General features: G+C 46.1%; 2 protein-coding genes across 2 annotated transcripts; one reads left to right on the top strand and one right to left on the bottom strand.

The window, feature by feature from the left end:
* Positions 1-96649: 96649 nt before the first annotated feature.
* On the bottom strand, positions 96650-98539 carry CCDC185 (coiled-coil domain containing 185). The gene has a single exon (XM_052654272.1). It carries the CDS (start codon positions 98537-98539, stop codon positions 96650-96652), a length of 1890 nt encoding a protein of 629 aa, XP_052510232.1.
* Positions 98540-123631: 25092 nt separating this feature from the next.
* Positions 123632-254950, top strand: SUSD4 (sushi domain containing 4). Its single transcript, XM_052654046.1, has 10 exons — positions 123632-123696; positions 123958-124109; positions 198106-198318; positions 217368-217541; positions 221766-221954; positions 247912-247917; positions 248826-249017; positions 250101-250245; positions 253497-253879; positions 254922-254950. Exons 1-10 carry the CDS (start codon positions 123632-123634, stop codon positions 254948-254950), a joined length of 1548 nt encoding a protein of 515 aa, XP_052510006.1.
* The last annotated feature ends 33408 nt before the right edge of the window (positions 254951-288358 follow it).

The raw sequence follows: 288358 nt of genomic DNA, 5'->3' as shown, positions 1-288358 counted from the left end.
GCTATATTTAAAGTGGATCACCAACAAGGACCTACTGAGTAGCACAGGGAACTCTGCTCAGTGTTATGTGGCAGCCTGGATGGGAGGGGAGCTTGGGGGAGAATGGATACATGTATACATATGGCTGAGTCCCTTCGCTGTTGTTAATGGACTAGACCCCAATACAAAATAAAAGTTAAAAAAGATCAGGAAGATCATGAAGTAGGTGTGACTTTCTTAGTTTGCTCCCTCACTGACCTCATGCCCTCTGACCTTCCGGTTCCTGCTGTGTGCTTTGAGGGCTTCCCTGACCTTGGGGAATCTGCCCGCAGTGCAATGCAGGAGACCCCAGTTTGATTCCTGGATTGGGAAGATCCCCTGGAGAAGGGATAGGCTACCCATTCCGTCCAGTCTCCTTCCCACTCACCCACCCTTTCCACCATCCTGTTCAACAGCCCCCAGCACAGCCCTGTCTTCACATCTGGGCCCTCTTAGGTGTTCACCAGCATCCCAGGACCTGTTCCCTGGACCTCAGCTTCCCCGGGTGCCGTAGCACAAGGTGAGAGGCATGATCCCCCTAGAGCCTCCTGGAGCCCTCGGGCTGGCCCTGCATCCTCCCATCGCAGGCTGCGGGGAGGCCTAGTCTCCAGCCGTCTCTGGTAAGAGGTCTTCAGAGAGCCATTCGCTTCTGTTCCTGTCTGGTTTATCGACTCTGCACTCTGACCTCTCGTCTCCTGAGCTGTCCTCCAGGCCTAGTCATGGGGGTGTTCCCTCCCCTCTCCTGAGTTCTGCTTGGAGCTAGAGGAGGCTTGCTTGGGCTTCCCAAATTACGTTAGTGGTAAAGAACCCACCTGCCAACGCAGAAGTCATAAGAGACACAGGTTTGATTCCTGGATCAGGAAGATCCCCTGGAGAAGGGCAGGACAACCCACTCAGTATTCTTGCCTGGAGAATTCCATGGAGAGAGGAGCCTGGTAGGCTATAGTCCATAGGGTCACAAAGAGTTGGACACAACTGAAGCAACTTAACACCGAGGCGCCTTGCTTACCATCAGGCAGACTGGAGCGTGTGCTGTGAGTGTTCTCACTTCCTGTCTGCTATGGAGCTGACTGGCAAAATCATCAGGCCAGGCCCTAAATCATTGACACACGGCTCCTGAGCCCAGCCAGTGCTGGGAAGTCAATGTTGCACTTTTGCTGGAAGAATGATGGAGGAAGCTGTACTCCGTAGAGATATAGGTCACAGAACATCTTCACTTTTGACACCTCACCTCACTGGCACCAATCCCTGTAAGGTAGGGATAGGCAAGTGAGACTAGTTCCGTTTTACAGATAGGGAAGGAAAGTAGTATTTTTTGAGTAAGATTGTTTTGGGCAAGTTATATATGCTATCCTATTATTTAATATGTTAGGTAAGTTTTTTTCTTCATGTTATTTATTTATTTTTAAAGAAAACTGATGCTGATATTTAAAAGAAAATATTTTAAAACTGATATTTTAAAGAAAACATCAGAGATGTTATGAAATTCAACCAAGGTCACACAGCTAGTGAATGAAAAAGTCAAGATTTGAACCTAGACTCTTTTCCTTCACACCTGAGCTCTTCCTTTTGTACGGCTGATCGTATAACCTTAGAAAGCCCAAGTGAGTCTCTCAGAGTATACAGGCAATAGAACAGAAACAGAAGGCTGGGTGCCTTGCTGGACAGCCCAGCCTTCTGTATACCCTACGCTCCGCTGCAGTGAGGTCAGGACCCACAAGATCGCTGACAGTCACCTTGTAATCCAGTCAAGGCAGGGTGGGATGGGGGTGGGCCAGGTGCAACTTGGGGAGGCTTCTTTAATCCCACTCTGTTCTGGATGGTGACTCTGGTCCCTGGAGGAAGAAGAGGAGGTACCCTGTCCTTCCGTCTGTGCAGGTGCAGAAGGACTGAACTTCCTGGGGGCTGGCTTAGCCTTTATCACATGCCATCAACTCCCTGCGGTGGGAGTAATCACGCTCCTGCTCTGTTTGCTGTGAACTAATTAACTCTCCTCCTCCAAGCCATTCCCAGAGCCCTTATCATCTGAAGAGCTACAGCTCCAGGTTGGCTGCTGTGGCAACCTGGGAAGAGGTGGGAGGAGGTGACTCGGGGAGCAATCTCAATGATTCTGAGTCTGGGGGGGTGCTGGGGCCCAAACCCGTTCATGGCCACTCACCTCTGTTTTGGAGACGGACCCCATTCGAGAAGGGGATGGAAATGATTTTCTGTTTTTGATTGCACCCGCTTTCTCAGTGCCCATTTATTTCCATTCATTCACTTGCTGTGAGAACTTGTGGCATCACTTAGCTCTCTGTCAGTTTCCTTATCTTCAAAACAGCTACTTCATAGGGTTGTTGTGGGGTTAAGTGGAATAACGTGTTTATATCATTTAGACGGTGTCTGACACATAGATTGTGCTCAATGAGAGTCAGCTATCACTGACATTATTATTATCACCGGTATTATTTACAGCCTCCCTGAACATTTTCTCAGCTGTCAGATGTGCATGAATACACTCAGGGATGTGAGAGAAAATATGAACAAAGTACTTAGAACTACGTTTGTCCAGAGTCGAGTAAAGTCAGCCTTCCGTATCTGCAGATTCCCTATCTGCAGATTCAGCTAACAGCAGATGGAAAATAATTGGACAGAAAAAAATTCCAGAAATTTCCCCAAAGCAAAACTTGAATTTGCTGCTTGGAGCTTCTATTTACCTATCATCTACATTATATTAGGTACTGTAAAGGGCTTCTCTGGTGACTCGATGGTAAAGAATTCACCTGCAACGTGGAAGACATGTGTTTGATCCCTGGGTCTGGGAAGAGCCCCTGGGGGAAGAAATGGCAACCCACTCCAGTATTCTTGCCTGGGAAATCCCACGGACAGAGGATCCTGGCAGGCTCCAGTCCGTGGGGCACTAAAGAGTTGGACATGACTTAGCAACTGGACGACCAACAACCAAGTTCTTATAAGTAATCTAGAGATGATGTAAAGTATACAGGAGGATGAGTGTAGGTTATATGCAAATACTACACCATTTTATATAAGGGGCTTGAACATCCATGGATTTAGATATCCGTCCTGGAAACAAACCCCTAAGGATACCGAGGGATGACAGATAGACACAGCACCCTGGTGAGCTGCCTGTGATGAGGGATGGAGGAGAAAGAAAAGGGAATTCAGGTTCTCATTCATTCACCTAGTCATTCATTCAAAAACTAATTGTTGAAGACCAGTATGTTTCAATCTCTCTAGAGTGCCCTGGGCTAGCCAGTGTCTCAAGAGGTTCCAGGCATGAGAAACAGCTGAAGCCTGGATTTGCCAATGGAAGGGAGCAGGCAGGCAGGAAGTCTAGTTCAGGGACGTACAACATTTCCATCCTCCTCTTCAGGGACCTGGATCTCTCCCACACCCCTTGAATTACTTTCTTTCCACCCAGAATGGAGCCACAGCAGACTTTTCACGTAAGAGAGTGAGATGAAGATCCATTATATTCCACCTGAGTATCAATCTGTGGGTCGAGACAGGATCGTGGGGGCAGGGTGATGGGAAAGGGGGGCGGTCTGGGGACAAATGCAATGCTAAGAGGACAGGGGCCTAAGGGGCTCCCACCCCAGGCCTTCCCTCAGCTTCCCCACAGTTTCCTCCCCTTTTTGCCCACCGAAATGCTTTTCTTTCCATCCAGTTCTCCTCCCCCCTCTCTCGTGATGACTTCTTGGACTTGCCTTGCCCATACTTGATCTTTCCTTTCTTTAGAATGCTATGTCAGTAGGACTCAGAACTATATTCTCTAAAGCAATAGCTTTGAGTGGCTCAGTGCCTACCTGATCTTATTTTCTCAACTCGGTTATAAGCTCCTCATGGGCAGGATCATGTTCTAAATCCCTTGGTACACTCACAGCGTCGCCCCCTGGAAAAATCACCGAGTCTTCTGGAATCTCATCTTTATTCCGCTGCCCACCGCAGGCACCTGGTTATCCAGCCCCGTAAGCCCAAACGAGCTGGGATACCGGCCCTTCTCTGTCCCAGATCGTTCTTGTTTTTCCTGTAGTTGAAACAGAAATGTGCTGCCCATCCTTCAAGGCTGAACACCCGTGTCACATGGTCCTTTCAGAGGATGCCCCAGGCAGAGTTAATTCATGTTGCTTCCACATCACATCTTTTGTTCTTAAAACACTTCTAGGCTTGTTGGAAGAGTGCAGGCTGCTACAAAGCCTCACATGCCAGGCTCAGTGGGTCTTCCGGAAGCATCAGTCTCAGGGACCCCCAGCACCCACCCTGCTCTCGCACAGAACTTCATGAAAGTCCTTTTATAGCTCTCGCCTCTTGTTTTACTATTTCTGTCAAGCCTTCACCTTACAGAAAAGCTGCAAAGACAAATGAGATAATATGTAAGGGTGCCTTAAACTCCAGAAGATGGACTACATTATTACGGCTGTAAAACTCTCTACTGGGGAAATCAAACTTGTTGACAGTGACTAGGGAAGGGAGGGAGGGAGAGATAGAAATAGAGAGAAAGAGGGACAGAGACAGAGGCACAGGGAGGAGACAGAGGAAGCACACGGACTAGCGTGTCGCTGGGCTGAGAGGCTGGAAGGGCGGTCTGCCTGGCCTCCACACAGCAGCAAAGTGTTTGCTTACTCAAAAACAAAACACCCACATTTGAATTTGGTTTCTGCTACCTGCTCACAGAAGATTCATCCCATCTCAGGGGAACAGCATATTTTAGTGAGTTAAGAGCTTTGAATTCAGCCAGACCTGCCCCCGACTTCCTAACTGCGGTCAGGGGTCTCGCCACGTGCGGGTTTCCGCCAGCCTCCGTGGTGGTTTGAGGATGACAGGAGCGTGTGCAGCCCTCACAGGTCCATGACAACTGCCTCGCACCTCATCCCTCCCACAGGGCCCCCCTCTCCCCACCCCGCACTGTCTCGAGGAGTCAGGCTAAAGTCTGCAGTCTCAGAAGGAGAGACCACATTCTTCCTCCTGGTCCTGAAAGTCACACACCAGGACCCCTGGGAAAGGAAGATATACAACAGGAGCTGGGAGGAGGGTTCCTGGAGGTCAGGGTGTGACCATTCTCTCTTGTTGGCCCAAGGGCCCAAGAGAACCACCCGAGAGGCTGTCGCAAGCAAAGACAGACAGAGAGAAAAAGCAGGGCCCAGGATGTGAGCCAGGGCAGGAGGCTTCTTGTCTCCAGAGGGGTCCATTGCTATCCTTTGGGCATCCTGGCCAGAGCATCACTTGAAATTCCCCTTGGGACACAGTTAAGTACGGGTGTAAGCAGCCGAAGCCTCTGTGCAGGACGGCTTGGAGGATACATCCTGTGCTCCAGCTGTGCGGCGGGTGTTTATCTGGAGGAAGTGGCCCTGGTCTCTCTGGAAAGGGCATGCCACAGAAACAAAGCATACTGCCTGGCATCACTGGCTGCCACCCTCTGTCCCCTTCTCATGGGCTGGGGGCAATGAAGGGCCTATGTAATTCCCTTCATTATATAGGGAATTTTTCTACCCTCTCCCCAAGAGATATTTCATTTTCTTGCTGGGACAGTCTTAGTAATTACTTATTTGCTGAATCCTTAAGGGGGCAACTAAGTGGACCATCAAGGCCTTGGGGAGGAGAGTCTGTCTTTCATGTAGTTTGTAATCAATCAGCAGGACCCCAGACAAGTTGAGGTAGGGTGGGGGGTGTGTGTGTGTGAAGAGAATATAAGAGGCTCCCTCTGACCTGGGAGCCTACTCCTTGGCCCCCCCAAGTCCCTTCTAATACTCTCCCCAACTCCTTCAACACTCAGTGAAGGCTGCCTCCTCCAGGAAGCCTTCCTGGATAATCCTGCCACTTCCACCCTGAATAGGCCCCTCACCTGATTCCCCACCACACAGGACTGTACCTGCGCATTTCCTGGTGCACACCCGGAGATACTTGTTGGTTGACTGACTGTCAGAGCCCACCTGGCATGGACCTACCCGTGGACGCCATACTCAGTGGTCCTTGTGGAAAATCAGGAAGCTGAGCCCCACAGGTCCTTTCCTTTTTAACCTCTCAGTCCCCTACATCTGCCTTGTTTCATCTGAAACGTGGAAGGTGAGAAAGGTTTTCCGCACATTCTCCAGGAGCACTGGGCTGAGGGCTCCCTTCCCCGCTTGTTCCTCTTTCCGGGCCCATCTTTCCTTCCTACTCCCCCTCCCCACACTGCATGCCCCTGGGGAGGCTGGCCTGGCCAGCATCTGCTTCAGGTATTCCTTCTCGAGGTCTTTGGGAGCTTGGGACCAGGCCCCTTCAACCTTTTCAACACAGTGAGCATCAGAGCTACCTTTGTCTTTGGCTTATTGTAGTGGTTTTTTTTTTTTTTTTTTTTTCAATTGTACTAAAATGTACACAACCTAAAATATACCATCTTCACCATTTTTAAGGGTACAGTTCAGTGGCATTAAATATATTCACATTGTGTAACATCAACACCATCCAACCATAGAACTCTTTCCATTTCCTAAACTAAAACCCTGAACCTCCCAAAATAACACCTCACTCCCCCTCCTACAACCTCTCAAACACTGTTCTACTTTCTGTCCCTAGGAACTTAGCAGTTGACTGTTTTAATGGCACAAACCCCCTTAAGTGTGGTATGCACCTGGAGCAGGCCCCAACCAACTCGTACCTGGAGACTTCTGTGCCCAGTTGTGCTCTCCTTGAGATGTGAACTTAATTTGGACACGTCTCCCGGTGGCTCAGATGGTAAAGAATCCGCCTGCAATGTGGGAGACCTGGGTTTGATCCCTGGGTTGGGAAGATCCCCTGGAGGAGGGCATTCTCCAATATTCTTGCCTGGAGAATCCCCAAGGACAGAGGAGCCTGGCGGACTACAGTCCATGGGGTGGCAAAGAATCGGACATGACTGAGCACACACACTCCTCTTGTGGATGCTCGAGCCCAAAGCTGAACCCAGGTTGTTTAACTCTAAACTCGTACTCAAAACTCGTATGTTAAACAGATTGCCAGTCCAGGTTCAATGAATGAGACAGGGTGCTCAGGGCTGGTGCACTGGGATGACCCTGAGGAATGGGATGGGGAGGGAGGTGGGAACGGGGTTCAGGATGGGAAACACATGTACACCCATGGCTGATTCATGTCAATGTATGGCAAAAAACCACTACTATATTGTAAAGTAATTAGCCTCCAATTAAAATAAATAAATTAATTAAAAAAAATAAAACCTCCAAGGGAGGACTTCCCTTGTAGTCCAGTGGTTAAGACTCGGTACTTCCAATGCAGGAGAAAGGCATGGGTTCTATTCCTGGTTGCTGTGAGACACCACACACAAAGAATTCGCCTCCCCTTCCCCCCCTCACCCCCCCGCAAAAAAAACTCCAAGGAATGGATTTTGAATGAGGGAATTTCAGGGACCTTGGCTGGGGACAGCAGGGGCTTTGGGGCAAGCTGTGAGTTTAGAAAGCAGAGATTTTTGGCATCTCTTAAATCACACTTGATTGCCTATCCTCAGACACCCAGGTTTTCAGCCTCTCGCTTTCTTTTTGCTGAGGGCTTAGTTATTACCCAGGAATATTCCTGGTTACTTGGAACAATCAGAGCGCTGTATTCACGAGAGAGCTGCCGTGGGTGGTGTTTCACGAGCCTTCGTATGGGTGGCTGTGAACTGGGCACACGCTCAATTTCTCTGCTTGAATTACCTCCTCCTGGGCCTGGCGGGATGAGGTCAGCCCTGGGAGGTGCATTTTAGTGCTGGCTTAGCCTGAGACCATGCTTATTATGCAGCCTGGGCTGGCCCTACCAGGCACTGGTTCGGGCAGGAATAGTAATCAAGGTAGCTCCCTTCTAGTAAGCTCCCTCTGTATGCCAGGCACTGTTTGACTCACATAATTTCATTTAATCCTCACAACTGTTCGTGTTGGCCAGAAGTGGATTTGAGATGAGGATTCTTGTGTGTGTGTGTGTCTGTCTGTGTGCGCACGCTCAGTCATATCTGACTCTTTGCCATTCCATGGACTGTAGCCCTCCAGGCTCCTCTGTCCGTGGGATTCCCCAGGCAGGAATACTGGAGTGGATTGCCGTTTCCCTCTCCAGGGGATCTTCTCGACCCAGGGATTGAACCCGAGTCTCCTGTACTGGCGAGTGTGTTCTTCACCACTGAGCCACCTGGGAAGCCCCGTGAGGATTCTTAGGCAAGTGATTTAATGAGTGGGTACCATCGTAGGCATGAGGGAAGGGCGCCGAAGGTGCCAGGGCTTGGGCTTGACTCTAAAGGCCATGGGGGATCGCTAAAGGGTGCCTTGGAGGAGAAACGCTAGCAGATGTGTGTTCTGCATGCCAGGGGGAGAATAGGGAGGAGGGTGTTACATTTATTTCTTCCAGGGAAATGTGAAGATCAAATAAAAAATGTGTGAAAGTGTTCTGAAAATCACAAGGAGTTTTACAAATAAAATGTGTCAATTCCAGGAGAAGGGGCTGCAGGAGAGACCATGTCGTTGACCTGCCAAGAAGTTGCTGGAGATGCCTGGGTGGGGTTGCATTCTGGCTATTCCAGAGCTAGTCCTGGTCTCAGAGCTCCCAAGGGAACCTACCCTGCTGGGGCCTCAGTGAAGAGGCCCCACTGGGGTGTGGGTCATTTGGACTGTCCCACTGCTATGGGCACTTCCCACCAAATGCTTCTGGGTGGGAAGTGAGATGACCTTTTTTCTAACAGCCTCCATGGCCTTCAAGGGCCCCAGAGACTGGTCAGTGACTGGACTCTGAAGGCAGCTGTGTCATGGCCTTGGCAATGAGCTACAGCCCTTGGGCTGCTGGGAAAACCTCCCAGGGCTCAGCCAGGGGCCCCAGGAACCCAAACCCTCTCACCTTAGCATTTTCCTCCTTTGCCTTGGGGAAGCAGCTGTTTGCAAAGGCCCGTGGAGCTTTCTCCTTTGCTCTGCAAAAAATGTTAAGCAAACATTTAAGGAATAAGAGCTGTATAATGATGAGAGTAAACACTGAGGAATACCAGCTATTATGGAACATAAGTGTTTTAAAAAAAATAGAAGAAAGGAAAAATAAATGGTGAAGTGCTGTTTGTCTCAAGCAGGCCTCCCACTGACTTGCAGGTGCGTGAGGAAGCGGGTGGACAGCCTTTCCCATGCTTCACATTTTGGGCTGCAGCTCCCAGACCTAGGCCTGCACCCAGGCTCCTAAGAGCCTTGATGCCCAAGTGTTTTCAGATAAAATGGGATTTCCTCCTCTTGCAGAAAAGAGGAAAGCAGAGCAGGTGGGATGCCAAGGCTGAAGGACTAACTCCGCTGTGCTCTGAACTGTGCAGTAGGCCTGGCTGCCCCCCTAGAAAAAGATGGACAGGGAGCCAAGGAAAGGGAGGTGGGGCCTCTCTGGGGATGGCCACAGAGACTTCACCACCACGTGGAAAGTCCAGGCAGGGGCCAAGGCCTGCCCCAAGTCTGACTCTCTCATTCCTCCCCACATCCCCAAACCACACCTGCGTTACTTGCCCCATGGCTGCTAAGCCCTTTTCTGAATTCCCATCTGGGAGATCATTCAATTTTCTCTGAAGACCAATGCCTCAGCCCCTCTCTGGGGGCATAGCATAGTGGTTGGACACAGAGGGTCAAATACTACTCCTGACACTTGTTGGCTACTGGCCTTAGTTACATTCTCTGAGCCTTGCCTTCCTAATCTGTGAAATGGGCTAATAAAGAGCCTATCTCACTGGGTTGTTGTGAGCACTGGATGAGGCTGGGCCTGGGGTGAAGGATGTGCTGAGTGAGAGTCACCACTCTTATCCCTGTCCCCTCTCCCATCTCAGGCTGGGAGCCAGTAGTGTTCTTGGTAACAGCTGAGGTACACACTCTTAGAGACTGACTTACCAGGCTCACCCCAAAGTGATCCTCCATGGGTCCCCAGCTGGGTCTGATCTCCTTCCAAAATGCTTGTTTAGCACCCCTTAAGATGCAGGAAGGTTAATGGCTTCTGGAGGGGGAGGTTCTCTTTACCTCCCACTGGAAGCTTCTAATCTCTTTCTAGAATGACTTTAGAAATGATGCATTTCATTAACTTCAGACCTTTGGAAACCATTCGCTGCACCCCAGGCCTCTCCAGATGCACCAGGCAGAGCGAATGAGCTGGGGCTGGAGGAGCCACATCAGGAAAAGATGGGGAGGAGTCTGTGTCTGACGTCGTTTACTGTGCGGAAGTGTCTGGTGAACTTTTTGTGCTGAATGAGCTAAAGGTGTTGGGAATTTCAGGGCCTTTCCTTTTCAGTGGATTCCTTGGAGGAGTTGAGCTTGGGGAACTTAACTTGGGAGGTGGGGCTTCATGGTAGAAATTTCTGAGAAGATTTTTCAAAACCTACCTCCTCTCCCAGCCTCCACCAGGGCATCTGGGAATCTTTACTGTGGCGGGGCTGCTTGATAAAGCTCATACACATCCTGTCTCTGGCTGAGGGCCGCACGTATGGCTTCAGGATCAAAGAATAAGTCGTGTGTGGCAGTTACCGCCCAGCGTGGCTGCTGCTATTAGACCACGAGACTGGAAAGTGTACCCCACCTCTGTGTAATTTATTTATCTATTTCATTCAACAAATGTATTTGAGTTTCTACTATGTACAGGGTAGTTACCAACCTCAATGAATACAAAGATAAGTAAAGCATACAATGTCTTTACCATCATTGAACTTATTCTTTTTTCTTAATTGATGTATGGTTGATGTTGGAGAATACTCTTAGAGGCCTTTAGACAGCAAGGAGCTGAAGCTCCAATACTTTGGCCACCTGATGCAAAGAGCCTACTCATCAGAAAAGACCCTACTCATCAGAAAAGACCCTGATGCTGGGGAAGATTGAGGGCAGAAAAAGGGGGCGACAGAGAATGAGATGATTAGATAGCATCACTGATTCAATGGACATGAGTTTGAGCAAGCTCTGGGAGATAGTGAAGGACAGGGAAGCCTGGCACACTGAAGTCCATGGGGTCACAAAGAGTCAGAACTGACTTAGCAACTGAACAACAACAATGGTTGATATACAATATTATATAAGTTTCAGGTGTTCAGCATAGTGGTTCACAATTTTTAAAGGTTATATTCCATTTTAGTTGTTACAAAGTATTGGCTTTCTTCCCTGTGCTGTACAATATATTCTCGTAGCTTACTTATTTTACACATAGTAGTTTTTACCTTTTAATTGCCTACCCCTACCTTGCCCCTATCTTTCCTCACTCTACTGACAACCACTAGTTTCCTTTCTGTAGCCATGCATATACTTGTTTTTTGTTATATTCTCTAGTTTGTTTTATTTGTGTATTGTATTGTTTATTCCATTTTCACATTTTTATTGGGGGCCACAGGGAGGGGCCTCTCCCTGGGCATGGAGGTGTTTGTACTTTCTCCATCCACTCCAGGCTTGGGTCTTAGAGTCCTGGGGGTGGCTGGGCAGGTTCCCATGGTCTCAGAGGGGCACCGGAAGGTTGTAGGCTGTGTTGATCTAGCCTTGTATGTAGTGTAGGGGCTGAGTGTGGGCAGAATTATACTGAGGTCTGGGTGGTGAAGGATGGGACCAGCTCCTGCTCCTTGGACCAGACGTTGTTAAGGAAGGCAGTGAGTCTCACAGCAATCTTGGTCTCCAAGTTTGTGTAATTCATACCTGACAAACTCCTTCACAGACAGCACTTCACTTAACGTCCAAGGTTACACTCCAAGAGTCAAGGCTGGTGGTTCTCCAGTTTACAAATGAGAACGTTGAGGCTCAGGTAGAACAGGTGCACACAGCAAAGAAGGCATAAGGTGGAGCAAGAATCCAACTCTTCCGGCCCACACAGCCATAGTCCCAGTCCAGGCCATGCAGAGGGTGACCAGTGGAGCTGGACTGTCATCCAAGTGTAGGTGGGACACTTTTAAATGTGCATTTCAAGACCATTTCTTCTATCCCTTTGTCAGACAGACCTTGAAAGGGTCCAGCCAAGATGACGCAAAACTTGCATCGCATCCCTCCATGTTATACAATTCCCATTCATTTCATCTAGGAAACCTCAGCCTCATCACCCTAAGAAACCATATCCCATAATAAGCAGGCAGGGCACCACTGGGTCAGAGGGGAGCCATGTGCCTGCTCCGCTAGTGTCATTTTCAGACGAAGGCGAATGTTTACAGGGATTCGTTTGCATCTTTACCTTTGCCCATAAACTTTAGACATTTTGTCATCTCTAGCATCTCCATTTACCAGGGGCTGGTAAGCTGATTCAGTAAAAGGTAAATATTTTAGGCTATGCAGACCACATATGTCTCTGTTGCATATTCTTTTTTTGTTTGTTTTACAACTTCTCAAAAATATAAAAAATGACACTTAGCTTGCTGGCTGTATAAAAACAGGCCGCGGGCTGCCTTAGCCTGTGGGCTGTAATTTACCAGCCCTTGATTTAAATGTCTAATGTTCCAGGTGCGTCTGATTGCCTGACATTCCTGGACCACTTCCAAGCCATGAGTGCTCTCCTCCAAGCGCTTCCAAATCCAGGTGTTCACCAGAAACCAAAGTGACATCAAAGCGGCAAGGGCTGCAGGAAGGGAAGGGCTTCCTGCCCTTAGGTTCTGACTTCCAGACCTCCCCCTAAAGATGAGGCTGGCTTCTCCATCATGAAAGCTTTGTTCTGGGAGAACAAAGGGCCAGAGAAGACCAGGAAAGGACACTGACCACATCCTTTCTCCAGCCAACTGGTTGCCCAGCGCAGTCACCTCCAGTTCTGTTTGATGCTTAGGGTCCCCAAGAGGGAGCACTACCCCAGGTGGCCTGGAGGCTCCCCGCACCTGGGCCAGGAGGAGGGCAGCAGCGTGGGCTGCTGGGCGAGGCGCTCAGACAGCTGCCCATGGCTGGAGCACACTGCACCTGTGTGCAGCCTGGAGCCGCCCTGGGATGAACCACGTTCAGGCAGGAGGCCAGTCGGCCAGCCTCCCAGGGGGCTTTTCAGTGATCGGGGTCATGGGGCTATGAAACCCAGCTTTTGAGTGTGTGAAGGGGACTGGGGGTGGCAGGTGGTGGAGACAGTGGCTTTTTATGAACCACTTGTGGATCAAGTCAGCCACCCAGTTCTGTTGTGTAAAGACTTTGTGAAAAATGTGAGCTCTCAACACTGGCAAATGCTGTTTTAGCACGTGAGTTCCCGTCTCCTGTGAGAGATGAATGAGAACAGAGATTGTTCCGTGTGCTGCTCCTCCAGTTCTGTGTTTGATCTGACTGTAAAGAACTCTTTTCTCAGAAGTGGGACTTTTCTTTCCCCTCCCTCTCTCCCTCGCTTCCTCCCTCCCTCCCTTTCTCTCCGCACATCTAGCCTTGTCTGCCACTACACTGCTGTGAGAGATCCCGTGTTACGCTTCTCTGCAGGTAGCCCAGGGGAGGGCATGTCTAGAGCAAATATGGAAGTTCTCTGTACATCTGTAGCCCTCTCTTCTTCGTTTGAAGTATTTTTTCTGTGACACTAACATCACAGTGAAAGCAGATCCAGGGTTCCAGGTCTCTGAAAGGCAGGAGAATTAAAATGGACTGAGGACTGGATTGCCAGGCAAAACCCCTTCTGGCCTCAGTTCTCTTTATGGGCGGCATCTGCCCTCCAGCCCACCCTGCCTTGTCCTCAGAGGAGCCATCTTTGGACCCTCAGCAGCTGCAGGTCAGGCCCTTCAGCTCACCGGGCTGGGCAGAGTGAGTCACACACCATGGGCTCAACAGTCTAAGAGTTCTCAGCCCATTGCTGACCCCAGGACTGTTCCACACCTGAAGAAGCCCACCAGAATGAGCTGCCCCAGAACCGAGGGTCAGAAACAAGCACAGAGTGCCGACTGTGAGTGCCACGTGTCTCGGAAGTTAGTGCAGAGATACGCCTTCAGGGTCTTTGACTTGATAGCAAATTCCCATTGATATTCCCTTTATTTTACACTCTTGGGTTAATTTCCAGTCAGCATGATGATATATTCCAGAAAAAAATACATTGTATTTATTTGAATAGCCTTTCTTTCTTCATAAGTTTTCCTTTCAATTTAATTAAAAATGTATTGTCACAGCTGCTGCTGTTGGAATCACTGGAGCCCAGCCCGTGAATGACATTCTCCATGGAGACTGTTCTGAGTCTGCTCGGTGGTTCCAGAACTGTCCACTGAGACACCACCTGAGGTGTGTGCATGAGGCCCTTCCTCCTGCTCCTAAATGCGGGCATTACACTGATTATTTCAGAGTTTGTACTTTAGTCCTACTTAATGTAAGTGCTTCCCTTATGGCTCAGATGGTAAAGAATCTGTCTGCAATACAAGAGACCCAAGTTCGATACCTGGGTTGGGAAGATCCCCTGGAGAGAAGATGGCAACCCACTCCAGTATTCTTGCCTGGAGAGTTTCATCAGAGTCACCCTGTTTTATTGCTTTTTCTTTGTAAAGTACAACATTTAAATTCGATCCTCTTATGGTAAACCATTCAGATCCAACTAAAGTTCAAGAGACTATTAATAGGCGCTTGGAAAACCACAGAGTGTGTCTTCAGAATTTGCCGCACATGGGGCTATTATTTTAATTTTGGAGTTAATGCTGGTTCTAACTCATGATAACAATGACTTTATGAAGACAGGAGCTGGATAACAAAGCTATTATCATCCTTTACTGAATGGTTCAGAAATCATACTGCTTTAATCTCTTTTTAATATTTCTTTTTTGTTCTCTGACTTTTTGAAAAATGTTTTATAATTCAGGAATGTAAGCCATCTTTGCATGATAGTAAGGGAGAGAAAAATAGCATTGTCATTCATGCATGTACTCATCTGATCTATTTCTTCATTTTTTTAAAATCAGTAAACTCAGAATAATAATAATACTTTCCTTATAGGGCCCATGGGGAGGTGTAAGTGAAATAGTGTGTGCACAGTGCCCAGCAGAGAATCTGCCAGCAGAAGGTAATTGGTGAATGTCAGTTCCATTTTCCAACTTCCCCGTTCATTCTCCTCCTTCCTCCATAGAGATCTCATAAGCAAATGCCACATGCTTGGACTATAATACACACAGGATATACAACATTAAGGAAAACCCCAAGTAAACAGCAGCAACAATAATAATATAGTATGAAAAGTGTTATGGGGCTTCCCTGGTGGCTCAGTGGTAAAAAATCTACATGCCAGTGCAGGAGACATGGGTTTGATCCCTAGGTCAGGAAGATCTCCTGGAGAAGGGCATGGCAGCCCACTCTAACATTCTTGCTTGGGAAATCCCATGAACAGAGGAGCCTGGTGGGCTACAGTCCATGGGGTTGCAAAGAGTCAGACATCCCTGAGTGACTAAACAGCAACACCACCTCAACAGCAACAACAATGGAAAGCGTCACAGTATAAATGAAGTGGGAGACCTCACGCTCTCTCTGGTCTTCTTTTCTTCTTTCTTTGATTCTGGAGTTACATGGTATTTCTCAGTTGACACTGATGGTGCCTCCCCCACACTTGAAAGTGGTGGGGCTGTTGACTTCCCGCGATGTGAGTGGGGATGAGGTGCAGACATCTGTGCCGAGGAGGCTGAGCGGCTTTGTCTTTGCGGAAGAAGCAGTTTTCGACCTTCTGTGTTCGGAGGATGCTAGGCTCGTTGGTAATATTTAGGGAGGCCACATAGCTGGGGAAGGGGATGTCCTCTGTGTCCCAAGGCCTGGGAAAGGGAGAGTTGCCCTACCTTCCATGGGTGAGTATCCAGGGAGGGCAGAGGGGGAGCTGTGCAGGGTGGAGCTCTGAGCTCGATGTGCTCCCAGGACCCCTGGTGGGGACGGCTGGTGTGAGCCTGGAGGAGCTGATACCAGGGCCCAGGGAACCACAGGCAGCCCAAGGGGCGCCAGGCAGAGGATCATCGTCCCTCGGAGACCAAGGGAGCCTGTACCCGAGGCAGTCGAGAGCAAACCCAGGGAAGGGGCACAGGGGAGCACCCGGAGGGAGACGCTGAACTTCTCCTTAACCTTGTTTGTAAGTTTTCTTTGAGCTGGTTTTGTTTATTTGTAAGAAATAGAATGGGCTTCCCAGGTGGCTCGGTGGTAAAGAATCTGCCTGCCAATGCAAGAGACCCAGGGTTGGAAAGCTCCCCTGGAGGAGGAAATGACAACCCACTCCAGTATTCTTGCCCGGAGAATCCCATGGACAGAGGAGCCTGGCGGGCTATGGTCCACGGAGTCACAAAGAGTTGGACATGATTTAGCAACTGAGTGTGCATGAGATAGAATAGATATGAGCCTACTTGCAGGCTGACTTTGCAGAACACTTGTACCAGTTGCCCAAGCATACAGAAGGCCATGGGGACATGTTACAGCCGGGTTGCTCCTCCTGCCAATGTCTGTCACACAGGCATCCTACCTACGACTGTCACACCTTCCTCAGACACTCATTCATTCATTCGCTCAGCAAACTACAAAGTCCCAGGGGTCTCGTCTGTTTGTTTTGGAACCTTCCGTGGCTCCCTATCACCTATTGAAGTAACGGCAAGCCCTCCACAGACCTACCCTTATCTTTCTAGTCTTAAATCTCCATCTTCCCTTTGTTGGCTGCACGCCCCAGTCAGAACTGACAGACTCTTCTTGAAGTTCCAAACATGCCCTGGGTTGTCTTTTCTGAGTCTCTGCTAGTGTCCTTTCTTTCTCTTTAAGTGCCCTCCGCCCCATTCTGCCACTCACTGCCTGTGTGCCCTCCTCCAAACTCTTTCCAGGTCCAGGTCAACAGACACCGAAGTGACATCAAAGCTGCAAGGGCTGCAGGAAGAAGAGGGCTTCCTGCCCCTCAGGCTCTAATGCCCAGACCTCCCCCTAACGATGGGGACGGCTTCTCCATCATGAAAGCTTTGTGCTGGGAGAACAAAGGGCCAAAGAAGATCATGAAAGAACACCAACCACGCCCTCTCTCCAGCCAGCTGGTCATCCAGCACAGTCACCTCCAGTTCTGTTTGATGCTCAGTGTCCCCAAGAGGGAGCACTACCCCAGGTGGCCTGGGGGCTCCCCACACCTGGGCCAGGAGGAGGGCAGCTGCGTGGGCTCAGACAGCTGCCTATGGCTGGAGCACATTGAGCTTGTGTGCAGCCTGGAGCCGCCCTGGGATGAATCACGTTCAGGCAGTGAGGCTTGTCAGTCGGCCTCCAGGGGTCTTTTCAGTAATTGGGGTCATGGGGTTATGAAACCTGGAGAACCACCCTGACCCTCTAAGGCTTGGATATCTCACTGGAAAAGAAGAAGGATGTTACCAGACAGGGTGGTGGGGAGGTCAGCTTTCTAACTCAGTGTCCAGTCAGGGCCGGCTCAGACACCACTGACCTTCAGATCTTCCTGTTCTTCATTCCTGCTGACATCACTCCTGTCTTTGAACTCCACATTTGATTTGTCTCTCTCAAGGCACGTGTAGTTGTAAAGCCATACAGCTCTAAACTCCTGGAGGCAGGAACCAACCTGACCCATCTTTGTATTCCCCTGCCATAGCCCATGGGATACAGTAGGAATTATTCACTCTTGGTTTATTTGACGGCAGATAATATCAACCCACATTTATTGACACTATTTCTACACCACAGGCATTTTGCATGACTGTCTCATGTCCACTTCCAGCACAGCCTCACGGGAAGGCACTCTGGTTAGCCCTGCTGAGGTCTTAGAGAAGTGATGTAATGGCCTGCAGGCATCTGAGCAAGGGGAGCACTCAAGACTCAGTCCAGGAAGTCTGGTCTGTAGGTCAGCTAGTTGATGCTCATCAGGTCCTTCTAGGAACCACAGTGGGATCATCTTCAGGATCTTAAGAGGAATGTTCTCCTCAAAAAGGGATTAAGATGCTGTTTAGTTGCTTAATCAGGTCTGACTCTTTGCGACCCCATGGACTGTAGCCCACCAGGCTCCTCTGTCCATGGGATTTCTAAGGCAAGAATACTAGAATGGGTTGCCATTTCCTTTTCCAGGGATTCCTCCTGACCCAGGGATTGAACCTGCATCTCCTGCTTAGCAGGTGGATTCTTAACCATTGAGCCACCAGGGAAACCCCAAGGGATTAAGAAAATTACCCCCGAAGACCAGTGATTCCCAGCCTTACCTGCACATGGGAATCACCTGGAGAATTGTGTGTGTGTTTTTTTTTTAATCAATATTCTTTAAATTGAAGTGTAATTGATTTAAAATGTTGTATTGATTTCTTCTGTACAGCAAAGTGGTTCAGTTATACATGTATATATACACATTATTTAAAAAATATTTTTCCCATTGTAGTTTATCATGGGATATTGAATATAGTTCTCTGTGCTATACAGTAGGATCTTGTTGCTTATCCATTCTGTATACAAAAGCTTCCATCTGATTACCCCAACCTCACACTCCATCCCAGCCCCCCTTGGCAATCACCAGTCTGGAGAACTGGGATTTTTTGTTTGTTTGGTTTTGGTCTGGGGTTGCACTTCATGCATTTGAGATCTTAGGTCCCCAACCAGGGATTGAACCTGTGCCCCTTGCAATGGAAGCACAGAGTCTTGACCACTGGACCTCCAGAGGATTCTCTGAAAAGTTGGGTTTTTGATGATACCTTGTGAAACCTGTGGAGAAAAACCTACAAGTGGAACCCCTCTTTATTTATTTATTTATCATGGTAAACTGTAAAGTAACATCTACCATTTTAACCATTTTTAAGTGCACAGTTCAGGGACATTAAGTACATTCACATTGTTGTACAGCCATCACCACCATCCATCTCCAGAACTCTCTCATCATTCCAAACAGAAACTCTGAACCTACTAAACAATAACTCCTCCAGCTCCTGGTAACCATCATTCTACTTTCTGTCTCTCTGAATTTGATGACTCTAGGTTCCTCATCCAAATGGGTGGTATACTTGCTAAGTTGTGTCCGAGTCTTGTGACCCCATGGACCATACAGTCCATGGAATTCTCCAGGCCAGAATATTGGAGTGGGTAGCCTTTCCCTTCTCCAGGGGATCTCCCGACCCAGGAATCGAACCGGGGTCGCCTGCATTGCAGGCAGATTCTTTACCAACTATCAGGGAAGCCCCATCTGAATTCAAATCTTGTATGAAACCGAATGTAGAAAATACGTAGCCGCAGGGAAACGCTGATTGGTAGGGGGCGTGGTCTCTGCCCACCCAGAATGTCCACGGAGGATCCTCTCTCTCCCGCCCCCTGCCGGACCCCAGGGGTTCCGAAGGCACAGCCTGAAGACCTCTGGCTCTCCCGGGCACCTGACATAGCTATGTTCTATAATTCTGCTGTCATCTTACACTGATTGGGGTTCCTACTCCCGGGAACGCCTGATGCAGCTGCGGGAGGTGTTTATAACATGCTTGCCGGCATCCTCCCCAGGCAGAGGCATGAATCGAGAATGCACCTCCTGGAAGGCAGCTCTAATCGTCCAGTGGGCACAGCCAGGAGACAAAGGGTCCCTCCTGGACCTTCAGCCCCTGCAGCTGCTGGAACCCTCGGGTTCTTGCCATGCAGTGGCACCTCAGCCTCTGCTATCTGCTAGGGCCCCTCTTTCCGGCCTGCCTCTTCAGAGCACCCCACTCAGAGCCCTCTTCCTCACTCTTCTGATGGAGCATCCCTTTCTTATAGGGAATCACTACCAAATATCCCCAACACCTTTTTCTGTTCTTACTTTCTACTCACTCAAGTTCTCCACTCCCCACTTTTCTCCAAGCCTCTGTCTTCCTGCCCCCAGCCTTCTCAAGGGCTTCTTATGCCCAGCAGAGCTAGGGGAACCCAGGCTCTGGAGCTGCACACACCTAGGTGTGGTTCTTGGCATCCATCTTACCATGGGTGTGATCACAAGGAAGTTGCTTTACTCTCAGGGACTCAGTTTCCTCATCTGTAAAATGGACACCATGCCTGTCTCACGAGGTTGTCGTGAGGGTGATATGAGATGACAGAGGTGAGACTTCTGATGTGGAGCGTGGCATTTAGTCAATTGTTCCTCTCCCTTCTAACCCTGTTTTTTTCCCTCCTTAATCTCAGAAACCCCATCTTCTTGTGGAAGACTGTCACGTATATGCAGGAAGGAATAAACCAGGAGAGAAACTGCTGGAAACATGGATCTGAATCAGATTCGAGAGGACCTTGAATGCCATGTGGGGAATTTGGACTTTATTATGTGGACAGCTGGGAATGGGTTGAACTGTGTCCCAACCCCCCCAAGTATATGCTGAAGTTCTAACTCCCCGTACCTCCAGGCGTGACCTTATTTGGAAATAGCGTTTTTACAGGTGGAGTTAGTTAGGTTAGAATGAGGTCATACTGGAGTGGGATGGGTCCTACACCCACATGACTAGTGTCCTTATAAAAAGGGGACATTTGGAGGCAGATACACAGAGAGAACACCATGTGAAGATGAAAGTGTGTAATCGTAAGGGTTAATTTTGAATTTGTACTGGATCTGCTTCTGTGACTTTACCTCTTATTTTTCTGCTTTTCCTATTATGTGTGTGCATGCCAGTTGCTTCATTCATGTCCGACTCTTTGCGACGCAATGTACTGTAGCTAGTCAGGCTCCTCTGTCCATGGGATTCTCCAGGCAAAAACAGCCCTCCTCCAGGGGATCTTCCCGACCAGGGATCGAACCCATGTCTCTCATGTCTCCTGCACTGGCAGGCAGGCTCTTGACCACTGCTGCTGCTACTGCTAAGTCACTTCAGTCGTGTCCGACTCTGTGCGACCCCATAGACGGCAGCCCACCAGGCTCCCCCGTCCCTGGGATTCTCCAGGCAAGAACACTGGAGTGGGTTGCCATTTCCCTCTCCAATGCATACTTGACCACTAGTGCCACCTTATAGACATACATAATAGCTACCTTGGGGAGATAACCTGACCCCACCCACCCATGAAGGACTGTGACCTTCTTGAATTCTTTGTGTGGCAAATGGTGCCCCTCTGCTGCTTACCCAAGAGGCTCAGAAAATTCACATTTGGAGAGGCCAGAATTGTAGATAGCTGTGGCATCTCTGTTTGTTGATATGACAGGAGATATTCCATTGCATCCCACTCATGAAATGACTGTGAAAGGAAGTGAAACTAACACATCCCCTGCCTGAGGCTTGCCATTCTAGGAGATATTTGCAAGGATTGAATGATCTTTTTACTTTGCTTCTTCACATCCCCCCATCACTGACCCATAAATGAACCTGGCATCCGGGCCTCAGGGAAGATGTTGTTTTCGATACGCTAGTCCGCCCTCTTCTCAGTCAGCCAGTTTTCCTTCCAAATAAAGTCAGATTCCTTGCCTCAGCACCTCGTCTTTCGGACTTATTGTCTTACCCTGTGGCAAATGCAGCCAGCTTGGACTTGGTAACAGGTGGAGATCAGGGGAATGCTTCTGCAAGCTAAGAAATGCCAAGAGTTGCCAGCAAACCAGCAGAAACTGGGGAGAGAGCTGGAATATTCTTCCTCATGGTCCTGAGCGGGAACCAACCCTGTGGACACTTCGATCCTGGACCTCTAGCTGCCAGAACTGGGAGACAATAGACTTCTGTTGCTCAAGCCATGCAGTTTATGGTACCTTGTCACAGCCGCCCTGGGAAACATGTAGCTGGGACCTTCTGCAAGGTGGGAGCTGGAGTCAAGAAATGACAGGCGGTGCTGTACCGGGGGCAGGAGACGAGGTCGCGAGTGCGGGCGTTGACAGGAGGAGGGATGAGGAAAGGCAGAGGCGCCACATCTATGGGGGCCGGCAGATGTGGAGACGGGCTAAGAGGGAAGGGCAGAGTGACAGACCCTGAGGGCCAGGCCTGGGTGGCCAGCAGCTCTGTCTGTGCATGTTGCCTTGTGCACGTTGCCCGGACAGCCGTGGGTTCCACCTCCTCCGACGGTATGGGCCCTTCTGAAGCCTCTTGTGGACTTTGCCCTTGATGTGGATCAGGCCGAGCCTCTATGCTAGCGTGGGACAGAATGCTGCTTCTGTGCAGGTCCCATCAGGGCAGACCAAGAGCTGATCCGTGTGAAGCAGTGACACCCAGGAGGTGGTGATGGTGGAGAACTTGCATTCCTCGAACACCTGGGGGCTGGAAAGGGGGGGAAGGTAACAGCACCTGTGTAATGAATAATCCTCCTCCTCTTTGAAATGCAAACAAAGAGCCTCAGCCTTCCAGGCAGGGTAGGGTTGTGGTGGGCAGGTGTGTAGACACCTGGCGCAGAGGAGGGAGAGGGCCTCACATTCCAAGACCTTTGTAGGCCTCATTTCTTCCCTTCAGGACAGAGGACTCCTGCCTGTGGAATAGACCCTTTATTATTGTTATTTTTAATTTTATTGGAGTACGGTTAATGTTTACTTCCCTGGTGGCTCAGATGGTAAAGAATCTGCCTGCAGTGCAAGAGACGTAGGTTCGATCCCTGGGTCAGGAAGATCCCCTGGAGAAGGAAAAGGCAACCCACTCCAGTGCCTGGCGGGCTACACCCCACAAAGAGCCGGAAGACTGAAGCAACTGAGCACAGAAGCATAGTTGATTTAAAATGTTGTGTTAGTTTCAGGTGTACAGCAAAGTGATTCAATTATACAGATACATATATCTATTTTTTTTTAGATTTTCTCATATAGGTTATACCAGAATGTTGAGCAGAGTTCCCTGTTCTATACAGTAGGTCCTTGTTGGTTATCTCTCTTATATATAGTAGTGTGTGTCCCTTTATTGTTGAAGACATACGTTTTTTATAGCACTCACTGGTTCATTTATTCACAGCACATACAATTTGAGCCTTTATTATATGTCCAGCAGAAAGATCAATTTTAAACATAAGAAAGAGAGCGCCTGTCTTCATGCAGCTTACCCCTCAGAGACAGGTAGACAGCTAAATATGCAATGTGATTTCTGCAGGTGGCAGATGGCATGAAAGTTTGCAAGTCAGATAATGGGGGAGACATCGCAAGTTGATGGGGAGAGACCTGTTTTAGATACAGTGGTCAGGGGAGGCTCCCCAAAGAAAAACAAGGGTGAAGTGAGAGAGTGAGTCCCACGGGGACCTCGGGGAGACCGTTGGGGGATCAGGTGGTGACTTGCGGGCCCGCAGGGAGTTTGTGTTTTGTTCTAGCTGTGGTGAGTGGCAGGGGAGCATGGGGTTCAGGACAGGTTTTGCAAGAACAGATGCAGAGAGGGCTGCTCTGTTGAAGGGCACTTTTAAATGCTGGGCCCTTGCAGAGCCTACGGGGGCTGAGGTGCCTCAAAGAGAGGACTCTACTCTGGGCTCAGTGAACCCTCTTCCTGCTTCCTTGAGTTGCACCCCCATTCCACTGCTCTGTTCAAATCAAAGACTAAATAAACAACTAAGGCGGCTATGAACTGCCACCTGGATAGCTGGGAAGCTGAGGCTCTTCACAGGTACTATGCTGTGCTGTGCTAAGTCGCTCAGTCATGTCCAACTCTTTGTGACCCCATGGACTGTAGCCGGCCAGGCTCCTCTGTCCATGGGATTCTTCAGTCAAGAATACTAGAGTGGTTTGCCATGCCCTCTTCCACGGGATCTTCCCAACCCAGCGATTGAACCCAGGTCTCCCGCATTACAGGCAGATTCTTTACTGTCTGAGCCACCGCGGAAGCCGAAGAATACTGGGAGTGGGTAGCCTATCCCTTCTCTAGGGAATCTTCCCAACCCAGGCATTGAACCGGGGTCTCCTGCATTGCAGGCAGATTCTTAACCAACTGAGCTTCCAGGGAAGCCCTGTTCACAAGTGACCCTGTTACAAAGAGAGTTTTAAGCATGAAGCGCCAAGGGCGCTCTGAGTAGAGGGAGGTAGAAGGGAGCTGTCTTGTTGTTATTATTGCCATTCATCATCATTCAAAGTATTTATTAAGCACCTAATTGAGCCTGATCCTGTGCTGGGGTTTTATTTTACTTTTCAGAGCTCTTAAGGACTAAGCAACGTGCAAACAAGGAAAACAAATATCCATATAAGGCAAATAATTCATATCATTAATTTTCCTTTTCTCTCTCCTCTTCTTTCTCTTCAAAGTAGTTTCTGACTCACAAGCGTCATCACAGATAACTGGTATGCCAAAGTTTGTTGCTGGGCTGGTGCTGACCTCACTGAAATGACCACCTCATCCCTGTCCCTGCCCTCCCAACACAAAAACACACCATGCACATACACACACATGCACCACACACACACACTCACCACACATGTGCATTTTACAAGATGCCTGGAGGAGGCGGCTGCTGTCCTAGGAGCCATGGGCAGAAGACTGAGCCCTTGGCAGATCCTGTCATTTGTTGTTCAGTTGCCAAGTTGCGTCCAACTCTTTGCAGCCCCGTGGACTGCCCCACTCCAGGCCTCCCTGTCCCTCACCATCTCCCAGAATGTTCACTGAACTGGTGATGCCATCCCATCATCTCACCCTCTGTTGCCCTCTTCTCCTTCTCCTTAGGGACACTCCCTATGGGCTCAGAAATGGAGGGAAAGGAGCTGAAGGAGGAGGAGAGCTGAGGGCAGCTAACAGGGCAGGTAGAATCCCAGAAAGGCTGCCACACCCTGGCTGTGGGACCCTCTTCAGTCTCAGCTGAGCCCCCCATCTCCTCCCCTCATCCTGACAAAGGACAGGGCTGACCCCACTCAGACGTCACTTTCTTGGTAAAGTTTCCCTGGAGTCTTTGTGTGTGTTCTTTCCTTTCCTTCTCTGAAAAACTGGCAGAGCTCTTGGGCCTTGTTCTGGTACTGCCACGTTCAGTTTGGGGTTAGAGATATTTTGTCTGTGGTTTCAATCTGTATTGATAAAATGGAACATGAATGACTCATTTATTTAATAAACACTGAAGGATCACAGATTGTGTCCTGTTCATGATGGCTACATGTTGGGGGGTATGAAGTTGAGGAGAAATTGGTGTCTGTCCTCAAGGGTTTCCAGTCTGTGGAGGAGGCCAGACAGTCAGTGTCACCACCTTCAGGAGCCATATCGTGGGATGCTGGGCTAAGTCAGACCTGTACGGAGCACCCCCTGGGCTGCTACTGTTTAGAATCTGTGTGGTCCAAACCCAAAGATGTCAGGCAGGTGTGGATCTGTTTAAATCAACCAAAAGCCTATGGCTGGGGCCCTTGGGTGCCGAGCTTATCCTGAGGGGCTGTCCTGCCTCCCCAGTTTGTCCCACACGCAGATTGATTTTCCCCACTTTCCTTATATATTTACAATCTTATCTCCATAAATTCTCCAAGCCAGAATATCACACTGCATTAGGGCTCTGCCTTCAATGCATTACTACTCTAATTCATCATGCTGTTTTCAATGATGGAGGCTCGGAGCCCAATAAATCACCCTGCACTTCCTAGCTCTTGGTCTAATGAATATAGAGCTTGGGAAGAGACTGAGCTGGTTCTGGGACTCTCCTTCCTTTAGCACTGTCTTCATTAGAAAAGCTCCATTTAACCAAACTTGGGGGAAGCGTGGGGCCAGAGTGGGGTTCTGTGGGGACAGACTAGGGAGGGTGGAATTAAATATCAGTTTCCTTCCCTCCCTGCCTGCCTCTTTCTTTTACCTCCCTCCCTCTTTTCCTTCACCTCCCTCCCTCTTTCCCTTCCTTCCTTTCCTTTTATTTGAACAATTCTTTATTGAGTACGTACTCCATAGCACTCTAAGTATTAATACATCTTTAATTCCAGATATCAAATACCTGGGTTTGCTTATTCTATCCTTATATATACACACACACCATCCAAAAGTCATCCATCAGTGCCATCTCTGCTGGAGAGTTAGTTAGTCCTGACCAACTAACTTAGCTCGGCAAGAATTGGTTGATCTGATGAACTCTGGTGAACCCTGGCCCACTTGGAGCTACTAAAAGACTGAGCCACTTGGTGGAACCTGGTGACTGGGAGCATCCTGGGTGGCTGTGGGGAGGGTGGGCTCATGAGGGTCAGCACAGTGAGCATCTCTGATCAGTAAGAAATCAAGGGTTTTGGCTTCTGGTAGACTAAAAAGGGGGCGTCCCAGGTGGCACTAGTGGTGAAGAACCCGCCTGCAAATGCAGGAGACGTAAAACCCTGGATTCGATCCCTGGGTCAGGAAGATCCCCTGGAGGAAGGCGTGGCAACCCACTCCAGTATTGTCACCTGGAGAATTTCACGGAAAGAGGAGCCTGGCAGGCTATAGGCCTTGGGGTCACAAAGAGTCAGACATGCCTGAAAGAACTTAGCACGCACAGGTGCAGACCAAGAAAGGGCTCTGAAAGCACACACAGCACCCCTTTCTAGTGCTGCTCAGAATGACCAAATGATGCCCCAGAAGTCTGGGTGAGCACTTTGCTTGTTGGGATCCCCGTTTTCGTAGTTATAAGATGAGGAAGTTTGTAATTATTCTGCTTAAGAAATTCATTCTGAGAGAATAACTAAAGATTATACACCAAGATTTGGCTACAGGACACACCGCAGCCTTGCTTATAATATTAATATTAATGGCAAAATTTTGAAGATAATCTAAATGTCTAACAACACTAGAAAATGGGCCAATTACATGATGGCCTTTCACATAATGGTACACTCATAGAATAGACTACAAGGTAGTCTTTATTTCAAACAATTTTTAAATAAAAATTCCAGTGATTCTGGTATACAGCAAATAGTTCAGATTTGTATCTCTAGATATGTATATGTTCTTTTTCAGATTGTTTCCATTATAGATTATTATAAGATATGAATACAGTTCCCTGTACTATACAGTAGGTTCTTTTTGTTTACCTATTTTTTATACAGTAGTATTTTGTATCTTTTAATCCCACACTCCTAATTTATCCCCCTCCTCTCTCTTTCCCCTTTGGAAACCATAGGTTTGTTTTCTGTGTCTGTGAGTCTGTTTTGTAAGTAAGTTCACGTATATCAATTTTTTTAGATTCCACATATAAGTGGTATCATTTGCCATTATCTGACATACTTCACTTAGTATGATAATCTCTAGGTCCAGCCATACAATATAATCTTTAGAATCAGGTAGCAGTATCTGTATCCATATATATCCGTCTGTTATCTATCCATCACCTATCAAGAGAGGGGGAAGGAGATATGAAGACGTTACATGTGATAAAATAAGCTTAAAAAGCTTATAAACAAATATGTGTAGTATATTTCCATTTTGTCTACAAATATAAGTACGTCTGTATGAATATCTAGGGCTTCCTTGATAGCTCAGTTGGTAAAGAATCCGCCTGCAATGCAGGAGACCTGGGTTTGCTCCCTGGGTGAGGCCCCCCTGGAGAAGGGAAGGGCAGCCCACTCCAGGATTCTTGCCTGGAGAATCCCATGGATAGGGAAGCCTGGTTGGCTATAGTCCATGAAATCACACAGTTGTACGTGACAGAGCAACTAACACCCACACACGTATGAATATCTAGAAGGAGAAAGAACTCGAAGGAGAGAGAGGAGTACATTCGGAAGTATGAATAGTGAATGTTCATAGGGTTAGCTCTCAATGTTGAGATGAAGGAGCATTTTGATTTGCTTTTTCATTTATCTGTACTATGTAATAGGAGTTCAAAATTAAAAACGGATAAACTTGTAAACCAATGTTAATCGCAGTATTATTCAAAACTACTACTATGATTCAGTTGGAACAGCAAAAAGTGGAAACAAGTCAAATGTCTGTCCACAGATGAATGGAAAGCAAAACGTGATCTATCCATACACTGGAATATTATTCAGCCTGAAAAAGGAGTGAAATTCCGACCACTACCACATGGATGATCCTTAAAGACATTATGCTGAATGAAATAAGCCAGGCACAAAATGACAACTATTATATGGTTCCACTGATATGAGGTACCTAGAGCTGTCAAAAACATAGACACAGAAAGCAAAACGGTGGTTGCCAGAGGCTGAGGGAGAAGGGAATAGGGAATTACTACTAAATGAGTATGATGTTTCTATTGGGATGATGAAAAAGTTTGGGAGACGGATGGAGGTGATGGTTGTACAACAGTGTGAATGTATTTAATTCCACTGAATTGTATACTTAAAAATGGTTAACCTGGGAGAGTTCATATTTATGTATACTTCACTAGTAAATAAATAAATAGTAAAATGATAACATAAAACGCGGAGGCTCTACCAGGGGCTTCCCATGGCCCCTCCAGGTGTAAGTCCACGACTCCCTCCACCTCTGACCGTGTTAGCCCAGGCAGCTTTGCAGAGGATGGAGCAGACAGCCAGCTCGCATTCTCTGGCACCTGTGGTAGGTGGCAGGCAGGGTTCCCAGCGCCCACTCTCATTATCAGAGAGACAAGGCCTTGGCTTCCTCCAGGAAGCCATGGCTCTGGCTGCTCAGCGAAGAAACCTGGAAGCTGGAGCAGAAGTGAGGGACGTTGTTTGCACAAGGCTAATTAACCAAATGTGTTTTCCTTGCATGTGTCTGTGTTTTCACATTAGGTTTTGCGGCAGAGAGGATATTAAAGCTAATTAAACTCACAGCTTTGGACAGAGCTCTGAGTAACCGACAAGTTACTTCTCATGGAAGCACACAGCTATCCTTGACCTGAAATCACACATCTTTGCAGCCCACCAGATGCCCAGGCTCCCAGGTTAGAAGATATACAGAGTCCACTGGAGATGCAATTCTAGAAACGTTCCTTTCTGCTTTAGAAAGACTTTAAGAGCCTCAAGTTAAGCTAACACCACACTGTGCTCCATCACAAACACTTTGCCTCAATCAGACCAGATTCCTTACTACCCTCATCTGTGCCTGGCTCCCCCTTCTCAGCCTGATCTCATCGTAGGAGACCTTTGATGGGCATCTTCATGAAGACCACCTGCAAAGGTGTCTTCAACACAGAACAATACATTCAAGGGTGGGTCACTATATGTTTCCAAGCAGTGCTGCCCTCCCTGCTGCTGCTGCTGCTGCTGCTAAGTCACGTCAGTCGTGTCTGACTCTGTGCGACCCCAGAGACGGCAGCCCACCAGGCTCCCCCATCCCTCGGAGTCTGCAGGCAAGAACACTGGAGTGGGTTGCCATTTCCTTCTCCAATGCATGAAAATGAAGCGTGAAAGTGAAGTCGCTCAGTCATGTCTGACTCATAGCGACCCAATGGACTGCGGCCCACCAGGCTCCTCCGTCCATGGGATTTTCCAGGCAAGAGTACTGGAGTGGGGTGCCACTGCCTTCTCCGGCTGCCCTCCCTAGCCACAGTCAACTGATGCTGACCAGGAGAATCCATTCCAGAGGCAGAGCTGAGTCATATTCCCTCTGCAGGGAATCTGAGATAGAAACATGGGAAAAAATGGTTCCGTTAGCTTCAGAGCTCTTGTGGTATAGCCACCAGCATCTCCTGCCTCACTTAGGAGAGATTTAGCGATAATACTAATTCCGCTTGACCCAGCAATGAGAGGAACTGGGATCGAGGCAGACTCAGAGCAGCAGGACACTTGGGCAGTCACCAGTGTGATTCTGTTCCAACACTTCGGTCATTGTGTCTCTCTTTCCTTAAGTTCAAACTTTCGGGAGAACCTGGCCAGCTCAGCTTGGGTTGGGGTCTACTATAGGGACAGTCAGGGGGCAGAGACAAGATCATGGGGCAGAAGATATCTTCTAGATATGGGATGCTTACCTCTGAGTTTTAGGGGATCTTCCTAGAGAAGGGGGCACTGTATGGGCCAGATCATCCTTTGAGAGTTAAGTATAGAGATGGAGCACAGGAAGGCTGGCTGTAGGCAGAGAGGAATGATCCCAGTGTATGGAGAGAAGCAAATGTGGGAGAGGAGGTGGAGCTGAGGGCGGGGGAGGATGAGGAAGAAGGTCGCTCTCACATCTGAAGTCCAGGGATGTTGTTCCAACCCACCTCTTTGAATCCCAGTCTCTGTGGCCACCGCCTCAGTGACTAAGCTCTAATTTTATATTGGAGTGATAGTTGATTTACAGTGTTGTGTTCATTTCAGCTGTACGGCAAAGTGATTTAGTTGTACATACTCATATATCTGTTCTTTTTCAGATTCTTTTCCCATCTAGGTTATTATAGAACAGCTCTTGATAAAACCATTTTGCACCTGTTATTTGATCACTTCCCTCTTGAGAAGGCTTAGCTGCCTGTGAGTCTGGAGGCATTTGTGAGTCCTGGGCAGAAGGCAGGATTTGTTCTTATCTGATCACAACCATTTGCCTGGCTGTGCAGGCAAGGGCTGTTAGGCTGAAACTTAATGCTAAAGGCGACTGTGTCCATGCCTACCTCCCACCTCCCCTCAGCCTCACCAGGCTTCTGGAAACTGAACAGAAAAGACTCTCTGTGCCCCTACAGACATGAACAAGGCTTGGTACTTCTGCAGGGAGCTGCTGACTTTCCATTCTGAGTCTTAAGGGCCAGACGGATGTTCCTCGGGGAACAAGGTCCTGAGCGCTCCAAATACTAAGTGCTCAGCCTCTGGGATGAAAGGACGAAACTGTTTCACATACTTCTTGGTGTGCGCATGCATGCTCAGTTGCTAAGTCGTGCCCGACTCTTTGTGACCGCATGGACTGCAGCCTGCCAGGCTCCTCTGTCCTGGGATTCTCCCGGCAAGAATACTGGAGTGGGTTGCCATTTCCTCCTCCAAGGGATCTTCCTGATGACCCAGGGATTGAACCTGGGTCTCCTGCATAGTCTTCTCAGCATTTCTTCCTATCTTGCCAGTTTCTGGCTTACAGCACATGTCACTCAAATTCCCGGCAAACTGCCTGCCACTGTGCCACTTTTGCAAGAATGGTGCCTGGGAAGAATCAGAACAAATGGGGAGAAACAAATGGGTCCCCCCTGTGTGGGGCACAGAATGAAGACTGGGCGCAGGCCACACCTTGGGAGGGGCAGTCCCATGGAGGAGGGAAGGGGGTGTGATGAATCACAAACACACACCAGGGAAGGGGTTACTGGCTTGGAGGGTGGGTTCAGTGAGTCTGGGGAAACTCCTAGGTGTGCTTGCTTAAAAGCTGAAGATTGCATCTGGAGGGCGGGGACAGCTGTGGCTTGGGGGGTGGGGTAATAGACTTGAAGAACATCCAGGTGTGGCGGTTAGTGGGCCCTAGGAGTCCTGCACAGAGCACACGGGGGCAGGTGAGGGCTGGTCTCCAGGAAGCTGCCGAGAAGGCGGTTTTGAGGAGACAGCTTAGAGCAAGGATTCAGAACTGGGGATGGAGAGGCAAGGTGAAAAATCACACGATGTAACTGATCATTTGCAAAAAGAAAGATAGGCAGCTGGCCAAGGTCCGTCACCAGGGCCCCTGCTGTGTCGGGGCCAGTGGGCTCTCCAGGCTCCTCACTGAGTGTGAATTTGCTTCGGGACATCAGTGAGAGGCCCAGACCTGAGTGGAGGGAGGAAATGAAGCCAGGGTCTAGGTGAGGTTTAGGAATAATCTATGGGCTTCCCTTGTGGCTCAACTGGTAAAGAATCCACCTGCAATGTGGGAGACCCGGGTTCGATCCCTGGGTTGGGAAGATCCCCAGGAGAAAGGAACAGCTACCCACTGCAGTATTCTGGCCTGGAGAATTCCATGGACTGTGCATGGGGTAGCAAAGAGTCGGACACGACTGAGCAACTTTCACTTTCACTCACAGAAGATGAAGGTTAGGGGCAGGGAGGTGCAGAAGAGAGGAAGGAATGGGAGAGCTGGGATTCTAAGAGTGTCGAGAAGCTCATGCTCAGGCTCCCCTCCTCTGAGCACTATCTTCTCTGTCTGCCTGGTAGCAGTGATAGACTCCCACCAGCCACTTTTATACCTGTTGCCCCTGCCCACTGGCCCTATGATTGTCTCAGGAGTGGACACCTCCAGCTCGGGCTGGAAGAAGTCCTTCCATGAGTGTTTAGGATAGAGACTAAGGGACTCTAGGCGTCATCTGGGTTGTCTCCTTGCAGAGTTTATGTCAGTGCTAAGTAGCATGAGCAATGTTTCCTGCAGGTGACAGATCAGCAAAGAAAGTTACTTTGCAGAGAGAGGGAGAGACGAAGAAGCAAATACACAGACAAGGACAGACCGGGGGAGAGAAGCAGAGTCACTTTCCTTTCTTTTTCTGAACTATTTCTGAGGCTCCAGACACCTTCCTGGAGGTTCCTTTAGGATACCCTGAGTTCTTTTTTTGTGCACCAAATAACATTTTTCCTTTTCATTATTTTTATTTTATTTTTTAAAAAAGCTTTTAATTTTGTATTTGGGCATAGCCGATTAACAAACAATGTTGTAATAGTTTCAGGTGCACAGCGAAGAGACTCAATTGTCCATATATGTGTATCCAATTCTTCCCCAAACTCCGCTCCCATCCAGGCTGCCACACTAACATTGAGCAGAGTTCCCTGTGCTATACGGTATGTCCTTGTTGGTTACCCACTTTATTTTATTATTTTATTTTTTTTTGGTAATTTTATTTATTTATTATTTTCTTTTTTAAATGATATTATACATGTTTCAATGCCAATAGGAGTGATGCACCAAATAACATTTATAAAGCAAAAATTACAGAAGATATAAAGATCAGTAGAAGTATTTAAAACAATGGGGCTTGGAACTCCCCTGGTAGTCCAATGGCTAAGACTCTGTGCTCCCGACGCTGGAGACCCAGGTTTGATCCCTAGTTAGGAAACTGCCGCAACTAAGACCTGACACAGCCAAAACAATAAATATAAAAAATAGAATAATGGGGCTCAGCTCATGGTAGCTCAACTAGACAGAATATATTTTTTAATTTTAAAAATCTGTTTTGGACTTAAACTTTTTTTTTTTAATTGAGGTATATCTGCTGTGTTAGTTTCAGTTGTACAGCAAAAATGAATCAGTTATATATATACATCTACATAATTCTTCTTTAGATTATTTTACCTCATAGGTTATTACAAAATATTGAGTATAGTTTCCTGTGCTATACAGTAGGTCCTTGTTGTTCATCTCTTTTATATATAGTAGATTGTACATGTTAATCCCAAAGTCCTAATTTATCCCTCCCCCCACCCCCTTCCTCTTTTGTAACTGTAAGTTTGCTTTCTATGTCTGTGGGTCTATTTCTGTTTTGTACGTAAGTACATTTGTATAATTTTTTAGATGCTATATGTAACTGATCTCATATTACATTCGTCTTTCCCTCTCTGGTTTATGTCACCTAGTATGATAATCTCTAGGTCCGTTCATGTTGCTGCAAATGGTATTATTTCATTCTTTTCATGGCTGAGTAATATTCCATTGTATATATACACCATATCTTTTTTTTTTTTTTAACCACATCTTCTTTATACATTTATCTGTCAATGTGTATTTAGGTTGCTTCCATATCTTGGTTATAGTCAATAATGCTGAAAGAACACTGAGGCACATTTACCTTTTGAAATTATGTATCTAGAGAAAACTAGAATATCCTGCATTTCTAACAGGGGTTATATTGCCCCTGAGGAGGCAAAAAAGCCTTTGATATTACAATGGCTTGTGGCCCTCCAAGCCCTCCAAGAGCCATAGTACATAAACAGATACTTAAGATTGAATGAGGTCAGGGGAACCGACCACCACACAAAGGTCTCTGAAACAGTTCCTGAGAGAGGGTGATAAAGAAGGTTGACAAACTGGGCTCTAAATCATTGGAATGAACCCCCCAACACCACCCTGCCACCTCTTTGTTACCCAAGATGGCTGTTAAGACTTTGAGTCCCAATAGCCTTAATTGAAACGGCCATCCTTGGCGTGGTCCCTCTGGAGGGCTGGGAGGAAGAGGGGCTGTGGGGAACCAAGTGGCTGAGCAATCCTGAGAACATGGAGACCCCTCAGGGTGATCAGCATCAGACTAGGGCCAAGACCAGGGCAGGGCACTCGAGAGGCAGCTGGCACAGAGGAGTGGAGCCATGGGCTTGGCCAAGTTGTTCACGGGTGGCAGTGGCCAGAGAAGTTCCAGGAGAAGGGGGATGAGGTACCCTCCGCACAAGGTTCTCACAGTCACACCCGCCTCAGACTTGCTTGCCTGGGTCACGTGATCAGGCTTCAAGGTCACTTTGAGCCCTGGCTGGAGCTGGGCAGTGCTGGCTCGGAAGCCCCCAGGGCACAAAGTGGAGATGCAGCCCAGCCCAGGCCAGATGGGCCCACAAGGACCCCAGACCTGACTCAGGCAGGTGTTGGCACCAGGACCTGTTTTGTATTGTTTTAAACAGCTTTATTGAGATATCACTCACATATCACGTGTGTGTGTGTGTGTGTGTGTGTGTGTGTGTGTTCAGTCGCTCAGCTTGTCCGATGCTGTGACCCCATGGACTGTAGCCCACCAGGCTCCTCTGTCCATGGAATTTTTCAGGTAAGGATACTAGAGTGGGTTGCCATTTCCTTTTGCAGGGGATCTTCCTGACCTGGGGATCAAACCGACATCTCTTGTGTCTCCTGCATTGGCAGGTGGATTCTTTACCACTGCACTACCTGGGAAACCCCTCACAGACCATATATGTCCCCTGTTTAAAGTGTGAAGTTCAATGGTTTTTAGTATATTCACAGAATTGTGCGAATATCACCAAGATTTTAGAACATTTTTAGAAAATTTTAGAACATTTTCATCACCTCAGAAAGAAGCCTTGTACCATTTAACTATCACCTCTCATCCCCTCATCCCCTTTCCAGCACCAGGCAAATGCTGATCTGCTTTCTGTCTCTATAGATTTCTCTGTTATGGACTTTCAGGCAAATAGAATCATAATATATGTGGTCTTTTGGGTCTGGCTTCTTTCACTCAGAACCATGTTTTCAAGGCTCATCCAAGTTGTGAGAAGTATCAGTACTTCACTCCTGTTTATGGATGAATAATATTCCATTATATGAATATACCACATTTTGTTTATCCATTCATCAGTTCTCATTTGGGTTGATTCTACTTTTTACCCATTATGAATAGTACTGCTATAAACATTTGTATACAGGTTTTACTGTGGACATGGGTTTAATTTCACCTGAGAATATACGTAGGAGTATTGCTCAACCAAATGGTAACCTATGTTCGTTGGAGAAATTTACAGAGTGCTTCCCAAAGTGGCTGCGCCATCCTGCATTCCTAGCAGCAGTGTAAGAGGATTCAGATTTCTCCCTATCCTCACCCACACTTGCTATTATCTGACTTTTTGATTCCAGCCCTTCTCGTGGCTATGAAGTGTTATCTCATGGTTTTGAACCAGTGCCCAGTTTTGCAGGTGGGAGAAGGTGGCAGGAAGAATTGAGCAAACCAAAATACTTGAAGGTGGGTGGACAATGACTGTGGAATATTCCCAAGTGATCAGTCTACTGAGGGAAGGACCCAAGCTGAGGGAAAAGGAAATAGGAAAATGAGTCTTTTCCCCAATAGAGATGGGAGGGATCTGGGGCTCCAATGAGGTGGGCTTAGAGATCAGGTCAGATTTTAGAATCAGCAGAGAATCAGAGCAGCTTAGGGAAACTGAGGCAGAAGCTCTGTCAAGTGTGTAGCAGATACTATAGAGACCACCTCTCCCTACTCCTGCTCTTATGGTGGACATCATTAATCCATCACATTATTCTTTCCTGCTAAGCCGAGAAATAATCTCAACGCATCATTCAAGGCTGTCACTCCCAGTGGAAGGCTTCCCTGTAGCTCAAACAGTAAAGAATCTGCCTGCAATGCGGGAGACGTGGTTCTATCCCTGTGTCGGGAAGATTGAAAAAGAGAATGGCAACCCACTCCAGTATTCTTGCCTGGAGAATCCCACAGACAGAGGAGCCTGGTGGGCTACAGTCTGTGGGATCGCAAAGAGTCAGACACAACCGAGTGACTAACACTAGTATACTACTCCCAGTGGATAAGTGTTGGCATAAGCTACTTGTTGCTTACCTAGAGTACTCTTTATCCCTAGATGAGGCTCACGCAGGGAGCAGGGAGTGGCAGGCCCTGACTCAAGAAGCACTCAGGGTTTAGGGCTGGAGTCTGGGGGGACAGGGCTATTGCTGGAGCCACTGCAAATGAGGGTGAGTGGCCAGTGGTCTCTGTGCCCTGATCAGACAGGCTCCTGTTTGGGTAGTAGAGCTGAGCAGAAGTTAGGGAACAAGCAGAGGGTGAAGCTGACTGCCTTCTCCACTGTCTAATGATGACCAAGAGGCAGCTGGTCTGATAATCAGAGGGTGTGACAGTCCTACCAGGAAGCACTGCTGCTCTCATGGGGCCATCTGACTTAGGGAGAGAGCTCAGTATATAGGAGGCTAGTGGTGGGCATGAGGGTGTCACTGGGCAGTAAGGGACACCATTCAGGACAGCAGATCAGTAGGCCCAAGGGCTAGGCATCTCTAGCAATGTAGGGCCAGACAGATAGTCTAGGGCAAGCTGAGGTGGTCCCTGGGATCAGTTCACCCCTTTCTTAATTCACAGAGCAAATTTCTGGCCGAAAAGGTCAGATGTGAGGCATATTATATGCTCTGAGCTGGCATCCTAGGAACAGTGGATGAAGAGCTGGAGTCTCCAAGTCTTTGAGTTGAAATGGGGAAGGGAATTTGGGAGCAGCTACTGTATTTTCAGTATCATTTTCCCCCTTTGGGTGATCCTATGTTGCACATAAGAGTGCATTTGATTGATGCTCTATGAATCCTTTAATAGGACTCACTGGACCTGAACACAATAAGGACTCATTGGACCCTTTAATAGGACTCACTGGACTGCTACATTGCAGTCTTTCTTATCTGAAAAATAATGTTTCGAGGAGCAAACTAGAATCTGGAATTTATACCTTCATTTATTCATCTGTCCAACAAACATTAACTGAATTAGCAACCAGAAATCTTAGAGGGGGCCCTGCCCTCCAGTAAATAACGATTTTTTTTTTTTGCACTCAAGTTCTGAACTAGCTGAAAAAGAGGACAAACAGTAAGGCAGATGGAGTTCAAAACATCACAGTTAGTATTGATTGGTTGAAAAATGCAGCTTGGAGTAAGAGCAAATGGGCCTGTTAACTGAATCTTCAAATTAGATAAATTGGCCCAGTTATAGAAGTGCTGGGTAACCCAGGTCTCCTTCCTAAAAGGCTAGGACTGGTGCCAGTATCAGTGAGAAGCCCAGGTCCCAGCAGGAAAAAGGAAGATGCTGAATCAAGGCCAGTATGCCCAGTTTATTCTTTTTAAAACCTCTAAAGGCACATTTCCTGCCCATGGTGAAGTCAGTTAGTGAGAGAGGTTGCTAACAGGAGTTCACACCTCCACATGGGAGAAGTCTTTAGGAACAGGTAAAAATTGTTCTTTAGTTGCTAAGTCATGTCTGACTCTGCGACCCTATGGACTGTAGCATGCCAGGCTCCTCTATCCATGGGATTTCCCAGGCAAGAATACTAGAGTAGGTTACCATTTCCTCCTCCAGAGGCTCCTCCAAACCCAGGGATTGAACCTGTGTCTCCTGAGTTGGCAGATGGATCTTTTCACCACTGACCCACATAGGAAGCCCCCATATTGCTTATCCCCAGATATTCCAGGGGCTTCCATAGTGACTCAGTGATAAACAATCCGCCTGCAAGAGATGTGAGTTCGATCCTTGGGTCTGGATAGAAATAAAAGATGATCCCCTTTGGGGTTTCTTGTGATGGGGTTTTAGCTTCATACTGGAAATTATTCTTTTAATAAGGGACTTTGGTACTTGACTTGTAGACAGAGGAGCTATTTTTTAAACTAAGACTTAAATTGAATTCAGCCCCTGTACATCCCAATGTGCTTTGGGAAACTATTACGATAAAGCATGAACACTTGACCTCTCTGGTTATGTGGAAGATGAACACAGCTCAGGAGACTTGCTTCCGGTTCTAATTGAAACCATCTATATTCCAGATTCTACTTCTTACCGATCTTTCGGGAACAGCACCCAAGTAGAAGCTCCGCGTTTGGTTGAGTGGCTGCGTGCCTGTGTGTGCCCGTGGATGCCCATGACCTCGTGCCCACAGACACAGTGAAGGATCGAGTGCAGAGTATTGTACAGAGTTCTCGCTGCTATACAGCAGGTCCTCATTAGTTGTCTGTTTTATATATAGTAGTGTGTATCTCAATTCCAAATTCCCAATTTATTACCCCTCTTCCCTTCCCCCCCATCCCCCCGGTCATTGTAAGTTTGTCTTCTATATCTGCGACTCTCTTTCTGTTTTGTAAATAAGTTCATTCGTACCATTTATCTGAAAAAGAGTGGATGTGTGTATGTGTATTACTGAGCTACTTTACTGTACGGCAGAAACTAACACAACATTGTAAATCAACTACCCTCCAATGAAAATTAACCTAAAAAAACAATCAAGTGCAGCCGACATTCCTCAGGACATGCAGTAAGGTCTTGCTTGGGGAAAACAAGGGCTCCTAGAAGTCTCTGAGACAGACAGACATGGTCAGTGAACTGCACGGGAGGACTTACCAAGGGAGTCAGAGGTGATGTTTGAGATGTCTCACCCTCTAATTGTGATGATTAAAGATCTGCAGACTTTCTCTTTTGGTAACAAACCCAAAGGTACCCCCAGGAATAAAATAGGATTTGAAATATGCAACAGGCAATGCAGATACCCTCCATGGTGACTTTTCAGATAGGGAAGAGGGAATAAAAAACAATGAATGCTAATTAGTTTACATTAATCAAAATTATATCTTTTTTTTTCTTTTCAGAGCTCTTAAGTATGCGGAAGCAGGTTATTCAAATTTCACCCCTGTTTTTCAAAAATTAATAAGGGCCATACATTAGTGTAACATTCTGCCTGTTTCATAGAATATATTAGTAAAGGTTTTAATTACTGAAATTATACAGTCATAAAAAGATGATTTAATGAAAGCAATCATATCATTTGCATTCTCTGCCTGCCTGCCTGCAAGATAGTGCAAGGAGTGGTAAATTAGACTGAAGAGGAGTCGAATAATTACCACCTTTGTAATTCTGCCTGAGGCCAGTAGGCTCATAAGACTTCAAGCTCCAAGTAAATACCTGTTGGAGGCACAAGACAACCAGCATTGTCTGAGAAGGAGGATTAGAGCTGACAATGAAGTCTTAAAGTCTCTTTTCTTTTCCAATATCCAGAGCTTGTCCTTCCTGGAGGAATGCATTATGACCTCATCTCAGATAAGGGAAAATTAATTGGTATGCTCTTTTGTTGAAGAGGGTTTTGTGGTGGTTCAAATAATTAGAGTTGACTCTGGAAATGATGGCCTGTGTATAAAAAAGACAGATGATTTTATTATTCTTATTTTCCCCTCACTTGCCGCAGGACAACAAGGGGGTGTGTGTGTGAAATTGTGCATAGGACTGAGCTGTGTGCTTTGGGCTTGTAAAGCCAAATCCTAAGTGTGGGCAGATGGAGCCTGACCTGCCCCTGGGGTCCTCCTGGACTCTTCCCACAAAGAGGGGGGGAAACACGGTGACACATAAACAACACTGGTGGGTGCCCTTGAGACCCCACTAAAGGGCCACCTGGGATTATTGCAAGGGCGGTGGTGGTGGCCAGGGGCCTGAACTGGGTTTTTCTCCTTAGATTTATACCAACCCTCAGGTGTAAATTTTGGCTTCCCAAGTTACATTCTACAAATCTCCTGTGATACCCCCGATTCTGTGCAACCTAGGGGCACCCCTCCTTTGATGTGTCATTGCTGTCAGGACTTCAGAGATGAGGGGTACACTTGAGCCTTTGTTTCTTTTCTGTGATCAAATCAATGGATATCCTTTGTAGACCTACTGTGTATAAGACCCTGTGCTAAGCTAGCAGAGTGTGCAGGGGGCATTGTGCTTTGAATGCAAGGTATATATCATTTGTATACTCAGAAAGAGAGAAATTCAGTGTTACAGGGACTGAATTACAGGGGAAAACCCACAGTCAGACGAGCTGAGTAAAGGATTCTTGGAAAACGTTGCATTGAAGGACAGGGAGGAGATGGAGTCAGGACATTATTATCATTATTAGGCTAGAACCCTCATCTGCTCTTGGAAGATGGAAAAGCAGTGGCTTAAAGAGGCTGCTGAAGGCTGCGTGGTGGGAGTTCGTGAAGTCAGGACTACGCCAGTGTCTGACGCCTGCGCCTCTGTGCTTTGTTCTCCCCAGCGATGTCCTATTAGGGCTGGAGGAAGCTGATGAATCATCATGCTTAGCTCTGAGCTTTTGGGGATAAGTAAGCCGCTGGGTCCAGAGAAGGGAAGTGGCTGGGCCTAAGTCAGCCAGGGACAGAGTCAGGGCTGAACTCTGGCAAGAGGACAGGCAGTTAGGGACAGTCACAGAGGTCATGCCGTGTTGGGAACAGGGATTGCAGGGCTGGACAGGTTCTTGTTGATGTCAGTCATGGCCTCTAGGTGGAGGAGGCCCATGGGCAGTGAGAGACCTGGGGGAACACATACGTATACTGATTAGAAGGCGAGGAAGGGGGATTGAGAAAAGAGACAAGCTGTTTCCGTACTGCAGAAAGTACAGAAGATATATAGATATATATCACTCATTGGGGGCCTGAGCTGCTCCCCTGTCAGTCTGGGAGGTTCACTGAGCTCGGTTGGGAGGTGTGCACCCTCGGTACTAGGTTGGAGGTGCCAAGGGTGGTTATGGACCCAGCTACTTGCAGCTGAGGGCTATTCTGTGTCCATCACTGTGCAAAGAGGCCGGACAATCAGAAATCTGCCTAAGAGAAACAAAGAAACAAGCCAGAAAAGAAATCTGCCTAAGGAACTGAGGAGGAAACCTTGAAGAAGGAAATGGCAACCCACTGCCAGTATTCTTGCTTAAAACATCCCATGGACAGAGGAATCTGGCAGGCTACAGTCCATGGGGGTCACAAAGAGTCCGAAAGAACTGAGCGACTAAACAAGGAACTGAGGAGTTGTTGCTGGCGAGAAATCCTCAGGGAAGACAGTCAGTTAGCCAGGTTTGGGTTAGTGCTTCAAAGGGAGGGCAGTTGTGCCATGCACTGTTCTAAGCATGCTACATATATTAATTTTAAAATTCTTCCACTTCTGAAGTGTTAAGTCTCCTCTTACCAGATAAGGAAAGGGAGACACACAGAGTTTCGGTAACTTGAGTGGGAACACATCGTGAGCAGCAGAGGCAGGCTTCGAACCCAGAGTTGTCACTGTCAACTGCGAGGCTACACTGCTTGGCATAGTACAGCGGTTGTCACTCGGACGTGTCTCCCTGCCAAGTCCCCAAGGACTGAGTTTAGTGGTGGAGCCAGAAGAGTAGGGAGCTGCAGATAAAAACTGAAGGTTGTTTTCCTTAAACATTTCAGAGAGTCCAGGACAGAGGTCAGTGCTGCTGTAGTACCTACATGACAAACCACAAAGAGGGAGAGAGTCAGATGAATGACGAAAGAACATGCGGTTCATATATACAATGGAATACTTGCTGTTCAGTTGCTCAGTCGTGGCTTCTGAGTTTTTGCAACCCCATGGACTGCAGCACGTCAGGCTTCCCTGTCCTTCACCATCTCTGGGAGTTTGTTCAAACTCATGTCTATTGAGTCGATGATGCCATCCAACCCTCTCAACTTCTTTTGCCCCTTCTCTTCCTGCCCTCAATCTTTCCTAGTGTCAGGGTCTTTTTCAATGAGTCAGCTGTTTGAATGAGTAATGGAATATAACTCAGTCATAAGAAGGGGATGAAATTGGGTCATTTGTAGAGGTATGAATAGACCTAGAGTCTCAATGGCACCCCACTCCAGTTCTCCTGCCTGCAAAATCCCATGGACGGAGGAGCCTGGTAGGCTGCAATCCATGGGGTCGCGGAGGGTCAGACATGACTGAGCAACTTCCCTTTCACTTTTCACTTTCATGCATTGGAGAAGGAAATGGCAACCCACTCCAGTGTTCTTACCTGGAGAATCCCAGGGACGGGGGAGCCTGGTGGGCTGCCATCTATGGGGTCGCACAGAGTCGGACACGACTGAAGTAACTTAGCAGTAGTAGCAGAGTCTGTCATACAGAGTGAAATAAGTTAGAAAGAGAAAAGCAAATTTCATGTACTAATGCATATATTGCTTCCCTGGTGGCTCAGATGGTAAAAAATCTGCCTGCAATGTGGGATACGCAGGTTTGATCCTTGGGTTGGGAAGATCCCCTGGAGAAGGAAATGGCAAACCACTCCAGTATTCTTGCCTGGAGAATCCCATGGACAGAGGAGCCTAGTGGGCTACAGTCCATTAGGCTGCGAAAGAGTCAGACACGACTGAGTGACTAAGCAACAGAGCAAGGCATATATGTGGAATCTGGAAAAACGGTGCAGATGAACCTCTTTTCAGGGCAAGAAGAGAGACATGGACACGTGGACACTGGGGGAAGGGGAGGGTAGGACAAACTGGGGGAGCAGCATTGCTATGTATACATGACCATGTGTAAAACAGATGGTGGGAAGCTGCTGTGTAGCAGAGGGAACTCAGCTTGGTGCTCTGCAGTGACCTAGAGGGGTGAGATGGGGTGGATTGGAGGAAGGTTCAAAAGGGAGGGGATATATGTATAATTATGGCTGACTCATGTTGTTGTATGGCAGAAACCAACCCAAAACAACACTGAAAAGCAATCATACTCCAAAAAATATAGCATGGCTCTAAGCAGTGAGGGCATTACTCTCAGGAGACTATGACTGTGCCTGGTGATTATGGCCCTTCTCAGAAAAAAGGGCTGGGGCTGACTCCCAAGCATAGGTGAGACAGCCCTAAAAATACCGTATGGCAGGGAACAAGGGGAGTGACTCAGTAGTTGGTGCCCATTACCGTGGGTTGTACATGCAAAGCATCCTGTATTTCCGGGTCTCTGGAAGTTTGCACTGAGCTGTATCAGCTGGTTCCAGGTGGTGGCACTGGCCTTCACTTGGGGGGTTGGCAGGTCTGGAGAATGTTGCTCCAGCTACAGCATGGGGCCCACAGCTTTGCTGGCGAGTACTTACTTGACCAAGAGATGCGTTGCTGGCCTCAGATCAAGAGCAACTCCAGGGTGGCGGATGCTGAGCTGTACTTCTGGACTCCTCCTCTCAAATGAAGGATTTAGTCTCCCCATGGCTGCCAGTTGACAGCCGAGGACTGGGAACTGCCCTGAACAGAAGACAGCTGCCTCACCCAAGTTCATGCCCCTTCCCGGGGCCAGTGGGTATCCAATGACTGGATGAATGAGGGGTACAATGACCTGGGACCCTTGCCCATCTGGGGACAACCCTGCAGGGCTGCCCTAGCTCCAGAGCCCCAGATGGGAATGGTTGAGGCTTTCATTGTGTCTTTGTCACAGCCTGATCCCTCCCTCGGCTCAGTTCTGCTTCACCCCTCGTGGGGAGCCGCCCCAGTGAATGTCCATCTCCAGGGTAGCTTTAACACAACGTGGGAACAAGGGTCAATATATAGACTATATAGCTCTCTTTTAACTCTTGTAGGAAGTCTAAGAGAAAGAGTTAAAGGTGAGGATTAGAGATCTGAAGCTGAAAGACTCTGGCCCCTGTTCCCCACCCCACACCTCGAGTTTGTGCAATCTCAGGGTGCAAGAACCCTGCGATGGCTGCCCGTGTTTCCAACTGCTGGATGATTAAAACAGTAAAATCTTTGAAAAATACGGTTTCCGATTAGCCAAATTAGCCGAATGATTGAAAAAACAAGTGTGTATACAATACAAATCAGTCCTAGGAATGACATGACCATGGAAAACGAGGACAAGCATTAGAAAAGAGGAGAACGCAGGATCAATGCAACGCTAGTTCCTAGGGAGCTGCGGTTAAAATGATGACATTGTTAAAAGATAAATAAATGAAATAAAGAATCGTTTGTGTGGTATGGGGACTTGCCTGGCAGTTCCCGTGGTTAGGATTCTGTGCTCCCAATGCAGGGGCCCAAGTTGGGTTCCTGGTCAGGGAACTAGATCCCACGTGCTGCAACCAGCACTCAGCAACTAACCCGGCGCAGCCAAATAAACAGAAACACATCTTTTAGAAAATGTTTATGGGTTTATCCCAACTCTGCTTTGACTGCCTCTTTGGGGAACTCCTTTAAAAGAGCAAATGATTTAAAAGGAGAAATGCAAAATAGAAAAGACCCTTCACAAAGTAACTTCCACTTGAACCTTGAGAGATTCTCTCTGGAAAAACCTCTGAATTCTATTGCTTGCCCTGCTTTCAAGGTAATATCAGCAGATTCTGATAGATGTCTATAGATCATTCAAGAATGTATTCAACTCTGAACCCACGGGGCAATTCAGAGATATGAAAGCATTGATACGACCTTGGTGAATTCACCTCCCCTCTCTGAACACCAGTTTCTTCATCTGTGTGGTGAGTTGTTTAGATTACCTCACCTTCTCCAAGCTGTGTCCCGCAAAACACTAGCGATCCATAAGACATTAACCAGTTATACGCAAGAAATGTTCCAAGACTGAGTCAGTTTGGGGCAAGCTGCAGACCGTAGTACCCTTTGGAATATAAACAGTGCATATAATGTATTAAAGCACTGCTCCTCAGCAGTTTTTACATGATTGCGTACTGAAAAAATGATGATATTCTGTTTCTGTAGCTCACTGGAGTAAACAGGAGGAGATTCATATTTACACATATTACATTTTCCTGCATATTGTATACTTGTGATTAGAAGATGAAATACAAAGTCTTACTTTGAAAATAATATCTAATGAGAAACTTGAGCTTGCTTTCACAAACTTACTTTTTAATTTAGGTTTTATATTTGAAATGGCTGCACATAAATCTTAATCAAGATTTTAATAGTTAGCATTGGAACACATATGTTGTAGCAAATGGCAGAATAATGTCTTTTATTCCTCAGCTGGCGGAAACTTCCCCCTCACCACTAGCCAGAATTCATATAATTTGATCTCTTTAGGTTGCATTTTAAGGGTAAGATGCTTATTTAAATCCAGCAGCTTTTCTTTTCTTTCACTGACAAATTTAATACCTTATGATAATGTGAATGGATTTAGAATGCAATCATATTTGATATTAGTATTTCTAAACAATAATGAAGATTTTCCTCAAGCCTACACAAATGTTCTGCTATTGGTTTTTAATCATTTTTAAGGTTCATGTATTAGTCTTGATTACTGTCACCAGTAAATCACATTAACCTCATTTATCCAAAGGTAAATTTTGCTTTGAATTCGTAACTTTTGTCCATGCACATTTATGTTTTCATGCAAATTGCAGTTTTGGTAATTTTTCTAATTAATTTCTATCAGATGTTCAAAAATTATTAGTTCAGTTCAGCTCAGTTCAGTTCAGTCGCTCAGTCATATATAACTCTTTGCGACCCCATGGACTGCAGCACGTCAGGCCTCCCTGTCCATCACCAGCTCCTGGAGTTTACCCAAACTCATGTCCATTGAGTCGGTGATGCCATCCAACCATCTCATCCTCTGTTGTCCCCTTCTCCTCCTGTCTTCAATCTTTCCTAGCATCGGGTCTTTTCAAATGAGTCAGCTCTTCGCATCAGGTGGCCAAAGTACTGGAGTTTCAGCTTCAACATCAGTCCTTCCAGTAATAACCCAGGACTCATCTCCTTTAGGATGGACTGGTTGGATCTCCATGCAGTTCAAGGGACTCTCAAGAGTCTTCTCCAACACCACAGTTCAAAAGCACCAATTCTTCGGTGCTCAGCTTTCTTTACAGTCCAACTCTCACATCCATACATGACTACTGGGAAAACAAACTATATGGACCTTTGTTGGCAAAGTAATGTCTCTGCTTTTTAATATGCTGTCTAGATTGGTCATAACTTTCCTTCCAAGGAGTAAGCGTCTTTTAATTTCATGGCTGCAGTCACCATCTGCAGTGATTTTGGAGCCCCCTAGAAGTAAATCAGCCACTGTTTCCACTGTTTCCCCATGTATTTGACATGAAGTAATGGGACCAGATGCCATGATCTTCATTTTCTAAATGTTGAGCTTTAAGCCAACTTTTTCACTCTCCTCTTTCACTTTCACCAAGAGGCTCTTTAGTTCTTCTTCACTTTCTGCCATAAGGGTGGTGTCATCTGCATATCTGAGATTATTGATATTTCTCCCAGCAATCTTGATTCCAACCATTTAGAACTATTTTTTAGTATATCTGCATAGTGAGAATGATTAATAAATTAATTTTTAGTTCTTCATTTTGTCCATAAATTCCTGACACAATTCTTTCCCTGGCCAACCAAAGAACTTCAATATAAGACATCAGAAATGGATATTATGATACCATTTATGTAGAAAAACTTAAAAACAGATGGGATGGCATAGCTTGAATTTCATTAGATTTGCCACTTTTACAGTATCATTCAATATAAATTCAGATCTATAGGTAGACTTGCTTATCTGAGGGGCTTTTCTGTGAGTAAAATAAGGTGTTACTGTGTCTCTTGGTTTTCAGAATAAATGCTTGATGTATATTACTTACTCGTTCCTGTCACTGCAGCTATACCATCAAGGCCCGCATCTCTGCAGGGTTTTGAGAGTATTTGTTTCAGGGCTTTCATTTATCACTTTGACTGTTTCATCACCGGTGGTTTGCTTTGGTGCTTCTCAGCAAAACCTGTATGGTTCTTCCAAGTCTTTTTCTTCAGGGATTCCTACCAATGCAATTGTGCTAAGTCGCTTCAGTTGTGTCTGACTCGGTGTGACCCCACGGACTGTAGACCCCAGTCTCCTCTGTCCATGGAATTCTTCAGGCAAGAATACTGGAGTGGGTTGCCATTGCCTTCTCTAGGGGATCTTCCTAACCCAGGGATTGAACTCAGGTCTTCGGCATAGTAGGCAGATTCTTTACCTTCTGAGCTACCTTACTGAACACAGTCACTAACATCTGTAGATTCATCAACCTGCAGTGAAGACATTTCAATTCTGTAATTTGCCTGTGCGCCATCTGAAATGCTATAATGCACCTACTAATAGCATCATACCAAAATGCTCCCTTTCCTATCCCCTTTGCTTCACTGGTTCTAAACACAGGGCTGACAATTTCTAGGCAGTGGGAAAAGTGAGCCGTTATGCAATCATAGGACACATTTTGGCTTCTAGTTATTAACTGCCTGACTTTTATCTAGCTTCTTTGTTTGATCTGACATTGTTGTAACTGATCTTTTGAAGTTATTTGTTTCTTATTTTGCACTTGGAGTTACTTAGAACAGTTTTTTTTTTCCTTATCTAGAGATGAGTATTTTGTGATAACAAGTTGACATAATTTTCTTCACATCATTCCTTCATCTTCTTTTTAAAATTTTAGTTGTGACAAAATACACATAACATAAAATTTACCATCTTCACCATTTTTAAGGGCACAGTTCAGTAGCTCTATGTTCATGTGATTGTGCAACCAATGTCTAGAACCTTTTCATCTTGCAAAACTGAAATTTCACACCCATTACACAACAACGCCCCATTTCCTCTTCCTTTCAGTCCCTGCTTACCACCAAGGTTACTTTCTGTCCCCATGATTTCGACCACTCTAAGTACCTCATATAAGTGGAATTATACAGTAATATTTGTCTTCTTTTGTGACTATTTTACTATTTTACTTTTAGCATAATGCCCTCAAGGTTCATGCATCCACACATGCTGGAACATGTGTCAGAATTTCTTCCTATTTAAGGCTGAATGACATTCCATTCTATGTGTAGACCACACTTTGTTATCCATTCATCTACCAGGACACTTGGGTGCTTCCTCCTTTGGCAATTGTGATTTATGCTGCTATGAACATGAGAGCACAAATATCTCTTTGAGAGCCTGCTTTCAATACTTTTGGGTGTATAACCAGAAGTGGAATTGCTGGATCATATAGTAATCCTATTTTTAAAAAATATTTCAGGAAATTCCATACTACTTACCATCATAGCTGCACCATTTTATATTCTCAAAAGTGCATGAGTGTTCCAGTTTCTCCACATTCTTGTCAACATGTTGTTTTCTGTTTTTTTAATACTAGCATCCTAATGGATGTGAGGGGGTACCTCACTGTGGTTTTGGTTTGCAGTTTCCTAATGGCTAATGATGTAAATCTTCTCATGTGTTGTTGGCCATTTATATGTTTTTATTGGAGAAATATCTATTCATTTTTTGCTCATTAAAAAACTGCTGAAAAATATTTATGACCAAATTAATATTTACAGACACAGTAAAATATAGGTGCATTTCATATTATGTAGATAGAAAGCAGAGTCCAAGTCCTGAAGAAAAAAAATGGTAATGAGACTAATACTAAGCCTAATATCATTCTGTAACATCTGTGACATTATCTAGTAGTTTTATAGTTCCTTCAACTAAAAGCTCACATTCTCCAAATTCCTAAGTGAAGATCTTTTGGTTTGTGGTATATATATTTAACAATACCTAATCACCGACTTTATTTTTATTGAGGTATAGTTGACAAATACAATTGTACATATTTAAAGTGTACAGTGTGATGATTTAAGTACACACTGTGAATGGACTACCACAGCCAGGTTAATTAGCATCCATCACTCACATAGTTACTTTTAAAATTAATTTATTTTTTGATGAGGATACTTCAGATTTACTCTAATCAAATTTTAGGTACATGGTACAGTATTATTAACTATTCTTACTTTGTCATACATTTGATCCTCTGAAGTTACTCATAAATAAAGTTTGTATATTTCAACCAACATCTCCCTGTACTCCCCCTCTCAGCCCCTGGCAACCATCATTCTACTCTCTGTTTCTCTAAGTTTGCCTCTCCCCCCTGATTTCACATATAAGTGAATCAGAAGTGCTTATAGCGGCCCTTTTCTTCTTCTTCACTCCTATCTCCATCACTTACGTTTAGACAGCACTGCTGAGCCAGTCTCCCCAGTAGTCCTTTCTGTGTGGTTATTTTCCATTTTCCATGCTACAGTTTTACTGCAGCTTCTTAAGTGGACTCTTTGGCCCTTCCAGGGCTATTTTCATCTGTGGGTAGCCATTCAACTGTATTTTTTGTGGAGGAACAAAGGCTAGCATATCCTACGCCACCACCTTGCTGACATCACTCTCTCAGTTGCCCTTCTTTTAACCGGGTTATTTTGCTGTTGCTGAATTGTAGGAGTTCTTTATGTGTTCTGGATGTTGATCTCTTACTAGATACATATTTTACACATATTTCCTCCTGTTCTGTTGGTTGCCTTTTCACTCTGTTGATTGTGCCCTTTGATGCACAGAAGCTTTCACTTTTGATGTAGTTCAGTTTATCTATTTTCACTTTTCTGGCCTATGCTTTTGTTATCAGTGCTTCATTTTGATAATTGTCCCATGCCAGTAGGATAAGATTGAAGAAAAAAACAATTGTTGTGTACTTTAGTGTATATTTGAGGTACTTCGTATTTTAGCGCTTAATTTGTGACTTTCACATTTTTAAAGCTACAATTTTGCTCATAAATCTTAAGGTCTTTGTTGTGCCTACATTGCACAGGCATATTGATTAGCTAGCTCTGTATTAAGGTCTGAGAAATACTGAAGGAAAGAAACAGATTTAACTTTGTTTAACCAGGTTTAATCCGGAATTTTCTAAACCTGTTCATTATTTTACAGAACATTTACATTTTATAGAATATTGTGCAAGTTACTAAAGTAACAAGAGATACTTTGATAAAATATGAATTCATTGCTTTTTCAACATTCTTGGGTATGGGAATATCCCTTTGCTCCAACAACATTAAAATCAAATTCTGATTTCCACCTAGCCTCTAGATCAGGCTCAAGTGTCGTATGTTGGGCCACACACACCAGCAGTAACCAGTAAGGAGCTCAGTGGTTGTATCAGTCAGCTATTGCAGCAGTTTAATGCTCCATAACAAAGAAGATATTTATCTTTATTAATTTTGTCCCAAATGCATACTGGAGGTTTTCAGATCACAAACAAATTCCTTATTCTATTCACAACAAGAGATGCTTACTAGCCAGAGTAAAGTTTTAAGAATGCTTTATGGGAGTGATAATCTCAGTCTGTAGGCCAAGCACACAGAGAAATGAATTTCCAGGGTTATGTGCAGAAAGAAGAGGCAGCTTTCCCCCCTTTCGCTTCTGAAAGAGCCTCTTCCAAGTCTTAATGAAAGCATCTTTACCTTAATCCTTTGGCATGTAAATAAATCTCTCCAGGGAAAAGATAAGCCCAGCGTCTCCAGTTTTATATCTCAGAGGTATCTTCAAAGTCCCAGACCTCATCCTCCCTTGAAATGTGCACATACCTCCAGAATTAGGTAAATCTCTCTGGAGTTCTAAACTGTTGTAAATTGCCTTTCAGGGTTTGCTTTTAGCCCAGGAAGCAAATCTCAGTGAAAATTGTTTAGAAAGCACTAACTGTGCAAAAACATTAAACACAGTTTCTCTACAGTCTCACACTGCCCCAAACCTCAGTGGCTTAAGAGAACTATTATTTCTTGCAAAATTAAATGTTAAGTAGGGGCTTCTGCTGCTCTGGGCCATGCTTAGCTCATCAGTGTTGTTGATTCACGCATCTGTGGTCAGTTGGCAGATGGGCTTGCGGTGGCCTCAGCTGAGATGGCCTGGGCTCTGCTCCTATCCCGTCATCCTACAGCAGTGAAGCCCAGCCTTATCCTCACGGCACCAGCAGGGGTCTGAGAGAGAATAAAAATGCACTAAGCCTCTGGACGCCTGGGCTTGGACTTGGCACACTGTCACTTGTTTGCCACATTCTTGTTAGTCACCATAAGTCAGAGTGGCAGCCCAGAACCAAGCAGGGGCAGGGGCAGGGGGCGTATGGGGAGGGGTGGGGGGAGGAGGAAACAGACCCCGCCTTATGATGGGGGTACAGGGAGGAGCGGTGAGCCTGGGCCTTTTTGGCCATCCGTCTTTCACAGAGGTGCTCAGGATAAATTCCTAGTGAGAAAACATGCTGCCCTGCTTCAAAGCAGTGAGTCTACCCCGCTGTCCACAACCTAGACAAGAAACATCAACTCATAGTCTACAGGCCTGTGAGCTGGGGGCAGGTCACACGTGTGTGTGTGTGTGTGTGTGTGTGTGTGTGTGTGTGTGTGTGCGCGTGCGCGCGCGTGCTCTCCTTCCCCTATCCTAATCACACTTTTTCCTCTCATTATTTATGCTGTTGAAAAAAGATTAAAATAAACATCAAGGATAGCTCCGAAAGGCAAAAGAAAGGATGAAAAGCTAGCGAGTACCACGAGAGACCCGTGATGCAGGCGGAGTGGAGAGGGGTCCCCGACCCATCCCTAGTACTTGCAGAGCTCAAGGCAAGAGTACAGATGGAGAGCCAAGAGCCCAATGTCAGAATATGCTGGAGTTTGAATCTGGCCAATACATTGCGTGAAATTTGTTCGAGCTTCCTACATTGACACATACTCCTTTATTATCGCCTGGTGGCCAGGTTTGGGTTTGAAACTCTTGAACTCGTTGAAGGTCTGTGCTGGGAGCATAGGAAGAACTGGTCCCTGGCCTCCAGACCCTGACCCATTGCCTGCCCTCTTCTCTTTTCATTTCTGACTGCATCCCATTCTGCAAGGGCCTTGTGAGCTAGCATATTCACACAGGTGTACATACACACGAGGGTACACTTGTGATCACATGCAAGTTCTGGCCACACCCTTTGCACATAGCTGTCTACCTTTTGGCAGCTCAGATCTGGGGAACAACTCACAGATGTCCTACAAGTGGGCTGAGGTCATCCGGACAAGTGATTCTAGGGACCCAGGCACTGAGCTTGTGGTCAGTGTGTGGGTAACGGTAACACAGGCTGTGGGTGGGCTCCTTGTCCTAAGGAATGGGGTGTGGCTGAAGGAGAGCCGAAGGGGGAGATTTCTATTCCCAGGCGGCAGGGCAAAGATCCCTCTTGCTTGGATCTTAGAGTGGTTCTATGTGGGCCAGCTAGTTTGCTTGCTGATAGTGGAGGATTTAGAGTTGATTTAAAAAACAAAACTCAGATCTTTTAAAAAAATTAATTACTTTTTTTATTGAAGGATAATTGCTTTACAGAATTTTGTTGTTTTCTGTCAAGCCTCAACATGAACCAGCCATAGGTACACATATATCTCCTCCCTTTTGAACCTCCCTCCCATCTCCCTCCCCATCCCACTCCTCTAGGTTGATACAGAGCCCTTGTTTGAATTTCCTGTTTGAATGAGCCATACAGCAAATTCCCATTGGCTATCTATTTTATATGTGATAATGTTTCCATGTTACTGTTTCCATACATCTCACCCTCTCCTCCCTCTCCCCATGTCCATAAGTCTATTCACTATGTCTGTTTCTCCGTTGCTGCCCCATAAAGAATTTCTTCAGTACCATTTCTCTAGATTCCTTATATATGCATTAGAATATGATATTTATCTTTTTCTTTCTTATTTCACTCTGTATGATAGGTTCTAGGTTCGTTCACCTCATTAGAATTGACTCAAAGGTGTTCCTTTTTATGGCTGAGTAATATTCCATTGTGTATATGTACCACAACTTCTTTATCCATTCATCTGTTGATGGACATCTAGGTTGCTTCCATGTTCTAGCTATGGTAAATAGTGCTGTAATGAACAATGGGATACATGTGTCTTTTTCAATTTTGGTTTCCTCAGGGTATATGCCTAGGATAAGATTGCTGAGTCATATGGTGGTTTTATTCCTTGTTTTTTAAGGAATCTCCGTACCATCTTCCATAATGGCTGTATCAATTTACATTCCCACCAACAATGCAAGAGCATTCCCTTTACTCCATGCCCTCCCCAGCATTTATTGTTTGTAGGCTTTTTGATGATGGCCATTCTGACCAGTGTGAGGTGATATCTCATTGCGGTTTTGATTTGCATTTCTCTAATAATGAGTGATGTTGAGCATTTTTTCATGTGCTTGTTATCCATCTGTATATCTTCTTTGGAGAAATGTCTGTTTAGTGCTTTCTCCCACTTTTTGATTAGGTTGTTTGTTTTTCTGGTATTGAGTTCTATGAGCGGCTTGTATATTTTGGAAATTAATCCTCTGTCAATTGTTTCATTTGCTACTATTTTAGCCCATTCTGAGGGATGTCTTTTCACCTTGCTTATAGTTTCCTTTGCTGTGCAAAAGCTTTTAAGTTTAATCAGGTCCCACTTGTTTACTTCTGTTTTCATTTCTGTTACTCTAGGAGGTGGGTCATAGAGGAACTTGCTTTGATTTATGTTGTTGAGTGTTCTGCCTATGTTTTCCTCTGAGAGTTTTATAGTTTCTGGTCTTACATTTAGGTCTGTAGTCCATTTGGGGTTTATCTTTGTGTATGGTGTTAGGAAGTGTTCTAATTTCATTCTTTTACATGTCGCTGTCCAGTTTTTCCAGCACCACTTATTGAAGAGGCTGTCTTTGCCCCATTGTATATTCTTGCCTCCTTTGTCAAAAATAAGGTACCCAAAGGAACATGGATTTATTTCTGGGCTTTCTATCTTGTTCCATTGGTCTATATTTCTGTTTTTGTGCCAGTACCATACTGTCTTGATGACTGTAGCTTTGTAGTGTAATATGAAGTCAGGAAGGTTGATTCCTCCAGCTCCACTCTTCTTTCTCAAGACTGCTTTGGGTATTTGGGGTCTTTTGTGTTTCCATATGAATTATGACATTTTTTGTTCTAGTTCTGTGAAAAATGCCATTGGTAATTTGATAGGGATCACATTGAATCTGTAGATTGCGTTTGGTGTATAGTCATTTTCACAATATTGACTCTTCCTGCCCAGGAACAGGGAATATCCCTCCATCTGTTTGTGTCATCTTTGATTTCTTTCATTAGTGTCTTATAATTTTCTGTGTACAGTTCTTTTGTCTCCTTAGGTAAGTTTATTTCCTATATATTTAATTCTTTTTGTTGCAATGGTGAATGGGATTGATACCTTAATTTCTCTTTCTGATTTTTCATTGTTAGTATATAGAAATGCAAGTGATTTCTGTGTATTTATTTTGTATCCTGAAACTTTGCTAATTTGCTTGATTAGCTCTAGTAACTTTCTGATACTCTCTTTAGGGTTTTCTACGTACAGTATCATGTCGTCTGCAAACAGTGAGAACTTCACTTCTTTTCCAATCTGGATTCCTTTTATTCCGTTTTCTTCTCTGATTGCTGTAGCTAGGATTTCCAGAACTATGTTGAATAATAGTGGTGAAAGTGGATACCCTTGTCTTGTTCTTGATCTTAGGGGGGAATGCTTTCAGTTTTTCACCATTGAGAATAATGTTTGCCGTAGGCTTATCATCTGTAGCTTTTACTATGTTGAGATAGTTTCCTTCTATGCCCATTTTTTGAAGAGTTTTAATCATAAATGGGTGCTGAATATTGCCAAAGGCTTTTTCTGCATCTATTGAGATGATCACATGGTTTTTATCTTTCAATTTGTTAGTATGGTGTATCACATTGATTTGTGTATGTTGAAGAATCCTTTCATCCCTGGAATAAACCCAACTTGATCATGGTGTATCAGCTTTTTGAAGTGTTGCTGAATTCTAAAACTCAGATATTTTTATTTATTTATTTATTTTTTTTACTTTTTATTTAGTACTGGGATACAGCCAACTAACAATGTTGCAACAATTTCAGGTGAATACCTAAGGGATTCTAACATACTTATATATACATTCATTCTCTCCCAGACTCCCCTCCCATTCAGGCTGCCACATAACATTGAGCAGAGTTCCCTGTGGTGTACAGGAGGTCCTTGTTGGTTATCCATTTTAGACATAGCAGGATGAACATGTCCATCCCAAACTCTGCAACTATCCCTCCCTCCCAATCCCTCCCCCATAGCAACCATAAGTTAGTTCTCTAAGTCTGTGGATCTCTTTATAAAACTCAGATTCTTTTAAAGTAACTTCTTCCCCAATGACTATTTTCCCTCAGTTCCAGTCTAGTCACCAGTTATGGCAGCAGTATTGTTTAGGGAAGGAGGGGAGCAAAGCAGATGCCAGGATGGGTCCCTAGAGCCAGAGGACCCCAGAGATGGCCGGAGATAGCAGCAGCAGCAGGCCAGCCTCTGCCAAGTAGAGCTCTGACATCTCAGAACACTCAGCCCCTGAAACATCCCAGTATAGCCCACACACAGAGGATAAAGCCACTACCCCCACCCCACAAAACCAATATGCCACAATCAAACCATGGACCTCACATCCATATGAGACTTTCAGGTGAATGTTCATAGCAGCTTTATTTATGAGAGCCAGAAACCGAAAGCAACACAAATGCCATTCAGTGGGTGAATGGATAAAGAGATCACAGTCGAAGAACATAAAATGCACTAACAATAAAAATGAAGAAATGATCAATGCACACAGCATCAGGGATAAATCCCAATTACACTGAGTGAAAAAAGTCCAGCCTGAAAAAGAATGCATACTGTATAATTCCATTTCTATAAGAGTCTAGAAGAAGCAAATCTATAGTGACAGAAAGCAGATTCATATTTGCCTGAGGATGGGAGTGGAAGTGGGAAGGAGGAGGAAGAAACTTTCTGGGGTGATGGATATGTTCATTATCTTGATTATAGTGATGGTTTCCCAATTGTATACATATGTCAAAAATTATCAGACTGTACACTTCAAGTAAGTTCAATTTATTGTATAATTATGGACAATCTGCTGTCTGCAAACTGATGAACCAGGGGAGCAGTGGTGTAACTTGGTCTGAGTTCAAAGGCCTGAGAATCAAGGGGCTGATGTTGTAAGTCCTGGTTTCAATCTAAAAGCTTAAGAATCTCACAGTATTCAAGGGCTGGAGGAAGTGGATGTCTCAGTTCAGGCAGAGAGCAAATTTGCCCTTCCTCTTCCTTTGTGTTCTATTCCGGCTCTCAAGGGGTGGTTGAGCCCACTTGCACTGGGGACAGTGATCTTGACTTGGTCTACTGATTCAAATGCCACTCTCTTCCTGAGACACCCTCATAGACTCACTCAGAAGTTATTTTTACCAGCTCTGTGGGCTTCCTTTAGCCCAGCCAAGATGACCCATGAGCTTAACTGTCACAGCTAGTCCTTGCTGTGTATCTTTAATGTGTTTGGCAGCATGTCGGATAGCCAATAGGAGGAGATAAGACAGGCATTACCTCCTTGGCACCCATTTCCCCTTTCTCCTTCTCAATAGCTCTTGGCTTTTGTTTGGGGGTCCAGATCAACTAGCTTAATCCTAGCCCTGGAGGCAGTACACTAGGCCCAGGCAAAGCTCATCGGCACAGTTGACCCCCACCCACTACACTCAGTGGCCGTCAGGTGTGGCCGTGAGACCTTCTCTTGGAATCCATGATAAAGTTGTCTCTTCCTCTGAGCCATGTGATCTGACCCTGGAGGCCTGGAATGACTGTAACTGTTTTCGCATCAATGAGTAAATATAACTGAGGGTAAAGCCTACAGACAGAAGAGGGCAGAGGCAAGAAAGATGGAGAGAGAGAATGTAAGGCTTTAACACTCTGTGGTCCTTTGCATTAACCCAAATCTGAAGGCCACAAAGCTTTTCGACTTTTTAGTTAGGGATTAATATGTTCTTTTTATTATTTAAGCCAATTTGAGTTGGATTATCTGTTACTTGCAACTGGAAATATGCTGATGGATGCAGAATTCAAGAGTACAATCCCTTATCCTAAATCCTGGAAGCCTGGCATGTTTCTAATTCAGAATTTTTCAGATTTAGAAAAGTAATCCAGTTCGTAAACTATACATTACATAACACCACAAGTGGAGTCTGGGCAGCACTCTGCAAGCAACACAAGTATTTCTGCAGTGAAGCATATGAATATTCATAGTAGAAAGAAAAATTAAAAGTATAAATAGCCTTACATTGGTTCAGGTCAAGTTTTGCTGCCTTGGGAGTTTGTTTCCAACTTTGGGAAGAAAACGCTACGGCTATCTGAGCATTTTGGATTCCAGAGTCACAGGTAAAGAATTGTGATTCATATTTGCAGGAATATGAACGGACCTAGAGATGATCACACTCACTAAGTGAAGGAGGTCAGACAGATAAAGACAAATATCACATGTTGCTGCTGCTGCTGCTGCTAAGTCACTTCAGTCGTGCCCGACTCTCTGCGACCCCATAGACGGCAGCCCATCAGGCTTCCCCATCCCTGGGATTCTCCAGGCGAGAACACTGGAGTGGGTTGCCATTTCCTTCTCCAATGCATGAAAGTGAAAAGTGAAAGGGAAGTCGTTCCCTCGTGTCTGACTCTTCGTGACCCCATGGACTGGAGCCTACAAGGCTCCTCTGTCCATGGGGTTTTCCAGGCAAGAGTACTGGAGTGGGGTGCCATTGCCTTCTCTGAAATATCACATGATACTATTTAAATGCAGAATTTAAAAAAATAGTACAAATGAACTTATTTACAAAACAGACACAGACTATGCTTCAATCCAAAAGAAAGAAAGAATTGTGGCTCATTCAATAATTCTCCCTTCCTTTAAGTTCCTTTTGTCCAGTTGGAAGACAGTATTTTAATAATCAAAACGTTCTAGGCTAAGGCCATCTGAAACCAGTGCTACATTTTGTGGTGCAGTCAGTGTATTCCAGATGCACTTAACATGGTAAATATTTACTAACAGAATGAACAAACTGACCAATAAATGTGTATTGAGAATCTACTGTGTTGAGAGCACAGAGAAAGAACAAAGGGAAGGAAAGGATTAACCAGTTAGTAAAATGACCCTGGCAGTCACAGAAGGCTAAATAGCAATTCCTTGGTTGAATGAATACACAGTGGGTCTGTAATCCCTAAACTGTCCTCTGCCTACTAGTGGTATTTTCTTTAAAAAAAAAAAAAGCCAGGTTTGGACAGGTTCGGACAGTGGGGGAGGGATGAGGTGCGAGTGATGGGAGAGTTCCTGGCTGGAGTCCTAGAGAAAGGAACCCCTAGAGTGTGGGGGACAGGAGGATGGGCACAGGTCACAGAGGCACTCAAATCCTAAGTTAGAGAATTTGCTCCTAATGCCACAGGGGAGGGAGTGTGGGGTCACTCAAAAGCTGCTTCCAATCTTTTCAGAGTACATGGAAAAAAGATGGGGTTTGGAGTCAGGCAGACCTGGGACCAGATTTTGGCTCTGCCACTTGTAGCATGAGTTTGGATGAGTTCATTTTCTCGATGAAAAATGATCTTTCGAGCACATGTTGAGGAATCCAGATACTGAATACATGTGAAAACGTCTAGTTCTGCGGGCTGCCAGGTAAGGGATGCTGATTCAGTGATGCTCACCATTTTTATCTGCTGTTCCACACACTGTGTTGGTGGTTGGGAAATGGAACATGGGACTATCCCGCCAGCCTCGCTTGCCTTCCGCTAACTGCCCCGTCCTTCTCTAACTGAACAGTGTCTTGAGTATAACAGTTACCATGATTTGGAAGTTATATATGAGAGGGAGAAAAAGTCCACTCCTGCCAAGATGTCAGCCCTGGCTTTTCATGGGTAGCATTACACTTAAGCAAACCTAAGAATCCATTTCTGTTCTTTGTAGAGGTTGCAGCAATTATTATTGTTGTTGTTCTTGCTGTTGCTGTTATCACCATAATAAATTCTGTGGACCACTGACCGTATGTGGGATACAGCTCAAGACCTAGAACCAGATCCTAGAACCAGATTCCCTGCTTAGTCCCTACAAGTAGAATCCACTTTTGTCCCTTGACTTTCAAAATCATCCAGACAACAGTGGTCTCTTGGAGTAAGATTCATTACTATTGGTATCTGAGTCACAGACATTGTCACAAGGATCATTATCAGACTGTTGAGACATGACTTTTTGCAACTTGTCTGCCTGGCAGCCATAAAAATGTGTCCCTAAGATCATCCACCGGAAGGAGCAAAGTTGACCAATGGCTCCAATGGGATCCAAGATGGCACCTGCATGGAGGCCATGCTTGCCCAGGGCTGATCCCAGTTAACACCTCCGCAAGGCGGGGGACTGTGGCAGCCCCATTTCTGCAGGATGGGGACTCCCTAGATGAGCTATTTTGCTTCAGAGATTCTTTATCAGCTTGGCGGGAGCTTAGAATAACGCTGAGTTCTGAGAGCTTTGCACATCATCCTTCTTTCCCTCTGGTCCCTCCAGGGTCCAGACTGGCACCACCATCTGTAGGTTCACCTTCCCTCTCCTGTTCCCTCTCTTCTGTCCTTCAGACATTTCCCTCAATAAAAATCTCTTACCATCTGGGTATCGGCTTCCTAGAAGGCTTCAACTAACATGGCTTCATACAGCATCTTGACTGGTACAGCTGGTCATGAGGGCAGAGGCAAGGCTGTGAGACCTCCAGGCCACTTCAGCCTTCCCCTTGTCCCTCAAGCCTGCTTTCAGACTTGGGCTGGTCCACCAGTGCATCTTTGTCCCACATGGATTAGATAAGATTTTTCCCTCTTTGCATAAGTTCTCAGTTGGTATGTATTTATCTTGCTGACGGCTCCTGGCTGTTTTTGCTCTGAAACAGACACCAGCCTAGATCAAAGATGAAAGCATCTAGAGTTGGCAGCCTAAAGCAGCTACCATACAAATCGGCATCTCAGCCCCATTCATTGTTTTAAACAGGAAAATGAATCTTCTGGTTTCGCAAATTACACCTGGTCATGTAGAGATAATGGCGAATTATAGCTTTCAGAGAAGCCATCCTTTAAAGAGGACATGCATGTTTCATGGTATTTAAGTCAACATTTGAATGTCAAAGGGAGTGTTTGTGTGGCACTTTATCAAAAGTAATGTGACAGATGCTTATTCATCACCCCTAAGATACCAAAGAGAGGGAAAGAAAGAACATGGTCTCTGTCCAGGTTGCTTTGCCATATTTCTGAATCGCTACATGATTGAGTAGATTGTGATGGGAACCAGTTGGGTACCGACTTTGGCAGAGAGCTCCCATCAGTTTCAAACTCACTTCCCCATAGCATCGGACCTGGGAGCACCTGCCTCTCTAAGACCAGCTGGCCAACCCTCAGAATTGCCTGGGTGTATAATTGAGAATGGCTCAGTGGTTAAGAACTCACCTACAATGCAGAAGACGTGGGTTCGATCCCTGGATCGGGAATATTCTCTGGAGGAGGAAGTGGCAACCCAGTCCGGTGTCCTTGCCTGAAAAACCCCGTGGACAGAGGAGCCTGGCAGGCTATAGTCCAAAGGGTTGCAAAGAGTCAGACATGACGGGGCAGCTGAGCGCAGTGCAGAACTGCGAGGGTGAGAGGTGCAGAGGGAGCGAGTGTGAGTCAGAGCCCGCTTCGTGACTTGGCTTCCGCCCTACCCTGTGCAGTCCTGGTCCGCACGCCCCTTGGGCTCCGGTGCCTTGAGAAACTGGTGGACATACTGGAACCCCGACTGTCACCCGGATTCTGTGAAACACCCCCATGGACCTGGCAGATTTCCAGCTTTGTTTGTGACTCACAGCAACCTGGCTCCCCAGTCTTAGTGGCCCTTTAGGATCTGGCCTGCCCTTGCCCTTCATTTATACCCTGCACTTCCGTTTATCTTCTGTGATCTTGACTGCTACAGCCAATATCTCAATGAAATTGATGATGCTTGTTGAACCCATGTCTCCCCCTCAGTCCCTCTCACGCAGGTCTGACTGCAGTGTTTGACCTAAGTATCACTCACTCCTGACCCTCCCTCCTCTCAAGGGCCTCCCAGCTTCTTCTGCCTCTCAGGTATTCTTGCTTCCTCCCTCCCCTTTGGTTGACCTCCAAGGACAGATTTTCGTCTCTCTTCTTTCTCAAACATCCCTTTAGGTGGGCATACTCTGCTTCCTGCAGTGGAGCAGCTTTTTAAGAACAAGCTGTCCTTATGCTTTCCAGGGGCAGAAGTGCGGTGCCAACCTCCAAACACCCCATGCCACCGTCATGACCCTACAAATCTTCAGTAAAGCTGACCAGCCCCTGCTTTCCTGTGTGAGTAGTTTGGGAGAAAAATCAAGGAAAGGGGGTGTGTTCTACCTCCCACGTCAGAGAGAAGGCCCTAGTTTCAAGGAGGGAGACAGAACGAGATCAGTGTCCAAAGGCCAACCTGTTGAGACCATGAAAAACACACCTGGCCTCCATCACTTCTCATCGTCTCATCCACCTCACCAGTCCTCACCATCATGATTTCCCTTGCCTTGGTGGTTGCATCTTTCCTTACTGGCCTTGCTGCTTTCCCCCTAGTGCTAACCCAGGTCAGAAAGAGCTGCTAAGTTTCTTCTCATGTCACTCAGAGGACAATAAAAAGGCAAAGAAAGTCTTTCTAGGGGTCTACAAGGCCCTACACAATCCACCTCCCCATGACTTATTAATAAACTTCATCTCCTCTCTCTTTGCCCATTTCACGCCAGCCAAGTTGGCCCTTTTCCTGTACTGCTAGCTCCTTGCCAGTCCATCTGCCTGGATTACCCTTCCTTCAGTTCCTCACATGGCTCATTCAAAAAACTCCTTCATAGTTTTGCTCAAATGCCACTTATCTCAGCGTGGCCTTCTCTAACCATTATATTCACATCTGATATTCCTCAGCCTCTCCTGCTCACCCTTCCTCGCTCCCTGCTTGATTCTCCTCCATAGCACTTGGGTTCTAAATACTATATAATTTGCTTATTATTTTACTTGTAGTATGCTTCTGCTCACTAGGATAGAAGGTCCATCACTCTCCCAATGTGATGGCAGTAAGTATTGTCTGTTTGTCCCCTGCTCCGACCCTAGACCCTAGCTCAGGGCCTGCCCACAGTAGGCACTCCCCCTTGGCTGCTGAGTAGACCTTATTTGCCTCCTCCCCCGGTCCTCTGCCCTGGGTGCACCAGGCTCCTTCCTCTGTGCCTTTCTGCCCCCTGATGACACCCTCAGCTGGCCCCACCCAACCTGCTCAGATCTGTCCCAGTTCTTCACCGTGTCTCTTTTTTAAAAAATATTTATTTGTGTATTTGGCTACATCAGGTCTTAGTTGCACTGTTGGGATCTTCTATCTTCATGGCAACATGTGGGATCTTTATTTTATTACTTTATTTTTTTCAGAGAGTAAATATTTTGCTTTTTAATTTTTAATTTAATTTTATCTTATTTTATTTTTTTAAAATATTTCAGTTCAGTTCAGTCACTCAGTCATGTCCGACTCTTTGCAACTGCATGGACTGCAGCACACCAGGCGTCCCTATCCATCACCAACTCCCGGAGTTTACTCAAACTCATGTCCATTGAGTTGGTGATACCATCCAATTTATTGGAGTGTTATTGCTTTACAACTGTAGAGTCTGTGGGATCTTTAGTTGAGGCCTGCAAACTCTTAGTTGAGGTATGTGGGATCTACTTCCCTGACCGGGGGTCGAACCTAGGTCCCCTACATTGGGAACGCAGAGTCTTAGCCCCTGGACCATCAGGGAAGCCCTTCCCCTATCTTTCTAACCATACCACTATGTCAAGGAGATGGTCAAGGGCCTCCTCCAGGCAACCCTCTCAGTTCATTTCCTCCCACGCTGAGTTCTCCCTTCTCTGAGTTCCTTTGCTTTTATGACTCTGAACAGATGTGGTGGCTGTAATGGACCTCAATCACCTGCAGAACAAATAGTCAAATAGAATAAATTCTTTGGGGATGAATTGCTTCTGTTTTTCCCGTAAACCTTGTAATTCCCCCAAGAAGACAGGAAGAGGAGAAGGGCAGGGGCCACTGCAGAGAGACGGCTGTCAGATGGACAAACCCCGAAGGACATTCCTAGTAGCCCAGAGGACAAATGTGTGAGGTGCACACGGTCAGCCCCAAGGAAACAAGTGGCAGCAGTCAGGCCTGGTGACGCCACAGACACAGCGGTCTGGGGGAGACATGAGCTGCCCTGGGACTCCCTGCAGGAAAGGGGACTCTGGCAATCTTGGCTTTCATGTGTTGATGAGCTCTGTCACTGAGATGACCCTCCAGTCTTTGGGGTCCACAGGCACCATCCATACTTGGTATTTGCTCCAGGGACTATCGTTTGTTGATCAGATTTATTCAGATGACAAATATGCTAGAGAGTTTGGCAGGAATGCCGCATTGAAAAGAACAGTGCCTTCAGTGGGAGATCCATCCATAGAATAGAGTCTTTCCAGAATGGATGGCAGCTCATCTTATGCACAAGTTCAGGGCCACGCACAACAGCATTCCATTTCTTTCTCATTTTCTCACATGCCCTTGTCATTCTTAGCAGGCTGATAATTCTGCGAATGGCTGGGACTGGGTCCTGCGGTGCTGTCTCTTCCAAAATGCCTAATTCTGAGCACACAGTAGATTCTAAGTAATTTTTTGATTGACTAGTCAATAAATAAAAGACAAACGTCTTCCTATTTCTATGTGAGGGATGTAAATGTACGGATGTAACGCCTCATCGTATTTTGAGAATTCAGCCGTGGCATTATTCTATATCTTCTGTCCCCACAAAATTGTGCTGCATGTAAAGGGAGAAAATAGCTTTTGAAAGGGATTGAGGGGCTTGGGAATTATTCCGAGAGAGAGTGTTCATCAGCTTGTGACAGAGAGTCAGAGAAGGATGGCTTGGGCTGTAGAGGGCAAGTTCATGCAAAGTGCAGAGGCAGCTCTGACAAGTTCAAGCTCATGCGAATGAGCAAAGCACAGGACCTGCCTCTGAACCGCCAGTTTCAGGATGGTTTGCCCACCCACCAACCCCCAGAGTACACCTGGGGTCTCCCTTCCTACTGGAGACCCTCTCCCAGCCCACTTCTGCTGATAAGGTGGCATCCTCTGGGAAAGACCATGTCTCTTTCTTTCTCTGGAATAGACTGTGTCTCTTTCTTTCTCTGGGACCCAGGATTTTTGAGGCAGTGGAAGTAACAACCATTCTTCCTCTTAGCAGAGATTCAGAGCAAGTCACCCAGAGCTGTTTGCAGCCCTTGCAGGTATGAGTTGGGAGTTTCTGCAAGGACCGCTTTGCCCCAGTAGCCTACCTACTGTGGAGTAACATGAAGTCCTCCAGCTGATGGGGCACCAGGAGGATACAGAGGGGTACTGAAACCTTGCTTTCACCACCTCCCAGGACTGCTGAGAGCCTGTTCTGCTCCCAACCCCACTGCGTCCATCCTGGAAGCTTGTACAGATCATCTCACCCTAGAACAAAGCAAACACCTTGTGTTCTGGGATGTGCAGCATCCCTGCCAGCTCCAGGAAGCTGTGGCTCTAAATTCAAAGCTTAACCAGCAGATGATGCAAGCCCTCTGCTTCTTTCCTCCGCCACCTGCATTTGCTATTTCATCGTGTTCCTTATCTCCTCTGCCTTATTGGACTGAAAGTAAAGAGAAACACAAATCCATCGCTTTCACAATTTGTTGGCAGCTCAGATTCACCAGTCTTGCAGCTGTTTGCAGCTCTTGGAAACAGTGTTTGTTGGGGAAGAATGACGGGACCACAGCCTGGTAGGGGAGACAGAAGTGCGATAGGGTAAATCCAGGTAAAGGTTCTTGGAAGCACAGATGGGAAGTGGCCAGCTGCTCAGGGATATGAGAGGGAACTGAAGGGGGGCTGGCAGCTGAATTGCAGAGCTGAGTCTTCAGGAGAGCTTGGAAGTTTCCCAGCCTTCATCTTTGTTGTACCATCTGCCAAGAAAACACTCCCTTGGCAATTCCTGTGGCTGGTTCTTTTTCTTTCTTTCTTTTTTATGTTAAGATTTTATTTTTCAGAACAGTTTTAGGTTCATAGCAAAATTGAGGGGATGGTAAAAAGATTACCCATACACCCTCTGTGAACACATGCAGTCTTTCCCATTATCAACATCCTCTACCAGAGTGTACATTTGTTACAGTGATGAACCTATGCAAACACATCACTGAAAGTCATAATTTACATTACAGTTCACTCTCAGTGTTGTACATTCTTTGGGTTTGGATGGCTAGTTTTTTTCATTCTTTAGCTCTCATTTCAAATGTCATCTCCCTGAATTGAAGTGTTCATCAGTGGATGAGTGGAAAAACAAAATACGGGATAAACAAAATATCCCATACAATGGAATATTATTCAGTCTTGAAAAGGAGGGGAATTCTTTTTCTTTTCTTTTTTTTTAGAGCAGCAACCTGAGCTCATTTCCATTTATTTACTTATTTTTAAAAACTTTTTATTTTGTGTTGGGATATAGCTGATTAACAATGTTGTGATAGTTTCAGGTGAACAGTGAAGGGACTCAGCCACATATATACACGTATCCATTCTCCCCCAAACCCCCTTTCCATTCAAGCTGTCATATAACATTGAGCAGAGTTCCACGTGCTATACAGTAGGTGAAAAGGAGGGAAATTCTGATACATGTTTCAATATGGATGAAGCTTGAGGATGTCATGCAAGTGGAATGAGCTGGTCACTGAGGATGAATATTGTGTGATTTTGATTCTATGAGGTACCAAGAGAAGTCAAATTCACAGGCAGGAAGCACAGTGGTGGCTGCTGGGAGATGAGGGGGAGAGAGAGAAAGGGGGAGTTAGTATTTAATGGATATGAAATTTAGGTTTGGGATGATTAAAATTTTCTAGAGGTGGAAGGCAATGATAGCTATATAGTAATATGAATGTACTTAATGCTACTGAACTATACACTAAAAAATGGTTAAAAGGGTAAAATTTTATATTATTTATGTTTTTCAATAATAGAAAAAATAAGATGCAAGATACAACTGAACAAAAGTCACCTCCTCAGAGAGGCCTTCCCTGGCTTAAGTTTCCTGATATAGGTGAGGAAGGATTAAAGAGAGGAGAGCTACGGGTCTGGGAGAGGAAGGAAAATGAGAAAAAAAAGTATTTCAGGCAGCATATGATGGAACACTGATAGAAAACTCAAGATTTCAAACCTCTGTCTTTAGAAAATGGTGCCACTGCCCAGAAATAGACATATCTGATGATGAGTTTGTCTCAGATGAACATAGAAGTGATGGTGAGCTTGGTTTTGGCCAGGCTGAGTGTGAGCTCCAGAGAGGGCATCCTGGAGGAGACAGCAGGCAGATAGCAAACATTTAGGGCATTTTTGTAGCACAGAAGAGAAGCTGGACCAGGAGTTAAAGATTTAGGGAGCCCTGAGTGGAGATGGCTGAAGCCTTGAGAAGGGAGGCTCATGGATAAAGTCTAGGGTCAAAGCCTTCTCCAAAGAGCTCTGTTTTTAAATTTTTAAGAAAGATTTAGACTTAGTGTTTATTGCATTATTATTTGTGTATTATTTTCAGAATAGTTATCTCTTGTTTTGGCTTCGCTGGGTCTTCACTGCTGCACGTGGGCCTTCTCTAGCTGCAGGGAGTGAAGGCTGCACTCTAGCTGTGGTGTGCAGGCTGACATTGTGGTGGCTCCTCTTGTTGCAGAGCACAGGCCTAGGGCATGTGGGCATCAGTAGCTGCAGTTCCTGGGCTCTAGAGCACAGGCTCAGTAGTTGTGGTGCTCAGGCTTAGTTGCTCCTCATGTGGGATTTTTCCAGGATCAAGCATCAAATCTGTGTCTCCTGCACTGGCAGGTGGATTCTTTACCACTGAGCCACCAGGGAAGCCCTCCAAAGAGCTCTTAACTGCTGCTTAATATTTCCTGTGGTTGTTTGGCTTCCCTATTTGATTGTAAACTTAACTGCTCTTCTACTGTCTCAAAGGTGACTCGGTAAATGACCTCTTTTAGCTTCAGTTTCCTCAACTCTAAACTCTAATATGGGACTAATAATACCTACCACATAGCTGGGAGGATGAAAAGAGATCATCTCCAAGAGTGACTAGCATCACGCCTGGAACACGACAGGTACACAGTGAACACAGACTATTGTCTTGATGTGATTTATTTGTTTTAAAACCAAACAGTGTTCTTCTGTATCTGCCAGATGTACAAACATTTCCTGGTCACTCAGGGTACGCGACAGTAGGTGGGAGGAGAGGGGTGGGGCTGGAGAGATTGAAGTGCAGGTTCTATTGTCACTTCCTCCTGTCCAACCCTGAGGTTGCTTTCTAATTAATCTTGGGAGAACTGCCCCTTCCTTGGTTTATAACAGTCACTCCTATAATACATAGGAGGGGAATGGTATATGGTTGCAGATTCAACTGAAAATAGTCTTTCCCAGTAGCCACAACCCACATACTGCTCTGAAACCCCTCTCTAGCACAGACATCCCGTTCTCCTTGCTCTCAATGGGATTGCCCCTGCTGGACATACCAGCAGTTGCCAGAGGATGAGCGGGGCCCTGAAAAAAAGAGAAAACAGCAGGGACTCATCTTTCTTGGAACCCAGTCTTAGGCAGCCCAGAATCCCACAGTCTCCCCACTTTTCTTGTTTTTCTGCTGGGATTTGAGGCCATCCCCTCCCCTCAGGAGACACCCAGGTTGATCTGACCAACGTTATTTTCTCTCTGCTAGTCTGTGCTCGCAGAGAGAGAAGGGGAGGAAGAGTTTAATTAGGTCTCTGAGTTTCCAGATGCCAGCAAGAGTGCCCTCAGGGTGTCGAAGTGTGAGTAGCTTTGGGCTAGTTCTGAGTTATTTTTAGGACTATAAGAAATCAGCCCTGAGTCACTGCATAGGCTCGCAGGAATCCGTGGACAAGGAGCTCTCTGTCCCTGGCGTGGAGGGGAAGGAGGGCCTTGCCTTGACCTTGCTGCTTTTCCCTCTCAGAAGCCAAGTAAAGGATCTTAGCGGGGCTCGGACAAGGATGTGCAGCATATATGCTCTTGTAGAAATACAACCCCTCCCCACCCCCATGATCATCCCATCTCCCCACCAATTTTTCCTAAGCTATTTGAAACAGTCATGACAAGGTTTAGAATGAGTTTAAATTCAGGTAGCAGTGATGATTCTCTGCAAAGATCTGGAAAGCCAGATGTGCTCTTATAGATAGGAAGAGGACTGGACTTAGCCACTGTGGGGAAAATGGCAGCTATTTTTCCCACTACTCTGGTTTGGCAACATACACACATGCCTTCTAATATCTTAAAGAAAAACTCAGATTGTAAAAAAGTAAAGTTTGACCTAACTTCCAATTTACAGAGAAGTGGCAAGATTAGTACAAAGAATGTGACTCAAATATAAGCATACCTCACAAATATCACAGGTTTGGTTTCAGAAAAAAGTGAGTCACTCTAATTTTTTGTTTCCTAGTGCACATCAGAGTTAGGTTTATAGTGTATTAAGTGTGCAATAGCATGACTAAAGAAGCATATATAACTTAATTAAAAATATTTTATTAAGAAATGCTAACCATCATCTGCACCTTCACAGTCTTTCTGCAATAGTAACATTAAAGATCACTGGTCACAATCACTGTAACAAATAATAATAATGAAAAAGTTTGAAATACTGCAAGAATTACCAAAATGTGACACAGAGACACAAAGTGAGCCAATGCTGTTGGAAAACTGGTGCTGATAAAACTTGCTTGACTCAGGGTTGCCACAAACCTTCCATTTGTTAAAGAAAAACAAAACCACAATATTTGTGAAGTGCAATAAAGCCCAATATACAGAGGCTCCCGGTACCCCAAATGTTAACATTCCACTATATCTGCTTTATTATTTTGTGTCTTACCACCTATATTGATCCAGGATAAGACTGAGACAATACTATTCCCTAATCTGCAGATATTATTCAGTTGTCACCAGTTTTCCTATAAAGTCCTTTAGAACAAAAGAAAACCCAAGACTCTGTTATTCAGTTGCTGTGTCACTTTATTCTGCTTTAATTTTGAACAGTAATTGAGTATCTCTTTGTGCTCATGACATTGGTATTTTTTCACAGTGCTGGCCACTCATGTTGTAGGACAGCCCTTCCTTTGGGTTTGTGTGATGTCCTCTTGCTATCGCGTTCAGGTCGTGTGCTCTGGGCAGTAAGCCCGTGCCGGGAGCCAGCGTGAGGAACTCTGCCCATGGCAAAGGTCATGAGGAAGGAGGCTCGGCATTATGCAAAGGCGAGATCGAGCCTCAGGAGACCCCCTGTTTCCGAGCATCTACCCCCAAAACCAGAGTGCCTACTTTACTGTTTTATGCTCTCCCCTATACCTCTGACTTTACGGGGGGCTGTTCCCCCACCACCTCTCTCGTAGAAGGAGTTAATAAAAATTCCTGGGCGTGACAAGAGTGTTTCAACTTACAAACTCCTCTGAAGGTTCTCTAGGCTGCGTGAGCAGGTTCGTCCGGCCACATGTGATTGTTTACAGCCTCCCAACCGTGAGAGGCACGAGATGCTTTAAAACTTTCTAAATACAGACTCTTTTGAGAAGTTACAAAATTATTAGTATAGTATTAGTGGGTTGATTAGAACTTATATTGGTGAAGGGTTTTTCATTTGTTAAGCCAATATTTGCTGCTAAATCTCCATATTCCCTGCCCTTATAATGAATATAACTAGCATATAGGAGAAATAAGTATTAACCTTTAAGATTAATCATGTTAAACCTTAGGCTAAGTAAATTCCTTTCTTGATAGTAACCCACTACACCCTCACCCTATAGGAATGCAACTTAATTTGGAGGGTGGCGCCTGGTTTAAGAAAAAATCACCCCTGGGAAAAATAAGTTTTCTGGTTAACTGACCGTTATCAGAAAGGGCCATAAAATGTCAGCAGGCCTCATAGCCAGAAGATGATGTAAAACCCCTAAGACCTTTGTATAATTTTATATGAAGCACCTGATTGTGACAAGGGTCAGGTCTGCTGACCCCGCGTGACTCTGTATTCATCCCTATGTATAACAAAAAGTATATAAGCAAACCTGAAAATAAAACGGATCAGTTTCTGGAAAGACTGATTCCCCCATGTCGTTCTTTTTTTCCCCTTCTGGCTGAATTCCCATTTGGAGCATGGGTACTCACCAAGCCTGCTAAATTTGCCTGGGCTTCTAAGATCGGACAGGGCAGGCCTCAGTGCCTCCTTTCCTTCGGGAGAACGGAAAGACGCCTGTGGCCTACGTAGGTGGTGCAAACTCCTTGTCTTGGAGTTTTATTGGTATTCCACGTAAACCAAGTTATTCAGCACCTTTTTCTCCACTAATTTTCCTACTACACTATTTCTTTCTAATCTCCCTCTATATCTTTAATTAAGCAATTAATTCCTAGGATGCCGATTCCGTCTCCCCTTCGAATTACCCTGGATCCACCGGGGCTGGACCCCGGCAAACCCATAGCAGTGGTGCTATGTCCTTCTCAGGACACCGTGTCAGGAGACGTGGGCTGCTGATCACCAGTAATGTTAGCTTTGATCATTTGGTTAAGGTGGCATAGGCCAAATTTCTCCACTGTAAAGTGACTTTTTTACCCCCTCTGTAAAATTACTTTGTGATTGACAACAATCTTGTCAGGAGATACTTGGAGATAATCTATATAGTCCTCCAAATCTCACCCACTAGTTTTAGCATCCATGGATGATTCTGGCCTGATTCTATCATTATGATGATGGTTGCCAGACTCTGGTTTTCTAAATCCATTGTTCCTTTTACATTAATTTGTTGGCTTTCTACTATAAGGAAGAATTTTCTTGCTTAACTATCTATTATCTATCTATCTCAGTTTTTTTGTAAAACAAAACAGCATAAAATCAGTCACGTTAACTAAAAAAATTTGATGTATTCCTACAGTGGTGTCCTTCCTTGAGCCTTTGCTTGCAAGTAAACGTGTCTGGGCTGGGCTGGTGAGCTGGAGCCTGGCAGGAAGAGTCACTTTACAGGAACTGAACTGTATCAGGGCTGTCAGTGTGGTGGCGGATTTGTGCTGGCCTCTGACAGGGGCAGGTTGTGGAGGGCAGCAAGCAGGGGTTGAAGGAACCATCTTGCATGAGACACTGTGAATCTAAGAATGTGAGCAGCTGACAGGTATGTCCCCATGACAAATCAGGGCTCACAAGGGGGACAGGGGAGTTTAGTATTTTGGACACAACACCCTGTGCTGTAGAACCACATGGCCTGGCAGCAGTGGCACTGTAGGGAGACGGGGACCCTGGGCTCTCACTTGGGCATGTGGACGTGCTGGATTCTCATGTGGGCTCTTTGGAGGATGGGAGCAGGCAGAGGAAGAGCATGGCCCACAGGCATGGTGATGGGGGAGGGACACCGACTCTGGGTACGGTGGCAGTTTTGTGGGAATCCAAGATCTTATATGAGCAGGTCGAGATAGAAGCCAGTTAAACTTGAGGGGTACATTTGCAGGGCAGGAATAAAGACACAGACGTAGGGAAAGGACATGTGGACAGAGTGGGGCGGTGGGATGAATTAGGAGATTGGGACTGATGTATGTGCACTGCCATGTGTAAAAGAGACAGCTAGTGGGAACCTACTTTATAGGGTGGGGAACTCAGCTCGATGCTCTGTGTTAATGGAGGTAGGTGGGAGTGGGGGGGTGGGAGGGAGATCCAAGAGGGAGGGGATATATGTATACATATAGCTGTTCACTTCACTGTACAGCAGAAAGTAGCACAACATTGCAAAGCAAGTATATCCCATTTTTTTTAAAGCAAAATAAATCAATAAATAATTGATGCATACCTCATGTTAGAGGCTGGGGAGGCCATGGGACATGAGTACCAATCCACACAGCACTTTCAGGCTGGCAAACAGACCCTGAAATGTGATACTCATTGTAGTAAGGGTGGGGCTTGCTTGGATCCAGAGCGTGGTGCCAAGCTGATGAGCTGCTCCATCTGCCAGCCTCCCATTCTTGTGAGCAGTTTGATTGCTGCTGATTCATCGGGGCTTCCTTAGGTTCTGAATGGCAGAGTACCAGTCCTCCTCCTCTCGAATCACGAACTAGGCCCTAACTCTGAACTAGACATTTGCAGAGATGGACAAATGTATAAGAGAAGAACACCCAGAGATGATGGAAAATGGGGAGACAGGGTAACACAGGGAAGAAGCATCACCCCCATCTACCAATTAGCTCCCTAGGAAATACTCAATCCTACCTTTCATTAATTGAAGACCAGAACATTATTATCTCTGGCATGAGGAGAAGTTATCCCAAAGAAAATGTACGGTGGTATTAATTTATCATTGACTCAAAAATAACGAGTGTCCTACATTACATTTTGATTGTATTTGGGTATCACGTCAGATCAAGCAGTGTGCATCTGTCTGTGGGAGTGAAGAGATGCTCCACTAGAAAGCCTTAATTTGAAATGCTGAGTGCATTTTCCACTGTGCACAGTTTCATGGTTTTCACTTGGAAGTTGCTGGTGGTGCAGGGTTTTCTACAATACAATCTTTACGTCAGGCTTTGGAAAACATGCCAAGATTTACAATGCAGGACAGCTGTGCTCTCCCAAATATTACTTCTTAAGTGATCTGGAAAGTTTGGAGATAAGCCAAAGTGCAGTCTTGTAGCAGCTCTGGCTATGCCTCCAGAGGCCTGCTGGGCCACCAGAGGCCACCTGATCCAGCTCCCTCCTTACAGGATGGTGATGAGCACAGTTGGCTGATCTCCTGCCCCTGGAAGCTGTGTGTCTGATGGCCTCTGGGCTCCTGTGTGCAGGGGTCATCCCTCCTGCATCAGGGAGTCACGTGGAGCTCACAAACAGCTGCCAGAGCATGACCTGGCCAGCAGGGATCTTCCCACAGAGCTGTTGCAATTCAATTTCAGTAAATATTTATTGGCAGTCAACACCAGAACAGATGCTTTGTGGGGAGGGTTCAGGAAGTACAAACAGGGCCTGCCTTCAAAAGATGGACAACCTAGTTGGCATTCAAGTAACATGTATTGAGGAAAAGTGGGAGAGAGTGAGCAGAGCTTGGGGCTTTGTGTTTGGGCTTTGATCTTGTCATGGGTTTGGCAGGTGCTGGATACCCAGCAGGACATTTCAGGGTCTCCATCCACATGAAGCTTCCATGTCCTCGCCATACATGGAGGGGAACTATTCTTACCGCATGGATTTCTTGTAAAGGTTAATGGGAGACTAGACAAAAAAGCGCTCAGGGAGGTGTCTGGGCCAGCTAAGAGGAAGCAAACAAAAGCTGTTTTTTGAGGACTTTCACAGGATGGGCACATTTATTCACCTATGTGCCTCCCTCACCCCTATGAGCAGGGTGCTATTTTTATGCCCCATTTACAGTGTAGAAACTCAAGGCCAGAGAGGTGAGGGGCTTGCTTTTAGTGAGCAGTTCATCAGCAGTAGGACTGCACTTGACCTGAAGGCATCCTCACCCTGACACAACTGGCCCTTGTGGTGTCATGATCACTGATGGGGAAGAAATATTCTGGCATCTTCTCAATAAACACACCACTAATAGCAATGATCTCGTGTGTGCCTGCTAAGTCATTTCAGTCGTGTCTGACTCTGTGTGACCCTATGGATTGTAGCCAGTGAGGCTCCTCTGTCTGTGGATTTCTCCAGGCAAGAATACTGAAGGGGATTGCCATGCCCTCCTCCAGGGGATTTTCCTGGCTCAGGAATCGAACCCATGTCTCCTGCATTGCAGGCAGATTCTTTTCCACTGAACTAGTGGGGAAACCCAATGGTCTCTTATCTTTATGTAATCCCTTTTACTTTCCAAGGTGCCTTCACATCTAGCACCATTGATCCCCTCTGCTCTCAAGAGGAATCTCTGTTCCACCTGCAAAAGTCAACTTCTACCAGGACTTTTCCTGCCTGAAAGACCAAAGCGTGGCAGAACAAATGTTCTGGATAGTATCTTTTCCACTCTGGGCAGGGAGAAGGGTGGCTTTCCTTCTGGACTGAAAAGGCACTGTTTTTTTTTTTTTTAAGGCATTGTTTTTATCTGGGGCTTTTGTGCAGCATCCCTAGCCCAGTCCATCCACCCCACTTCAAGGTCCTTCTACTTTATGTCATGAACTAGGGGAGCGTTTCTTCTTTTCTTCAGTACTTTGAAAGCCTCTGACTCATCTTGGGATGATGCAGCAGTCACACTGATAGGATGCGTAGGCCAATTGTTCACCCTTATGTATGTCCCTTGGCATACACACACGGGGGTGCACATGGGTGTACGCTTCTGCTTCCCAACTGCCCTAATGAATGAAGCTCAGTGAACACCAACTAGTAAAACTCTATGGAAGTCTGCTGGTTCAAGTTTCTGCCTTCACTCCAGAAGCTCAAATGTTGATCATCCACATGTCTCATCTTCATCTCCTTCAACTTAGGAGGGGTGCTGCTCCCATTAATAAAAGTTACATTCGGTAGACGCATTATATTCCTTCTCTTCAAGCGAGGTTCTTTTTCAAACAATAAGTGCAAATAATTATTTAAGAAACATTATGCAAAAGCAGCATTGTGTGAAAACTACACAATTCAATATCTATTTTTAGAACCTTTTTCAAAAAGCAGGAAATTTAGAGGGAGAAGCAGGTACCATATTCTTTTCATGATAAATGCCCCTGCCCCCAGGGATGAGGAGGGGTTGGGAGGCTGCCTGACTGGTGCGGAATAGTACGAGAAGGTTTTCCAAACACCGTCGCTTTCTCCTTCAACCAAAATGCCCTTAGACTCAAGCAGTTCTGACCATAAGGGTAAGGATGAGAGGAGTATTTTGCTGGTTCTGAAATCTGCAAGAAATGCAGTCAAGTGAGCAGTTTCTTTAGTATCTCACCCCCTCCCCATGCAGAATTTACCTTTAGACATTTGACACATGTGACCTTGGCAAGAGTTCCAGTGACCGAACAACACCTGTGTGAACAGAAACGGGCCACGTCTGGGGTCTGGAGGGTCCCCAAAGCAGATTCAATGGAAACGTATTATAATCTGAAGCCATCTGCTGAGGAAAAACTCTATTTGTTTCTTGTGTTTTTTCCCCACGTTATCACTAGGTTCCTAGGGGAGAGGGCCAAGGAAGAACAAGACTGATCACAACCATAGCTACCACTTTCCAGTACAGCCATAGCCCTCACATACACTATCTTGTTCATCTCACAGGACTCCAGTGAGGTGGGGACTATCATTATGCCCATTTTCCAGTGGAGGAAACTGAATCTCCCAGTGGCTATGTTCCCTGTGGACAGTCCCACCAGCTGGTGAGTGGCAGAGCCAGTATTTAAACCCAACACCATTTGCTTCAGCATCTAAACTTTACCAGCTTATTGTATAGCTGCCATTAACCCCCGACCCCCACCCAAGGGGAGCCACTCTCCTGACTTCCATAGCAGAGATCAGTGCTTCTGTATTTGTACTTTACAAATTATTCATTAGTTCATTTATTTAAGCTGTGCTAGGGCTTCTTTGCAGGGCGGGCTTTCTCTAGTTGCAGCGAGCAGGGGCTACTGTTCATTACATGCTCGGTCTTCTCATTGCGGGGGCTTCTCTTGCTGTGGAGCGTGGGCTCTAGGCAAGTGAGCTTCAGTAATTGCCGCACGTGGGCCCAGCAGTTGCGGCACATGGGTAGCATGTGGACTCTTCCCAGACCAGGGATCGAACCTGTGTCCCCTGCATTGGCAGGTGGATTCTTAACCACTGAAACACCAGGGAAGTCTCTGTATTTGTCCTTTAGATAAATGGAATCATGCAGTGTGTGCTGATTGGTGTCTGGCTTCTTTCACTCAACATTAAACTTGTGAGCGTCACTCACGTGTTGAGTATGATTGTTGACCATTGGTATGCTCTTGGCCATATAGAATTCCACAGTGTGACTATGCCTCCATTTATGCATCCATTCTGTCACTGGTGGACATTGAATTGTTTCCTGTTCTTGGCTATTGTACAAAACACCATTATGCATGTACAAACTTTTAAGGTTGTAAATAAAATGTCCATATGGACAGTCACATCATCTGTGAATAATGATAATTTTTACTTTTTTCCCCCTTTTCCAAACATTATACCTTTTATTTCTTTTCTTTTTCCTTCCTGATTTTAAAAGCCTTCACTGTTCACCAGGGGCTTCCCTGGTGGCTCAGAGGTTAAAGCATCTGCCTGCAATGCAGGAGACCTGTGTTCGATCCCTGGGTTGGGAAGATCCCCTGGAGAAAGAAATGGCAACCCACTCCAGTATTCTCACCTGGAGAATCCCATGGACAGAGGAGCCTGGTGGGCTACAGTCCACGGGGTCGCAAAGAGTCAGACACGACTGAGCGACTTCACTTCACTTCACTTCACTTCATTGTTTCACCATTAGATATAATGCTGTGAGGAATTCCCTGGCGGTCCAGTGGTTAGGATTCTGCTTTCACAGCTGAGGGCGTGGGTTCAACTCCTGGTCAGGGAACTAAGGTCCTGCAAGCCAAATGGCCAAAAACAAAACAACAAACAAACAAACAATCAAAAAATAATGTTTGTGTAGGTTTGGGGTATTCTCCTCTTATCAGATTATGGAAATCCCTTTCTATTCTGAGCTAGTTAATTTTTTAAACCATAAGTAGGTTTTCTGAATTTCATCAAATGTGTTTTCTCCATCTATTGAAACAACCATATTGTTTTGTTGTTTTAATGCTAATGGGGTGAATGATAATTACAGATTTTCTGAAGTTAAATTTTATATTCCTTAAATAAATTCAGCTGAGTCATGATGTGTTATTTTTTTCATAATATGCAAGATTTATTTTGCTAATACTTGTGTAGGATTATTGCTTTTATGTTCCTAAATGAGGTTTTCCTATGATTTTTCTTTATTATATTTTCCAGTTTCAGCATCAAAGGTAAAGTGGACTCATAGAATAGATTGGGAAATAGTCTTTTTCTTTTTTACTCAAAGAATTTGTGTAATATTAGAATGTATGTTCCATGAACACTTGGTAGAATTTACCTGTAAAATCATCTGTACCTAGTGATTATTTGCAGGAAAATTAAACAATTGATTCACTTGTTTTGATGGTTATGGGCAATTTCTATTTGAGTGGGCTGTTTTTAAAAGAATATGTTCATTTCTTCTAATTTAGTGCATCTTTATGCATTCTTTGGCATGTAGTTTTTTAAATAGTTCTTGCTTATCTTTCTAGTCTCTGCTGAATCTCTCATTTTATCTCTTTTTATTTTTAATATTTCTCATGCATTTCTCTTTCTTGAACAATTCTGCTAGAGGCTTTCCTATTTCATTCATGTTTTCTAAGAAGCAACTTTTGGGGTTTGGAAATCACATCCATTAAATCTTTGCTTTCTGTTTCATTAATTTTGACACTTATAGTTATCTTTGTTTAAATTTATTCTGTTGTTGTTTTAAAAATTTCTTAGGTTGGGTACTTAGCTTATTAATTTTCAGCTTTTCCTCACTTATACTAACAAGCATTTAAGTCTCTACATCTCTCTCATGCCTCTTATATTATCTTTCTAACTGCATGCCAGAAGACTTGGTATATTGTATTTTCATTATTGTTTAGATCTAAACGTATTTAAATTTCAAGTTTTTTAAATCCACAAGACATTTAAAAGTGAGATTTAAAAGTTCTAAAAGTGAGACTTAAAAGTTCCAAGTATATTTTTGAGGTCTAATTTAATTGCACTGTGGTTTAAAAACTTTGTTCATATGATAATGGATATTTGAAAATTTTAATTCTCAAATATGATCTATTTAAATTTAATAACTATCTTAATTCTCAAACCATGGTCTATCCCATGGTTAGTCTTTGTAAATATTGTCATATGGAATCTATGGATGTCCTATAAGCCAAACTTTATCATTGCATTTTTATATTTTTACTAATTTTCTGTCCTATCAATAAAAAAAAGAGCTATCTTGAACATCACCCACTCTAATGATGAGGTTAATTTCCCTATGTACTTTATCAATTTTAATTCAGATATAACATAAGACTTTTTAGAATTGTTCTATCTTCCAGATGCATCAAACATTTTGTTACTTCATAGAGCCCTACCTATACAATGCTTTTCTGTATTAAAGTCTACCTGACCATAGAAATTTTCCATTTGGTTAATATTTGCTTCATAAATCTTTCATTTCCAGCATTTCCCTGTCCTTTATGTTTATATGTGTCCCCTGTGAATAGCACAGCACTGAATGCTTTAAAACGTCTAGTGTGGCGATCTCTGTCCGTTGTGTAGTAAGTTTAGTCCTTTTTCATCATCGTGATGCCAGAGTTGTCTGTCTTTCCACTATGCTGTTACCTTCTGCTTCCTATTTATTTTTCTCTCTGCCTACTTTTCTCTTCTTTACTATTAAAACTTTCCATTTTTAAGTGCTTTCTCTTTCCATTTCTTTTCTTACTTGTTTGGAAACGATGCTATACTGATTTTTCTCTGAGGGTTACCTTTGAAATTATACCATGCAAAACTACTACACATTAACACTAGCGCCTCAACCTTCCTAGCGAATCACACAACAATTTCCTCTCAAATTTCATACTATTAGTTTGACTATTGTGTTGGCCATCACAGCTTATGGAAATACCTGAATGAAATTTTTGCCAACTCAATATTTTCAATTTTTGTCCTTTTAACTGTTTTTATATTTCTGTATGTTAGACATGGAAATTAAATGATAATATTTTATGGACAGTATGAACATTTGCCTACTTCTTTGCATCTCAGAGCTGTCTCCAAGATTTTCTCCCATCTTCCTGGACTGCCTCTTTTAAAGCTCTTCTGGTTTAGGTCTATTGGTAGTAAACTTGGTTTCTGTTTCTCTAGAAATGCTTGTATTTCACTCCCATAAGTGGAGATATTTTTGTTGGCTGGACAATTCTAGGATGACTGTGATTTTCCTTCAGCATTTAGAAGATACTCTTCCATTGTCTCCTGGCTTTGGTTTTTGCGGTTGAGAAAATTGCTGTCAGTCTGTCATTCCTTTGAAAGTGGTGCATTTTCTCTTTTTTAATGCTTTTAAAATTTTTGGTTTGCTTTTGTTACTTGGCATGTTGTTTTCAACGTGTCCAGGTTTGGATTTACTTTGTCTTGTTGGGAAACTGCCATGATTACTGTGTCCTTGTGTTCATGTACCTCAGTTCTAGAAAATTATCTTTAAATTCACCCTCTCCCCTATCGTTTCTACTCCTTCCTCCTGGACTCTGATTTGATATTGGAACTTCTTTACCTCCCTTGTCTCTTTTTCTCTCTTTTGTACTTTATATCTTATTTCTTTATACTACTTTCTAGAACATTTGTACAGATCTACCTTCAAGTTCACGCTCCTCAATTGTGTTTAATATTCTACTTACTTCACCCTCTGAATTTTTTAATAGTTTTAACTATATATTCCATTCAAAAAGTTCTATGTCTTTTCCAAATCTGCCTGTTCATAGTTCTTATTCTCTCCTGCTAGTTCATCTTTACCAGTCCATGATTTTCTTAAAACGTTTCATATACGGTTATTCTCTATTCTATTTCTGAGAATTCTAATATTTCAAATCTGTATGGGTCCTAATCTATTTTATTCCTGTTGATCATCATTCATGATGATTCATATCCTTGTATGATTATCTTTGTGAGCTCACATATGGCTGCTCTTGATCTGTGGAAAGCAGACAAGGATGCTTGTCTCCAGAGTGGTTTCTTTTTTAGGACCAGGAACATTGCTGATCTGGACCAATGTCATCCCCTTCCATAGTCCCTGGACTAAACTGAGAATCTCAGCGTCAGCTTCTCTCTCTTGACATACTGTCATCTGGAACTGTCCTCAGAGCAACTCTGTCTGTATGTGTAGTAACTGCTCAGGTCTCTGACTGTGTGTGTGTGAGTGAGTGAGTGTGTGTGTGTGTGTGTGTGTGTGTGTATGTGTGGTGTTCCCATGAAGGTTTCTCTTATTTCCACAATCCCAGCAATGCAAGGAAAGTGTATTTTATGAAAGATATGTGTGCAAGCAAGCTAAGTCACTTCAGTTGTGTCTGACTCTTTGTGACCGTATGGACTGTAGCCCACCAAGATCCTCTGTCCATGGGATTCTCCAGGCAAGAATCCTGGAGTGGGTTACCATGCCCTCCTCCAGGGGATCTTCCTGACCCAGGGACTGAACTCACGTCTCTCATCTTCTGCATTGGTAGGCGGGTTCTTTACCACTAGTGCTAGCTGGGAAGCCCATGAGAGATATACCTATTCTGAAACAGAAGGATCCTCAAGGTCATTAGTCTCTGATATGATAAGCAGAAATTTGGGCCTGTTTTTGCATCAATAAAAGAGAGGAGTATGAGAATTAAGGGAAAGATGGAAACATTTCATTACCATTAAAGCAACCCTAAATAAATCCTAGTTATTGTTTGTGGCATATAATTTCCTAAATCTCGTCGTCCTGTCATTGCTTTCTGATCACCTCATGTGTATGAAGTTTGCTTCCTAAATTCCAAGGGCTACACAGTATCCTTTCTTTTATTTAGCCTCTCAAGAGCACTTTTGCCCACTTCATCTCATTTTGTAATGGCTACATGAAGCCTGACTTGCAGACTGAATGGATTATAATGCTGTAGGCAATAAACTTATAATGGACACAGAGACAAGCACAAAGGAAGGGCTTGGGTCCCAACTGGTCCAACCCAAGTCTTTCCTGGAATTTTCCATAGTGGAGGCAAAGAAGTCTCTCTTCTTGGAGTGCAAGTAGAAAACGTAAGACTGAGGCTGCTGGTAGCCATCTTCCATGTCACGTAGGGAGAGTGAATCTGTAGCCTTGATTATCACACAGGTATGTTTCTGAGCTGAGCCTAGGAGGATATTTTCAAAATGATTATAAAGCAGGATGGGGAAGGGGGTAGTCCCTGGCAGTTCCTGCTATCAGACGGTTGCAGGAGGGCTCCCTTGCTGTGCCACTACAGGGCTTAAAGCTTCTTTCTCTTTACCTCCTTCAAGGCACTGAAAGTAGTATGGCTCTGAGCAATTGCTGTCCTCCACCCAGTATCAGTGACAATTAGGCTAATGGAGAAAACAAGATTCAGGACCTTTTGAAGTGGTCTCTCCTGCCCCTTTGGAGAATTATTTCACCTCCGCTTAACCTCAAAAATGTAAGCTTGCCAGGAAATCTGACCTCCTAGTTCCTGTGAGTTAGAACATCTGCAACATCGAAATGGAACAATCGCTCCTTTAGAAGCACGGAAAACTTAACTGGAAAGAGAACGATTCTGGTTTCAAGTGCTGTGAGAAAGGGAAATGGTTACAATCAGACCATTGTAACTAGATATAGTAGTGGAAAATACCCAGAACACTCTGATTTTAAAAAAAGGCAAAATCAATTGGCAAGTGATTGGTGTCTCAAAAAAAAATTTTTTTTAACTCCATTGTTAACGCCCCATTATACAAGATACACAGAAAGGAGAAGAATACAGCTTCAGATCATTTCAGTGACATTCCAAACCCAGGAAGGATTAATGCCTATGAACACTCAACTAAATCAGTATTTTGTCCCCTCAATGCATAATCACTGCATGATCAGGATGGATTGTGAACATTAATAAAAGCTGGTCCAATATGGAATTAAGTCAATTTCAGTCAGTGGATGAACACTTCAATCCTCTAGAGCCAAAGATAACTTTTTAGAAACTCTTGATATCTGTTCTAATGCAACTAATATCACTATCAGTTGTTCAAATTCTACAATAAAAAACATACACATGTTAATGTTTGACAAAAGTTAGATTAATTTACCATTCATTCCTCCCAAATTCTGAGTGTCCTTGAAAATAGGATTTTACATAAGTTTCTTTCTTTCTTGGGATTAAAAGAAAAAAAACTTTGTCAAGCATTGGCGTCAAGAAACTATTATATAATAAAAGCTAATGTGGAATCCTTGTTGTATGTTCAGCACTATTCTAGATACATTACATGTGTTGATCCATTTAATCATCATAACATTTTCCCTGCTGGCTCAGATGGTAAAGAACCCGCCTGTAATATGGGAGACCTGGGTTTGATCCCTGGGTTGGGAAGATCCCCTGGAGGGAGGCAGGTAACCCACTCCAGTATTCTTGCCTGGAGAATCCCCACGGACAATGGAGCCTGGAGGGCTACAGTCCACGGGGTCGCAAAGGGTTGAACACAATTGAAAGACTTTCACTTTCACTTATGAGTCATACACTCTATTTCCTTAATATGGATAAAGAAACTGGTGCATGGGTGGGCAAAGAACTTGCCCAAGGCCACTCTTAGTTAAATGATGGAGATAGGATTTGAAAATGGGTAGTCAGGTTTCAGAGTCTGGGTTTTAATCACTATGGCGTATTTCTTCTTCATCACTGAAAGACTGGCAATGTCTGGAAACAGCATAAAGAGTCCGAGAGAACTGGGTTCAGATCCCCCCTCTGTCACTCACTAGCACCATCTCAGAAATCTTGCTCAAGCTCTCTAAACCTCAGCTCTTCATCTGTGAAATACACTTATGTTATTCAGTTCAGTTCAGTCGCTCAGTCGTGTCCGACTCTTTGCGACCCCATGAATCGCAGCACGCTAGGCCTCCCTGTCCATCACCAACTCCCGGAGTTCACTCAGACTCATAGTGATGCCATCCAGCCATCTCATGCTCGGTTGCCCCCTTCTCCTCCTGCCCCCAATGCCCCCCAGCATCAGAGTCTTTTCCAATGAGTCAACTCTTCGCATGAGGTGGCCAAAGTACTGGAGCTTCAGCTTTAGCATCATTCCTTCCAAAGAAATCCCAGGGTTGATCTCCTTCAGAATGGACTGGTTTGATCTCCTTGCAGTCCAAGGGACCCTCAAGAGTCTTCTCCAACACCACAGTTCAAAAGCATCAATTCTTCGGTGCTCAGCCTTCTTCACAGTCCAACTTTCACATCCATACATGACTACTGGAAAAACCATAGCCTTGACTAGATGGACCTTAGTCGGCAAAGTAATGTCTCTGCTTTTGAATATACTGTCTAAGTTGGTCATAACTTATCTTCCAAGGAGTAAGCGTCTTTTAATTTCATGGCTGCAGTCACCATCTGCAGTGATTTTGGAGCCCCAAAAAATAAAGTCTGACACTGTTTCTACTGTTTCCCCATCTATTTGCCATGAAGTGATGGGACCGGATGCCATGATCTTTGTTTTCTGAATGTTGAGCTTTAAGCCAACTTTTTCGCTCTCCTCTTTCACTTTCATCAAGAGGCTTTTTAGTTCCTCTTCACTTTCTGCCATAAGGGTGGTGTCATCTGCATATCTGAGGTTATTGATATTTCTCCCGGCAATCTTGATGCCAGCTTGTGTTTCTTCCAGTCCAGCGTTTCTCATGATGTACTCTGCATAGAAGTTAAATAAGCAGGGTGACAATATACAGCCTTGACACACTCCTTTTCCTATTTGGAACCAATCTGTTGGTCCATGTCCAGTTCTAACTGTTGCTTCCTGACCTGCATACAGATTTCTCAAGAGGCAGGTCAGGTGGTCTGGTAGTCCCATCTCTCTCAGAATTTTCCACAGTTGATTGTGATCCACACAGTCAAAGGCCTTTGCATAGTCAATAAAGCAGAAATAGATGTTTTTCTGGAACTCTCTTGCTTTTTCCATGATCCAGAGGATGTTGGCAATTTGATCTCTGGTTCCTCTGCCTTTTCTAAAACCAGCTTGAACATCAGGGAGTTCACGGTTCACGTATTGCTGAAGCCTGGCTTGGAGAATTTTGAGCATTACTTTACTAGCATGTGAGATGAGTGCAATTGTGCGGCAGTTTGAGCATTCTTTGGCATTGCCTTTCTTTGGAATTGGAATGAAAACGGACCTTTTCCAGTCCTGTGGCCACTGCTGAGTTTTCCAAATGTGCTGGCATATTGAGTGCAGCACTTTCACAGCATCATCTTTCAGGATTTGAAACAGCTCAACTCCATCACCTCCACTAGCTTTGTTCGTAGTGATGCTTTCTAAGGCCCACTTGACTTCACGTTCCAAGATGTCTGGCTCTAGATTAGTGATCACACCTTCATGATTATCTGGGTCGTGAAGATCTTTTTTAGTACATATTCTTGCCACCTCTTCTTAATATCTTCTGCTTCTGTTAGGTCCATACCATTTCTGTCCTTTTTCGAGCCCATCTTTGCATGAAATGTTCCCTTGGTATCTCTAATTTTCTTGAAGAGATCTCTAGTCTTTCCCATTCTGTTGTTTGCCTCTATTTCTTTGCACTGATCGCTGAAGAAGGCTTTCTTATCTCTTCTTGCTATTCTTTGGAACTCTGCATTCAGATGCTTATATCTTTCCTTTTCTCCTTTGCTTTTCACCTCTCTTCTTTTCACAGCTATTTGTAAGGCCTCCCCAGACAGCCATTTTGCTTTTTTGCATTTCTTTTCCATGGGGATGGTCTTGGTCCCTGTCTCCTGTACAATGTCACGAACCTCATTCCATAGTTCATCAGGCACTCTATCTATCAGATCTAGGCCCTTAAATCTATTTCTCACTTCCACTGTATAATCATAAGGGATTTGATTTAGGTCATACCTGAATGGTCTAGTGGTTTTCCCTACTTTCTTCAATTTGAGTCTGAATTTGGTAATAAGGAATTCATGATCTGAGCCACAGTGAGCTCCTGGTCTTGTTTTTGTTGACTGTATAGAGCTTCTCCATCTTTGGCTGCAAAGAATATAATCAATCTGATTTCGGTATTGACCATCTGGTGATGTCCATGTGTAGAGTCTTCTCTTGTGTTATTGGAAGAGGGTGTTTGCTATGACCAGTGCATTTTCTTGGCAAAACTCTATTAGTCTTTTCCCTGCTTCATTCCGCATTTCAAGGCCAAATTTGCCTGTTACTCCAGGTGTTTCTTGACTTCCTACTTTTGCATTCCAGTCCCCTATAATGAAAAGGACATCTTTTTTGGGTGTTAGTTCTAAAAGGTCTTGTAGGTCTTCATGAAACTGTTCAACTTCAGTTTCTTCAGCATTACTGGTTGGGGCATAGACTTGGATAACTGTGATATTGAATGGTTTGCCTTGGAGACGAACAGAGATCATTCTGTTGTTTTTGAGATTGCATCCAAGTACTGCATTTTGGACTCTTTTGTTGACCATGATGGCTACTCCATTTCTTCTGAGGGATTCCTGCCTGCAGTAATAGATATAATGGTCATCTGAGTTAAATTCACCCATTCCAGTCCATTTTAGTTCGCTGATTTCTAGAATGTCGATGTTCACCCTTGCCATCTCTTGTTTGATCACTTCCAATTTGCCTTAATTCATTGACCTGACATTCCAGGTTCCTATGCAATATTGCCCTTTACAGCATCGGATCTTGCTTCTATCACCAGTCACATCCACAACTGGGTATTGTTTTTGCTTTGGCTCCATCACTTCATTCTGTCTGGAGTTATTTCTCTACTGATCTCCAGTAGCATATTGGGCACCTAATGACCTGGGGAGCTCCTCTTTTGGTATCCTATTATTTTGCCTTTTCATACTGTCCATGGGGTTCTCAAGGCAAGTATACTGAAGTGGCTTGCCATTCCCTTCTCCAATGGACCACATTCTGTCAGACCTCTCCACCATGACCCACCCGTCTTGGGTTGCCCCGCAGGCATGGCTTGGTTTCATTGAGTTAGACAAGGCTGTGGTTATCAAATAAAAGGATATAAATGAATGTAAAAGTGTCTAGTGTATGTCGAGTGCCTGGCACATAGCAAAGATTTGACAAGGTTTGGCTAAAGGATAGAATGTTTGATTCTATAGTTTTTATCTGCTAAGTATTGAATACAAATATTTAAGTCAGAATACCAAGCCTTTAAATTTTCATTGAGAGACTATTTTCTAACATGAACTCCTTTAAACCGATTCAGTTCAGTGACCAGTTTTCTAAATGATACAGTCATTGCTTCCAAGTTTTTCTATTTTTATTTTCAATTTGCAAAACTTCTTTGCATTTAGACCAATTGCATTTATTTATCAATATTCTTGACAGTATCAAATGCTACCAATTACAGCTTCTTCTCTTGTGGGAATTATTTCTACCAAGTTCAGTTTTTTTCAAGCCAAATTATACAGATATACATGTATAGAGAAAATTTGCTTCTATCATTCAATTTTCAGTCAATAACAACTGTTATTATTTTCAGTTTGAGCCTTTGTTGAGTTTATTTGGTGTTAATACATTTCTACTAAATATAGTTATCCTGGATTTGGGTTTTGATGTTCTTATTGTCACCAACAAAAAGAGTATTTTTTTTCCCAGCAGTAAATAACGTCAGGTTTTTTTTTATTTTTAGAAATCTTTTGAGATAATTATAGATCCACATTAAGTTTTAAGAAATAAGGCAGAGGGATCCTATGTGTTCTCTATCCAATTTTTCCTGATGATAACATCTTATAAACTATAGTGCAGCATCACACTGAGGTACGGCCGAGACACAGAACGTTTCCTTCATCAGAAGGATCCCTTATGTGGCCCTTTTATTTCTATACGCACTTTCTTCCACCTCCATCCCATATATAATCCTTGACAGCCAGTAATCTGTTCTCCATTTTTGTAATCCTGTCATTTAAATAATGTTATATAAATGTGGAATTGGGCTTCCCAAGTGGCGCAGCAGTAAAGAATCTCCCTGCCAATGCAGGAGACCCACGAGACTTGGATTCAGTCCTGGGGTCGGGAAGATCCCCTGGAGGAGGAAATGGCAACCCATTCCAGCATTTCTTGCCTGGGCAACCCCATGGACAGGGGAGCCTGGCGGGCTATATAGTCCATGGGGTTACAAAGAGTCAGACACGACTGAGCACACACACACACACACACACACACACACACACGCACGCACACTCACACACACACACACACACACACACACACACACAAGCAGAGTCACATTTTTAGGATTGCCTTTTTTTACTTAGCATAATTCTCTGGAGATTCATCCAAGCTGTTGTGGGCATCAGTACTTGTTTCCTTTCCATTGCTGAGTAGTATTTCAGCAATAATATGGATGTGCCTCTGGCTGTTTAACCTTTTAGCTGTTGAAAGGCAGCTGGGTTAACTCAGTTTGAGATTATTATGACTAAAGCTGTTATAAACATCCATGTATAGATTTTTGTACGGACATAAGTCTTATGTTCTCTGGGATTAATGCTGGGAGTGCAATTGCACTCCTATGATAGTTACATCTTTTAGTTTTTGAAGAAACTGACAAGTTGCTTTCCAGAGTAGCTGTACCATTTTGCATTTCCACCAGCAATGTCTAGATGATCCAGTTTCTCTGTATCCTTACCAACCAATTCCATGTTGTCATTATTTCTTATTTTAGGCATTCTGATAGGTGAATAGTGATATTTTGTAGTTTAAACTTGCATTTTCTCATAACGTAGTTTGCCATTTCATCGTCTTAACAAACTCAGACATCAAAAGCTTCTAATTTTTATAAAGTCCAGTTTATCAATTTTTTCTTTTATAGATTATGCTTTTCGTGTCAAGTTTAAGAACTCTTTGGCTAACCTTAGATCTTGAAGATTTTTTCCTAAGATCGTCTATATTGTATTTTGATTTGCATTTAAGTCCATGATCCATTTTGAATTAATTCTTGTATAATATTTGAGACTTGGGTTGAAGCTCTTTCCTCCTTTCCTCCCTTCCTCTCTCCCTCTTTTCCTCCTCCCTCTCTGTTACTTTCTTACTTTTTGCCTCTAGATATTCACTTGTTCCAGCATCGTTATATTGAATTGTCTTTCTCCATCAGATTGCTTTTGTATCTTTATAAAAAGTCATAGTTGGACATATTTATGTGGGTCTATTTCTGGCTTCTTTATTCTGTTTCATTATTGTATGTGTCTATCCCTTCATCAATATCGCATAGTGTTAATTACTGCAGCCATGTAATAAGTCATGAAATTAGGCAGACTGATTCATCCCACTCTCTCTTTTTCAAGAGTTTTAGCTATTCCAGCTCCTTTGTCTTTCTGTATACATCTTAGAATATCATGTCCATGTCTACTAAAATTCTATCTGGGATTTTGATAAGATTTACAATAAATCTGTTTATCAGTTTGGGGAGAATTGCTGTCTTTATTATGTTGAGTCTTCTAATCCACAGACAGTAAGTCTATTTATCTAGATCCTCTTGCTTTCATCAGCATTTTGTGATGTTTAGCAAATGTCATATACATATATTATTAGATTTATATCTAAGTTTTCCTAAGTTGTTGCAAATGGTTCAGTTCAGTTCAGTTGATCATGTCCAACTTTGCAGTCCCATGGACTGCAGCACACCAGGCCTCCCTGTCCATCACCAACTCCCGGAGTTTACTCAGACTCATGTCTGTTGAGTCAGGGATGCCATCCAACCATCTTATCCTCTGTCTTTCCCTTCTCCTTCTACCTTCAACCTTTCCCAGCATCAGGGTCTTTTCCAACAAGTCAGTTCTTTGCATCAGGTGGCCAAAATATTGGAGTTTCAGCTATAGCATCAGTCCTTCCAATGAATATTCAGGAGTGAGTTCCTCTAGGATGGACTAGTTGGATCTCCTTGCAGTCCAAGGGACTCTCAAGAGTCTTCTCCAACACCACAATTCAAAAGCATCAGTTCTTCAGCACTCAGCTTTCTTTACAGTCCAACTCTCACATCCATACCTTTGCTGGCAAAGTAATGTCTCTGCTTTTTAATATGCTGTCCAGGTTGGTCATAACTTTTCTTCCAAGGAGCAAGCATCTTTTAATTTCATGGCTGCAGTCACCATCTGCAGTGATTTTGGAGCCCCCCAAAATAAAGTCTGTCACTGTCTCCATTGTTTCCCCATCTATTTGCCATGAAGTGATGGGTCCAGATGCCATGATCTTAGTTTTCTGAATGTTGAGTATTAAGCCAACTTTTTCACTCTCCTCTTTTACTTTCATCAAGAAGCTCTTTAGTTCTTCACTTTCTGCCGTAATGATGGTGTCATCTGCGTATCTGAAGTTATTGATATTTCTCCTGGCAATCTTGATTCCAGCTTGTGCTTCATTCAGCCTGACATTTCTCATGATGTACTCTGCATATAAGTTAAATAAGCAGAGTGACAATATACAGCCTTGACTTACTCCTTTCCCAATTTGGAACCAGTCCATTGTTCCATATCTGGTTCTAACTGTTGCTTCTTGACCTGCATACAGATTTCTCAGGAGACAGGCCAGGTGGTCAGGTATTGTACTTTAGGTATTGCAAATGGTATCATACTTTAAAATGTCAATGACCTTGAGTTCACTGAGAATATATATAAATATGATTGATTTTTGTATGTTGCTCTTATATCCTGTGATCTTGCTGAACTCGCTTATTAGAAGATTTATGGACATTGCTTTGGATTTTCTAAAAAGACCATCATGTCGTCTATAAATAAGGATAGCTTTTGTTTCTTCTTTTCCAGTCTTCTGTCTTATATTAATATTCCTTTTCTTGCCTTCCACCATGATGTTTAATAAGAGTAGTGAGACTGGACATACTTGCCATGTTTCTGATCATGGAAGAAACCAGCTGGGCTTTCAGTGTTAGGTGTGCTATTTGCTGTAGATTGTGTGTGTGTGTGTGTGTGTGTGTGTGTGTGTAGATATGTGTGTGTGTGCGTGTATGTGTGTGTGTTGAATCAATGCTCTTTATCAAGCTAAGGAAGTTCCCCTTTATTTCTATTTTTCTGAAAGTATTATTCATGAATAGATGTTGAATTTTGTCAAATGTCTTTTTCTGTGTTGATTTATGTATTCATGTGCTTTTCTTCTTCAGTTTGTTAATATGCTGGATTATTAACATGGTGATTCATTTTCAAGTATTGAATCAACCTTGTAATCTTGGAATAAACCCAACTTAGTTGTGATGCATAATTCTTTTTGTATATTGAATGCAATTTGCTAGTGCTTTAAGGATTTTAAAGTCTATGCTCAAGAGGGACATTACTCTGTAGGTTTCCTTTGTCTGTTTGGCATTATGGTAACACTAACTTCACGAAATAAATTGGGAAGTGTTCTCTTCTATTTTATGGAAGAGATTGTGTAGAATTGGTGTTATTTCTTTTTTAAATTTATTTATTTTTAATTAAGGATAAGTGCTTTACAGTTTGTGTTGGTTTCTGTCAAACATAAACGTGAATTAGCCATAGGTATACATATGTCCCCTCCCTCTTGAACCTCCCTCCTGCCTCCCTCCTGGTGTTATTTCTTCTCTAAGCATTTGTGAAATTCTTGAGTGCAACCATCTGGGCCTGGATTTTGGTGAGGGGAAGAGTTTTAAAATAATGAATTTAATTTCACTGGTGAGTATGGGCTATTCACATGTCTGCTTCATATTGTGGCAGTTTGTGTTTCTGGAGGAAGTGATCCACTTATCTAATTTGTCAAACTTATATGTATAAAGTTGTTCATGTGTGTTAGTGTGTGAATGTGTTAGTCACTCAGTTGTGTTGACTTTTTGTGACCCCATGGACTGCAGCCTGCCAGGCTCCTCTGTCTATGGGGATTCTCCAGGCAAGAATATTGGAGTATGCAGCCACTCCTGTCTCCGGGTGAAATTTCCTGACCCAGGGATTGAACCGGGTCTCCTGCATTGCAGGCAGATACTTTACCTACTGTCTGAGTGACCAGAGAAGCCTAAATTTGTTCATAGCATTTCCTTATCATCCTTTCAATGTCTTCAGATACGTAGTGATAAAGCTATTTCATTCACAATATTGGTAATCTGTGTCTTCTCTTTTTTCTTTATCATTCTTGTTAGTGGTTTGTCTATTAAATTGAATTTTTCAAAGAACCAGTCTTTGTTTCATTGATTTCCTCTATTGTTTTTGTTTTGATTTTAATTGATGTCTATTCTTTTATTTTCTTCGGCTTGCTTTGGGTTTACTTTGTTCTATTTCTAGGTTATTCTAAGATGGGAGTTTAGATGATTGATTTGAGATTTTTCTCTTTTTCAGTTCAGTTCAGTTGCTCAGTTGTGTCCGACTCTTTGCCACCCCATGAACTGCAGCACGCCAGGCCTCCCTGTCCATCACCAACTCCCGGAGTTCACTCAGACTCACATTCATCGAGTCCGTGATGCCATCCAGCCATCTCACCTTCTGTCGTCCCCTTCTCCTCCTGCCCACAATCCCTCCCAGCATCAGAGTCTCTTCCAATGAGTCAACTCTTCGCATGAGGTGGCCAAAGTACTGGAGCTTCAGCTTTAGCATCATTCCTTCCAAAGAAATCCCAGGATTGATCTCTTCAGAATGGACTGGTTGGATCTCCTTGCAGTCCAAGGGACTCTCAAGAGTCTTCTCCAACACCACAGTTCGAAAGCATCAATTCTTCGGCACTCAGCCTTCTTCACAGTCCAACTCTCACATCCATACATGACCACTAGAAAAACCATAGCCTTGACTAGACGGAGCTTAGTCGGCAAAGTAATGTCTCTGCTTTTGAATATGCTATCTAGGTTGGTCATAACTTTTCTTCCAAGGAGTAAGCGTCTTTAATTTTCCTCTTAGCACTGTTTTAGCTGTGCCCCACAAATTTGACATTTTATTATAATTAAATTTAATGTATTTTAATTTTTTTCCTTTAAGACGCTGACTTAGGAATTGTTTAGAATTGTTTTAATTAATTTCTAAGTGCTGGAGATTTTTCTTTTATCATTGTCGTTGATTCTAGTTTGATTCCATTGTGGTCAGAGAACACATTTTGTATGATGTCAATAATTTAAATGTCTTGAGTGTATTTCATGGACCAGGATATGTTCTCTCTTGATATTTGCTCCATGGGCACTGGAAGAGAATCTGTGTTCTGCTGCTGCTGTGCAGACTTTTCTATAGCTGTTGATGAGATCTTGTTAGTTGACAGTGTTAAGTTTTTCTGTATCCTTGTTGATTTTCTTTTTAGAAGTTCTATCAGTTGTTGGGAGAAAGGTATTCAAGTCTCCTGCTACAATTGTAATTTTTTTTTCCCCTTTTCCAGTTCTATTGGCTTCTGGTTCATATATTTCATATTTCTGTTGTTTATGTATATGTGTTATGTGAGTCGCTCAGTCATATCTGACTCTCTGCAACGTCATGGACTGTAGCCCACCAGGCTCCTCCGTCCATGGGATTTCCCAGGCAAGAATGCTGGATTGGGTTGCCGTTTTCTTCTCCATTCCATATATAGTAGTATGTATATGTCAATCACAATCTCCCAATTTAGCCTTCTCTCCCTTTATACCCTGGTAACCAAAAGTTTGTTTCTACATCTGTGGCTCTCATTCTGTTTTATAAATACATTTATTTATACCCTTTAAATTGAATTGTTTGCCTTTAGTAAATACAGGTTTAGAACTATGTCTTCTCAGTGGGTTGACTCTTGTAAGTTTACATTTTTTCCTGTTTATGGTAGTTTTTTGCTCTGAAGTGTGCTTGATCTTGCATTAATAGAGCCACTGTTTTGCAAATATTTTCTCCCAGTCTGTGGCTTACTTTCTCATTCTCTTGATCAAGGTTTTCTTTCTTCTTTTCTTCAGTTTCAGAAATTTGACTATGGTATGTCTTATGGGTTTACTCTTTTGCAAGGGTTCACTCAACTTTTTGAATATGTAGGGTTAGCTCTTTACCAAATCTGGAAAGTTTTCAGCCATTGTTACCCTGAGCACTTTTTCAGTCCTACCTTTTCTCTGCTCCTTCTGGGAACATACTATGAATGTTACAACTTCTGTTACACTTCCACAGGTCCATGAGGCTTTAACTTTTTTGTAATTTTCTGTTTCTCAGATTTGGTAATTTTTATTTCTTACAGTTCACTGATTCTTTCTTATGTTCCCTCCATTCTATCGTTTAGCTCATCCCCTAGCTTTTTATTTTTGTAAATGTATTTTTCAGCTCTAAAATTTCCATTTGGTTCTTCTTTATACCGTGTGTGTTTTTTTGGTTGAGATTTTCTGTTTGCCAAACAGTGTTTTGTTTGTTTCAAGTGTGTTCAGAATTCCTTGTTAAAGCATTTTATCATGAGTGATTTAAGATCTTTTTCAGGTATTTCTAACAGTGTTATCCTCATTTCCTGTTGTTATTCAGCCACTCAGTTGTGCCCGACCCTACAGGTCATGGACTGCAGCACTCCAGGCTTCCCTGTCTTTCACTAACTCCAAGAGTTTGCTTAAACTCACGTCCACTGAATCGGTGATGTCATCCAACCATCTCACACTCTGTTGTCTACTTCTCCTCCTGCCCTCAATCTTTCCCAGCATCCGGATCTTTTCCAATGGGTTGTTTCTTTGCATCAGGTGGCCAAAGTACTGGAGCTTCAGCTTCAGGATCAGTCCTTCCAGTGAATATTCAGGGTTGATTTCCTTTAGGATTGACTGGTTTGATCTCCCTGGACTCTCAAGAGTCTTCTCCAGCACTACAGTTTGAAAGCATCAGTTCTTCAGCCCTCAGCCTTCTTTAGGAGAAAGCAATGGCAACCCACTCCATACTCTTGCCTGGAAAATCCCATGGACGAAGGAGCCTGGTAGGCTGCAGTCCATGGGGTCGCTAAGAGTCGGACACGACTGAACGACTTCACTTTCACTTTTCACTTTAATGCATTGGAGAAGGAAATGGCAACCCACTCCAGTACTCCTGCCTGGAGAATCCTAGGGACGGCGGAGTCTGGTGGGCTGCCATCTATGGGGTCACACAGAGTTGGACACGACTGAAGCAACTCAGCAGCAGCAGCAGCAGCAGCAGCAGCAGCAGCAGCCTTCTTTATGGTCCAATACATGCATCCATACATGACTACTGGAAAAAACATGGCTTTGACTACACAGACCTTTGTTGGCAAAGTGATGTCTCTGCTTTTTGATGTGCTGTCTAGGTTGGTCATAGCTTTTCTTCCAAGGAGCAAGCGTCTTTTAATTTTGTGGCTACAGTCACTGTCCGCAGTGATTTTGGAGCCCGAGAAAATAGAGTCTGTCACTGTTTCCATTTTTCCACCATCTATTGGCACCTATTGTCTTTTTCATTCAGTTCAAGATATTCTTGGTTCTTAGAATAAAATGTGATTTTGAATTGAAACCCGGGCATTTTGTGTATTATTTAAGGCTGGATCTTTTGTTTTATCTGGCTTCCTTTCATACTGCTCTAGAAAGGGAAGGAGGTTGAGGCCTCATTATTGCCAGGCAGGGGTTTAAGTCCAGTTCCCCAGTCCACCTCCATTGCCACCTGAGGAGGGGGGGGAGTGCTCTTCATCTCTGCTGAGTGGAGGTGGGGGTGTTGGCTCCCTTCTAGCCATCCACTGATACTTTCTTGGCTAGAAGGGCTAAGAATGCCTCCTTGCTACTCTCCACATGACATCTACTGATACCAAGGAGCTGTTCCTGCTGGAGGGTGATAAAAGTCCTGTCCATTAGGCTTTATTGGATACTACTCAGTAGGGAGAGCGGAGGAGGCAATGGCAACCCACTCCAGTACTCTTGCCTGGAAAATCCCATGGACGGAGGAGCCTGGTAGGCTGCAGTCCATGGGATCGCTAAGAATCGGACACGACTGAGTGACTTCACTTTCACTTTTCACTTTCATGCATGGGAGAAGGAAATGGCAACCCACTCCAGTGTTCTTGTCTGGAGAATCCCAGGGACGGCGGAGTCTGGTGGGCTGCCGTCTATGGGTCGCACAGGGTCGGACACGACTGAAGCGACTTAGCAGCAGCAGCAGCAGCAGCAGCAGGGAGAGAGAGGGGCCCCCTGTTACTGCGTCATGGTGGTGGTGGTGGCAGTAGTGGTTGAAAGTCTGGGCTCGTCAGGTGGTCTCCAATGACACTGCCAGAGTGAGGAGCTCCTTGTCACAGCCTGGTGAGGGTGACAGTCTAGGCTCCTCAGTGGGTGTTGGGAGCTTGGGTAAGCATGGGGTCAATATGTGTGTGTGTGTGTATTTTTAAAAGGAAGAATAGAGAAAAGTAAATACTTCATCTTCTGTCAGCTTTATTCTGTATTGACTATTTCTACAAGTAATATTCATAAAGAATTGGATAAAAGAATGAAAATCTGTATTTCAATGAGCAAAGAACATTAGTAGGGTAACGGCATGGGATATGGATGTGGGGTCAAAATATCCTGCTTAATGGCTTTTATTTTGACTGGTAAGCATGGGTATAAAGAATTCTAAGAAAATGACCCTGGCCTTAAGTAGCATTCAATCCAGCTTGGAAGCCAAGATGCAGACTGCAAAATGGGTATGCCAACAAAGCAGCAACTTCTAAGTGCTCAATAAGCCATAAGCTGAACATCTTGTCAAAGGCTGATTCTGAGAAGGAGCAGCCAGGGAGGTCCCATATTTCATACAAGAGGCAGGTTGTGAGCTAAGCTCAGAAAAATCAGACTTGGATATGATAGGAGGAGGCAGCTGGTGAGAAGGCATTGAAATAGGGAGAATGGAATTGACAAAAATGGAAAGCCAGCAGTATAAAAACTATATTTAATTATTTTTGGTATATTAGCTTCTGGACACTATGCCAGATACCTTATATTATTTTACGTGATCATCCTTCACTACATCCCCTTTGAAGTACAAATTATAATCCTTTTTTACAGATAAGGAAACTGAGGCCCAGGAACGTAACTTCCCCAAAGTCACATACCTATGTCAAGACGAAGAGTTAGATTCTGAGACATTTTAAGCTCTTTCCTAGAATGCTGGGAATGTGCACAGCATTTGGCTGGAACAGCACTAGCTTGGGTGACAAGAGGAGAATGATAAGATTGAAAATTGAAGCAACATGTGCCAACAAAGGAATGAGAGCCTGAGTAGGCCTCTTTGGGGACAGCAGGCAGAGGGGAGCTATGACAGGGAAGGGGGCCCAGTTTCCATCATGTAAGATGGGAATATGGCTCTCACACTGCCCTTTGTTGTTTTTTTCTAAATTGCATTTAAAAAAACAAAGCAAAACTGTTTTCTCTGGTCATGCCTGGGGTATGAGAGATGTTAGTTCCCCAACCAGGGATCGAACCTGCACCCCCTGCATTGGTGGTGTGGAACCTTAACTGCTGGACCACCAGGGAAGTCCCTCACAATGACCTTTGAATAAAACCCCTTGCCAGGTCACCTTTCATGTCATTTCAAAAATACTAAGATGACAAAAGTCTTCCAGTGGGACTTATTCTATCTCGCTCGCTTTCTCTTGAAAGACAAATGTTATTTACAGAACACTTTTATAGAATTCTTTGATTGAGACTTTGAGATATGATGGGTTAAATTCTACTTAGCTTCTGGCTCTTAGTTTTTAAACTGTCAAGCTCCTGAATCATGTTTAGTCACTCATTCAGAGCCTGGTTAGGTTAGTTAGACACAACGTGGGTAGACAGAATGACATCACATGCCTCCTTCAGAAGAGACAAAGGAGAAATAAAGGAGAAGAGAAGGATTCTAACAGATACAGGGGAAGAGGAGGATTCTAATAGAATTTTGCTCCAAAAGACTAGAGGAGACTGACCAAAAAGGGGGGAAAAATTGGACCCAAAGATTCCACTGAACTCTTGAACCTGTCTGTGGTGGTGTAATCACTAGTGCTAAAGCCATTATAAACACCTTCTATTAACACGGGAAAGGAAGGCCAAAGAAGTACCATCTGAGAGGAGCCATAGAAAGCTGTTGCCAAAAATATTTCACAGAACGTCAATTCCATGGAAGGATCCAAGACAAAAAAAAGTTCCATGGTTTGTGAAAAACTCTAGGTTAATCAAATGTGTCTTTACTGCAAGACTTTTCAGAGCCTTTAAAATTTTCAGCTGTGTTATTAACTCCCAAGAGGGGATGTAGTATACTGTGTTCCCCAATATACTTATTGACAGGAATTCCCCCCATGCTTCCCCACCTCACTTTTTGTTCTTGGAGATTTCCTATGACAAGTACTTCACACTTCACCCTTTCATAAGTTCTGGGACAGGGAAAGACTGAAGCCATGGCACAGAACTCTATCCCCCACTGTAGACTTTTTCTTTGGTTCCTCAAAATGTGTCTGACATTCATACGCTTCTGAGATTACCTGAGAGCGAAATGAGTATTTTCTATTTAAAGCCAAATGTACAAAGGCAAGTAATTTTCTTAAAACTTGGAAATGTTTATCCCACCCTCTCAACCATCCCAATGAATCAACAAACTAGTTCGTGAGAGAAAGTTGCTGCTATTTTATATGCTTTTTAAAAATCAGTGCTCAGTCATAATCAGATTAGAAAATGAATCACATTGCCAGATCTCTGTCTAGCCACCTAGGCTGGAAGCTGTTTGTCATCAGGTTCTCAGTAGCCCCCTCTCTGCTGCCCGGCTGGGACCTGGGCCTCCCGGGTCATCCGATCAAAGAAGTTGTTGGCAAGTGTTCTCACGTCATCTGTCCTGGAGGCCCTGGAGATCTTCTGGAATTCCTCGAAGGTTGCGTCTTTCTCTCTCAAGATCTGCTCCATCCTCTGCTCCTGTCTCCGAATGGCTTCCTTGATGCCCTCGATGTGGCATCTTTCCTCCTTCTCGGCTTTCAGTTTCAGGATGTGATGATTCTTCTCCCGTAGGATGTTGAGCTCCCGAATGTGGTGTGCCTTGTCCCTGACGTTCTTGTGGACCTGACTCTGGGTCTGCAGGGTCTTCTGGTCCGCCAGCTCCTCCAGCAGCGACTTGTGCTCCTTTCTCTGCTCCTGGGACTCTTCAGCCCACCTCTTCACCTGCTGGAACCGCTCCTCCTCCTTCTGGACTTTGTCCTTCAGCTCTCTGTGGGGCTCCTTCATCTGGCCCTTGGGCATCTCTTGGGACCATCGGGAGCTCTGTTCCAGGGACAGCTTCCTGAGGAGCTCCTCAGCCTTGGCCTGGCAGTCCATGAGGACCTTCCTGGCCTGGTAATTGACTAAAGAGCTGAGACTGGTCTCCTGGATCTTTTTCTGGCCCTTGGTGGGGTGAACGTGCTTCTTTAGACAGGCCTGCGCCAGCCTCTTCTGCAGCTGCAGGCTGTTCTGCGCCTGCAGGTCCCGCAGCATCCTCTCTGGCAGGCGTTGCCCCTGGCACTGCTTCTCCGGCTCCGTCTCGGGTTCGGAGGGGGCCCCCTCCAGCTTCTCCTGGCGCTGCTTCTCCTGGTCCTCCAGCGGTGCCTTCCACCCGCTGCTCTCCTGCTGGACCGTGTTGGTGGCTCGTCTGTCCCGCCGCCGGACTCGCAGCTCCCGGTTCAGACGAGCCTTGCGCTGCTCCTTGTCCTGCTGCCACTGCTCTTGGCTCTGCTGCAGCAGCAGCTTGCGCTCCCTCTCCAGGGTCAACTGGACCTTCTGGTCGGAGCGCTTCAGCTCCTCCCAGGCTAGGGCCGCCTGCTGCTGCAGCTCCCGCATCCTCTGGGCCTTTTTGAGCCGGCTCAGCACCAGGGCCACGATCTTCTGGTCCCTGGCGGATATTACCGCCTCTTCCAACTTGCTCTTGAGGACCTGGGTGTGCTGCTTCTGCATCTCCTTGCTGGAAACTAGGGACTGGGAAAGCTGGCTGGTTAATGACTCCACCGGATCGTTGCTGTGTCTTTTCTGGATGTGCAGGCAACCCGACTGCGTCCCAAACTCTCTGGAGGACACAGAAGACTTCTCCGTGTGGACTGAGGAAAGGGACCAGGGACGTAGACCCCTGCCGACCGGCACTGCCCACTGGTCTCCGCTCTGCGCCTTTTCGTCCTCAAAGGCTCGGTTCGTGGGAGTGTAAGCTCCCTGCGAGTAAGGAGGGGGCGAATCTCCCCGGGCGGGAGGGTAGTGCTGGCCGTGCTGAGGCTGGGGCTCCAGCTGCCAGGCCGGGCTGTGCCGGCTGCCTCCCTGCTCCTGGGGCTTGGTCCTTGTCTCCCCCCAGGCATCGTCCAGGCGCCGGCTGCGGGGTCGGGGCTTCCTGACACGGTCTAGTAATCTCCGGGTCACGTCGGTCAGGCTGCGACTTTCCTGGGGCGAGTCGGAGTACGGGCGCCGGCTGGGCCGAGGGGTGGCTGAGCAGAGCAGGTTAGGCCAGGGCGCGGTGGCCTCGCTCTCCTCGCCTGGTGTCCGGGCCCAGGAGCACAGGCCCGATTCGGTCCGCGGTCCCGACCCGTCCAGCTGAGCCAAGGATGCGCTCTCCTCGCTGGGCGGCGGAGGCTCCCACACGGCCGATTGGGGCCGCGGGGAGAAGCGGCCGAAGTCCTCCATTCTCCTTCCTGCACGCCCAGCGTCTGAATCCGGGTCCCGGGTCCCGGCGGGGGCGCTGCTGAGACCCACCCCGCCCTCCGATCCCGGGGTCCCGGCCGCCTGTGACGCTCAGGCCACTTCACAATGCTCCCGGCGCCACCTGGCCGCTGCAGCCCTCAGCCCTCGCCCACCCTGGCCTTCCTAGCACCCCGCGCAGCGAGAGGCGGGAAGGCGGCTGGAGGCTGGGAGAGGGCGTATGGTAGAGGGGGCTGTAGAAAGTTCGGGGCACCCTAAAGATGAGGGTGCGTAGTGAATCCCCACCTGTGTTGCAGGCAGGAATTTGAACTCGCATTTGTACATCTTAAAGTAGCAGAATTTTAAAAGGATAGAATGTGGCCTGGAAGTGTGGGGTGGGGAGTCCTTTAGTCACAGGTCCCTACCACAATGCACCTCTGCAGTGTAGGCAAAGTCGAGGCACGTTAATTTATATGCACCATCCTTTTGCCCTTATAACTTAGCAAGCTCAAGGATAGTTTTTTAAACTTTTAGAGGACAGAAAACAAAACACACACTAGTTTGTTTCCTCCTAATACAGCAATTACTGCTTTTGTCAAAATAGGAATGTTAGGTGCATATCTCTGAAATAGCGTTGGTGGACACCATGGCAAATCACTTTATTGTTTTCCTTTTTCTCCAGTTTTCTGAGATGACTTTTTCGGGTTGAGGCATTCAGGGCTCATGGGAAGAGCACTAGGTTTGGTCATGTAGACTTCAGCTTGACTCTCCTCTGCCACTTTCCACTTGTGTGGTCTTGGTCAAGTTGACAACTTTCCTGACCCTCAAGTTCTGGAACAGACGACTGGAAGAGGGGCCATGACAATACCACTGTAGGGCTGCCCTAAGGTAGATGAAACTATGCCTCAAGAGCCTAGCACCTTAATACAGTCAATTAATATCCTTTTGATGTCCTTCTAGCCTTCGGCTACAAATTGTAAGATTTAATACAGAAAATACATTTAATACATTGTAAGATTTTTACATATGAACATGTTCCATTCCAATAGTGTATTCCTAAGTCCAGTTTGTCATAAGTCCAACAAGGTTAGCCTAGGTACCCAACTAACACAGTCAGCTATATAGTACTGTAAGGTGATAGGTTTATAATACATTTCACACAAATAATACGTACAAAACACACACACAAAATAAAACATTTTTAATCTTACAGTACAGTACCATGAAAAGTGCAGTAATACAGTACAGCATCTGGCACACAGGGGCCAGCATCAAGTGAACAGGCAAGAAGAGTTACTGGCTAGAGGAGGAGGAGGAGGTGGGAGATGAGATGGGAGAGCTGAAGGATCATCAGCAACAGGAGACGGAGGGCAAGGTGCAATTTCACTCACGCCTGACATTGGTGTTCTAAGTTCTGGTTCCCTGCTGGAACCAGATGCACATTCTCATCTTTGAAAGTTCAAAACTTGAAGGTTTGTATGTAGGGGACTTACTATATATGGGTTTACGAAAATTTCTACAGATTCCTAGCTTAACAAAAGAAGAACAGAATTAATGTCATCCTAAAACAGTTTAGGTAAAGGATAGAGTGCTAGGGAGGGGTGATGTCCAGACTCCATTGTATTTGTCCTGGACTGTGGATCCTGGGTCAGTCACTTCCTTTCTCTGGGATGTAATGAGGAAACAGTTCTGGATAATATTCTCCAAATATGGTCAATCCTTAAAGAAGAAAATCAAGCATTTACTCATCCCAGTCCTCTTCACCCACATCTTCTTGAAGCTTCATGGTAACTCCAGGTAGGCAGGGCCAGTAGAACTGATAACATTTCCTTAGGACAAATCTGAGACTTGGCCATTTTAACTGATTCCCCCAAAGGTCAGTGGGTCAGTGGTGGAAGTTTTGATTTTAGGTTCACTTGTCTTTCCATGATATCATGCTGCTTCTCAGGAAATGCACTCTGAATTGAGACATGTATTATGAATAGAAAGTTTGTGTTCTTCCCAATTCATACATTGAGGCTCTAAACTCTAGTAGGATGGTATTTGGAGATGGGGCCTTTGGGAGGTAATTAGGTTTAGATGAGGTCATGAAGGTGTGGCCTTCATGATGGGATGAGAGGAAGGGACCAGAACTTCCGCTCTCTGCCACCTGAGATCACAGACAGAAGGTGGCTGTCTGTAAGTCTGGAAGTGGACCCTTGTCAAGAACTGAATGTGCTCATATCTTGACTGAGGACTTCCCAGACTCCAGAACTGTGAGAAATAAATGTCTGTGGTTTAAGCCATCCAGTCTACGGTGTTTTGTTAGAGCAGCCTGAGCTGACAGAGATGACATGCTCTAAAAATATTCTGATCAGATGTATATTCAAGGGTCATGACAGCTATGTCCTTGAAGCCATGTGGTAGCAACCTTGACCAGAGTATCTGAGGCCTCCCCAGGAGCCCACTCTGCCCGGATAGGAGCTCACGTGCAGTCATTAGCATGTCTATAGCCAAGGACAGGAGGTTGCTTCTACCCTAGATTTCTATTGGCGCTACTCATACCATTGTTAGAGAAATTATTTGGTGATTATAATTTTTGCTTGGAGGCAAATTTTACATAAAATAAATTTGAGAGATTTATTCCATAAACTTGAAATGGAATCATTTAAGTGAGGAGATATTTGGGCATGAACTGAGTCGTGCTGATACCTGAGTGTCATCTCTCTCTGAAGAAGTTTCATAAAACATTTTGCACATCTACATGTGGTTCCAGCTGGCACCAGGCCACTTCCTGTTACAGAGAAGCTGTGTTGTGTGGGTGAAAATACAGCCACCCAAGACCCAGGAGACCTGCCACCAGCCAGCTTTGCCACCTGCTGATCACCTGTAGTGGTGATTTCACTCTCTGTCTGGAGATTCTGGTGGTTTCTTCATTGCTGTAGGAGATGATTTGTAAGATCTCATTCAGTCCCAAAGGCAACTGGAAAGAGGAGTTCAATCTAGTAAATCCTGCAGGCTTCCTTTTGTAAAACAGAAATGAGTTAATCCCTGAAAAATGCTTGGCATGTAGTTGGCAGTGCATGGCATGTAGTTGCTGCCTTATAAAAATTAGTCACTAAAATGATCATTATCATTATTCCAAGAGCACTAAAACCATAGCAGTGTAGGGCTGAATTTAAAGATATAGTTTGGCAGATGTTAGCTATTATATATGGAATGGATAAACACCAATGTATATCCATTGCTACTGTATAGCACAGGGAACTAGATGCAGTGTCCTATGATAAACCATAATGGAAAAGATTATTTTAAAAAAGAATGTATATACCTATACAGGTATAATTGAGTCACTTTGCGGTATAGGAGAAATTAACACAACACTGCAAATCAACTATGCTTTAGTTAAAGGAAGGAAGGAGGGAGGGAGGGAGGGAGGAAGAGAGAAAAAGAAGAGAAAGACACAGTTTGGAGCAGAGCCAGATCTCCAGTTCAGGACTCTTTGGCCTTTTTCTTGCCTTAAAGTTTCTCAGAATTCCTCGTGGAACTGAGACTAGCCCACCCACTTCTGATGATGATAGAATAGGTACACCGTTTTAACCTCATGATGCCACCAACATTTATTAAAATCTGGGCCAGGATTAGAAAGATAATCAAGGACCCTCACCCGCAGTATTTCTAGGAGAAACTCATCCAGGTTACAGATGTGGTAAATGGTTAAACTGTAAATTCAACAGGATTCCTAGAGGAGAGAGGGGTTAGTTCTCAAGGGAAGTTCATCCAGGTTGTTCATAAGGAAAGAGTTCATGTAGAACGATGGTGCTAAATCTGGGAAGGCAGTTGGGATCTCACCAGACAGAGATGAGCAGGAGGACACGGCTGGCAGAGAATGCTGCGTGGCCTCAGTATGAGCCTCAGAAATGCATGGCACATGAGGGTCCTGTGTGAGTTGTGTAGTGGGAACTTGGGGTGTATGTGCAGTTCAGTGATGGGTGATGACACCAGAAAGGTGGGCTGGACTCAGATTCCATTGAGCCCTGAATGCCAAGCCAAAAAGCATAGGCTCCCTACTGGGCAGCAGGTGTCCAGAAGCTCTCAGGATCCCTTGGAGCTGCTGTGGGCCCAGAGGAGGGCGGGGCTACCGGACTTTAGGGCAGGCTCTGCGGCTTCTGTCCCTGCTTCACCCAGAGCAGCTCAGATTTTCTCTCTTTTCTATCCTGGTCTCTTGGTAACAACTCATTGAAAAAGGTTGGGACTTCCTCTGCTTATTATTATTATTTTTTAAAGGGTTGAAATCCACTGTGTAGACAACAGTGAGGGGTCAAAGTCTTGAAACCAAAAACGTGACCCGATTGAGTGTCTATTTTAGAAAGCTCACTCTGGTAGTAGGGTAGAATATGAATTGAAATGAGGAGTAGGGGGAGGGGAAACCAGAGAAAGGGGGCCAGTTAGGAAGTTGCTTACGCAGGGCAAGCAGGAGGAAGTGAGTGTAAACCACGACAGTGGCAAGGGGACGGGAAGACACGGAGGCGAGGTGCAGATCAGTGGTCAAGGGACCACGACCTGACGGTGGATTCCATCTGGAGAAAGAGGGTTTCTAACCCAGGCGCCTGGGCAGATGTGAGTGTTAATGACAAGAGCCCTCAATCTAGGTGACCTTGAGAACAGTAATCTGGGAAATCAGGTGAAAGAAGCTGTAATAAAAGTGAATACCGCACAGAACAGCAAACAAATGTCTGGAAGAGGCTGACGAAACTGGGAAGAGAAATCTTTTGCTCTGAGGGGCCTGGTGATAAGGCACCTGCTTGGCGCACAGCTGCTGGAGGAGGACAGATGCTTTTCACCTGCATCTTTAGCATCTGATTAACACCCCTGGGAAGATGACAAGCTGGGATGCCTTGGTCAGCTCTTCCACTGGGCAATGAAAGAGATGTTTTGTAAATGTTAAACTGCCAAGCATTCCCCTGATACTAAGAACAATTAGCCTTCTTTCCATTTGGCAGAAAAATCCTCACTGTATTTTACTGGAGGCTTCAGTATTTAGACCTTCTGCCAAACGAAGACCTGGGTCTCTTTTCTGCATTTGTTGAAGACTTGGGAAATACAGCAAAATATGCTCTGGCCCCATCATTTGAATTGACCTATGGAACAGAAATGTGTTTTGGGCCCTTCTTCAGAATGACTATTAGTGGTAGTGACTTCAGATTTAATCTCGTGGCACAAAGCACCTGGTTCTTGGATGGGCCAAAGGGGAGAAATAAGCTAGAGTTTCTCCATACAATATCGCAGCTGGTAGCCACACCTGGGTATGAGCATTTGAACATGGGTAGTTCCAATTGTCATGTGCTGTAACTATAAAATACACACTGGTTTTAAAAACTTACTATAGAAAAGTTAAATATGTCAATGCCTTTTAAAATATCGATGACTTGTTAAGAGGGGTTGGTTTTAAACACAATAGACTAAATAAAATATATTATCAAAGTTGATTTCACATGTTACTTGTTTTAACCCCACTCCAGTACTCTTGCCTGGAAAATCCCATGGACGGAGGAGCTTGGTAGGCTGCAGTCCATGGGGTCACTAAGAGTCAGACACGACTGAGCGACTTCACTTTCACTTTTCACTTTATGCATTGGAGAAGGAAATGGCAACCCACTCCAGTGTTCTTGCCTGGAGAATCCCAGGGACAGGGGAGCCTGGTGGGCTGCCATCTATGGGGTCGCACAGAGTCAGACACGATTGAAGTGACTGAGCAGAGCAGCAGTCAATTTAAAATTATATGTAAATATATATCATGTTATATTTCTATTGGACAACAGTGCTCTGGATAATTGAGGTTCCCTAATATTCATGTTGTAAGTGAAAGCTTTCAATATCTGGGTAATTTTTATTTTATGTAAATGTATTGCTTTGAGAAGAAGGGTTTAAGATGGTGGCATAGGAAGACCCTTAACTCACCTCCTCCCATGGACACAACAAACTGACAGCTACACGTGGATGATCTTTCCCTGAAAAAGACCTGAGAACTAGATAAACAGTGCCTTGACAACAAAAGATAGAGGTGCACTGAGACATAGAAGCAGAGACACAGTCTCATCCAGGACTCTACCCCAGAAACAGTGACCCACATTTGGGTGCTGTGCTTAGTTGCTCAGTCATGTCCGACTCTTTGTGACTCCATGGACCGTAGCCCAGGCGGCTCCTGTGTCCATGGGGATTCTCCAAGCAAGAAGACTGGAGTAGGTTGCCATACCCTCCTCCAAGGGATCTTCCCAACCCAGGGATCAAACCCAGGTCTCCTGCATTGAGGGAAGATTCTTTACCATTTGAGCCACTAGGGAAGCCCAAGAATACTGGAACTGGTAGCCTAATCCTTTTCCAGGGGATCTTCCCGACCCAGGAATCAAACCAGGGTCTCGTCTGCATTGCAGACAGATTATTTACCATCTGAACTGCCAGGGAAGCACAGTTGGGATGGATGCCAAAAACACAGAACTTTCCCTCAAGGAGTGGAAGGATTTCCTGTGTGAGACATCCTAACGTTTGGGTCCAGCACCAGAAAGATGAGCCCCCCAAATCAGTAAGAATTAAGTCAAGGAGAGCCATAGAACTATCTGTTCCCACAGAAGTGAGCAGAAAACCTCTTACAGGGCTTAAATGCAGATGTATTTGCACTGAGATCCAGGGCAAAAGCAGAAAGAAGCCAAAGAATTGGCAAAAGGCACCTAGATCATAAGGGAGGGAGACTCACTTACTGACTTTACAGTGGCTTCCAGAGAGATGAGAACCTGCTGGGACTTTGTCGGGGATGGGCATGCTGGTGGGCACCACTTTTACAATTTCATCCTAACTTGCTGGTGACCACCAGTTTTGATGCTCTCCCTCTAGCCTGTTAGCACCAGAAGACACGCTCTACCCACTCCACAAGGCAACCCAGCTGGGTGTGCCTTACCCACTCTGCATAGCAGCTGTGCCACAACTGGGATAGCCAAATGCACCGTGCTCTGCCTTCCCCATGCCGTGGTCATGCTGCAACCAAGCCAGGTGAGCACCCCAGGCCCCTAACTTTTCCACGCAGCAGCTGAGATCCCACCACAGCTGGCGGATGCACACAGCCTGCACGAGGGCCATCCCTTGAACACCTGGCTCTGGTATTCAGGGAACACTGTGCTTCTGGGCCCCCAAAATCATCTCAAGAACACTCCTTGAAAACTGGGAGAAGAAGGTGTCTTTCTTGATACCTATAGACAAACACAGATAGTCAGGCAAGATGAGGAGACAGCAATCTGTTCTAAATCAAAGAACAAGACACATCCCCAGGAAAAGACATTAATGAAATGAAGATAAGCACCTTATCTGATAAATAGTTCAAAGTGATGATCATAAAAATGCTCACCAAACTTGGAAGAAGAATGGATGAACATAGCAGAACTTCAATAGAGATATAAAATATAAGAAAGTGCCAATCAGAAATTAAAACTGAACTGAAAACTATACTCAAAGGGTTCCACAGCAGACCAGATGAAGTAGAAGAATAAATCAGTGAGTTAGAAGACAAAGCAATGAAAATTATCCAGACAGAGCAGCAAAATGAAAAAGAATTTTAGAAAGTGAAGATAACTTAAGTAATCTCTGGTTCAGCATCATGTGGAATAATATTTGCATTATAGTGGTCTCAGAAAGAGAAGACAGAAAAGCCTGGAGAGATTATTTGAAGAAATAATGGTTGAAAACTGCCTTAATCTGGGGAAAGAAATAGCTATCCAGGTCCAGGAAACCCAGAGAGTTCCAAGTAAGATAAACCCAAAGAAAATCATACTGAGACACATTATAGTTAAAATTGTAAAAATTAAGGGTAAAGAGAGAATCTTAAAGGCAACAAGAAAAAAATGTTATTATGTAGAAGCGAAACCCCATAAAGCTATTTCAGTAGATTTTCCAACAGAAACTTTATGGGCCAGAAGAGAGTGGCATGAAATATTCAAGGTGCTGAAAGGAAAAAATTTCCAGCCAATCATTCTCAACCTGACAAGATTATCATTCAAAATTGGAGGAAAGATTGAGTTTTCCAGATAAGGAAAAGCTAAAGGTGTTCATCATCACTAAACTGGCCCCACAAGGAACATTAAGGGGAATTCTGTAAGCTGGAAAACAAAGGCACTAATTAATAGTAAGAAAACAACAAAGGTAAAAATCTCACTGCTGCTGGTAAGTCGCTTCAGTCGTGTCTGACTCTGTGTGACCCCATAGACGGCAGCCCACCAGGCTCCACCGTCCCTGGGACTGTCCAGGCAAGAACACTGGAGTGGGTTGCCATTTCCTTCTCCAATGCATGAAAGTGAAAAGTGAAAGTGAAGTCGCTCAGTCATGTCTGACTCTTAGTGACCCCATGGACTGCAGCCTACCAGGCTCCTCCGTCCATGGGATTTTCCAGGCAAGAGTACTGGAGTGGGGTGCCATTGCCTTCTCCGAAATTATCTCACTAAGAAGGTAAATACACAGGAAAGGTAGCAGATCAACCACTCAAAAAGCAGGTATGAACATTGAAAGACAAAAGTAGTAAAATTAACTAAAATTACAATAATCGGTTAAGGGAAGCATAAAATAAAAAGACGGAAAATATATGAAAACATGGTGGGGGATGTAAAAATGTAAAGCTCTGGAATGTGTTCAAAGTTAAGTTTCTATCAATTTAAAAGAGATTGCTATATACATAGGATGTTATATGTGAACCTCACAGTAACCACAAGGGAAAACTTAAAGCAAATATACAAAAGAAATTCAGAAAAGAATCTTGAACAAGAAGGAATGCTTCTAAACTCACTTTACTGTATAAGGCTAGCACTACCTGATACCAAAACCAACTAATGTCATCACAAAAAGAGAAAATTACAGGCCAGTATCCGTGATAAATACAGATGGAAAAATCCTCAACAAAATATTAAGAAATCAAATTTAATAATACATTAGAAGGATCATACACCCCATGATCAAGTGGGGTTTCTTCTAGAGATACAAGGATGATTCAACATCTGCAACTCAATCAGCAGGATATACTACATTAACAAAATGAAAGATAAAAATCATATGATCATCTCAATAGATACAGAAAAAATATTTAATAAAATTCAATGTCTATTTATGACAAAAAAATCTCTTGACAAAATGGATATAGAGGGAATATACCTTAATAAAGGACATATATGATAGACTTGGAGATAACATCATATTCAGTGATTAAAAGCTGAGAGCTATTCCTCTAAGATCAAGAACAAGACAAGGACGTCCACTCTACCAATTTTATTCAATATAGGAGCTCCTAGCCACAGTAACTAGGCAAGACAAATAACTAAAAGGCATCCAAATCAGAAAGTAAGAAGTAAAACTGTTATTATTTGCAGATGATATAATGCTATATACAGAAAACACTAAAGACCCTACCAAAAAATCTATTAGAACTAATAAATGAATTCAGCTAATTTTCAAGATACAAAATCAATATACAGAAGTCTGTGGCATTTCCATCAGAAAGATAAATCAAGAAAAAAAACCCTATTTACAATTGTATCAGTAAGGATAAAATACCTAGGAAGAAATTTAACCAAGGAGGTAAAATACTTGTACACTGAAAATTATGAGACGCTTATGAAAGAAATTTAAGAAGACACAAATAAATAGAGAGATATACTGTGTTCATGGACTGGAATAATTAATATTGTTAAAATGTCCATATTATCCAAAGCAATCTACAGGCTCAGTGCAATATCTATCAAAATTCCAGTGGCATAATTCACAGAACTAGAACAAATAATTCTAAAATTTGTGCAGAGTCAGAAAAGATCCTAAATAGCCAAAATAATCCTGATGAAGAATGAAGCTGGAGGTATCATGATCCCTGATTGCAAACTATGGTACAAAGCTTGATAATCAAAACAATAGGTACTGGCACAAAAACAGACATGCTGATGAATGGAACAGAATTGACAGCCCCAGAAATAAACCTACACATATAAGAATAATTGACTTATGACAAAGGTGCGAAGAACATGCAATGGAGAAAGAACAGTCTCTTTGGTAAATAGTGTTGAGAAAACTGGATGGCTACATGGTAAAGAATGAAGCTAGACATTATCTTACATCAAACACGAAAATCAACTCAATTTAAAGACTTGAATGTAAGGCCTGGAACAGTAAAATTCTTAGAAGAAAAAATAGGCAATAACCTCACTGTCATCAGTCTTCGCAGTGTTTTGTGGACCTGACTCCAAAGGCAAGAGAAACAAAAGTAAAAATAAGCAAATGGGACAACATCAAATTAAAAAGCTTCTTCACAGTGAAGAAAGCCGTCATCAAAACAAAAACCAACTTACTGGATGGGGGAAAATATTTGCAAATCATGTATCTGATAAGGAGGTAATACACAAAATCTATAAAGAACTCATAAAATTTAGTAATAACAAAACAACCCAGCTAAAAAATGGGAAGAGGAACTGAATAGCTGCATTTCTAAAGAAGACATACAGATGGCCAACAGGCATAAGAAAAGGTGTTCAGCAGTACCAATTATTATGGAGCGGCAAATCAAAACCACAATGAGATATCACCTCATACATGTTAGAATGGTTAGTATCAAAAAGACAAGAAGTAAATGTGCTGGTGGAAATGTAAATTGGTGCAGCCCCTATGGAAAACTTTATTGAGATTCTTCAAAAAATTAAGAAGAGAACTACTATACAATCCAGCAATTCCACTTGAGTGTTTATTCAAAGAAAATGAAAACACTAATTCAAAAACATATATGCACTTCTGTGTTCATTGCAGCATTATTAAGATGTAAAAGCAACCTAAGTGTCCATCCGTGGATGGATGGATAAAGATGTGATAGCATACCCGATGGACTATGACTCAGTCATGAAAAGGAATGAAATCTTGCCATTTGTGACAATATGGATGAACCATGAGAGTGTTATACTAAGTGAAATAAGTCAGAGAAAAAAGACAAATACCATATGGTCTTGCATGCTAGGAAATCGCATCAGTCATGTTCAACTCTTTGTGACCCTATGAACTATTCATGGGATTAATAGTTCATGGGATTATTATTCATGGGATAATGAATAATATCCCATGGCTCCTCTATTCATGGGATTCCTCAGGCAAGAATCCTGGAGTGGGTTGTCATTTCCTTCTCCAGCCATATGATTTTACTCATATATGTTAATAGAACCTAAAACAAAACCAAACGAAATAAATGAACAAATTCATAGATACAGAGAGAACAGATCAGTGGTTACCAGAAGGGAAGGAGGTTGGCATGCGAGCGAAGGGGTGAAGAGGGTCAATTTTATGGTGTCAAAGGTAGTGTATACAGATGTTGAACTACGATGTTGTATACTTGACACTAGATAATAAAAAAAATATTGCCTAGAAATTACCATTTCTAAGAAGATAATGTTTTGGGTCAAAATGTTTTTTCCTCAATGGCTGGATAATAGGGTAAATTATTACATTTCAGAATTTAGCTTTGCAGTACAATTTCACAGGAATTCAGCTCTTTCACGCCCCACCCCCACTTTTTCCTTACTACACAGGATGCCCCAAAGCAACAATATCTGAGAACACAGAATAGGCCATACTCTACATGTGCCTATGAGATATGGATTCATTAAAAATACCAGACCTACAAAACAGTGAAAAAAAATTTACACGAACACCCAGGGCAGTGAATGAAAAGCTTATGTTAATGCAGTTCTAAGAATGAAAATTGTAGCTTATAAACGTCCATTTAAGGAAGAAAATGGAACTATGAACATTAAGTTCAATCATTTACCCACAATGCAAATAGTCCATGTGTATGAGAGTAGATATGTGTAGAAACTAGGGCTGACCCATATTAAATTGGAGCCTTGGAGTATTGTTCTAAGTGCTTTATGTGTAAACTCTGACACAAAAATGTGAAGTTTTCGGGGGCTGAGGGTGCCTTCCCTGCTGATAACATCAGCAAAGAAGTGAATGTACAAATATTACAATACATGCAGAGTCAACACTCACAGCAACCATCCGTCACCAGACTTGTATTGTAGACCTATCTCCCCTCACTTAGACTTATCAGAAAAACAAATTTCCTTTGAAGTCAAAAACGCCAGGCTCAATTTTAGTAAAACAGAGAAAGATAAAACAGAACTTACAAAGAAACCACACATTTTTAAAAGCTTCAACAAAGCACACTTTAAAATATTTTTAATACAATATATTGAGGATGAAGAAGAAACTCCAAATTGGGTAAGCTACTAAAGCGCAACTATTTTTTTCCAAATTTCCACTGGGAAAGCCTCTTCCTATGTTTAACTTTACAAACTATTGTGATAACATTTCAAAGATACATACCTTATGGTGAGGTTGTGTGTTCCTGTGTTACTGATGAGTGGTAAAGTAACTGTATCCTGTTATCACACTAAAAGAGAACTCTGTTTCAGTTCTCAGAGAACTTATTTTGAGTCCTTCCTCCTTCATAAGAACTGATTAATTGCTATCTCCTGCTTTTAACTGTATTAAGGTTACAAATGTGAAAAACATCAAAATTCTAAGATGAAGCAAATCTAGAATAAAAATAATATTTGTGCATTTGCTTCCTTGCTGATGTTATCAGCAGGGAAGGCACCCTCAGTCCCCTAAAATTCCAGCCACCACATCCAGCAGGCTGATCCTCCTGTGGATATCGTATGGTATTCTTTCCACTTAAAGCCATCCCCACCAGGACTGGAGTAGAAACTCGGCAACCACAGGTGGCTTTGTGTGCTTAGCAAACCTCTGTCTGCAGGAACCTTACAAAGCTGCCTTTGTCTGCCTGCCTGGTTCTCTGCGTGGCCCCAGTTCAGGGCAAAGTTATGAACTGTTCTCCCTTCTGCATGGAATGGGTTTCCTTCTTCAAGTCTCAGTTCAAAGGAAGCCTTCCCTGACCACCCTGACCAGATGAAACCTCTACTATGCCCTCTCACAGCCCCTTAGAGCCCCAGCCCCTCTTCCTGGTGGTATGTGTCCATTACAGGGCTATGCTTGGCAACTCTGTGATTAACAAAGACCTCCACCGGAAAGTTCCATGAGAGAATGGGCTTGCCTGCTTTTGTTACTCTTCTTCATTAATGTTTCTCCAGTTCCTGGCACGGTGCCTGGCAGGTGTAAGCACTTAACAGATATTTATTCAATGAATGAAATAAATGGTTGACTGCATCGAAAGTTGTGTCTAACCACAGCTGAGCCCCCATGGGTGAGTATCCAACTTTTTCTTCCTGTATATGCAACTCTTGCAGTAGAGATTTTAAATCTTCCTTACTTGACTTACTGCCCAAACTTGACCCACTCACCCTTTGTTCCTGTTCTCAGCCCGTACAGTTTAGACAGTACCAAGGGATATCAAAGTGTACTTCTTCAACTTCTCCTTCCTCTGGACCTTCACCCATTTTCTTCTTCCATCTTTTTTTTTTTTTATCAATATTGTGATGTGGACCACCTTTTAAGTCTTCACTGAATTCATTACAATGTTGCTTCTGTTCTACATCCTGGCTCTTTGGCCACAAGGCACCTGTGATCCCAGCTCCCTGATCAGGGAGCTGATTGAGCCCGAATTCCCCACAGTGGAAGGCGAAGTCCCAACCACTGGACCACCAGGGAAGTTCCTCCTCTTCCTTTCGGACTCAGAGCAGAAACTGTCCCCGTCGCTTACCAAAGCCAGCTCCCCGTACTCTGATCCTGCCTGCCCATTCTCCCCGAGGTCACTGCTCCGTCTTGTATCCCTTATTTTGACTCTTCTCCCTTTCTCCAACTCCTTCCTCTCACCTTTCAGCTGTGCTCAGGTAACTCCCGTCTTCTAAAACATTGGCCCTTGGTGGTTTAGCTCCACAACATTGCTATCCAGTAGACCTTTCTGCAGTGGGGGAAATGCTGTATAGCTCTGCTTTCCCATATGGAGGCTACTACCACATGTGGCTAGTAAGACTTGAAATATAGCTAGTGTGACTGAGATGTGAAATTGTAATTTTATTTGGTTTCAATTAAATTTAACATTAAAATAGGTACATGTGGCTAGTAGACTCCATATTGGACCCTGAGGCTCTAAACTATAAGTTCCAAAATCATATTGTTTAGGTTAAAGTAAATTATAGATGTACAACCTTTTATCCATATGGCCTTTGGGAAAGCTGCTTATTAATAAGTTCTTTAAGTACTAAACTTTTTCACCTAAAATTATGATAATGGTATTATAGAGTTGTTATGAATGAAATCATTCATGATATTACACTTTAGCACTAAGGGTATATACTCAAAATGTATTTGTTGTGTCATCACCATCATCTTCATTGTTATTCAGTCCTATTGAGATTACTTTTTCAAGCTCCAGTTCGGATGCTTTAATGACCGACAAAATCAGTTTAGTGGATCTTGACTAGCAGATTTTTAAAAAAGAAATAGCTAGACTAAAATAAGGCATGTCAGTGCCTTTCCCTGGTGGCTCAGATGAAAGAATCTGCTTGCAATGCAGGAGACCTGAGTTCGATCCTTGGGTCAGGAAGATCCCCTGGAGAAGGCAATGGCTACCCACTCCAGTATTCTTGCCTGGAGAATTCCACGGACAGAGGAGACTGGCAGGCTACGGTCCATGGGGTTGCAAAGAGTCAGACACGATCGAGTGACTAACACTTTTCACTTTCATGCAGTGGCAGAAGATATTAATTCATGAAACATTTGATTGTTATAAAGTGCATTGTGTACCAGATGGTGAAGTAAAATGTATTTCTTAACATAAGTTGCATAAAAAGAGTTGTGTTTGTCTGGAAGTGCAGCTTCCAAGTTGAGATGGTCAAGACTAATCTCCCAGAAGCCTGATTCAGTGGTTTCTTCTCAACCTCATCTTGATTTCTTGGTCCTATTTGGCACCAAAGTCCACCTTCTGTTTGACTTTCTTTCCTCTGTTTACCTTTTCTCTTTCCCATCCAGTATTTCTTTGAAGGCAACTCATATCAAAATAACTCCAGGAGGGTAGGGACGACCTCGGTTGCTGGTCTCCAGGTTGCCTACCTCGTCCCTCTCCATGATTTTGTGTCTTGTCACCCTGTGAACTCTCCTCTCACAGTAAATAGGATTCACCTGTGTAAACAATAGGATTTTTTGCAGAAATGACAAATGTGACTTTGAGACTGGCTTGTAAAAGATGTTGTGGTCTCCACCTTGGTCTCTTGGGTCACCTGCTCTGGGGGAAGCCAGCTGCCATGTGATGAGGACACTCATCTTGGAAACAGATCCTCCAGTCCCAGATATGTCTTCAAACACCTGAAATCTGGCTTACAACTCGACTACAACCTTGCAAAAGCCCTGGAGCCACCCATCTGAGTTGCTCACAGATTCTTGATTCCCAGAAACCAAGAGATCAAAAACGTTCCTGAGTTAAGATGTGGAATTTTTGAGTAATCTGTTATGCATCAATAGATAATGAAGGGGGGTGTTGCGTTCTCTTTAGACTGCATGTCTCTACCCCAGACATACAGAGTTTGGTTTTCTGGGGAGGGACCTAGGAATCTGCATGAATGTCTCTGGGTGATTCTTTGACCCTCTATAGTTTGGGAACCATTGCTCTTTTTTTCACTGACTGCCCTCTTTCTTTCTTCCCTCCCTCCATTCCTTCTTCCTCCTACAGTACCGTTCCCAAAAGCCCTGTCCAGAGCGTTTTGTCTTTTCACTGTGCGCTTCCTGGGTTAGGTACATCTGTGCTGTGACTTGAACAGACAGACTTGGAGAAACCCATGGACCCACTTCTTTCACTCCAAGCCCTCTTCAAATCCCCTAAATTGGGCTGCTCCTGTGTCTCAGTGGTAAAGAATCCTCCTTCCAATGTAGGAGGCGTGGGTTTGGTCCCTGATCCGACAAGATCCCACGTGCCACAGAACAGCTAAGCCTGTGAACCACAGCTGTTGAGCCCGTGCTCTAGAGCCTGGGAGCCGGAACTAGTGAAGCTCAGGTGCCCTAGAGCTGGTACTCCACCACAAGAGAAGCCACAGCAATAAGCCCTCACACCACAGCTAGAGAGTAGCCCCCACTTGCTTCAACAAGGAAACAGCCTGTGCAGCAACAAAGACCCCGCACAGCCAAAAATTAACAAAAAATAATAATTAAAAAAAAAAGCTCCTTAGCCCTATTTTCCAACTGCCTGCCTGATATCTCCATATGGATCAATATTTCTCTTCATCAAATCAAACTCAGTGTGTCCAACATGGAACTCATTGCCATCCTCACAAAACCTTTGCATTTATGTTCCCTATTTTTGATAGCAATTTATAGCTTAGTCTCCTAGGCTCTGAATCCTGGTAGCATCTTTGTGTCCTCTTTTTTCTTGCCCTCAGCACATCCTGGTCCCTGAAATCTGACAGTCCTCCTCTTCAGAGCCTCCCATGCTGACTGCCACCACTCTGGTTCACACCTCATTACAGCGGCCCCATTGCTTTCTCACTCTATTCTTTCTCCACAACTTCTTCCATTCCAAGCTTTGATCCTTTGATGACTCTCATTTTCTTCTGAATAAAGTTTAAACTCCTTGGAATGGCATGTAAAGTCCTTAACAGTGTGGCCCTAGTGGGATGTTCTACCATCTCCTAAGTTACCTCTAAACACACATACTCTCTAGGAACAAGGGATTATCCATAATTTCCCAAACATGCCTCAAAGAGGTCTATATCTTTTCTTATATGATTATGACCCCTATAGAATAAAAAATTTCCCTTGAGAGTTAAAAAAAATGCTATAAACCACCTTGCAAAATTTACTTGTGATGTCATCTGCAATGGTGGGTGTGACGTCATCTGCAATGGTGGGTGTGACATCATCTGCAATGGTGGGTGTGATGTCATCTGCAATGGTAGATGTGATGTAGTCTGCAATGGTAGATATAGCCCATGTCAGCACTCTTTCAAACCAGTCCCCAAACCAGGTTAGGAGAAGGTAGGGGAGGTGCAAACCTCACTGAGTTCTTTTGTTCCCTTTAGATAACAGACATGAAAAAGGAATTTTCAGCTTCCTGTGGAGCTTCACCAGCTTTAGCTACATTGGTTGTACTTGAAAATATGTACTCACTGTTCATTTATTGAGCTGTACACATTATTAACCCTGTCCTAGGCATCGTGGTGGTGGATATCAAGATTAAGACCTAGTTCCTGCTCTTTGTCGACTCTGGTAGACAGAGTAGCAATTGCCAGAAAAAATATACTAAAATATCAGCCTGACTTCACCCGTAAAGAAAATCACCTCTAGGTTGGAAGAGTGGGGAGCAGGGATAAATAACTGCCTACCTCCCTCACTTTCAATGTAAACTCCAGGAGGGCAGGCATCTTTGTTTTGTTCAAGTCTGTATTTCCAGTAGCTAGAGCACAAACCTACACAGAGTAGGACCCAAGATATATTTGTTGAATGAAGGGGTAACTGAATAAAAAATTTTATGTAGAAAAAGTATAGGTTTAGGTTCATAACTGTGAGCCCCTAAAGGCTGAAATGATATCCATTTGCATTTTTTATGGATTTCCATTGCATTCACCATGTCTTAAGTGCTCAATAAGTGCTGGATGAATGTTGAATAAGTGATTCCACAGTGAGGCTTGTTTTCTCCCACCCCTTTCCTGGTGTCATGAAGTGTTAGCCTTCCTGAAGAAAATGTTCATGCTAAGCTGACAATGGTTTTGAAGGTAATCGTATTTAAGAAACCAAGATAAAAGACAAGGTTATAAAAGAGGAGGCAAGATAGAAAGGTCAGGAAAATAACATACTTAATGTAATTAACTGCTGAAAGTGTTCCTGAAAGCATTGGTTTGCCTTTACCTAATAGTCCACTACAGTGGAAAATTTAACTATATGTGGTGACACTGTTAAACCATCTCATTAGCAACACTTGTTTGATTTAATCCAAGAACCAAATATTGCTATGTAGAGGTCAAAGCTTAAAGTTATTGAACATTTATCCTACTCAGAATTAAATAAGAAAGCCAAAGGCCCAGATAATATTTCTGCTACTGTTCTTCCCCACCCCACCCCCTGCAAGTGATCTACATTTTACGAACTAAAATTATATTCAAAGAATGAGATATTTATGCCTGACTCTTAAGTGGCAGTTATGTCTTTTCATATTGAAATTGCTTAAGGCTTGTTTCAGTGAGAAGCCCACTGGGTCCAGAATTAATTGCTGAGGGAGAATCAAAAGCAAGAGAACATGATGGTCTTTGCCCTGAAGCAGCTTACCAGGAAAGCAGGTGAAACACTAATTAAGAAAACAAGATGAGGGAAGTAAAGAAATATGTGAGTTCAGATTAGTTTAAGGGCTTTTGACAGAGCCTGCTAGTGGACTGTTGAAATCTTATCTTCTCAATAAACATCTGTCCCTGGGACTACATTTCCCAGCTCCCTTTGCACTTTCATGTAATCATGTGACTATTTGGCCATGTGACCTCATTCTGGCCAATGGAATGTTGGCAGAAAAGATGTGGACCACTTTCAGGCCTGAACCCTATGCCTTCGCCTCCTTCCCTTTGGGCTGATAAAACAAACAAACAAAAAAAAAAAAAATTTTTTTTTTAAATTGTACTGTCTTGGCCTGGTTTTGAAGCCCTGAATAGAGCTGATCTAGAATTGCCTTCTTAAGCACCAATTAACTCCATATTCCAAATCACTTCACTTGTTGGGCCCTGACACTCTGGGACCACCAAACATACACCCTTATTGCCCCAGAGTCAGGTACCAGACAACCAGGGATGACCCTGATGCCCAGAGTCTTCCTACCCCACTAAATTATTCAAATCAGCCAATCTACAGGGAGTCCATAAAAACTAGCTAACTCACTTCCCACAGTGCCTCCTGCCCCCGCCCCCACAACTTACCATACATCAGTTTCCCCATAGAACCCAGTTTGCTGTTAACTCTGTCCCTGGATACAATCCCCTGTGTGGCCCTGCTTAACAACCCTTTCTTGTCAAGAGATCTAAGTAATAGAGAATTCTACCTTTCATATGGCCAAGTGACATTGTGCTGGGTCTCACCATCTTTAAATCATGAAACAGCTGAAATGGCAGTGATCAGAGTCTCTTAGAAACTATGTTGAAGATGAAAAAGTTACCTTCTGCCTGGTCCTGAGTGGTTTTCTGTAACTCTCCCATTTCTACCTCACTGTCAGCGCCCTAAACTATTCTATGAAGAGAAAGGAACTTCAATTATGTTGGAGCCATTCCTTTTTTTTGGCTAATTGGTTGTGGCAGTTTAGCCTACTATGATTATTATAGGAAAACAATCAATCCATTGCTAGGGATATAGTGTGGAGTAAGGAATTGTCCAGAGAGATATGGGAAGCCACTATCTTAATAATCTTTATGAGGAAAGGAGCTCAGAGTTGCTCTATTTAAAAATGTCAAACTAGTGTAGCAGTTAACCTTTACTGGACATCCTTTCACTCCTGTCCAAGAAAAAGCTTCAGTCAAAGGATGCCCTATGTAGACAAATCTCCATTATCTCTAGTTTCAAAACATACCATCAATGCATAGTATTCTCAAAGATGACTTCATGTCCTTAAGCCCCAGGTTCATTCTACCTTCTCCCCTTCTGTGTTTATCTTTTACCCTCCTATCTTTTCTTTTGCATTGCAAATTAATTTTTAATTACATAACCATTACACAATAGTCTTCTAACCAAAATTATATGCAAATAAATGAAAATAAAATATGAATTATAGAAACAAAATTATTCTTTGATCACTCCAACAATTCCATTTGCTCTCACCACTGTCTTCTGTGCATCATTTCAGACATTTTCTCTTTTTAGTTACATGAGTTGATAGAAAATCTATGGTATTGTTTTTCTACAAATGATCTTTTACTGTCCATTTAGTCCCACAATTTGCTTCTTTCACCCAAAATGCTTCATAGAGCTCTCCATGGTCCTATATGGAGATCTAGTTTAAACCTAATGGCTACATACTGTTCCTCAGTGTGACTGCACAACAATTTATTTATCCATTTCTTTATTCAAGGTGTTTCCAATTTTCCATCATTAATATCTGCACTGAACATCCTTGGAGATGCTTGCCTTAGTACTGACTAGGTCCTGGGTGCTCTTCAGGTACTTTCTAGTTGTGATTCCATTTAAGTCTCTCAGCAGTTGTATGAGGTAAGTACTGACATCATCTTTGCTTAGTGGGTGAAGTGTTTGAGGTGAACTTGCTAAAGCTTCTTTAGGGAATAATAGTGAGTGGTGCATTTGCACAGCCATTTACCTCCTCTAAGTGTAGCATGTTTTAAGGGCATCCAGGCTTCATTTTAATCAGATATGGTAAGACATGCAGACGTGGAAATGATTGTCAGGAGAGAAGTTTTGTTTTTATTGCTCACAATTCCCTAGAAACAGGGCCACTTGGGGAAGCACCAGGGCCAATCAGGAGGCAGAGGAAGTGAGGGGAACAGTGCGGAATGTGTGGTTTTCATGAGAAGGAACAGGTCAGTGGGTAAACAAGTTTATAACAGGCTAGTTTTAATAATTTCGGTATGCTTTGAGCCATTGGGGCTGGTACCTGGCCCTGAGGTGACTATGGCTGGTCGGTAGGGACTGTAAGTGTGAGAGCCCATAAAGGAGGGGTGTGGGGACTGGGCTCTAGTTTACTTTCTCCAGGAACTGGTCACACTTTGCAAAGTAGCTAAGGTTAAACCTAGAGAAGGGAAGATTCAAGGGGACATAAAGCCATCTCCAAAAGGATAAAGCACTGTCTTAAGGGAGAGGAGCTCCATTTCACTGTGTGGAACAGGTGGGAGAGGTAGAACCAGTGTGTAAAAGTGTCAGGCAGGTAGGTTTCAGTTCAGTACAAACAGGGCTTTTCTAAGTGAGCTGTGGGCAAATATAACAGGTTCCCTCAAGCATTCCATGAGGCTAGGAGACCACTTAGTAGAGATGTCAGGGAGAGGACTCAAGCATAGGTCCTGTGATTGTACAAGATACATTTGGATATTTCTTTCAATCCTGATATTCTGTGTACAAAACGATTGTACTTACCAACTGGAGAACAGATCTCAATAGTGCTTGGACATATCTCTTATGATTGTAAAGACATGCCCTTGGTCAATGAATGTGTTTGAGCTTTGTTGATTTGATGGCTTATTAGAAAGCTTTAAAAAATGTACTGAGAAAAACAAATATTCAGACTCTAGAGGTCAGCCATAGGACCTTGGAAGCATTGGGTACACAACTAAGATTCTGGAGTCCCAAAGCACAAACTTTAGCAGAAACCAACTTGTGCTCGTGAAAATCTTATTCTGTGCAAAGTGGCTATCTCAGTTTTACAAAGCAAAGAAAACAACAACACCACACACCAAACTTTGATTTATCTACTTAAAGTTAATCTATCCTGAAAGAATTTGTTAAAATGACTCCCAGTAAGAGTCGGCAGAGTGAAAGCTGTAATTTCCCAACTATCAACAGCATGTGAGATTTGGGGAAAGCCGATAGAAGCAAAGGATGAAATTTGCTGGAGGTATCCGAAACACGGTTTTCCTATCCACAAATTGCTACAGAATAATGGGGTGCCGCTGGTACTAAAGTGCTGCCTGCCGGCACCATCTCATTAGCTTACACCCCTTAACTACCGTGGCTGGAACGTCGGCCTCGGAGCCAGGCAGGCTGAGAAAAACCAGTCTCGCGCAGGGACAGCGGGCGGTAAGAACCAGTGGGGAGTGAGTCGCCCCCGGCTGCGGGGTGGGCTCGGACACCGAAACCCGCATCGAGACAGCACAGACGAGGCGAACTCTCCCCACCGCGGGCTGGGAGGGCAAACACCCTCGACCCTCTTGGGTTCCGATCCACGGCCCCCGAAGCCTCCCAGCTCTCCCCCTCCTCCGTACTCAACCTTCTGCGCGCCTGGCGGAGGTTCCGAGGGGCCAGCGCATCTCCAAGACAGGCTGAGTCCTCGTGCGCAAAGCCTGCGGCTCGCAAAAGGGCAAATAACAAGGGAGCCAGGGAGGGAGAAGAGTGTCATCCGGGCCCCAAGGGGACACGCAGAGCCTTGGTGGGACGGGGTTGGGGATGGTGGTGGGAGAGGTAGGGAGAGCTAAACGCTGGAAAAGAAGAGACTTTGGCAACTGGCCACCTCCCCTCCTTGCCCACGTGAACCCGGTCGGTGGTGAGGGTCCTGGGGTGGGGACCGGCCGGGATGTTCACTCTTGTCCCAAGGATCGGAGCCACCGCCGCGGCAGTAGCCTAAAGCGGGGCGCTCTCCCGCCGTGCGGCGCGTTGGGGGCACGGGAGGACGCGCTGAGGCCACCCGGCGTCGCGCGCAGCTCAGGCGGGGACCGCCGTGGTCCTGCGCCAGCGAAGGGGCGACCCGGCCTTAGGCGTGTGGGAACCATTCGCCAGGCTCCAGGCGTCCCGACAGGTGCAGGCGCGCAGGCTTCCCATTGGTCGCGGCAGCGGCGACGGCGGGGCCCTTCCCCCTCCCGGCGCTCGCGAGGCCCCTTCCCCAGCCGCGGCGCCGGCTGGGTCTGCGAGGCGCGTGCCCGCGTGCGTGTCCCGGCTGCGCGCCTCCGCCCCGCCCCCGCCCCCTCCCTCTTTCCGCGCCGCCGCCGCCGCGCGCTCGCGAGCTCAGGTAGCGGGCGCGCGGGCCCCTGCTCAGGGGCGCGCAGCCGGGCTGCCATCCTCCCGCGCCCCCCCCCGCCCCCAACCCCCGCACCCGTCCGCTCCGGGAGCCAAGGGAGGGAGAGCGCGGGCGGGGGGAGCTGGAGCCGGGCGCCGCCGCCGCCGCCGCCGCCGCCGAGGCTTCCGTCTCGCTCGCTCGCGCAGCGGCGGCAGCAGAGGTCGCGCACAGATGCGGGTTAGACTGGCGGGGGGAGGAGGCGGAGGAGGGAAGGAAGCTGCATGCATGAGACCCACAGGTAAGACGGAGAGCCCTGGAAGGGGCTTTCCATCCCGGGGAGGCGCGCGCAGGCCGAGGAGGGGGAGTTGGTGCCTGGTTCCGCTCCCCGAGGGAGGAATTATTATTTTTTTTTTTTGCCTGACAGCGCAGAGAAATCTCACTGGGGACTGGGCAATAGGACCCATCCCGATCCTGGGGAAAACCAGAGAAGTAGCTGGGGGGATCCAGTGGCCACATCGTGAGATCCCTAAGAGTGAAATGTATAGGCCCAGGGAAAAGTGTTTTTTCAGTCTCGAGAGGGTGAAAGGCTTTAGACTCCTGTCGCGGCCACAGCCGCTGAATCCCGGGGACCGGCGGTGAGCCAATGTGCGCTAACCCCTGCCCTCCCTCCCCTCCTCCATCCCTGCTGCACGCGCAGCATCCCGTGGCGGCTGTTACTCAGTGTACCCCGCGCTGGGTGTGTGTGTGTGGAGGAAATCTCGCCGTGGGAAAGGGGGCGGGGGCCCGCGCGGGGGAGGAACGGGGATGGAGCCGGGGAAACCGAGGCTTGGGTCCCAGGGCGGAGAGGGGCGAGGGGAGCGTGGCCCCCGAGCCCCGGCAGCCTGGGGTATTGTCGTGTTCTCTCCTGGTTGCAGACTCTTGCAAGCCGGATGCCCTCTGTGGATGAAAGATGTATCATGGAATGAACCCGAGCAATGGAGATGGATTTTTAGAGCAGCAGCAGCAGCCTCAGTCCCCCCAGAGACTCTTGGCCGTGATCCTGTGGTTTCAGCTGGCGCTGTGCTTCGGCCCTGCACAGCTCACGGGCGGTGAGTGACCCCGCGGTGGCCGGGAGGGCCTGGGATGGCAGGGTGGGGGAGCCTGGCTGGCAGGACAGCCCTGGCCCCTCCAGTCCCTACCTCCCCCCAACCCTCCAGACTTCTGGGGGTACCGGAGAACCTGAGGAGCCCCCGTGTCCCAGCCCGAGACCACCCTTTTTCATTCAAAACCCCTGGAGTTCCCAGAAAATTCCTCTGTGGAGCCTGCACAGATTCACACACCCACATTCTGTCTGGAGCTTCCCACTAGCCACCCAGCCTGGCTTCTCCGAAGGAAAGACAATAAGCCTGGCCCATTATTTTCACTTTGGCCAAAGAGAAACTGAGAGAGAGAGAGAGAGAGAGGAAGAGAGAAAAAGTGGTGCGTTTGTGGTAAAGGAGTAAAGTTTGTGGACCTTCGTGCCCTCAGGAGGCAGAGGTCAGGTTTCAGCTTCTGGATTTAGGCGAGAGTTGCAAAGAATCACCTTTGTGAATGTGACGGATCTGGAAACGTGGCCAGACTGGCTGCAGGACAGGTTTATTTGAAAGTTCACTTTCTCTCGCCTTGGGAGGTGGAGTGTTCGGGCATGCCCGTGCGCGCTGGGGGTGGGGAGGGGATGTAGAGGTCTTCCTTCAGATGTGTTTTTGGAGGATTGCTTGGCTCATTCAGCCCGATTTACAGGGGAAGTAAAGCCGAGTGCTTTTCTGTGAAGTGGAAGTTAGCTGAAATCAGATTCAGAGCCTCAGTCCCCATAGGTGGTTAATCTCTAACATACTCGGCTCTGGGGGACAGAGCTCTCTTTTGGCTGTGGTAGAGGAAGACCGATGCCTTTCCGGTCTGAATTTCAGAGCCTTAGAGTCTTTCTGCCTCCACTGCTCATTGCTGTTCGTTCCAGATTCTCTGAGAGCTTGCTGATGTGGGCATGTTGAAAGGGCAGTATCATGTGTCTGGAGCTGACAAACGTTAATACATAAATAAGTCATAATTGCTGGAAAAGCAGGTATTGAATGATGTAAGTAAACCATTTTAGTGTTTTAAAATATTGCTGTTCTAGAGAATTCAAAGGTGAAGATGGAAATAAGGAGTGAAAAATTAGCCGAAGTGGGGGAGGGGAGTACCAACTTGGGCTTTAACAGGGAGTAATCCATAACTCAGGTGCTGCACTTAGAGGTCTGAAAGATGCCCGGAGTCTAAAGGAGCTTCTTGTGATGTGCCTCTCTATGGGAATTAGTGAGAAGATGCTGTAGATGCAGGAGCTGGTTATGTTTGGGCTTTGGTTTTTCAACAAGAGGTAACTTTTTTGGTGGTCTTTTTTTTTTTTTTTTAAATAGAAATGTCTCTGAGGCAGGAGTCCTCTTCATAGAGGACAACGTCAACAGGGATGCTAGGCCAGCACCTATATGGCCTGCCCGGGCTCTGGTGACAGCCTCTCCTGGCGTGGTCTTTTGCTCCGCTTGGAGGGTGAGTAGGACCAGGTGGGCAGCACAGCCTTGAGCAGGGCTGGGTCATTACCTCCCTTTTCTCCTCTTGCCTCCAGTTCTGGCTCGTCGTTTCCTCAAACCAGGGGCACCTGATTCTCCATTTTTTCCATCCCTTTCTCCGATCTAGATGACAGGTTAACGAGGGTTCATCTACCTGTCTCTTGACTGTTGTTATTGGAAGTGTGAAGTCCAAGCACAGCCTGGGTTTGAAGGCTGGCCCTTGGTTCTGCCGTTTGTGTTTCCAGAGCATCCCCCTTCAAGGATCTCAGCTCTCCGGAACCAGCACAGCCTCCCCAGTCTCCCACAATAGTCACCCATGTGACTGCACGACACGTCTTTCACTCCTCTCTTCTGAGAGGCGAAGATGTCCGCAAAAAGATTCAAGGCCTCGAAGAAGGTGGGCAGAGGGTCACTTGTCGCCTCTCCCTTCTTAGTTCTCATGTGCTGCAGAAAGGCTGACCATCAGCTTTGTGTCATTTGGAACTTCCCTCAGGCTGAGAGTGTGATTTCTGGAAGATGATTTATCATTTCAAAATTCTTCCATGAATAAACAGTTTGGGTGGAGAAAGGTAGGGGATGATGATTTGAGGAGTTCACTATACAGAGATTTGTTTCTTAGGAAAGAAATCCATGTGGAGGGTCCAGGAGGGTTTTATTAAATCAAGTTCATCTTAATTCCAGACCAGTGCTTCTAAAATTCTCATGTGCATACAAATCACTGGGTTGGGCCTGAGAATCTCCATTTCTAACAAGCTCACATGTGATGCAGTCGCTACTGGTCCCAGGACTACACTTTGATTCATGGAATTCTCCAGGCTGGAATACTGGCGTGGGTAGCCTTTCCCTTCTGCAGGGGATCTTCCCACCCCAGGGATTGAACCCAGCTCTCCCACATTGCAAGCGGATTCTTTACCAGCTTAGCCACAAGGGAAGCCCACACTTTGATTAGCAATGCTTTAGACTAAAGTATTCATTAAGATAAGTTGGATTAAGATAATTCTGGATTTTCTGCCCCCTCTATCCAATACCCAAATACAAATGACCTGTAAAAGTGGGGAAGTCTCACCCAGGTGTCTGATCTTTTGGTGGTACACAGAGCTGAAACTCTGTGCTAAAACTCAGCGCTGTTTTTCTTCCCCCCAACCATAAAAAAGGTGCCTATTTAATAAACACTGTTCTGAAATGTGGATCTTCATTTTTTATTGCTTTCAATGGAAAAGGAACATGCCAATAGCAAGATATAATAGTCTCAGCTAGGCAAAAAAAAAAAAAAAAAGCTTGTGCCCGATACAAGAGTGACAGAAAAAGCCTGAACTGGAATGGGAGAAATTGAGAAATGATCAGACGAAGAAAGGGGAGGGGAAGAACTCCATGGAAAATGAAATGCTTTGTCCTAGAAAGCTGGAGGGTCAATTCAATTCTTGGAGCCCTAGGAGAGCTTTAATGAGCCTGAGTTGGCCTGAGGGGACCTTTGGATGGCTCTTTCCAGGTTGTCGTTTGTATATTAAGGAAAAAGTGCCCACATTAGGGACCACTAACACCTGTAGTGTGAGAGGACTAATACCAGGTTCATGGGGAGACACAGGACCTCGCTGTGCCTGGAGTCCGCATGGAGCACGGCTTCTTTGGCTGCTTCTTTCTTCTTTCTCAGTGTGTGTTCCCAGAGATGGTATTTGGGTATTTGATCACTGGCTGGAGTGGTCCACCCTAGCTTAGAGGAAGAGAGCTAAGAGTTTGCTTTGTATTTAGGTTCTTGAGGGCAAACTCATTAGTGCATCCTTGTATTATCAGGAGGGCTTCCCTGGTGGCTCAGTGGTAAAGAATCTACCTGCCAGTGCAGGAGACACAGGCTCAATCCCTGGATCAGAAAGATCCCCTGGAGAAGAAAACGGCAACCCACTCCAGTATTCTTGCCTGGGCAATCCCAAGGTCTGAGGAGCCTGGTGGGCTACAGTCCACAGGGTTGCAAAAGAGTCAGACATGACTGAGCAACTAAACAACAGCAACGTATTATTAGGAACAGTGGCCAAGTTCTGCTGCTTGATAGCTTTGCAGCTTTGGGTCTTAGAAGCCTCAGTTTCCTCATCCATAAAATGAGGATGATGTTACCTAGTTTCTGGAGTTGCTGTGATGGATGGGGGTCATGAATGCACTCAGTAAACATAGACAGTAGTGAGGAGGGGAACTAACCAATCTATAATCTTCCCCACTTGTTTTATTCATTCAGGAAACACTGAGTGCTTGTCCCTACCCTGTGCTGAGCACCGCTGTATATGATGTTCTTTTTACCTTGAAGAACCATTCCTTCCTATTTTTTGCCCAATGAACACATTTCTCTTCAAGACCCAACTTAAAATGCCATGATCTCTTTCACATTTCATTTCTCCCCTGAGCTAAGTGTAACCTTTTGTTATGGTGTCTCATTCACGAGACTGTAAGCCCACTGAAGACAAGAACTTTGACTCTATCTATTTTCATGTCCCGGGCACCCAGCATGGCATCAGAAGGTGCTCAGTAAGGCTGATGGACAGCAAGAAGAAAGATTCCGAATTACTGCTGCACAATTTAGAAAATAATTACCATGGACAGTTACAAAGGTGCAGGAGTGTCATGGCAGTTCAGGCCACTTCCATTTGGAGGTGGTCTAGGAGGTTGGTAGAGAACTCAGGAAAGTTTCCAGGGGAGAGATGGCACTGAGGATAGGATCTGTGCAGGGCTAAGGAGTTGGTGACATGTTTGGACCGTTCAGGGGGAGAGAACAGTCTAGATCTTCTGGAGCATGGTATGAAAAGTACAAGTTGTTCAGTCGTGTCTGACTCTTTGTGACCCGTTGGACTGTAGTCTGCCAGGCTCCTCTGTCCGTGGGATTCTCCAGGCAAGAATACTGGAGTGGGTAGCCATTCCATTCTCCAGGGGTTCATCCTGGCCCAGGGATCGAACCCGGGTCTCCTGCATCGTGGGCAGATTCTTTGCCATCTGAGCCACCAGGGAAGCCCAGAACATGATATACGTGCAGGGAACCAGCAGGTAAAGAGGGCGAATAGATTGGAAGCCTATCGTAAGTGTCATTGGAAGCCCAAGTGAGGATTCTGAGTGTCGCACAGCGGGCAGTGGCGGCCACTAAGGGTTTAAAGCGGGAACATAACATCATCTGAGCTGTGCTGTTTCCCTTCTCTGCTTCCGAGTCTCTGACCCAGGGCACTCCCTGAGGGGCTGCCCTGTCTGCACATCAGAGTTGCGTCACTAGTACTATTGGCTTAAGCTCCTTGAGGTCTTGTTTGGGCCACGTGGCTGTAGCATTGAGCTGTGTGCCAGGAGATAGGAACAAATGCTGTCTGCCTGGCTCACTGATTTGGAGTTGCTAGTCTTTTGGAGTTTGAAAAAGATTTCTTACACTGTGGAGCATAAACTTTTCCTGCGATGTTATGTCTAAAAGCCACAGTTTCAACCTGTACTTAATTCAGTCCGTAAACAAAAGTCCCAACGCCTCAAACTATAAAGCATATTTCTTTAACAAAAAGCCACTCTAATATAAGCAGCATGGGAATGCTTTTGATTTATCCCTGAAGTGAAATCTGAAAGCTCTGGGAGACACGAGAGAAGGATTTCATACCGCCAGTAGCAAATCTCTCATCTCAGAGGCCTGAAGTGGCGAGCTGGAGAGTGAGTCAGTGGTTCTTTAATTCCTGAGAGTAACAAAGAGTGTAGGTGAAGATCGCTCTCCAGGAAATATTGATTAGATATGTGAAGGAAAGCACCCACATGATTCTTTCCCTGGTGTCAGAGGCATATTTCAAAAGCTTCCAAAAGGCCACAGAGACTTGCCCTTAGCTGGGAAGCTCTGTACACCTCAAGAGTTCTGCCTTCTTTATAGAGGTGACAGATTGAGTCCAGTCTCTGCTGTTAAATAGCTCCGTGGCTTTGGGCAAGTGGTGTAACTTCTCCTTCCCTCAATTCCTTCCATATCACTCACATTCTTTAATTCTGTGATTATAAGAATTTGATGGATTCTGTACTCTGGGTGAAACCAACTCTGTTTTTTCCCTCTATCCATTCATCTTTTGTGAGTGTCTTGCTTGCCTGGGGGATGAGCAGATAAGGGAACGTAGTCCTTGCTCCCTAGGAAACAGATAAGTAAGGGCTGGTTTCTTCTCGAAAATTTGAATGCAGAAGCTTGCATTAAACTATTTTTTCACATACTTTTTTTTTTAATGGGCTTATTTCTGAGACTTTATATGTATATGATTTCTGAGACTTTTATATAATATATGGATGATTTCTAAGACTTTGTTTTACATATATATGTATATATGCATGTATATATAATTTTATTTATTTAGCTTTGGCTGTGCTGGGTCTTTGCTGCTGTGAGGTCTTTTCTCTCATTGCAGCGAACCCGGGTTTCCTCTAGTTGCGGTGCACAGGCTTCTCATTGCAGGAGCTTCTCTTGTTGTGCAGCAGGGGCTCTAGGGCACTTGGGCTTCAGTAGTTGTGGCACATGGGGTTAGCTGCACCCCAGCATGTGGGATCCTCCTGGACCAGGGACAGCGATCAGACCTGTGTCTTCTGCATTGGCAGATGGGTTCTTTACCACTGAGCCACCAGGGAGGCCCTTCACATAGATTTTTAATTCAGTTTAAAATTAGTGTTACTTATTGATACTGATGAAGAAGATGGTTTTCCCAGACTTCTTCTTTGATCCTTGTCTTATTTTGTAAGCTCATTTGGTGTTTGATAATTGAAAGAACCACACATAGCAGCAGTGTGTCTAAAGAGGTCAGTTGGGATCATTGCCTTTGAATTGAGGGAGAGAAAGGGGGAGAAAAATAGGTTTTTCTAACTTGTTTATAAACACAGTCACGTTTCACCAAAACCAAATATAACACTGAGGACAGAGGCATCAGATGTATATTCTCATGTATCAGATACCTCATTTTGTCAACTTATGGGTCTGTTTTCATAAGAACAAACGGTTTAACTGTTGCTAACCAGGAAAGATTGGAAAAAGATGGGACAGTTTTTAAAGTGGCCAACATCTGAGTGACTGATAAAAATTTGTTAATTGTTATGGTAGTACTAATGGCAAACCTTTAGACAGTGCTTACTCTGTGCCAGTGCTGTTTTCCACATTACATGTTTTAACTCATTTAATCCTCATGACAGCTCTTCGCAGTAGGAACTATTATTTCTCAGGGTCACCCTGTTAGAAAGTGAGGCATGGTGACCCAGATTATCCTTTTAGTTGTAAGCTTTCTCCTTAAGCATGGAAATGCTACTCGCTAAATGCATGTTTTGCTTTTTATTTTTCAACCCAAATATGTCCCTTTAAGCCACAGTTATTGAATATTTTGGAACTTTGGCCCATACACTTTGATATAACAGAACTCTTTTTTTAATGGAAGTATAGTTGACTTACGGTGTTATGTTAGTTTCAGTTGTATAACAGTGATTTCATAGTTTTTTAGATTATACTTCATTTAAGGTTATTATAAAATACTGGCTATATTCCCTGTGCTGTGCTTCACATCCTTGTATCTTATTTATTTTATACTTAGTAGTTTGTTCCTCTTAATCCCCTTCGCCTGTTGTGTCTTTCCCCACACTGGTAACTTCCAGGTTTTTCTCTGTATGTATGTCTGTTTCTGTTTTATTATACTCATTTATTTTTTAAATTCCACATATAAATGAAAATGTAGAGATTTGTTTCTCTCTGACTTACATCACCAAGCACAGTGTCCCAAGGTTTATCTGTGTTGTTGCAAATGGCAACATGTCATTTTTTTTCATGACTGAATAATAATCCATTATATGTACTGTATGGTGTATATCTTCTTAAAAAAATTTTTTTTAAATTGAAGGATGATTGCTTTACAGTATTTTGTGGTTTTCTGTCACATATCAACAAAAATCAGCCATAGGTACACCCATGTCCCCTCCCTCCCAAACCTCCCTGCCATCTCCCTCCCCACCTCACCCTTCTAGATTGTCACAGAACCCCTGTTTGAGTTCCCTGAGTCAGACAGCACATTCCCATTGGCTATCTACTTTACATATGATAATGTTAGTTTTCATGTTACTCTCTCCATACTTCTCACCTTCTCTCTCCTCCCTCCCCTGTGTCCATAGGTCTGTTCTCTATGTCTTTTTCTCCACTGCTGCCCTGAAAATAAATTCATCAGTACCATCTTTCTAGATTCACATATATGTGTCAGTAGGCAATATTATATTTCTCTTTCTGACCTAGTTCACTCTGTATAATAGGCTCTAGGTTCATCTACCTCATTAGAACTGACTCAACTGCGTTCCTTTTTATGGCTGTGTAGTATTCCATTGTATGTAGGTACCACAACTTCTTTATCCATTCATCTGTCGATGGACACTTAGGTTGCTTTCATGTTCCAGCTAGCCATATTCCAGGAAATAGTGCTGCAGTGAACATTGGGGTACATGTGTCTTTTCAGTTTGAGTTTCCTCAGGGTATGTGCTTAGTAGTGGGATTGCTGGGTCATATGGTGGTTTTATTCCTAGCTTTTTAAGGAATCTCCATACCGTCTTGCATAGTGGCTGTATCAATTTACATTCCCACCAGCAATGCAAGAGGGTTCCCTTTTTTCCACACCCTCTCTAGCATTTATTGTTTGTAGACTTTTTGATGATGGCCGTTTCACTGTGCACCGTATCTTCTTTATCCATTCATCTGCTGTTGGACATTATGCTTGCTTCCGTATCTTGGCCATTGTAAATAATGCTGCTATGAACATGAGGGTGCATACATCTTTGCAAATTAGTGGTTTCGTTTTCTCTGGATATACGCCCAGGAGTGGAATAGCTGGATCATGTGCTAGTTCTGTTTTTAATTTTTTGAGGAACCTCAGTGCTGTTTCTCACAGTGACTGTACCCACCAGTTTACGTTCCCACCACCAGTGTGCAAGGGTTCCCTTTTCTCTCCATCTTTAACAACACTTATTATTTGTTATCTTTTTTAACAATAGCCATTCCAACAGGCATGATTTTTATTTGCATTTCTAGGGGCACTCTTTTTGTGTTGTAACTCAAAAGCAGGAAATATACAAGCAAATCAACAACAACAGAATCTCCCAACTCAGGACAAAGTGAGGGCCACAGTGCCAAAACCTTGGCTCCAGATGGAGAAAAGGAAGAGGTTAGATGCTCATGAACCCATCAGGATGCGTTTGATCTCCATTCCTGTCGCTGTGACTGTCTGAGAAAGGCGGTGAGAATGAACGAGACACGCTCCGAGTCTTACCTGCCCAGAGGAGCAAAGGGTGTAAAAACAGAGGGCTGGCTTCTGGGGCCTTCTGCTGGTGGCTTTCAGACTTTCACCTTCCCCTCCTGCTTATCATTCCCAGTGAGACAGCATTCTTTGGAGGGGTCCTTTTCCATGTCATGTGGTCAAGCATTGATAATAAGTTTAGCTGATACACGTTTAGAGTGTTATGGTTTGCATGGTGTCTTTACATGAGTCACCACCTTTAATTTTCTTAACACAGTGAGAGGACGAGATTTTTGTTTTTTTTTTCTGTCCTCTTTTTTTCTTTTTTAACTTGAAGAAAGTTTGATCTCAGTTCAGTTCAGTTCAGTCGCTCAGTCGTGTCCGACTCTGTGAACCCATGAAACGCAGCACGCCAGGCCTCCCTGTCTATCACCACCACCCGGAGTTCACCCAAACTCATGTGCATCGAATCGTCCTACAAATAGACAAAAACCAATAAGCAGTCAGGCCTGTTGGTCAAGACTTTCCTCTTTGCTGTTGCACATGCTAAGTCGCTTCAGTCATATCTGACTCTTCACCACCCTATGGACTGTAGCCTTCCAGGCTCCTCTGTCCGTGGGATTCTCCAGGCAAGGATGCTGCAGTGGGTTGCCATGTCACTTCCAGGGGATCTTCCTGACCCAGGATTGAACCCTCATCTCTGTCTCCTGTATTGGCAGGCGGGTTCTTTACCACTGGTGCCACCTGGGAAATCTAGCCTTTAAACCTGTGTTTTCATTTATATGATGTAGATGTAACCTCGTTTAGTTCAGTGCAGTTGCTCAGTTGTGTCTGACTCTTTGTGACCTCATGGACTGTAGCATGCCAGGCTTTCCTGTCCATCACCAACTGCCGGAACTTGCTCAAACTCATGTCCATTGAGTTGGTGATGCCATCCAGCTATCTCATCCTCTGCCTCTCCTTCTCCTCCTGCCTTCAGTCTTTCCCAGTATCAGGGTCTTTTTCAATGAGTCAGTTCTTCGAATCAGATGGCCAGAGTATTGGAGTTTCAGCCTCAGCCTCAGTCCTTCCAATGAATATTCAGGACTGATTTCCTTTAGGATGGACTGGTTGGATCTCCTTACAGCCCAAGGGACTCTCAAGAGTCTTCTCCAACACCACAGTTCAAAAGCATCCATTCTTTGGCTCTCAGCTTTCTTTATGGTCCAACTCTCACATCTATACATGACTACTGGAAAAACCATAGCTTTGACTAGACGGACCTTTGTTGGCAAAGTAATGTCTCTGCTTCTTTATATCCTGTCTAGGTTGGTCATAGCTTTTCTTCCAAGGAGCAAGCGTCTTTTAATTTCATGGCTGCAGTCACCATCTGCAGTGATTTTGGAGCCCAAGAAAATAAAGTCTGTCTCTTTTTCCATTGTTTCCCCGTCTATCTGCCATGAAGTGATGGGACCAGATGCTGTGATCTTAGTTTTTTTGAATGTTGAGTTTTAAGCCAGCTTTTCACTGTCCTCTTTCACTTTCATCAAGAGGCTGTTTAGTTCTTCTTCGCTTTCTGCCATAAGCATGGTGTTATCTGCATATGTAAGGTTATTGATGTTTCTCCCAGCAATCTTGATTCCAGCTTGTGCTGCGTCCAGCCCAGCATTTCTCATGAGGTACTCTGCATATAAGTTAAATAAGCAGGGTGACACTTATACAGCCTTGACATACTCCTTTACCAATTTAGAACCAGTCTGTTGTTCCATATCTGGTTCTAACTGTTGCTTCTTGACCTGCATACAGATTTCTAAGGAGGCAGGTAAGGTGCTCTGGCATTCCCATCTCTTGAATAATTTTCCAGAGTTTGTTGTGATCCACACAGTGAAAAGCTTTGGTGTAGTCAAGAAAGCAGAAGTAGATATTTTTTCTGGAACTATCTTGCGTTTTTTGTGATCAAGCACATGTTGGCAATTTGATCTCTTGTTCCTCTGCCTTTTGTAAATCCAGATGATGATAATCTAGTTCAGTTCAGTTCAGTTCGGTCACTTAGTCGTGTCCAACTCTTTGCGACCCCATGAATCGCAGCACACCAGGCCTCCCTGTCCATCACCAATTCCCGGAGTTCACTCAGACTCACGTCCATCGAGTCAGTGATGCAATCCAGCCATCTCATCCTCTGTCGTCCCCTTCTCCTGCCCCCAATCTCTCCCAGCATCCAGAGTCTTTTCCAATGAGTCAACTCTTCACATGAGGTGGCCAAAGTACTGGAGTTTCAGCTTTAGCATCATTCCTTCCAAAGAAATCCCAGGGCTGATCTCCTTCAGAATGGACTGGTTGGATCTCCTTGCAGTTCAAGGGACTCTCAAGAGTCTTCTCCAACACCACAGTCCAAAAGCATCGATTCTTCGGCGCTCAGCCTTCTTCATAGTCCAACTCTCACATTCATACATGACGACAGGAAAAACCATAGCCTTGACTAGACGGACCTTAGTCGGCAAAGTAATGTCTCTGCTTTTGAATATGCTATCTAGGTTGGTCATAACTTTTCTTCCAAGGAGTAAGCGTCTTTTAATTTCATGGCTGCAATCACCATCTGCAGTGATTTTGGAGCCCCCCAAAATAAAGTCTGACACTGTTTCTACTGTTTCCGTGTCTATTTCCCATGAAGTGATGGGACCGGATGCCATGATCTTGGTTTTCTGAATGTTGAGCTTTAGGCCAACTTTTTCACTCTCCACTTTCACTTTCATCAAGAGGCTTTTTAGCTCCTCTTCACTTTCTGCCATAGGGTGGTGTCATCTGCATATCTGAGGTTATTGATATTTCTCCCGGCAATCTTGATTCCAGCTTGTGTTTCTTCCAGTCCAGCATTTCTCATGATGTATTTGGCATATAAGTTAAAGAAGCAGGGTGACGATATACAGCCTTGACGTCCTCCTTTTCCTATTTGGAACCAGTCTGTTGTTCCATGTCCAGTTCTAACTGTTGCTTCCTGACCTGCATACAGATTTCTCAAGAGGCAGGTCAGGTGGTCTGGTAGTCCCATCTCTTGCAGAATTTTGAACAGTTGATTGTGATCCACACAGTCAAAGGCTTTGGCATAGTCAAGAAAGCAGAAATAGATGTTTTTCTGGAACTCTCTTGCTTTTTCCATGATCCAGAGGATGTTGGCAATTTGATCTCTGGTTTCTCTGCCTTTTGTAAAACCAGCTTGAACATCAGGGAGTTCACGGTTCACATATTGCTGAAGCCTGGCTTGGAGAACTTTGAGCATTACTTTACTAGCATGTGAGATGAATGCAATTGTGCAGCAGTTTGAGCATTCTTTGGCATTGCCTTTCTTTGGAATTGGAATAAAAACTGACCTTTTCCAGTCCTGTGGCCACTGCTGAGTTTTCCAAATGTGCTGGCATATTGAGTGCAGCACTTTCACAGCATCATCTTTCAGGATTTGAAATAGCTCAACTCCATCACCTCCACTAGCTTTGTTCGTAGCAATGCTTTCCAAGGCCCACTTGACTTCACATTCCAGGATGTCTGGCTCTAGATGAGTGATCACACCGTTATGATATCTGGGTCATGAAGATCTTTTTGTACAGTTCTGTATATTCTTGCCACCTGTTTTTAATATCTTCTGCTTCTATTAGGTGCAGACCATTTCTGTCCTTTATCGAGCCCATCTTTGCATGAAATGTTCCCTTGGAATCTCTAATTTTCTTGAAGAGATCTCTAGTCTTTCCCATTCTGTTGTTTTCCTCTATTTCTTTGCATTGTTCTAGTTAGTACATATCAAAACATAAAAAGAAAAATTATACCTGAGGATCATGAGCATGTCAAAAAGTTCCTTCAAAAAAGTTAACTTTGAGGTAAGGATAAGGTTTGATAGTCGATGCTATCTGAGGGCTGCTTACTCCACTGTCCAGGAAGCCATGAGCTGACGATACTAAGTTTTAGGGAAGAACTTGGCCCAATATTTTGTCTTCTTTCAGAAAAAGATTGCTGTACTATTCGAAGAGAGAAGAAGTTATCCACTCAAGAAGAAAAAAAAATAGAAATAATTAAGTGACTTGTTCACCAACTTTAATTGAAAGTGCATTGTAAAATAGCTTCTTAATTGAGAGTATTGTAATTGCTTTGTTAATCTGAAACAAGGTAATCTGGGAGCATCAGAGAAGTAAAACAGAATAGTTCTTGATGTTATTTGGCAGTGGCAGCAAACTTGAGAGCCCGTTTTACGTCACTGTGAAGAAGGAGGGCGGGGGACTTTGGGTGGGCACAATTGTGAGTGCATCCAGCAGATGTCTGGTCTCCAGAAATGGAATTTTATCCTTCGAGGTGAGAAGGATTGCAGACCCTGGTAAGCTTAGTGGGTGCTCATTTCGTTATTATCTCAATCAATTGACCTTCTCAAGAGAAAGGAAGAGTAAGATGTTTTTGGAAATGACGGTTCAACCTGGTTATCTCATGTTTCTGTTTGAAATTGGTGACTTCTGTGTCTTGGAATTACCAGTGAGAGGGCAGAGCCAAACAAGGAGGGTCACTCTGGTTCAATATACCTTTTTCTCTAAGTAACCAAAATACAAAAAGTCCTTATTTCTTTGATTTGATTGCCTTTCTAAAAGATATATGTGATTAAATTGGGTGAACCAGCAAGAGAGAGATTCTTTTAAGAAAGAAAGAAAATCCATTCTCCCAGTGGATTCTTTACAATTTGGATGTTGTGCGACATTGTGACTGATGTAGCTGGTGTCCAGTTTCAGAGTCTCAGGACATAGAAGAATCCTTTGGACTTAACCTAAACACTTAAAATCAGAAGATTCTGATTCTCTTCAGGCAGAAATAACAGAATCCACTTGTTTTGTAGAAACTTGATAGGTTTAGAGGGTTAATCCTGGGAGAGGCTCTCCATGGTCTCTTAGACTGCTTCTGGTAACTCTGAGTCTCAGTGTCAGAATCTAACCTAAGGATACATTTTCACAGTTTCTTTTGGGAGTGGAATCTGTTGTATGACAGCATGTGGGTTTCCTGCCAACATGCATCTTCAAGAATTCATGATCTTGAATCAAGAATCTTCCTGCAATGCAGGAGTCACAGGAGACACCGGTTTGATCCCTAGGTTGGGACAATTCCCTGGAGGAAGGCATGGCAACCCACTCCAGTATTCTTGCCTGGAGATTTGCATGGGCAGAGGAGGCTTGTGGACTGCAGTCCATGGGGTTGCAGAGAGTCGGACATGACTGAAGCGTCTTAGCACACATGTATGACAGCATATACTCAATGGCTCATTGGGGCCACCTCTATAATTTTAAATTATACGTAAAACAGGAGAATAATCTTTTAGAAACTTGAGTTCCTCTGGTGTGGAACAATTAAATAGTTTGGAATTGTTATTTCTATTTATCCTTTAAAGGGCTTGCTCAGATTTTTACCATTGGATTGTAAATGGTAGACCAGTTTGTTTTTTTTTTAAAATAACACCCATCTGTCTATACCACTGTTTTATAGAATGGGAGGTGCTCTTTTGCTGGTAATGATGACTTGGTGGGTATGTCTTCATTTCTTGAGGCAAAGAGCTGGAGCCATGTAGGGTCCAGTGGAAAGTACACAGTCAGTTTTCCTTGGTATTGTCACCAGCTAGCCTAGTGATGGTAACCTAATTGCTGCCTCAGTTTCATTATTTGTGAAATATTTGGACCATCTCCCTCCCATAATTGTTGTGAGAATCAAATGCATGAGTAGGGGAAAGTACCATAACCATGTGAGGTATCAACATCATCACCAACAAACTGCTCATGAATAAGGAATGTTTGCTACATTGACTATGCTGGGGTTAGCCTACCAAGAGCTTCCTTTGTTTTGAAGGAATATAGTATAACAAATACTTGACAACACCCAATAGCACATACTGAGACAGGTGTGTGGTATTAAAATCACCTGGTGGTCACTGATCCTTGGCCCCAGTATAAAACTCACTGTCATGATTCCTGTGGCAGGTCCTATGATGGAGATTTATATTGGAGGCTTTGGGGATGGAGGAGGAGCAGGGGCAGCTTATCAAAGAAGAGAACACTTGAGCAAAGTCTCGAACAGTAAAATAATTTTCCAGGCGTAAAAGGTATTCGTTGAGAGGTGCTTTTCTTATTTTTCCAGGAGAGAGGATCGAGTAATGCTGAGGATTGAGTAATGCTCAGATGCTGAGGTTGAGAAAGAATATGTACCAAAGACAAGGACTAGCCCAGGATAGCATTAGTAAAGGACAGATAGATTGAGAAGAGACGAGAGAGGAGGCTGGAAAGGCAGGTTGGACCCATATGCCCAGCTAATTACATTTGGACACCATCTGTCCATCAGGCAGTTGAAAACTCAGGTGCCCAGGAGAGGGAGTAGGGCCAGAGATTAGACTTGTCCGTCAGCTACATGGAGAGCAGGGCAGGAGCTGGGGGTGGTGGGGGGCGGGGAAGAGGCTTCACTTTCCCAGGAAGAGAGTGTAGAAGAGGGACTGAGGAGGAATCCCAGGAAACATCCATGTTTAAACATCCGCATTCTAAAGAGGAGAAGCCAGTAAGGAGGGTGAGGAGTTGTGCCACACTGGTAATAGTAATAATAATAAAACAATGATAGCAATAGAACTTGATTCTACTGATGGCCGATTCTTTTTGAAGGCAGGAGGTTTAATCTTTGTTATTATTAGGATGACGTTTAAGCTTTCTGGATGCCCGCACCCATTGGACACAAAGGAGGGCAGGGCAGGAGGGAGGAAGGCTGTTTGGGAGGATGGAGAATCTGCGAAGAGATGTTTGAGGCTTGACTGCAGGAGAGTCACCGTCTTTTCCAGCCTTCACGGGGACGATGGAGCTAACTTGAGAACTAGAGCTGGACAGAGCCGCTAAGGGGCCCCGGGTGGCTTTGGGTGTTTCCCCTCTTGGGGATGTTGGGCAGAGGGGATGGAGTTCGTGAGCACAGTAGGAGTACCCATGGGCCCTCTGCCTTGTAGTTGCCCCTTCCTCTGAGCTCCTGGGGGGTGGGCTGCGACGTTTTATGAGCTCCGGGCTTTGGATGCACGTCCTTCCTCCACACATCCTTCGGCAGCCCTATCCACCGGTCCTTCAAAGATTCAGCCTTCTCGGGCTGTCGGTTAATCTTCAAAGGTGCGATTGCCAGAGAGTGATCCCTCTGTCACCCCCACCCCCTGTGACCAGCTCTGTCACCTCTGAAGCAAGTCACTTAACCTCTCCGTGCTTTGTTTTCATCTGTACATCAGGGGCAACAAGGCTCGTTCCTCTACACTTCGCGGGGGGCCAGGTGTGCAGGTACTGAGAAGGCAGGGTCAGAAGACAGGCGTTTTATAAATACGAGACGGAGTTAGCACTGCCTGTCTGGAAGGAGACTTCTCTGCTGTGCCTAGGGCCAGTTTTTGCCTTTCGCTTTCCTAAGTCCCCCCAAAATTTGCTCTGCTCAGTGTGGAAACGCCTCTCTACGTGTGGGTCCTGACCCCTGTGAAAGCTCATTTTGTGCAGACATGATGTCAAGGCGGCTGGAGGAGCTCTTTTGCTGCAAAATGGAACGTGCCAATCTGCTCAGGCCCCGCTGCCCGGTGCATTCAGTGAATAGTCACCTCTGGGGATGGAGAAAGTCCTTGTGCCGCAGAGAGCAACTTCTCAAGAGCTGTTGGCCCAAGCCCAGTGTGCTCACAGACGCCCCTGGAAAAAGCAGTTCAACACGTGAGGCAGGCAGGGGATTCATTAAAGGTGCTCCGGAGGTCTCAGAAGGCAGCGTGTCTGTGTGTATCCCTCTCCGCCTCCCCCTTCTCCCTGTGGTATTTCTGCTGCTGGAGGCATTTGGGCCAGCATCTTCTGGCTCAGGTAGGACAGTAAGATGAATTGAGAACTGCATCTGGATCCAGGGACCCAGTGCTTTATCCACCTTCTTTTACCTCCAGCTGCATGCTGTGTCTCATTCTCAAGAATCTCCTTATAGTTTTGCGGATGGGATGCTGCTTTTGGGAGTCTGTGGCCAGAGGTCATGGGATCCTAGCCTTTGGCCAGAATGCCTGGAAATCCCTTTTGTGATCCACTCAGAGCCCTTTAGGGGGAAAAAGCCTGTTAGCCGCTCAGGGCGCCTCTCTGTAGCTTCCTCAACTCCAGAATGCCAGGTCCTGATTTGGAGAAGGAGTCATTTAAAGGACAGCCCCATTGGGCTTTGAATTAATAGAAGAGGGTCCTGCATGGTTTTATGAGGTGGCAGGGCATTTATCCCCTGAGAGCAGCTTTGCTGAAAATCTGCCTTGTAGTTCTCATTTACATGGTAATGAGCTCAGAGCTTTTGCCCTTTGTTACCTCCAGATGAAGGAAGACCCAGATCCCTGGGGGCTCCCCCAAGCACAGAGGATCTAAGACTGGGAGTAAACCTGCCCTGTCCGAGTGAGGATCACCTCTGCACCCTGGGCAGCCACACTCGAGGGCGGATTCCTGAGAGTCTGTTGTTGCTGCTGCTGTTAAAATTGTTCTCTCTTGCTTTCCTTCATGCCGTGTGGCTACCAGAGGCTTTAATCAAAAGCAGAGCCTGGACTGGTCTCTACCTCCAGTTTGCGGCATGGTTTGTGTGCATCTCACCTCCCACGCGCCTTGGTCTTCTAATACTTGGCATTTTCTCTAGTCCCTGCTGTGTTGATGTTGTTGCTAAACTGGGTCATGTTCTCGGTGATGTAGCGTCAGCTAACTTGCAAGGAAACACAAGAGGCTGCAGCAAGTCCGTTTCTCCTTGGGCCTTCAGTGTACACATAAATTCTATTTTTCCAATATTGTTCCTGGATGAAGGTACAAGTTGAAGAGCCAGATGGCCACATTATCTTTTGAGAGTTCCCGAAGAAAGATGATGCACTACAGATGGCCTGTTGACTTGGAAAAACAAGGGTAGGGCAGAATTTAACCCTAAATTAAGGTTAGGATTAGGGTTAGGATTAGTAGCCCTCCAGCTGGCCTTTACCCAGGCCTGAAACATTACCTGCCATCCTCTCTCTACCTTCCCAGAGCCTTCCTGTCCTTGAAGAGACAGCTTACATCTCCTTTGCACACCTTCCCTCTTGGACAGTCCTTGGCTTCCTTAGCTCTGAGAACCCTCCCTGTCATCAGAACTCTCACAGCACTGGAATCGTAGGCTGCTGAGCTAGGGAAGACCATGGAGGTGGTTGGTTAGGGGGTTTGCGTGGAGCCCCTTGGCACCCCCCACAGAGTTCACCTGGACAGAATGGGCACTGAGGGGACCTCACTGAGCAAGCCACCCCACACCCCCACCTGCTTCCCCACCTGCCTCATGTGGCTGCACCTCCTCATATCCTGTTACCAGCCTGTGAAAACACTGTACCCCATCCAGCCCCATAATTCTAAGGAGGAGGGAGAAGAAAGTCTCTCATCTCCTTATGTAGCCCTTTTAGTCCCTGAGGACAAGGGGTCTGGAGACAGATCTCTGGGACTGAATCCCACCTCTATTGCTTGGTTACTTCATACGTTGTAGGGCAAAATGCTTAACCTGTCTTTGTCTCAGTCTCCTCATCTGTGTAATGGGGATAATAAAAGCCCCGTCACAGAACTGTTGTGAGGAGTAGATAGGTTAATACATGGAAAGCACAGAGGCTAGTGCCTGGCTTGTGGTGAGATTTCATTCATGTTGACTGCTAGTCTCCTCCCTGTCCTTATCACCATCATTATTTTTTAACTTACAAAAGTTCCTGAAAGCTAGGATCCACAGCTGATTACTCTTTTTTTTTAAACCTGACCATGCACTGTGAGTTCTAGATATTCAGTAAACATGAATCTAATGACTAATGGAGGTACTGAGGACCTGGACAATATTTCCTAATGCAAGTCTCACAGCTAGGCAACAGGTTCCTTCAGGGCAGGCACCAGGCTTTTCACTGGTGATCTCTCAAAGCACAGTCGACGGAGAGAGTCCTCCTTAGTCCTTTACCCACAGCTCGATCAGCAGGCTAAAGGACTCTGCAGCCAGGATCTGCTCTTATATGAATAAAAGATGTTGTTGAGTTGAGCATTTTATTATTTCTGAACTCTCTCTTCCCTCTTGCATCTGACATCTGGGCTGGTGGCAGCAACTGCTGCAAGTAATTGGCTAGAAGGACACTAAGTGGGTTGACATCTGGCTTTGCCTGAACATCACCCCTCCCTCAGTGAGTGACAGCACCTGGACGGCTTGAGGTTTTCACCTGCTCTGACCTCCGGGGATTTAAACATGGCTCTGAGAGTCTAAGGGTGAGAAAGGTAGGAGGTCTTTGTAGCCTGTTACCTCCATCCACTGTCACATTTACTCAACAGGGATTTATTAAGCACTTACTATGTGCAAGGACTGCATTATGTACTAAGACGATAAACAGGAAGAAGATAGTGTCAACCTTCAAACCTATGCATTTGTACTGTTGACCATTTGCTTGAGCTGCCATAACAAAATACCATAGATTGGGTGGCTTAAACAACAGAAATTTATCTTCTCACAGTCTGGAGCCTGGAAGTCCAAGATCGAGGTGCCAGCAGGGTTGGTTTCTGGTGAGGACTCTCTTCCTGGATTGCAGACGGCCGCCTTCTAGCCATGTCCTCACCACATGGCTCTTCTTTGGTTTGTGTGCATGGGAAGAGACAGGACAAGGAGAGGGAGCATTCTGGTGTCTCTTATAAGGACACCAGTCCTATTGGATTAGGGCCCCATCCTTCTGACCCCATTTAACCTTAATAGGTTTAATTTAACTTCCTGTTAACTTCCTGTATAGGCCCTGTGTCCAAATATAGTCATGTTGGGGTTTTCAGCTTTAAGATACAAATCTGTGGGGGTGGGCACAGTTCAACCCTTAGCAAATGTCAAAGGAAGACAAGTTCTAGTGAGAAGATAGTATGAGGATCCAGAGTTCTTATCCCAGCCAGGGAAGATCATGGAAAGCTTCTAGGAGGAGATGATAGCAGAGGTGAATTCTAAAGGAATAGTGGCAGTTAGGTGCACAGGAGAGGAAAAAGCAATATGAGCCAAGGTGCAGCCATGTGAACCTGCCTCTGTGTTTGTGTGTGTGTGTGCACGCATGTGTGTGTATGCATGCATGTGCGCGTGTGTAGCGGGCTGGTTTACAAGTCATTCATTTACCTATGTATGCATCTCATGAAGTCATTCATCAAATATTTCTTGAGGTTACTCTACACAGACAAACCACATGCAGAGTCTGACAGTGGGGTCCAAAGATGATCTGGAAATTCAGATTTGCCAAGTTTCTCAAATTACAGGGCCATCAGATTTGCTCTAACTGAATCAGCCTACTGTTAGACACTCCCATTATTCCATTACATTTGTTGATCACTGAAAAATCAATTGCAGGTGGCTCCCCAGGCCACCTGGTGGACCCACTCCTGCTTTATGTCGGGTAAATATTGGATTATCCTGTGGAATTAGCCTGCGGAGAAATGATGGGTTAATATGTACAGTAATGGGAAGCTATCTTCGATTGTGTCTTTAAGTCTTTTTGAAAGTATCTTTTACGGAGCAATTTCTTCTCCCCTAGTCAAAACATTTCTTTTGTTCTTTTTTTTCCTTCTTCTGATATTTTAAGTTGAAACAAATGAAACAGCTGAAGGATCTGTGAACCTGGATTTGGTTGTGGTGCTGTTTTGAAGGGCCTGTGTTAGGAGACCCTAAGCTCTTTCTAAGAAGAGATGTCATCCAGACAGAGAGGACAGTGCCAAGTACCCTGAGGCCTAGCTCCTCCTTCCCCCACTGCTCCCCACAGCCTAGTGCCTGAAAGTGAAAATGTTAGTCGCTCACTCACGTCCGACTCTTTGTGACCCCATGGGCTATATAGTCCACCAGACTCTTCTGTCCATGGAGTTCTCCAGGCAAGAATACTGGAGTGGGTAGCCATTCCCTTCTCTAGGGGATCTTCCCAACCCAGGGAGTGAACCCGGGTCTCCTACACTGTGGGCAGATTCTTTACCATCTGAGCCACCAGGGAAGCCCATGGTGCCTGGGATCCAGCTTATGGAGGTATGAGAACCGCCCCCGACCCCATATCCCGCACCCTTGGTCCTGCATATGTGTGAAGACTGGTGTGTGCATTTCTCTGAAGAGAGTATGCCGCTTTCCACAGATCCTCAGATGGATTCATGACCTGAAAGGGTTAAAAAACAATTACAGGCTTAGAACAGAGAGCTGTGGAGTGAGTCTGTGACCAAGCCCCTGACAGAAATGGTGCAGAGAAGGAGGCTGTTTTCAAGGGTTTGGCAACTTATCTTTCCTCCTTATGAGTACATTTCTCTGGCCCTTTTGGACTTGAACACCTATAGGCTGAGGTTCAGGGGGCAGTGGGGAGAGAGGATCTAAAGAGGATCCGCAGATAGGGAGGCTGACAAATTCACCAGACTGGCAGCCTGCGGAGAGTGGCCCCTTTAACTTGACCCCTCCTCTGCCCTGGCTGTGGCAAACGCTGTGCAGTTTAGAACTCTCTGATATTAAGTGATTTTTCTATAAATTTCTATAAATATAAAAACAATACATAGAGAAGAGGTGGAGTGATAATTTACTCAACCAGCATTTTTTGAGCCTTTATTATATGTGATGGAGAAGGAAGTGGCAACCTACTCTAGCATTCTTGCCTGGAGAATTCTATGGACAGAGGAGTCTGGCTGGCTACAGTCCTTGGGATCACAGAGTCGGACACAACTGAGCCACTAACACACACATTATATGTGAGGCGCTGGCCTTGGCAGGGTAGGGGGGCAGAGGTGAGTGACAGGTGGGACCGGGGAACTTGTGCGCGTATAGGATGTGGTGCGTGGAGAATATTCCTCTTTACCTCCCCCCGTGAAAATGTTGACAGAATGAGAAATACTCCAATAAACTGGCAAAAGCGATCCTTATCTCTAATTCTGCAGGTCATTGTGACATACGGGGACATACAGATTCTCTAAGTGTGATGATGCTACTATTTCCAGTGTAGTAATAGGATGGTTTAGTTGCTCATGAAAAAAAGTGTTGCTTTTTTTTTTTGGTTATAATTTTGCTATGATGAATGTTCGAAACATAATTAACGTCTCTGTTGTTCAGGTTGGCTGGGCTTTGGATTAGCAGCAGTAGAGCTGGAGAGTTCTAGAGACTTCCTTTAATGGCTAAAGGTCCAGAGAGGGGTTGAACTGTGGGCTTCACAGCTGGTTAGTGGCACAGGTGGGACTGGGGTCCAGTCGATCTCTTCTCTGCTGGGGCTCTTCTGTGACACCATTCCCCATCCTTCAGACACCTGGAGATGATAACAACGGGACCCACCTTTGGGAGGTTATTTGGATTAAATGAAATAGTACGTGGAAACATTTACAACTAGTGCTGGCCAGGGACAGAGGAGCTCAGTGAATGCTGGCCACTACCGCTCCTGCTAATCCTTCCCTTCTGTGAACCTTGTTCTCCATGAATTCACTGAAAACTCTTTCTCATTTCAGTAGGTTCTTTCTGCCCACACCCCCAGTCTTGGGGCATGAACTTCATATGCCTATGAGCTGCTAAATACTTCTTTTTAATTTCCCTCCAGTACATTTAGAGTTGAGCTTCCCTGGTGGCTTAGACTGTAAAGAAACTACCTGTAATGCAGGAAGTCTAGTTCCATCCCTGGGTCAGGAAGATCCCCTAGGGAAGGGAATGGCTATCTGCTCCAGTATTCTTGCCTGGAGATTCCTGGCGGGATGTAGTCTGAGGTCGCAAAGAGTTGGAAATGACTGAACGACTGAACACATTTAGAGTTATAGGGAACATTCAGATCAGTCTTGCATTTCTTGAGGGGGCAGTATTTAAATATTTTAAGACTTCACCTTCCTGGGGCACTGAGCCTGTCTGCCCCCTCTGTCTCCTCATCTGTCCATGTGCCTGAGTCTCCCTGGGCTTGGATTGGGGGTCCAGCACCCCTGAGACTTGGCCCCAGGCCTGTGGGCTGTTCCAAGGCTGGTGCAACAGGTTCCTTTGTAACAAGGGCTCAGCTTTTGTTTTGGCAGCACACAAAGTGCTATTTTCTCCAGGGATCTGAGGTCCAAACTCTCAAGGCCTTTTGTGCCACGCACCAATGGCCATTGGTTCACCAACACCTGTAGTGTTTTCTCTGAGCCCAGCTCACTCACACCAAGACTCAGGAGTGGTATAACAGGAACCCTCCCTTCATGCCGAGACCTTCAGACCCCTGAGAACTGTGAAGGTTCACTGTGTCTCAGTACAGGGAAACCATCAAAGCTGGCACAGAAGCAAAACTATGATGAAGCAATTGATGATTTATGTGAGAATATTAGTTCAACACTTAACATACTGAAAAAGGTGGAGAAACTGTGTTCATCATGCTTAAGACTTCATAACTGAGAACTGAAAGTTTTAAAATTTTTGTTACAAGTATATGTTAGCAAGGATACCCAGTTCAATACAGTTGGGTTTGAGTACAATGGGTCTCCCATATCTGAGGGTTCTGCATCTACAGATTTAACTAACTGCGGATTGAAAATATCTGAAAAAAAATTCCAGAAAATTCCTCAAAGCAAAATTTGAAATAGCTGCACACTGGCAATTACTTATATAGCATTTACACTGTATTTATAACTATGTACATTGGATTTACATTGTATTAGGTACTAATAAGTAATCTAGAGATAATTTAAAGAATAAAGGAATATGTGCATAAATTACATATAAAGAATCCGCCTGCAATGCAAGAGACATGGGTTCAATCCCTGGGTCAGTAAGATCCTCTGGAGAATGGAATAGCATCCCACTCCAGTATTCTTGCCTGGAGAATTCCATAGACAGAGGAGCCTGATGGGCTACAGTCCATGGGATTGTAGAGTCAGACACGACTGAACGACTAACACTATCAGTGTTGTATATACACATATATTATAGGTAGATACTTTGCCATTTTATATAAAGGACTTGAGCATCTATGGATTTCAGTATCTGCAGAGGTTCTGAACCAGTCCCCCAAGGATACTGAGGGATGACTGTATTTACATGCCTTAAAGTGTTCTTCTCAGACAAGAAATTGTAGTATTATAAAATAGTATTTTACATTTGTATTTCCTTTACGCACCAAGTTAGAATCACTAACTATGTGAAAGGCTATATTCTAGGTTATATAGAATGACTCCTAAGATAGGGGTTGAGATGTTTTTAGTTGGGAGATAATTTTATTCCCTATACTTGTGACAGAAAAAGGTATGTGTCGAGTGCATAATCATAGCACTTTGGAGTCCAAGAGTAGGAAAGATGGCTTTTGTCTAGTTTGAAGAGGGAAGGATTGTAACAGAGATAACACTTGAGTGGGCCTTAAAAGGCACATACAATTTCTGCAGGAGGACATGGAGAACAGAGGATTTTAGAAGAAAAAGCATGAACATAGGCATTACCATGGATAAGCATAAGGTATGTTCACTGCTGGGCTTCCCTGGTGACTCAGTGGTAAAGAATATGCCTGCCAATGCAGGAGACACAGGTTCCATCCCTGGGCTGGGCAGATTCCTTTGGAGGAGGAAATGGCAACCCACTCCAGTATTCTTGCCTGGAGAATTCCATGGACAGAGGAGCCTGGTGGGCTACAGTCCATGGGGCCCCAAAGAGTTCAACACAACTTAGTGACTATATAATAACAATGTTCACTGCCTTGTAAGGATTCACTGTGGCCTGAACTGAGAGCATGCTTTGGAAGCATACAGTCAGTAAGACTGAAAATGTAGTAGCCATATTATTAATTATGGTAATAATGATGGCTAACATTTATCAATTACTTGCTTCACACCAGGCACATTTCAAGTGCTTTATATGTATTAACAGCCTTATGAATTAGGAACTGTTTTCTAATGCCCATTTTCAGAAAAGCAAACCACAGCAGAGAGAAATGAAAGGACAGACCCAAGGGCCTAGAATTAGAAAGGGGAGGCAGTGATCAAGACCTTCCCCAAGAAAAAGAAATGCAAAAAGGCAAAATGGTTGTCTGAGGAGGCCTTACAAATAGCTGAGAAAAGAAGAGAAGCTAAAGGGAAAGGAGAAAAGGAAAGATACACCTGTCTGAATGCAGAGTTCTAAAGAATAGCAAAGAGAGATAAGAAAGCCTTCCTCACTGATCAATGCAAAGAAATAGAGGAAAACAATAGAATGGGAAAGACTAGAGAGTTCTTCAAGAAAATTAGAGATACCAAGGGAACATTTCATGCAGGGATGGGCACAATAAAGGACAGAAATGGTATGGATCTAACAGAAGCAGAAGATATTGAGAAGAAATGGCAAGAATACACAGAAGAACTATACAAAACAGATCTTAACAACCAAGAACAATGATGTGATCACTCACCTAGAACCAGACATCCTGGAGTCCGAAGGCAAGTGGGCCTTAGGAAGCATCACTATGAACAAAGGTAGTGGAGGTGATGGAATTCCAGCTGAGCTATTTAAAGTCCTAAAAAATGCTGTGAAAGTGCTGCATTCAATATGCCAGTGAATTTGGAAAACTCAGCAGTGGCCACAGGACTGGAAAAGGTCAGTTTTCATTCCAATCACAATGAAAGGCAATGCCAAAGAATGTTCAAACTACTGCACAATTGCACTCATCTCACACACTAGCAAATTAATGCTCAAAATTCTCGAAGCAAGGCTTCAACAGTATGTGAACTGAGAATTTCCAGATGTTCAAGCTGGATTTAGAAAAGGCAGAGGAACTAGAGATCAAATTGCCAACATCTGTTGAATCATCTAAAAAGCAAGAGAGTTCCAGAAAAACATCCACTTCTGCTTTATCGACTTGGCCAAAGCCTTTGACTATGTGGATCACAACAAACTCTGGAAAATTATTCAAGAGGTGGGAATGCCAGACCACCTTAACTGTCTCCTTAGAAATCTGTATGCAGGTCAAGAAGCAACAGTTAGAACCAGACATGGAACAACAGACTGGTTCCATATTGGGGAAATAGTGTGTCAAGGTTGTATATTGTTACCCTAATCATTTAACTTATATGCAGAGTGCATCTGTGAAATGCTGGGCTGGATGCAGCACAAGCTGGAATCAAGATTGCCAGGAGCAATATCAATAACCTCAGATATGCAGATGATACCATGCTTATGGCAGAAAGAGAAGAGGAACTGAAGAGCCTCTTGATAAAAGTGAAAGAGGAGAGTGAAAAAGCTGGCTTAAAAGTCAACATTCAGAAAAGTAAGATCTTGGCATCTGGTCCCATCTCTTCATGGCAAATGGAGAAACAATGAAAACAGTGACAGGCTTTATTTTCTTGGGCTCCAAAATCACTGTGAATGGTGACTGCAGCCATGAAATTAAAAGATGCTTGCTCCTCAGAAGAAAAGCTATGACCAACCTAGACACGATATAAAAAAGCAGAGATATTACTTTGCCAACAAAGGTCCATCTAGTCAAAGCTATGGTTTTTAAAGTAGTCACGTATGGATGTGAGAGTTCAACTATAAAGAAAGCTGAGCACTGGAGAATTGATGCTTTTGAACTGTGGTGCTGGAGAAGATTCTGGAGTGTCCCTTGGACTGCAAGGAGATCAAACCAGTCAATCCTAAAGGAAATCAGTCCTGAATGTTCATTGGAGGGACTGTTACTGAAGCTGAAGCTCCAATACTTTGGCCACCTGATGTAAAGAACTGACTTATTGGAAAAGACCCTGATGCTGAGAAAGATTGAAGGCAGGAGGAGAAGGGGACAACAGAGGATGAGATGGTTGGATGGCATCACCTACTCAATGGACATGAGTTTGAGCAAGCTCTGGGAATTGGTAATGGACAGGGACGCCTGGTATGCTGCAGTCCATGGGGTCGCAAAGAGTCGGAGATGACTGAGCGACTGAACTGAACTGGGGCTGGGGTCCTATCCAACCATCTGGCCCTGGAGCCCTGAGTGTCTACCCCTCCTTGCCCCACTGTCTTCAGGCAGGGGAGCCTCAGCCATGAAGCGCCAGATGTCAGACCAGAGATGAATCTGTCAGCTGCCCTCTCTGCTTTTCCTCTTAAGCCTCTCTTCCCCTGTACACCTTGAACCTCAGCTCAAGTGTAGTCTAGCCCAAAACCTCCAGAGAAAGGAAATCATACATAGGAAACATAATTCCCCAGTCTCTTGAAGACTGATTCCTCCCTAAGAATTCATTGGGAGGATATTGGGAGAACACTGAGAGTTTCTGAAAGGAGCAGCGAGTTTGAGCCAGGCTTTAGATCCTTGGTTTTCCTCTGGGGCGACTCTCACTCCCAGGGGATGACTACAAATGTCTGGAGACATTTTGGAGTGATGACGGGAAGGGGTGAAGGGTAGAGGCCAGATATGCTGCTGAACAGCTGACAGTACACAGAAGGTACAGCAAAGAAGTACACAGTCCAAGGTATCCATGAGGCCAAAATTGAGGAGCCATGCTCTGGGGTGATGAGCTTGTCTGTGGTTGAGGTGGGGTAGGGTATGCTGGAGGGACAGTTGACCAGGAGAAGGTTTTCCAGGGGAGGGTGATAAAGGCGCATAGGAGGCACTGACAGCAGGAATGGGAGGGGAGAGAAAGGGAAGATCTTTCAAAGGATGGATGCAAAATAACAGAAGGGAAGGCCAGGGAAGAAATTGCAGCCAGAGGTTTCTAATGTGGGTGTCAGAAGAGTGGAATCATTAACTGTAATGGAGATGTCAAGGAGAAAAGCTCATTTTAGAAAGATGATGAGTTTGGTCTTAAGATATTTAAATTTGACATGCAGGTGAAATTGCCCAGCAGGCACTGGAGAATAAGGATGGAAAGAGAGAAGTTGGGGTAATAAGTGTGGATTTACAAGTCATCTTACCAGAAGCAGTCATTCTCAAGAGCATTTGGTGGTCTAGAGAGGAGACAGAGGGACCAGGGGCCTGGGGGGTGATGCCCCTGAGGGGCTGGCAGAGAGGAAGAGTCTGGAGGCCTGCCTTTGAGACCCAGCCCCATTTCTTAATAAGCCCTTGATTTGGGATGTGTTCCTGAACCTGTCTGTGCCTCAATTTCCCCTCAGGAGACCAAGGGAAGGTTCAGACGGATAGGGGACCGAGATAGGGCAGTGTTATTGAAATATGAGACAAGGGGGTATAAGGAAGGGGTGCTCAGCAGTGTCAAATTCTGCAGAAGGGGAGGGGATTGAGAGAGCCAACAGCAGCCCCCGAGCTGAGAGCTATGGCTTTGGGACAGCATTTCAATGATTGGTGTGTGAGTGCCCTTCAGTATAGGTTGGCCTCACTGGTATTACTGTTATTTCACAGTGGGTGACAGAAGTTATACTTATGTGGACTTAATGGTGAATTACTGGTGTTATCTTTTTTCACCCCTTAAATTAGAGAGAAGCTGGAGCAGAACAGATAGAGAAGAGGAATAGATGAGTTAGAAGTGGGGAGGAGAGAGACATCAGAGGGGATGTCAGCAGTGTTTCTACAGAATCTTTTTCTTCTTGCCCCCAAACTCCAAGCCTTGAACGTAAGAAATATTGCTAAATGTTCTAAGTTAGAAAAGTGGTCTAGATGAACTTGAGGGAGCAAGCTGCCTGCCTTTCCCAAGTGCATGGACTCTTCCTGCACGGACCATAAGACCAGCCCGCTTGGTTTTAGAGCTCAGCGGAAGAGGAGTGTGCCCAGCCGCAAATGGGAAATGTCCATCCCCATTAAGTGAGGCCACTGGGTCTGGGGACCATGGAGTGTGGTCCAGAGTTTATCTGGCCTTGAAGTCTGTGTCTCCCTGGGATTCAAACACACCCAGCCCACACCGATAAGGAGAGAGGACATTGTCTTTGGCGATCCTTCAGGGGAGATGGACAATTCTTGAGCCATTCCATTGATGTATTAAGTGCAGCCTGACTCCATCCTTACCTGCAAATAAGCAGGCCAATTTTATTCTAAAGAAAGGAAACTCCAGGAAAGTGCAATGTCAGGACAGCCTTACAGTGTTAAGGATGCCAGGCCAGTGGGGGTACTTGAACCCTGACCAAATTTATTTTTTGGTGGTATAAGACCCTCACCTGAGAAACTGGGTCCCCTCTCCACCCCTCCCCTGACCTTTGGCAGCCGTATTTTTCCATCCTTGCTTGTGTCATACATCACATATGCCCATAACACTTAAAATATGCCCATCTCTTTGACAGAGTATAAGAATGACCTTTGCTGTTAAGTATTAAAACTTGCAATTGCCCCTTTGTCCATTTATTAGATGGTCAGTCTATCTGCATATATTCATTAAGTAGACATGGTTCTCAATGCTAAGTACAGACAGATTTCCCATTTGAACTGTTCTCGGAAGTCGGGCTGTTTAGTGGAAACCTGAAGTTTTTTAAAGTGCGGTGTGCTCCTTCATTTAATTGTTTTTGTTTTTTTTTTTTAATATGTGTTTATTTGGTTGTGCCAGGTCTTAGTTGCAGCCCACTGGATCTTTAATTGCTGCATGCAAGCTCTTAGTTGCCGTATCTCTGACCAAGGATGGAACCCGGGCCCCTTGTATTGGGAGCATGCAGTCAGCCTTTGGACCACCAAGGAAGTCCTTTTCTTAGTTTTTACTTTCTGAAGACAAATAATCTGGGGCTTGGAGATGGCTAAACAGAGTTCCACACAGTGCCTTGGAGCTAGGCTGTGCTCTCTTTCTTTCTGTTGGTGGAAATAAAGGTGGAGAGGTGGCAATGGAGGGTTAGGGAGGATATGTATCAAGGGACACCCTCTGTGACTGCTGCAGGATTCCTGCTGGGCTCCATGGTTTGGAGAGGAAAACCATAGCTCATTTTAATCCCTTCCTCTTATTAAAAAAGCTGTATGTCTGTGTGTGTATTCATTGCTAAATTTGAAGAGAGAATTTGGATAAGCAAAATTAAGAAACTGATGTCACACTAACCTCCTGTTAAAAATATGATGTATATTTTTTTTCTGTACGTATACGTTTCCCTCCCCTAACCCCAATGGTACTATGCATGTGATTTTGTAACCTTCTTTTACTACCTAACAATATATCATGATATCTTTTATACCCTTAAAATTAATCTTTTATTACACTTTAACTCACTGTATAGTGTTCCATTATATGTGTATCATATAATTTATATAACTGTTGTGTTGCACATACAGTGATCAGCACAAAACAAGCAGTTTGTCCAGAGAGGGAGACAACAGTCTGAGAAAATAATTTTATCAGATAAATAAAATGTTTACAAAATAAGTCTGTCAGATAAAATACTTACAAAAACAAGTATATAATTATCAGCTGTAAAAAGTGCCGAGAGGAAAACTACTGGGTGTTAAAATACTTATAAGGGATGAGAGAGGGGAACCTCACTTAGTCTGGGATGAAGGAGTGTGCAGAGAAGGCTTTCCTGGGACAATTAGCTTTGACCAGAGAGTTGAGGGATTTACCTAGGTAAACATGAGGGGAGAGGATTCCTGATGGAGGGAACAGTCTGTACCAAGATCCTGTGTCAGGGGTGGCGGGGGGCATAGAATGTTCTAGAACCTGGAAGAAGGCCATTGTGGCTGGATTGAAGAGAGTCTCATATCTTTTTAAACAATTTTTAATTTTTAAACTATGAAAGTATGATAACACATTTACAAGAGTCTTGTAAAATACAGAACAAAGTTCCATATAGTTCTACTACGTATTAGAATTATTTTTTAAGTAGATAAATTAAGAGTTTTAGTTGGAGTTTCAATATCAAACTCTCAAAAATTAATAGAATGAATAGGCAGAAAAGTGGAAGGACAGAGTAGACCTGAAGAGCAGTATGAACCAAGCCAGCATAATTAAGATTTATACAGTTTTCACACAGCAGCAGGATACAGATGCTATTCAAGTTTCCTTAGACTATAAACCAGGAGACACTGGAGCATATCCAGGAACATAAAACAAGGTGCAAAAATTTCATGGTCTAAAGGTATTGAAATCACACAGGATCTGTTGAGAGTCTCATATTTTATTGCCCATTTGTATTTATTGGTTTGAATTGTTGACTCATGTTCTTTATCAATTTTTCTATTGATGTTTTTATTTTTTCTTATTCATTTATAAAACTTCAAATATTCACCCTTTCAGTATATTACAGTTATTGTTCTTGCAGTTTCCACTTGCCTTTAATTGCATCTGTAATATATTTATCCACCTTTCTTCCTCTGTGGTTTCTTCCATTTGGTGTCATGCTTAGTCCTTTGCCAAAATGAGGTTATATTAATATCCACTTATATTTTCTACATTTTATTTCTTATATTTAAACTTTTAGTCAATCTGGAAATTCATTTGTATGTATTGAGACAAGTGGGTATACAGCTTATTTTCATCCAACTGGTACCAATGCTATTGACTGAACACTCCATCCGTTTCCCACTGTTTTGAAATACTAATTTCATAATATACTAACATTGTTTAGGTTTTTGGGTTTGTTTCTGGACCTTCTATTATAGCCCATTGATTTGATGTCTCTTCCAATGCTATTACTGCAATATTTTACTACTTGTACCTTTTCAAATCTGATAGAGCAAATCCCCACTCATTACTCTTCTTTTTTAAAATGTTCTCGGCTGGTCCCATGAAATTATTCTTCCAGATACATTTTAGAACCATTCTGTTAATTTTGTGAATTAATTTGGGAACAAGTGACGTCTATTCAACACTAGTGGTCTCAGAAAAATGGCAGGCCTCTGCATTATTGTTGATCTCCTTTGGGGCAATTGGGTAGAACATGTCTAAAGTCAACGTCAGCCTGGAGAATATTGCCTTTTCATCTAAAAAATATGATCGGCATGAAAACTTGACCAATAGCGGGACACTGAGGACCCCCGGTGGTTTTCCCTGTCCTGTGTGTCCTCCTCACCGTCGTTCCACTGTGACTGTGGTCTCTCAGGGCTGACCTCAGCCATGGTTATGAAGAAGGTGTGGATTTATCAGGGCTCATGAATGCCATCTGTCTTTCTCACTGCTTTGTATGTTACTTCATTTACTCTTAACATGACCAACAAATTAGTGAACATGAGCTCTGTTTTACACCAGAATCTGAGACCCTGAGAAGGGACAGAATTTGTCCCAAACAGGGATGAGTGTTGATGGGCAAGCGGGAGGCAGGTGGTGTCTGCGGGCAGATGATTGGACTGGATTTGGAACCCAGGCCTCTGAAGACAAAATCCCGCCTCTTGCCACTAGATGAAGATGTTTGCTTCCCTCCTTCAGGCTGAAAGTGGCCCCTCACAGGTCATTAATTGGGGAGGGGGATTTAGGGGTGCTCCCTATGGGTGTGGCTGCACGTGCAACTTGTGTGATGCTCAGGAAGTGGGGCAGCAGTGTTGGTCGTCCCTTGGTGGTTTGTGTATTCACGTCGAGACCTGGACCTGAGAACCGGACCTGCGAATTCTCACGTGCCGGTCGCAGGAGAGAATCGGGGACCACGGGCCCTTCTGCATTGCGCACGCTGTGCACTGGGAGCTTGATGGGAGCCGCCCCTTCTGCTTCCCGCTTCCCACGTGATAGTCACAGCTGGAAGGCCGCCCCGCGCGGGTGGGCGGGCGGCGGGACCCTCTCCAGGCTCTGCTGGCGGCAGCTGCCCTGCCTCGCGTGGAGCCTGGGCTGGAGAGGCAGCCGCAGCTCTGCTATTTATAAGCTGTCCGCTACGCTCCGGTGGAGGCTGCGCGCCTCTGATGCTGATTCATGATCCAGCTTGCTAATTGCAGCAGCGCCTGTGGTCTGCCAAATACCCAGACAGGCATCTGGCTCTGCATTTTGGGTCCTGGTGATCTCATGGGGGGACAGGCAGGACAACAGACCACCCCCGCGACAGGGGTATCTGGCAAGCCAGGACTGCCGTGGCTCTTGAGGATACCTCTGGATTTTTTAAATTCACAGGAATCACATTTCTCCAAAGAACACCGGATCATTACCCTATCTGCTTGGGGATGAGGATTTTGCATATGAAACATGTATATTTTAGCCATCAAAGCTGCTTTTATTCCCACCCTAGAACAGATAGCACCTACGTGCAAACCAGGTTAAAAGACCATGTTGTAACACACAGGAGGTTAGCTGTATGAGGTCATGCATGTCTTTTTTGGGAAGACAGTTTAGGCTAGGTGATGGCTTTATTTCCCAAACAACGGAGGTTTAGAAAATGCTCCTACAGAGAGCCTGGCAGCCTTAGAAGTCCTCTCTCCCACTGCAGGCCTTTTGCATGGGTTTTCTCTCTCCCTAACCACCTTACTAGTTCGCAGGACTGAAAGAGCCCTCATGTCACCTTCTGTGGGAAGAGGTCACACTGTTTACCTCTGATATTTGGCTGGAACCTCTGAGACCCAGCCAGAGCCCTAGAAGTCAAAGCAAGTTGAATACCTAGGCCTTTGGATGGAAGCCCCTTTGGATTATTGAAGACATGAAAGATTGAGTGTCAACAGCCCCTTCCTTACCTTTACTCTCAAGGCCTTCTCTGCAGCTGGATGGGCTTCCTGCCCCTTCTTTGACCCAAAGCGGACTGCAGTTTCCTTCACAGTGTGACATGCTCACCCAGCTCCCCACCCCAAGTGAGGCCTCACGGGGTCAGGCCATTCCTCTGGGTCTGTGGAGGTGCCCAGCACCTCCCCTTGCCCTCTCGGAAGGACTGACAAGCTTGTGGCTCTTTTCCAGCCTCCAGAGCCTGAATCTTTTTTCAGTTCTGGGAGGCAGGACCAGTTTGCCTAGAGCTGCGGTGTCCTGAGAAAAGGGGTGCTAGACCAGGCGCATGGCTCTCCTGGTTCCCAGATGAACACGGTGTCTTCACTCTCGGCACTGTTTGTTCTTTCTCCGGGTGCTGGGCCTGGCGCTGAAGCGCATATCACAGCCAGAACGTTCCAGGATTGGCCTGTATGTACGCCTCCTCAGGGGATGTGATTCAAGCCAGGTGATTGCGGACCTCTATTACCTGCAGTTCTTCCAGGCCCTGATGGGTAAAGGAAGACAGCTTTAAGGAGATAAAGGATTTCTGTCATTACTTTGTCAGGGGAAGGGCTGGTACATGAGAGCCCCAGTCCCTTCAGCTTTGCAAATTAGCATCAGCTTCTCTCAAGACTGTTGGAAACTGCCTGGAACCATGTGAGGGCAGGAGTAGTGGGCAGGCCTTGGGACTGATCAGTCCTGGGAGAGGGGTGGTCCAGCCCCTGATTCCCGGGCTTCCCGTGCGCCCTTAGGTACAAGGCATGTTAGTGAAGTTAGTGGTGTCTCAATGCACCAGAAACCACTGGGGAATACAAAGATAGACTTCTGGACTTCCCAGTGGTTAAGACTCCACCTTCCAGTGTGGTGGATGTGGGTTTGATCCCAGGTCAGAGAAGTAAGATCTCACATGCTGTGGAGCAACTAAGCCTGCAACAAAGATCTCAAGTACCACAATTAGGACCCAACGCAGCCAAATAGATACATTAAAAAAAAAAAAGTATATATATATATATATATATTTATTTCTTGATCTTGCCTTCAGAGACTCTGGGAAGGCAGAACTGGTGGAGCTTGGGAATCTGTATATTTCACCAATGCCCTGAGATTTTGATGGGTAGCTAGCTAGGTTTGGTCACCCTTCTCTAGTAAGCCTCTCAGTCCCACACCAGATCTGAGAGGACTTGACGTCCCCAAGAGAAGGTGACCATACCTACACCAAATCCCAAGACAAACTGACCAGTGGGAGATACTACCTTCACTTCAGCAGGCAGGGTGGGAGCCAGCCAGGTGGGGAGTGTGGGACCCTCTGTCCATCCCGCCACTGCCCATCCTGGTGCCTCCATCCACAGAAAGACCTAACACCTCCCCTTTCAAATAGAAACCCTTCCTCGGTCCTGGCCCTGCCCTACTGTTCTCCCTCTGCAGCCGAGTTCCTTGAATAATAGTCCATATTTAGGCTCTTTGTTCACTTCCATCTCACTCTTCAATCCATAGAGATACAGTTTCCATCCCCACTGCCCCACTGAAATTCCCACGATAAATGTCACCACCCGAAGACCCAGAGCACCAAGTCCATGCCCAGTGTGGGGTCTTGTCTGCTGTCCTCTTTCTTGAAATCCTCTCTTCCTGTGACTGTGGGGACATCACTTTATCGCCAGAGTTTCTTGGCCCTCTTCTCTGACAACACACAGTCTGCCCCATGCAAGCTCATCTAGCCTCGGGGCCCGAGTTACCACCTAGAGCTGGGTGTCTTTCTCCCACTCACTCAGATTTTGTTCCTGGACTTGTTGGAGATTTGCTGCTACCCACTGGACACTTCCACTGAGATATCCTCCACATACCTCAGCTTGTCTAAAACTCAGTTTTACTCTTTTCTCAAAGTGCTTCTCTCTCCAAGTTCCCCATCTCGGTGACTGGCATTCTTTCTGCCTTGGCCCCACAGCCCGCGTTCCCACTTTCTCCCTGTTACTTCTGGACCAGTCTCTCAAAGCTGCCTGGTGCATTCTCTGCCTCCAGCATTGCACCTTCCTGTCTGTCCCCCCTACAGCTAACGAAGTTGTTGCTCCAAAACACATCTCTGCCGGCATCATTTTCCTGGACGGGTCCTTGCAGCCGGACTGTACCGGAAGCCACAGCACACTCTGTAGGCTGCACCTGCCTCCTCCCGCCTCAGTGTTGCCACCTTCTCTCCGTTTTTCATACTAAATGCCTCAGGGGTTCCTGGATACTCTGTGCAGCTCTGATGGGTCTGATTACAAGACCAAAGACCCAGCTCTACCTCTGAGAACAGTGGCTCCCAGCCTTTACCGTACTGGATCCGTTTTATTATCTTCAACCCACTGACTTTGTGCCTTAAAAGAGAGGGACTGTCTTTATTCAGCAGTAGTTCATTTATTTCTCTCATTTTTTAAAAATTAAACATGTATGTGGATGTGAATATCAACTTTTTCACCAGCTTGTATTTCCAATCAAAGAAGCCTGGATTTTTATATTGGTCTATGTGGATTTGTCCTGGATAAATGTACTATTTCCATTTACCTTTTTAAAGCAATGAAAAATAGTTCAAGCATTGCCTTGGAGTCCAGGGACTTTGGGTGGAATAGATCTGGTCCTGCTTGAGAAAGAGGCTTTGCCTAGAAAGGAGGCTGGGCAGGTGCTCTGAGGGACTCCTGCAATCTTTCTTAAGGGATTTGATGTGCTTTGGCCTCATTTTCTCACTCTGAGCCTCCTTTGTTTTTCCTTCTGTTGATGCCAAAAACAATAGCCCTGCCTCTTGAGCACAAAAGCAACCCTGAGTGGTGACTCTGTAAACAGATCATGGAGCAGGTAAGCACACAGCTGACGCAGGCGTGGGAGGGGACGTATGACTAGCCAGTTCTGTACACAGCTCACAGCCACAGGCAAGTGGTGCTGGGCTGTCGGGCTGCCGCGTCCTAATTGCCGTCTTCTGAGCAGATGGCTGACTCCGGGGGTGTGAAGGTTTCTGGAGAGCTTCTGTGATTCACACCCAGTTGTAGCGAGAGCTCCCATTTCCTCCCACCCTGTTGTCAGGAGCTCACTATTTGTCCCTTATACCTCATGCTAAAATTAGCCATTTCAGGTCTCATCTCTTTGACAGAGTTTGTGAAGAGGCTCTAGGAAGTAGCATTCATGCACTCATGCATTCTACTGATATCTGAGCACTGAGGGAGCTATGGTGATGGAGATAGATACAGCCTGCCCTCATGGAGTCTGCAGTCGAGATGAAGATGGACAGGAATTTAGTAATAATGAAGCATGCAGAATACTAATGAGTGGACGCCAAGGGGAGAAGTGGAGGTGGGATGGATTGGGAGACTGGGATTGGCACTGACTATCGATACTATATATAAAATAGATGACTAATGAGATCCTACTGAATAGAGAAAGGAACCCTGCTCAAGGCTCTGGGGTAACATAAATGGGAAGGAAATACAAAGAAGAGGGGATATACGTATGTGTATAGCTGATGCACTTTGCTTTACAGCAGAAACTAACACAGCGTTGTAAAGCAACTAGACACCAATAAAAATTTCTTAAACAAAACAAACAAAAAAAAGAGTTAAAGAAGTTATCCTGGCTGCTGTGAAGAGAATATGGCAGGAGCAGGGCTGGAGGGGCAAGACCAGTTTGGATGCTGATGGCAAAAAATAGCCTGTCTTACCTTCTCTCTGACAGAGGATGAGATGGTTTGATGGCAATCACCACCTCAATGGACATGAGTTTGAGCAAATTCCAGGAGGTAGTGAAGGACAGGAAAGTCTGGGATGCTGCAGCCCACGGGGTCACAAAGAGTCGGACACAACTTAGTGGCTGCTCAGCAGCAACATGACCGTCTCTGTGACTCTCTCACCAGGTTCCAGGTTCTTCAGTGGGGAGGGGGTTTCTGGAGTCACAAGCTGTAGGGCACTATAAAAGCACACCTTCACCAGATACTCTTTGAGCACCTCCTGTGAGCCAGATACTGTGCTCAGCATTGGTGAGATGGAATTGGTGCCAGATTTGGAGTCAGAAAAGCTGGGTCCAAGCCCACCTGGAATATGAGCTGTGTGGATTTGTCAGGTCCATACAGAAAAGTATGTATATATCTGTAAAAAGAGGGTAATGAGATAATACCAGTGAAAGTATTAAGTAAAAGGTTATGCCAAGTATAGAGACGGTAGTTGTGGCTGTTTTCATTAAGTTAGTTTCTATCTTCATCCAGCGGTTTTCTTCCGGGTGAAATAGTCATCGCTGAACCTCAGTAAGAATTAAGGGCAGCTCATTCTTTTATAGAACCACTTTGGCAGTATCATTTCTATTCAGGCACCACTGTGCTTTTCCTGATGATTCTAATCAAATGCTAATTCTTTGAGCAGATTTCAACTTTTCCCTTCTTGGAAGCAGGTTTGCCTTTAGTAGTTGAATGTATCTTTCTTATAAAACAGTTTTGAATAGCACATTTTACTCGGTCAGACTAAGGCTCTCCATTACAGTCACCAAGACGCTATTGCATAAATGATTATACAAATGAATATGCAGATTCATACAAGTCCATGGGTCCACTCACCAAAATTCTCACCTGTTGGGTAATAGACAGGCAAGAGTTTTAGAAAGCATAGAAACCATGACCTCTGGGAAGAGATTTAACCTGGGAGAGAGCGGGCCCCTGCACCTCCCCGCCCTGGCCTGAGCCCTGCCCCTCCGAGGCAGGCACTGTCAACACTGTAACAAATGTTACCCTCACATTTCTAAATCATTTGCTTACAGGGATATCTCTTGACTTATAAAACTTAATATTACAATTCTTAGACATTAACTATTGACTTCATACAGGCTTCTCAGGTGGCTCAGTGGTAAAGAATCCACCTGCCAGTGTAGGAGATGTGGGTTTGAACCCTGGGTGGGGAAGATCCCCTGGAGTAATGAAAACCTGCTCCAGTATTCTTGTCTGGAAAATTCCATGGACAGAGGAGCCCAGTGGGCTACAGTCCATGGAATCACAAAGGGTTGGACACAACTGAGTGACTGAGCACACACACATATTGACTTCCTATAGGAAGTTTCCTTCCCCAGTTCCCATTCTTTTTCTCTCAAGGCAGTTGCCTCATAATTTTTGTTTAAATCTAGTCATGGTTTACATTCGATTGTCTTGGTAAGTATTTTTCACTACTAAGTCCAAAATTATACTCAGATAACATTTCCCTTTTTTTTTTCCCCAATAACTTTTTGTTTTTCCATGAGTTAACCATCACTTTGTTGGTGTTTTGTTTTAAAGTATTTCTGTGTCTCTATAATGAATTCTTCCCTAAATCTCCAAAAGAACTCGGAATCCTTTGTAATACTACTTTCTATATGGTTAAATGCAGTCAGTAATCTATCAATCCCATTTTCCCCCCACTGAAGACATCCTTCATGGAGCCCTCCCGCTACTATCCCAGTCTGGACTGCCTGTTCCCCAGGGCTGCTGCCCAGCTGTCTTGTGGTTTGTCTGCCCTCCAGTGTTGGATTTCCTGTTTTCCAGACCTATGTCTTCTCATTTCTTGGGATTACCCCCGATTGTTTTTCTGCATTCTTTCCTATTTCTTTGTGCATTGCCGTTTAAAGTTGAGACTTCCTTGGCCACTCATGATTAAGGTCTAGACATGTAGGGGAGCTCTATGTGCACAGGTTACTGTTGTTTAGTCGCTTACTCTTTTGCAACCCCATGGGTGTAGCCTGCCAGGCTCCTCTGTCCATGGGATTTCTCAGGTAAGAATACCGGAGTGGGTTGCCATTTCCTTCTCTAGGGGATCTTTCTGACCCAGGGATCACATCCATGTCTTCTGCATTGGCAGGCAGGTTCTTTACCATTGAGCCATTTGGGAAGCCCCATATGCACAGATGGGGCTTGTCAATTCCTAGGCATCATTGAAAACTGGGCTGGAATTTTAGCTGTTTCATTGAGGATGAGGGGAGGTGATTCCTGACTGTCCACATCTGTAGCATCCAGAAGTCTTTTCTCTGTGGATGTTCATTTCTGCAGAGGAGAATCCTCTGATTTCTCACCTGGGGTAGGGATGAGGAGATTCACCTGAGTGTCATGTTTCTTAGAGAGGGTGGAAGGGCAGTGAGGAGGGGGCTTTGGTCTAGACTTACACTTCTCTTGTGGCTGCGCTGGGTCTTCAGTGTGGTGCATGGGCTTTCTCTAGTTGCAGCGCACAGGTTTAGGTCCTACTTGGCATGTGGCATCTAGTTCTCTGACCAGTGGTTGAACCCACATCTTTGCATTGGAAGGTGGATTCTTACCACCGGACCATCAGGGAAGTCCGTAGATTTATACTTTCACTGAAGCCCCTGTTTTGTGTCTTGTGCTGTGCTTGGTGTCCCTGAGTCTCCGAGTCTGGGTCTGCGACAGAATGAACCTCTCCTCTCCTGCTGTGATGGGTGATGGGTGGTCTCCTGGAGGCCCCAGCCAGGAGAAGGGACCTGGGTCTCACTGCTCCTTAATACATTTCAGCCCCACTTTCTGCAGAACCTGATGCTTCCAATTGCCCAGCCTCTCTGGAGTTTCATGGCTCAGAAAGAGCTCCCCTTATTGTACTCATCACAGCTCTGCGAACTTATCTATCCACTTTCCATTTTCTTAAGAAATTAGAGACATTTTTTGCATTGTTGCTTCTCTTGTTCTCTATGTTGTTGGGGTTTTACGACATTTCTCAATCCTTTATTTTCATTTCTGTGGCGTGTTCGGAAGGACAAAAATTATCCACGTGTTAAATGTGCCAAGATCAGCAAGAAGCCCTAATTTCATTTTAATTTGTTTCAGAATAATTTTTTTAATTGAGTGTGTAATAGTACCAGACACTGTTCTAACTGGTTTATGTGTCTCACCTCACTGAATCCTCCCACTGGCTGTAGGAGGTACTGATGTCCCTGGTGTACACCTGGGGATACTTAAGCAGAGAGAGGTTTAGTCATTGCCCTGGGAGAGTCTGGGTTGAAGTACCAGTGGAGTCCAAGGTTTAACTGCTGCCTCTTAGGAAGGAGAATGTGTCTGATTGTCCTGGGATAGTGACCTGGGCAAGGTGGACTGTTGGGACAGTGTCCACCCAGAGTGCTGGGGGCAGTCATTGGATTGGGTGCATTGCAGAAGATGGCCAAGAGAGGCACTGTGAAAAAATTTCCCAGTCTCCCCAGTACCTTGTTAGCCAGAAGGAGCTATGAAGGACAGGGGCAGGACAGGGACAGATCCAGCTTCAAACCACCAAGCCATGGGAGGAGGTTTTAACCCCTGGTTCTGTTTCCCTGTGGTTGAAGGAGAGGCTTGTCTGTGGAGGTTCTCATCTTCTTGAACTTACTTCCAATCACTGAGAGTTGCGGAATAACTCACTCGGCATGGTCGGGCCATGTTTCAATGCCCAGGATGTGTGTTTGAAAGTCTTGACTCCAAATTACAGCCTTAAAAATAACGAATGACCTCTAGTCGAAATGGGCAGATCCTAAGAAACTTTATGTGTCTTGGTGCAATGAGCTAGGAAGGCTGATATGAGGTAATGCAGAGTGCCTGAAAATTGTTATAGATACCAGCAGCAGTAAATATCCAATTTTTGCAAGAGAGCTTACCAAAGTAATTTAATCCCTCTGATGCTTGTTGGAATTCAAGTACCTTGTCTGAATACAGATATGGCACTTGGACACATACTATAATATTTTCTGTAGATGTGTGCATATATGGTCATGTCTAAAACAAGTTGCTTTGAGGGAGCCTAGCGATGTTTCCTAATGATACCCTCCAAATATTTTATGAACTGCATGTTAGGTATTTTAGGACCACCCAGAGCATCTCCGAATTGGCATATGAGGACTGGAACTTGGCAGCTGGAGAAGAGGGGAGCTTGTACTGGTGCCACCCGGGTCCTCTGTCCCTGTGACTCAGCCCTCTCTGAGGGGCTTCCGGGTAACAATCTAGAACCGCCAAGCTGGGATTTTATGAAGCTGAGTGTAGTTGGGAGGTCAGGATGGTGGAAGGATGGGAAACTGGAATTGCCAAGTGTCCCTTTAGGGTTTGTGATGGACTCACTGGCTGCCTCATCCACTGGTAGCTGCCTTCTTGTTACTCTCACTCTTTTTAAAACTATGCATGTATTTATTTTAGGCTGCACTGGGCCTTTGTGGCTGCACGCCCTTCAGCCGTGGTGAGCGGGGACTACTCTGTCACAGCCCTCGGGCTTCTCGCTGCACTGGCTTCTCTTGTTGCAGACCACATCTTCTAGGTGCACGGCCTTCAGCAGTTGTGGCTCCAGGGCTCTAGACCACAGGCTCAGTAGCTGTGGCGCGTGGGCTTAGTTGCCCCGCAGCACGTGGGATCTTCCCGGACCAGGGATCGAACTCATCTCTTCTGCATTGGCAGGCGGAGTCTTAACCACTGGACCACCGGGGAAGCTCCTGCTTTTACTCTGGTTTTCAGTACAACGTGGATGTTTCATCATTGCCCTTTAGCAGGCTTGGGCTGGTTTCTTGGCAAGGACGAGGAAAGCCGGCATCCTCCCCAGCCTCTCTGCATCATCAGCACCAGGCTGGGGCACTGGCTCCTGCCTGTGGGAGCAGATGGCTTGGACGGAGTCTTTCCGGCCCGGCTGAAAAAGGCACAAAAAGTCCTGTGCGTTGAGACCTTGCACAGTACACGAGTGAGTCAGCAAGGTCGGTGTTGAAAAGTCTCAGGCCCCAAGAACATCAGTTGTGCCTCACACAGTTCGTTTCAGAAGCCTTGGAAATAACTCAAGGACTTTGCAGGAGGCAGTGTGGGCCGACTGTGGCTTCCAAGCCAGGCTCACATTGGTTTTTCTGAGGCCCTTTCAGTGATGCTCAACTTGGACCATGCGGGGACATGGGTTCAACGGTGTTTTTACTGGAAATGGCAGTGCTTTGTTGGCACACAAGATTTCCCAGCTGGCTTGGAACTAGATGAATAAATGCTCAGGTAAAGCTTGCGTATAGGGCTCAGTGGCTTAGGGTGGAGGTTCCGGGCTAAGGAGCAGGTCTCCCTTGGATGCTGGAGTGGGAAGTCTAAAGGGCCAAGTCGAAGCCATTGTCATGATTACTCTTGATCATTGGCAGTGGCCACCACTCTGCAGTTATAATTGCTGATGCCATCAGAGAAAATAGTATGAATCTGATGTTGAAGTGCAGGCAGGGGAATTGAAGGGGTGACCATTGAATGGATCCATTAATGGGCCTGGTGGACCTGTTCCTGCCCTGCAGCAGGACAGTCACATGGGTGGCACTCCTCCAGCAGGGACCTGACGATGTGGGGGAGGGAGGCTCAGCAGAACTAGCTTGTGGATTCAGGCATTTTTATCGGAACAAAGATCGCAAATCACCATTTGGAAGCACTCCTCCCTCTATTCCCCTCCCTCCCTGCCATCCTTACATCTTTCATGTCCAGTGGTTGAGTACTTCTGTGATGAGGTGCCCCTAGCTGGCTACATGGGACTGTTTTCCCATCGGACTCGCCTGTTTTTTTTTTTTTTTTTTGCATGAAGCCCAGCAGCTACGGTGGCTAGCACCCTGAGACTAAATGCTGCAATCAATTGTGTCTACAATCTGTTTACTTGAATTTGTCTCCACTGTACTTGAACTTTGTGGCTCCTGTTGCCTGGAGTGCTAACTGTACATTAGCTGCATGAGGCTGGAGACACGCAGTTTTATTTCTATTAATGCCAGGAGAGAGAGAAAGTTAAAAGCAGTAACTAAGACGAATGGTGTTGCTATTGGCAGATATTCCTTTGGCTGTCAGCTAACCTATTTTATTTTTCTTAGTGTGGACTTTATTTTCTCCTTTGTTGTTTTCTGACTCTCCTTCCTTACAACTTAAAATTTGATGGAAATAGGCAATGAGAGTCTTAGGAAAGAATAAAGATATTTCAGGAGAACTGGGAAGGCATATTAAGCAGGTGAGAGAAGGGAGGCCTGGGGAATTTTCCAAACAGAAGACTGTTATTTCTTAAATATGAAGAGAGAACATTGATATGTGGGTTGTGGTTTAGTCAGAAATCTAGCCCTTCAAGTTCTGGACCTTTTATGGCTTTCCCTTGCTACTGCATGCCAGTGTGCTTTTAATTTAGTGGTGGCAGCAGAGAAATTGCAAGACCTCCCCAACTGAGAACGTGCCTAGGAATCAAATGAGTGTGATAATGAGGATGAATGTGAGTTGCTTTTCCAAAGAAATACAAAAAGAGAGTAAGTTGTAGTAGTATACCCAAAAGAAGAGTCTCTCCTCTCTCTCCCCTCCTTCCGTCTGTCCGTCCACCCATTTGTCCGTCTGTCCATCCAACATGCACCCATCCACCATCTACCCGTCTATCCACCCACCCATCTATCCATCTGTCCACTCATCCATCCACCCATCCATCCATCCCCCCTTGGTCCGTTCACTAAATCAACTTTTACTGAGCTCCACTCATGTGAAAGACGAACAGTAAGAACTTGAGAGATGTAAAACTGAGTCAGGAGTGTGTGCCTCCCAGGAGCTCAGAGTAAGAGATGATCGCAGAACACTCATGACCGTGAAATAGAGAATGCGATAAAGGAATGTGTAGATGAAGTGCTGGGGAAGGTGAAAGGAGGGCAAGTTACCATCTTGGCAAAAAGGATTTGGAGTGTGAACACATAGGAAGAGCAGGGCAATTTCAGGCAAAGGTGTTTTCAAGTTTTGGGGAAGAAGATTATAAATTATTGTCAGAATAGACAACCCACAGTCATTCTTACTCACGTACTGATTGAGAACAGGATAATTTGGGGAAGTGAAGGGCTTTGTGGATAAAGAGATTGGAGGATTGGAGGCCACTGTTGAGAACTCTCTTTTCTCTTCTGCACACTTCCCTCTGGACCAGAGCCAAACAAGAAACTACCCCTCAAGAAAATAGATTTTCAGCAAACTGGTGCTTTCTAAATGATTACAGGGTTTGACCATGGAGACTTTGTATGTAAAGGCAATATCTTATTGAGCGGCAGAGGCTGGTACCAATTCCTGGTGACAGGGTTGTACAGGTGGCCCCAGCTTTACTCATCCTGGCTGGGCTCTGGCCTGGGATTTTCACATCTCCCTTTTTCTAAGTACACGAAGGCTCCCTGTAGGGGAGCAGCACCCTGTGCCGCTTATCAAGTTAGAGAAACCAGGGAGGAAGCAGAGTCTAGGGGCCGTTCCCCAGGAGCTCAGCAACCTCGTGGCCCTAAACATGGTAGGGGTCACAGTTTTAACCATGTAATAGAAAAGCCCCTTTCTCTTATTCTGTCTGCTGAATGGGTGAACTCATAGGATGAGTTAGACATGGTTTACAGGAACGTGTGCACATTGTTAAAGCTTGGTATAAATTATGAATAAGCTGTCCTTCAAATTCTGTAGAACTTCCATGCCTTTCAAAATTAATCTCCCCTGCCACTCTCAATTGGGCTCAGTGGTAAGGAATATGCCTGCCAATGCGGAAACCCTGGAGAAGAAAGTGGCAACCCACTCCAGTGTTCTTGCCCGCAAAATCCCATGAACAAAAGAGCTACTGTCCATGGGGTCCAAAAAGAGTCAGACGCGACTAAACATATTTCTGTTAAAGTCATGTGTTTTCTGAATTTTTTCTTACGGCTAAATTCAATCAAATGATAGTATTAGTTGGAAATTCTTTTTGTTTTTCATATGCGTGTTGATATTTTTTTTTAAATAAAGATCTCAGCATAGGGAAGGGGTTCTCTTGCCTTTCTGAGGAAGACAGGGGAGCAGGGCACTGATGCTAAGCCAACAAGAGTGGGTTTTAATTCCAGTCCCAGTTGGGGATAACCTCCGTGTGGCATTCAGAGTTCCAGATGCCTTGGTTGCTTTTTCCCCCTTGGCAAAATTAAAGTCAGGGGAGCAAGGCTTCCCAGGTGGTGCTAGTGGTATAGAACCTGCCTGCCAATACAGGAGATGTAATTTGGGTTTGATCCCTGGGTTAGGAAGATCCCCTGGAGGAGGGCATGACAACCTACTCCAGTATTCTTGCTGGAGAATCCCATGGACAGAGGAGCCTGGCGGGCTAGAGTCCACAGGTTGCAAAGAGTCAGACATGACTGAAAGGACTTAGCGCACACACACAAAACGAAGGCCAAGTATCCTAGGCCCATATCGTCTACGCTGTGGCAGTGGGTGTCACAGAGACACCCAAGAAAGAACCCCAGACTGCAGCACAGTGCACTGATCTTGGGGTGGGGCGGGCAAAGTGTGTGTGTTTCCAAGTAAAAGTCCTGCCGCTGAGAGGAGCAGATGGAGTTACAGTAAACCACATCGACGGTTCTCGCGCAAGTGCCCCTCGCTGCCTCGTCACTCTTTGGTGTAGAGTCTGGGCTCAGTCCTGGCCCCCTCAAGGGCTGACATGGCCTCTGAGTGCAAGGGATCTGGAATGTGCTCATGGCTCTGAGAATGGGCAGGCTGGCTTTGAGCTCTTGTCCTCTGAGTCCTCACCCTGGGCACTGGGCATCCTGCTGGTGTCCAGGGCTGGAGCCCACAACTGGTGTGACTCTGGGGCTGAGGTCCCTTAGCCTTCCACCTGCTTCGACGGGTCTGCCTACTGAATATCGCCTCAGTCTCCATCCTTTGCCTGACTCGGTGGTCCACCTTGCAGCGTAGGTATGGAGCCTCCTCTCTTCTCCCTGTGGCAGCTTCAGGGTGCACCTGCTGCCTCTCAATTTTCAGCCACCTTCCAGGTCCACCCTGGGTCCCTTCATGTTACCTGGAAGCCCAGGGACCCTTGTGGCCGCTCTCCTGGCCCCTGCCTGTCAGATCCCTGCACACACCGCTGCGTTTCCTTTCGGCTCTGGTCACCATCTGTTGATGCCAAGGCATCTGCAAGGTGGTCCTTACCCAGCATCTTGAAAGAATGCTGGAGATAAGTGCCCTCAAGCTTTTATCCTCTTCCCTTAACCTCTCTTGTCCTCCGTTTCCCCCTCCTTCCCCTCTCCCCTCCCCCTTGATACTGAGAGGTCAGCCCCAAGGGGAGGAGGAACAAGGCTGGTGCTGCCCTTACCCCTTCCTGCTCTCCTCCTCTGTACCCCACCCACCCACCCCTGAAGGTAGCAGGGGGCTGGCTTTCTCTCCATGCCTGCCTCCTTCCCTCCCTGGCCTTCCTTGCTGCTCTGCTCCCCTCCTTTGAGGAAAAGACTTAGCTGTAGTTGTATGAGGGCTACAGGGAACATAATTGTAAGGGAATGAAAAATATACCCATTTAATATTTTTGATATGTTATTCCTATTGCACAGATATAAATAAAGCATGCTGTGTGTCCATGAAAAGCTCACTTTAGCCAAGGAGATAGATTGATCATTTATAATTTCAAAATAATTTGATAAATGCAAGGACTGCCATCCAGTCCTCCACTCCTCACTTTACACACACACACAGACACACACATGTGCACGCACATACTTGAGGCCCCCTACCCTTCTAATTACTTACTTTATGGCTTTTTCCAGCTTTTTTCTTGTGTCAGAGTTATTTACATACAGATCTTAGCTTCTAGAGTGCAAGAGCCTCAGCATCTGTTTGTAGCACTTGGCACAATGTGCTAAGTTTAATTTTAAAAAACAATGTGTTAAGTCCTTCCTGTGTATCAAGCTCTGTACTTGAGGCTGAGATTACCAATATAAATCCAACAATGAACTCTTAGAAACTCATAGTCTGGATAAAGGTTCTCAATAGATTTCAAGGGGTCTGAGAGTTTAGATTAGAAAAAAAAATCACCTTCTGATTTTCACTAATCTCTAACTGAAGTGTACTTATAAAGGCAGGAGATTGACCAGAATGATATCAGTCGTCCCTGTGATTTATCACCAGTAGAAATGACAGATATTTCATACTACTTATAGTTGTGGCAAATATCTCAAAATACCATTTATGTTCATCACTCCTTCAAAAGGAGGGTAATTATGAGACCCAGAAGCAAATCTTGTTATTTGATGTGTTAAAGGAAGCACATAGATTACCTTATCACATATCTGTTCTTGAGAAATATTTTGATAACTGTATTTCAGTACAATCAGTTTCCTTTAAAATCCTGTGCATTTTATGTGTTATCAAAACATTGCATTGAGAAGGGGTTCCTGGCCTTCACCAGGTTGCCAGAGGAATAAATATGTGATCTAGTTGGGTCAAAAAACACGTGACTAAATAATTATAGCAACACAGCAAGTGCTGGGCTGGTGATATGAACATGACCTTGGGGAGATACAAAGGAAGAAACAAACATCTTCCCAGAAGAGGTGAAGGCCACTCAGTAATGATGGTAACAATGAGCAGCATGTATCAATTGCTTTCCAGGCACCAGGCAGAGCTCTGAGTACTTTAGATATCAGATCTCCTTTAAACCTCCTACTAGGGGGCTTCCCAGGTGGTGCCAGTGGTAAAGAACCCGCCTGCCAATGCAGGAGACATAAGAGACGCAGGTTTGATCTCTGGTCAAGAAGATCTCCTGGAGGAGGGCACAGCAACCCACTCTGGTATTCTTGCCTGAAGAATTCCATGGACAGAGGAGCCTGGCAGGCTACAGCCCATAGGATCGCAAAAAGTTGGACATGACTGAGCTGTCTTAGCACACACGCAGTAGCCCTGGGAGGTGAGGACTTCACTGTCCCCATTTCACAGATGAGGAAACTGAGGCCTGGAGAGGTTGATTGGCTTGTCCCAAGTTACACAGCTGGAGATGGGCTGATTCTGGGTTGAGGGTGGGTTGTCGGATGCCGGTATCTGTGTTCTTCTCTGCATGCGGGCTGCCTCCTGAAGTGTTGCAGAAGAGCAGGAAGGAACACTCAGGGCTGGAACCGTAGCCTGGGGCAGGCCCTGTGCTCCTTCCTGGGTCAGCTCACGTCAGCCAGCGTCTTAACGACGTTGCTGTGGTGTCACCACAGCACGAGGGCCCTGTCTCCAGTCTCATGGCCCTGTACTGTGAGCACTTCTGTCTGAGGCGGAGCGGATCCAGTGGACCTGAGCAGTGGACCTGAGCAGTGGCCTGATCACAGGGGGCGGGGCTGCTGATGCAGCTGCATCTGTGAGGACCAAGGCTTGGGTCTGGGAGGAGGAACTGGGAGAGCCGCCCAGGTGGAAACCCATAGCGTCATAAACCATGTGGCCTGAGAAACTGTTACAGTGAGGCGGGAGCCTTCCAGACTTGGAGGAAGCCAACTCCAGAAAAACCTGAAGGAAATGCCACCTCTAATAAAAGCCAGAGCGCCGACTAAATGGTTTCAAGGAGATTCAGGGCAGGTTTGTGAGCGGGAGGGTTGTCAGTGGGGCTGGATCCAGTGACATGGGGGCACAGTCCTGTGGAGGCGAGACCTGTCCCAGGACAGCAGTTTCTGAGCCCAGGACTGTTGAGAGAGGAAAGAGACGTATGCAGCGACAAACCTTGTCCTTACTCTCGGGAGCTGTGGGGAAGAGGGCTTTTGATAGTGTGGCCTGGGGTGAGGGGGCCTGTGCCCCGAGACCCTCAGACCGAACCAGCTATTTGCCTCTCCCTGGGGGAGTGGCTTGGAGAAGGTGATGGCATCCCACTCCAGGAAAATCCCACGGACGGAGGAGCCTGGAAGGCTACAGTCCATGGGCTCACGAAGAGTCGGGCATGACTGAGCGACTTCACTTTCACTTTTCACTTCCATGCATTGGAGAAGGAAATGGCAGCCCACGGGGGAGCCTGGTGGGCTGCCATCTATGGGGTCGCACAGAGGCGGACACGACTGAAGCGACTTAGCAGCAGCAGCAGCGGCAGTGGGAGTGGCTGGGTGCTGAAGGTTAGATTCAACCACTCCCATTTTTAAGGACTTTGCCCCGTTGCTCCATTCCCCCCAAAAGAAATGTGGATGTCAGCAGGCAAACCCACTGTCTATGGGGATCTCTGTATGGCACCCCAAGAAGCAGAGAGACAGGCCACCCTGGGCCCTGCTTGTGTGGACGGAACCGCAGCCGCGGCCCACGGAGGCTCCAGCCTCTGCCTGGTCTTGTTCCCGGTGCTAAGACCATTCATCTCTGTGGCACCACTCGTGGGTGTTGGGGCCCTACCTCCTTTCTTCCTTCCTTAATCTTGAGACCAGAGTTCCCATTCACACCCGCCCTCTGCATCATCCCCGTGATGATGACATTAGAATCAGAGCACGGCAGAGACTATGCCAGGCACTGCATTGCTGCTGCTGCTGCTAAGTCTATTCAGTCAGGCTCCCCCGTCCCTGGGATTCTCCAGGCAAGAACACTGGAGTGGGTTGCCATTTCCTTCTCCAATGCATGAAGGTGAAAAGTGAAAGTGAAGTCGCTCAGTCGTGTCTGACTCTTGGCGACCCCATGGACTGCAGCCTACCAAGCCCATTGCTAGAGACACACAATATCTTGAGGTGGCAGGGACACAAAGGAGATGAAAGCAACTTTTCCTACTTGTGCCTACATTTTTAAGGACAAATTATGAAATTCCTCAAAGAAACCATTAGAGAAAAACAAACAAACAAACACCTCTTCCAGATGAAAGAGGGCAGATGGAAGTTTATTGAGGGTGTCATGCTTTCACTCACATGATGGTTCATTGAATCCTCACCACAACTCGGCCCATGTTAACTTGGTTTTGCTGATGAGAAAATGGGAGGCACAAAGCGAAACGCAACCTGTCCAGCCAAGACCACTTGGCTGACCAGAGGCAGAGCTGGATTCGAACCCATTTCTAATTGACTTCCAGCTCTGGCCTTCCCCACTGTCCAGCCCACCCCCAACACTTCTCCCTACGAAAGGAAAGAGGTGCTTCTGAGCATATTTGTACCTTTGTTTTCTTTGCTGGTTGGTAATGTCAGTAGGGAGCTTTCGAGTTTATTGAAAAACATAAAGAATTGCGGATTAAAATTCAGCAAGAAGAAACCTGCGCTTAGAAAAGATGTCAGTGCTGTAGAAAGCACAGCTTTGTTCCTCCCGCCAGTGAAACCGGACCGTCTGGTGCTCCCCATGGTGGCTTGCGATTTTCAGTGTGTGTTTTGGGTGCACGTGCCTGACCCAGCGGTGGAGTCAGAAGGTGTCTCACGGGGAAATTGTTAAGTCAGCCCTTTGAGGGGGCAGAGCCCGCTGGGCACACTAATCCCATATTCAGAAGGCAAGTTAGAGAGAGCTTCCGCTCCAGCACAGTCAAGGCCACAGCCAGGCAGACCTGGAACAGATGGGGTTCCTGGCCTCATGAGAAACAGGGATTTGAGGTCTCTGAAAAATAAATAAATAATGCCCTTCTGGGAGGAAGAGGAATATGCACGCCTGCTAAGTTGCTTCCGTTGTGTCTGACTCTGCAGCTCTATGGACTGTAGCCCGCCAGGCTCCTCTGTCCGTAGGATTCTCCAGGCAAGAATCGTGGAGTGCTGTGGAGTTGCCATGCCCTTCTTCAGGGGATCTTCCTCACCCAGGGATCGAACCCATGTCTCTTATGTCTCCTGCACTGGAAGGCAGATTCTTTACCACTAGCATCACCATATGAGCTATTGCCAAAGACCACTTCTCTTAAGTTTCTTGAGGGCTTTCCGGAATTTCAAAGCAAAATCTTTCCAGAATCAGTCTGAGATCTGAGCAGTTCACAACTCTGAAACTTCACTTGCAAGCCTTCCCCCACTGGCCCACTCACTTATCTGTGGCTCTCCCCTCCATGAGATCTGGCTCCCAGGCCTTCCTGCCTTCTGGGGGCATCCCCCTCTGAGACTCATTCACTCACCCTTCTTTAGATTCACTGGACTCTACTGTCAGGAGAGAGAGTGGGCTAGACAGTCCTGGAATCAGATCCTGGCCCTGGACCCAATAACTTGATGACCTTGGACAAGTTGCTTAACCTCTTGGAGCCTCAGTTTCCTCAGTTGAGGGTGTGGCTGGGTGGTCCAGCCCTGCCTAGGTTTTGCCCTCCACCAAGCACAGCACTAACTTAGCAGAAGTCTGTTTGAAAGAGGGATGAATGAGGAACAGACTCATCTTCGGGAGAGAAAAAGGCAGATCACCAGTGGGAGTTACAGGGTGAGGACAGAGCTCAGTACTGCCTGGTGGGCTCTTCCTGCTGCGTCTTCCTCCAGGGTTCCCTCCGGCCAGGACATGGGGGAGGATGTAGAAAGAGCTCTGAGACTGAAGGAGCCGTTTTCAGGGAGAATTCTGTAAACCACAGGGTGCAAGGCAGAATTATTTTGGCCTCCGCATCAGACTGATGAAAAAGGAGAGACACTCTCCCTCACTTCTCAGAAGCACTTGTCCTTGTGCCCAGTTGGGTGTGCATGCTCAGTCACTTCAGTCATGTCCGACTGTTTGCAACCCCATGGCCTGTAGAGCACCTCTGTCCCTGGGATTCTCCAGGCAAGAATACTGCAGTGAGTTGCCATGCCCTCCTTCAGGGGATCTTCCTGACCCAGGGATCGAACCTGAGTCTCCTGCATCTCCTGCACTGGCAGGCAGATTGATTAATGCTGAGCCACCGGGGAAGCCCCTTTGCCTGCTAACTGCTGGATAAATACACAGAGCCACTCTCCATCCCCATCCCCTACCGTTTTCCGGTCCTTAAGATTTGTGCAGGTCATTTTCAGTTCTATCTACCATACTTTCCTGTCGCTCTTCTTGCAAGCCCATGTCATACCTTTATGTGCATCCGTGGTGCCCTTCCTTCCAGCCTTGGTACATAGATCTTAACATCTTTTTTTTCTCTTGGCCATGCCATGTGGCTTGTAGGATCTCAGTTCCCAGACCAGGGATTGAACCTGGATCTCTGCAGTTGAAAGCCCAGAATTCTAACCCCTAGTCCGCAATGGCACCCCACTCCAGTACTCTTGCCTGGAAAATGCCATGGACGGAGGAGCCTGGTAGGCTGCAGTCCATGGGGTCGCAAAGAGTCGGACACGACTGAGCGACTTCACTTTCACTTTTCACTTTCATGCATTGGAGAAGGAAATGGCAACCCACTCCAGTGTTCTTGCCTGGAGAATCCCAGGGACGGCGGAGCCTGGTGGGCTGCTGTCTACGGGGTCACACAGAGTCGGACACGACTGAAGTGACTTAGCAGCAGCAGCAGGCCCCCAGGGAACTCCCCAGGTCTTAACATCTGAAGCCACTTTCCTCGAGGCGGAGGAAAGAAGAGCATCTCAACACTTTTGAGTCACCTTTTCTTCTAGAGCCTCCATTCCTCAGTATGGAATCAGCCCTGTTTTTTCAATCATTTTTTGAATACTTGCTGTTGTAAGTATAGGCTTTTTAGACAGATACATCTAGAATCTTCTTCCTTGCAATCAGAACTTCTAATCAGCAGGCTCTCCCTTGCAAGAGTAGGTCAGTTTAATTTTGTTGTCTGATTCTTGAAACTCAGGATAAGTTGCAGGAGAGCAGCCATCCTGGTTCAGATCTATTCTCTGAAACAAACTCTTTCTTAAAATAATGGCAGAAACTTGTTTTACATGACTTTTTACCTATAACCCCCATATAGGAAACATGAATTAAGTGGTGGTCCCAGAGTCCCACTCCCTCAGCCTCTTTCCTTTCCTTCTAGGCTGAACCTGGAAAATCCCTGTTCTAGGAGGGGAGCATTCTCAGTGGGGATCACGTGTCAGATGCTCCGCTCAGAGAAAGAGGTTTTCAGATCATTTCTGGATCATCTTCCTGCTCTCGAAACCCATTTGTGTCACTCATTTTTCGCCCTCCCCTCACCCCACCTGGAGGCCACGGTAGCATCATGACCCCAGCTCCCTACCGCGAGGCTCAGGACTTGACCGAGGTGTCACTCTACCAAATTCTGGGCTCTCCCCCATCACTCTGCTCAGATTAGACCTTCACTCCCAAAATATTCAGGACTTGGAATGACATTTCATTCAGTTCTCATAACTCCATGTGGCAGGTATTATTTCCCCCATTTTACCAGTCAGGAGGTTACATTTGGAGGAAATTAACAGGTTTAATGATCTGCATAAGGGGAAACAGTGACGGATTTTATTTTCTTGGGCTCCAAAATCACTGAAGACCATGACTGTAGCCATTAAATTAAAAGACACTTGCTTCTTGGAAGGAAAGCTGTGGCAAACCTAGACAGCCTATTAAAAAGCAGAGACATCACTTTGCTGACAAAATCCATATGTTTGCTTAGTCGCTCAGTTGTGTCCAGATGTTTGTGACCCCATGGACTATAGCCCATCAGACACCTCTATCCATGGGGATTCTCCAGGCAAGAATTCTGAAGTGAGTTGCCATTTCCTTTTCCAGGCGATCTTCCTGACTCAAGAATTGAACCCAGGTCTCCTGTGTTGCAGGCAGATTCTTTACCAGCTGAGCTCAGAGGGAAGCCCATGGAAGTGAGAGTGGACTGTAAAGAAGGCTGAGTGCCAAAGAATGGATGCTTTCAAACTGTGGTGTTGGAGAAGACTCTTGAGAGTCCCTTGGCTCCAAGGAGATCCAACCAGTCAATCCGAAAGGAAATCAGTCCTGAATATTCATTGGAGGGACTGATGCTGATGCTGAAGTGCCAATATTTTGACCAACTGGTGCAAAGAACTGACTCATTGGAAAAGACTCTGATGCTGGGAAAGATTGAGGGCGGGAGGAGAAGGGGACAACAGAGGATGAGATGGTTGGATGGCATCATTGACTCAGTGGACGTGAGTTTGAGCAAACTATGGGAGATGGTGATGGACAGGGAAGCCTGACATGCTGCAGTCCATGGGGTCACAAAGAGTTAGACATGATTTAGCAACTGAACAACAACAATAATCTGTGTAAAGTCACAAAGCTAAGTGAAGATAAATTGAGAATTCAGCTCCAGACTTCCTGATAGAAATCCAGATCGAGATCACTCATCCCATTTCCCACTGCCTTCCTGCCCCCTTGGGCCCTGAGGACCAGTAGTGCAATTCTAACACTTAACTACCAGACTAAGCATAGACCCTGTAAGTTAAGGATGTGGTTCCCAACAAGACTGCCCCCACGTCAGACATGAGCCACAAATTCTGAGGTTTCCAGGTCACCTGCACTTCTGACCCACTGGCAGCAAATTTGGGGGTTTCCAGTATCCTATCAGGTTTGGCAGTTCATTAGACTCAACAGAACTCAACAAAGTGCTGTACTTACAATCATAGTTGTATTATAAAGGAATCAAAAAAGACCAGTTAAAAAATGGACACATAAGGTGAGGTCTGAGACGGTCCCTGTGACAAAGTGCCCTTGCCCTCAGGACACATCACTCTCCGCTGTGTCAATGTAGGTCTCTAGCCAGGGATGCTCCCCTGAGCTCTGGTGTCCAGTGTCTGTTCTGGGCTTTCATTACCATAGGCATGAGTGATTGAATCATTGGCCACATGGCTGAACTCCCATCTTCAACACTCTACTCCTCCCCAGAGGTCAGAGGTTGAGCTGATATCACCTGACCCAAAGCTCCAACCCTCCAATCATATAGTTGGTCTTTCTGGCATGGTCTGCCCCCATTCTGAATCATCTTATTAGCATAATTTGTCCGGGGCTCACTATGAATATTAAAGAAACTTATCACTCGGGAAATTCCGAGGCTGTAGAGGCTACCTCCTAGGAACAGGGACAAAGGCCTGCTGGCCTCTTTATTATACAGCAGGGCTCTGTTTGCTCTTGGCTTCCTGCCCAGCTCCACAATGCTGCTTGGTCTGCATGGTCTGCAGACTCCTGTACTGGGCTACCACGACTTGTACCCAGGTAGCATCACTCTGTTTCTAAGGTGGAAGTGACCTAGGAACCCTACTGAATTTCATCCCCCCTTTCTCCAGCTGGCTTGCTGGCCAAGGGGTAACAGCCATGAGTAGAGACAGGGAAGCATGTAGGTATTTTCCTTGAGCCTCTTGAAGAAGGGAACCCAGCCTCTTGCTGCACCTCTGACTCCAGTCAAATCTGCCATCCTTGGTCCTCTGTTTACCAGTCAGGTCATTTCCCAACTGTATTTGAATAGCCTTCCAGACTTTGCAAAGCACTTAAAACACCTTACGTCTCCAGGTGCCCCACAGCTCTGAGAGATGGACAAAAAAGAAAGTGAAAGTGTTAGTTGTTCAGTTGTGTCCAACTCTTTGGGACCCCATGGACTGTAATCCACAGGCTCCTCTGTCCCTGGAATTTTCCAGGCAAGAATAGTGGAGTGGGTTGCCATTTCCTACTCCAGGGGATCTTCCTGACCCAGGGTTGGAACTTGAGTCTCCTGCACTGCAGGCAGATTCTTTACCATCTGAGCCACTAGGGAAGGGTCATTCCAAAATCCTCTTTTTTAGATAAGGGAACAAAGCTCTGGAATCTAATGTAATTTGCTAAAGGTCATGGGTTACTGCAGTGATGGAGCCAGCCTAGCCGCTGTGATTTACCGTCCCTCCCTCCCACCAGAGGGAGCAAGTGGCTATGGATCACTTTTTCCTCTGGTGCAGAGTTGACGCTGGAGCTGCTTTAGTTCCCAGCCTATTCTATTTGCCAGCTAATGAGACAAATCGGAGGCACCATAAAAAATTACATAGCAGCTGGTTCATTTTCTTCCTATCCAGCTTTGAAATTATGACAATCTCCTGTGCATGGTTGCTCAAGGTAGGAGTGCCTGGGCCTGCAGGAATCCAAGAATCCTTAAATGCACCTAGAATCAGATTTTTTTTTTTTTCAGATCGGCTAGTGTCAAAGATTTTGAGCACTACCTCTCATGAACCAAATGAAGCGCATGGTTCCTGGTCACCCCTGTTAGCTGCTAGTTAATAATACGTTGTAAGTAGAGGCACTACCTGCAGCTGCTTGCTGAAATCATAGCAGAGAGATGAAATTAAAAACTCAATTGCACTTAGAGCAAATTAGCGAACAGCTGAATCCTGGAACACAGAGTTCTCTGCAGTTCTTCCAGCCATAAGAAGCAGCAGAGATACTGAACAAGCCTCAGCTTTACTTACGTGCAGATTCTATTTTGTTTGGGTTTTGGGGGCACGTAATGATAATATAGGCTGCATGTTGATACTTGAGAAAGGAAGGCTTATTTGCCTGTATGTTATAGAAGATTGGGATTTTATAAACTTTGCAAGAAAAATAAATAATAGCAAAACCCCAAACCTTTTGCTACATAAACAAGTATCTATCTGCATTTCTTCTTTGCATTCATGTTAAATGAATTTATCCTTCTATTCAGAAAATTCCAGGTGGCTCAGATGGTAAAGAGACCGCCTGCAATGCAGGTGATACAGGTTCGATCCCTGGGTTGGGAAGATCCCCTGGAGAAGAACATGGCAACCCAGTCTAGTATTCTTGCCTGGAAAATCCCATTGACAAGAGAAGCCTGGCAGGCTACAGTCCATTGGGTCGAAAAAAGTCGGACAGGACTAATACTTTCATCCCTCTATTTGACTGCTCACAAATACCCTCTACCTACATCATACTATAAGGCTGTAACATGCATTTTAAACCATGAATTAGGGTAGAAATCTGCAGATTAAAAGGGCCAATTTTTCAATGCCCTTTGGTAATATTTTTAGTAATTCTTTTTTTTTAATGAGGCAAAGCTGCTATTCAGTAGCCCAAGGCTGCCTGGAGAATGTCTTACATCACTGGTGGCTTTTTCCTTTATTCTCCAGATAGGCTACGGGCTTCCCCCACAGCTCAGTGGTATAGAATCCACCCGCCAATGCAGGAGACGAGGGCTCCATCCCTGGTTCAGGAAGATCCCCTGGAGAAGGAAATGGCAACCCATGCCAGTATTCTAGCCTGAGAAATCCCACGGACAGAGGAGCCTGGTGGGCTACAGTCCATAGGGCTGCAAAGAGTCGGACATAGCTTAGCAACTGAGCATGCACAAGTATATAGGCTAAGATCAGAGGGAAGGATATTTGTTTGGGGAACCAGTGGTATTTTGTCAAACTGTTTCTGATTCACCTCCTTTCTTCACAACCCCCACGAACTCCATTGACAGCATATTTACAATACAGTGTTTTGGAAATTAAGTAATTTCAGATAGGATGTAGCGGTTCATTATCAATCCCGACCAGTCGGTTGTTTTATCTGAGGCATCCGTCTGTTTCGCTTCTCTCCTCGTCTCCTGGTGCTGGCCCAGGGTGAGCACCATTTATTTTCAGGATGCAGGCACCCCTTTCAGGGAGCAAAGCTATAAACCATGCCAGCACCATTCTAGATGTCAACAGGCCTTAGACGTTCACCATAGACCTTCAGAGTCTTGGGTGCTCAGAGTTAATGCCTCTGCTTGGGCAGGGAGATGATTTAGGTAAACCGCTGAAGGGACGTTGCATTATTTGCAGGTGCTTCTGAAATGTAATACCCACCAAAGCAGAGCTTCTTCTCAATACCACATTCCTCTAGAAGAACCTTGCTTGTTTGTCCTCTGACAAGAGCCACATGGGTCAGCTCTCATCCACCTTGAATTTAACACGCCCTTGCCATCAGGGTTCATTTTCTTAAAAGTTTGTTTCTTTTTTTTTAATGTCTGTTTCTTGACTACAAATATTCAATACAGAGATTTTGGAAAATATAGAAACGTATAGAGAAGAATAGAAAAGTCACCCATCAGTCCCAAGTAACACAGTTAATATTTTGGAATATTTCTTTTCATTTTTTTCTGAGCATATGCACCCTTTTTGTATATTCAAAAAATTATTCGTGCAGTATACACTTTTTTTGTGTTTTGTATTTTGAGGTAGCTATACATACGGAGAGGGCTTCCCAGTTGTTCCTAGTGGTAAAGAACCTGCCTGCCAGTGCAGGAGACATAAGAGATGCAGGTTCAATCCCTGACTTGAGACGACCTCCTGGAGGAGGGCATGGCAAGCCACTCCAGTATTCTTGTGTGGAGAATTCCATGGACAGAGTAGCCTGGCGGGCTACAGTCCACAGGGTCGCACTTGAGTCAGACATGGCTGAGTGACTGAGCATGTATGTACACATACATGTGGGGACTTGTCCCATAATCATTAACATTTAATGATCAGGAAGTCTTCAGAATGTAATTTTAATGGATTCAGAGAGTTTTATCATATGAACACATACTAACAATTATTTTGGTCCAGGTGCCAAATATATAGGTGATCCTGAGAAAATGCTGTGTGACCAACATGTTTGCAAACTGGGGTGCTATGAAATTTTAGACAAGGGTCCCCAGTAGAAGAATAATACAGGGAGTGAGTGCACATTCTTTCTGTTTTTAATTTTATTTACTTATTTATTTTTTATCTTTTGGCCATGCCACACAGCATGTGGGATCTTAGTTCCCTGATCAGGGATTGAACCCTCATCCCCTGCATTGGAAGTGCAGTGTCTTAACCGCTAGACCAACAGGGAGGTCCAGGAAAGCATGATCTTGCTGCAGCCCAAGGCCACAGCAGCACAGCTGTGCTGGTAAAAACATTGGGCCATTAAGCATCTCTGCAGAAGTAGGCTCTGACACCAGGGCACCATTCAGATTCCCTGCCTCTCCGATTGGTCAAAGGCATCGTGCCAGCGCCTGTTTAGCCTAAGGAGAGGGATACCCTTCAGGACCACAGGCCGCAGTAAAAGATAAAATGTGCAGCCTTTTCAAGTCAAAGGTCCACCTCTAACTTGCCATCAATGGACCACAGGGGAGGCCACCCCGTCATCCCAGGCATGCCCTGGTGCTGGAGTTTGTGTGCACACCGGATGTTACAACTCAGCCATGAGATGCTGGGGACACTGATGTGATGCTTTATAAAACACAGGTCATGTGAGGAGTCCAGATTACCTGTGCTTTGTGAATGATAGAATAAGATCAGGAAACTCTGCCAGTCAAAGACATGTCAGGGGGTTATCCCAAAAGACCAATCCTTTGGCAGAATACATCTTATCCCTGGGGATGACCTTCACCCAGGCTTTGTGCATTCTAGGGTAACTGCCACTGGGGTGATTCATCTGTGTTCTCAGCAAACTCATATACCAGGAGCGAGGCTTTGTGTGGAGACAAGAGGGAAGAAGTGGCACATTCCTGTGTTTGTCTAAAGCAAATGTCCTTTGCTTTGAGCTCCTAATTTCCCGGCTAATGAAAAATTCAGTCTTATGTGTCTATGTGCCTGTGTGTATGTGTGTGTGTGTGTGTGTATCTCGTGGTGGGTGTGGGAGTCTCCTCCATGACCACATTCATTGGATCCCGCAAGAATGCTGGGCTTCTGCCGTGCTAGGCCGGGAAAACACCCAGGTGCTGCTGAGTTACCACCCCTTCTTCAGCTGCCTGGGTACCTCCAGCTCAGGTTTCCAGTTCTGCTCCTCCAGGAGAGCTCAGGCTGCCCCCACAGCACCCCTCAAAGCTGAGCAAGACCCCAGGTGCCCGTGCTGTTGGCCCTGGAGTCCCGCCTGTGCAGCCCCCAACCCCTCCTAGCCTCAGAGAAGCCTTTCAGAATCTCTGTCTCCCTGACCCTGGCCCTGTCCTGCTTTATCCAGCCTAAGTTTGCTTCTGCCACAAAAAAAACTGGTCATGAGTAGGTAGACGTCACAGTACAAGGGATAAATGGGACACTTTGCCGCTGTTCGGAAGAAGGAGGCTGATCTACTCCTGAGATACTTAGGAGTACATGTGTACTAGGTTGCCTCTTTCTTTCTAGTTTCACCTTCGAAGCCCTTTTGGCCTGTTGCAGGGAGGTTTTAGTAATGTCTTAGCCTGCTTTGCTCTAAAAGAGGGAGAGGGAAAAAAAAACACAACAAAAAACACCTCTATGCATCAAAAGAGCAATGTTCCCCCAATTTTTATAGTCAGAGAAGAACCACATACTCTACAAGTCTAGTCAAATGAATTTGTACAGCTATCCTAGATAAGAGGAAATCCTTTAGGTTTAACAATCTGATTCTTACATCTTTTCCTAGAGGTAAATTTTGGTGGTGGTCTGAGGTAAAGGTGCCAACACGTTTAGATTCCCATTCCAGCAGGGGGCAGACTAGTGTAACTCCTCTTGGAGGTTAGCTTTCTGCCCTCCAAATAGGAAGAAGCCTGGATCAGGAATCTGGGCTTTGTCTTCTAATCCCGTGCTTAAGAGATTCACCGTGTATGTCTGAACAGTCATTTAAACTTTTTGGTCACACATATCTCAGCTAGAAAATGAGGGGGGAAACTATTTAGGTGACTTCAAAGATTCCTCCCAACAATAACTTTCTCTAATTTCTGTATTGCTGACAAGCTCCAGCTTATATAAGCCTGCATAAAGATGAGGCTTGCCTGGTAGATCAGCTGGTAAAGAACCCGCCTGCCATTCAGGAGACTGGGATTTGATCCGAGCGTGGGGAAGATCCCCTGGAGAAGGAAACGGCAACCCACTCCAGTATTCTTGCCTGGAGTGTCCCATTCTATTCCAGTCCATAGAATCAAAAAGACTCGGACACGGCTGAGCAACTCTTTTTTTCAATGTTTCGTTCATCTTCAAGGTAATTTTATAAAGATCCCATTGGCTTAGATAACCTTATAAGGGAGATCAGTGATAAAACTTTTAATTTTAAATACCTTGCTATTGCAGATGAACGTATGTCTAGGGCAGAAATAGAGACGCAGACATAAAGAATGGACCCGTGGACACAGGGAAAGGGGAGGGTGGGACAAACTGGGAGACTGGGATTGACGTATATACACTACCATGTGTAAAGCAGATAGCTAGTGAGAAAGCTACTGTATGGCACAAGAAGCTCAGCCTGGTGCTCTGTGACGACCTAGGGGGGTGGGATGGGAGTGGGTAGAAGGTCTAAGAGGAAGGGGATGTATACATAAAGCTGATTTACTTCATTGTACAGCAGAAATTAACACAACATTGTAAAGAAATTATACTCCAATAAAAAATTAAAATGTCCCCCAAACCCATTGCTATTTAAATACATGATCCCAACACATTCAGATTTAGAATTTGCAGGCACAAATTCCAGCAAGGAGAAGTGTGGCTTTGACCAAAGATAGCTGAATCCCAGGGGGACAGAACAGAAATGGTGGCTCCTAGAACATCTGGGCACATGTCCTGTGGTAATTTCATATAGGTGATGGAAGCAAGATTTTCCTCGAACTAATCATTTCTCAGGTGGCGCTAGTGGTAAAGCACCCAGCTGCCAGTGCCTAAGACATAAGAGACATGGATTCAATCCCTGGATCGGGAAGATCCCCTGGATGAGGGCATGGCAACCCACTTCAGTATTCTTGCCTAAAGAACCCAATCGGCAGAAGAGCCTGGAGGGCTACAGTCCATAGAGTCACAATGAGACACAACTGAAGCGACTTAGCAGGCACACAATCATCTTAAAAATAAAAACCCTCAAACAGAGCTCTTTGTTACTCGCATGTCCTGAGGTTTACCTGTTAATAGGACTGAAGATCGTCTTGGTAGTAAACGAAGACAGTGTTCTTGCACGATCCCGTCCTCACTCAGCCAGCAGCTTCTTTGCCATCTTCTATTTCACTTTGTATCTTGCTCTCCCTCCCTATCCCCACATGCTGAAAAAGCCCCAGTGGCATTTGAGAATATAAATGAAGGTTAGAAACCTCAAAGATGATCTGGATTCCAGTTGGTGATTGAACCACTGAGGGGAGGGAATATGCAGTGTTTTTGGAAAGACGGTTTAGTGTTAGTCGCTCAGTCATGTCTGACTCTTTGCGACCCTTATGGACTATAGCCCACCAGGCTCCTCTGTCCATGGGAGGCTCCAGGCAAGAATACTGGAGTGGGTTGCCATTCCCTTCTCCAGGGGATCTTTCGGACCAAGGAGTTGAACCCTGATCTCCCGCATTGCAGGCGGATTCTTTACGAGCTGAGTTATCAGGGCTTCCCTTGTGGCTCTGCTGGTAAGGAATCCTTCTGCAACTCGGGAGACCTGGGTTTGATCTCTCGGTTGGGAAGATCCCCTGGGTTGGAGAATCCCATGGATTGTATAGTCCATGGGGTCTCAAAGAGTTGGACACAACTGAGTAACTTTCACTCCCTCACTCACTCATTGTCAGTGACAAAGATGGTTAGCACTCTTAAAAAAGTTAGTACTAACAGTTGGATTTTTATATGGTGGCTGTAAAAGCAAATGCAATCAGACTGTTATCTTGATCTCAGGGGGTTGGTGTGTGGGTGAAATGAGATTTGTGTATGTAAAACACTGTGTAAATTGTAAAGTTCTCTCCATGTGGAAAACAGTTTTCATATTGCTTTAAAGCTGTTGATTACAGAAAAGAAAGATAATTTGATTTTTAATTACCTCTTTATTTCAACAAAGTTTTAAAATTGCTGTATAGTTGATTTACAATGCTGTGTTCGTTTCTGGTCTACAGTAAAGTGACTCAGTCATACATATATATATATTCTTATTTCCATTCTTTTCCATTGTAGGTTATTACAAGATTGTGAACATAGTTCTCTGTACTGTACAGTAGGACCTTGTTGTTTATCTGTTGTATATAGTAGTTTGTATCTGGTAATCTCAAACTCCTGACTCATCCCTCCCCTCCCCTTTCTCCTTTGGTAATCTTTAGTCTGTTTTCTAAATCTGTGAGTTTGTTTCTGTTTGTAAAAAAGGCCATTTGTGTCATATTTTAGATTCCACATATAAGTGATATCATATGATATTTGTCTTTGATTTCCTTTACTTACTGTGATTCCCCATATAAGTGATATCATATGATATTTGTCTTTGATTTCCTTTACTTACTGTGATAATCCATTCATGTTGCTGCAAATGGCATTTTTTCATCCTTTTTTTATGGCTGAGTAGTATTCGAGTGTGTTCGTGTGTGTGTGTGTGTGTGTGTGTGTGTGTGTGTGCAAACCACATCTTTATCTATTCATCTGTCAATGGACATTTAGGTTACTTCTACGTGTTGGCTATTGTAAATAGTGCTGCTGTGAAGATCGGGGTGCATGTATCTTTTTGAATTACAGTTTTCTCAGGATATGTACCCAGGAATGGGATTGCTAGATCATATGGTAGCTCTATTTTTAGATTTTTTTTTTTAAGGAAGCTCTGTACTGTTTTTCACCGTAGCTGTACCAATTTATATTCCCACCAACAGAGTAGGAAGATTTCGTTTTTTCTGTACTCTGTCTAACATTTATTTGTAGACTTGTTAATGATGGTCCTTCTGACTTGTGTGAGATGATACCTCAGTACAGTTCTGATTTGCATTTCTCTGATAATTAGTGATGTTGAGCATCTTTTAATGTGAAGGAAATTTGATTTTTAAAAAACAACAAATAGCCACAGGCGTTTTAAAAGTGTGTTCTAGGATTTTTTTTTTTTTTTTCAGTACAACAATGAATCGTCTTATGGACCTCTTTAGCCTGAGTGCTTGTGCTTTGGGAGACTGCACCAATTTTTATCAAAAAGTCACTAGTAATGGAATTTGGGAGTGGAAGAGGTAAATCATTCAATTGCCTCATTTATGATAAAATGTTAAAACTCAGGAAGATTGCATTACCTATCCAGGATCACAGAGCTGGCTAGAAAGGTCACCTCGTTATACTCAATAATAAGGATTTGCTTTCCAAAAGAGCCACAATTTTAACTTATTAGTTTTACATGTATCTATACCTTATTCAAATGTTTAGTCAACTGATCATCCTAAGGTTTAAGTTTATATCCACTGTGACATTTCCATACTACCATGTTGCATTCTTCTTCCCAGTTGATGGAAGAAGTCCTCAGATTTTTCTGATGAATGGTTTTCTGTGCTTGCTTTATTTTCAAATAGATAAAGGTTTACTCTGTTTTTTCCTGTTATAATATCACAATTTGGAATAATTTTATTATGTTGCTGGGCATGCTTTTATGGAGCAGTATCATGAGATGGGAGTGAAATCACATTATGAGTTAGCATTGTTATCAGTTTTATTGGAGCTGAAACTGAGTGAAAGGATTTAGGAATAATTGGGTAATCAAAGCGAATTAAATCAAGAGAGGGAAAATATCAGTTCTGGCATCAAATGGGGAGCACTGTGACTGCCACATCTGTAGTTTTTATCCATTTTAATCAAGTCGAAATTATGCTATTAAGACTTATTTTTGCTGCATTTACTTGCTCAAACATAGCCAACTTATATTCATTCTGGATATTTCTTGAAACATTAAAACATTCTCACTATTTCTTGGGAAATGTTACCTAACTTGATTACCATCCAAATATCCAAGTTGCTATTATGTTTATAACTGTGTATGCAGTATTCAGTATAGCTTCTGAGTAATGCAATCCAAAATACTGAGTTTTCAGTCCACCTAGCTAAATCTTGTATCTCCCAACTCATTGTTGAGTCTTCAGAAAACTAGGTTTAAGTGGCATCTTGTTAGTATAAATTTGCTATAATAAATAGTGTGTCTTGCTATTGGTATGGCAGAAATATTACTATAGTAACTAGCCTGGTCTTGCTTTCTGGTGTTTCTTTGCTGTATTTCCCAGGGGATACTATTTTTGCAGTGAGAAATCTGTTTAGCCTAATAAATGGTAACAGTAATCAGCTTCCCTTTTCTCCCCCAGATAGCTCTTAAACATGCAAAGTTATAATGCGGTGAATTATGAAATGACATAACACTAAATTCACAAACCAAATTAGTTTAGAAACCTTTGAGTTCCTTTGTTGAATTCTTTGTTTTGTCTCTTATTGGAAAACGTCTCTTAAACCTCTTCTTTGGCCCTGAGCTCTTTCTCCATAAATCTTAGAGTCCTTGGTATTGTCTGTTCGGTTTTGCTTTGACTCATTGGTACCAGGGAATGTTCACATCATTGTGGCCAAATCGGGGTGATTTGCAGCTTGATTGCTTACCCAGAGAGAGCCTGGGGGAGGTTTCCATTAGGGATGGGCTGGACTGCTGTCTCTAGAACAAAAGCCAGAGCTGTCAGTGCGTGGAAGGCTGCTGGCCCTCAGATTTCACTTCCAAGCTTGGCTCTTAATTTAAAGAAACCAGAGTTCAATTCTCTGGAGGTTTGTGTGTTACCATTGACCGTTTTATGACTTACCCAGTCGGCAAAGAGGAGGACTCTAGATATATCTGTTCCTGCTCCTATGTCTTGGAGTGATTTTCAAAGATGTTTAACTCTCCAGCAAGTTAGGAAAAAAGGTAAGCTTGGAAATGAAGGTCGCTCTAAGAAATTAGGGGGCTTCCTCGGTGGCTCAGAGGGTAAAGGGTCTGCCTGCAATGCAGGAGACCTGGGTTTGATCCCCGGCTCAGGAAGATCCCCTGGAGAAGGAAATGGCAACCCACTCCAGTACTCTTGCCTGGAAAATTCCATGGACGGAGGAGCCTGGTAGGCTGCAGTCTAGAGGATCACAAGGAGTCACATATGACTGAGCAACTTCACTTCTCAGTTTTAAGAAATTAGGAGATTGCGCCTTATGAAGCTATAGGGTTTTGTTCTTTAAGGAGCTGGTTGCATGTAATGACTTAACAGTTTACCTATATTTATTGTGTACTTACCATGTCCTAATCATTACTTTACATGTACTTACATCTCATTTGAATTTCACAACAGCCCTAGAAGTAGGCACTATTGTTATAATACCCACTTTATATGTAATGCAACCTGAGACAGGAAGCCCAGGTGGCTCAGTGGTAAAGAATCTGCCTGCCAACGCAGGAGACTCAGATTGGATCCCTGGGTTGGGAAGAGCCCCTAGAGGAGGAAATGGCAGTCCACTCCAGTATTCTTGCCTGGAAAATCCCACGAACAGAGGAACCTGGCGGGCTACAATTCACAGGGTCGCAAAGAGTCAGATACGGCTAAGCAACTGAACATGCATGCAGCCTAAAACACAGAGGTTAAGTAACCTTCCCAAGGCTACATACCTGGAAAATGGTAGAGTTAGGATTCAAAGCACCCAAGCTCACTGCAGAACCTGAGCCCTTAAGCATCTACTCCTTTATTTATAGTGAATTTATGTTTTCACATAGAATAGGAAGGTGGAGTATATTTCAAGCAGTGTTTTTCAAATCTTTTTGACTGTGAACCACTGAAAGGAATTTATTTTACATTGCAGACCAGCATGTGTGCACAAACAGATCTGATAAAACCACACAAAACAGTACTCACCCTTTCCATGGAGGATGTACTCTGACCTTTCCTTTCTCTTTCATTTCTAAAAAGTGTTGGTTATGACTCTTAAAATTGATTTCCTGACCTAATATAAGGCCATGGCTTGTAGATCAAAAACTCAAGGTCCTTGATGTCAGCTGACTCTGCAGGAAGTCCCAGTTCACATCATCTGCTGAGTGAGCACCGTCTGCTCTTTTCTCTCGGCACCCAGCACTATTTGTTGACTAAACGAATGTAAACACAGATTATAATCCGCTCTTCCCCATCTCTATTTTTTTAAGTACCCTCTCCCTTCTTCTTTTCTAAAAACAAAGAGCTGAAAATTTGCTAAACATGGAGATTATTTAGACTGGAACAGAGAAGGTAAAGAAACACTAGTGATCTTATTATGGAGATATTCATTTATAAATGAATCTTTATAAAGCAAATTACTTTTTCCCATTGATTTTAATTATAATTCTAACAATGTGAAATTGTTAAATTGCTCTTTCTACTACTTTCCGACTCGGGGAGTTCTTCTTGTTCTTCTGTGACCCACACTAGTTTCTCTTCTCAAGGTGGGTTCATTTGAGATAAGCTTACCTTTTCCTCCACCTCCATGAGAGTTGAGGTGTTCTGGCAGCCTTGGGGGCTGGGTTACTCAGTCCCCCTAGCATTTCCTGGAGCATGTTTGGCAGTCCCTAAACTGTCTGTCACTGGGGAGGATCCTCTGAATGTTTGAGCCGGAACTTGGCACAGGACAGACCCCTAGAATACATAGAAACTCTCTAGAGTTTCAGGTCAGAAGGAACATCCATTGACGTTCATCTGCAGGGGAGCATCACCTTGAAGGGATGTCAGGAGCTTCTGATGGGCTGATGGGCAGAGAATGGACCAGTCCAAATGTGCAGTTGGCTGCCAGTGCCTGGAAACTTCTGGCACATCAGGCAGTTTTATGTTATCAGGTCACCTATGGGCAGAAGCATTGTGTTTTAAAATATTGATGTTAGAGAATTGATTTATTTGCTAGTTAGGTTTTGCTTGATATGACTTCTTTAGTACTGCTTCTCTCTTCTTCTTTTCATTGCTGATACCTTGTTACAGATACAACACCAGCTCACACAGTTTCTGGAATAAGACTGGCTATTAATACATGTGTTCATTTTAAAAATAAGATCGTTCTAAGTGCTAAGTCGCTTCAAGTCATGTCCAACTCTTTGAGACCCTGTGGACTGTAAGCCCACCAGACTCCTCTATCCATGGGGCTCTCCAGGCAAGAGTCCTGGAGTGGGTTGCAATGCCCTCCTCCAGGGGATCTTCCCAACCCAGAGATGGAACCCACATCTCTTATGTCTCCTGCATTGGCAGGCAGGTTCTTTACCACTAGTGCCACCTGAGAAGCCCAAGATAGTTCTAAGAGCAAGGAATTTTTGAGACGGTGAGGAAGGTCAAGGTGAGGGGTGTGTTGGCAGTAAAGAGATAGTCAAAGGGACCCCTCATCAGTATAGCCTCAGGACCTTCCCTTCACCTTTTAGCTTGTGCTTACAATTTAACAAGCCCAGGTAATAAAACTTTCAGAATCTTTAAAAATAGGAAATGTATTTTTTGAAGATTTTTCTCCAAGGGGCAGAAAGTTTTCCTTCTTGGTATGAATATGCATTTTGAAGCACAGTGATATTTTACTAGTTGGGTGGTTTAAAAGAAACTTTGTCCACATTGTTGATGATAAGAAAAAGAGAGATTTCAGCCCAAGGCAACTGGAATTGGAATGTTCACATCTAATGGGGAAAAAGCCCTTACGTGGTCAAGAGGGACTTCCTCAAGCTTACCCACATCCTTCTCCCTTGATTCTTTTACTTTTGAGGGCAATACGCACTCCACTCTCCAGGACCAATTCTATTTTATGAAACTGCTATCTGGAGTTAGGCTGTGATCTCCTCAAGGGCATCTTTCATCACCGGAAATGTTCACAGATCCCTGTCATGTCAGTGGATGTCTGGTGGCTGACTGTCTGGATTTGTGAATGTTTAGGGGAACAAGAATGGCTTCCCAGCCCGTCGATGCTAAGACTGTGCACTGGGAGGTGTCAGCTTTGGGGGAACCATGAGGAGTGTGTCTCACCGAATCATTAAATGTTTCACCATTGCTATTGGCTCAGTCCTGTTTTAATAGATGTGGGGGACTCGGAAACACTTATGCATATTCTTTCTGTCAAAGAGTTCATAATGTCATGAAGGCTTGAATTCTTCACAAATACGAAATACGATAGGAAAAGGCATCATCGGTGGCAGAAGCCCTGGATTGTGAGTCAGAGGCCCAGGTTTTAGTTCCAGCTCTGCGATTACCCATCAGAGTGACCAGACTCACACTTGAGGCCTTGGTGTCCTCCCCTGGGAGACAAAGGGGTCAGACCAGAGACTGATAGGGTGATTTTAATGCCTGCTGTGTGAGACTGATAGCAGGTGCTTCAAGGAGTGGAGGTGATGGTGGGGAGAGGCTTGGGAGTTTCTCTCAATTCTGATTAAAATTTGCAAATGTGTCTGTTTAAATTTCAGCAGGGATGCCCATTTCTCCCTAGCCCCAGGACCTTCTCACTAAGTAAATGCATAAAAAATCAATTTTTGCATCTATATACTGTTTCTTTCCCCACAAAGACTCATAGAGCAGTTTACAGAGAAACGGAAACCCAGCCCCAGTTCAAAATTGATTTGACTACATTTGATACACTCTTCCTTTCTAGGATATGACTTTTCAGTTATAATAAGCCAAAAGATTGCTTTTCACACCTCTTTCATTTTTATGATTCTTTTCAAAGACTCTTCTGTCGCTCACAGGAAAACTGTATGGTAGGTTTCAACAGACTCAAAAGTAACCAAACCAGAAGTGTCAAGACCTCGTAATGAGACTGAGGCTGGATGCATTTCCTTGTGTGTGAAGACGGCGATTCTCTCAGTGCCACTGAGAATGAGTCCAAATTACAATCCTACCCTTGACTTGTTTCTGGGCTCACAAACGCTGGGCAGGAAAGTCAGTGCCAGTGATAGAGAAGCCAGAACTGAAGTGTGTGACACAGGCTGAGAAAGCACCAGAGGGGACCTCAGGCCAAGATGCTACACCGGGCTGTTCAGACCCCCAGGCCAGGCCCCAGGTGTTGCCTCCGCTCACTATACCCCCACCACCTCGATGAGCCACTATACCCTGAACTCAGGGATTCTGAGAGAAATAGCTTCCCCTGAAGTGTGGGGATAGTCAGCATTCATGTCACTCACATTTGTAAAGTTCGTGAGTACCTTTAGGAAGACTGCATTATTCTGGGTTCTCTGGAGAAAACAGAACACACAGGAAGGAGACCACATGCATACACTCTAAGGAATTGGCTCACATAAGTATGGAGTCTGGAAAGTCCAAGATCTGCAGTTTGCTGCCTGGAAACACAGGAGAGCTTAGGGTGTTCAGTTCCAGTCTGAGTCTGAAGGCCTGAGAACCAGGAGGGCCCATGGTGAAAGCTCCAGTCTCAGTCTGAGTCTGAAGGCTGGAGAAGATGGATGTGCCAGCTGAAACAGTCAGGAGAGAGCAAGAATTCTTTCTCCTCTCCCTTTTATAGTCAAGGCATCAACTGATTGGGTGAGGCCCACCCACATTAGGGAGGGCAATCTGCTTTACGCGGTCTATCCAGCCAAAGTTAATCTCATTCCAGAGACACCCTCATAGAAACAACTAGGATAAGTGTTTGACCAACTGTCTGGGCATCCCATGGCTTAGTCTAGTGGACACATAAAACCAACCATCACAAAGACTGTCTCATAGATAGGTGTTGCACTCTGAATAGAATTTAGAAGGAACTGCTAGGGAATGCAGCTTCTGGGGATTTATTAAAATTGAATATTCCCTTTTCCTCCCACTTCCCCCACAAGGAAACATATTGGCGATTATTCTGTGAACTCTTTTCTCCACATTTTGGCTACTTAGCTCCAAAGCATACAGAGAACTTGAAGAATAGGAGACAAAGCAATTGGGACCTTAGGAGTATGGTTCCTAGGATAAGATTATTTGAGCAGGCTCACGCTAAAGTTATTTTCCACTCATCTTCCCTGATACCTAAAGCAGCCCACCCCCCCTTAATGGATGTGTTAGCTGATGGGGCTGATCACCGACATTGCAGGAAGACGTTAAGAGAACAGCGCCACAGAAAAATGACCCGGGCTGAGAACTGATCCGCTAGGGGGTAATTTGAAAAGTGAAGTCTGAAGCTGTGGCAAGCCGTAGAAAATTACCATCTTGCTCAATAGGATTAGTTGTCCAAAATGAAGAATATTTTCTTCTTATACCATCTCATTTTCTGATCCCTCTTTTTACCAGTTGTACTGATTTCTCTCTTCTGTGCCAAGGGCTGGATCCCAGGGCTAGCAGCCTCCTGGTCATCAGCGCTGTCCCAGGCTAGCTGTGGTGATGTGAAAGCAGAGAAAGGGGGTGGGAATGTCCTTTTTAAAAGGAAAGAACAAGTACAGAGAAAGCACAGAGTTGGAGTCATTGGGAAATTCTGCCATTCTCCATTGTCATTTCCATGACACCCTCATCACTTTCTTATTAGAGCAGGGGTCATTTTTTCCAGTGGGTCAGGACTGCATCTTCAGCTCTCGCTTGAATGATCTGTCCTTCTCTGAGAGAGAATAGCTTTGTGGCCCAGGGCAGGGCAGTGTGAGAAGCTGAGGACTTCTCAGCTAGGACTGTGCCTGGGACTCAGCAGGTGGCATGGCTCATTTATGAGCGAGGGGTGATTGGCCAAGAAGTGTGTGTGTGCTGGGTGGGGGAGGCACAGATGTCCCAACAAATCCTTAGTGTAAACTTACCTTAGACTTTACAGTGGAGATGGAGGAGGAGGGCTCAGGTGTTCGAGGATGTGGACTGGAAGAAGATTATGAAAATATAAGGAATGCAGTCTTCTCAGGCTGGGAGGAGAGAGGAAGGTGAGAGGGTGTTGGGAGTGTGTCTGTGCTGGGGGACAACTTTCACACCTGCCTTGTCTGTTGAATACAAAAACCTCTGGGACTATCAGAGCGATTGGTATGACTTTGGTGGGATGGGTAGGGACCTTTGCCTGAGTCCAGCAGAGCATGTGACTCCCTCACCCACCTACCCACCCACCTTCCATCCATTCATCTTCTGTCCATGTCCATCCACTCATGTCCATCCCTCCATCTATCCCATGTCCATGTCCATCCACGCATCCATCTACCTACTCATTCTCCATCCATTCATCTTCTATCTATCCATCCACCCACCCACCTATCTTCTATCCATCTACTCACCCATGTTTTTTCTTTGGCCATGCTAATTCCTCAACCAGGGGTCAAACCCATGCCCCCTGTGGTGGAAGCATGGCATCCTAACCCCTGGACTGCCAGGGAGGTCCCACCACGCACCTGTCTTCTATCCACCCACCCACCTATCCTCTCCATCTGTTCGTCCATCCATCCAGCCAGCCACCCATCTTTCACTAGCAGCACTTGTGAAATGCCCACACTCACTATAGGAGGAGGTGAAGATTAAGATCCCATCTACCCTTTCTAGGAATTCACAGCCCAGTGGGAGAGACAGCTCAGTAGACCAGCGATAACAAGGCAAGGGCCACTCCAAGCGAGGACAGCTGGGTGCCTAGATGGTAACAGAGGCCTCCCATTCAGACTCTGAAGGAAGAAGGAAGGCTCCCAGGGGGAGACGCTGTTAAGTCCTGGAGGATGGGCACATTATGGGGTACGTGCCTCCCTCATTGGAGGTTCCAGCACAACTCTCCTTCCTGCCTCAGTGGTTCAGGTTCCCTCCCCACCCACATTCAGGTGGGGAGAACTTACCCCACCTGCCTCCCCTTTACTCCCCTCCCCAACCCACAGCATTTTTTCTTTTTCCCTGCTATGCAGAGACATATTGGAATCTCTTTCATCTTCAGATTTTATTACAATAAAACCCCTCCCTTGACCCTGATCCCGGGATAACTCCCACCCTATGCCCTTTTGGCAAGCCACTCCAGTGTTCTTGCCTGGAGAGTCTCAGGGACGGGGGAGCCTGGTGGGCTGCCGTCTGTGGGGTCTCACAGAGTCGGACACGACTGAAGTGAATTAGCAGCATGCCCTTTTGTTCACACCAAGTGTCTGGAAAGAGAAGCCCCTGCTTATTGTCACCCACCCCACCCCGTTCAAACATCAGCAGGCAGGCACCCTCCCCCAGGACAGTTCCTCCCTGTCCCTGCAGCCGCCTGGGCTCTGGTCCCAGTGTCCCAGTCTCCAGCCAGTGGCTGCTTCTCAGACTCAGAAAGCAGGTCTGTGGGTGGTGGTTGACGCTGCTGCCCATTCCTTCCTTCCCCTCCCCCGCTTGCATAACACAGTCAGGTCTTCCTTTGTGGTTGCCTGGGCTGCACCTCCTTTCACAGTGTTTGTTCCCAGAACAGCGTGCCTGCCCATGCCCGAACCCAGGGCACCGTGGAGCTCCAGACTCAGCCTCCAGCTCATCACCAGACGTGTCTGCCTGGGTGTCCCTGCTACCCCACTACCCTTGAGAGCTCAAACTCCCCGCTCCCCAGTCCGCGTGCAGGGCCCCACCATCTACTCCATCATCAACATCAGAACCTGGGAGTTTTCCTAGACGCCTCTTTTACCTGATTCCCCTGACCCCGTCCTCCACCCAGTGGGTCACAGCTTTTGTGAGTCTGTGTCCTTATTGTTGCCCATTGGTCTCGCTCTTCCATTGCCTCCACCTTGGTTCCAACTCGTGGTTTCCCACGTGGTTACAGCTCAAGCCCTGAGATCCCACAGTCCTTAGCTGCTGGTCCTCAGGCAGGTGTGGGGTTGGCTGTCTCACAGTCGCTGGGACAGCTTTCTAAAACTCAAGACTTCCTGGCCCACCCCAGCCAGACAGCCTGGGTCAGTGGATGTCCTTTTACCAAGCTGCCTTCTTGCTCCTGAGGTGCAGCTGGAGGCCTGGGAGGCGCTTCTGATGAGCTTCCTGCCTCCGGCTTGGTCTGTATCAGTCCATCGTCCATGTGGGTACAAGAAAGATCATTCAAAACTGCAGATTTAATTACGATCATGTCACTATTCAAAGCTGTCAGTACTAGCCACAACCCCATCCCTCACCCCCTCATCAAGTCCAAACCCTTAGCTAAGACACACGGCCCTTCATGATCTGCAGCCAGCATCTCTTGCCCTCCCTCCGCCCCGCACAGGGCTCCACCTGTGCAGTCAGTCACCTTGCCCCCAGCCCGACAGAACCACCTCTTCCCCGAAATGTGCTCGGCGGCTTCTGACCTCCCCAAGAGCGCCCTTCCTCCCTCTCACTGGCTGGTGTCTGCTCAGCTGTGAGGTTTCAGCTCCAGGTCTTCTGGAGGCCTGTCCCTTCCTCTTAGCCTCAGCTTACCCTTCCATGGCTGCCCACCATCAGATGCAGCTTCTCTTTGACTTACAGCATGTGAGTCAGAATGCCTTTCACCCACAGCCTGCCAGAAAGTGTCCAGACCACTCAGGTTTCTAAATGTTCCTGCTTCTGGGCTCTCTAGGCTGGGATGGAATTCCAGCGCTGCTGGTCGCCATCTCAATACCGTGATGGACGTACGTTTAAAGAGCCCACCCTGTGATGGCCAGACTTGGAAGGAAACCTTCATCACTTGGGAAACACTTGACAATCTACTTTTCCTTTGAAATAAAAACATGAAGCCATCACTTAGCGACCTGCTGGTACTTTATTGCCCTCGCCCAGATGGGTATTAATCGTCACCCTCCGCTGGCCTGGAGCACACCATGTGCTTTCAGAGTGCTCACAGCGGGGCAGAGCTGTGGCTGCGTGTGAGTGGAGCTGCGGCTAGGTGGTGTCTCCTTTGTCAAAGCACCTTCTTTCTGTTCAATAAAATATCAGAACCGCTCTCACTGAAAAGATGTAGTAGAGTCAGATGTGGCTGCGGTCGCCTTCCCTGCCTTCCTCCTTGGCTTCCCACTTGGTCCACAGCCCTGTGCTCTCTGCAGAGGGAACGTGTTGTGGCTTCTGGACACCCTGTCGCCGTGGCCCCTCCCGTGCCGTGTGGCTTTCAACCCGGTGGTGCTGGCAGGGTGTCCAGGGTCACAAGGTCAGTTGGGGAGGACCACAGGTGAGTCCTTCATGAGCCTGTGAAAGTTGGGATGGGGAAAACCACCTACCAGCTGAGGGCATTTTGCAAGTCCAGCTGTCACAGAAGATCAGATGTCTCCTGAGGCCAGCATCTGGGCATCACCTGGAAATTAGGTAAATCCTCCAGGGGCTCCAGTGATGCTGCCTCTGGGTCTGGGCTGGGTTTTCTAAGGTGGCCCAGGCTGTTGCTGGCCCTCTCCCACCTGGAGAACCATCAGCTGCCCTGGGGGTGGGGATGGATGGGCACCCCAACCCCTGTCCTGATAGAGTTTCACGTATTTGTTCTGGGAACTTATTCAGTAAGGATTTTGTAAGAGAGTGAAGTAGAAGGCCTTCATGGTGCACAGGAGTTTAGGGTTCTCTGTGTCTCCTTCATTCCTTCTCTTTGAGTGGTGGGCACCCAGAACACCCCTTCCTTATCCTTGGTCTCTGCCAGCGAGCTCATGTCATCCACGTTTGTTTCAAGGATCGGCCTTCCTCCCAGCTGTCAGGCCGCATCGGGCCCCTGAACCAGGATGTCTTGAACTCTGGGGCCCCCCTTGCTGCCTCTAGCACCCTCCTATGTGCTCAGGCCCACCACGTCTTACCCGCACCATTGCCTGGGTCTCCCAGCCATGCCCTGAGCTCTTGCTCCTCCACTTACCCCCTCCAGCATCCATCCTCTCGGCCTCCTGTGTGCATGTACCCGCGGCCCAGCTCCATGGCTCCACACTGGCCGCCTCGCTCGCCTGGCTTTCTAGGGTCACCCCAATGTGTCTCCCACTCTCTTTCCCAACTCTGTTTATTCACTCATCCAACGCTTATGGAGCAGGTTCTACGCAGGACTGTGATTGATTCCGTGGGATACACAGTGAGAAATCTCGGAACTTGTCCTCGGGGCTCATGACCCAGAGTATGAGGCGACTGTTCTCCCAGTGATTCAGCACAAGCCTGTGTTCACGTTACAGGAGTGGAACAAAGAGGGGGCAGGTTGGGGGCAGTGGGGACAAGGAAGGCCCCCAGAGGACGAGGAACATGGTCCAGGACTGGCTGATGGGGGCGGGGCAGCAGGCAAGGGGCGGGCAGGGGAGGGTGGGCATCCCCAGCCTGCCTCCTCCGCAAGCTCTGCGTCGCTGTCGGCCACCTGCGGCTCTGCAGGTGTCGCCTGCCAGGTCTCCCAGCTGGGCCATCACGTGCGCCGTTCCCCTGTGCCTCCCTCCACGAAGGTGGTTCCATCCTTGAAGTCTCACCGGTCCTTCAATACTGGGCTCAGATTCCATCTCCCTCTTCCCACCTCTCCCTCCTCGGCTCCCTTCTACCTTTTATACTTCAGTTGTGACGTTTACCGCTTTGAGTGCTTTTTGTGATTTGCTTTTCCTCATCTCCCTACTTCTAGAATTTTCCTGAAGGGCTGACTTGACGGTGGAACTGAAATCACTGATGAGTGCTTTTCTAGGCAAAGAGCAAAAAGCAGCCTGTAACATGCGCTAGAATGTTTACGTTGTTGGCTTTTTTGTTGGTGGAGTTTGGTGACCCACAGCGTTGGAAAGATGACAGTGTCTGCTCTTTATCCTAGAAGACCCTCGGAATCCAGAGAGTGTGTTCAGAGGAATCTCTTCTTCTCTCTGTCCGTGTAGGGTTCGATGACCTTCAGGTGTGCGCGGACCCCGGCATCCCTGAGAATGGCTTCAGGACGCCCAGCGGAGGGGTTTTCTTTGAAAGCTCTGTCACCCGTTTTCACTGCCAAGACGGATTCAAACTGAAGGGCTCTACAAAGAGACTGTGTATGAAGCATCTAAACGGAACCCTAGGCTGGATCCCGAGCGACAGACCCGTCTGTGTGCAGGAAGGTAAAGTGGTCCCTTCCACCCCTACCCCTACCTCATGGAAGCTGCTCCTGTGGTCTGCTCGTGGCCGCCGGGGTACTGAGGCTGTGTGCCGTAGGGACCGGTTCCCCGGGCTGCTCTCTGTTTCAGGGCTGGTCCAGCAGGCTGATGGAGAAGCATGCGTGCTCAGGAAGGGCTGGGGCAGGGGATAAATGCGTCTCAGCATTCCTTCTGTGTCTCAATTACAAGCCAATTTCTCGCCATTTTTGTCAATGCAAAAGAGCAACTCAGATAACATGAGGGCCATTTATTATCGAACTGCCAACTCAGCACCCATTTCCATGTTACTCAATAAAAAATGCAGTAAATATATTGAGCCCAAACTGTATATAATGATACAGAAGATGCATGTTACTCAGAGGATTAAATCAATTACTCCTTATCAGTCCTGCGTTAGACATGATTCATTTAAGGAAAGAAAGGATGGTGGCAAGCAATGATAGATTGATAAGGTAGATATTTATCTCCAGTAGTTATCCGTAAATTTATTGATCATGATAAGATATTCATTTACTTCTAGCAGTTATCCCCAAGGCTTTTGGTTGAAACAACTTCATATATATATGTGTGTGTGTGTTTTTGCTTGTTTGTTTTTACTCTGTGAAGATACTTTTAGAATTTAAAAGAATGCATTGAGTTTAACTAATTGGAATGCCAAATTGTGGCTTATATATCTCTGATGATCAGCGAGGTTGAGGTAGGAATAGGCATGAATCAAGAGCTCCAAATTTCCATGAGGCATAGAACTTGTATTTCATCAAGTTCATTAGAAGTGGGTTTCACTTTCTCTTAACACCATTATTGATTTTATTTTCAAATGGAGCTTTTATAATAATGCTTTGTAAACTCTTATTCTGATTTAGTGTATATCTTCTTTATGAAACTTAATTTAATTTGACAAGCATTGATCAAACATCTATTATGCTCCTCCTTATGGAAATTATGAAGGCTGGGTATGGTAGTGTCTTAGTCCTAAAGTGTTTACTTGCTATCTTCACTTTTATTTTCAAGATTTTTTTTAAAAAGCCAAAATTACTATGAAGAATTAAAAATGTTAAAAGTAAATTTATTTTTTCCCCTTAAATGCAGTCCAGGTGAGTTGTGCTCTCTTTAACATTCTATTAATTAAAAGCTCATTTGAAAAAGTTGATTTAATATATAAAATAAACAATACAGATCTACCATATAGCACAGGAAGTTATATTCAATATCTGATAATAACTTATAATGGAAAAGAATCTGAAAAGAATATACATGTATAGCAATCACTTTGCTGTACACCTGAAATTAACACTATATTATAAATCAACGGTACTTCAATTTAAAAAAATTATTCAGTTTGTATGTAAAAACTTTCCTGCTAAAACCTATGGCCTAAGATACCCAGTACTTAAAACCCAGAAAAACTCAAAAACATCAGAGAACAAAGAAAACCAATAGACTTTCTGAATATTGCCCAGAGTTGAAGGCCCTCTGTTACTTGGTCATCCTGGAAAAAAAAAATCGTATCCCTTTTTAGATGAGCTTCTTTCTGGCCTTGTATGTAGCAATATAATACATAGTAATTCCAAGAAAGGGAGTGAAAAATCACGTTGGAGTAGAGACTTCTATCATATACGTCAGCGTGCATAACCCTTAACACTTAGCCTCACACATAGGAGAAGGGCTGTGTACATGGGGATGGCAGAGAAGAGTCAGCTCTTTTATTCAGTTCTGTTCAGTTCAGTTGCTCAGCCGTGTTCAACTCTTTGTGACCCCGTGGACTGCAGCACACCAGGCTTCCCTGTCCATCACCAACTCCCGTAGCTTGCTTAAACTCATGTCCATCGAGTCGGTGATGCTATCCAACCATCTCATCCTCTGTCATCCCCTTCTCCTGCCTTCAATCTTTCCCACCATCAGAGTCTTTTCTAAGGAGTCAGTTCTTCGCATCAGGTGGCCAAAGTATTGGATCTTTAGCTTCAGCATCTCAGAATATGATCAGATGTTTCCAAAGGACAGTCCAGGACTCCTCATTGCTAGCTGATAGTGCGCTCTAATCAACATATTACAAATGAGTGTTTCCTTTCTAAGTATGATGGTATGATTATTTTTAATATAAATGTTGATTTTTGTTGGTCTTTGAAAGATCTGTATGAGGAGATTACTTTCTTTGCCCTTGCCATGGAGAGAATCCTCATTGTTAATGTCCTAAGCCTTCTGTATGAGGCTTACAGGGGCAAGGGGTACATAGAAGTCTATTCCATGGATATCAGAGAGCAGGGAAGGAGCCAGACTTTTTTTCCCCTGGTTTGTAAGTGGCCTTTACTCTCTGATTAGGATTTATTCTGGGTGAATAGTAACGGCTGCTTAATTCATTTGTTTTCCCTTGTCAGGTAATTCTTAGAGAGCTAATGGATTTTTGTGTGTGTGCTGGTAATATTGATAACAGTAATACATTATCACATTTTTATAGGTCATTAGAGTTTGGAAGTATGTTCAGATTCACTATCTCATTTAACATGTGCAGTCACCCTACAAGGCAAGTCTCATTGTCCTTATTTCCTGTTTAGGAAACTGAGGCCCAGAGAAGTTTACTCACTTTGTCAAAGTCACATAGCTGGTGAGTAAGCTGCAGATTTGTAACTAGTTCTAAGCCAGCACTTTTTCTTCTACAAGGTTATATCTAACTCCTTGCATCACAAAATTCCTATTTTAATCAGCTATGCAGAAACACATTGTTATACCAAATGGCATCATCAACATTCAGAGTTGAAGGGACTCATAGAAATCAGATAATTCAAGCCCTCATTCTAATTTAGTTTGTGTTCAATCAACAGGGAAACTGAGTCTCAGAGAAGCCGAGTCTTCCCAGACTTAAATGGCTATTTAGGGACACATCTGTTCTAGCCCAGGTCTTATCACTGTTACCTGGACTCCTTCCAATCTTCTCAGCTGTCAGCCAGTGCTGCCTGAGACACAGATTTTGAAAAATAAGTTCAAATGCATTGAAATGCTTAATAGCAGCAAAGTGCTCTACAGAAGCAAGGTGGTATTAAGGCAAATATTTTCTTGTGCATTCACTCAGCTTCCCTCTTTTATGCTCCACTTCACCCTGCCACATGTACCAGTCATCTCCTTTCTCACTTTACTCCAATCTAAGTGGTCTATTCCAAGGAAATTCACTTATAGACGTTTGAACTCACAGAACTGATAATATAGGCAATGAATTAATTTCCTGGAATCCAAAGCCTCCAGCCTAAGAGATAGCTCTGCTTGTCCAAGCTGCTTCTCTAAGACCGGAGCCTTCATGTCCCTGAGTAGGGGCGAAGATGCTTATGGTCCAGGGAGCAGGGGAGGTGACCAATATGGTGGAGAGGGGACTGTGAGGTTGGCAAAACACTGAAAATACTCCCTGTGGGCACAGGGCTGCTGAAATAGTAAGTACAGGGACTAAAGGCCAGGAGGACAGCTACCATCTGGGCCTCTTCCTTTCCAAAATCACTCAGCTCATCTACTGGGGGACACTTTCCCTGCTAATACATCCCTTTCCTAGATTTCATAAGAAAAAGTGTAGGTGAAGTCAGATTGACTTTGCGTAAATTCACTTGACACTTCTACAACAGGCATCAAGTCAGGACATAGAAACGCGCTGTCCTGTCCTGAAAGCTTTAAAAGAGGTGGGGTCAGTATTGTGGCAATTCAGACTGTGGTTTTTTACATATCGTGAAGAAGTAGTTTATTAAAAAATAAACATCCTAGGACCTTCCTGGTGGTCCAGAGGCCCAGGTTTGATCCCTGGTCAGAGAACTATATCTCACACGTTGCAACTAAAGATCGTGCATGCCACAACGAAGACTCAGCACCACCAAATAAATCAATATTTAAAAAAATAAATAAATAAAAATAAACATCCCTAAGAAACCAAAATAAAATGAATTCAAATCCATTTGTATTATGTATAAATATCACGTAGGAGGAGCAGAGAAGAATCAGTCTACGTGTTGCCCAAACCTATTTATTATCAATATTAATGGAAATGTGTCATTACTTGACCACCCCTTGGCCCAGCTGGAATACACGATACATCTCATTCTTGTGGCACTGGTTATGCTAGCTGGACAGAAGTTTTTTTTTTTTTGTTTTCGGCTGTGCTGGGTCTTAGTTCCAGCACGCAGGATCTTCAGTCTTTGCTGTGGCATGTGGAATCTTTCGTTGCAGCATGCAGCATCTAGTTCCCTGGAGAACTAACTGAAGAGCTAACGAACTAACTTAAGCATGATGGTGTGATGGCTCACCTGGAGCCAGACACCCTGGAGTGCAAAGTCAGGTGGGCCTTAGGAAGCTTCACCACGAACAAAGCTGGTGGAGGTGATGGAATTCCAGCTGAGCTATTTCAAATCCTGAAAGATGATGCTGTGAAAGTACTGAGCTCAATATGCCAGCAAATTTGGAAAACTCAGCAGTGGCCACAGGACTGGAAAAAGTTTTCATTCCAATCCCAGAGAAAGGTAATGCCAAAGAATTTTCAAACTACCACATAATTGCACTCATCTCACACGCTAGTAAAGTAATGCTCAAATTTCTCCAAGTGAGGCTTCAACAGTACATGAACTGAGAACTTCAGATATTCAAGCTGGATTTAGAAAAAGCAGAGGAACCAGAAATCAAATTGCCAACATCCGTTGGATCATAGAAAAAGCAAGAGCATTCCAGAAAAACATCTACTTCTGTTTCATTAACTACGCTAAATCCTTTGACTGTGTGGATCACAACAAACTCTGGAAAATTCTTAAAGAGATGGGAATACCAGACCACTTGACCTGCCTCTTGAGAAATCTGTATGCAGGTCAGGAAGCAACAGTTAGAACCGGACATGGAACAACAGACTGATTCCAAATAGGGAAAGAAGCACATCAAGGCTGTATATTGTCACCCTGCTTATTTAATTTATATGCAGAGTACATCATGAGAAGCACTGGGCTGGATGAAGCACAAGCTGGAATCAAGATTTCCAGGAGAAATATCAATAACCTCAGATATGCAGATGACACCACCCTTATGGCAGAAAGCGAAGAACTAAAGAGCCTCTTGATGAAAGTGAAAGAGAAGAGTGAAAAAGTTGGCTTAAAGCTCAACATTCAGAAAACTAAGATCATGGTATCTGCCATGGTATCCCATCACTTCATGGGAAATAGATGGGGAAACAATGGAAACAGTGACAAACTTTATTTTGGGGGGCCCCAAAATCACTGCAGATGGTGACTGCAGCCATGAAATTAAAAGATGCTTACTCCTTCAAAGAAAAGCTATGACCAACCTAGACAGCATATTGAAAAGCAGAGACATTACTTTGCCAACAAAGGTTCATATAATCAAAGCTATGGTTTTTCCTGTGGTCATGTATGGATGTGAGAGTTGGACTATAAAGAAAGCTGAGTGCTCAAGAATTGATACTTTTGAACCGTGGTGTTGGAGAAGACTCTTGAGAGTCCCTTGGACAGCAAGGAGATCCAGCCAGTCCATCCTAAAGGAAATCAGTCCTGAATGTTCATTGGAAGGACTGATGCTGAAGCTGAAACTCCAATACTTTGGGCACCTGATGTGAAAAACTGACTCATTTGAAAAGATCCTGATGCTGGAAGATTGAAGTCAGGAGAAGAAGGGGACCACAGAGGATGTGATGGCTGGATGGCATCACCGACTCAATGGACATGAGTTTGAGTGAAATCTGGGAGTTGGCGATGGACCAGGAGGCCTGGTGTGCTGCTGTCCATGGGGTCACAAAGAGTCGGAAATGACTGAGCAACTGAACTGAAGGCTGAATATTGTCACCCTGCCTATTTAACTTATATACAGAGTACATCATATGAAATGCTGGGCTGGATGAAGCACAAGCTGGAATCAAGATTGCCGGGAGAAATATCAATAATCTCAGATATGCAGATGACACCACGCTTATGGCAGAAAGCAAATAGGAACTAAAGAGCCTCTTGATGGAAGTGAAAGAGGAGAGTAAAAAAGCTGGCTTAAAACTCAACATTCAAAAAACTAAGATCATGGCATCTGGTCCCATCACTTCATGACAAACAGATGGGGAAACAATGACAAACTTTATTTTCTTGGGCTCTAAATTACTGAAGATGGTGACTGCAGCCATGAAATTAAAAGACACTTGCTCCTTGGAAGAAAAGCTATGACCAAAGTCCACAGAGTCTCAAAGAGTCGGACATGACTGAGCCACTGAACTGAACTGAACTAACTTCCCAAGAGTGCTAACTAAATAATTGTGCGCAGTTCCTGGGTAGGGTGAGAGACCATTACCTAGATGTCCCGTGGCACCTAAATCCCTCCTCCCTCTGATTCTCTTTCCTGGGAGAGTGTCTGGGACATTGTTTAAAGCCAGACGCAGAAGCTGAGCTTCTGAGTGGATTCAGGGTGTCTGTGGAGCATCCTTGGAGGCAGATTGCATACTCTGTGTGCAGAAACACACCTGTTTCTTGTCTCCCTTGAGTTTCCTCCTCCCAAGCATGTGCCCGGGGAGGTAGCAGCTACACCAGCGGACAAACATTTCTTTGCAGAGGGTCCTTATAATTGAGGACTTCTCAGACCTCTCCTCTTCAAGGTACAAGGGACCTTTTTCTTTTCTCCTCACCTTCTCCCTTGAGTAGCTCTGCGAATAGTTAATGATTGCACTGGTAAATTTCAGATAGACCTGTACCAAGCAAATAAAAAGGATTTGGGTTCTCGCAGGGAATTGGCCTATTCAGGTGAGAGTCTTCCAGAGCACATTCCAGACCAGCTTGAAGCCACTGTGGCTCTTCTGAACGACTCTGGGACCACGATGCTGAGAGCTGAGGTCTGTCAACTGCTGCTTGTTTGAGAACCAGCTCACTGAGCAGGCAGCTTTCCCAGGATGCCCCCACTCTGTGATTGGCTGGAGCAAAGCCGGAGACAAAAGCACCGCTTAAAGCACGTTAGTATAGCCCGTGAACTGCTGCCCCTGTAAGGAGAGCCCCCCTTGGGATGGCTTTCCTCACTTTGAGAAGGACCAGTGAAGCCCCTGGCAGGATGGTCTGGTTGGACCTGTAGCCCTGGGGCTCCGGTGGTACCTAAGAGCTTTGCTCGACAACACTCTGAGGGTACAGATGACACATGAGCATGTGATGACCAGCTCCCACAGTAGACAGTACCATGTATTACCAGCCAGTCCAAGCAGGTGGTTCTCCTGCATGAGGCGGGCAAGGCAGGCCCCAGTGCAATGGCAGTTGTTTCCTGTGGCTGCTTCCTTCCTGTCTTCTCTCATCCCTTGGCCATGGGGCTGTGCTTTTATAAACAAGGAAACTAAAGCTGAGAACCCCCCCAGCAGTCCAGTGTTTAGGACTTGGTGCTTTCACTGCTGCAGGCCCAGGTTCAATTCCTAGTTAGGGAACTAAGATCCCTCAAGTTGGGTAGCTCCCCACCCCCCAAAATAGGTATTAAAAAAGAAAAGAAACTAAAGCCCATAGAGTTTAAGCAACTTACACAAGTCACATGGCAAATAAACCAGGATTAGAACCTGCATCCTCACTCCTAGTTCAGTGCTCTTTCCACCATCCCGGTGGTGTGCAGCCAGGCTGCATGTCAGCATCACCTGGGGAACTTTTAGAAATAACCGTGTCTGGAACTTTCTCCAAGAGATTCTATTTTGGTGGTTCTGGGCAATGGGAGCTCAAACATGGTTAAAAGCTCCCAGGGTGATTTCACCTACCACTGCCACCTGCCCCTCTTTGTCTCTCTCAGTCACTTACATTGTCTGCTTGTGGCTGAAGGTCATAGAGAGCACAAGGGCGCTGTCCCCGCCCCCACCTGCTGTGACCCCATGCTGAACCTTTGTCTGCCCCAGCTCCTTACAGAGTGCAGGGGGGATGGGGAGGAGGGGGGGGGAATAGATGAATTCACTAAGCAAACATTATTTTTAAGTGCTTGCAAAAGTATTTGACTCACATAGATCTGACCAGCATTGCTATGAGATTAATAATTTGATGTGAAGAAGGTTCTTTGAGTTTCCTGGGTAAAAGGTGCAATGTGAGTTTAAGTAGTAATATTACATTATAAAGTTTGATTAAAAAATTCAACTTGACTCATGAGCTAAAGATGGCAGATGACTCCTTTATTCAGTGAAACTATAGGGTGCAGGCATTTTTCAAAAGCAAGGTAGTCATACTTCTTTTTTACAGTTACTCCTATATTAAGGTAAGCTGTCTTCCAGCTCCAGAAACTTCCCCCAAACAGATGGATGCTTTCAAAATGTTTTATTTAGGATCCTTTTCTTCTCATGTACATTATCTATCATCCAAAATTTCTTTCTTGTTGCCTTGGACATGGGTTATCAGAAACAGCAGGCAATGCCCACAAAGGCAAGTATTTGCATGTCTTCCCCTAAGATAATCTCTTCTCATTTTCCGTCTTCTAAGGTGGGAAGGAGCAGAGGGCTGCCTCTCTCTGTCTCCAGGACCACTGTCATTTCTTATTTATGCTTCTGATAACAGAAGTCACTGCTTCCCTAGCCTCCCTTGTGGCTTCAGTGTGAGTTTCAGTTTTTGTTCTTTAAAAGATTTTTTTTTACTTAAATGTGGTCATGACTTAAAAGGAAAAAAAAATCGAGAGGAAGTAAGGTCAGGTCAGATGGGGGCACATTCAGCAAAGATAAATGACAGAAATGATCAGTTATCATTGTTGCAAGATGACAGCTGGACCGCCACAGATAAGCCTGCACAGCTGAGCCCCGCTGGAAGTGCAGAGGGAAAATCCGAATCCTAGCAGACTTTACCAGCTGCCTGCCGTCATCTCGCGTGTCGTGCGAGGGCTGCAGTTCGCCCTCTCTTACAGGTGCCATGGGAGTAGGAACTGGCTTTAAGCCACAGAATTATTCGGCAAATGCAGAACATCCATGTGTATACGCAGCCGTGTCAGATCGTGTGTAAAGGTCACAAAATGATTGTTAACAACCTCAAACACCAAGTCGATCACCAAGATTCCCTAGAAAGCCAGTTTTTCACAAGCTTGCAGCAGATACTACCCAGAAATAGGTTGGCTGCCTGTGAAAAATCCAGGGCAACCCCCTCGGGTGTCCTTCCAAACCCATCCCAGACCAAGTTTACTTCCCCTCATGTGGTTCTTGAGTGGTTTGGGGATGACCATGGCTCCCTAATCTGCCTCTTGAGAGTCCTGTTACGACTCGGATCTCTTCGGAACCCCACTCCTGACTGTAGAGGGAGAGGCCTTGGGCACAGAGCTGCCTTCCAGCTGCTCAGATAGGATTCTGTTCTTTACTACATTTGTCTGACATAGCTGGTAAGGATGGTGGGGACTTGTTAAATGTGAGCGAGCCTCTGCTAGTCAATCACCTGTGTATCCATGAAGCATTGGTTCTCAACTTTGACTTCATGGGAATTGCCCAAAGGGCGTGTTAGGAATGCACATCACCAGGCCTCCTCTTGGAGATTTTTATGCATTAGGAATCTGAATTTAGCAGGCACCTCCAGGAGATCCTCATGCTGGCAGGCCTCAGCGTGCACCTTGAGATATTTGCCATAAGCACTCCGCAAGTAGAACATCAAGATGTAGGTTAGAATTTCCAAAAGTCCGCAGCCCATGAGACTGATATTTGAATGACATTCTTTTATTTTTCTTGTGAGCTCAGCTCTGACAACCAAGTGCTTCTATCATTTCACTGTTGAAAATAAAGTCTACCTGGGGAAGGTGGAAAGAGACCTCAAAGGTTTTTTTTAAAAGAAAATAGTTTCTAGAAAATAATGAAAGTTTTATGCTTTTGGAAATTTAACTGCCACCCCAAGATGTTTAGTCGTTCATTTCCCAAAATTCTGGTAAGCATTGTCTGTCAGGCCCAGAAGCTCCCAATGTAGCTGGGAAAGATCAGTGCCTTTACAGTGAATTCCCTTACTCCTCTTTCTGGATTAATTTTGTTGTTGTTTCTTTAACCTTTTGAAATTCATAAAATATAACATATATAGAGAGATTCATGTAGAACCAAACAGTTCAGTGAGTTATCACACATCAAACACTCTTGTCCTGATTATCCAGGTGAAGTTGTAGAGCATCACTGGTATCCCAGAAGCCGCCTCCCAGTCGCTGCCTCCCCTCTGCCTCTCTCAGATAACCCCTTCCCTGAATCATGGTGATCACTTCTCATGGTAATCACTTCGTCTGGAAGTATATCAATAACCTCAGATATGCAGATGACACCACCCTTATGGCAGAAAGTGAAGAAGAACTAAAGAGCCTCTTGATGAAAGTGAAAGAGGAGAGTGAAAAAGTTGGCTTAAAGCTCAACATTCAGAAAACGAAGATCATGGCATCTGGTCCCATCATTTCATGGCAAATAGATGGGGAAACAGTGGAAACAGTGGCTGACTTTATTTTTCTGGGCTCCAAAATCACTGCAGATGGTGATTGCAGCCATGAAATTAAAAGACACATACTCTTTGGAAGGAAAATTATGAACAACCTAGACAGCATATTAAAAAGCAGAGACATTACTTTGCCAACAAAGGTCCGTCTAGTCAAGGCCATGGTTTTTCCAGTGGTCATGTATGGATGTGAGAGTTGGACTGTGAAGAAAGCTGAGCGCCAAAGAATTGATGCTTTTGAACTGTGGTGTTGGAGAAGACTCTTGAGAGTCCCTTGGACTGCAAGGAGATCCAACCAGTCCGTCCTAAAGGAAATCAGTCCTGGGTGTTGAAGCTGAAACTCCAATATTTTGGCCACCTGATGCGAAGAGCTGACTCATTTGAAAAGACCGTGATGCTGGCAAAGTTTGAGGGCAGGAAGAGAAGGGGACCACAGAGGATGAGATGGTTGGATGGCATCACCAGCACAATGGACATGGGTTTGGGTGGACTCTGGGAGTTGGTGATGGACAGGGAGGCCTGGTGTACTGCAGTTCATGGGGTCACAAAGAGTTGGAGATGACTCAACAACTGAACTGACCTGAACTGACCTGATGCATTCCTAAACTTGGTACTGTTTTAAGCTTAACTTACTTTGTCTTAGTTTTGAGTTTATATGCATGGAATTATAAAGTAAGTAATTATAATTTTATGTTGGACTTCTACTTTATGTTTGTAAAAGTCATGCATGTATTATTTTTAAAAAATATTTATTTACTTATTTGGCTCTTCTGGGTCATAGCTGCCGCACATGGGATGTTTGACCTTTGCTGCAGCATGCAGAATCTTAGTCGCACCTTGAGGGATTTAGTCCCCTGACTGGGAATCGAACCTGGGCCCCCTGCATTAGGAGCTTGGAGGTTTAGCCACTGGACCAGCAGGGCAGCCCCCATGCATGTTATGGCATGTGGCTGTAGTTTGCTCACTGGCATTGCTACGTCGTGTTCTCTTATATGAATAGACAATATTTGAACATTCTGATGTTAATGAAAATGTAATGTTTTTCCGATTGGGTCTGTTACAAATAGGGCTGCTGTGAACATTCTTGAACACACCTCTTGGTGAATATATATATATCCATGTTCTGTTGGATATACTCCTAAGATTGGACATGCTGGATTGTAGGATATACCTGTATTTTAGCGTTAATAGGTATTGCCATTATCAAAAGTGGTTGTGCCAATTTACACTCCTGCGACAGAGTGTGAGAGTCCCAGTTACTCCTTGCCAACACTTGCATTATCAGTATTTTAGACACCAATGGGTATTTAGTGGTAGCTTGTGGTTTCCCCGGTGATTAGGAAGTTGAACACCTTTTTGTATATTCATTGAACACCTTTTAATCCTCTCTTATGAAGTGCCTGTTCAATTCACTTGCCCATTTATCTACTGAGTTGTCTTTTTCTAATTGATTGTTATATATACTGAGTTTTTTATATGTACTGAATACAAGCCCTACATTGTTTGTATGTGCTAAAAATATCTTCTTATGTAGCTTACTTTTTTATATTATCATATTATTTGCAGCTATTTACATGTAATTTACATTGTATTAGACTAGAGATGATTTGACGTATACAGGAAGATGTGTGTAGGTTGTATACAAATGCTTCACCATATTGTATGAGACGTGGGCCTCTGTGGAGGAGGTCTTACTTGGAATCAGTGCCCCATGGATACTGAGGGGTGGCTGTATTCGATTCTGTTTCACTGCGACCAGAAAACATACTCTATAGTCTCAGTCTTTTGAAATGTGTTCTTGTTTTATGGCCCAAGTATGGTCAAGTTTTGTAAAATTTCTATGTATGCTTAAAAGACATGTATAATGGTCTGAGTCCTTCAGAGTGGATGCCTAAGAATTCTTTCTGCAGAAAGAATTACTATCCAAGTGTTAAATATAAATACTTTAAATAGCAGATACTAATTGCCTTTTTCCACCACAAATAAATAAAATGTACCAATCTATAGATCAAAGGAAAACACAGACATGCTTATTTACAATAACATGACTCCATGCAGTTCTCTTCTGCATGCCTTCTTCTCAGCGGTTTTAAGGATGACCTCATGATAATTCCACTTTAACATTCAGCTGAGAGCCACATGGTCTTGAGTACCCTCTCCTGGTGTGCCTTCTGTTTTTGTAAGAGTCAATATCCTACAAAGGAGAAAGAAACAGCCTGAGCTAGCCCTGCTCCCAAAGCAAAACTACCCACATGGTGGTGCCCCTTTTCTATGAAGAACCCACTGTCTCCAGTCACCTCCTTTCGAAATAGCACCAACTCTTGACTCTACTTTTCTCATGTTGCTGGTTTATGATGACATCATTAGCTGCAGTTGATTCTATTCCAAGTAAATAATGGTGGTCAGAACAGTGTTCTCTAAGCACTATTGCATGGAGCAGGAGTTCTGTAGAATAGTAGCGATGTGGAAAACCACAGAGACACAGCTGTGATTCTGAGGGGTGTTAGTAGATAGTAAGTTAAAAAAAGGGTGTTGTGATACAAGGTTTGGGGACTCCCCCCCAAACCACCATCACCTCTGTAACCAACTGCAAGTTCAAGGATCCCCAAGACTATAACTCTGAATCCAGTCACAAGTTTAGAAGTCCCCAAGTCCATCTTCAGGTTCAGTAATTCACCAGAAGGACTGATGATACTCACAATTATGATGTATGACAGTGAAAGGACACAGATTAACATTATCTAGGGAGAGAGGCACACAGGGTCCAGGAGGCACCAGGCATGAGCTTTCAGTCATTCTCCCAGTGAGCTGTACACACCATTGCCTGTTCCCCAGCAACAGTGTGTGTCAGTACACATTGAGTATTGACAACCAGAGAAGCTCACCGAGGCTTGGTGTCCAGCCTCTTAATTGGAGCTTGGTCAGGTAGACGTGGCTGACCATTTGTGCATCTCCAGTTCTTTCAGAAGTAGAGCTGGTAACTGCATGGGCCAGTGTTTCCTGGCTGGCCAAATCACACTGTTGCTGTTGTTCAGTCGCTCAGTGGTTCCAGCTCTTTGCAACCCCATGGACTGCAGCGCACCAGGCTCCTCTATCCACTGTCTCCTGAAGTTTGCTCAAATTCATGTCCATTGAGTTGTTGATGCCATCCAACCATCTCATCCTCTGTCATCCCCCTTTTCTCCCGCCCTCAATCTTTAAACTCCAATTTAAAAAGATACTCATCTCAGATTGCACATTCGAAAGACTTAGTGGTTACTTCCCAGGAGCTGAGGGCAAAGGCCAGAACTCCCTTTGGGCAAGGCCAGCCCCTTACTGCACGTACCCACAAGATACAGAGCATATCATGGCCCATGCTTTAGAAGTCCAGGAGTTCCCACCACACTGAAGTAAAAACAAATGCCCTGTCCTTATCTACAAAGCCCTGCATGATCTGACTTTCCATCTTACTGTCACTTACTATATTCCAGGCACTCTGATCTTCCTTTGTGTTTTTCAGGACACTGAACTCTCTCCTGGCCTGTGTAGTGGCAGCTCCCTCTGCCCGAAATACTCTTCTCCCCAATCCACACGTGACTGGATTCTTCTTGTCGTTAGATCTCAGCTTAATAAATGTCATTTCCTCAGAGGCCCCTTTCCTGTCTTCCCAAATTAAAGGAGTCCCTGAGTCGGTCCCTATTCTATTACCTTGTTATGTGTTCATCCTAGCAGTGATCATTGCCTATTATTTTCTAGCTCACTTACCTGATAATTTGCCTGTTAGCAGTCTCCTGCCATGCAAATGCTGCAAGAGTAAAATTCTTGACTTTTTCTTTATCCTCAACACCTAGAATGTACCAGGACTAGAGTAAATGCTCAATAACTCAGTGAATGAATGAGCTGATGGATGAATAATAAGCTTTGCAAATGCTGGCTTAAACTAGATCCAGTAGAATTCTTTACAGCAAGGCTTTCAGAGCCTTTAATATGCTAATAGGAATTATGAATCTCTAAGTGTGTACCATGTATTCATGCTTCTGTGAACACGTTGGCAGGCATATTGATGCAGAAATTTGTCATTTTAAAGGAATGAGATTTGTTTTCACATATGACTAACATTTTGCTAAGTCGCTTCAGTCGTGTCTGACTCTCTGTGACCCTATGGACTGTAGCCCACCAGGCGCCTCTGTCCATGGGATTCTCCAGGCAAGAATGCTAGAATGATGTCGTGTCATCCCCCAGGGCATCTTCTCAACTCAGGGGTTGAACTTGTGTCTCCTACGTCTCCTGCATTGGCAGGTGGGTTCTTTACTACTAGCACCACTTGGGAAGCCCCAACCAGCGTTTTAAAGAAAAATAAATCCTAAAATATGGCACATAGTCTTTGAAATTCCTCTTTCTCTTTACTCCTCCATCCTTTAGGACTTTGCTGTCTGCAACTAATTGGATCAGTTGATTTGTGCATGGGTGTACGTGTGTGGGACTGCCTTAGGATCTTCTGTCCACTCTTTTTTTAAATTTATTTATTATATTAAGTCCTCATTGTTACTAGACGCAGGACACAAAAATAATGATAGTTGTAGATCTGTGAAAGAGGATTTCAGGCATGGAAGCTTTTGATACCCCTCAAGTTATATTTCCAAAGGGCCCATTGATACTCTGTAGACAAAAGTCTTGACTGTTGACCTGATTCTGTTCAATAGAATCAGCTGCTGATAGACCTTCTTTTCACAGTCTTTGATAACAATATTTTTGCAGTTGCTTTTAAAAATTCTTTGTGTTGGCTCAATGCATTTGTGCTATAGAAAATTGTGTTATTTCTATTGAAAACTTTAGAATTGATGAAGATGTGTGTGTCTCTTTTCAGAGACTGAAGATCCTGGTATGTTTCTTTCCATAAAAATAAGGACTAGAGTTGTTGACTGCTACCACTGATGGATTGGGACTTTTTCTAGATGCTTTTTTCTTTCTACATTACCCTCCTTCAGTGGGAGGACTAGGTGCCAGCTATTCTGGATTAAAAAAAAAGAAATTAGAAAGGCTCTGGACAGAATTTTCTCCTATCACAGTTTAGGTTAGGCTTTGCTAGAGCTGGTCTAATTGAGTTTTGTCTTTACATGTAGAGCACAGCTGCTCCTGGTCTAGCATGGTGGAGTTTAAACTCCAAACTTCCACTGACTCCCCAGTGAATACGGGGATCACCTCATGTAGTAAATTGGTCCTGCATCACTCCCTGAGCTGACTCTTCTTTGAGTCGAGTACATAAATTACTGGCATACGGGAGGCAGTGAATCCCCTTTGAACCTCTAGTCCCCGGCTCCTGCCTGTGGAAACAAGATGTTCTATTAGAAGTTCAAAGCATTCTATACTATAGACTACTATGCAGCGTAACCACCTTCAGAAACAAGGTTTGGTGCTTCCTCTTCTGGTCAGCCAATGTCCTTGTGTTACTACAGCCACATGGCCGTTCCCATCCACTGAGTTTTCTGCTGCTAGCTGACCACCTCCTGAGTATACCAGTTAATTCTTGAATAAGTTTTAAATCAATCATGAAAATAGTTGTTTAGTCATATACATAACTACCACAGGATCTATTTACAGCCCAGATTTTACAGACGGATGCCTTGATAAATGTATTTTTATTTGCTGTGAATAATTTCTGCAGAGCGATATTGAAAAAAATGTAATTCACATTTTCCATTAAGAAGAAGGCTGCAATGGTGTGCAGAACTGTCAATTATCTGTGCCTCCAGTCATGACTGGGCTTCCCTGGGTGTCTCAGCAGTGACGAATCTGCCTGCAATGCAGGAGGTGCAGGAGACATGGGTTTGATACCTGGGTTGGGAAGATCCCCTTGAGAAGGGCCTGGCAACCCACTCCAGTATTCTTGCCTGGAGAATCCCATGGACACAGGAGCCTGTGGGCTACAGTCCATAGGGTTGCAAAGAGTCAGACACCACTGAAGCAACTGAGCACACACGGACGCACCAGTCATGATTATTCTGGATTAATTTGGGAGGAAGTCAGCTATTCTTGTAGAAAAACATGAACAGTTAGAAAACCTCTTTCCATAGCCTGAAAAACTCTTCCATGCAAAAATGAGAGGTAAAATTGAAACCAGAACCCAGTCCTCCAGCCAAGACTCCCTCTGTTGGATCCAGAGGCAAAGGGAAGAGCTGATAATGGGTTTCCTCATCATCAGGGGGAGGCTTAGCTGCCAGAGCCTGAAAAGGATCCACTTCTCAGGTCTCCATGGCCCCTCTCAGCCTTTCCTCCCCAGGTGTGTACAGAGGTCTGGAAGCATGGAAGGAACGTTGCAGGAAGTAGTGGCATAGTCCCTGCTCTCGAGCTCATGGTGGGAAGGAGGGCTGAGGTCACGGCAGAGCTGGGCTCATGAGCATTGGGCTCTGATGACCCGTGTGGGTTGCTGAACGGCCACCACCCCTGCCTTCCCAGCTGCCAGGTCCCTCCTCTGCCTGGGAGACCCCTTCCTGCCCGAGGCTTTCCTGTCACTGATGTTCTGTTTTCTGGAGTCCATTGTTGTCAGAGTGCTCCCAGTAAACCCAATTCCAAACCCACATCATAGCCCCCGTTACATGCCCTTTTTAAAGCTCCCCAAGTCCCAGCCCCCAGAGCCCTCCTCCAGCCAGTCGCTGCATCAGAGTTCCCAGGACTTTTTCCTGAGAGCTGACAGTTCAAAGCTTAGAGGAACTTGAAACTCAGGTTTCTTATGAATGCTATTCCAAACCATTCTGGATTCAGTAGGCTTTGGGGAATGGCTGAGAAATCCATTGAAAATTTTCTGGAGGAAGTCTGTATGATCCTCAAAATGCTGTTTTTAAATTTTGCCTTGTTTCAGAAAATTAAGACACAAAAATATGGGAATATAACTCATCTACCTGATTCTAAAACTAGAGCTAGATAGCTCATGCTTTTAAGCATATATACATGTAAAAGCAGAGACTTTAAACAGGAGATGGAGAGAGACACACGGTGACCTAAGTAAGTGACTTACACCAGATGGAGTTGACATATACACACTGCTGTATTTAAAATAGAAAACCACCAGGAGACACCGAATAGCTCTCTGCTTAATATTCTGTAATAACCTAAATGGGAAAAGAATCTGAAAACGGATGCATGTATGTGTATAACTGATTGACTTTGCTGTACACCTGAAGCTAACACAACTTTGTTAATCAACTATACTCCGCTAAAAAACAAGCAAACGACAAGTCACAACAACAACAAAATCCAGATGGAATTAGTTGGGTGGTGTTTAGAGTGAGGGGCCAGAAGGAGCAGGATGGCAACTTGGCAGCAGAGTGAGTGTCCCACAAGGTAAACTGGAGGTAGACAGAGTTAGAAGCAGATGATTACCCATCAATTAGTTTTATTTGTTCATTTATTTTTTATTTATTTGGCTGCATCAGGTCTTAGTTGCATTATGCAGGGGCTTTCATTGAGGCATACTGGCTTCTCTCTAGTTCTGGCACACAGGCTCAGTTGCCCCGGGGTATGTGGGATCTTAGTTCCCTGACCAGAGACTGAACCCACATCCCCTGCACTGGAAGGTGGATTCTTAACCACTGGACCATGAGGGAAGTCCCTAGTTCTACTGTATCTCTGCATTCTGTTGCATAGACTGCTGATCCACCCCCCACTGTTCTTCCCCTGACTCTTGCCATGAGTCTTCCCCTCCCAGAGCAGAAGTCAAAGCAGAGCTGAGAACCGCTCCATCTGCCCCTACCTTGACAGAAGGGCAGATTGTCCCACGTTCCATCTTCCCAAAATAATGAAACAACGTATAGGTCAGGGTGTGCTGTGTCTGTGCTGACACAGTCAGTCGTGTCCAACTCTTTGAGACCCTATTAACTATAGCCCGCTAGGCTCCTCTGTCCGTGGGATTCTCCAGGCAAGAATACTGGAGTGGGGTGCCATTTCCTTTTCCAGTAGGTCGAGGTACCAGATCTTGACTCGTTCAGGACAAGTGATGATTCGCTTCTGCTCTGACTCTGTTTTTAGGAGACAGTAGCTGCTTCCTCTGAGCCTTCGTGATAGTGGCAGTAGAAGGTGCTGCTCTAGTTATTCAAAATTATCTTTGTAAAAACAGATAAGGTGGATGGGAGATGCTAACAGCCGATACAGCCACAGCTCAGCCCCCTGCTGTTCTGCAAGCCTATTTCCTTATCAGGCCCTGGCCCTGGCCCCCCAGGCAGAGGCAGCAGAACTGGGTGAGACCAGCCAGCCTGGCTGTCTGGTGCTGTGTACCATCCGCAGACACCACCAAGTGGGCAACCCGCCAGACAGTTCAGGTGAACCCCCCGCTTTGGTCTTTCTTCATTCATTTCCAGAATTATCTGTAAGCTCAGCTGTAGGGTGGGAAGTGTTGAAGGCAGAAAACCAGGTTCCTTTTGGGCTTGGACCTCTGCACCCACAACTCCTCTTCCTGTTTCTCTGTGAAGATTACGCAGCTTCTACTGCTTCTCTTTGGGACCTGAGGCTTAGTGATAAATAAGGAACCGTTTATCAGATTGCTGTGTAGGTCGAGACCAAGTCTGAAAATAAGAGCTTTCTTGTGAAGCTGTGAACCACAATGGCTTTGAATTCCAAAAATAATGTATCCTGTTTGCACAATTGCAGATTGCCGCATCCCGCAAATTGAAGATGCTGAGATTCATAACAAGACATACAGACACGGAGATAAGCTAATCATCACTTGTCATGAAGGATTCAAGATCCGGTACCCTGACCTATACAATGTGGTTTCATTATGTCGTGATGATGGAACATGGGACAATCTGCCCATCTGTCAAGGTAGGGGCAGATGGAGGCTCTGGTTCTCAGCTCTGCTTTGAGACTCGACTGTAGATCGAGTGCATGTTTCTCTAATAAGATGGCAATTGTTGTTTAGTTGCTCAGTCGTGTCCGACTCTTTGCAACCCCGTGGACTGTAGCCCGCCAGGTTCCTCTGTCCATGGGATCTCCCAGGCAAGAGTACTGGAGTGGGTTGCCATGCCCTCCTCCAGGGGATCTTCCCAACCCAAGGACTGAACCCACATCTCCTGCATTGGCAGGTGGATTATTGACCACTGAGCCACCTGGGAAGCTGGCAAGTAACAAAGGGAAACACAGAGTCACGCACACACCATGGTTCAGCCATTCTGCAGTCTGATCACCAGAGCTCTGTTTTTGGAATCTTCACATCGATCCCTGTTCTCTCTAGCTCCCTATACCCAGCTTTAAAGTTTAAAAGTTTAAATGGAAAGTACTTTATTCTTTAGAATGCTGGCTGTCTCCTTTATTCTAAGAAACCAAAAGTAGTTGCAGAATTAGGAGCTTTGTAACTGGGTCGTGAACACAATGATGAACTATTGTATATTTAATGGAAATAACAGAGCATTTATCCTGATTTCGGTTGTGGTACGAATATATTTAAAGCCAATCTTACAGAGGCCATTTTCTCTTAATAATGTTATCCTTTTTTATAATGCATGAGGAGCAGAAAAATAATCAAATTCAAATTTCATCCAAACCAGACGGTGAATATTTATCCTCTTGCATTTTTAAAATTTGCCTAGGCTGACACAGAGGGCCCTGTTTGTGAAAATAAGCCCTCCAGTTCACATTAATTCTGATTTTTATTTTTTGACATGTGACTTGGACCAAAGGACCCAGAAGCCCATGCATAATTCATCATCCAAGGGAGAGGGCGAGCAGCCTTATTTGCACCAAAAGCAGTGGCATGTTAAAGTTGAGGCGGATGTCAACTTTCTGCTTGGAAATCACCACTGGCAGACTCTGATATTGCTTTGCACGCCCCATAGTTGGAAATAAATCATTTCCTCATGTGAGAGCTTAAGAGCCACGGCCCCTTGAAGAAACAAAGGCTTCAGGATTAAGAGGACCAAGACAGTCCAGGTCCTCACCTTCCTACATGTTCCCCGGAAACTTCCTGTGTTGTTGATCTGTTATGCGTTACCTTGTTAAAGGAGACGCATGATTTATTTGCACTGTCAGAGACTCTCCTTAGAATCAGCAGCCGTCTTTTAGGTGGGGCTATTTATCCAAATGAACTTTATTAACCACTGCTTCGTTCTGGTCCTGCGGTGATATCCAAACCAAGATAATTATTTCAGACTCCAACCCCTTCTTGCTTTTACATTTTCCACTTTTCTTTTGGTTCTCCCACACTTTCCATTTCCTTTTATGTCACATAAATACAGGATGCTTCTTTAGGAGTTCTTTTTGCCCCAGTGATTTTCTTTTTTAAATGCCCTATGGTGATAGACATCTTGGAGTGTCATCGTTAGGAGTTAAGTGCAGGCTTTTTCTTGCTCTGTCTGGGACCCCTTACCCCTCCACCACCACTTACTATATCTCAGTCCTTAACACAGCTTTGATATTTTTGTTTGTTTGTTTGTTTTTTCAACAAGAAATGAGCTGGCTGCTAATCTTGAGAGGTGTGCTTCTTCTGAGAGCAATACAGCCTATGGCCACCTTCATCTCTCCTCAGAGCCCTTGGTCCCCACAGAGGAGGTGCCCCTGTTCTGGGCCCTGATCCCCCTCCCAGCCCCTACTCCCATCCTCACAGACACAGCAGGGTTGCTGTAGACAGTCTGACACCTCTGGAGTCCCTGGGGGGAATATAATTGGCCCTTCGAGTGACATTTCATCCTGTAATTTTTATTTGCACCTATAGATCCAGGGGTTAAAGCCTGAGGAGCCTTCTCTCTATTATCTCAAAGTGCAAATAGAAATCACATTCACCTATTGAGTCGAGGCCAGTTTTCTACTGTGTTTTTAGGACAGGCTGTCAGAAACCAAGAGTGGTGTATCTTTCCTTCTCTGATTAGCTGCACATGTTACAACCCCCTCTTCCATCTCCTTTTGGGTTTGGATGGAGGACTGTCCCAAGGCCATTCCTCGGGACTTTGTGTTTTAGGAGATGCTTCCTTCTCCCTGTGGGTCAGAGTCAGTTTTTCCACTTAGGGGATGCAGTTATCCATGTGGGTAGCTTAGAACTGCACTCCTCCCCAGGAGGGGGAATGGGCACCCAAATGTCCTCACTCATTTGAACCCTGCTCAGAAGTTCGCGTAACACCTTCCCTGTTTGTGTTGATTTGCTTATCTTTTTTTTTTTTCCCTCAGTTACTGATCCTGTTTATTCCTGATTGCCAGCTTCCCTCCTCCCATTTTTCTTTTTCCATGAACACTGTCAGTTTTCAGCTCAAAAAAAAATTTTTTTTTTCAGAACTTCAGTGGTTAAGACGCTGCACTTCCAATACAGGGGCTGCAGTTTCGATCCCTGGTTGGGGAACAAAGATCTCACATGCTGTGTGGTCAGCCAAAAACTAATTTTTAAAAACTCATTTAAGGCTGTTGGGACTGCCAGAAAGAATGGCCTAATACCACGTGTGTATGATCTGGTCCGTCCTGAGTGCGGCTGGTTCTGGGCAGGGATCTTTGGGGTCTGTGGGGTTTTCAGGGCTCCGGGACACCAGGCTGCAGTGGGCAGGTTAACATTGGCACAGCCCCAGAGTGAATACCTCTTGCATTCTGTACCCCCACATTCACTCTGGTCCTGCCCTGATATGGATGTCACATTCTGGGGCACTGACCCAAGCAATTCACTCAACACAGAGCCTCTCTATCACTTGTAATATGCCACAAAGTCAGCTTAGGAGAGGAGTTCCATCACTCGCTGCTGTGCGTGTGCGGTATAATTTGTACTTGGTGATTGGAAGGGAAAGTAGATATCCCCATTATCCGTTATTTACTTCACACACAATTAGTTCTCTCCCGGAAGAGCACCAGCTCTGCCGCTCTCATTATCCCCTCCAGTGAAACTGCTGAAGCCAATAAGAAACGCCATGATCACAGCGGAGGCCACACCAAGAGGGATGCTGTACCACAGGGAATGTTCCACTGGGCTGCACAGGCTTCAGGATGAAAAGGCAGCTACTGATTTACAGAAGGAGGCATCCAGGTCTCACGCGCACTCAGATGGCACACAGAATTCTGTGCACAGACCCGCTGTAGCAGGTCTGCACAAAGCCCGGTGCCCCCAGCAGCAGCCACAGCGGCAGCACCTGAAAACCTTTAGCAGTGCCGATGCTTGGGCTCCTCATGGACCCAGCAGACCAGCAGCTCTGGGGGTGGAGCCCCGCGTCTGTCCCATACCAGCCCTCTGCTGGGTTACTCTCAAGTTTGAGAACCACTGCCCTACATGCCACTTTCCTAGTTCACCTAAAACACAGCTGGATTTTTCAAAATTTTCATTGCAATGTGTCAGGCAGGTGTCAATTCAATCAGTTGTTGCCCTGGAATCCAGTTTGCATCCCAGCATTGGCGGCTCAGATGGTAAAAAAATCTGTCTGCAATGCAGGAGACCCAGGTTTGATGCTTGGGTCAGAAAGATCCCCTGGAAAAGGGAATGGCAACCCACTCCAGTGTTCTGGCCTGGAGAATTCCATGGACAGAGGAGCTTGGCAGGCTCAGGCCATGGGGCCGCAAAGAGTCAGACATGACTGAGAGACTAACACACACAAGCCACCACCCGCTGAAACGGTTGGAATGTCTCTTGTTTCTGTGGCACGTTAGTTGTTCTCAGCCCTGATGGCCACTTGAAGGTTTCTTGGGGAGCTTTAAAAAAAGATAGGGGTGCCCAGGCTGTGCATCAGCCTCGGGCACAGAGCCAGCTATTGGTGTTTTTAAAAATTTCCTCAGGTGATTCTAATGAACAGCCAGAGCTGGGACCACCAGCCAGGGGGTCCTGAGCCTCAGCCACACCTCCCTTTACTTCTTCCCTACTTGTCTGACCCTCTTGGAGCCACTTGCAACTATAAAAGCAAATGCCTGCTTTAGAAGGAGAGTAAATACAGAGATAAGGAGGTCTGAGCATACAAGACCAAGGTGCACAGTCCTTAAAGGCTGTGCCACATGTGTAGCAGGGGATCCAAAAGATGCCTAGTGCTTCGTCTTTCAGGCGTATGAGGGTGACCTCATAAAGTTACTTACCCTTGTCTTCCCACGTCACAGGCTGTCTGAGACCACTTGCCTCTTCTAATGGCTACGTGAACATCTCTGAGTTCCAGACCTCCTTCCCAGTGGGAACTGTCATCTCCTATCACTGCTTCCCTGGATTCAAACTCGAGGGGTCAGAGTATCTTGAATGCTTGCACAACCTTATCTGGTCGTCCAGCCCACCCCGGTGCCTTGCTCTGGAAGGTAACACATCTTATCCTTGTGGAAGTTGAATTTTGGCTTTTTAAAGTGGAGGTTTCCATAGGAGGTGAAGAGCTGAGAAATTACTATCAGCAATAACTTTTGTTCCCTGAGTACATATTGCTTGCCTCTGTCCCGAGCAGAGGCAGCAAGCCTGGTCATCTGCCCTGAAACAGTACTTAAACAGCCATACATAAAAGTGGCTTCCCCCGTCCTTAGGCTGAACGGGGATGAAAGAGAAAAGTTTCAAGCGTCAAAGGTTAAACTGCAAAATATTGCAAAGTTAAATGAAATGTCTTCAAAAATTAATTTTCTTTGCACCAAACGAAAACAGATTGTATTATGGCATCGTTAATCTCACCCCTCGTTTTATTGTTGTGTCAATATTTCTTCCTATTTCCATGCGTTTTATGGCTTGGCTGTAAATGTTTTGCTGCAAGCACACACTCAGAAGCCTGAGACCAACAGATCTTTCCTGCTCGTTTTGGTTAAATATATGTGTTTATTTTTGAGTGTGGTTCACTTAAAGACCACTAATCAGTAGTATGGCGTAGTGGCAGTTGGCGGGTGGGGGGATGGGGGCGGGAGTCAGAGCATCCATTCCCAGAATCAAGCCAGTGTCTGTGATTGCAGACTTTTAAAACCTTTCTAGGCAAGTTGGGCCTGCTGGCTCAGCTTTCACTTTAATTCAGGTCTTGAAATTATCATTGAAGGAAACACATACCAATTTACTTCCTGGCATCTGAATACAGTGGGCAGGAGGGGGAAGAAAAAAATGGAGAAATATGGGGAGAGGAAAAAAATGAAAGGAAATCTCTAATCAGGAACCCCTCCAGAACCCATATGTAGCTTTTCTTGGGAAACAAATCAAAACAGAATAGAACGTAAAAACCAGCAAGTTCTTACAAGCACCATCTCTACGCATGTCCCTCAGTGTAAGATGAGGTTAAGATGGGAGGTGTGTTGGGGGTGGAGGGCAGTGATCAGCAGTATCTCCTAAGGAAGACCATGAATTAGAGTGGGTTGGCTGGAGCCATGGAGCCTCCTTGAAGGGATAGGGAGAAGAGATGAAAGGGAGGGGAGTCTGGTGCTTGGAGAAATGAGGTAGCCAGCCTGGGTCATCAGTGGTGCTCTTCTCCTAGGCTGGTAAGTGGAGCCCCCACTCACCCCTACTTCCCACCCATCCTAAATCTCCTAGGGGATCAGAGCCCACTGATAGAAATGTCAGATAAAGTACCAAAAGCCAGTTAAATCTGAATTTCAGATAAACAACAAATAATTGTTTAATATGAACATGTCCTATATATTGGGTAGCCCTCACTTATGGACAACAATTACTCTTTGTAACTTTTGTTTATCTGAACTTCAGTGATAACTCACTGTCCTATATTTTCATTTGTGAAATCTGGCAACCCTAGCCTAGAGGGAGAAGGTCTTCCCCTCTGTTTCCATTGGGAACCACCGCTGGCAGGTGAGGTGAGCACAGGCTGCTGATGAATGCAGGCTTTTCTGGTTCCTGGAGGTTTCTCCCTGCTCTGATAACCAGAACTAGAGGACTAGTTATTAAAGATATCATATTACAACTATATCCATTTGAAATGCCTATCTTCAAATCTTTTCAAATTTGGTTTAAATGTCTTTCAAAATATCATATTCTGAGCTTCATTTGGGGACTTTGAAAGCAGTTTTTCTGCAGCTTAGGGAATATAATGTGAATAGGCATAAAACAAAATCTTGCTTTAAGGGACAAAAAGATAAGGTTATGAACAGGAGGCTGTGACTGACTTCTGATTGGAAATGAGTCTCATGGCTTAAAACCTGTTTCCTTTTCCTCTGCCAGCCTGTGCTGTGATGGACGGGGACACTAAAATTCCAGGTGACAGCTGCCTGTGACAAGAAAGCCACCTAATACTGTTTTTTCCTCCATAAAAAGAAGTCTTTACATCTTTATTTTCAATAAATACATGTTTATTTCAATTATCTGATGCAGTTAGTTTGTGAGACCTTTAAATGGTACCCTGGCTAAAGGCACCAAAGGCATGATTCTGAGAGACGCAGAGTGGTCTAAAGGACTTTTTGTCTCAAGACTTGATAGGAACTGGGTTAAGTTAAGCAGTGTGTTAAAATAAAAGGAAAGGATTCATGAAAAACATGTCCGGATACACTTGGGTATTAGAGTTTCTATAACTCTTACTTGAATTGTGTATCATCTTATTCAAGGGGTGTGCCTTGTTTATGCAAATTGTCGAAGGGTATGCAACATAGATGCACTATCTCAAGGGAGTCTACCCACCTCATTAATACATCACCCCCTTTTTTGTGTGTGTCTTCTGGAGCACACGATTTGATTTTTCTTGATGGCAGAATGAAAATGATTGCACAGTGCTGTGAGATCATGACGCTTTTGGGGACTTTGGAATGTTAGGCTGTCTGACCCCTGAAGTGACCAGGTCTGCACAGCTGGGCGGGGGAAGCCTTTCTCCATGAACTTTTTTACCCCCTTCCCTATCCTGTCTCCCTACTAACCCATCAGTCCATCACATGTCAGTGTTCCTGTCACTGCAGCTTCCTCCGCCCCTGGAGCTCTTTTCCTAACCTGCCACCAGCCTGAAGATGGGATCACCAGGATGGTCATGGAGGTGCTGTGGGCTATTGATTACAGTGTTAATTACCATCCGACTGGCTGAGTTCACATCCTGAGTCTCCTACTTAATCAGTTTGGCTCAGGGCAAGTCACTTAGCTTCTATCAGTCTCTGTGTCCTTGTTTACAAAGTGGGGGAGATGCTTATAGCTGTGGGACTATGAGGGTCCAGGGTGATAACAAATGTAGCTCTTTTAATGAAGGGCTGGATACGTGGTAGGTGGTCAGCCAGGTGTCCATCATTATTATTGCTCTTAGGATTGTGTACCGAGTCACAATGAGGAAGACTCTGGGCCTGGCTGTGAATGAAGTACCCAGGTCTTTATGCATTTACACTGTAACATTGTTTTGGTTGTTCAGATTCAGTTTTGGTTACTTGCATGCTCTTTTTTTTCCTCCACCTTCAAAGCCAGCAGCATAGCGTCTTCCAACCTCCCTCCTCTCTGACCTCTGCTTCCGTTATTCTTTTCTCGAAGTTACTGGCATACTTGTAACTGTGTTCGTATTAACATGAATCCCAGATAATAGGAGGAAATATTAAGCAGTAATGAGAGTTCCTGTGGATCTTGAGAGCTTACTATGTGTCGGAATGTTTGACTCGGTATCTCATTTAGTCCCCCATTAGTCCTTGCCTTTGTGAGACAGTACTTTTTTAAAAAAAGTATTTATTTATTCAGCTGCTCCAGGGTCTTGGTTGTGGCACACAGGATCTTTGATTTTTGTTGCCATGTGAGGGATATAGTTCCCTGACTGGGGATCGAAACCCAGGCCCCCTGCATTGGGAACTTAGAGTCCTAGCCACTGGGCCACCAGTAAAGTCCTGACAAATACTATTTTTAATCCCATTTTACTGATGAGCAAACCCAGGTTTCTAGAGATTCAGTAACTCACCCAAGGTCACATGGCTCCTAAGTGGGGGAATGGGGACTCAGACGTGGATCTTTGCCATTCCAAAGCTCATGCTCTTCATCACCAAGGTACATTATCTGATTATGCATTATTCGGTTTGTTCTGATTTCTTTACAATTCTTACAGCTATTTTTTTAAAGTGTCAAAAAATTCTGAAGAGTGATCACATAGCAAGGGGTTTGTCCTTCTAGCCCAGTTGGCCTCCCTGTAGAACTCCTAGCTGCAGGGGGCCGTGAGGCCACAGGAGACCCTGCTGCCCACCGGGGGGCAGAGAGCCCTCCCCACTGCTCCCCCAAGTGCCCATTGGTCACCGCATTACAGCAGAGCCTCACCTCAGCCTCGGGGCTGCTCAGGGATTGTGTCCTCTTTCGCAGACCTAGAGACTGACACCTCGAAGGGTGTCAGTGGCCTGACTTTTCCACACCGCCAGTTCTGGGCTGGGCTTTTGCTACCCCGTGGCTGGGCTTTTCTACCTCCCCGCTCTAGTGGCACGGAGCAGGCTTTGCTGGTTCCAGTGTCACGTGGCAGCTGTTACACTCAATGTCAGCAATCCCATCGTTGAGGTCTGGCTTCATGAAGGACTTTATAATTTGAAAGGAAAAGCTCTGGCAGCTTCACCAAGGGGGGCAAGAATTCCAAGGCCCAGTAGGAAGTTGTGGGTGATGTGTTTCAAGGTCTGGGCTGTAGCTCCCAGCTTCTGTCTGTTTTCCCACGGCCAGGTTCTGGGTGGGGAGGGAAAAACACCTGAAATCATAATATTTTGGACCAGAATGTGGCTACATCATTTTAAAATACCCGAATATATACATTTGAGCCTGGAAGGAGCCCCTTGGGTTTCTGTGTTCTGGTCTGTCTCACTGCAGGTCTGAGTGCTTTTCCTTACCTCTGTGTATCTTAATGTTTTCCATTCTTAGGCCACCTTCATCTCTGAGGCTCTCACCTCTCTCTCTTTCACACATACGCACATGTACATACACACACACTGAATCCAGGCAATCTTTAAAAAAAAAAAAAACTGACAGTGAGTGTGGGCAATTTCTCATTTGTAAGTGCTAAGAACTCAGTTTACATTGTCAGCAGTGTTTATTGAACACCTGGTAGGCACAGAGAAACACCAAATTGGGCTCCGGGGAATTATAAAGAAAGAAAAGAACATCATTCCTTACTGTGAAGAGCTTATAGTTTAATGGGGAGACTAAGATGACAAATGGAGAAGGAAATGGCAACCCACTCCAGTGTTCTTGCCTGGAGAATCCCAGGGACGGGGGAGCCTGGTGGGCTGCCGTCTGTGGGGTCGCTGGGAGTCGGACATGACTGAGCGACTTCACTTTCACTTTTTACTTTCATGCATTGGAGAAGGAAACGGCAACCCACGCCAGTGTTCTTGCCTGGAGAATCCCAGGGACGGGGGAGCCTAGTGGGCTGCCGTCTATGGGGTCGCACAGAGTCGGACACAACTGAAGTGACTTAGCAAGATGGCAAATCCCATTCCCTAGAGATGCGTGTCATCACAGATGGCAGCAAGTATGCCTGCAGCTAACTTTCCCAGGGGGCAGGTGCATGCTTCTGCTTTGGAAAGGGTAGAAGGGAAATTCTGATAGGTGGTGTTGCAATTGTAAAATGAAAATTTCTATCTGAGGTTTATGAGTTTTGGGGTTCTTTTCCCTGGAGATCAAACAGAATCGTGTGTGTGTGTGTCTTGGCTTTGGGGAAAGAGAAAGGGTCTAAATATTTCACTTATCTGCAAGGACCATGCATTTCAAAGCTCTGTAGAGCTCATTAGCCAAGGCAACATGCATTAATGTGTGTGCTGAGTATGCTGGCCCAGTGGTTTGAAGGTGGAGAATAGGAGGAGATTGATTTCATTCACTATGACTTAGGTGGGGGCTTCCCCAGTGCTGACCTTTCAAAGCAAACCTGACCTTATTAGAAGCTAAATATCCAAAACATTTTGTTTTTAAATCCAACCAGTTCCCAAAGTCAGAATGCCCAAACCAGTTCCCCAGGACTGCCCCTTACCATCCATTTCACTGCTCAAGTGGTCAGAGATGGAAGCTTAATCAGTTTCAGATTTAGTTACAAGGAAGGCAATGGCATTATTTCCGAAGAAACTTCTAGTGCTCAGGGTTTCTTTTAGGTCAGCATCCTTACATAAGAAAAGAAGGAGAAATAAGAAACAGAAAAGCCTTGTTTGGCCAAATATGAGATAACTTGAAAGGTTCCAGTTTGGGATCAAAACTCAAAGCCAGGTTGGATGGAGAGGGATCCCAGCTCCAGAGTGGCCCTTGGCCTTTGCAGTGTGTTTTCCTCCAGAGTCAAACCCTCTTTCTGGGACAAGAGGCAGCAGTAAGCACCTCCCCCTCTAGGAGCCCTGCCTTCACCCAGAAGTGCCTTGGGACTTTAAACGAATCCTGTGTAGGAATAAGAAAGACAGCGGAGGAGCCCAGGCCTCCTCAGATAAGACCTGCCCTGGGTCATATCCTTGGCGGACAACATTCCAAGGAATAATCACAGTCCGCCCTGTGCCAAGGTGGTTCCCATTCTACAAAAGGAAACTTCTAAGCACAGAAAGGAGACCAGGCCTGGTCTGAAGAAGGCTACGGTAAATTTCTATCCGTGGTGAGATCACCTGTCACTGTGTCATCCCCTAAACCATAGTCAGACACGCTACCTCAGAGCTGTGTTTCCTGGGCCTGGGAAAGAGGAAAATCGCAGGTCCTCCCCCATCTCCAATACTTTGGCCACCTGAGGCGAAGAGCCGACACATTGGAAAAGACCCTGATGCTGGGAAAGATTGAAGGCAGGAGGAGAAGGGGAGGACAGAGGATAAGATGGTTGGATGGCATTATCTATTCAATGGACGTGAGTTTGAGCAAACTCTGGGCGATAGTGAAGGACAGGGGAGCCTGACCTGCTATAGTCCATTGGGGTCGCAGAAGAGTTGGACACAGCTTAGGGACTGAACAACCTTCATCATGTGACGTTAGCTGGGGAGAAACCCTGTCCGAAGCCACGTGGAGGTCGCCTTGTGATCCGAGAACCATCTTCTTCCATCTGGGCACATATGTGAGTGCATCACTTCCTCTCCTGTTCTGGTTCCCAGCCATGAAAACTCCCATATCTGCCAATGTTTGTATTACCGCCACCTTGCCTGTGACCCTCACGGGGTTTTTTTTATTAGAGAGAGATGCAAAATAGCAAGCAGCCTTGGTAATTTATTGTTCACAAGCAATAGTAAATTATCCTAATACCTTGTCCATGTACTGTTCATACATTACAGCGGAGTGATTACCAGAAAATAGCCGCCTGCGTGTCTTACCAGAGCTTCTCAGGGCTCACTGTGCTTAATTCTCCTCTGTCTCTTTTCTTTACACAAGCAGTAATTGCCACTCTAGCATCTTCCTCTTCTCGGGCACACGTCTCCTTGTACTCAAGAGTAGATTGTGCTGTGGCATCAAGAAGCTTCATTATTCTTTCCTTTTTTTTCCCATTCTATATTGAATCCAGAAACACTGATCTTTCTGTCCTAAGGAAACCAAGAGACCTTGTTCCTATTTTTCAAGTGGAACCAAGTTCTCAGGCTTCCCAGCTATTGCATTATAGGCTCTTTTTCTCTTAAATTGTAAGACTCCTGATCTGATACACAGCCCTGGACTGCCCCCACCACCCTCTCTCTCCAGGCCCGTAGCCCCTCAGCAGACTCCGTCAGGCACTTTCTCTTCCCTTTAATCTCCTTGGAAACACGTAACCATCAACCCTCCAGCTCTCCAGGGCTCCTGAGGTTTTTTTTTTTGTTTTTGTTTTTTTACCTCATTCAATTGCAGAGATTTTACACTGATGTCAAAGAAGAGAAGTGATTCTCTTCCCACCAAAGAGGAGCAAAGGGGGTAAGAGTTCTGGATTGATGTCTCCCACCAAATCAAGGAAAGATGAGATCATCAATGGGGGACTTGGCTACCCCTCCCCCACCACACTCTCACGTTCAGAGCTGGGGGCCCAGCAGAGGGGCTCTGGTCTATATTCTCCAAGGCTCCCACCCCTCAGCTCTCACCTAGGCAGAAAGCCTGTCCTGGGGCAGGTGCAGGCCCCAGGGGAAGCAGTGGATCTGATGCCAGGCACCATCACTCCCGTCTTTATGGAAATGTGTCCTGGGTGCAAGCCACAGGGGTGGGGTTGAATCATCGGAAGCCCACTTACGCTGTGGCTCTATCGAGGCCCTTTGTAAGACTGTGTCAATAAGGGAGCTGCAGGTTTTCTGTAGGGGAAGCCACTCACATAAAACAAGAATCCTACACACAGGCTTCTCCCGGGCTCACGGTTCTGAACTGGTCTGAATTCCCCACCTTCGCATGGCTGGGATATCTGAGATCTTTCACCCCTCTTTTGCAGGCTAGGATGCATTCTATGGGGCAAGGGTGTGGAGACAAGTCTCTTTCAGTCACTGAGTTCATGGTTCTCACTAAAATGTATTTCTGCTTTGCCTTATAGTCTCCTCATATTTTTGGAAAGCTCACAGGCATCCAAGCAGAATTCTTTATTTTGTGATGTTTAAATGTCAGGTCAGTGAAAGGACCGCACAGCTAAGCGACAACAAAGCTGCAGCGGGTGGTTTGAGCTGCTCGCTTGTGGCAGGAGGGTGACTTCATCACACTCAGAAAATAGATGGGCCGATACAAATGGGAAAATCTTGGTGTTTGTCCTTAAACTCGAGAATATCTTCTCTGTCCCTGCTCCAGACAGGATTTATTTCCTTCTTTCCTCTCTGGAAACTTAGATGACTTGTATTTCATGGTAATAAAACCTCTTGCAATCAGGTGCAACACAGAAAGTAATAAATCCCTTCAGTCACTCCCTGCCTTTTGCAGACCGAAGAGTCACTGGGAAGTATTTGGCAGGGTGATTTGGGGGTCATTCCTCCTCAGTGTCTGCCCCCAGCCCCCCTTTTCTTCACAAGTGATTACCAAAATTTCCCTCTTCTCCCTAAAGTGAGTAGACACTTGGGCTGATGGGCAGGTAAGATTGTCACGCCTCTGCATCTCTCAGTGTCTTATGTCATTCTTCTTTTTTGGGGACGGGGGTAGAACCTGTAACATAATTCCTGTGTTGGCAATCATTTTCTCCTTCTGTACTGGTGAGAGGAGAGTTTTTGTAGAGGAGAGTTTTTGGTTGTTTGGGAGTTTGTTTTTACAAAAAGATGGTTGTTGTTGCTTTGTTGCTAAGTCGTGTCTGGCTCTTTGCAGCCCTATGGACTGAAGACCACCAGGCTCCTCTGCCCATGGGACTTCCCAAGCAAGAATACTGGAGTTGGGGGCGGGGGGTGCCATTTCCTTCTCCAGGGGATCTTCCAGACCCAGGCATCAAACCCACATCTCATGCATTGGCAGGTGGATTCTTTGCCACTGAGCTACCAGGGGAAAAGATGGTGCCTGACTCTTAAATTGTGTCCAGTTTTCTCTAAAGTTAAAGCCCTTAGTGGAGATCTGACCATCGGATCTCTCCTCTTCCTCCCTGGGGGTCCTGCAGAAAAGTCTAGAATTTTCTCATATTCTGGCCAGTTTCTTCTTCGATAGATGAGAACCTAATGCATTTTCTACCACCAGCTGCTCCATTCATGGGAAGGGATATAATAGGTCCAGGCATTAAGGAGGTAGAAACAGCTGAAGGCGGAAACAGCTGGAATTTTAGAACGAAGCCAATTATACTGGATTTCAGATTCTAAAACTAGTCCTTAGCTCAGGAGATCACAGGCAAACAACTGTGCCAACATCAATCTGTATTTTCCTGCCATAAATATCTTATTACAAGGGAAATGTTTTTGAATTGAAAAGAAAAGTAAATCTATCAGATGCTTGGAAGTCAAGAATTCTATAGACAACCATGACTGAACTCACATATAATAGGACCCTTTGTGTGTGTGCTGAGTCACTTCAGTCGGGTCCAACTCTTTGCGACCCTACGGACTGCAGCCCACCAGGCTCCTCTGTCCATGGGATTCGCCAGGCAAGAATCTTGCCATGCCCTCCTCCAGGGATCTTCCTGACCCAGGGATCGAACCCATGTTTCCTATGTCTCTAGCACTGGCAGGCATGTTCTTTACCACCAGCACCACCTGGGAAGCCCAAGAAGACCTTTACCCGCCCATATTACTGGACCTTTTCAAAGATCCTGTGGTCCTTGTAGTTAACTGTGAGTGACTCTCTACTTTTCCCAAAGCAAAGGCTCCCCATCCTGGTTCCTGCCAGCACTGCCCAAATAGAGGAATGACTGGTGTTTCCCCCAAGGAGCCTTTAAGGTACCAGGCCTGGGATGCGGTCTCCCGGCATGACTCTTACTCCACTCTGTCACTAAGACACAGCTCAGGAAATAACCACTTTCAGGTACACAACGTTTTTTTTTTTTCACTTCCCTTTAAGAAAATCTTGGTGTCTAATTATTTCTCTGAGACATTCTGACTTTAGCCAGGAAACCCTCCTGTTGTCCCTGGTTGTTTCCCTGTGGACCTGGCCCAAGGGCTTGGCCACTTCCTCCCAGGCCAAGGATAGGTACCTGCTGCACTAGCTCCCGCAACATAACAAAGGCTGGGGACTTAAGTGTCTTCCTCATGGTTCTGGGGGCTAGAAGTCCAAAATCCCAAGTGTTGGCAGGACCGTGGTCCTTCGGAGACTCGAGGCAGAATTCTTCCTTCCAGAGGTGGCCTTGCCATCCCTTGCTTATAGCTACACCATTCCAGTCTCTACCTCTGCCATCACATGGCGCTCCCCCTATGAGGCTGTCTTCACATATCTTCCTTCTGTGTGTCTCTTCTCCTATCATAAGGATGCCTGTCATATTGTATTAAGGTCCCACCTACTGTAACATGACCCCATCTTAACTTGATTACGTCTGCTATACACCCAATTTCCAAATGAAGTTCTATTTACAGGTACCTGGGATTAGGACTTCAACAGAACTTTTGGGGCAACACAACTCTACCCACACCTTGCCTTGACTTGAGAAGAAACAGATGCCCCCTGTGTCTTGCTTCTACCTCTTATTGCTGTTGTTCACTCGCTAAGTCGTGTCTGACTCTTTGCAACCCCATGGCTTCCCTGTGCTTCACTATCTCCCTGAGTTGGCTCAAACTCTTGTCCACTGAGTCGGTGATGCCATCCATCCCCTGCTGTCCCCTTCTCCTCCTGCCTTCAATCTTTCCCAGCATCAGGGTCTTTTCCAATGAGTTGGCTCTTGGCATCAGGTGGCCAAAGTATTGGAGCTTCAGCTTCAGCATCAGTCCTTCCAATGAATATTCAGGGTTGATTTCCTTTAGGATTGAGTGCTTTGATCTCCTTGCAGTCCAAGGAACTCTCAAGAGTCTTCTCCAACACCACAATTGATATAAAATTATCAATTCTTTGGTGCTCAGCCTTCTTTATGGTCCAACTTTTACATCTGTACATGACTACTGGGAAAATAATAGCTATATCAGGTTTAAAGGGCCATCTGTAAAGCTTCCCAAACCCCAGTTGGCCTGCATTCTTGGACTCTCCCTAAGCCCTGTCCTGAGCTCATTCTCATCAGGGCGTGTCTATAGCATCTTGCTGATGCCCATGTGTGAAACAGGAGTGCTCTGTGTCCATCAGGGTTCCCGCCATCACCTTTCTTCTATCTCTAGAGGCTCCAGGGCTTTTCCAAACTCTAACTCTGCTTCACACAGCCCACATCTTAGCAGATCAAGAAACCATTGCTCTTACATCTGGTCCTTGGGTGGCTGACACTCCCTTGCCCCATGGCAAGACTCCATGAGAGAGCGCAGCTTCAGGGTAGGCCTTGTTGCAGGTCAAATCCTAGGTGCTCTATTTATTTGTCTGACCTTGGACAAGTAACTTCCCTTTCACGAATCCCAGTTCCCTTCTCTGTGTGAATGAGTCCACAGCAGCGTCTGCTCTGCAGAATGGTTGTGAGGATGAAGTGGAACAGTGCGTGTCCGCTGCTCTCGCTGTAGGAGCTTGCTGAAAGTCGTCATTGTCTTTTCTGCTTGTATTTTCTCTCATTGGCTCACAATGTAACTACTATATATATATATATAATGTTGTTACCAATAATAGTAGCTGTCTGTTTATCGGGCATCTGTTTTTGTGTCAGGCACTGTGCTTGCTGATTTACAGCTACTAGTTCTAATTTTTATAAAAGCTCTACAGTGTGGGTGTTACTATTCCCGTTTTACAGATGATGGAAACTAAAACTACTTCAGAAAGAGGTTAAATGAAATGCCCAAGGTCACGTAGCTCCTAAGTCTTTGAGCCAGGATTCGAACCCAAGAAAGTGTGCTTTGCACTATGTAAGGCTGCCTTAGGGTCTTTCATTCATCCACTGACATGTTATGCCTTCTTGGCCTTTTTCATACTCTCCTTTCCTGTTCTTCTAGCTGAATTCCCCTCCCCCCCCCCCACACACACCTTTTTTCAGTTTTCATTGTCCACAACTTCTAAGCCAGCAGTTTTCAAATACATTCAGATGTCAGAAGAGCATGGTACTTTTCACAGACTAGCTTTTTTTGTTTTAACATAACACTAAGAAATACTGGGTAAGCCTTAGAAGCACTTGTGCTAGGAGGAAACATAGCTGTTTATTTTTTATGTACAGTATAGGACCATACACACAAGTGTACATGGGTACACACGTGCATTCACTCACATGCAGCTAGAAGCCAGGCATAAGGAAGGGCTTCCCATTATCAGGAACTTACTACTCCATTCTGTATGCCTTCATCTGCTGGGATTTGATTACAGAAAAGAGCAAGAAGGCACGAGAAATTTAATAAAACATTTATGGGATAAAAGCTTGAAATGCAGAAAATCAATACATTAAAGTATCAGCATGGTTCCTTTGTCCAATTTGTGGGGAAGGAACTTAAAAATACACTGGCAACATTGTATATTCAGCATGATCTCTCAGGGGGAAGGGTTTGCTAATTGCAACAAGAGGCAGGAGGGATCCACCCTGAATGCCCGCTTCCCTACCGGCTTTCTGCATTAACTCGTGTGTCCGTGTGCGCACTCAGTTGTGTCCAACTCTTTGCGACCCCATGGACTGTAGTGCGCCAGGCTCCTCTGTCCATGGGATTCTCCAGGCATGAATGAACCCACTGGAGTGGGTTACCATTTCCTACTCCAGGCGATCTTCCCAAGCCAGGGATCAAACCTGAGTCTCTTGTGTCTCCTGCATTGGCAGGCATTTCAGCTCAGTGCAGTTGCTCAGTCGTGTCCAACTGTTCTTTACCACTGGGCTATCTGTGTGGAAGCCCCACACACCTTTTTCATCTTGGGCCCCGGATTTCTCTCCCTTTCAAGTTAAGGGCTTCCTTGGTCCCGTGATTAAAACTCTGAACTTCCAATGCAGGGGGCGTGGGTTCCATCCCTGATTAGGGAAATAAGATCCCACATGCCATACAGAGTTGCCAAGAAATAAAAATAAATAGAATTAAATTTTTCTTTAAAAAGTCAAATCTGCCTCTGATGGGAGAAATCTGGATAATTTTTTAAAAAATTAAGATGCCCTGATAACCATCAGACGTTCCAAGAGTAGGAATCCTATTTGCGAAGACCTTCCCAGACAACCAGACACTTTGACACCACAGATGTCTTGTGATTTATTTTCGTGTTGTGGTGAGTGAGGCTAAACTCAGCTTAGCCTCTGCTCTTCAAGTCACTACAAAGAAGTGTACCTCAGCTCAGTTCAGTTCAGTTCAGTCTCTCAGTTGTGTCCAACTCTTTGCGACCCCATGAATCACAGCATGCCAGGCCTCCCCGTCCATCACCAACTCCTGGAGTTCACCCAAACTCACGTCCATCGAGTCGGTCCATCCAGCCGTCTCATCCTCTGTCGTCCGCTTCTCCTCCTGCCCCCAATCCCTCCCAGCATCAGAGTCTTTTCCAATGAATCAGGTCTTTGCATGAGGTGGCCAGAGTACTGGAGTTTCAGCTTTAGCATCATTCCTTCCAAAGAACACCCAGGGCTGATCTCCTTTAGAATGGACTGGTTGGATCTCTTTGCAGTCCAAGGGACTCTCAAGAGTCTTCTCCAACACCACAGTTCAAAAGCATCAATTCTTCGGTGCTCAGCTTTCTTCACAGTCCTCATCGGTACCCAAAAACACATGTTGGCTTTAGATGCCAACACCAGCCTCCCTCCACTGCCCAAAGCTGTCAGAGCAAATCATGCTTTTATACCTGCTCCCTCACCTGTGCGCTCCTGCATGGTTTCAGTATGTCTCCAAAAGCAGGCACACTTCAGGTTTCTTGTGTGAAACCATATTTTTTGTTTTTGGCATTAAAGTTTCCTGGTCCTCATCAGACACATTGTGTCTTTCTTCAGGGACACCCTAATGTGGTGACTCAGATGAGAAGCAGACCAGAACCCCTCCTTTGGGGCTGCTGAATAACAGTGATCTTAAATTTCATCTGTCTGCATGTCTCTGAGCAAGTCAACAGCATGTTCTATCTGATCTGGAAATAAGCAAAGGTCCAGCCTCCTCATTTGCTTCCTTGAGTGGACACATTTATTGGCCTTTCGTGTTGTTACAACAAAAAGAAAGTGGAAAATGTTACATGCAGTATAATGTTTATTGATTTTCCCTGAGCTGAAAGCAAGGTTTTGGAGGTAGCCTTGGAAACAGCTATGATTTTGGCATGGAGGGTGCCAGCCAGCTTCCTGGAATCATTACTGCCAGACTTGGAGCCAGCCGGTGCAGTGGCGGTTTTGATTATTGGAAGCCAGCAGCAGTCCTGAAGGCAGAGGTTTGCCTGGTTCCGTCCGTGGATAGAGCAGTCCCTGCTCCCGTAGTTCTTGAGAGCTGCTGCAACATCATGCTGCTGGTCTTGAGATAGTGATGCCTTTGGACTTGAGACACAGAATCGCCGGCCGGCCCACCACCTCCCCGTGCTCTGCAAGGCCAGCTGAGGGCCAGATTCTATATTAAGAGTGATTTCTCTCTCCTCATCACCGCTGAGCTCAGCTACAAAGCTTCCTCGTGGTCTGGGGCAGCTCTTCTCAGACTGGACTGTGTGTGTGAATCACCTGGGAATATTTCTAAAATGAAGTTTCTGATTCAGGAGGCCTGGGGTTTGGCATTAAATTATGCATTTTCTAATAAGCTCCTGGCTGATCCCAAAGCTGATGGGCCATGGATGGCAGTTGGAAAACAAGGGTCTTGTGGAAGTAAAGACTCCAACCAGATGCCATGGCAATTTAATTCTCTGGCTCTACTGCATGTTGTAAGCCCTCCACCCCAGAAGGCAAGAACAGAGGAAAATTCATCTCCCCAGCTTCCAACTCTGACCGCCCAGGAGAAGCACCTGGGGAACTTTGAAGACCTGGCCACACTGAGGACCCACCCCAGACCAGTTAGACAGAGCTGATGTGCAGGGTTGAAGGACCACCGACTGAAATCACTAAGATGCTCTCCGGATGTAGTGCTAACATGGCAGGGAGGGTGGGTGCCTGTCGTTTTAGCAGTGAACTGCAGGAAAGTGAGTTCCATACTGTATGTATGGTAGACTCATTCCTAGAACAAGGTTCCCAAAAGAGAATATTGGCTCGAACAAAAGAGCTTATTTTCACACGCGGAATTAGTGAGTGGGGGTGAGCCAGTGTCTCCCTTGCATGCAGGCATTCAGGAGCCAGTGGAGGCTCTGCTGGTTTTGAGGTGCAGTTTCTAAGGAACCTTTGGAGGGGGTGTCTCATTCTAGAGCCAGAAGCTTGGGAGAGTTCCGTGGATCAGGCCTGGAGGAGGATTTATCACTTCTGCTCACATTCCGTTGACGAGAACACAGAGAAACAAAGGATGCTGGGCAGTGCAGACAGCTCTGTGCCCAGGAAGAAGAGGGGAATGGGATTGTGGGAGCAGCTGGCAGCCACCAGCTCCAGCTCTGTGGGGTGGATCTGGGCGCACACACTGAAGGGCCGGCTCCTCCCTGTGTGAGGACCGGCTGGGGCTGGGTGGCGCACAGACCTTTGGAAGACTGGAAACAGGCAATCCAAATACCTGGGCTCATGGCTCAGAAGGATTAAAACAAATAATTAGCACTTGTCATGTTCTACATTCTTCTGTCCCACCCCCCCAAAAATAATTTCTGTGAATGTTCACGAGACACACAGACTATCTTCAAACCTCATTTTCCTCTTCTGCACATAATGAAATATATAAATGGGTGACGGACTGTGATAAGGGATGTTAATTCTCAGCTCTAAGTTTCCCCTCCCCAGGCAATGCCTCACTTCACACTGCCTTCAGAGAGCGAGAGCCTTCAGACCACAAATTCCCCACGTCTCCACCACCCTGGCTTTGATCCACTCGTCCCTGCGTCTAGCTCTGGTTTCCTCCCGCTCCTGTCAAAGGCCAGTCTGTCCACTGATGGACATAGGACCAGAGGTCCTTTCACCTTCATGATGCCCTTGCGTTCCTCCTCCAACCCTGCATCACCAGCCTGGCCCTCCGCGTTGGTCCGCTCCCGCAGAAGACATGTAAGCAAGGTCCACAGCTCCTATGAGGGTGGGCGGGGTCCCCGCCCCGCCCTCCAGCCATCCTATTGGCTGCTCCCGTGCAGCCCGTCTCCCCTTAGACCCTATCAGCGCTGTCATTCCCACCGCACCCCTCCTCAGCTCACACTGCCCGTCTTCCTCTGGCCGCTCACCACTCTACTGAAATCACTTACCTCAAGGCCACTAGGGACTTCCTTGTGGCCAAATCCAGGGTCCCTATCCTGTCTCCATCTTTCTCAGCTTGCTGGAAACTACTCCTGCTCAGAAGTTTTCCTGTCTTAGTTTCAGGTGACTCAGTGGTAAAGAATCTGCCTGCATTGCAGGAGACACAGGTTCTGTCTCTGGGTCGGGAAGATCCCCTGGATGAGGAAATGGCAACCGGCTCCAGTATTCTGGCCTGGAGAATCCCATAGACAGAGGAGCCTGGTGGGGCTACAGTCCATGGGACCGCAAAGAGTCAGACACGACCGACGCAGCTGAGCATGCATGCATGCATCTTGGTTTTGGTGGTCCATCCCAGTCTGCTTGGCCAGTCAGTCTCTTTTACCCTCATCTGATTTCTCAGTCTTTGGATGGGGACCCCCTCCTCTTTCCTCTCTACCTTCTCTTCCTGGGTGAGTTCACCCAGTCTCGTGCATTTGAGTCTTATCTCTAAGCTCATCATTCCCAAATTTGGGGTTTTGGGGGTTTTTTTTTGGCCTTGCCAGATATCTTGTGAGATCCCAGTTTCCTGACCAGGGATTGAACCCAGGCCATGGTGGTGGAAGCCCTGAAGCCTAACCACCCAGCTACCCGGGAACTCCTCGATGCCTGAGTTCTTTACTGACCACGGGCACTTTCTCCTGCTGCCTGATCGACACCCAGGTGACTGTCTCACTGGCAGCTCAGACGTAACTAGTGCAAAGCCAGATTCTCACTACTTCTCACTTCCCACAAAACAAACAAACAAAAACCTGACGTGGTGGACAGTATCACCATCTTACCAGGTGCAGATGGCAGAAGTCTGGGGTCATCCTGGGTTTTTCCCTTGGCCCCAAACCATCTCTCAACAGGTCCTGTTGTGGAAACAAAAGGTTCTAAAATAGATTCCATCACACTCCTTCTCACTGTGTCCCTGCCACATCTGGGTCCAGGAGGCCACCATCCTCTGTCACTCAATCATGGCAGCAGCTACCTGACAGCCTCCTCACCTCCATCCCTGCTCCCTGGCTTCTGCAGAGCAGCTGGCACTTCCTGGTGAAGACAGGTCTATGCCAGCTCTTGCCAGTGCCCCTGACACTCAGGATAAAATCTCCGCTTCCTGCCACAGGGCCCAGGGGGCTGCCCCCGCACTGCCCTGGCGGCCTCTTCATCCTTGCTCTGCAGCCCCTCCCCTGTCCTGTCACTCACGGCCACCGTCCCCTCTTTCCTTTGAGCCTCCAGCTTGCCCCTCTTGTGTCACACCCTCTTCCCGGGACATTCCTCCCCCCACATCCTTGACCACCTGTCCCAGATCAGTGTCCTTGCCTTCATCTGCTCTGATTTCTGGAGGATCCTCAGTTTCTTCATTGTGGGGTGCACACAGCCACTGTCCTCTGGCCCTTTTCCATCCCTAAAGGGAGCAAGGTGGCCTGGCCTTTTTTAAAGTTTTTGTACCCTTGGTACTCTAATCCCTTGCCAGGACCAGCTTGCATTTGGGTTCTTCTTGTGTGTAAAAGGGGCTTCCCTGGTGGCTCAGAGGGTAAAGCATCTGTCTGCAATGCAGGAGACCTGGGTTTGATCCCTGGGTCAGGAAGATCCCCTGGAGAAGGAAATGGCAACCCACTCCAGTACTCTTGCCTGGAAAATCCCATGGACAGAGAAGCCTGGTAGACTTCAGTCCATGGGATCTCAAAGAGTCGGACACGACTGAGTGACTTGAACATCCAGCTCCCTTTGGTCCTAGGTGCCTTCTAGACCCTTGGGGGCAGGTTGCCCATGCCGCCTCCTATGTGTGAGACTTAATGTGAGGTTGACATCTTTTCCAACAGACAGAGGCAAGGCCTCCTCCAGCCACATCAATATTCGTTTGTTTACTTACTTATCCTCTGTCTCTCCTAGGTCCCAGAAGGACAGAATCAATGCATTATCTAGTTTCAGTGGTGGTCCAAAAAATATATAAGTAAGTGAATTAAGAATGGAGAAGGCAATGGCACCCCACTCCAGTACTCTTGCCTGGGAAATCCCATGGGCGAAGGAGCCTGGTAGGCTGCAGTCCATGGGGTTGCGAAGAGTCAGACACAACTGAGCACTTCACTTTCCCTTTTCACTTTCATGCATTGGAGAAGGAAATGGCAGCCCACTCCAGTGTTCTTGCCTGGAGAATCCCAGGGACGGGGGAGCCTGGTGGGCTACCGTCTATGGGGTCGCACAGAGTCGGACATGACTGAAGCTACTTAGCAGCAGCAGTGAATTAAGAAATGAACAAGGGGCTTCCCTGGTGGTCCAGTGGTTAAGAATCCACCTTGCAGTGCAGGGGACATGGGTTCAATCCCTGGTTGGGGAACTCAGATCTTGCAGGCTGCAGAGCAACTAAACCCACATGTCGCAGCTACTGAGCCCGAGCACCCCAGCTAGAGAATCTGTGCGTTGCAACGAAAGATCTCATGTGCTGCAACTAAGACCCTACGCAGCCAAATAAATAAATAATTTTTTAAAATTAAAAAAAGGAGCAAAAGAATATAATCAGGATACTTGAACAAGAACTTGAAGAAGCTTTTCCTTCAGAAAGTCTGAAATACAGCCTGTCCGAGTAAAATCGCTTCCTATATCTATGCCCAGGCAGGTGCTCCAGTGCTGATAACGCAAAACAGACAAAGGTGGACGAGGAATCCTTTTTTTTTTTTTTTTGCACTTAGACATGCATCAGCCTTTCTTTCCAGCTTCATTTCCCTTCAGGCAATAGGCTTAGTTAACCTTTCCCGAGTTCAGACAGTGGGTGTAGGGACCCTAATGAATGGAAGGACAGGAGAGAAGCTGTTTGGGGTTGATTTGCGTGTAAGCAAATGGAAATGCTCCAGCCACACACTGGTGGGTACGTGGTATGGGCCCACATTACACAAGGTGGCATTTGCTGTCTGACCGTGGAGCCCTCCAACCCCTCCACCCTCGTGTCCTGTGGTCAGCCACACTCACCAAAAGATAGGAGTCCACTATAGGAACTGTCAGAGGCTGGAGAGATGGACGTGATGGCTTGGGTAGGAGAAGGCAGCCCTTCCCTTCCTTCTTCCCATCCCCTACCAACAGGCATCCTGCCAGCTAGGTGGAAAGGGCTCTTTCTGGGGCCAGAGCTGAAGGTGAGGGGCAGGAAGAGACTCAAAGAGTGATGCTAGGGGCCTCAGCAATGTGTGGGAGCATTTGGGGTTGTTCCAGTGCCCTGGAGGTGCTGCTTGTATTTCCTGGGCAGCCAGAGAGTTAAGCCCCTATGGTTCATGAGAACGCCCATCCCTTAAGGAAGCGCTGCCTGCCCCAAGTGCCACCGCAGCCCCACGGAGAGGCTCTGTGGGGCTCAACCCTGGCTTCCTCCAGGTTTGCTGAGATGGTGTGTAATATTAAGAAAGGAATCTGATTTCTCCTGACCCTGTAAAGGCTGCTCCTGTAAAGGGGAGATGGTGGGTGGGTTGTCTTCTCTTAAGAAGACTGAAGAGTGGGTTTCCAGGGGGGCAGTCCTTCCGAGTCTGGGTGTGTGAGCTTTGGTCCAGCACAGAGCAGCTGGGCCACCCTGGACCCCCTGATGCCCGTCCATGGAGGCCACTGCCCATGGCTGTCACTGGGCCAGGTGTGTAAAACTTCCGTAGCTCTTTGAAGAGCCTGCAGAGACTTTTCCAGCTGAGGAATAGAATCTTCCCAAGTTTCATTCGTACCCATGTTTCAGGAGGAAGTCCTGAGCATCTTCTTCCTCATCCCCCACCCCCGCCCCATGCTTCATTGGCCATGACTCAGATTGACAGCTGCTGAATTTTATTTTAACATTGGGTTGAATTCTCTCCCTACCCCCATACTTACCTTTCCTCAACTAGCACCCCATAACTCTGCTCTGAATGCTGTCCAAATGCATTAAAGGATGTTGGAGTTAAACATGCATTTCACCAGATACCCTATTGTCCCAGATCTGCACACCTGTTAGGTCCATCGTGGGAGGAGACAAACAGCCTTGTCCCAAACGTGTTAGGAACCTTGACCTCTTTATTTCAGTGTATTTCTTTTCTTTCCTTTTTTTTTTAACACCAAAAATATTTTGTATTAACAATGCTGTGATAGTTTCAGGTGAATAGTGAAGGGACTCGGCCATACATATATCAGTGTATTTCTTAGAGTCAGGACTGGCAAAGCCCTGTTGCCTTTTGCTAAGACACCTGTATGTGAAAGTGTTAGTCACTCAGTCTTGTTTGACTCTATGCCACCCCCTGGACCGTAGCCCACCAGGCTCCCCTGCCATGGGATTCTCCAGGCAAGAATACTGGAGTGGGTTGCCATGTCCTCCTCCAGGGGATCTTCCCCACCCAGGGATCAAACCTACGTCTCTCATGTCTCCTGCATTAGCCGATGGGTTCTTTACCATCTGAGCCGCCTGGGAAGCCACCATGCACACCAGTCTTTGTGCTGTGCTTTGTTGTCATGAAGCTTTGATTAACTTATTATTGCGTCTCAACGTTTTCCCCTGTTAAAGGACAGGGACCAGAAATGGCATGAAAATGGCCTCTCTTTGCCCGTGGGAGAGTGATGGGAGAGGAGGCAGCCTCTGGCTTATCATGAAGACTCTGCAGTTTTCATTCACTTGATTAACACGTGTTTATTAAACAATAGTGCAGGATGCTGTAGGAGTGACAGTTGACAAGACACAGTCCCTGCTCTGAGAGCATTGACGGATCTGTGCAAGTAGGAGGAACAGAAAATGTTCGAAGTGCCTGGGAATTCTGAGATCATGCCTGGTGGTCCGGAGGGCTTGCTGAAGAAGCTGGTGTTTGTGCTGGAATTAAACCTGAATAGGTGGAAATAGCCAGAAGTGGGTGAGGAAGGACACTCAGCAGGTGGTGAGGGGAGCTCCTAGAGAAGGGGAGAGGAGGCTGCTGGCGGTGGGGGCGGGGGCAGGGCGCTGAGAAGGCTGGGTGGGAAGGAGGGCTTAGGAGAAATCATAGGCCTGTGCCTGGCATTTCCAGCCCCAACTCTGGCCATCCCAGGGCAGACTGAGGTTCCCAGGCCCCTGCACCCCGGCTTCTGCCCCTCAGTCTAGCCCATGAGAGACTAGCCATGGTGGTAACTGTACTCTGCAGCCATGATGGGTAGGTAGGAATTTTCCTGCTGATCCGGAAGGAGCCATTGCCCTCATCATAATGCCAGGGGCAGAGCGGTGACTCCAGGTAGACAGTGATTATGGTCCATTTCCAGCCGAGCCTCAGCCAATTCGCTTGCATTCTGCCTGCAGCCACCCAAGGTTCAGACTTCAAGTTTCACAAAACCCATAACTGTTGCTAATAATTTCTGAAGTTGTGAGAAACATTTAGAAAAAAAATAGAACTGCTGGAGAATTTTTGTTCACACCACCCACGGGTTTTGGGGAGTTATTATTTTGCCTAGAACTAGCAACTGCTAGGCCTGAGCCTCCAACTGAGCCTAAGTGAGTGCTAAGCAAGGGCAGTTGCCCTTTGATCAACCAGAAATTCTAGGCACTACTGCGTTGTCTCTGTGCTAACTTCCTGTCTGCCCCTCAGGGACAGAAAGAGAGGAGAGGGGTAGCAGAACTCACTTTAACCCCAAGGCGTTGTTGTTGTTTAGATGCTAAGTCATGTCTGACTCTTTGTGACCCCATTGACTGTATCCTGCCAGGCTCCTCTGTCCATGGGATTCTCCAGGCAAGAATACTGGAGTGGGTTGCCATTTCCTTCTCCAGGGGATCTTCCTGACCCAGGGATTGAGCCCGCATCTTCTTCATCTCCTTTATTGACAGATGGATTCTTTACCATTGAGCCACTAGGGAAGCCCTTAACCCCATGGTGAGAGCCTGTAATGAGAGGAGGGGTTCCCTGAGCTCAGGATAACCCCAAACTGTTATTTTAAAACAAGCTTCCCAAGTTTATAATTAACTTCCAAGTTAAAAGAACACTCCCCACCTTCTGTCCCTACCAGGATGCATCGGGGGTTCCTTTTCAGCAAAGTTGATGGCCGGCCAGGTGCAATTGGTAGAAACACTGCAAATTATGAAGATAAATGTTTCTACTTAGGAGCAATTGCATCTCTTTTAGCAACCGATTATGACATTCTCAGAGACAAAGCCTCTACCTTGGATGGTTTTTATCTGGCTTCTGAGAAAACCTGCTGGTGAGATGCTACCCGATTCCCTCCAGGAATGTTTGGAGCCCACCTGCTGCGATCCAGATATCCTGATTGTACAGGGCCTGGTAGTGCTGGCACAGGAGGGCGGCCTGGGCACCCAGCAAGTTTGGCCACCAGTGACACTGAGCGCTGGTTATTTGTTAAGTGCCTGTTGTGGTCTGGACTCTTGTGTTACGTATGTTCCATGCACTTTCTAACCCTCACAACAACCCTAGGAGTTAGGAGTTGTTTCCTTCACTACATGGGTGGGGAAGCTAAAGCCCTAAGAAGTTAAGCAAATGGCCTAACCCCCGTGACTTGGCAGTACAGAGCTGGGATTTGAACATGAATTTGGGACCCTCCATGCCCGAATGCACATGCTGCACCACCCTGCTCCTTTTTTGAATACAGGACCCAGTTAGCCCAGGCCTTCCTCAGCACATCAGGGACCACCTGCCTCGGTGTCCAGGTGATGATTTGAACAGCTCTTTATCCTCCAAGTGAGGGAAAATGCTGCTGAAAACTGTTGACCAAAAGAAAAAAAAGCACAACCTGAGAGCTGTGAGTTCAGTTTGATTTGGGGCCAAATGAGGACGATCGCCTGGGAAAGGGACTCTCAGATAGTTCCAAGGAACTCTTCTGAAGAGGAGAGGGGTGGTCAGTGCATATGTGATTTTGGTGACAAGGGATGCGTGCAGTCAAGCACACGTTTTGGCAGAAGGTTGCTGCCAGTCACCAGGAGCAGAAGTCTCCATTAATGATTTTGATGCTTTTCTTGATGTGAGAAGATGCAAGACACTGGGCTCATAAAATCTGAAAATATCTAACTGTCTGAAGGCCTATTCTGCCAGTTTGTCCTGGAGCACAGAGCGCCTCATTCCTGATGTCCACCCCGAATTCCCTTCAGGTGTGGAAGATCGGTGACTGCAGTGTCCACTGCCATCATTCTTGGGGAATCAAGTGGAGAGCGACAATTTTTAGTCAACAGAACACACTTGCATTTATTTATAGGGCCTCTTCTGACCTTTTGTGATGTTTTCAAGGCCTTGAAAATGTTCTGGTGATTTTCTCATCCTAGGGGGACCCTTGAGGATTTGTCTGGAAGGCTCCTAGCAGGAGAGCCCTACTGCGCTGTATACCCTTAACCGTGGAAAGGGCCTCCTCTCCTGGCAGAGGTCCAGCCTCCCCGTGAGCCTCTGCAGCGCTGGAGGGCATTGGTGGGAGGTGCAGAGGAGGGGGACCCCTGGGGGCCACAGGAAGCTGGCTGCCCTGGAGGGCCACTGCAGTGGCAGATATCTCTGTCAGGCTGACATCTCTGTCAGTCAGGCTGACCACACAGGGAGCATCGGACCTCCCCTTAACTCTGGCAGCCAGGGCATCCCCTAGCCCAGGAAGGCTGCTCTGAGAGCCTGGTGGCCCCTCCCTGGGCTGGATGCCTGTGGACACTCTCCCTTCACTGTGTTCTTCATGGAAGAGTCGTTGCAGAAGGAGAGGTCTTTGCTACAAATCCCAGCTGGCATCCCGGGCCAGCTCACAGTGCTGGCCTTTCTCTCGCTTGTCCTCGTCCTTCCCTTCCCTTTCCTCTCCTGCTGCCTGATCACCTCCTGGAGAGGCACGTGGAACACCCTGGAGGTAGTGGATTTGGCAGAAGCTCTAGCTTGTGGAACTGGAAATGCATCAGGTGGTGGGACTCCACAGCCCTGGGCAGCTCTACGGAGGGCATGCATCTGCCGGGACGGTAATGCCCTGGAAAGCCAGAGCCCCGGTCCCGACTCTACCGGTGTCTGCCCATGGGACCTGAGGTGTAGTCACCTGCCAGCTACCATTCATGGAGCGTGCCCTGGGTCTGTGGGCCTCAGACATCATCTTGGACCTTCCGCTACCACCTCCTGGTCAGCTGCCTCCCCACTGGCTTTGTCCAGAAGGAGTGTGGGCAGGGAAGAAGCTGGGACATTTCCCGCTGACCTTCTCTGCCCCGGCAGGTTTGGGGGAGCAGGGTTGCATATCTCTGACAGTGTCTGAGCTTCCTCAGCCTCCAGGTCCCACCAGACACACCTTCACAGCTCCAGCTTCCACAGGAGCTCAGCCACTAGGACACTCATCCCGCCTGCCCACCGGCGGGAGTGACTTCCTACTCCTGCTCATCTCAGGAGCCTCGTTGCCCACCTTGGTTTTCCCATCACCCACAGAGGTGATTGCCTCATTATGGCCCTTCTCTGTAGGTCCCTGGGTCCTGGTTGTCCCTGGCTGCCCACTTTACGTCATGTCAGCTCTGAAAGGAGGCCTGGCCAGCCTTTCCCAGCCCTCAGATGCTCTCATTTCAGATGAGACCACTGAAGCTCGGAGGGAAGAAGTGACTTGTTTGGGGTCACTAGGCTGGTGAGGAGTTGAGCCAGAACTCAGCCCAAGCTCCTTCCTGTTCCTCTAGCCGCTCCTGGAGGACTTGACCTCTCTGAGTTTCTGTCTCCCCAACTCTGAAAAAAGCCAGCAGGAATTGCCTTGCAGCATCCTTTGCAGAATGAGAGATATAGTGTCTGTTAAGAGCCTCCAGGCCCCAAACCATGGGACATCCCCATCGGGTGGGCCCATCTAGCTGACCATCTCCAGGGGGCCTGGGTTGCTGCTGGAAGAGAGCTCCAGACATGCCTTCCAGTGGACCTAGTGGGGCGGGCAGCTCCCTGCAGACACGGCTGCATGGGGTGAGCTGAGGCCGTCTCCCCTGGCCGGGGCTTGCGTGCGCCTGGGAAGAGGCTCAGAAGTTAACTCTCCCGTTTTGGTCAAAAGCTCATAGTGGTTTCCACAGGTATGGGTTTGTAGCTGGCCTCGATGGTCTGGGCTGTGATTGTTTCTTGAGGTGTGTTTAAGGGCCATGGCAGCGCCCCTTGTTGAGCAAAGGGAGCTCTTTGTGGGAAGAGGTGAAAAAGCACCAAGTCCACAGAAACCATCTTTCTGGATCCAGAGATAGAACTGTTCTTATCTCACATCCCAGAGTTTGGGTTTGTCAACTAAAAAAGTACACGATGTGCGAATTTTGAGTAAAGTTTTATTTGGAGCAAAATGAGGACTGGAGCCCGGGAGATAGCTCTGAGAGACTGCTCCAAAGAGGCAGTGGGGGAAGGCCAATATATAAGATTTTGGTGAAGGGAAGAGTTCAATGCAGTCAAGCGCTTACTTTACAAAAGGTTTTCTGCTGGTCAAAAGGAGCTGATGTCCCCATGAAGGAATCTAGAACTTTTCTGATATGAGAGTGTCCCTGGTAGTGTCAGTTGCTGAGTCACGGATGACTCTTTGCGACCCCATGGACTGTAACCCGCCAGGCTCCTCTGTCCATGGAATTTCCCAGACAAGAATACTAGGATGGGTTGCCATTTTCTTCTCCAAGGGATCTTCCTGACCCAGGGATCAAACTCAGGTCTCCTGCGTTGCAGACAGATCCTTTACCAGCTGAGCCACCAGGGAAGCCCTTTCTAGATATGAAGAGATGCAAAACTGGAGATCATGAAATCAGCTCCTGAAGATCCCCAACTATCTAAAGACCTGTCCCATCAGATTCCCTGGAGCACAGAGTGCCTCACTCCACCCTGAACTCCCTCAGGGGGCGTTGAAGGTCAGCAGCTGCAGCAACACAGGGTTCAGTCTCCACAGAGGCAGATGGCAGATGCCCATCCTGTTTTTCAGTCACTGGCCAATGCCCTTGGCAAGTGCCAATTGGTAGTTGACAGGTTCAAGAGAGGAAACAAAGCAACTTTTTCTCCCCCTAAAAATCATAGAATATGAGGGTCAGAAAAAATTATCAAGGGCAGAATAAGCTTCCATTTTACAGAGGAGAAAAACAAGGCTTCAGTTGGATTAAGTGACCTTTATGAGGTCACGTAGCATGTTGGTAGCAGAACCAAGCCCAGGTCCCAGGCCTCCTCCCTACTAGTCAGGGGGTCTGTGATGGGGAGGCTGTGGCCTGGGCCTGCACAGAGCCGCCTGTGTGTCATTGCCCAAATTCCAGGAGGACATTTGAGAATCAGGTCAGGGACACCCAGGGATTTGGACAGTCCCAGATTACTCCCATAGCTGCAGAAACAGGCTCGGTCTCGGTGACGATTTTGCCCATAAATATCTTAATTTTATTTACTAGGTTGTCTGGCACATAATAGCATGTGTTATTAATAGAGTAGCTTGATGCTATCTATTAGGTAGGCATACTCTTTGCCATGGAAGATGAACATCTCTTTTACGATGTAACTTACAACGCCATATGACAGCTGCACGTGCTCAGAATCTTGTCACAGGCTTCCGTCTGACCTCACGTGAAGGGACGGGAGTTGGGACGATCTTGGGGACAGCTCAGCATCGCTAGAATGATGATTTGTGTATAAGTGCATCTCCGAGTGAGGTGTTCTCTGAGCTAGATCTCTGTTTTGAGGGTCCGGACAGGATAAGCATGTGGTTCTGAAACTCTTATTCTCCCCAACTGCCCAAGTCTGTCCGCTACCTCCAATGGTGAGTCACGGCGATTTCATCTGCCACCCGCGACCTTGCGAGCGCTACAACCACGGAACTGTGGTGGAGTTTTACTGCGACCCCGGTTACAGCCTCACCAGTGACTACAAGTACATCACCTGCCAGTACGGGGAGTGGTTTCCATCCTATCAGGTCTACTGCATCAAGTCAGGTGAGCATGTGGAGAGCGTCCCTGGCCCAGGTTCAGACCACACGCAGCAGCCAGTGGCATGTCCTGGGCCCCAGCCCTCCTCGCCCACACACAGTTTTAGGAACAGGATATAGAAGTTCATCTTTGTGGCACCATGTGGCTGATGCTCCCCGACCCTGGTCGGGAGCATTAACCACCCAGGTTAACATGCTGACCCTCTGAACGGGGTCCCTAGACCCCAGCACCCATGGAAGGACCCAGCCACTGTGGACTCTGTCTTCTCCCAGCCTTGTCCCCTTCCCCTGACAAGGACACAAGCCCAGGGTGTGACCCAAGCAATGTAAGACTCTGCCTTTCTCTTATGCTCAAGGATGCATGTCAGAACACAGATGATATAATTATGGGCAAGACCTGCTCTCACTTTCAAAAACATAAGCCTTTTGCAAGCTTCAGTGCTTCCTGTTGTTGTTCAGTCACCCAGTTGTGTCCAGCTCTTTGCGACCCCATGGACTGCCGCACGCCAGGCTTCCCTGTCGCTCACCATCTCCCAGAGTTTGCCCAAGTTCATGTTCATTGCATCGGTGATGCTCTCCACCATCTTATACTCTGACGCCCTCTTCTCCTTCTGCCCTCCATCTTTCCCAGCATCAGGGACTTTTCCAGTGAGTCGTCTGTTCGCATCAGATGACCGAAATACTGGAGCTTCAGCTTCAGCATCAGTCCTTCTAGTGAATATTCAGTGCTTCCTACTTGATAACAAATGGCTAGGAAACCATCCTCACCACTGGCCTCAGAGCATCAGGGTGGGGACCTCATGGTGAAGACCTGGGCACCAGCACAGCACTGTCTCCAGCCTGCCCCGGTCCTGCCTGCTCACCCCAGTTGTTTTCCAGGCATAGCCATAGCCGCCTGCCCCAAGCTGGGGTGATGGCTGCACAGCTTCCCCCTGGATGTGGCATTCGCTCACACAGCACACATGGAGGCCCACCAATGCTCATGTGAACCCATGGAGGAGAGGGGGCCCACCCAGCCATCAGTGCATGGGCACCCCAGCACCAGCACAGCCCGGCAGCCTCACAGCCTCTGTGTTCTCTCTCCCGGCAGAGCAAACGTGGCCCAGCACCCATGAGACCCTTCTGACTACATGGAAGATCGTGGCGTTCACGGCGACCAGCGTGCTGCTGGCGCTGCTGCTCGTCATCCTGGCCAGAATGTTCCAGACCAAGTTCAAGGCCCACTTTCCCCCCAGGTCAGTGCTGCAGCCCTGGGCAGCCCACAGCCACCCAGGCCGGGCGCAGCTCAGCCACCTGGAGCAGCAGAGAAAGGATGGTCAGCCTCAAGGGGTGCAGAGCCCAGCTTCTGAGGGGAGTAGGGGGAGGAAGCCAGCATGCTTTCCTGCGAGGTTTTGGGGTCTTTCTGCAAGGTGGAGACAGACTCATTTCCCTCTTTCCGCCTCCCCCCCTCCCTCTCCCCCCCCCCCCCAACCATGAACCCCTATCTCCCTCTTTCCCTGGCTAGACATTCTCAAGGCGGGCCTTGTACAGGGTGCAGAGAAGGGGAGCAGAGTTGGAGATGCATGCCCCACACCTCCCCACCCCTAGGGGCACCCCCGTTGCCCACTATGTGCCTGTGGCTCTCGAGTTATGTACCTTAGAGCTTCCAGGCCACGAAGGAGGATAAGAAATACACAGAACTAATTAGGAACGAGGTCCAAGGTGCGTGACCCAGCAGAGTTTCCAAACTGGTGTGCAAAACCTCAGCAAGTCTCAGGAAGGAGAAAGGCTCTGTTTTGGGGGTCAGAGCAGGGCTGGTGCACTTCTGCCTCCAGGTGGGATCTGAGCTTTCGGAGTGGGACCTGAGGGCAGGGGTGGAGTGGGGGTGGGGTGGGTCTCCATCCTCCTCGGCTGCACCAGTGAGCTGGGCTCAGTGTCTTCATCCTCGCTCCCGTTATCACCAAGAGGAGTCTATCAAAGTCCCTCAGAGGCGGGTCTGGTCCTCTCAGTGCCCGGGGCGGCTGTGGCCCTTCTCCTCTGGTGCCGTCCACTCGTCCCGAACCAAGCATGCCAGCGCCCTGCAAAACCAAGAGCCACCCAACACTGCTGTTGGCAGATCACCGTTCCTGAAAGAAGTCCTTTAGGAAGCACCCGGATGAGCTTGTGAACATGAGGAGAAGGGAGGCGGGCACCGAACATCACAGGATGTTAGCCAGGGCTCCCTGATTCACAAAGGCATCACATATCCCCATGGATTCCTGTGCCCACGTCAGAGTCTTCTCACACAGGGACCTCAGGCTTCAGCCAAGGGCGTGTGTTTCTGCCCACAGGGACAGGCTGGCCTCTGGGGACATGCGTACCATTGTTCCAGCAAAGACAGCTTCCAGAACTAACCACTTCCCACTCGGCCCTCCAGGAAAACCCACGCTTGCACTCCCAGCTGGGCACAGGGGAGAGAAGCAAGCAGGGCTGCTGGAAAAAGCATCCCACCTTTCCCCTCAACCTCGCGCCCTCAGGACGGCCTCATCCCACAGAGCACTGCACCCTCCCCCCCTGGCTGCAGGGGCCCCATGACCTGAAGGAACCCTACTATTCCAGCCTCGGAGCTGTGCTAGGTGTGGGGGTGGGGGTAGGGGCCCCTGCATCCTTGCTGGACACAGAGTGTGTGAGCACCATCCTGGGGCCACAGCCAAGCCCCTGCTGAAGTGCCAGAGCCTTCTTTCCTCTCGAACCCGTCACCTGCACTCTCCATCCTCACATTATTTATGAGCCAAGAGACCGTGTTCTATCATTGAGCAATTAGACTATCTAAAGAAGGCCTAGGGGTTACAAGGAGAAAGCTAAACGATGTCATTTGTAGTACATGGAGTATTTGAATGTGGCCTATAGAGCTATTTTTCTACATAGGCTTGGGAACCGAGTTTCCAGGATACAGAGTAAATATTAAGATTTTTTTTAAATGATCCCTAACACTCACCCTACTTTTTTTTTTAATTCCTTGAATATTTCCTTCATAGGTTACTCTCTAGCTGTGTGGAAACTGGTCTCAGCTATGCAAATTGATCATAAGATTCCCAGGCAGGTCCAGGAAGGGGTCTTTGCTTGTTTTTCTCCTGGGCCCAGAGCTGTAGACTATGAAGAGATGCTGCTGATAGTCTGTAGGGCTGGGACCAGCGAGAGAGAAGCTGACGGCTCATGGGTGCCCTGCCGAGAGCTGTGGTTGTGGGGAGAACGGAGAACAGAGGCATCCTTGAGGTCTTCCTGACCTGGGCAGCTTGCAGCTGAAAGGGACTGAAAAGGTAGGCAGGCCCAAGTGAGACAAGAGGCCAGCGTGAGACTGTGCAGGCTGGGGAGTAGGGGAGCTCAGCGGATCCAGGATCCACTCATAAGGGCCACGGAAGGGGAGAGAACCCCAATTCGAAGCAGACTCTTCCTTGCCTCCCAGCTCCCATCTTTGGGTGTGGAGTATGGGCTTTGTAATCTCCCCCTGTCTCTGTGTGGCCTTAAGGGTGGTGGAACAAGGGGACCCTGCCAGCATCTCCAAGCAAGATGCTCCAAAACGCCAGTGGCCTCAAGTGTCAGAAAGAGAGACAGCCTGACGCGTTCCTCTGCCCCACACGCCAGCATCCAGGCCTCTTAGTCCTCAGAGGAGTTCCTGCAGAGGCTGGCATGCAGGAGTTCATGGCCTGCCCACCCAGCTGACTTGTCCTTCTTCCTGATAGTTCACCTTCTGGCCACATCCCTCAGCACCAGTTCCCAGCAGAGAAGATAAGGAACCAAGTCCCACTGGCCACTTACTAGCCACCCCAGTTCCTCTAGGGCCCAGGAGCAGAGAGAGGTCAGCTGAGCTGAGACTTCGGCCTCAGACCTGAGGTCTGGAAGGTGCAGGGGACTGGAGACCAAGGGCAAGGCCAGAGCCGAGTACATGGCAGGGTAAGGGAACCCCCACTCTGGGCAGCATGGTGAAGCTTAGGTTCAGGTGACTGTGAGCCCACAAACCTGGAAAGAGTTCCTTCTTTTTTTTTTCCGTTGTTGTTGCTTCTCTGTCTTGACTGAAAATGAGTGAGTTTTAGACCTCAGCAGAAAACAAACAGGAAGCATCCCAAGTGCAGCGCTAACTCACAGGGGCACCTAAGGTCCACGCTTTCCCAAGCTCTTAATGATGTTATTCCATTTCCAGCAGGGGACACTGCAGGGGCACCTTGGGAATGGGCCACATAGTCCCCTGTCGACGAGTTTATAGCACGAGGAGACGATGGAGCCCGGAGGAAGGCAGGGAAGGCCAAGAGGGAGGCAGAGGGTAGGGGCCAGTGAGGAGAAGAGAAGCCTGTCCCGTCTGGAGTGTGGCCCTGGTGGATGCACCATCTGCTGGAGGGGACCCAGCAGGGCAGCTGCATGTCCTGCACCACCAGCTCCACTGCCCTGAGGACCCCAGCTGCAGTGGGTGAGCACTGTGGCCTCGTTCCTGGGGCAACCTGTCACCTTGGCACCACTTTGCTCTCCACAGGGGACCTCCCAGGAGTTCCAGCAGTGACCCCGACTTTGTGGTAGTGGATGGCGTGCCCGTCATGCTCCCGTCCTATGACGAGGCTGTGAGCGGCGGCTTCAGTGCCTTAGGCCCCGGGTACCTGGCCTCTGTGGGCCAGGGCTGCCCCTTACCCGTGGACGACCAGAGCCCCCCAGCATACCCCGGCTCAGGGGACACAGACACGGGCCCGGGGGAGTCAGAGACCTGCGACAGCGTCTCAGGCTCTTCGGAGCTGCTCCAGAGTCTATATTCACCTCCCACGTGCCAAGGGGGCACCCGCCCCGCTTCCGACAACCCTGACACAGCTCCCAGCACAGCGGGGGAGGTGGCATCCACCAGCCCGGGCATCGATATTGCAGATGGTAAGCATCAGCCCCGAGGTCCAAGCCACCCTGGCGCATCCCACCCCCCGACCCTGCTCCCAGCTCAGAGTCAAATCAGACCTTCTCTCTCTCTCAGCTGAAATTGCATGCTGTACATAGAGGCTGTGGGCAAGGCCAGTTATTGGAAGGAAGGATCATCACCTCACAAGTGATCAGCCAAAATTTCAGGAGGCACAAAAGAGTGCCAAGCCATCCAGAGTAGAAAGGCTGGGTGGGTGGAACTTGATTTTCATAGCATCTGTGTAATCCAGGATGCTTTTCTTCTCTCTCCCTTAATTAGGCAGGACTTCTGAAAGTAGTGCTCAGGATCAAGGTAACACATGCGTGCTAAAGGGGAAGAACTACATCTGGGCACGAGGGCCCGCCCCAGAGAAGTTCTGGGTACATACAGGCTAAGTTTACCAGGTGTGAAGTAGAAGGAAGGTACCACTACTTCCTTGCTGCTGCAAGGAAAAGCAGGTTGCAGATCATGGTAAAATAATAAAAATGCATCAGATTAAATAGAGCTCGTTTCCCAGGGGAGGGAGTGCCAGTACCACTTTACAAATGAAAGCACTGATTCCAGCTTATATTGGCAGTACGTCACATTAACTATGTAGACACAGGGGTCTTCTGGTTCCCCATAGAGAACTCTACTTGAACTTGTAACCTTTACCATTAGGACACACGGTTGAAGCCTAACAGTTTAATTTTTATGAGCTGGATATGAGGCTTTCCAGCTAATGATGTACAGAGGTGTTGGCTTATTTGCTTGTTAACTGATACGTGGAACTTGGCATTATCTTCTTCTTACTAATTTGTGTGTGTGTGAGTTGCTCAGTCGTGACTGGCTCTCTGCGACCCCATGGATCGAACCTGGGTCTCTTGCATTGCAGTCAGATTCTTTACCGTCTGAGCTACCAGGGAAGTAGGAACTCTCTTTTACTGAGGCTCACAATTCCAGATCTTCACAGTATTTTTCAGTGTATTAGTATGATAATCATCTCTTTCTTTGCAGTTTAATAACCATCTCTTTTTACAGAGATCCCTCTAATGGAAGAAGATCCATAACTGGAAAAAGTCCTGATGATTCTGCTACCCCTTTGGGAATGGGAACCGTGTACCTTGGAGTGAGGCCTCTGGAGGACAGAGCTTGGGGGGATGGAGCAAGTTTTCTAATCTATCAACAACATGGGGACAGGGACTCATACTGTGCATCTTGGACTCAAGAGAGAGGCTGACGAACAGCAGCGGCCGTGCTTTAAAAGGAGACTTGAGGATTTGCCAAGACCAGTGAGGAACAGAAGGATGAGGAGGAACCTTGAGCAGTCCTGGATGAAGGTATTAAGGGCATGTCGTGCTGCCCAACATGGGATAGACGGTTCCACGCATATATCCACCAAATTCCACCTCCCACCGACTTACGAGTACTACCCACCTCCTCTGAAAGCATGTCACATTACCTAAATCGCTTCTAAAATCCGCTTCAAACTGTCTCTGGACTCCAGATTCGGATGGCTCGGCCTCTGCGGGAAGTCTGTGTTGAGCTGCTGGAAGAGCAGCAGAGCGCCCCCTGCAGGCTCCCAAAGGAAGGTTCTCGAGTGTCCCTCGGACAGTCAGTCTTCGCTGGACAACCCTACTCAAGGCAAGATTAAAGCGGGACGTGGCAGTTCCACCGAGAATGGAAAGACTCAGGCAGACTCTGCTTTCTGGAAATTTCTCCAAAAGGCAGAGTTCCTGTCTTCCGCGCTGTCCTTTGGTGAAATATCGTATTTGTATTCATGGTCTAGCACATGGATCCACGGCATTGGCTAAACCTTGTGACTTTACACATGGTCAGAGTATGTTCAAACACACCTCATGGTGGAGAATAACCAAGGTAATGTTTTGTTTCGGCATTTTTAAAAGCTTCCACTTGACAGTTTATCTCAGTTGTGAGCCCCTCACCTTTTAACTATTAAGAGTTGTTGCCCCCGCTCCCAAACTCAGCCAGGTTTAATTTTCCAAAACAGAAATTCTATCTGGAAACACATTTGTCCTCCTCCAGGTAAAGTATGAGGTTGAATTATTTTACCCCTTTTATTTTGTCCTGCAAAGCCCGCAGTCTCCAAAGATGGACGGCTCTGCCCTCCTGCTCCGGGGGTTCCCTGGCTGCCTCACCCATCAGTCCATCCAGCACACCCACTGTACCCTTCTGGGGCCCACTGGGTGTCGTTCCTAAAAAATGATTGATAAACACATTTCCCGAGTCCCGAAATGTCTCTTCAAATACATGTTAATCTGTGGAGCTGATTCTTTTTCTCCTCTGGGTTTCAGACAAATGCAAACAAAACTCTTTTTTTTTAATCCATAAAATTGCTATGCTGACAGAGTGGTGAGAACTGGAAGCTTGATCAAATCCTGTTTTTTCTTGACACAGACTGATTAAAAATTAAAAAGAAAATGACAGTTTGAAGCGTGACTTTAATAGTGGAGTGGATTTGGGCGGGCAGGGAGGGGCAATGACAGTGATCCGGGGGAATGGGGTTGGAGACAGCACACCAGAGGCTGAAAGAGGGAGTGAGTGGCAATGGGCGTGCCTGACCCAGCATCAACGGTGAGCTGGGCACCTGGGTAAAGGTGTCTGGTAATCATAATGTTGTTTAGTGCTGAGGCTGGTCTTCACGAGCTTCATGCTTTAACTCCACATGGCTGGCTCAAACACTGATGGCTTGGGTAGCTGAGTGAGAGGGGAGTCGAGAGTTCACTGTGGAAAGCCCCCTGACCACCACCAGCCCCACCGCCTGCAGCCTTCCTGGGATCCCTGTGGGCTAGGTCTCAGCTTTCACACCACACTGTCTCCTCCCCACCGCCATTCACTCCCAATTGAGGGTGTGCCTTGAGACTACCAGGTAAGTGCTTATTTCCCACCAAAGAAGCCAGGGCGGGGTCGGGGGTGGGGGCTGTCTCTGAGGCTTGGCCTCGCCTCCTCCCAGAAAACGTTCTTCCTCCCAAAGCAGAGAGCTGCAGCACACAGCTCGTGAGCTGAGCACAGGGCTGCCTCCCCAGTCCCCCACCTCCGGCCTCTGGGAGACAGGTAGCTCAGGTGCCACATACGTCCAGGTGTTAGTGTCCACATCATTCTAAGCACAGAGGCTGGTAGGGGCAAAATGCCTGCTCAGCAACAGTGTCAGCCTCCAACCAAATGACCTGGATCCACCCGCCCGCCACCCCCACCTCATCCCTTTGTGGCTGCCGCATTAGAGTCTCACTCACAAATACCCTTTACTGTGAGTGTTTTTTCATTATAATAAACTTAACATGGCAAGGAAGAATCCTCATGATACCCTAAGCATGCCATGATTCTGGCTCTTCATGTCAAAGCCCCAGACGCCCTCTGGGTATGAATGGACTCCATCTTTCTTCTGCTTCCCCCCGGGAATTAGGAGATACAAAAACAAACTGGGCCGTGTTGACAGCTGGTGCCCGGAGGGATGGTGTGGGAGAAAACCATCCCCCCGAAAGTGCTTTCTGCTTTGGCGGAGGGAGTTACCCCAGCTCAGAAGCACACGACATAGGACCCAGGGTGTTCCTGGGGTCAGCCCGTGGTATTTACACAAGTGCATGCTGGAAGGAGCTGCAGGCCAGCAGTTTTCCAGCTGACCGGCTCCTGTCATAGGCACACCCAGTAGAAGTCACAGGACGCCTTCACACTTCACTTCCATGTAGCTTTTTTTAATTGCAAGGTTGTGATCGGCTGGCATGGGCTCTGTAGAGCCTTTTACACCCATCCCAGCAGCTGGCACAGGGTCAGGCATTTGGCCCCAGAGCACACAGCAGAACTGGGTGATTGGTGGGGGTAACATGCAGAGGCCCACCCAGCCTGCAGGGTGGGTGAGGAGCGGAATGGTGTAGGGGCCTCTTCCACTCCTCTGCCCCCTCCTTCCAACCTGGCCATGCTAGGCGGCCCTCCTCCTGGGATGCCCAGGTCACAGGGCATGCCCTGAAGAGCAGGTGCAGTGTCCTGGGAGAGCAAGGGCTTTGGTACACACCCACCACCTGCCTCAAAACCTGCCCCTGCCACTAACAGTCCGTGGACTTGCAGGAGATCTTGCCCCCCACCCCTACCTCAGTTTCTTCCTGCAGAGGTGGTGTCCCTCTAGCCTCCTGCTGGGCTGCGGCGAGGGTGACAGCTCGTGTAAGGTCACAGCACACAGTAGACATCTGACAAATGGCCGCTGCCCCCTACTTGTCACCCAGAGTGAGAGAGGGTGTCAATGGGTGATGTACTCTGTGCATCCCTGGGCACCGCTGACCCACCATGGCCCGGCCACCCTCCAAACTGTTTGCAGACATTGCTGGTTTGGGCTGCCCCCAGTGGGTGCACTGAGCATGTGCCACCCCTGTTCCCCTAGACCCTCCTACTAGGAGCCCCTCTCTGGTTTCTATACCTAAGCTTGCCGTGCCAGGGGAAGAGGTCAGTTCTTATGCTTTGGGCATTTGCCTTTCCTGCCAGCATAGCCCTCTCTGAACATTCAAGTTCTGCTCAGGGAGGGCAGGACAACCGCAGAAATTCCCCCCAAGGACTCTGAAGGACTCAGATCACCTCCACAGGCAGCCCTGTAGATTAACAGTAACCTGCTTCCCTAATTTTATTGTCTATTTTGGATTTGAAGCATAAAAGTTAATGCCCATGCATCTCCAAAGTGCTAGAGAAGAAAGTCCTTGGGAAAGATGCCTGCTCTCTCTCGCGGGCAGAACAGGGCCCCGGGGAGCAGCTTTTACCTGTCGGAGAAGGCGGATGCTGAACACTGTCGCATTGAAACCATAAAACTTAACACAGAGTGTGCAGCCTCACTGGGTCCTGTTTAACTACTAGAAATCAGTCCCTGGGAACCTGCAGTGCACACTGTTAAGTGGCCAGAGGAGGTCCCAGCTACCTGCATGGAAGCCGAACCTGCCCTGTTTAGCACTTCGTCCCATGTGTTCAGGGTCTCTAAGAATCCTGGATCCTGGTCCTCCAAGACCCTGGGATAGAGAAATCTGAACTCCGGCAGATGCTTAAAGAGCTTGGGACAAGGGGGAATGGGCTAGAGTCTGCGGGAAAGAGATTAATATTGTCTTCTTGGAGCTCAAAAGAGTATAGACCCTGTTCAGTCAATAAATATTTATTAAGAGCCTGCTACAGGCCAGGCAGTTTCTGTGCACTCTAGTCCGGTGGAAATAAGGGCTGGGAAACTGGCAGCTAGAAACCCGGAGCTCCGAACACCTGACCCAGAACTGGGCTCTCAGAGGCTGCCCTCAGGCTGGGAGCAGGCTGAGAGGAGTGCTCAGGGAAGCTGGGAGAGGAGCACAGGCCTGTGCTGAGATACAGGAGGGCTGAGGGTGGGAAAATAGGAGAGGAGGTCTGTGCTCGGGGGCCTGGAGGCGCGCGGGTGGTAAGGAGCTGGAGAGGTAACTCAGGACCAGACGCCAGAGCCTGGTGCCATGTGAAGGAGGCAGATGATGGCTCTCTTCAGGGAGTGGGAAGCCAGGGCAGGTGTGAAGCAGGAAGTGGTGGAGTGAGATGGGGCAGGGAGGGTCTGAGAGTCTTCTGCAGGCCCGCTCAATTTTGTGGGGCATGCCCAGGAGTCCAGGACATTGGAATCCAGATGAAGGCGCCACCCACCGGGTTTTGAGGAGAGGCTGGCGGGGGGAGGAGGGAAGTGTAACACCTTGCTGCAGGTGTGGACAGGTAACACCCTTCAGCTCCTCAGCAGCACCCTAAGAGGGTGCTGGTGGTCTCAAAGAGCCCTTCCAGCTGTGACAGGGTGAAATTCTCTTTCCTGACTTTTAAAAAAAATTCAGAGTCAAATGTCACCCAGCCCCATCCCGGGATCACCCTTAGCAGTGCCCGCTCCCGCCCCTCCGCCACCTACAGTGTCCCACCCCCTCCCAGCTCCTCCTCCCTTGGAGCACCTGGAGCCCAGGAGCTTTCCCCCACCCAGCAACCCCTTAGGAGGGGGTCCACCCTCTAGAAACTCTGCAGCCTCCTCAGTCAAGGTAGGAAACAAGAGACACGACCGTAACATGGCCTTCTATGGTGGTTGCCTGGACCCCTTGGCCAGAAGCAGATGCCAGTGTGCCTTCGTGGAGTCCATCTCGCTATGATGGCTTGAGGCAACTAAAAGCCCAAACAAATCTATTACGTTGGTTTTGCCCACGATTTCTTTACACCTGTGTAGCATTGTCCCTTCAAGAGGCAGGCTCACCCTTTGTGCACTTCGGGGGTGGGGGTCGGAAGGAAGCAGACATGAGCCAGGTTTGCACTGGCTGTGCCTGTTTTTACATCTGTCACCAGCAGTGACGAGGCTGCCCTTCCCCGTAGTTTTCAGATGCCCATGACTTCATAAGGATGTACCACCAATATTTCCTGGTTATGCTGCTGGTGTGGACAGACATCTGTGTTTCTTTAATAGACTTTGTTTGTTTTGAGCTGTCAAAGGTTTACAGAAAAGTTGAATGGAAAGTATAGAGTTCCTAAATCCCACCTCTTTCAGGGCAGTTTCTGCTGCTATTAACATCTGCATTACTGTGATATGCTGGCCACAATGTTTTTGGCCGTGTCACTCAGCATATGGGATATTAATTCCTCAACCAGAGACGGGACCATGCCCTGTACAGTGGAAGCAGGGAGCGTTAACCACTGGACCACCAGGGAAGTCCCCGCCTGCGGCAATTGATACCTTCAGTTCAATTCAGTTCAGCTCAGTTCAGTCGCTCAGTCGTGTCCGACTCTTTGCGACCCCATGAACCACAGCACGCCAGGCCTCCCTGTCCAGCACCATCTCCTGGGGTCCATCTAAACCCATGTCCATTGAGTCGGTGATGCCGTCCAAAAATCTCATCCTCTGTCGTCCCCTTCTCCTCCTGCCCTCAATCTTTCCCAGCATCAGGGTCTTTTTAAATGAGTCAGCTTTTCTCATCAGGTGGCCAAAGTATTGGAGCTTCAACTTCAACATCAGTCCTTCCAGTGAACACCCAGGACTGATCTCCTTTAGGATGGATTGGTTGGATCTCCTTGCAGTCCAAGGGACTCTCAAGAGTCTTCTCCAACACCACAGTTCAAAAGCATCAATTCTTCGGCGCTCAGCTTTCTTTATAGTCCAACTCTCACATCCATACATGACTACTGGAAAAACCATAGCCTTGACTAGATGGACCTTTGTTGGCAAAGTAATGTCTCTGCTTTTTAATATGCTGTCTAGGTTAGTCATAACTTTTCTTCCAAGGAGTAAGCATCTTTTAATTTCATGGCTGCAATCACCATCTGCAGTGATTTTGGAGCCCCCAAAAATAAAGTCTGACACTGTTTCTACTGTTTCCCCATCTATTTCCCATGAAGTGATGGGACCAGATGCCATGATCTTTGTTTTCTGAATGTTGAGCTTTAAGCTAACTTTTTCACTCTCCTCTTTCACTTTCATCAAGAGGCTCTTTAGTTCTTCTTCACTTTCTTCCATAAGGGTGGTGTCATCTGCATATCTGAGGTGATTGATATTTCTCCCGGCAATCTTGATTCCAGCTTGTGCTTCTTCCAGCCCAGCATTTCTCATGATGTACTCTGCATATAAGTTAAATCAGCAGGGTGACAGTATACAGCCTTGATGTACTCCTTTTCCTATTTGGAACCAATCTGTTGGTCCATGTCCAGTTCTAACTGTTGCTTCCTGACCTGCATATAGGTTTCTCAAGAGGCAGGTCAGGTGGTCTGGTATTCCCATCTCTTTCAGAATTTTCCACAGTTTATTGTGATCCACACAGTCAAAGGCGTTGGCATAGTCAATAAAGCAGAAGTAGATGTTTTTCTGGAACTCTCTTGCTTTTTTGATGCAGCGGATGCCAGCAGATGTTGACAATTTGATTTCTGGTTTCTCTGCCTTTTCTAAAACCAGCTTGAACATCTGAAGTTCACGGTTCACATATTGCTGAAGCCTGGCTTGGAGAACTTTGAGCATTACTTTACTAGCGTGTGAGATGAGTGCAATTGTGTGGTAGTTTGAGCATTCTTTGGCATCGCCTTTCTCTGGGATTGGAATGCAAACTGACCTTTTCCAGTCCTGTGGCCCCTGCTGAGTTTTCCAAATTTGCTGGCATATTGAGTGCAGCACTTTCACAGCATCATCTTTCAGGATTTGAAATAGCTCCACTGGAATTCCATCACCTCCACTGGCTTTGTTCATAGTGATGCTTTCTAAGGCCCACTTGACTTCACATTCCAGGTTAACTAAAATCTATAGTTTACATCAGGGTTCACTTTGGGCGTCACCCATTCTCTGTATTTGAACAAATACACAATGTCTTGTGTCCTCCCGGACAGTGTCACACGGAGCAGTTTCACTGCCCTGAACATCCCCTGTGCGCCACCTATTCATCCTTCCTTCCCTTGAACCCTTGGCAGCCATTGATCTTTCTATTGACATTGCCTACATAGTTTTACCTTTCCCAGAATGTCGCATAGTTGGGATCATACTGTATGTAGCCTTAGCAGAGTAGCTTCTCTTTTAGCAGACTCAGAAATATGCAAGTAAGTCTCCTTTATGTATTTTAGATCTCTGTGCTTTTAAAAGGACAGGGAAGGCAGCTGCTTTTCACAGCTAGAAACTTCAAAGGCGCTTCTTGGCTCGTGGGCTGGAGAAGAATGTGAGAGGCCAGGGAGTCTATCACCAGGTCCCCTCCCCGGGCCACCCAAAGACTTCAGAGAGAATGTTCCACAGCTTCCCTCAAGACCACATTCTGGGGGATGACAACATCTTGCTTACATCACCTCATCCTTTTGGCCTTGAGTTTGGGGCCCATGTGCCCTGCAGACCTTTGCCAACGCTCAGGCGCCAGGGCCCCAGGACTTCCTTCTTTCCTCCCTGCTTAGTAGCTCTTTCCAGCCCTCTGTTCTCCAGTCCTGTCCACCTCCTCATCAATATAAATGGGGCCCCTGAAACCTTACCGAGCTGCACCTGAGGGTCCCTAAATGCACGAGACGACACGTACACACAGGAAATGATAAAGCAGGTGGACATGCAGCCTGGCAAGCATGTGGCATGGCTCCAGACCCATCGGGGGCCAGGGAAGGTTTCCCAGAGTGGGGATAGGAGCTCAGAGGGTCATCTTTATGTGCACACACTAGCTGCTCTTCCCCAGTGTAGAGGATGGTCTCAGTCTAACTCAGTCTCCTCAGTCTGCTGATCATGACCTTTCTCTGCTTCAGTTTCCCCAAGTGTAAAACATGGAAAATAATAAGACTTATCTCATAGGCTTGTAATAATGATTGAATCCGGGTACAGTGATTCAAGTCATGCCTGACCGGGAGCACACACTCAAAGAGACGCTCTTACCATTAATGTTTCACCCAGACAGTACCATTGGCTCCCTGCCCTGATATCCCAGACATGGAATTAAACCTGCCCACTCGATGGTGTCTGCTTTCTCCTCAGTCAGGTCATGGTGACATTTTCCTCTTTGTTTCCTGAACCGTCTCCACTTCCCTCCTGAGACTCCCACTGAGCTTGTCGTGGCTAAAGGCAGCCCTTGGGGCTCAGGTCTTCAGTGCATCAGAAAGCAGCCCACCCTGGCATCATCCAGCTCATTTTCCAGAAGTGTCCTCATGAATGTCGGGAGAAATGGGAGCAGATGCTCAAAGGAAGCCATCATCGGCAGGTCCCCCTCCACCACCCTGAGACCATCAGAAGGGCAAAGCCGTCAAGAAGGATGGAATCCGGCTGGCAGGGCAAAGTCAGAATGAGGAATGAAGTCGGTCTGGCATAGCTTGTTCTCTGTTGACTTCGGCTCTCACAGTGATTTTTATCTGCTGCCACTTCCGTATCTAAGGGCTGACAAGTCATCTATTTAGTAACTGAACCCCGTGCTCGTCTACCATTGACACTGAATTCACAAGTCCGTGGGGGCCCAGCCCCATCTTCTCTATTTTGACCAAGCACTGTCTCAGGTGGGCATCTCCAGCCTCAGGGTTGTTCCAACCTCCGCAGTTCCACACGGGCTCCTAACGCTGGTTTCACAGGGTCAGCTTTGTGCTTCCTGGGTGCTTGGAGCGGATGCTGCACAATGCTGTCTGCTGCTTACACTCCTGGGTGTCGAAAGCCAACAGACTTGGATTTACATTTCGGTTCTGTAAGTTACATAAGCAAAGTCAGGCAAGATTTTGACGTTCAAGCCTCAGATCTGTCACCTGGAAAGTGAGGCACCCAACAGCACCCACCTCGTAGTTTGCCATCAGGATTAAAAACCATGATGACCTAGATTGCTTAGAACAACACCCAGCACTGAGTAAACTCTTGAACCTGCAGCTGCTCTCAAGACTCTATTCCTTCTTCTTCTGTCCTGTAAAGCAATCAAAATGGTCAGCCCCAGGGACTTCCCTGGTGACCCGGTGGCGAAGACGCCATGCTTCTGATGCAGGGGACCCAGGTTAGACCCCTGCTCAGGGAACTAGATCCTACATGTCGCAACTGAGAGTTCACATGCCACAACAAACATTGAAGATACCTCACGCTGCAACTAAGACCTGACACAGCCAAATGAATAAATAAATATTAAAACAGCAACCAAAGGCTGTCAGCCCCGCACCCTCCAAGAGGCCCCAGTGTGTTCCTGCCACTCCTGTTTCTAGCCCCACCCCCACCCCTACACCGAGCCTCCATCCTTCAGGTCCGGCCACTCCTCACTGGCACCCATGGGCCCCTGCCCTTCCCCACCCAGCACTCTGGAGGGTCTTCTTTGTGGCATCTCAGGCCATGAGACCAGTCTCTCTTGACCCCGAACTTACTGAAATCTAGAGGCATAATGAAAACAGGATAAAGAAAAGCCTCATTGATTGAGTGCTCAGGCATTGAGGCGTCACAGCACTGAACCCTCAAATAACCCTCAGATGTCACACTGTGTGTCTAGCATGGGGGGGATCTTGCTTCCCCACCCCCGCCCCAAAGATAATTGTCTGGAGGTGTAGGGCTGGTTCCAACCCTTTACTGAAATTGTAGGATGTACTCAGACCCATCTCTTTCCTGGTGGGGAAACCAGGTGCAGGGGCTGCTGTGGGACCCATTGGAGGGTCTTGAACATGAACTACCCTCACTTTTCTCTGAAAAAGTCTCTATACAGCAACATTTCCCAAAATCGAGGATGCTAATAGTAAAAGGGTTCTGAGGTCAAATTTGGGCAAAGTTCTGTTAAGCAAGGGGCTTCCCTGATGGTTCAGATGTTAAAGAATCTGCCTACAGTGCAGGAGACTTGGGTTTGACCCTTGGATCCAGAAGATCCCCTGGAGAAGGGAATAGCTACCCACTCCAGTATCCTTGCCTGGAAAATTCCAAGGACAGAGGAACGTGGCAGGCTATAGTCCAAGCGGTTGCATAGAATCAGACACAATTGATTGACTAATGCACACCATTCTGTTAAGCAAATTGTTGGGCATCCTTACTGAAGGACGGCTCAGAGTTTTTATTCTGGAAATGGCAAAGTTGGGCTTCCCATGGCCAACAGAGTCCACACATCACAGCCTTGCAATCATACAGGCCTTGATGGTCCCAACACGTTTTCCTCTGGGCAGCTAGCAGACCATGGCGGATCCAGATGAGGTGGGCACGCTGCCCCAGCTGGGCTCCCACACCACCCCAGCAAGGTCCCAGGACTGCCATCCAGCTCTACCCCTAAAAGCTGGCACCCACCTGTTTTGAGGGCACCTCACCAAGGCCACATACATGTTGATCCCAGGAAGAATAAGATGCCACTCATCCTCCCATTCAGAGACCACTGTGACCCAGGCATCCTGGCCACCCTGCCCCCACCCAGGACTAGATCAGCAGAAGCCAAGATTGCTGGGTGTTGAGCTGGACAAAGAGGTGGCCCAGCTGAAGCAGCTGCTGCAGACAGAGACTGGGGCTCTCAGAGGGCACACCCCCACCAGGAGCTCGCTCACAGGGCAGCCCAGGTGGAGAATAATTCAGAGGCAGCATCACCAGTACCCAGCAGGGAAGTCAGAAGATGCGCATTTTCAAGCTATCAACAATAAAAACAAATTGACATCAACCATGCATACAGGAAAGGCAGAATTATCTTTTTATTCTCTCTATAGAAAATGACAATGCCAATTATCATCCCAGGAAGAGGAGATCAAGGAACATACAGACAAAATGTGTAGGATAAAAGTACTCTAGATGAGTGACAGTGATGATCAATAAAAATGATTTATAAAATATCTTATTTGTGTCTCAGTTTTGGTGATGTTTGTGTTGTCAGCTTTTTGAAATGTGTCATTTGTTGTGATTTCTCATTCTAAATAAATATTCATTTTTGTATTAGCATCACATTTATAGTTTTGCTTTTTTTTTCTTCTTCAAGAGGGTCAAAAGACTCTGGGCTCCCCCTGCCCAAGACTCTGTGAGAGTTAGCCAGGTGTCTGGGGGACTTCTTCGACCCCTTCCCCTCTCTGTCATTTTATCAGTCTCCTTAAGTCCCAGATGTTAGGACTGCCAGCCTCTGATAATAAAGTGATAATAAGGGCTAATATTTGTAGAGTTATCAGATTTTCACAGTACTTCTATGTCCACTATCTCACTGAGTTCTCCCAACAATTCTGGGGTATGTAGGTAAATCATTCTATAGGCCTAAACTGAGGGCTCCCCCGGTGATTCAGCAGGTAAAGAACCCACCAGCAATGCAAGTGACACAAGAGATGTGGGTTCGATCCCAGGATGAGGCAGATCCCGTGGAGGAAGGCATGGCAGCCACTCCAGTATTCTTGGTGGGGAAATCCCATGGACAGAGGAGCCTGACTGGCTATGGTCCATGGGGTCACAAAGAGGTGGACACGACTGAGCACATTGTAATAATAAGCCTAAATAATAAAAAATTTTTTAAAGCCTAATAAAACCAATGTGTATGTAAACTTGAGAACTTTCCCATGGCCTGAACTGCCCCTCTGGCCTTTGCTGTGCCTGCCCCATCCCCACTCAGCCTGGGGCTCCTCTGCGCTGTCACCTGTTACCCATTGCTACCATATCTTTAGCTGACTATTCACGGACCAAAAGGCATCACGTGGTGCAACCAGAAGACCTGCCTCTGTCACTTACATGTACCGTCCCAAGAAGAGCTCTTTCCCTATCTGGGCAATGCTGTCTGCTTCTTAAACTCCTGGGCATCGAAAGCCAACAGACCTGAGTTTACATTTCAGCTCTGTCAGTTACAGAAGCAAAGTCGGGCAATATTTTGACATCGAAGCCTCAGATCTGTCACCTGAAAAGTGGCAGGTTTTTAGAACTGTTAGAAAGGCTGCTAGCAGCACGTACCTTGTAGTCTGTTGTCAGGATTAAATACCATGATGACCTAGATTGCTTAGAACAACGCCTGGCACAGAGTAAACACTGGAAGCTGCAGCTGTTGGGTAAGACAGGGTAACCTCTGGTTGGCATAACCCTGGTTTGAGAAGTTCTAACTTGTCCATGCCAGTGTTTTTAGGACATGGGTTCACTTCTTTGCCCTCAGACAACTCTGATGCCAGCTCTGCGGGGACAGCCTCCCTCCTCCTGCCAGGCCCACCGTGCACCCAGGACCTCTCGTGGTGAAAGATACAGCCCAAACCAGACCAGGTGATGCTGCTCCTGGTTCCAACAGGGGCAGGGATGGGCACCATGACCACTGAAGGGCACAGTGGACCGCTTCCAGATCTTTGCCCAGGAACGCCAGGGCCTCCCTAGGCTGCTGACTTTCTATGGAAGCGTCAACACGATCAAGCTCTCTCCTTGCTGGGATGTGGTGCCCAAAGGAGGAACCCCAGGAGGATCTGCAACCCCTGGAGTCTGCCCAGGTAGCCCAGAGATGGTGGACAGGGCGGAACGCCTGTGCCAGGAGCCCCAGGCTTCTGATCACCCTCCTTCCACTCCTTCGGCCCTTCCTTCCCTCAGACAGCCATTCAACAAGCACAGAGAGCCCCCTGTTCCAGGCGCTGCCAAGAGGCTCCTTCTCAGCACACCCCCAGCAAGCCTGCTCCGTCGCATTCACCCCTGCCCTCCTGATCACCTGCATCTCTCTGCTCCCTCTCCCCATCAGTCCCAACTCCTCCCTCCCTCTCCTGACATTAGGCCTCCCTCCCCATTCCCACCTTGCACAGGGACCCAGAGGACCCAGAGGGTCACCACCCTCAGGAGAGGAGGGACAGCCCATGGCTACTGGAGCTTCTTGCGCAGACAAAGGAGGGGCAGAGGAGGAAGCAAACATTTTCTGGAGAGCAGCATCAGAGGACAGGGCTGGGAGGGCACAGTCCAGGTGTGTGGAGGGGCTGGGGTCGGGACACGGGGGGCGGGGATGAGAGAGAAAGCAGAGAGTCAGGAGACGGGGAAGCCAGGAGGAGGAGAATAGGGAGGGCAGATGGGTATATGTGGGCAAGAGAGGGTGGATCATAGCAGAGAAAAGAGCCCCCGTCCACCACACCCCGGGGCATCTCATGGCAAACAGAGGGCACCTTGGCCACTGGCTCTGCATTCCAGTCCCCCTCTCTCTTCCAGGTCTGATCATCAAGGCAGCTCCATTCTTTGCGACTCACTTGCCAGCCGGGCTGGGAGGTGGATTCCCTGCCAAGTCCTTCACTCTTGTAGACAAGCCCGCGCTGCCTCTCTGAAAGCTGATGGAGTGCTGTGGGGAGAAACACAGCCTTCCGTGTTCCCTCCTCAGAGGTTAGAGTCCAGCCTCACTCGTGTCCCTCTTGATTTCCTTCCCCTCAACCCCACAGGTCAGGGCAGGTCTGGTGCTCCAGCAAGGAGCTGGGGAGGCAGCCTGAGCCACCGGGGAGAGTACAGGATGGGTGGAGGGGAAAAATGACTCCTCCTGGTTCACCAAACTGAGCCTCAGTTTCCTCATCTCTACAAGAAAGGGGCAAACACATGACTCCGGGGGTCCCTTCTGAATTTGCTACCCTCTTCGCTCTGCATCTGCAGAGGCTCAAATCCAGTTCCCGTAGTACAAGGACTATAATATGGCATAAGAGATGCAAAGCACAGATACTAATATCCAGGATTACCTGGTTAGGTCTGGGAGCCAAGGACAATGACGATGGAGAAATGGGAGTGATGGTATTAGAGAAAGAATCCCGCGTCAGCTGAGCAATTTTCCCCTGCTGCGTTTGGCTTAGCCGGGTCCTCAGGTTGCCAGGTGCAGTGTGAGGCCAGCTCAGGTGCCCCTCACCCTGGGTCCTTCTGTGGCTTGAGAGAAACTCCAGGGGTGAGATGAAAGCAGAGGTCTACTCCTGGATGTCGGCAGGAAGGGCTAGAGGTGGCGTAGACCAGCCTCCTAGATTGTAAAATGGTTAAAGCAAACTTGCAGTGTTTTGAAAGTCAAGCAGGACACCCAGTCTGCAGAGGGCGAGGGAGGAGAGAGTGAGAAAAGGAGCCGTTTTGTCTTATGCCATCCACTCGTGGAATCCGAGGGTCCCAGAACATGAGGGGAGGTCCTGACCAAGGAAGGCCTCGCGTTGTGCTCTAATTCAAGTCTGTCTGAAAGTGGCAAAAAATCCCCATGAACTGGCAGCCCCTGGGTGGTGCTTCATTCCTCCAAAGGCTGGGGCTCAGTCTAGTTCCCAGGGACACTCAGGGAGATGCAAGCCTGACCTCAGAGCTGCAGGAGAGGGCATGGAGGGCTACGTTCACCCTGATGAGCTCTCCATGGCCTGGGGTTTATTTGACAACATGGATTGAGTGCCTGCCTTGTTCCAGACATAGAGAGAGACCCCTGGGGACAGGGGTCAACATGAGTGGCACGGCCAGCCCTTAGAACGCTCCAGTCTGGAGAAAAGCACTAAGTAAATGCAATCAGACACTGCCTGCCATGAGCGGGGGAAGAAAAGTGGGCTCAAGAGGCCTGGAACTGGGACCCTGAACCTGCTGCCTACTGTGGAGGCCTCGTGGCCACGTTGAGGAAGGCAGCGTCACCCCTCAGGGAACAGGAGGCATGTGAGAGCTCTGGGGTTTTTTTGACTGAGCCGAGACTTAGTTGCAGCATATGGGTCTTCCATCTTCATTACAGCAAGTAGGATCTTGAAGCTTATTAATCAACTATACTTCAAGATAAAATAAAATAAAAATTTTTTAAAAGATTTATAAAGCGTCAAAAAAAAAAAAGAAATGCTCTCAGATCCAAAGAAAATCCCCAACTGGGATATACCTACCTTAACACCTGAAGTGAAGTTAAGCATTCGTCGGTCAGTCATGTCCAACTCTTTTCAACCCCAAGGACTGTAGCTCGCCAGGCTTCTCTGTCCATGGGATTCTTCAGGCAAGAATACTGGAGTAGGTTGCCATTCCCTTCTCCAGAGGATCTTCCTGACCCAGGCATCGAATCTGGGTCTCCTGCCTTGAGGGCAGATTCTTTACCAACACCTACCTACTGGGGAACACCAAATGATTTGACATGGTATATGGACAAACTTCATCAGATATGTAGGCTTTTATTTTTTAAACTTCTGTTTATGGAAAGTGAAAATAGTTTTTCATTAGCCAATAAGAATGCATTCTCTTTTTTTTAAATCAGTGCATTTGATTTTAAGTGAATCAATTTAAAGAAAAATATCAACAAATAAAGCATGTACAAAGAAGGTGAGCGAGATGAACGAGCAAAGTTTGGGAACTATGGGAATAGAGAGATGAACTCTGAGGTCCCTCATGGCCCCAGGACTCCAGTCTCTGCAATTCCCATCAAAGGACCATTTGCTGCCCACAGAAGGGATCCCCTTAGCCCTTGGTGCACAGGAGCCAGGCCCACCTTCCAAGACTCTGTGTGTGATGTGTGTGTGTGTGTGTGTGTGTGTGTGTGTGCACATGTGCTCCTGCACACACACAGAGAGATGAAGGTGGGTTGCAGGGTGGTCCTGGCACAGTTGAACAGACCTAGTCCCCACATCAGCCTTCAGTCTTAACCCAGACCAAAAGGATGTTGGGTCATAGGGACACTGTTCCCAGGGAACACTACCCTGGGCAGACTTACTCAGAAAATCAGATGTGGGTTTATCTGGAACCCTCAGAATTCCACCTGCTTCTATTAAAGAATCTACCTGCAATACACCAGACCTGGATTCGATCCCTGGGTCAGGAAGATCCCCTGGAGAAGAGAATGGCAACTCACTCTAGTATTTTTGCCTGGAGAATCCCATGGACAGAGGAGCCTGGTGGGCCACACAGTCTGTGGGGCTCACCAAGAGTCAGACACGACTTAGGGACTAACATTCTCCACTGCAGAGACTGAGGTCTGGTCTGGCTCTGGGCTCACAGGCTCCTGGATGAAGAAGCAATTCAACGGCTTCTGACTCCCATGCTGGCTGGGCACGGAGCAAGCCAGCATTGAGAGCCAGCTGGCTGGACAGGTGCCTGGGGGTGATGCTGAGAGCCTGGAAGCTGTGGCTGCTTCCGCTAATGAGGGGAACCTCCCCGCCAGCTGCAGAGCCACCTCACAGTCCCTGCCCAGATCTTGCAGGCTCTCTCACCACCCTCAGAATGTGGCCCAGTCTGCTTCACACAACCAACAGGGCCTCTGCTGCCAGGGGCCTCTCACACCTCTTCCATCATACCACGTGTTTCTCCTAAACTCCACTTTGCTTGGGTCCTGCCTTTGGACTCCAGGGTATCATGCACGCCATCCCCCTGCCTGCAACACGCTTGCCCCTCTCTCTTTTTGCCTGGCTAAGTTTGTTCAATCTTCAAATCTCAATTTAGGCATAACCAAGCATCCTTCCTGTCTGCTGTGCCCGAAGCCCTCCTCCCCCATCAGAGGCTTCACCCAGCTTTCTGTCACCTCCGGTCTCCTCTCCTCCCTGTCCTCTGCTCTGGAAGCTGCTGGAAGGCAGAGCAGGTCTGTCTCCATCATATGTATTGTCCTGGGGCTCAGCTCTGTGTCTGCCACCTGGGAGATAGTGCCTGCTCTTTGACTGAATGAATGATTTCTGAGGGTTCATTACAAAGAGCAGATGTTTGTGTAAATTGCCATAGAGAGCTTTAGGGATTGACTCAGACTTCATATGACCAAGCCAAGAGGAATCTGTCCTCTCCAGAAGGAGGCGTCTCCCCATCCCCTGACGGGGAGCCTGTATGCAGTGATCCAAGAACCCCAAAGCCCTCGTGACTTAGACCCAAGTGTCTGAGCCCGTCAGTCCTTCCCTGACAGACACGGTGTTTCAGGCCTGGCAGCATACCCGCAGCGGGTGCAACAGAGGGCTTGGAGCCCACACCTGAACCCCTGCCATCCTGGAAAGGCACACTTGGTGGAGGGGCCGCCTCTACCTGGTCCTTCCTTCCCTGCTTTCTCACAGACTAGGAAAAAAGGCTGGAGGAAACTCATTCTTCCCCTTGCTGGGCCATCCAGACCCACAGGCAGAGAAATCGACTGTAAGATGTGTTCTCACGCCCCAGAACATCTCCCTGAGGCTGCGTCATCTGCAACATTAGAGAATCACTTAGGTTCACAACCAGGGTCAGTAGCAGAAGCGAGAAATTAGCACAGAATTTTTTAAAGTTTAGAACAGTTTTTAGAGGTATTTTTTTCTCTTCAATCGTGATAAAATATACATACCATGGGGACTTCCCTAGTGGCTGAGGTGGTAAAGAATCTGCCTGCAAAGTGGGAGACCGGAGTTCGATCCCTGGGTCAGGAAGATCCCCTGGAGAAGGAAATGGCTATGCACTCCAGTATTCTCGTCTGGAGAATTCCATGGACAGAGGAGCCTGGCAGGCTGCAGTCCATGGGGTCACAAGGAGTCGGACACAACTGAGTGACTGAGGACGCATACACAACACGAAATTTTACCATCTCAATGACTTGGGGATGCACAATTCAACGCACTAAGTACATTCACATTGTAGCGCAACCATCACCACCATCCGTTTCCCAAACTCTTTCATCTTGCAAAGCTGAAAACTCTTCCTTAGGCAATAACTCCCTCATTCTCCCCTCACCCCAGCTTCTGGCAATCTGTCTCTACGAATTTAGCTATTCTAGGTAACTCAAATAAGTGGAATCATGCATCATTTGTCCTTTTGTGTCTGGCTTATTTCACTTAGCATAATGCCCTCCTGGATCATCCAGGTAGCATGCCTGAATTCCCTTCTCTTTTAAAGCCACATAACATCCCATTGTGTGTTTTAGACCACATTTTGCTTATTCACTCATCTGCTCAGGGACATCTGGGTTGCTTCCACCCTTTGGGCTGACCCAGCACTGGCTTCACCTGCCTTCCCTGCCAGCCTGTGAGCCACAACAATCTTTCTCAGCCCAGCTTCTCCCTGAAAAACAGAGCCCCAAACAAGGGCTTATTTGCAGGTGGTTCATTTGGGGGAAATGATGCCTTGACATCACCTCCTTGAATCACCCGCCTGCAAACAAGCAGAAGTTTGGGCCTGACAATAGAGAAGCACAGAAGGAGGGAAAGGTGAGGCAGGGTTTGTTCTTGAGCTGTCACTGCTGGGGGCACCTGGAGCTCGGTCCCCCTGGGACCCTCTGAGATGCCCAGAAAAACGTGCCTGGGAATCCCAGTGATGGAATTGGCACCTGTGCTCCACTGGTCCAGAGTTGTCCCCTGGGCTGTTCACAGTGTCACTTATCCAGGTTGCCCACCGTGAGTGCCAGGCAGGGTCCTGAGAAAGATGCTGTGGTAGACCTGTGTGAGATGGCCTCCTCAATGGCTGGAGGAAAACGTGTGTCCAAAGTATGGAGCAGCAGATAAGAGGAGTCTGATACAGCATGTTACTCACCCTTTAGCACAGGGACGTAGCCTAGAGACAAAGCCAAATAGATGCTTGTCACATTAGCAACAAAGAACATTGATACAGCACTCACCCTATGCCCGGCACAGTCCCAGGTCTTTATACATATTAGCTCATTGAACTCTCACGGCAACCTTGTAAAGGTATCTTGTCATCACCCATCTTACAGATGGGAAGGTAGAGGCAGAGGCAAGCCAGTCGAGGGCACCCAGATGGTAAAGGGCAGAGCAAGACTCTCAGCCACTCTTCAGACTGCCCAACTCTGATGCAAAAACACACATACCAGAGTATCCTTTATTTCCTAAGCTACCCAGGCCAGGGAAAGCCAAAGAGGATATCACAGCATACTAATAATAATTACCTTTTGGGGCCCTGGCATCATACACATCTGGCTGAGTTCAGATCTTGGTGCTGCCCCTCACAGCTCTGTCCCTCAGCAAGTCACACAAGCAGCCTGAGCACCACTCTCCTCGTCTGCAAAACGCAGGTGTGACTCCATGATTATCCAAGTTGTCAAATGCTGGAAACAAGCCAAGTACCAACGGAGTGGGATGTGGTATAGCCACGCAGTGACTACTCCCCTGTAATAAAGGGAACGGACTAATGACACATGCAACATCATCCACTCAACATGGATAAGCCTTGAAAGCTTGCCCAGAGGAAGGAACCTTAAGTCAAAGAGTGTGTTCTTTCCATTTATATGAGCTTCTAAAATAGGCAAAACCAACCTATGGAAGAAAACTCAGGTGGTTACCCCTGGGGAGTAGGGGAAAAGGGCTGACTGAAAGAGAGCATGAGGGAACTTTCTAGATAATGGTGATGTTCTATGTCCTGATGAAAGTGAAAATGAAAGCGAAAGTCGCTCAGTTGTGCCCAACTCTTTTTGACCCCATGAAATACACAGTCCATGGAATTCTCCAGGCCAGAATACTAGAGGGGATAGCCTTTCCCTTCTCCAGGGGATCTTCCCAACCCAGGATCAAACTGGGATCTCCTGCATCACACATGGATTCTTTACCATTGAACCACAAGGGAAGCCCAAGAATACTGGAATGGGCAGCCTATCCCTTCTCCATGGGATCTTCCCAACCCAGGATCAAACCAGGGTCTCCTGCAGTTTAACTAAAGAATCTGCCTGCAATGCAGGAGACCTGGGTTCCATCCCTGGGTTGGGAAGATCCCCTGGAGAAGGGAAAGGCTACCCACTCCACTATTATGGCCTGGAGAATTCCATGGGGCTGCAAAGAGTTGGACATGACTGAGTGACTTTCACTTTCACTCTAGGTCCTGATGAGGTTTGTATTACATAGCTGGGTTTCCACTCAAGAAATTGGACTTGAGTATTTCATTGTAGATACATTTTACCTCAAAAGAAATATCTGTTTAAAAAATACTGGACTCTAGTTAGTGATTTCACGCTGAATTTAGAGGGAAGTATACTGATGTCCACAATTTAGTCTTAAATGCATCTATAAATAAAGTGGATTAGAAGGGTGAATAGTTGGACGAGATTATGTGACAATGCAAATACAGCAAAATGTTAATGTTAGCATCTAGGTGGTGGACATACGCAAGCTAGGGATCTTCACTGCAAAATTTTTTCCACTTTGCAGTTTGTCTGAAATTCTTCATAACAACGAGGTAGAACACAGCACTTTTCTCACAAAGTTGCAGCAGATGACCTGAGGTAAAGGAGTAAAGTGTAGAACCAGATGCCTGATTTACATCATCAGCTACTCTGATGGGTTGAATTGTGTTCTGTCAAAGTTCCTATGTTGGTGTCCTAACTTCTAACCACCTCAGAATGGGAGGGAGGGAAGGGAACTGGAGACCAGGGAGGAGCTGATGTGGGCTGGAACTCCCTCCTCCCCACCGCTCCTCCCATACATCTTCACTAGCCTTTGGGAGGGGAGGCTGGCAAGATGGCTTGTATGTTTTCTGCCTGCCTGTGAGTGCAAAGCTTCTATGCCACCTTGTCTCTGAGAAGCAGGCTTCAGTGTCCTCCAGTCCCTGTAACATCAGCTCACGGTCAACCTTACAGCCCGGTGTTTCAGTCCCCCAGAAACGGCAGAGCTTGGGGAGGCAAGCTTGAGCCTTACCAGGTAGAGTCTAAAGGAGTGGATTTCCAACTTGTGTGCACACAGCAATCCCCTGGCGAGCTATTCAACCACAGATTGCTGGGCTCAGCCCCAGGGTGTCTGATTCTGAGGTCTGAGTGAGGCCAAGAATTTGCTCTTCTCCCAAGTTCCCAGGTGTGGCTGGCACTATGTGCCCAGGCATCTGAATAATAGATGCTTCCTTTAGACTTGGAGTTGATTTCCCTGACCTCCTCTCCCTTCCGTCTCCTGGACTGCTGGGGCTGCCCTAACAAAATGCTGCAGATGAGGTGGCTTAACAGAGAAGGCAATGGCACCCCACTCCAGTACTCTTGCCTGGAAAATCCCATGGATGGAGGAGCATGGTAGGCTGCACTCCATGGGGTCACTAAGAGTCAGACATGACTGAGCGACTTTACTTTCACTTTTCACTTTCATGCATTGGAGAAGGAAATGGCAACCCACTCCAGTGTTCTTGCCTGGAGAATCCCAGGACAAGGGAGCCTGGTGGGCTGCCGTCTATGGGGTCGCACAGAGTTGGACACGACTGAAACGACTTAGCAGCAGCAGGTGGCTTAAACAATAGATATTCCGCCCCCCCCCCCCCCCCCCCCCCCCCGCACATAGTTCCAGAGGTTAAATGTCTGAGATCAGGTACCAGCATGGTTGGGTTGTGGTGAGGGCCCTTGTTCTGGCTTGTAGATGGCCACCTTCTTACCATGTCCTCACATGGCAGGGAAAGAAAAAAGCTTGGGTGTCTTTTCTTAAAAGGGCCCCATCAGGAAGGCCACACTTTCACGGCTTCTTTTAACCTAATTATCTTCCAAAGGCCCTACCTTCAAATACTAATCACACTGGGGATTAGGGTTTCAAAAGGTGAACTTTCAGTTCAGTTCAGTAGCTCAGTCGTGTACAACTCTTTGCCACCCCATGAATTGCAGCATGCCAGGCCTCCCTTGTCCATCACCAACTCCTGGAGTTCGCTCAAACTCATGTCCATCGAGTCGGTGATGCCATCCAGCCATCTCATACTCTGTTGTCCCCTTCTCCTCCTGCCCCCAATCCCTCCCAGCATCAGAGTCTTTTCCAATGAGTCAACTCTTCGCATGACGTGGCCAAAGTATTGGAGTTTCAGCTTTAGCACCAGTCCTTCCAATGAACACCCAGGACTGATCTCATTTAGAATGGATTGGTTTGATCTCCTTGCAGTCCAAGGGACTCTCAAGAGTCTTCTCCAACACCACAGTTCAAAAGCATCAATTCTTCAGCGCTCAGCTTTCTTCACAGTCCAACTCTCACATCCATACATGACCACTGGAAAAATCATAGCCTTGACTAGATGGACCTTTGTTGGCAAAGTAATGTCTCTGCTTTTGAATATGCTATCTAGGCTGGTCATAACTTTCCTTCCAAGGAGTAAGCGTCTTTTAATTTCATGGCTGCAATCATCCTCTGCAGTGATTTTGGAGCCCCCAAAATAAAGTCTGACACTGTTTCCACTCTTTCCCCATCTATTTCTCATGAACAGTTCATTATACTCTCCAATGTCTTGCTCTTGGCCTCTCCAGCCCCTATAACTCAAAGTGGATTCATGTCCACCAGGGAAATGGACACAGACAGAATGTTACAAACCACCAAGTACTGGAGGGGACTGGGAGGCAGGCAATGAATGAGCACAGAAAAAAACAGATTGTTCTCTTCCTGTTTCAGTTAACTTGATCTCACTGAATAAATGTTTGATCCAAAATTCAAACCGTCTCTCCAGGTTTTTCTTCCTTCTCTCAGAGCGACCATCCCAATTTGCCCAAGACTGAGGGGTTTCAAAACTGGGAAAGTCCCAGGCAAACTGGGACAATTTGGTTACCTTAAAACCTTAGGTGGCCCCATTTCCTCATTTGTTGAACTTGTTCTCTGACAGTTGATGAGGTTGGCCTCTTTTTACATATTTACTGGACTCTGGGAAGGGGGAGGAGCTTTGTAGGTTTGGTGCTAGTGCTAAAGAATTCACCTGTCCATGCTGGAGACAGAAGAGACGCAGGTTCCATCCCTGGGTTGGGAAGATCCCCTGATGGAGGAAATGGCAACCCATTCCCATATTCCAACCTGGAAAATCCCATGGACAGAGGAGCCTGGCAGACTACAGCCCATGGGGTTTCAAAAGAGTTAGACATAACTGAGCAACTAAGTACAATACGATGGACTCAGATTAGCTCTTCTGCAAACTGGCAGCTCGTATTCCCTCACCATCTTCTTACTGTTTTTAACCTATGTCTAAGAAATACGATTAATTTATAGGCACTCAACACAAGAGATGTTAACCTTTCATCCATCTAGTTATCCAGCTATCTGTCATTTGTCAATCCAGTGAAAATACCTTTCATAATCACTCTTTGATTTTGCTTCTGGATTTTTCTTATAAAATATTTTTCATATATTTTCATATAAAATTTTCAGTTTTATCAAGAGATTTATTAATCTCTTGAATTTATGTTGTCATTCAGTCACTAAGTCGTGTCCAACTCTTTGCAACTCGGTGGACAACAGCAGGCCAGGCTTCCCTGTCCTTCACTATCTCCCAGAGTTCAAATTTATGGATCACTTTTCTAAGCTCTGACATGCTTGTGATATTAAGTCTCTCCACACAGAAACATGTCTTGTACATCTCCGTTTGTGGAGGCATTGTTTTATATCCTTCAATACAATTTCATCACTCTGTTGCATACATGGCATATCTTTTCTTGTATTAACAATTACACCCTTAGAAATGCTATAGTTTTTGTTGCTATTGCTGCTAAGTTGCTTCAGTCGTATTTGACTCTGCAACCCCGTAGACGGCAGCCCACCAGGCTCCGCCTTCCCTGGGATTCTCCAGGCAAGAACACTGGAGTGGGTTGCCATTTCCTTCTCCAATGCATGAAAGTGAAAAGTGAAAGTGAAGTTGCTCAGTCGTGTCCGACCCTCAGTGACCCCATGGACTGCAGCTTCCAGGCTCCTCCATCCATGGGATTTTCCAGGCAAGAGTACTGGAGTGGGGTGCCATTGCCTTCTCTGTTGTTGCTATTATGAATGGGCTATTTGTTCCATTTCCCTTCCCAAATGTTTATTGCTATCATAGATCAAAACTTGATATATTTATCCATTTACCTCATTAAGTTCTCTTATTCATTTTGCTATTATCTTATTAAAATCTATTAAGCTGCCTAGGTATACTCCCTATTATCTATAAAGATATTTCCTCTCCATTTTCAATATCTTTCCCCATTTTCCTGTTTTACTCTGTTAGTTAAAATGTCCAAACCTGTGTTGATCAATAGTAGCAACAGCAGACACTATATCTTGCTCTTGAATTAACATAAATGACTTCAGCATTTTTCCATTTCGTAAAATGTTTGATCTTAGTCTTTAGGAAATAGGCTTTATCATGTTTAAGCAGTTTCTATCTGCACTCGACAACTTCTTAGGGGAAAAAATAATATGTACCTGTCAGACATATGCTAGAACTACCAAATAGCTATGAAATTGGGTCCATAAACTGTGAGGCATAAATCATACTTCTATTTTCTCTGAGACAGTATGAAACTCGTAAATTTTTTGTGGTTATAAAGTTTAAAACAATGGGAAACTAGGGTCATTTTGGAAACACAAAATCCTGCCATCTAAAGGACAGAACTCCACGGTAGCCTTGCAGCCCACACTCCCCACACATCTTAGATTCATTGCACAATTGCTGGCTGTGGGGCTCAGTAACCCAAAGTCAGTTTACTCAGCGGCCTTGCTAATCCAGGGGAGCTACAGAGAAAGGTTATTGTTCAGGTCGCTCGGTCGTGTGCAACTCTGCAATTCCAAGGACTTCAACACGCCAGGCTTCCCTGTACTTCACCATCTCCCATAGTTTACTCAAACTCATGTCCACTGAGTCAGTGATGCCATCCAACCATCTCATCCTGTGTTGCCCCCTTCTCCTCCTGCCCTCAATCTTTCCCAGCCTCGGGATCTTGTCCAATGAGTCGGCTCTTCGCATCAGGTAGCCAAAGGGAGAGATACAATGTAGAAAAGGGAGGCTGGGGCGCCCTGTGACAGAGATGGGGCAAAAGCTGCTCTCAGTGCAGCTGGCGTGCTTGCCATCCTGTGCTTCATGTTGGTAAATAAATTACTTCTTGTATTTATTTTTCTTATTCCCCAGGAGAGCTGTGGAAATGTCAGAATCCTACAACAGGCGGGAACCTTGGGAGTCCTTTAGTCCAGGCGCAGCTCCCAGGAGGCTTGCCTTTGAGCCAGGTCAGGCGGAGAGAAATGAGGTGAACTTTTCCTATCCCCATCTCCCTACTGAAGCCCCATCAAGGTGTCTTTGGGTCCACTGCCTAATTTGCCACATGGAGAGAGGGTCATGGTCCCATCTGCCAGGGACACAGGTCCAACACTCAGAGGCAACACATGGGGATTTCACTGGTGATCCAGGGGCTAATACTTTGAGCTCCCAATGCAAGGGCCCAGGTTCAATTCCTGTTCAGAGGACTAGATCCCACATGCCACAACCAAAGATCCTGCATGTGGCGATGAAGATCAAAGATATCGTGTGATGCAACTAAGCCCCAACACAGCCAAATAAATAAATATTTTTTCAAAAAGGCAACTTGTGGATGCACGCAATCAATATTTAGCCTGGAGTTTTCTGACCCTATGGCACCTCTAGTTCCCCAGTCAAGACAGATTGGCTGTTACTGACCCTTGTAATAACCAAGCAGGTCCACCCAGAACAGCATATTTCTTGTTTTTCCCTCCTCCACTACCTGTACCACCAGTTACCTATGCCCCTCAGGGAAGGAGGCGGGCAACAGGGGAGGCGTGTGGAGAGTGTCCCTATGTCCCAGAGATTCTCAGAGAGCAACTGTCTACCTCCTACCTTCTCACTGGCAGTTTTTCTGGAATTGGCAAGGGTTTCCCAGGTGGCTCAGCAGGAGAGACCCCATCTGCCAATGCAGGAGACCTGAGGGACAGGGGTTCGATCCCCTTAAGGAGGGCATGGCAACCCACTTCAGTATTCTTGCCTGGGAAATTGGATGGACAGAGGAGCCTTCTGGGCTACAGTCCATAGTGTTGCAAAGAGTCAGGCACATCCGAAGCGACTTAGCACAGACGCATGCCCTGGTTGAAAGCAGCAGGCCAGTTCCTCCAACACCCTGAGTGTCTCGTTGTGCTGAGGCTGCGTGGGGACACAGATGAGCAAGGAGCTGGAAGAGAGACAACAGTCCTGGCTCTCCCCCTGACCTTTTCTGACACCATCTTGGCAGGGGTGTTGGGGGCACCTGGTGATAGTCTCCCAAGGGTGGAAGTCTGTGCTCCCTACTAGGACTTTGGTGACAGGTTATTTGTTTTCTGTAGCATTTGGAATAGAATTGTTATTGTCTGAAAGTTCTGTGTCTTGCTAGTCTGCCTTTTTCCTCATTCCTTGGCTCGAGAGACAGGTTTTTCTTGTTTTTGTTTCTTTTCCTTGTCTGCACCTGTTACTGGCTTCCTCTGCTCCTGGTCTGGGATCGGTGGGCCAAAAAGACCCCCAGGAAGCTTCTCACCATGTCATTCCTCAGACCCTACAGCCACTTACTTGTCTACTTCTTCTCTCCACTTTTCAGATTCTTCTCGTGTTCGTTTTACGTAAATTGTCTGGAGTTCCTAGTTGTCCTTAGCAGGAGGAAGTGCAAAACGGATGTCTATTACATCATCCCAGAAACGGAAGTGCGCACGCACACACACTCACGCACACACACACGCATACACACAGAGATGCAAACTGCAGTCATTTTAATATTGGCTGTGAGACCATAATTTTCACTTATGCCCTACTTTATCTTCATTTGTCTCATTTTTCCCTCCTTCCCCTGCCTCACTCTCTTCTTTCTTCTACACTCTCCCTTTTTTTTTCTTTTTTAAAGTTTAAGACTGCAGGAGAGTTGATCATATTTAGCAGAACTACTCGGCAATGATTTTAAACCCATCAGTCTTTCTATCCTACTTCATTCACCGTTACGTCTCAGATCTGTGGGGCCAGGCTGGGCTTGCTGAGCGCAGCAGGAATCCACCTACGGCTCAGGGTCCACAGAGATCCTGTGCTCCCTCTAGGCATCCGCCTCCTACAGTTGCATCTTCCCAGTGCTCAATTTCTATGACTAATTTTCCTTCTTGTCTGCTGGTGTGCTGTACTTTATGCCTTCCACATTTCATTCTTTGATGTTCTGATTGATTTCTTACACTTCCTCCTCATCTGTGTGGATTCTCTGCCTGTTATCAGATCTTGATTGCAAAGTCTTGATGATAAAAGTTTTCCAGCACAAGCTTGGCACCTTACAAGCGACTTCATTGCCTGCCCCCTTTCTCTGAACTGGGCTTCCCTGATATCTCAGTTGGTAAAGAATCTGCTTGCAATGCAGGAGACCCCAGTTCCATCCCTGGGTCAGGAAGATCTGCTGGAGAAGGGATAGGCTACCCACTTCAGTATTCTTGGGCTTCCCTGGTGGCTCAGCTGGATAAGAATCTGCCTGCAATGTGGTAGACCTGGGTTCTATCCCTAGGTTGGGAAGATCCCCTGGAGAAAGGAAAAGCTACCGACTCCAGTATTCTGGCCTGGAGAATTCCATGGACTGTATATAGTCCATGGGGTCGCAAAGAGTCGGACACGACTGAGCGACTTTCACTTTTCTCTGAACTGGCTTTAACCTACTCAGTCCTGCTCAAAGTGATGCCTTAAGTGACCTCATGCTTAAACACGCCACATCTAATCCTACTGTGCCTGCTGAGTTTATGAAGGGGAAACCAAGTGGCTAATGGTCTTTATTTTTCTAATAGTCTCAGGAAACAAATTTATGCAGGGTATAGATCTGCATAAAAGAAGTAGTAGCTACTTTGCCCTAGCTAAAGGGAAAAGCCACATTGGTATGCACTGTGTAAAAATAGAGGCAGGCTTTAAGCCATAATTTGCACTTTCTCCTTGCAGAGCTACTTAGCTGGGAATGTTAAAGTTCTCTGTGTGTGGAGAACGCTCAGTTAGTATTGAGTAAATGGACTTTGGTTAATCTGGGTAGCTCAGGGAGATTTCTGGTAGTGGGTAGCATGTGTTCTGGAACGGCTTTGCATCAGTCTGTAACAACTATCCCCTAATATGAAGGAAAAGCCTAGCAACAGGAAGCCTCTGTCTGTAAGAGAACCCTAGAAGAGATGGTGAAAACCTCAATCTCAGGTCTTTGGAGGAAATTCCCATTTCTAGAAGGGACTGTGGAGGGCAATGTCATTCAAGGATTATCCTTAAGTTAGCAAGACTTTAACCCCAGTCAGAGTAGGCAAAAATATAAGACAAATATTTGAAAAAGTGAAAAAAAAAAAAAAAAAGCCGTGAACAAGAAGACAAAATCATCCAGAGAAAGAGGCTGGGCTCAATCTAAATCAGATTTATAGAAAGGTCCCAGTCTGGACATGTCTTCTCCCACACAGCTATGGTGGCCGCTGGAACAGCAGCTGCTGATTTTGTTTGTGAGCTTAACTCACGGGACGCCACTTGTCAAGGTCACACTGTGAGCTCTTGGAGAAACACACTCAGGCTGCAGACTTCTCTTGACTTCATTCCATGTGGTCACACAGCTTATCTACCAAGGATCTGAGGAAGCAAAGTTTGTTTGTATGGGTGAGAGTGTGTATATTTGGTAATGGATGTCCTTGGGCCAAATGTGCTCAGAATACACTGACCCACTCCTGCTCAGAGACCTGGTTACATATGAATGTCTGTCTGCCTCATGGTGAGTCTTGTATCACAAATCAGACCACAGATCCTTGTAAACTGGACAGCCTCTCAGACTTCAACTCTGTCTAGTACCCAGCTCCATGCCAGGCTCAACACGAGTGCGAAGTCCCTTCAGTTGTGTCCGACTCTTTGCAACCCCATGGACTGTAGCCCGCCAGGCTCCTCTGTCCATGGGATTCTCCAGGCAAGAATACTGGAGTGGGTTGCCCTGCCCTTCTCCAGGGGATCTTCCCAAACCAGAGATGGAACCTGCATCTCTTGCGTCTTCTGCATTGGCAGGCAAGTTCTTTACCACTAGCCCTAATGGGGAAGCCCTGGATAAACGCTATACAAACGTGAAAGCATCTGACAGCCATCTGGAGTGTGCAGTAGTCTGCTGCCTCTGCTGTAACAAAAGGCCGGAGACAGAGTGGCTTAAACATAAGATACGTATTTCTCATAGTTCTGGAGGTGGGAAGTCCAAGCCCAGGGTGCCCGCCAATGCAGCTCCTGGCGAGAGCCCTCTTCTTGGCTTTCCGATGGTTGCCTTCTCACTGTGTCCTCGTGTGGCAGAGAATCAGCAAGCTTTCTCTCCTCCTCTCCTCTAAAACCTCTAAACTTACCATGAGGCCCTCACCCTCATGACCTCATCTAATCTACTATCTCCCCACTTACCACCAGACACCATCACAGTAGCAGTTCAGGCGTCAGCATGTGAATTTGAGGACACAATGCAGTCTACGACATAATAATTCCTAGGGTCAACTTCAGACCAGAGAAGCCACCGGGGGAGAGGGATCATGAAGCTCTGAAATGCTTCAGCAGAGAAGTGGACTTTCAGGGAAGCAGAAACCTAAGAAACAGCTGCAGAGTAAAGCTGGGGTAGGAAATGCTTCATCTCATTGAGAGAATGGCCGCCCGTCCCTCAAATAGGTTCTGTACTCCAGGATTTGGGGGAGTGTGCTCCTTACCTCGGAGGCACAACTCAGGGTGCAGTTTTGAGGCATTTCTTTGCGATTTCCTGATGCAGATCAGTAAGAGGTGACTGGGATCTGTGGAAGGGGGATGTCCCCTTTCTAGAAGACCGAGTTCAGTCATTTCTGGTACCCCTTCTTTGGGACCAGGTTGCCTAATCATCCATTCACTCCTGCGCAGGGTGGTACAGGCTGTTAAATTTTAAAGATACCTTCACTACAAAGTAGTCTTCCTTCGGGGATAAGAGTAAGGTACAAAGTAGTTTATAGTGGCCTTCCACTATAAAGTGAGGGACAGGCTGGGAGGAACAATGTGGAGGCTCACACAGACCTCCATGTAGGGGAGGAAAACCAGCTTCATTAGGTTAAAAGGGAGGCAGGGCTGAAATACACATGGATTTCATGGGCTTCTCTCTCTCTCTCCCTCACTCCCTCCTTCCCCTAGTGTGTATATCCCTTTCTCACATACAAGTATACACACACACACACATGCACTCGGACAAGGGCACACCCCAGGGCTTCTTGACTCCTCCCGGGGGCCACCTGTTTACTGCGTTATCAGTAACCTGCCTCTCCAGCTTATCACCCTTGTGCACCCTCCCTCCCCACTGGCGCTTTAGCTTCTCCAGGGCCCTGCCTGCCCTTCATTTAATTTCACAGCCTGTCACGGTGCAGTGATTTCAAGGCAGAGGGAAGACGGAGTAATTTATAAAGCCTCTCCCTTCTCGCCAGTCCCTCGCCCTCTTCTGCGATCCCCTCCCCTGGCTTGCAGGCTTCCAGGGACCCAGCCATGCACGTGAGTCTGTCTTTCCTGGTCCACTAAACCATCAGAGCCCCTGAGTATAATTTTATTTCTCCTCTAGACAAGAAGCAAAGTCTTAATGAAAAATCCACCTGCCTGGGTGAGAGTCTGGTAGCCACGCTGGGGGCGGGGAGGGGGAGGAGTCGCCATTCCTGAGGGGGCAGGGAGGGTTGGCCTTTCTGCTTTCTTGTCTGCAGAGGCCGGTTTTTTTACACATGGCCATTCTGAGAACAATAGAACACTTTCTGAGAGTGATCTCGGAGGGAGAACAGTGAGCAGTCCTGAAGAGAGATGGTAGTTTCCTGCCCAGGAATTGAACCTGGGTAGCCTGGATGGAAACCAGGACTCCTAGCCACCAGACCACCAGGGGCTAGAAGCTAGAAGCAAAGTGGCCCTGGCTCTTTCCCCCATTTGAAAGCAGGAATGTTTCAAGGAGGCCAACCTGTAAAAAAAATAGGAACCAAGTTTATTACTAGAGACACAGCATAACACGTGGGAGAGCACAGTTTGTTTTTTTAAGGCAGAAGTTGCAGAGAAATACACACGCAGACTAAGGGCATGGGTGTCCTCTCTGATGAGGAGGTGTAAAGGAGCAGTAAAGAGGTGATTCAAATCTCTTGTACAGGAAGTTCTTCCGGGTCTTTGTTTACCTTTGGCCAATTACCTTGTATCTTTTTTTCACACCTGACTGGCCCTAGAACCCTCCCCAACATGCATGAACAATTTTTTGCTAAGATGGATCCCACCTGAGGCCTGTGGGTACATGTCCACACTTATTATGGGGTGGGTCTCCCTCTCTCTTTTTGACTCCCAAGGGACCTTCCTACACTTGTGCAAACAGAGAAGCTTTCCTTGACCCCAGGAGTGGGCACCTTATCTCCTTCCTCCAGCAAAGCTCAACATCTGCCTCCAGCTTTGATCTTGGAGTATCTGGGTGGGGCGAGGGAAACAAAGCTTCAATTTTATTCCGCTTGACAAACATCAGCTGTCCAGCCCAGGGGCCTATCTCCTACCTCAGGAAAGGAACTGGAACTAGAATCTTGGTTGCTTTGTACATTTTGACTTGGTTGGTATCCAGCTCTGTTAGTCTATGTTTTTCTTCTTTTTTTCTTGGCTTTCCTTGAGAACAATCAGGATATCTTCAGAACTGACCATCAGCCTTCTCCTTTCCATTTTCTTCTTCCTTAAATCTCCAAAACACAGTGGTTGACATCATTGGCGGTTTGGAGGTCAAGTTGAGTTCAAGTCCCAGTTCTGCTACTTGTTAGCCATGTGACATTGGGCAAGTGATGTCACCAGTCCCATCCTTTGTAAAGCAAGCATCATGACAGTGTCTGCCATAGGGATCGAGGCACTGATCATGAAGAGCTGAACCTGGTGCCCTGAGTGTTAGCAGATTCCACTATAATTTTGGAAAATAAGATCTAAACAGCAGAGAGTTGTCTGTATACATGAGAGCTCTCTGGCCCACTTGAGGACAGCTCAGACCCATGATGTACATTGCAGGAATGTATGCAGCCAGCGCTGGTTCATAAATGCCTTGGACCTGGCCTTCAGACGCCAGGGGCTGCACAGTGGGTGGGCAGGGGGAGCAAAGCCAATGAGCAGACCATCTGAGCTTTGAAATCTGTCTCACCCTTGTGATCACAAGCGACTTCCTCATTTCTCTGAGCCTCTGTTTCCTCATCCTCAAGATGAGGATTCTAATTTCCAGCTAAGAATATTTTGGTGAGGTTTACTGGACATGGAACAATAGACTGGTTCCAAATAGGAAGAGGAGTATGTCAAGGCTGTATATTATCATCCTGCTTATTTAACTTACATGCAGAGTACATCATGAGAAACACTGGGCTGGAGGAAGCACAAGCTGGAATCAAGATTGTGGGAGAAATATCAATAACCTCAGATATGCAGATGACACCACCCTTATGGCAGAAAGTGAAGAAGTACTAAAGAGCCTCTTGATGAAAGTGAAAGAAGAGAGTGAAAAAGTTGGCTTAAAGCTCAACATCCAGAAAACGGAGATCATGGCATCTGGTCCCATCACTTCAAGGGAAATAGATGGGGAAACAGTGGAAACAGTGGCTGACTTTATTTTTCTGGGCTCCAAAATCACTGCGGATGGTGATTGCAGCCATGAAATTAAAAAACGCTTACTCTTTGGAAGGAAAGTTATGACCAACCTAGATAGCATATTAAAAAGCAGAGACATTACTTTGCCAACAAAGGTCCATCTAGTCAAGGCTATAGTTTTTCCATTGGTCATGTATGGATGTGGGAGTTGGACTGTGAAGAAAGCTGAGTACCGAAGAATTGATGCTTTTGAACTGTGGTGTTGGAGAAGACTCTTGACAGTCCCTTGCACTGCAAGGAGATCCAACAAGTCCATCCTAAAGGAGATCAGTCCTGGGTGTCCATTGGAAGGATTGATGTTGAAGTTGAAACTCCAATACTTTGGCCACCAGATGCAAAGAGCTGACTCATTTAAAAAGACCCGGATGCTGGGAAAGATTGAGGGCAGGAGGAGAAGGGGACGACAGAGGATGAGATGGCTGGATGGCATCACTGACTCGATGGACATGGGTTTGGGTGGACTCTGGGATTTGGTGATGGACAGGGAGGCCTGGCATGCTGCAGTCCATGGTGTCGCAAAGAGTCAGACACGACTGAGCGATTGAACTGAACTGAACAGACCATATATCTAAAATGTGTAGCTTCCGCCTGGCTTGGGGTGAATGCTGAGACTTAAAATTACCTACACAGTGGCACCCACATGGTTACTTTGTGATAAACATCACTTGCAGTGGTAGCCAAATGTCTGTGGGGAAAGATGGGGAAAGTGTTGCAAAATCAAGTAGCTCATGGCAGCTCCAAGATGATTTCAAGTATGTGATCTCACTTCTGAAACTATGTAATCTCCTCTGAGGCAGGGCAGAAGTGGTCAGTCCCTCTGAGGAGTGGGCAATGGGGACCAGGGGTGATGAGATGGGACTCAGGCCACATTACCCAAGAGGCAGAGACAGTCCTCACACCCACCCACCCCCCTCCACCACTGAGTGAACCACTCAGG

This window comes from Budorcas taxicolor, chromosome 16 (genome assembly GCF_023091745.1).
Source record: "Budorcas taxicolor isolate Tak-1 chromosome 16, Takin1.1, whole genome shotgun sequence".
NCBI classification, from domain to species: domain Eukaryota; kingdom Metazoa; phylum Chordata; class Mammalia; order Artiodactyla; family Bovidae; genus Budorcas; species Budorcas taxicolor.
Note: the sequence above shows the minus strand (reverse complement) of the source record. Positions and strands in the feature narration are given on the sequence as shown.

What these genes read in the sequence shown, in the direction of transcription:
- CCDC185 (XM_052654272.1), bottom strand. Translation starts at nt 98,539, where the DNA reads ATGGAGGACTTCGGCCGCTTCTCCCCGCGGCCCCAATCGGCCGTGTGG.
- SUSD4 (XM_052654046.1), top strand. Translation starts at nt 123,632, where the DNA reads ATGGCCTGCCCGGGCTCTGGTGACAGCCTCTCCTGGCGTGGTCTTTTG. An exon ending in GATTCAAGGCCTCGAAGAAG is followed by an intron (nt 124,110 to 198,105) that starts GTGGGCAGAGGG and finishes CTGTCCGTGTAG; the next exon opens with GGTTCGATGACCTTCAGGTG. An exon ending in GGGCATCGATATTGCAGATG is followed by an intron (nt 253,880 to 254,921) that starts GTAAGCATCAGC and finishes CTCTTTTTACAG; the next exon opens with AGATCCCTCTAATGGAAGAA.